The 208,600-nt window shown below is 42.7% G+C and overlaps 6 protein-coding genes across 14 annotated transcripts; 3 read left to right on the forward strand and 3 right to left on the reverse strand.

The window, feature by feature from the left end:
• Positions 1-17,323: 17,323 nt before the first annotated feature.
• On the reverse strand, positions 17,324-26,031 carry hadhb (hydroxyacyl-CoA dehydrogenase trifunctional multienzyme complex subunit beta). 5 transcript variants are annotated; one of them, XM_018743927.2, is made up of 17 exons: positions 25,953-26,023; positions 25,275-25,329; positions 25,062-25,138; positions 24,659-24,703; positions 23,663-23,759; positions 23,031-23,075; positions 22,756-22,855; positions 22,126-22,213; positions 21,802-21,989; positions 21,175-21,355; positions 20,656-20,777; positions 20,195-20,274; positions 19,774-19,821; positions 19,380-19,467; positions 19,134-19,208; positions 18,759-18,923; positions 17,324-17,575 (listed from the first exon to the last, which is right to left on the reverse strand). In XM_018743927.2, exons 3-17 carry the CDS (start codon positions 25,126-25,128, stop codon positions 17,540-17,542), a joined length of 1,425 nt encoding a protein of 474 aa, XP_018599443.2. In that variant the 5' UTR covers positions 25,129-25,138; positions 25,275-25,329; positions 25,953-26,023; the 3' UTR covers positions 17,324-17,539. The 5 variants fall into 5 exon arrangements, with proteins under 5 accessions (XP_018599443.2, XP_018599444.2, XP_018599441.2 ...); XM_018743928.2 differs by having other exon boundaries at positions 25,972-25,995; XM_018743925.2 differs by lacking the exon at positions 25,275-25,329 and having other exon boundaries at positions 25,972-26,031.
• Positions 26,032-26,299: 268 nt separating this feature from the next.
• Positions 26,300-37,491, forward strand: hadhaa (hydroxyacyl-CoA dehydrogenase trifunctional multienzyme complex subunit alpha a). 2 transcript variants are annotated; one of them, XM_018743448.2, is made up of 20 exons: positions 26,300-26,387; positions 28,932-28,973; positions 29,070-29,140; positions 29,352-29,485; positions 29,843-29,981; positions 30,178-30,297; positions 30,504-30,606; positions 31,695-31,817; positions 32,434-32,552; positions 32,661-32,717; positions 32,891-33,000; positions 33,206-33,340; positions 33,806-33,977; positions 34,168-34,254; positions 34,356-34,496; positions 35,745-35,813; positions 35,914-36,109; positions 36,437-36,551; positions 36,645-36,790; positions 36,925-37,491. In XM_018743448.2, exons 1-20 carry the CDS (start codon positions 26,321-26,323, stop codon positions 37,068-37,070), a joined length of 2,292 nt encoding a protein of 763 aa, XP_018598964.2. In that variant the 5' UTR covers positions 26,300-26,320; the 3' UTR covers positions 37,071-37,491. The 2 variants fall into 2 exon arrangements, with proteins under 2 accessions (XP_018598964.2, XP_029113965.1); XM_029258132.1 differs by lacking the exon at positions 26,300-26,387 and adding an exon at positions 28,697-28,818.
• A 254-nt stretch (positions 37,492-37,745) lies between these two features.
• gareml (GRB2 associated, regulator of MAPK1-like) lies at positions 37,746-71,356 on the reverse strand. The gene is made up of 6 exons (XM_018743915.2): positions 70,427-71,356; positions 60,451-60,591; positions 50,726-50,856; positions 46,264-47,451; positions 41,784-41,959; positions 37,746-40,261 (listed from the first exon to the last, which is right to left on the reverse strand). The coding sequence occupies exons 1-6, from the start codon at positions 70,533-70,535 to the stop codon at positions 39,250-39,252; spliced, it is 2,757 nt and encodes a 918-aa protein (XP_018599431.2). The 5' UTR covers positions 70,536-71,356; the 3' UTR covers positions 37,746-39,249.
• A 1,263-nt stretch (positions 71,357-72,619) lies between these two features.
• rab10 (RAB10, member RAS oncogene family) lies at positions 72,620-86,744 on the reverse strand. Its single transcript, XM_018743827.2, has 6 exons — positions 86,488-86,744; positions 77,913-77,973; positions 77,197-77,335; positions 76,859-76,948; positions 75,853-75,954; positions 72,620-75,545 (listed from the first exon to the last, which is right to left on the reverse strand). Exons 1-6 carry the CDS (start codon positions 86,612-86,614, stop codon positions 75,459-75,461), a joined length of 606 nt encoding a protein of 201 aa, XP_018599343.1. The 5' UTR covers positions 86,615-86,744; the 3' UTR covers positions 72,620-75,458.
• A 4,613-nt stretch (positions 86,745-91,357) lies between these two features.
• kif3ca (kinesin family member 3Ca) lies at positions 91,358-125,886 on the forward strand. The gene is made up of 8 exons (XM_018743930.2): positions 91,358-93,154; positions 111,688-111,789; positions 113,904-114,026; positions 116,223-116,341; positions 116,664-116,780; positions 119,788-119,896; positions 121,225-121,403; positions 122,757-125,886. The coding sequence occupies exons 1-8, from the start codon at positions 91,745-91,747 to the stop codon at positions 122,866-122,868; spliced, it is 2,271 nt and encodes a 756-aa protein (XP_018599446.2). The 5' UTR covers positions 91,358-91,744; the 3' UTR covers positions 122,869-125,886.
• A 3,278-nt stretch (positions 125,887-129,164) lies between these two features.
• asxl2 (ASXL transcriptional regulator 2) lies at positions 129,165-190,455 on the forward strand. Of its 4 annotated transcripts, XM_029251160.1 has the most exons (13): positions 129,165-129,548; positions 147,320-147,402; positions 151,629-151,631; positions 153,437-153,545; positions 163,386-163,527; positions 169,443-169,561; positions 174,220-174,340; positions 176,324-176,470; positions 179,633-179,796; positions 181,229-181,325; positions 182,787-182,892; positions 185,175-185,811; positions 186,167-190,455. In XM_029251160.1, exons 1-13 carry the CDS (start codon positions 129,492-129,494, stop codon positions 188,231-188,233), a joined length of 3,852 nt encoding a protein of 1,283 aa, XP_029106993.1. In that variant the 5' UTR covers positions 129,165-129,491; the 3' UTR covers positions 188,234-190,455. The 4 variants fall into 4 exon arrangements, with proteins under 4 accessions (XP_029106993.1, XP_029106995.1, XP_018599229.2 ...); XM_029251162.1 differs by lacking the exon at positions 151,629-151,631; XM_018743713.2 differs by lacking the exons at positions 129,165-129,548; positions 147,320-147,402; positions 151,629-151,631 and adding an exon at positions 151,661-152,009.
• Positions 190,456-208,600: the final 18,145 nt, after the last annotated feature.

The following is a 208,600-nucleotide window of genomic DNA, read 5'->3' on the forward strand; positions in this document are numbered from 1 at the left end:
ATCTCATATTCTGTTCAGATCTGTACTTTTGCATAAAATAGATTGTCTGGTTCATTTGTAATGGCAATGCATATTTGCTCTTACTACTTTAATCAAAACAGTATTGTAGAGAATGCAAAAATAGTTATAAATATTTCAGTTAACACTGTGGTGCATGAGAGGATATTTTAAATGTATTTCTAAGGAGCATTTATGTGCCCTTGACTCATCCCAATATGTTATAGTCCAATGTTTGCAATGATGATAAGTACACTTTATATCCCTTAGTACCCAATTACTTGTAATGTGAAACGCAAGCAAACATTAAAATGAGCCTTTTTAACTCTGTGTGAAAAGTACAAAACAAATACACAAAGGTAAGGAAAAATGAAAAGCAAGAAAGGCAGACATGGCAGAGAATGTCGCAATAGGGGAAAAGAACGTACCCATTTTTTGGGCACCTGTGGAAGTGAGTCAGGCCCTGGGGTACTCATTATCACTCATGAGAGTGAGTAAGAAGCCTAGGACAGACCATTAACCTTCAACAGGAGTGTAATGATATGTCTTACCAGTTTCTATTAACCTACAGTTCAGGGTCCAAATTAGAAACTCCTAGCCATGATTTGGAAATATGGGCAGACTTTTGGCTCAGTGAATGCGAATTATCCGAAGGCCAACGCCCTCGGTGTCTCATTGAGTCTGACCTGAGTGATTCCCAGACCTAATAGTTGTGCTGATGATCCTTGTGTGTCATGAATGTATGGATTTTTTTAAAACCTTTACCGAGTTCATATATTAAAGCCATGTGAATTAGTTTGTTCTGCATTAATGTGGCAGTCTGATGTTGAGTATCTTGCTGTTGACTGTCCTCCTTCAGCACGTGGCCGAGATGCCTTGGCTGGCTGTCGAGAAGTAACAGTATTAAGAGGGTTTTAGAACCTGTGATTTGGTTTTCTATGGCCTTGCTAAACATTCAGCGTGGCTAAGCACCGGTTAAGCCTCAATTATGGACAGTGAACATTTTGAATGTGCTCATCTGCTCCTGCAGCTGTTCTCCATCCACAGTGTTCCATCAAAGTTTCCCGGGCCTCCTCCTCTTCCTCCTGCTCCTACGATATATTAATAACTCAGAGCACAGTGTTGATTCGAGCAGAACTGTCTTTGTTTTCAATTACCTCCGTCGCGCAGCGAGGATGAACCTCTAAAAGGCAGCTCTCTGTATTATGCATGTAATTTACCTCAGCCTTCAAACCGGCGTGAAGGGGGAGCGCTCGACATGTCCCAGAGCTTTGTCAGAACATCAGTGGATCGCACGCCGCGCACCAGCTCCGGATGCTCGTCGCTCCTCCGCCACCGAGACGCTGATTAATCTTCTACAAACGAACCATCTAAATCAGCAGGTGCTCGATGTGCCCCCCCTGCACCCCCCCCACCGCTTGGGAGACAGCCCTTGTTACCAGGTTCCAGTCCAAGGAGCACGGGTGTTCATTCTTGTTTTATTGCCGTGTTTACCCAGCCTTCAAATGAACGTATGAAATGGGGTTAAACTTGTCGTACAATATGCATTCCACGTCAAACTTGGTTGTCTACGAGGGCACACGAAGGAAACGTATGTAAGCAAAGCTGTTCAAATAGGTGAGCTCGACGCTTTTGTAATGCTATAGATTCAGGTTTGCTTGGTGATTTCCAAGGGTTTTGCTCCTGAAGAGCACACAGTCGTTTCTGGAACAGTACGTTCAGCCTTGCACTCTTTCCTCACAAAGCAGTCTGGAAAGAAAAAAGGAGGGAAAAATAACAAATGTTTACAGTAGCACGAAACGACACGTGTTACGCAAAGTAAATAGTTGGAGAAAGAGTAAGTGCAGCCTATGTCTACTTGACAACAATTTTCACTCGTTCAGTTACGGAAAGCAACAGCGAAGGCATCCTCGTGCTCCCAAAAATCGCCATCCGAGGCGACTCCTTCCCTCTCGCCTCGACAGTCGCGGCCTGCAGCGGGTATCAAGCCTTATTCGGCGAGGCCTCCTCTAACCGTGCCAGAGCCTGGCTTCGAATGGGCCTTCACATCCTGACCCAGAAACCCTCAGCACTCCATTGAACATTACTGGCCAAAGTCTACACCCAGCCCGCTGCCATGCCTTTTTGGCAGGAGGCCGATGCATGCTTAAAGGAATTCTTTCACATCACTTCCGAAAAGCCAGAGATAAAAAGATGGGGGAATCCAAAGAAATACATACACAGTAAAGTTACCCCGCCCCTTCTAGTGGAACACAGTACTTCATGTTTTTTGTAAACTATTGTTTTGACAAGATGTCACTTCAATTTCTACATTAACTATATGGGAAAATATAGCACAACAGTGTGAAAACGGCATGGTTATCTTTATCTGAACCCTTAGGCTATTGTCATAAAGCAGTGGAATACTAAGAAGGGTGAGCTAATTCACTTGTCAGCTGCCTTATAAAATAGCGCACAAACGCCATTTCCACTGATGTAGATGATAGGGTAACATATAGGTTCACTGGTGGTTAAGTGTGTGTGGGCACAACAGGCTGGTGTTTCTGGTGTCTTATGCAAATAGCGTATTTTGAACACCACAGCTTTTCTCACACAGAATCCTGACCGCAGTAACTCCGTCGCTTGAAACCATTATTCCCATTTCTTCAGAGAGAAGGTCTCAGGGGAGACTGAGTAAGAGACGTGCTGCTATTCTGTCACTCAGCATGGGGCCACAGGTTGGCTAAGAGAACTCGGGTACATCTTTGACCAGGTAAATCACCTTTGTGCCTCTCTGCTTTGGCACCATGGACAAAATTAAGCAGAACAGGTAAAATCATTTAAAGACACACTATTCTTGAACAATTAAACAACAAAATCATCCAGGTGGAAATAAATCCTCGGCTATAGCAAGTATGTAATTAACGCTATTTGCTGATCATCATATTTAGGGCGCTCCACAAGGAGCGGAATTTTGAAATGACAGTCTTCGATTACTCTAACACAGCATATCTTTACATGAAAAGAAACTGCATGTTTAAGAGCATAGAGTGTAAAGCATATGAAAATGAAAAAAACCCTTTCTCATTCATTGCAAGAGACATGCATCGAAATTGGTTCCTTTAATTTCCTTTCATATAGCATGAGTGTTCCTGTGGTATACTGTTTTTTAATATTGATATTGCATCGCCTTCTCCAATGTTCAGGGTTTTTAAATCATGTTGCCTTTGATATGTTCTTCACAGAAACTTTTGATCAGTTCTAATTTCTTTAACTGCAAGCTATCCCCACTTGTCTTTTTTCAGTGTTTTTATTTTTTGTCATGACATGACTTTGGCTCCTTTTTCTTTCCTTTGAGAACATGGTAAAATGCTGCATGTGATCAGGCACTGAATCAACTGTAATTTTAAGCAAACTGTACGATGCGCATCAAAGCGGACTATATGTCATGTATGGCTTATAGCACTGTGTCTTTCATGAATCTCACTGTGATTTTCGGTGATTTTTAACGATGTCAATGTGAAGGACCTGCAACATTGATTATTCTTTACTTGTAAGCTTCAGGTTAATCTAGGCTAGTATTTCAAGAAATTCTTAGCAAGAGCACCAGACAGAAAGCTAAAAAAGGGAGTCTGGTTGCAGGAACGTCTGACTCCTTCTTGCTCCCTTGGGCCTCCTCAGTGAGGAGCAAGAGAAGCTCTTGAGGAGCCATTTCAATCCTAAGGGTGTCAGTTAAGTAACTTGTCATGTGTTCAAGGTGCCTTTTGCACAATACTTACACTCAGATGATCCAAAAGTTAAAATAAACATATTTTTCACATAGCTGCTCCTGCTAACTAAACTTTCAGACTTTTATTCATTCCTCCTTTTAAACAAAACATAGAGGCCTTTGACCATTCGTAGCCAGATTTCAAATCCTGCAAATTCATCTTGAGAATTGCGGCCTCACAGTATTTCGGCTCATCTCCCGTGTCTTGCAATTAATCGTGGAAATTACACTCTCACGGCGCACTTTTACTCGGGGATCTGAGATGCCGACGCCAAAACTAAGGACGATGGGAGAAGTTTCTCCATCCACTTTCCAGACCACTCCTCCAAATATTTCATGATAACATGAAAAGGAGAAAAAAACTTGCACTGCAGGCATGTGTGTTCATAGCTTCACGATAAGGAACAGGAGCTGTAACACAGAATAACTCCCAGAGAGTTCCTCAGTCAAGAAACAGGAAAGTGGGAAACGGTTGCCTCATGCCGCTGCCCTTGGAAAATCACTCCACAGACATCATGTGATACTTCAGAGAATATAATAATTTCTCACTTTCAGTTTCATGTAAAATATCCTTATCATTTGTTTCGATCACCTTATGTGTACTCTCGTTGGTTGCCCTTGGTGTCGTCAGTGTGGATTGCATCTCCTTACATTCATTTATTTTACCCTCACAGTCATGCACCGGTTGGCCATTTGTGTCAAATATCTAATTGTCTCACATTCAGTCATACAGCGGTTTTACACCTCATTATTTGAACACAGAAATACCCCAAAACTGAGTTGAAGGAGCTAGTTAGAAGAATTAATTCACTCTTCCACTGGAGTTATTTCTAGTACCTAGCTATTTAAAAAAGGCAAATTGCCTTGTATGTCATCATGTATTACATAGGTAGCAGTCTCCATAGGTACAGTGAAGTCCCCAGAAATTGATGTTATTAAATTCATTCAATACCCCCACTGCATTTGTTATACATCAGTCACTGGCAAAAAATAAACCGAGGCTAAATTGCAATGTATGTCATCATATATTATCTTGTAGCTTTAGATACATAACATAGCCTGTGGTTTTCTTGTTTTTTGATTAGATGTATCTCCCGAAAGATTAAAATGGTTGGTAAAAATAAAGTGTTATGAAAAATAAAGTGGTAAAATGGTAAAATCATTTTGGCTGTCACACGAGCACAGACCCACATCACCAATTCACATTTTTTGGCAATCCCCTGAATTTTATATACCTGCTCCCGTTCTGCTGATACAGTTGGAGGCCCTGCTATTTTATTGCATTAGCAGTGCAATTTCTACAAAAATAAACTATGAAAAAGAATCTCTTGTACATATCTAAATCTATTAAATATTTTGTAGTTTGGAACTCTTTGTCCTTGTTGTGTTTGTCAAGGTTTATTTAAACGTTGAGTCGTCCGCCAGTCCACACAACCCCTCTTACTGCCTGATTTCTCAAGGGATCGCCGAGTGACGCAAAGTTACCGCTAATGTGTGAGAGGGCGGATGAGTGAGCCACGTACATCGGGACCTCGGCCCGGTTTCAGCCTCCACGCCCGCATTCTGAAGCGCCACACTTGCGGCGGTCTCTCCCGTCTATCGCTGCAGGGCCTACGGCACTGGAGGTGGGGAGCGAAAGTCGTCACTCTGCTCTCGCTGCGGGGTCCACGCTAAATAAATGCCCACCCCAGCCGTCCGACTGACCGGAGCTGACACGCATCCGGGTAGAGGAGCAGCCGCAGAGCGCGTTCCCGGGTGCTGGGCAAAGGAAGGCGGTCTATGCGAAACGAAAGGAGGTTGAAAGGCTAAAAAGGACCCCTAGGCCGTGCGTTTGACCATATTGCCGCATCCCGCAAAAGCGACAAAGAGCTAATGCCTGACCCACCTCCGTGTAACGGATCAGCAGCGAGAACTCGGAGGTCTCGCTCGCAGTCAACTCGGCAGTCGCAGTATTTTACCATCCCAAGGGCCCGCACTACTTATTATTCAAGGCCTAAGTTTAAGGACTGACTTCTCGCTGCCTTTTGCTTGAATGGCTGGTGCATCCGTATTGATGACACGCAATTCAAGCCTTTGACATTAATTTTTTTTTTTTTTTTTGTCAAAGCACATACAAACAAAAAGAAATCTAACAGACGACCGTAATCAGAGCTTTTTTTTATTTACACCTTCATGCACGTTGCCTGTCTCTCATCAGAGAAGATGAAAAAAGTAAGCTTGAACTTAAAACAAAACAAAAAAAAAAAAGAAAAAAAAAGTGAAAGAACTCAAACTTTCTGAGCGCCATTAATAAGCGCTTCCAAACTCCCATCGGGCCGCGAGACGGCAAACATGGGCGGGAAAGGAGAGCGCCGAGCCCGGCAGCCCCGCGACGGCCCTCAATGCCACCTAGCGGCGCGAGGTCTGCGCGAGGTCTGCGCGAGCCGCTCGCCGAACCCGTGGCGTCATTGGCGGGCGACCAGACGAGCGGCCCTGCGAGGCGGGCTGCGGACCCGCGGGCGGTGTGACACCGGCAGGATCCGAACCTCCTCTCGACGCTCGCAGGCGCGTTCGTTCGGTTCTGCTGAGATCGCAGAGCGGACGAGAGAAAGCATTTATCAGCAATTTGAGATGTGGCTTCTCGCAGAGCGCCCTTTCGGTGCCTCTAAGGCGTCGCTCCCTCTCAGACCCGCTCTTTTCGGGAGGGAACCCAGTTTTCCCCATTTTGTCGAATCACACCGTCCAGCTACGAGCCCCGGTCGGTACAGCGGCCTTCGCCGTGCGCTGTAGCCTCCCCGTCCACACGAAAGAGGGCGTATTAGTAGGGCAACAGCGGCATCTGCTGGACAGGGAGAGAACCGGCGCACCGCCGTAGGGGAGAACCCTACATTAATAATATAGGAATTTGGTTGAAATGTTCTTATTAATTTGCGGATTATTGGTGGTATAAATTAGTGGTAAGTATAATTACTGTATTTTATATTTAATTGTTATTCATTTCTGTTAGTCTTTTTTTATTCAATGTACAAAATAAGTTCAGAAAGTTAGTGGACATCACGTGTGTAATATTTATAGTGTACAGAAAAAAAAATTACATGCATATTTTTTCCTTGAGACTGAGAGAACTGTATTTTAAAATATTACAGCACGCATGCAAGATTCTTCCATATTCTAATAATACGATTACACAAAATATTCTTATTAAACCCGATTAATTCACCAGAGATTTCCTTTCACTGTGGTTTGCTTTATTACTGTATTCTAGTTTATTATTATTATAATAAGTAGTATTTTTAGTTTTGATAAACTGTTTAAAAATTTCATTTGTTAATTAATATATGCGTAAATGTTTTAGTCAGTATGTGGAACAGGGAGAAAATGTTGTACTTGAGAAACTGCAGCCTGAAGGTTGCTGGTTTGAATCCCACTCTCAGTCCAGTTCCTACTACTGTTGTTGTATCCTTAAGAAGAACACTTATATCTAATTGTTCCAGTAAAATATCCAGCTGTATGAATGGGTGAAAATAGGTGCTTTGAAAACAAGTCACTTAAAGTTAAATATACGGTCAGTTATGTGTAAATTTGCTGGTATTATAGCAATATATAACTACTGTTTTGGCACAATGTATAATTATAATAAATACAAATACACCTGTAATAAAACAAAGTACTTGTGCAAGAAAGTTTCTTAAAGCTTTCTTTAATTAGGACTAAACCCTTGTCAAAGAACAGGGGTCTACACAATACACTATGTGCAACTGAATATATTTTCTGAGTTCTCTTTATTAGTCCCAGCATTTCATATTTGTGTACAACAAAGAAAATGTCTCTGAATTATTCTATTTAATGCAAATTTGACTTTTTATTGATCATGTGCACGTAAGAAGTAATTATTTTTATACTCTCCTACTTTATATGAATGGTCACAAAGTGCATACACAGCATGTGGTTCGAATAGCTGTTTGTTTTACAGTTCTACTGTATTTAAGCCTTGAAAGTGCAAGAAAGGTAACCAGGTGCACCAAAATATAGATGGTTGGAGCAGAGGACAATGGGGGCAACCCCAGAGCAAGCGAGATGTGGTTCCGTCGCAGTTTCGGCATGAAGCTGACCCAGGGTCAGATCACGCAGCCGCACGTCTGGATGATGATATTACCCTGGTAGCTCGGAGGATGAACAACAGAAATCCCCATTGAATACATGAGGCGTTGAGAGACTAATTAAGTTCTGGCCAGAGAGCAGAAATACATAAACCATCACTGGGCCTTCTTTTGTGTCAAGTCTTGTAGAAAAACAGAAATATTTTTATTCTGACATTCACATGCTTCACGCATTTCTGATTTTGTGATCTGTTCACATTAAAGAAAACTTTTTCCGTGATGTCCAAAATAATGCACACAAATACACACCGCCAAAGCATGGAATTACCTGATCTTTTACCGTGCGTTACATGGGAAGAGTGGAATTTTTAAAAATTTGCTGAGGATTTTAAAAGAAAAAAGCTCTGACATATTGGAAAAAAATATTTCAGCGTATAAATACCCAAATTCATTGCAATGAGCATAATTGCATTTTAAGGCTTAAATGTTCCATTTATATTACAATTTTGACATGTGAAATTTTGTGTCAAGGCAGAAAGATAAATGATAAATTCAGTTCGTTTCTCTCAGCACTTAATCGAAGATATGGATGAATTCTGTCTATGGGGTTAGGAAGGAAGGGTAGCCAGTCAAAGTGAATGGCTGGAAAACGGCTTGGACAGGTAGGCTTCCTATATAACTGCAACGCCTAATTTCATTGTGCGCTTATTTGCAAAGGACTAGATCTGACAGCATATTTCTAACAAAATATGACAGGACCTCATTTGAAACTGGGGTTAGTAAACTGAGTGCCTCCTGTTAGAACAAACAAGACACACTGGTTTCATCAGTGCTACCTTTTAACTGCTTTTAAACATAGTGTGTACACACCCTTCAATCCCCACTCCCCACTACTACATTAAATACCCTTGAGCAAAGTACTTATGAATCAGTCTACTTACAATACCCGGTGGAATGAATGGGTCAAATGTGGTATGTCACTTTGGGTAAACTAATAATAATATTATTATAATAATACAATATGAATTATTATTATTATTATTATTATTATTATTATTATTAGCAATGGGGAAATGGATAATAAAAGACCATTGCAATTTTCAGGATGATGAATGTTTTCCCCAAAGACTTGAATTCAATTTGGAATATACTGTATATACTGTATGTGTATATATATGCACTGAATATATACAGTATGTACTGAACTTAATATATATGTATATGTACTAAATTTAACTTTCATACATTTCCCATTCTCTTCAGATATGGTTTCTGCTTTGCGAATAGTACCACTTATGTAGACATGTTAAAAAGGAACACGGAACAATGTCCAGATGACCAGTGTGCTTTACAAAGATTTCCTGAAATAATATAAGTTCTAAACTTTTCTTTTAAAAGTTTACTCGACCCCACAGCAGAAATATTTTCCAGTAAGGGACTTCTATTTTGGCGATATTTTGATCGTTAGTCTGTTATTATTTTGGTGAATTTCATTATTTTTTAAATAAATGCACGAAAACTCTTTTTCGAATACATGATGATTTTTTTTGGTGCCTGAGCCATTCTGAAGAAAAACGCGTAAGGAAAACAATTTGTGTAAAGATTGCCGGCAAGCTTCACGCGGCCATGTCTACAGAAGGACTGCATGCGCACTTTTCCATATTGCGAACATGGGGGGGGAAAAATCCATAGCATTCGCAATATGGGGCCTGAGATGCCTAAGGTACTCATTAATAACTGAGAGAACAGCTCTCGCTAAGAGTCAGAGCCCACGATCAAGAAATGCGCCGAGCTTTTCCGTCCCTCGCCGGCGTATCGAAATGTAGGCCGTACTATTTGCGCGGAACGCTTCCTATTCTCATTTGCGCGGCAGGATATCGGGAATACAGGTGAGGTCTCAGCGGAAGAGGGTCTGCGACCTTTAAATGCGAGGTAACGCGTACAGATCTGCAGGACGTGTTCTGCCCCTTGGGTGCCATTGCTGCGTCGCCCGGCAAACGCGGTGACCGAACTTCGTGGGCCCCCGCACCCGCACCCGCACCCGCACCGGTCACATGGGACAGACGTGAACAAAGCGCTCGGGTCGTGACCTACAGGGACGCACTTTTTCGCAACACCTCACAGCAGTCAGAATAATAAACACACTTCAGACTGATTGGGGGAAACAATGCAGCGCGGCGTCGCTGCGAAAGAGGAGCGCTTCGCAAAATTGAACAACAAAAGGAAAGAAGCAGGGTTTCCAGACAACTAATGCCGAGGCAGACCTAAGCACTTCCCCAGCAGACAATGTGATGATGTTTGTCCAAACATTCGTAAGACTAGAAAAAAAGGAATTAAATGAATTCTGGGATTCCAGTACCAGAGGGCTGTCAGTCAGGAATCCATCCATCTAACTAATTGGCTTCTTACCCTCTTTCCATCAGGTTTTTTTCTTAACCGGTTGCCTCTGGCTAAAAATGCAAATGACGAGAAAAGGAGCCGTCTAGAAAAAAAAAAAAAAAAAGGAGGAGAAAATGCAGCTTTACTTAATTATCTGTCTGAGTCAGGACCAACTGACGCTGGCCCACACAGTGGAGTTATGCTAAACAGCAAAGCATCATGGGAATTGGAGTGACAGCTCATTTTCCTCCTGCAATTTCATATGAAAGGCGCAGCAGAAACATAGGTTTTTTTCCCACACTCCCTCTGAACACCTTGGCGAGAGCTCTGGGGAGCACGGTGCCAAACCTGTCATCGGCACAGACACGGTCTGTTTGGCTCCGCTGTGACAGGGCTTGTTGACAAACGCCAGCAGTCATCTTGCTATCCTGGGAAATATCTGCCATGATTTTGTCAGCAGACTGACAGAAGCTGTTAATGTCTGAAATCCTAACAGTGACAGAAACCCGTCTTCTTGACAGTATTTGACACACTGGTCTCAATTCATATATATAATATTTTTTCCCATTTTCTTTGCTGAAAAATTAACAATTACTCAATTTTGCTGGCTTCCGCACCGCACGAGCTCTAATGATTTTTCTCTAATGAGAATTGTGCCGACTCTGTTTAAAACAAAACAAACTGACGCTCTGTGTAGAGCACATTATTTATTCAAGGATGTTCTTCATTCCAGCGCCGATCAATAAACTTTACAAATTAGAGGGAAAAAATACCAAACAGGAGCAATTAATTTATTCCCTTTCTAGTTCTCAAGTGCTTTACGAGAATATGAGCATCCACAGAGAGTATTAATTAACGTCTGAATACCTAACAAATTGCATGCAATTCCTATCAGCATTCATTTTAATATTACTTTCACATCAAGTGACTGCAAATGCTAAGCTGTCTTGTACTTATGATGTGAGCAACATTTATATGAATGCAGCTCAAAGGACAAAACTGTAACTGTAATTCTTTTTTTTTTTTTTTTTAATGAATCGTCTGTTTTTTCGGCACCATGTCTATTGGAAATAGTCATTCGTAATTTCAAAATAGTTGCAAAATCATCACAGCAATCCTCCAAATAAACCAAGTAACAAAAGAAAATCTACTGTACATTATATACTCTCACTTAACATTAAATTTTAAGACTTAGCCGATCGTAAATCATGGTTTGAACGAAAGATTTTTAAAGCGTCACAGTTTTTAATAATGAAAAATTTTGTACCGTATTACATAACAGCTGAGCTTCTTGCACCAGAACTTCATTGTCTTGCCAACCTACACTGGTAGTTAACTTTTAACCTACAGATTCTTTTTTTTTTGTCATAAAAACTTAAACTGAACTTTTCTTTTAGTTAGTCATTAAAGCGGTTCAAGGCCCAGTTGGTTTGTCAACTGTGCTGACTTCATTTTAGCTTTCAATGTTGACAATGTTACACTGCATCGCAAGCGTACCGCGTGTGTCTTACAATTATGCCCCTGGCTCTTCATTTATCCGCTCATCCAGGGTTTTATTCCCAGAAATATTAAAATTTTCATTGAACATTTCTATTTCCAATTTCAGTTTGTTGTTCTCCCCTAGTATCTGTTTACAGATAGACAGCTGTCTGAGCATGGGCGGTGAACGGGTTGTAAAGTGTTTTATTAACGGTCGCTCTTTAGGGCAAAGTCAAAATCTGTTGGGGACATGGTTTCCTGTTACTCTGTCCACCAACATGAGTATCAGCGAGGTTTACATTAGGTATTGTTTTTCATAAAAATCAATTAATGGAGCTATTAATCTTTTTAAATGTTTTTTCTACTTTAAAGAATACAGAAAGCAATGATTGCAACCCATCTGAATGTATCATTATCCACATCATTATACACTAAAAGAAAAAAAATGGATACAGGTAAAACAAATGCGACAAAATATGGCATATTGTTAAATTTATATAAATGGCTTCCTTACATAAGCATGAAATATGCACATCTATTCACATAAGGCTTCCCCTCATATACACCTCACTGTGCCAATAACAACTATGAAGTAGAAGATGCCCTCGGTGTTCAGACATTTTATTTGGAAAGGAGACTTCAGGCTTTTGGCCTCCAAAATGTACAGAATAAGTATGCAATTCTTAGAACTACATGAAAACATATTTACCAACCTTTCAAACTGCTGAGCATGATGAGACAGGGAACACCCTGGATGACACAACAGTCCATCACAGGATAATCAAAACACAATCATGGCAAGTTGGAGTTACCAGTTCAAGAATGCACTGCGAGAAGGAAACCCACAAGAACACACAAACTTCATTAAGACAAATTCCAACCTATATCTGTACTCACAGCCGGGGCACCGACACTGGTAATTGTGCCACTGTACCACCGTGTATGCTGAATATATTTCATGTACTTTACTTTTTTCGCATTTCATTAAAGTGCTAAAATTTAATACTCATAGCCTTCAATAGGTAATAACTCCAACTTGTGCTGCCAAAGGCCCTATTTCTAATAAAAAGCTATTCAGAATTGATGGTCACTGCACATTGCAGGCATCTGTCAGACCTGCAGGAGGCGCTAAAGAGGCTGCCAAGAACCTGTTGAGGATCCAATGGGGCTCTTCCCTTTTTGTAAATGACTCCTCACTCTGCCCCTGCAGGATCACATTAATTTTATATTTCTAAAATTTGTATATGAATGTAATATTGACATACAGTCCTTTTCACCTTACACTTTGGCATAGTGCTAATGACACTCAACTCTCTTCGGCCATGAACCTGTTCTTACCACACACACACACTGTCGGAGACTGCTTGTACCAAGTGGGGTCGCGGCAAGCCGGAGCCTAACCTGGCAACACAGGGCACAAGGCCGGAGGGGGAGGGGACACACCCAGGACGGGACAGTCCGTCACGAGGCACCCTAAGCAGTCCTCGAACCCCAGACCCACCAGTCAAACCCGCTCCCCCCCCCCCCCCGTTCTTACCATGTACAGCAAAATACTCATTTAGCAGTCTACGTTAACTTGACTTATTTAGTGGAAGCTCCGTGCTTTTTAGTTCTTTTGGTATTCAGTGGATGGTATTTAGCGGACACAAATGACTGATCATGTACAGGACACCAGCAGAACTTTGGTTTCAAAGCAAAGTCCAGCCGTAATTGATACGCCATGAAAACCGTCATCATGCGCGTACTTCTACAGTGCCTACAGAATGTTTGCATTGATATGGGCGCCAAAAGCGCAAAGGAAAACTTGTCTCGATCATACCATAACATATAAAGTTGGCGATACAGACATGCCAGCAAGTTTTTTTGAGCGTTCAAAATATCTCTCCATAATTTTATGAATGAACGCTTCCTTTGAAGAACAAAGTCAACAGATGTCAGACATTAAATCCAGCAGATACTGTTTAACTGTCACCCAAATGGAGCTATTAGGTTAGTGGCAGAAAAATAAAAAATAAATCAATGACGCAAAACTGTTAAGCAGAGATGTCACTGGCAGCCCATGCGCGAGTCCTCACCTTCGGTAATCAAACTAGCTATTCCGGGTGGAGAGATGAGAGAAGGGGAGCCCGCCGCTTTCATGCGTCGTGTTTGAACAGGTGTAGGATCGGACCTGCAGCTTGCGAGAGCCGTGTAGGAGGACCAGATTAAAGCAGCCCTTGTCCTCGACTCTCCGCGATTGAGTTCGGAATGAAGCAGATACGAGATGACAGCAGCTGGTGCATTCTCCAGTCAAGCGCTATGAAAGGCGCAGGCCTGATCAAAGGCCGCTCCCCTTCACAGGAGAGCTGGTTTATTTCCTCCTTTCTCAATGGGGGTGCGAGCATCTCAAGGCTGAGTAAAACAAAATCATTTTCTACACACTGTCACTGTTTACCTTTTGGTTTCTTTTCTTGTTTTCTGTTTTTTTTTTTTCTTTTTCGCTCCATCAAAACATTTACCCTTATTGGTTTCCAGGTGTAAACACGCAGGTACCTTTCACTTGGAGAATCTTGCCAATTTGTTTGCTGTCGCATTGCCACATTGTATTGCCTTCGAAATGCAATAAAAAACATTCTTACCCCATGTCTGACTCCTTGGTTACACTGTTTGCCGATTCCAGTTGGAAAATGTCCTACAGGTGTGCTTTGAAAAGAGGTTACCTTACAGCCAGATGACACTCACACGGGAGCAAAAACACTTCTTTCGTCTGTAGCTTTTAGTAATAAAAAATCTACAGTCCATTTCGTTTCAGTTTATTACAGCATGTTAAATTTACTGTTTACTGTTCACACATTCATTCACAGAACAAACGAAATGCTGTTTTAAAATTTGTGTGCTGTAAGCTCTTTTGGTAACTATTTACACAAGATTGAACATTTTCTGTGAAGCACGAGAAGCTCTTCCTTAATTTTCTATATATTTTTTAAAATCTATTATCGGCTTTAATTGATTATCTAAGCATAAGCTCATCTTAAGTACATAGTGGCAAGCGTGGCAAAAGTATCAGACTGAAAAGAGCTGACCTGAAACATTTTGCATCTATTCTCTTTCTTTCTAGTAAGACGTAAATAAAAATGAGGTATATTCCAACGTATGCAAAATGTGTTCAGATAAGTGGGCAACAATTTACGTAATGAAATTCCTCTTTGTGTCACAGTTTTAGGCAATTTTTTCACAAAACAACAATTTCAACAGTTTTGGATTTTAAAAAAGTGTGGAAAAAAGTAAATTGATCTCATTTGAGCAGCATCTGAATAACAAAACTTGAAAACTCTCAGAGAGATGAATAAGACAAATGCGAAAGATGCTTTAAGTCTCATATGAAAGCACTTGGGGGAACAACAAGCAAATGTAAATGCAAAGAACGTTTGAGTCCATTGGCACCGTTTGTAGTTTGCTTCAATAGCATTCAAAAGCTGGTGTCTACACACCGGAAGAATAAAAAATAAAACATGAATAAGAGAGACTGGTATCTGCTGTTTTTCCACTGGGTAAAAATGCCATAAACATTATATTTCAACAGTGAAATTTCACAGTGGAATTACATCTGGTTTGGTCAGATATGAGTTTCCACACCGGAGGAGAATTGACTAACAGCAAAATTTAAGATGAAATTTACACAAGAAAAAATGATGATGAGCTGTGGGGAAATGTTTTGAGGTTTCTACTTAACCGAACAATATTTTACAGTAATTAGGAAGCATCTTTCATTTCTGCTCTTTGTCTATTTCCTAACACAATTCAGCACTTTACATATTGATGGTGATCTTCTAGGTTACTGCAGAAGTACTTCTGGTAAACATTACCTTACCAACCCACCAAATTACACCAATCCAGTACAATATCACCATACACTATCACATCCACCTTAATTATATGGCAACAAAATAGTGCTGTCTTTGTTTCAAAATATAAATTATTGGGATCTGTGAACAGAAAATGTTTAATTATGTTAAATCTACAAACAGCAAACCCAAACCATTTGGCTGACTGGCCTTCTGTATAATTGTGGTGAAAATTTTGCCTGCTGTGCAAATGCCTCTTGAAATACGTGGGTCAAAATATGGGGATGATGAGAAATTACACTATATACTACATGACACAAATGTCCACAAACTGTAAAACAAAAAACCAAAGAGGTAGCAAAATGTAAAAGTAAAAATGGTCTACATTTGGGAGAAAAATAAATGGGCATGATATAATGCATACACAAAAAATAATGGGAGGTTTTAGACAACAGTCCTTTATCAGCTGTGTATACAAAGTTGTTTAGCAACATTTATTAAAGTTAAGGGCTCTAGTCTGATATATCACGTTATACTTTTAATATTTTAGCATACATCACGGTGTCACTCAACACAAACACATATTTTATACATATATTTTCTTTCTCTTCGGAAGTCCTACTTTCTCCCAGTTTAGAAGTGAATGCTGTCTTTCCTCATCTTGGACTGAATGGATGTGCAAACAGCTCGCCAAGCTCACTTCCCAGAGCTCACTTTCAGTTCTCCTCACTTCCTGGTTGAGAGTATGCAGCTGACATCAGCCATTAAAAAAGCTCTTCAGTCCTTTCAGCTAAAATCTCCATTGGAAATGATTCCAGCTCTGCCAGAGAGATCCCATTAGTGCACATTTAGTCACCTCCCACTTAAGAAGCAGATATCAATTGGATGACAGCCTGTTTGGCGTGACTGAAGTTGTAAAAAGCCTTCATGAATGCAATACATATTTCATAAGTTCATTGACTTACACATAGCAACTTATAGGACTTAAAGGCACTGACTTGTGTAGATAACCCAGATAAAGATAGGCAACTCTGGTTCTGTTTTTTTTTTTTTTTTTTTTTTTTGGAGGAAAAAAAAAAAAGTCACCCTCCTCTCTGACCTGTAAGTACATCATTTCATAAAATAAACTTAATGAAAGTGGTCAAGTGATCAGCAACTTTCTGCTTAAACAGGGCAGTAGGCAGGATAGCAGTTAAGGACATGGACTTATAACAAGTCCCAGCAGGAGCCCCGTTCAAGTATTTTTAAGCAATGTACTAAAGATTTATACTAAGATTTATACTAGCACATTCACTGTAGAAGAATATCTGGTCACCTGGGATAAAAGCACAGGCCAAGTTATATAATGAATGTGTCCCAAATATTACACTAAAAATGATACTGGATGCACATTTAAGGTGTGACTATTCATCAGTTTCAACTTTGATAGGTATGAATACTGAAAATATACAGTGTAAGGGTATTTATTACTTTAATAAAACATATTAGAACTAAAATTGTGTCCTGTTATACTAAAGGGCAAAAGATAACCATAAGCAGACTAGAAATCAAGTCAGACTCTGACCTGTGAAGCATGATATACAACGTGAGATGGACAGATCACTGAACGCACATTAATTAGGTATTTATTAAGAAATCAATTTAAGGAAATGTACAGATTCCTAAAACATTACCAAATTAGGGAATGGATGGGTATCTAAAACATTTGCCTCATTCAAAAACCTGTGCCAAAAGAAAGAACATGAGCTAAACACATTATGAATTTTTAGTAGTGATTTTTTAAGTTGGTGTGTTGATAAGAATGTGTAACCCATAAATTGAAAAACCTTTGCCGAACTCTGGCGTATTTATTTGTTAGAACTTAGCAGAAAAAAAGTTGAAACAAACAAACTGACACTTTGTGCCCTTGTATCTTGTCATTTTGACATGCAACACTGTCTACACCATAGTATCAAGGCAATGTGGTGTTATTCTTTACACAGATCATTCCTTAGAGATAAGAACAACAGGACTTCAATCCAACAAGTGAAGTATCAGTGGGGATATGCTTCAACAATCATGGCATGACCCTGCAAGGAGGGAGGGGGGAGAAAAAAAAAAAAAAAAAAAAAAAAAAAAAAAAATTAGCTGACATACAATACTGAGTCCCATCAAGTCCAAAAAGCTATGAAGTCAACTGTACTTTCATCAGTTATCCACATTCTGAAATTGTTTTCACCCACTAAGTACACACGGAGAGGTAAAGGGCTCCCAAAAAATTAAGTGAGACTGCATTAAGTTGCATTCAGTTTTTACAGGTGGCTGTACCTATACCCTGGATATGACAGCAAAAATAAAGTTGAAAATGGGGAGGAAATAGATGTTGGACATGCTTATGTGAAACTGGTCAACAGCCATGTCTGAACTGCAGTTTGTGGAGACAACACATTTCTCAGTACTTTGGCATTAGTTTTAATGCAGCAGAAAATTAAATAAAAAAATAGTTTTGTATAACTTTCATTCTTTTTCTTTTTTCACTTTACTGTAGCTATATTCAAGATTTTTAAAGACTTTAAAGCATTCTAAGATTCGTGCACTGAGTGGAAAACACTAATTTATGAATAATATGAAATAATTTTCACAATGGCACTGCAATTACATCATACCAAAAAAAACTTTATATTCTTTTTTTTTTTTCTTCTTCTTCAAGAAATTGATATAAATTCCAGGCTAAGGAAATACTGCAAATACTGCTTGTTTTGATTTTCACTGCCTTACCCAACAGGGTCTATAATGGCAAGTGCTCTAGTGTAAAGGGGACAGCTGGTAGCGTAGTGGTTAAGAGCTGCTTTCTTTGGATCCAAAGGTTGCAGGTGTGATCCCCACCTCCAGCTGTAGTACCCCTGAGCAAGGTGCATACCCTAAATTGCTCCAGTAATAACGTAATATTACCCAGCTGTATACATGGGTAAAATAAGTATTTTAACACCATAAGTGACTTTGGAAAAAAGCATAAGTTATATGAATAAATGTAAATAGCTTACATTTACAGCTGAGCTTGGAAGAACGAGCCCTGTTGTGTGGAGTACTGTGATGTGCAGAACTGAATTTCATACTTTTGAAAACATGTCCATCTTAGTCCATCAAAGTGCAAGCAGCAATTGACTGGGAGGCTAGAAGCAGCGCCTTGCTAAGGCTGCTGGGCTACTGTGGGGGGGGGGATTGCGCGCTTGTGCAAGGTTCTATGTGAACAGGTCACAAGTCAAACACTACCTGTCCTCCAGCAGCACATGCAGCCACCAGCGCGTACTGGCCCCCTTCTTTTTTCAGCCTGTTAACTGCAGCTGTGACAAGCCGAGCACCTGTGGCTCCAAACGGGTGTCCCAGAGACAGGGAACCACCCCACAGATTTAACTTCTCTATGGGTAGAACCCCAACCTAGGCCAATGGTAGAAAGTATTGTTAGTTGGAGAGGGTAGAGAGATCAAAAAGTATCAAACAATTAACATGACAGTGCGGCTTGAGTTTGGGATTTTTTAAAAAAAAAAAAATATGTGTTTGGGAGCAAGACATTGTAAAGATGAGGTGTAGTGCACATGACCACATTTCTGCAAATTCATGAGGATGTTATATTACAGCTGAAAGTACCTTAGATTTCCTTCCCATACATGTTTGTGCAAACCAATCAGAATCCATGGCTTTCAAATTTGCCAAAATCTGGCCCTAAAATTAGAACAAAAATATTCATAAAAGCACCAGTTATTAAAAATGTGCAGCAAATATTAACTAAATAAGATGCTCCTCTTTTGTAATTTTTACAAGTACATTAGTAAAAAAGCATTTATTTTCTAAACCAAAAGGTAGGGAGGGGGGAAAAGAAAAACTAACACTCACCGCAAAAGCTTCATGAAACTCAAAAACATCAATATCATCCAGTGTTATACCGCTCTTTTCAAGGACCTCGGGGGTTGCATAACTGGGTCTGGGAAGTAGAAAATTCAGAAGTTACAGGAATGTGAAAAGCAACTGTGTAAATTTAACTGTGTGAAATAGCACCAGCGCACAGAAAACTGTTTTGTAAGCTAGAGAACATCTGTTTCCATGTTACAAGAAGCTTTAAAAAGATTGCCTTTTTCTGATGTGATGAAATCAATTTACTTATTTGCAAACAAGCTTTCTATGATGACACACAGTAGTAAAGATCATCAGCTCTCTTTGAATAAAAGTAGCTTATTGATTTCCAGGCTTAAAATAGCACATTATGTATTAGCGCACAATAGTAACTTACCCCAAAAGGAGCTGATCTTTTGGGTCTTGGGATACAAACACAAAATCTCTGCAAAGATAACAGATTACACATTTCAACACACACTGCAGGTTAATCGGGAGGGGATTATGTTAAAAGAGCTTGAGTTAAGACTTTTGAATACAATGTGTTAATTATTATGCATGGTTTGAGCCATTTTAAAAACTTAGTTAAATTATTATTCCATGTTTAGCGGATGGCTTTGTCCAAGTTGACCTACAATATTACCTTTATACCCCAAGCATGATACTCATTTATACAGGATATATGGTATACTGAATAGTTCTATACTTGAGTGTAAAACAGATGAATACATAGGAATGGCTGTAAGCCAGTGAAAAGATCTCTGAACAGAACAACTACAGAAAAATCAACGTCAAGGTCCAAATACTTGCTCACACACCGTAGATAAGCTTTGGGCTTATAGCCCATGGCAAGGGCCTTCTCTTCAGACATGAGGAGAACTGCACTGGCACCATCCGTCTGATCACGTGGCCCATGGATGAAAGAAAAAAGCAGCAGCACTGGTCATTAAGTTTACTTCAGCCATGTTTTTATAACAGGTATTACTATTATTTCTGCTACGAGTATTATCAGGATAGTCATTACTTAGCATTTGCTTTTACAAAAAGCATCTTAAAATTCTAAAAGGTATATACTGTATTTTGCAGCAAAAAAAAAGTAGGTTTTTAAAAAAAAACTTATTAAAGGCTTCTACACTTTATCCACTACTGGGACTGCAACTGGCAACCATTTGGTTAAAAGTGTGTCCTAAACCAGTATGGAATGAGTTACAGTCATGTGCTCTTAGCTCCATTTGTAATCTAGCCATGGTGAGGAAGATCAGTTGCTTCATCCACTCACCAGAAAGGAAGAGCTGGCTGGAGTGATGGTGCCATGGGGCTTGATGAAAACTGGCTTTAGCTTCTCCAACTGCTCCATGGAGCTTGGTCGGATCCCATTGTCCTTAGAAACTATTCCTTTTCCTGTTTAAATGGGGAATGTGCATTCACATGTTACTGCTGGGAGGCCAGCACTTCCAAAAGCATTAAAATCAATAACATTAGATGCAAAAATTTTTTTTAATTGCATCACATTCATCAACCCAAACAGAGGTAAAACAGAAGTACAAAAGGGCAAAATATGTAAAGAGGTTAAAGAACAATTAACTCAATGCAGCTTGCAATGCTGTTTAGAAAACAAGGTACCCTACTGCTTTTATATTCTTTACATCAATCTTGTGCAAGTGAATAGCAATTCTGTGTGTAACCAAACTGCACTGCAATACTTTTTCCAACATTCAACGGTTTACATCACATCTTCTCAATATATAAGAATGTAAACTTTAGCAGAAGGATAGTCATACTGATGAGGTATGCCCACCTGGCACATTGACACTGAGGACATCACTGAGGAGGCCAGCATCTTGGGCTTTCTTTGCCAACGAGTGGGAGCGAAAGGCAAACTCATCCTGCTCCCTGCGACTCACACCAAAAGCTGCAGTCAGCCGGTCAGCAGAGTGGCCCATGGTCTCGTTTGTGGAAAACTCAGTCAAAGCAGGCAGCTGGCACACAGGAAGAGCAGGGCTTATTGTGATGGAACCTATGCTTCTCTGATCTGATACTGCTCTCTACTGTTCATCACTTGCTTCAACACTGTAGCCTGTGGATTATCAATTCTGCTTAAAGTGCAAAAACAACAGCATGCTACAATATGTAACTATCAACGCATTTAATAAATTTAAATGCAACAAAATAACACTGGTGGAGGCATGGAAAAATGCAGGAAAAAACTCGTTGTAGAAAAATAGTTTCATTGCAGAAATGACTATGCTGGAGACAACAACCAAAGTGTATTTTTCACACACACACACACACACACACACACACAATGAAACCGTTTGTCCTGAGTGGGGTTGCGGCAAGCCGGAGCCTAACCCGGTAACATAGGGCGCAAACCAATGTGTATTTGACTAAACAAAAAGCAAACACTAGAGTGGAAGCAGTCTACCTCTGGGGTCAGGTAGCCAAGTCGGATCTTGCTCAGCAACGTTAGCCTCTGGCTCAACGTCTTGGCCTTGTTCAGCGTCAGCATGGTTTTTCTCATTTTGCGACTGTGACGGATGGGCATGTCGGACATGGTCTCAACTCCCCCAGCCACAACTACGTCGCACTGCCCGGCAGCAATGAGGCCCACAGCTGCATTGAAGACAGAGCGCAGAGTTCTTTAACCTACACACCGTGTGCTGTGCTGAACCAAGAGCATGCTTGTGCAAAATGCAGATACAGAAATGGAGGGGAACCAGAGAATGAATGGGACTGAAAAACCATGCACCTGTGGTAATAGCTTGGTTGGCAGATATGCAGGCCATGGTGACTGTGTGGGCTGGAATCTTTTCAGAGATACCAGCCCCAAGGGCTGCCTTCAGAACGCATCAGAAAGAATATTAGAATATAGAATGCAGAATAAAACAAACTACCTGAACAAGTAGAGCCTATATGACAGTCACATACACATAGTTTGAATACAAAAAATTGTACAGTGAGGACATCAAATCTTTAAAAAAAAAAAAAAAAAACATTTTATAATCACATGCTTTATTCGGGATAAACAATTGGGAATTCAACCGTGCAAGGGTTTTAAAAAGTTTGCAGCAACCTTTAAATCTGCAGTTTATAATTTGAAGCCTTCCTGCTAGCCCAAGCATTCATTCAAAAATCCATTATACATGTACCAGGTAATTTAAGTGTCACTTCATCAGCAATGACAACAGTTTGATGACACCATCAAAATGGGGCTAGGAGCTGAAGTACAAGGCTCAGAACAGAAAGCAAAATAAATTCCAACTGGAAGGCATGTGATTCTACAGATGTGGATACATCTGGCTGTACGTATAGAATAATTTGAGACTTCTTCTGTGTTTAGGTCAATAAGTACAAATATGAAGTATAAGTAATAGGGTACCTCTCTTGCGACATTACTGGTTTTCACTTCCTGAATAACTGTACCATACACAATGTAGTCAACAGCGTCTTTGGGAAGAGAAGTCTTATTTAGGAGACCCCTGCAGCAAAAAAATATTTTTCATAATAACAACACAATGTCATAATACACATTTGAAGGTAAATTACTTCGGTCTATTTTCTGCTGCAACTGGATCTGGTTTAAAATATTTACTAAAAAGATTACCATGCATAAAGTCTCCCAAGGAAATCAATGCAGAAACAGAAGATACTTACAGCAAAGCAGCTCTTGCCAGGTCATGAGCCATAAAATCATTGTATCTAATGAACACAATACAATGCAATTTTTAAAACTCTTGTTACTGTTTCTAACAAACTGTTGAAAAGATTGTTAAACGCTGTATTAATGTTAACTGCTGGGGGGGGGAAACATGGTGCAAGAGGTAGCCTCAGTAACAGTACAAAGCACTCACTTATGTGTGATAAATACTTTTGTATCACTGAACAAAGTCTAGTTCATCACTTGTCCTATCTGAGGCAGAAAAATGTTTTAGGGGGGAAAAGGTTGCTATTCACTGAAGAGGGATAAGATCATATCAGGTGCAAATAGGCCATCTGGAGAATTCCAGATGGACTGCTGCATCTGTGGTCTAAGTTTTAACTACAAAATAGTGCAGAAATAACATAATAGCTCACATAAAACATTTAATTAATCAAAAAAACTTTTCAAATTAAGTAGCAAATAATGAGTTCTGCAGGCAGAATGAGATAATAAAAAGACCCTTGACAGGACACTCTAATGAACGGATGAGGGCAACTACAAAAAGAAAACCAAGGGCTAAATGTTAATTTTCCTTCAAAAACTAGAGCCTAAGAAAATTTTTTATGCAATACTTAAGATGACTTACATTGTGCCAGACAGTAGGAAAGGGGTACGGACCCCTTCCACTAATACAATGTTCTTGACACCAGGTTTGGCCAAGGTTTTTTTGCTTTTAGTTTGCACTATGACAAAGAGAGCATCATTAAAAAGTCATCCTTCACAAATTATCTCTGTTGCTGGGTAACACAAAACAATACTTATATTCAGATGGAATTAACAAAATGGCAAGAAAAACGTCAGACAAAATTTGATGGACAAATTACCTAAAAGTAAGCTGAATAAATTTTCCCTAGCAAATTTCTTGGCAGATACCATGACATAATTTGTAACCTGACCTTTAAAACCTTAAAATCTGAATTAAGTTTTATGATTTTTTTTTTTTTTAAACAAAATTGAGGAAAAAGTTCACTGTCACATAGGCCTTGAAATTTAGTCAAGGTCATAATAAAAATACAGGATCCTGAAACTCACCAGCACATCACACTAATAAGGCTTGATCAATCTGATTCTGTGCTCTGGAGTTAATCACTTTCTCAAAACTGCTACACTTGAATGCAAGACTCTTAATTTTAACATTAAAATGTCCACCCTCCACATGATGGGAGACAATAATAATAATAATAATAATAATGATAATAAAAACTTGAGTGTCCATGTCAACCCTTGTTAACATGTGTCTGGCTTTATATGATTTATAAATTCTAATGGAATGACAAATGACATTAATATATCTCAAATACAATTTTTTTTTTTACTTTTTATGAGAAATGCTCAACAAAATTAATGTTTTCAGTTAAAAAAAAAATACTCTCAAATCAAACTATACCGAAAACGAAATCCCCTTCCGTACATCTGAATACATCTGTAAGAAGTTAAGGCGCACCTAATGGATAATTTAAAATCACATGGATCTGCTTTTAAAACCTATGAAATTGGATATATAGTAGTAGCAGCAGAACCTCTGACAACTTAGTAAAAAATGTAAGCGTGCATTTAATTTTTACTAAACGTTCATCCTTACCTTGAGCCTGGAGGTGAGCAGATGTGGCGAGAGACCTAGCTGCCGCTAAAGAAAAATATAAAAGAAAAGCAGTTGGTAGAAGAGCTTCTCTCAAGTACCACTTCACTCTCTAAATGATGTCAGTGACAACTAAAATAAGACAGTGATAATAAAATGGGGCTGGGACTAGATCACTGTAGTACAACTGTGGAGCTTTCATAGTTTTTGCTCGGTATAGCGATTAAGGAACTGAAGTTGTTCCAGAGGGGTCAGAACGCATGTGGCGATGGACCAGAGGACTGCTTTGAGATCAACAATGTAAAGTGAACTTAGTTCATGACCGATTATATAACCCAAAAATTCAGCTACCACCTGGAACCCCAAACATAATTTGTGTACATTGCAAAGAGTGGGTAATATTTACCAAACTGGGCTGTCCGGGGAGCAATCGCAGGGAAGGTACGAAGGCTTTGCCTTAACATAGATGCCATTTTTTTTACCCTGAAAGACATTTAGAGTTAATAAATGTAATACATAACAAGGCAACATGCATCATCAAATCCAGTCCTCAACTAAACTTCTCAGTTCTATAAGATTCCAAGGCAATGAATGTGCGTGGCAGCAGGAGAAACCTAACCTTAAATAAAAGTGCTTTAATAGACGGCCTGGATAACGTAGCCTGCGTTGGAAACCTACAATGGGCGGCCAGAAAATAAAACTCAGAAACCGTAACCTGATCATGCACAATTAAGGAAGCGAGGCTGTAGCCCATCCATATTTCTTAGAAATCAGGTAACACAGTAACGCCGGGATCCGCCCCCCGTCCGCTGACCTTAACCTACTTCTGTAAAACTGTGCCAAGACCTATATAAGGTCAAGTCTTTCTCGTGGACATATATATCATATGTACGTGGTACCGTGCGTGGAAGTGTACACCACACAATAAATAAATTAATAAAATTCTAGCTTGCGCAGAGAAAGAAGACTATAACAAACCAGGCAAATAAAATAGATACGAAGAGCAACATAACATAAGTTAACAGACAGCAGCGGTATATCAAACCCCGAAAGTATACGGCTACAACAATGCTGCAAGCAGTGAATAAATCTGCTGAATGACGACACGCAAACGCTACCAACGCTGCGCGCCAGCAGTTAGTTGATGGATTTGGAGAGGCCGAGTGTGACACTGTCGCCAACGACGTCCATTTCGTTTCCGTATTAAACCAAATAAACATGTGTTCGTGTGTACATAAAATGCAACTTATTTTTTTCTTTTTTTAAAAAAAAAAAAACCTTACAACTTTTCTCTCACTTTCTAAACGCCGAGTCACCTTTCTCTAACTTCGAGCCCAAGTCCGCGACTGACTTCAACTCATCAATCACTACAATATACGTAAAGGACCCTTTAAAAGTGGTGGCCAAGATTAAGCCTGTTTTTAGTGTCATATTTGTGCGTTAACCTTGTAAAAAAAAATACGTTTAAACACACTCCAATGACATTTTCAGCATTTTAATGGTTTTCAGAACTACTTTATTTTCTTTTAAATGTCTACCTTTTTAATTTTTTTTGTAATTTCTTTACGGCGCATTTTAGGGAACACCATAGGCAAACGGGGTCCTCGTTCCAGTTGTCAGCGTATTTCTCTTCTGTCAACTATTAGCGCATGAACTGGACTGGAAATGGCTGGTGTACGTGCGGCGGGCATTCTCTCTAGAATCTACACAAGCAGATACTGTCTGTTTGCAGGTAATTCAAAAAGCCATGGCTTCTGAAAGGTGTACAAAATGCAAGCCGAATTGTTTTAACCCAGTCTTGTTTTTGCAGAATAACGTTTCCAGGGCAACTTGCCTGTCAGTCGACGTGACCTTTCTGGCTTTCACCCAGTTCAGGGGACTGTCAGTAAGATCATGATAATGTAAATGTCACGTGCAGAGCAGAAACCCTGCTACTGCTGTACACAGTTTTACATACAGAACCGTTAAAAGTTCACTTTTTAATTTTTTTAAATAAGTCTACGACTTTAACATGTTTTACTCATTAATTAATATCTAATAACTAGTGATAGCATTAATTTATGGTTTATTAGTTGATTAGCAGGTCATAAATCAGGAAAATTTAAACGTTTTTATTTTTTCAAATGTGTCTTGGGTCATAATTACTGTATTTTCACCGAAACAGATGCACAGAGGATTTGTGCCTGTCCTTCAGGGTAAATAAATGTGACAGTTCTGTCTTATTTTATTTTTTGTGCACTGATTTTACCTAAAGACGTCACTATGCAATTTATATAAATGTAAAATATTTAAATAAATGTAAAATATGCATATAAAATATAAAACACAGTGCATAATATAGTCAATCTGATATTATTTTAAGTAGGCAAGTATGTCAAGTTACAAAATTTAATTTCTTTGGGTGAAATCGCTTATAGAAAGGGCAGACAAAGCAATGGAATCACCACCTTTCACAAAGGTCTAAAATCCTTAAGTAACTGAATCACAGTTTGAAAGACACTGAAGCGAGGGTCACGTTGAAGTGACTGACCATTCCTAATATAAATTGATGTAAATTAGGGCTAATGTGAATTTTTAAACTGCTGAAAATGTTTAAAATCCTTTATATGCACCCCTGCAGTCCATAATTGTGAATGTCTTGTACTGCAATTTGCCCAGTAAAGTTTGTATTAGAAGTTCTCTTTAATTTTACATTTATTTATTTAGCAGATACTCTTCTCTAAAGCATCTTCCAATGAACTCTCTGTAGTGTTATCAGCCCACACACCTTGTTCACCGTGGTGACTTACACTGCTAGATACACTACTCACAATGAGTCACTCATCCATACATCAGCGGAACCACACTTTCTCTGTCACTCACACATTATGACCAGCATGTCTTCAGACTGTGGGAGGAAACCAGAGCACCCAGAGGAAACCCACACAGACACAGGGAGAACATGCAAACTCCACACAGACTGAACAGGGATCAAATCCACATTCTCTCACACCACCCAGGCACTGTGAGACGGCAGCGCTACCCACTGTGCCACCGTGCCGCCCATTTATAGTTAATTAATTGTGAAGCAAAAATTACTACACAGAAATAGCAAATTAATTAATTAAATAGAAGTTGATAAACTCTTTCCTTAGGAGTCACTCTGGGAGAAAATGGCATCAGATAGTACAGCAGCTAAGTGCCAAGGATCAGATAGGACAGATAAAAAATGTTGCTGTGGATCATTCACTATGGTAAACTCATCAGGCGGTATACTGGCTAAGGGCATAAATTTACAATCCAAAGGTTGATGGCTGAAGTGTCAAGACAGCCCTTTTGTAGTGCTATTGAGCAAACAACCTGCATTGCACCGGTAATCTATCTGCATTTATTCCTTTAGCTGACACTTTTCTCCAGAGCAGCTTATAATGTTAAGGTTACAATTATTTAGCTATTTATGCCTCTGGGTAATTTTACTGGAGTAAGTCAGAGTAAGTACCTTGCTCAAGGACACTACAGCCAGGAGTGGGGATTGAACCTGTGACCTTTTTGAATCCAAAGGCAGCTGCACTAATCGCTGCATTTCCAACTGTCCCAAGAACTTGAGTTGCTCATTCCATGGAAGGGTTTGCTATTGAACTTACATTGATTAATTTTTAGCTGAAGCTTTTCTCTTAAGCCACTTACGATTATTGACCCATTTCATCAGAAATTTTACCGGGACAATTTAGGGTAAGTACCTTGACCACGGGGACTATAGCCAGAGGTGAGATTTGAACCTGTGGGTCCCAAGGCAGCTGCTTTAACCACTACACTACCAGCTGTTCCTCTGTGTAAATGGATAAAATTGTAAGTTACAGACATAAAAGTATCAGCCCAATCATAATATGTCTGCATTACTCTGGTTCCTTAAACAGAATTAAGCCATGGTTTCTTAGAGGTTGCTTGCTAAAATTACTTCCCTTTTTTTTTTTAGAAGCTTGCACTTAAACATTTAATGATCACTTGTACAGTATCTCTATGAAAAGAGCAACGTTCACCCTGATCTATCTTTGTATGGCGTGTCAAAAGTCTAGGGCAAAGTTCACATATTCATATTATAAGATTAGAGGACCATTGTCACTGCGTAATCTGTCTCTGTATTTTGCACAGGTCAGTTGATGTTTCATCAACAATTCTTCATGGTAGGCCTACTTTTTGTATGCCGACAAAGCCCGTGATACACCCAAAAGAATAACTGCAAATAAAATGTTCACTTTGTGGTTTGTTACAGGCAGTCTTCCTTTTTTCCCCATAGGTCACGCATCCCGTAACTTCACAGTTTCATCTGCCGTGTTAGGTAACTATCGATTCCTCCTCTCTGCTCCTTTACACTGTAAATTAGCTGAAATTAAGATATTCTGTTAACTTATTTCCGCCTTCCTTTCCTGCATAGTTCGGTCGCACGTCAGCTATGAGGTCAAGGATGATGTGGCGGTTATTCGGATCAACAACCCTGATTCGAAGGTCCTTTCATTTCTTTTAGTTACTGCACTACTGTTACCCTGCAGAACATGCTTAGGAGTAGTATTGAATTGTGGTAATGGCACCGTATATCTAAATCAGCGTTTCATTAGTGAACGTAGCAAATATTCCCAAGAAATGGCAACTGTATTTGAATTTGAATCAAAATGCATCTCAGAAGCTTAAGAAGCCTGCGACTTTGGTGTAATTGCAGGTCAACACCCTGTCGATTCCGATGCAAAGGGAAATGGCTGAGGTGATGAACGAGGTCTGGGCAAACGGCGCAGTCAAGAGCGTCGTGCTCATCTCCTCCAAGCCCGGCTGCTTCATCGCAGGGGCAGACATCAAGTCAGCATCCTTTAGCATGCCAGTTCAACTGTGTTAAATTCACTCCTAAACAAACATAATGCTCACTGCCAATCAATAATGATTCAGAATTCAGAGTATAAATTTGTTAGCTTCTTTGATATAGCCTGTGAGGTAAACAGCTAAACGTGCCTTTAGGCAGTTGCTACGGTCTTGCTGAGTGTTATTGATGTCACTTTTTATCGGTTGTTCGCGCTCAAACACAGTGGAGAGCACACTACGTGACCATCCCAGCGAAACATGGGCAGCGAGAGTCTAAATTAAGAGAATCGAGTTCTTGGGTTTCGCCGCTGCTTTTCACCGTACGGTGCGAAATGTTCACCTTTGTTCGTCCCGCAGTATGATCCAGGCGTGTAGAAGTGCAGAAGAAGTGACTGCCCTCTCCCAGGAGGGCCAGAAAATGTTTGAGAAGATCGAAAAGTCTCCCATACCCATTGTGGCAGCTATTAATGGCTCTTGCTTGGGAGGAGGCCTCGAGGTATGAAAAGTATGAGTTGCTCTTCATAGTTGTCAGGGCTCTCTGTGGTCTGTCTTTGTGGGATGCTGTTACTGGTGTTATATTAATGCTGCATAGCGTTTTCACGGAAATCTTTGCTTTGTTTGCCTTACATTGCGCCTGCTTGTATGTGCTTGTGGAGAATGCCTGATTTTTCACCCACATTTATGTTCCTCAGTTTGCCCTTGCCTGCCAGTACAGAGTGGCAACCAAAAGCAGGAAGACAGTCCTGGGCACCCCAGAAGTCATGTTGGGACTGCTGCCTGGGGCTGGCGGGACACAGAGACTCCCCAAAATGGTCAGGAACGAGCAGGAGCCCATCACCACGCTCATCGTTCTAGTTTGATTAGCTGCTGCATTCCCTACCCGTATCCAGTATATCGCAGGGGTCCCAACAGCTTTACTCCCTCTGCCCTGTGAATAATATGTTTCTGAATTTCTCAAGCTTTGCAGCAACCTTTGCCTTGTTTATTGAATGTGGCCATTTTCATGCTGGGATTGTAGGTTGGCCTGCCTTCTGCATTTGACGTGATGTTAACGGGGAGAAACATCCGTGCAGATAAAGCCAAGAAGATGGGACTGGTCCACCAGCTAGTGGACCCACTGGGTACTCTTCACACTTTTTTTCATATGTAACCACTGAAGTTTCTCATAATTTTTTAGAATTATTTGTGAACAAATTGTTTTCCTGAAATTCGCTATATATATATATGTGTTATAATTTAGTATTACATATAACACAATGTAACAAAAACTTTATGTGACAGAGGAGGCAGGAAAGGTGAGGTGCTCGCCTCTCGGCGTCTTTATTTAGGGTCGTGCAGGGGAAGATAACAGCGGGGAAAGGGGGGAACCGGGAACTGGTAGAGCGGGGCGGTGCTTCGGGATTGTGGTCGGGACCAGGGTCGTGGCTGTCTCGGGTCGCTCTCTTTCTCTCTCTCTCTCTCTCTTTCTCCTCCGTCTCTCTCTTCTTCTAACTGGCGGGTCTAGGGTGGGAGAAATAGATGAGATAGAATAGATGAATAGAAATAGAGGTTGCAATTAGCCCCAGCTGCGGCTGGCTTACCCCGGACTCCGCCCCCTCCCTGCCCGCCTCGGTGTGTTACACTTTATTATGTTGATTTTTTAAATTTTCTTTTCAGTTTTGTTAGATTAAGTATAGTTTTGCCATTAGTTCATACTATACATCAGTTTTTAGCAGAATATTCCACATTCGGGGTGCGGTGGCGCAGTGGGTTGGACCGCAGTCCTACTCTCTGGTGGGTCTGGGGTTCGAGTCCCGCTTGGGGTGCCTTGTGACGGACTGGCGTCCCGTCCTGGGTGTGTCCCCTTCCCCCTCCGGCCTTACGCCCTGTGTTGCCGGGTAGGCTCCGGTTCCCCGTGACCCCGTAAGGGACAAGCGGTTCTGAAAATGTGTGTGTGTGTGTATTCCACATTCTTGAAATTTGCGAATTTCGGTGAATTTTGGCTAATCTTGGCACCGGGGTTCCAAGCATCAGTGCCTTTTAGGATCTGATGCTTTGTAGAATGTTTTGGTGCCTTCTAGAATCTCCCAATGTCTGTGAAATACCAAACTAAAACTGACACTCTCGAAGAACTAACCATAATCAATGCAAAAATCAACATGAGTAAGAACTTTGAAAAATGTAGTTGCGTTGTGTAATTTTATCAAATCTCTTTGTCTTGTGTTTTGAGGTCCTGGACTAAAGGATTCGGATGTAAGGACAGTTGAGTACCTGGAAGAGGTGGCTGTGGGCTTTGCGAAAGGAATCGTCAACAAGAGCATCCCACTCACAAAACGAAAGGGAATCATGCAGAGTGAGTGAGTGAGTCTCAAAAAGGAGATGAGGACATCAGAATTTTGTGATGAATTTTCACACATTTCCTGTGAAATACAGGAAAATTAAAGAAAAAATTAAAATTCAGTATATGTATTAAGGTTCCATCGTCATAGAGCGGAAATATAGCATCTCCCACAATAGTGGGTTATTTGACTAGCTTGTATAGTTTTAATAACAGCATTTTTAAGACACATTTTTTTTAAAATAGATTGTTACAGTTCAGTTTCTTTCTTTCAAAGAGGTGTCTCACGAATACAAAGAGTACACTGTGAATATGGAGTATAGTGCTCACAAGTCAGTTGTAATGTTGTGTAAATGGTGTACAGTTCCAAAATAACATGTTTGACCTCAGTGTGTTTCTGTGAAGCATGCAAATGGACTTCCACTCGTTATTACACGGAGATTGTACGTTTATGTCTCACAGTCCCTGGTCATCTGTGAATTTCGCATTTGCTGTGCTCCCACTAATAAATCAATAAGTTAATATTATAAAGGCATTTCTCCCTGTGGTGTCCCATCACTGTCACCTAATTCGAAATCCAACTGTGTCCATGTGCAAAGGCCTGCTTGTTTTAATACTAATTTCCCTACAGAGCTACAGGACTACGCCATGGGGATCCCCTTCGTACGACAGCAGATCTATAAGACTGTCACCAAGAGGGTCATGAATCAGACAAAGGGGCTCTATCCCGCCCCCCTGAAGATCATTGAAGTAAGGGAAACAACGTGGTGCTCTCGCCACATCTCAACCATACCAACCTTCTACATTCGGAAGTGCTTCTAACTCCGAACTCACAAACCGTTGTTTCTTGCCCAACAGTGTGTGAAGGCAGGTCTGGAGAAGGGTTCAGAGGCAGGTTACCTGGAGGAATCTCAGGTAAGAAGGACAAAATAACCCAACAGTTCTCTGCCAGAGAAGGCTGAGCGTGAAGCTTTTTTGAATTGATTTTATTCATGAGGCATGAAAGTCATTTTGCTGTGTCTAAAGCAAGTATGTATTTTAGGTTTACTTTTTCTACTCCTTTTTTTAACCTCCTTTGTCTGCTGTAGAACTTTGGTAAACTAGCCATGACACCTGAATCCAAAGCCCTTGTCGGACTCTACCAAGGTCAAGTAGCATGCAAGAAGAACCGCTTTGGTACTCCGGAAAGGGAAGTGAAGTAAGTAGACACAGGAGTAATGTGTTTGAATGTTGTACAGGAGCTGATTGCAGTGGATGAGATGCGCCACCAATTAGTCTGCTGAGTTGTGGGCATTTTTGATGGTCTTGCAGCTCACTACAAGAATACTGTAATTGCATACTATACTACTCTACATACTGTAAATGGCTGAAAATTAATGGAATGGCCCTTTGGAATGTGTTAGGAACCTGGCCATCCTAGGAGCAGGTCTGATGGGAGCAGGCATCGCCCAGGTGACTGTAGACAAAGGTGTTAACGTCATCCTGAAGGACACCGCAACAGAGGGTCTAAGCAGAGGACAGGACCAGGTTTACAAAGGGTAAGTTGCTGGTTTTGCAGTTGTGGACTCAGGCCACCAGAGGGCGAGAGTTGCCTTGCAACTGTAGCTAATAGTCTGTTGACAGCCCGATGCTCCTACTGATGGTGATGATGACGATGGTGATTGTTAGTATTATTACATGTACATTTATTCATTTAGCAGAAGCTACAATGTCACTTCCACTAGGTAGGATTTAGCTGACACCTCTTCACCCAAGTTGACTTACAATGCTAGACATAGTACAGTACATTAGTTACAGAGCATACTTATCTACACACCAGGGCAACACATACAAATTGTGGGCAGTTTTATTATTACTGTTGTTATCATTCATATATTTTTTAAATTATTGTTGTTATATTTGTTAATTCATATTGTCATTCAAAACAATGACAGATGTACCTATATGTTTATGTCATGAAGGAAAATATGAACCATCTGTTGACTTTTACTTTGTACTTTTAGATTTAATGCAAAAGTTAAGAAGAAAAGCATCACCTCATTTGAGAGGGACACTACTATGTCCTGCCTGACTGGACAGTTGGATTACAGTGGCTTTGAGAGGGTGGACATGGTGATCGAAGCTGTTTTTGAGGACCTCAGCATAAAGCACAAAGTTTTAAAGGAAGTGGAGGCAGTGAGTAGAACCCATGTTTATGATCAGTGTATGCATTTTTTTATTATTAGAACCTGAACCCACTTGGTACGTTAACAGTTAACCGTGTTGTTCTCCTGAAATCCAGAACTTTCACATTGTTGCAGAAGGAGCATATCTAATTAAATGACCATGGCTCTGTGTTGTAAATATTTAACTTCTTGTTTTAAAGGTCACTCCCCCTCACTGTATTTTTGCCACCAACACCTCTGGTCTTCCCATCAAAGACATTGCTGCTGCCAGCAAGAGGCCAGAGAACGTGAGTGGCCTGTTTGTCGGAACAAGTCAGCAAAAGCTCTTGCTGCTGCAGTCTTACGTCTTGTTTCCTTTATATGTCTTTTTGGGTTGTCATCTCTGCAGGTCATTGGAATGCACTACTTCTCACCTGTGGACAAAATGCAGCTGCTGGAGATCATTACCACAGATAAGACCTCTAAAGATACCACTGCCTCTGCCGTGGCCCTTGGCCTGAAGCAGGGCAAGATCATCATTGTGGTCAAGGTACACGCCTCTGCACACCTGCGCAGTCCTGTGCATACCTGTGTATGCCTGCTCTGCTGTCAGCCTCCAGGACATGCTGCTCCTTCCCTGTTCCAAAGTGCTTCCAAGGCCCAAAAATCATGCAAACTACATGGAGGTTTTTCCCAAAAAAATTATACTTCTAATGTTTATTTTACTAGTTAATTATGGAAAACACTGTAAAATCTGCTGCAAACAATTGTATACAGGGACAAAAATCATGGATACAGCACATGTATAAGCAACACATTTTGAACTAACGTGAATAGTAAATTCAGATGTAATTTCACATGCTGAAGTTGGATGCCAGTTACGAATGTGTCAGCTATAAAATACAAAAAAAAAAAAAAAAACAAGATATGAGGCCATGCTGTAATTTTCCAAAGTGGAGGTATGTTGGTCACCCAACCTAAATTATTTAACGTGGCAAGGGGACCAGTGTTAAAGCATGTGCTCATTGAAAAACTGCATCTAAAAATAGTTATTTCGTGGGAGTCATTGCTCTGACTGGTCTTATAAGGGCCACAGAATATGAAACTGTTTTAGGCAATAAGATGAACCCAGTGGTGCAGACTCTGTTTCCTCACTATGTCCCTAAAATTATAAGACCAGACCACACATACTCCCACACACTGGTTACAGGGAATCAAAAGTAGTTTCTGTAAACACCAAGATGAAGTGATATGTTATGCCAGACAGCATGAAACACATTTAAAACAATGTTGATTTCTTTTCCAATAATGCTGAAGCAATAAACAGATAAGCATATCAGTCTCCATCTTTCACAGGAAGTTGAACAGTCCAGAGCTTGGAGCAGATTTCTTTCTACATCCCTCAAAGAACTGGGAGGCTTTTCTTCTTGAGTAAAGATCCTTTTACACATAGTTTAAGATTTATATTGATAACAGAAAAATCGATACTACTTACCAGTTATTTGACATTCATATAGTGTGACTTGGTCTCCACGATGTTGTGCACATCCATTATCTTGTCAAGTTTTACCTTTATATTTTCTCATTTAGCAAATTTTCTCAAGAGAGGGCAGAAAAGTCCATCCAGTAGTATTTAATAGGCAGGTTGAATCATAAGTGATTTTATTTATTTGTAAGGTTGCTTCAAGCAATTCTGTGTTTGGAGGCACTGTTTAGATCTTGCTCTCATGCCTTCAGAGCTCTGCTGAACGTGTTTTCTTTCCTGTTTGCGGGTTCACCTCCCTCACTTCACATAAAGGATGGCCCTGGGTTCTACACTACCAGGTGTCTGAGTCCCATGTTGGCGGAACTACTCCGACTTCTGCAGGTGAGTGTGACTTTGCCATTTGGCGTCCAAGGGCCGAACCCCATAGCACTGGATACCTTAAACTACAGGTGACACCCGCGTGTGCTGGACTTCCTCGCAGGAGGGTGTAGAGCCCAAAAAACTGGACTTGCTTACCACCAGCTTCGGCTTACCAGTTGGAGCAGTAATCCTGGCAGACGAGGTGGGCATCGACGTGGCAGCGCACGTGGGCAAGACCATGACCAAAGCCTTCGGATCGCGGCTAGATGGTGGCAATATTGAAGTGGTGACGACCATGGTAGAAAAAGGATTTACCGGTAAGAAATGAAAAGTAGAAAACACCTTGAATAATAGAAAAAGTTTATATGTTCATTTTACTGTAGCAGTTTTTCATTGCATAGCTAAAACAACACCTGTATATTTTACTGGATGAATTCAGGCTACCATTATGAGAAGTACCACAGCAGAGATTCAGAGTAGCAACCTTAGGTTAGTGGTTAATGTACTTGCTGTCCTGCTGTTTGTTTTCAGCTGCAGCGCTGACAGCGCTCACACCCTACAAAATCTATTTCCTCTTATTTGTGGTTAGATAAGGTACTTTAAACTTTTTCCACACTGCCGTCATGCTTTCTTTTGTTGCGCAGGCCGCAAAGCGGGTAAAGGATTTTACATCTATGAAAAGGGATCGAAAAGTAGAAATATCAATCCCGCTGCTGAGGAGATTCTGAAAAAGTTTAAGTTGTCGGCACCTCCTTCAGTGTAAGTTGTATTTTTCTATATTGGTTTGATGACTATGGGGACCCCCCCCCATTTTTTTTTTTAAAGGATCCGTGTTGACTAATGGTTCCCCAGGTCCTCGGACTCTGATGTGCAGTACCGGCTGGTGTCCAGGTTTGTGAACGAAGCGTTGTTGTGCCTTCAGGAAGGCATTCTGAGCAACCCGATGGAAGGAGACATCGGTGCTGTATTCGGATTGGGATTTCCCCCTTTCCTTGGAGGTGAGGGCACTGTACAAATGCTGTTTGGTTCCAGAAACTCAGTGCGGGTCCTGTAGTGTTCAAGGATTGCACATGCACAGCCTGCTATATATTTCTACTCCCTTTTTGACATGAAGTATCACACCCTCCGTCAGGTCCTTTCCGATTTGTGGACGCCTTCGGAGCGGACAAATTGGTGCAGAAGATGAAGAAGTATGAGGAGGTCTATGGCAATCAGTTCACAGCGTGTCAGTTGCTACAGGACCATGCCAAAGACAGTAGCAAGAAGTTCTACAAGTAACTCCTGCTGACATGTGACATGTGTAGGGACACTACACCATATGTGAAGTTTTCCTTGTGTATGTAAAGCACCTTGAAGTCACTGGAGCGCTACAAGTGTGACATGGGCAGCCTGTCTCCATGTAATCTAGTGCCTGAATGTACCAAAGCCTTCTAGAAACAACTTGTCCAGTTTCCTTAGAATTAACATATAAAAAAAAAAAAAAAGTGCCTTTAGAAGTTGTTTGCGGTTCACTAAAGATTGGGAATGTACTTTCCACGTGCCAGTACTCATTCCTGCGTGTTTGAGTCACAACTTAAAGTGCAGAGCATGAAAATACATAACACAGATAAATGTATGCTGTGACTGGCAAAGTATATTGTCCTATGGCAGCGTTCTGTGTTTCCTTTAAAACAAGAAAATAAAAGATCATTTTACAGTATGTTTGTGCACTATTTATTTTTTCTAATCCATAAGGATTAAATCATACAGGAAATAATTTCAGAACAATTGAAATAACACTACTATTGTTAAATATTATTTAATAACAATATAATGTTCTACAGAAGCAAAATGGAGTTGATCCATAAATATACATACAAACTTTTGGGCAGAGAAAGATGTTAAAACCCATTAATTAAACTGTAATTTACAGCCATCTGACAAATAGTACACTATACATGTTCAGACAGCAGTGATTAGTAAATGAAATTACAGCCTTTTAATACAATGTACTTAATTACAGGCATGTTCTTAACATTGTAGAAAAGACACTTGTTTCCCTTTGAAAGTTCTACTCTAAGAAGTTTTAATTTTTATTTTATAAACACAGTTCAGACACAGTGATTGGAGGGGGATCACGTTTACCGTGAAGGTATCTAATCTTCTGTAGGAGCTGCTTCGCAAAGCATTCCGATACGTACTGTGTAATCTGCTGGGGCCTGAGGATGCGCGATTCCAGTGAGTGTGCGTGGGTGGGGAGGACAAGGCTCGACGTGCAGCTTTCCAGCCGCACAGCTTAAGCAAAAACTCCCACAATGCAGATTTCGGGACTTAACACGTCCTGCGATCGTGCTGATGGGACTCCGAAACGCTTCGGCGGAGCTAGAAAGAAAAGCCAAAATGGTACCGTACGGCAATGTCCTAATGAACGACAAACTGTGGCTCACTTATGGAAGACAGCAAAATGAGACATTTTTAAGAACAAAATGTAAACATACATTTGTGCTATGAAGAAATCATGCGGCAATAGTCCTTATTCACTGCACCTGTGCGAATTAATTTTTAAACCCTGAAGTACATGGGCCGTATCCATGTGAGAATTTATAAAAGTCACAGTAAAGAGAGCAGGTATGAGGTGAGACACTTTTCTTGATCATTAACAACTGGCCTCGCAGTCCTGTGTCAACATGCCGTACCTGTGTAGCAGATTCCCTGCGGAGACCGTTTCACTTTGAGCGTAACCGTCAAGTAACCGATTTCAGTCTTGCTATCGACATCAGCCAGTTTCCAGAGTTGTTCCTCGTATGGAGCATTTCGGCACAAATTCTCCTTGACCTCTTATTTGTAATAAACAAGGTAAACTCCTTTTCCAAAGATTAAAGCGTACCGCAATCACCTCTGCACGTCATGGTTTTACATCACCTCACCTTGCCAACTTGGCCCAGCGTTCACAAGTTGGGAAAAAGGAAAAAATAATTACTTATGCCCAGAAATATTTCCTGCAGTTAATGATTTTCAACCACAAGGCACATAACATGATTCATAAAGCTCAGGCACATCATTAGGAAAGTGGGAGGTCACTCTACCACCAATGTGTGTTAGGAATATACGGCGGCATGCCTTCAGCAGCACATCTGTTTTGAAGTGTGACCGGGACAGGTTGCGATTCTTGGAGAGGATGAATGGATGTCGCACATGAAACTGGAACGATGACATCCCATCAGTTTCATTCACACCGTTACAATCGCGCCGTGATATACATGCCGCACGCAAAGGGAATCATGGCTCCGCTCTCCCAGAAGAACAACGGTGTGCCGTAGCGCTCTAGGCAAGCATGGAATTGTAAAGGAAACGAACAGCTATGGTGAATGGCCACTGACATCTCCAAGATTAGTGTAGTCCCTACTACTGACAGTTGTTCTGGGCTGGAGGTGGTATTATTGCCCACCGACCTTCACCCGTCCTCACCACCTCTGTCCTAGATTTTGGGCCTCCAGCCTTTGATGAACTGCATGATTTTTTTGACCTGCAGCTTGGTCAGTTTGAAGTCGTCGGAGAGGATCTCCTCAGTCAACTGCACGAAGATGCTCCCGTCAATGCGCTCCCGCACAAAGAAAGCGACCACGTCCTCCGAGAGGCCGATGAAGCGCAGGCACTTGGAGACTTCCTCCACGGAGAGTGCGGAAAGGTCCGAGGGCGGGTGCCACAACGAAACCTCCCCGTTGGCGCGCGCCACGCCTACGGCATCACCGGGAGAGGCCGCCGACGAGCTCTCCAAGCTGCTCCTGGTCGAGGAGGGCGGCACCTCGATGACACCCTGCGTGACGTAAACCCTGGTGACACCCCCCTCGGCCCCCCTGACGACAGTGGGAGAGAGGGGGGCCGCGCCTCTGATTATGATGTTCTCCGCTTCAAAGCCCTTAGCTGGCCGGGGCGGAGGGGTGGGTCCAATACTCAGTGCCCCCTCACCGCTCCTCAGAGCCTGCTCATGAGGACAGCTGCTTTGCTCCCGTCCACTCCTTCCATCCCCGGGCTTCAGAAGAGCGGCGTCAGGCGACATGCTGCGGCCGCTGCAAGGGTCAAAGGCCTCGGAAGCCTGGCGGTCTCCACCGTCCAGCCACTCGGCTGGGGAGGACGAAGGGCTCCTTGAGTAACCCGGGTTGGCGAAGGGGTTCAGGGCCCCAAACGGAGCAAAGCGCTTCTGGGAAAGTGGAGGTTTCAACCTGGGACAGCTGTAGTAGCTCTTGTGGGCGGAGTCAGTGCTCAGGAGAGGTGTGGAGCGACCGCTGGCCACACTGGGCGTGCTCTCTGCGTAGCCCCAGGGATCGGACCAGGAGGCCTGCGCCGGCTGCGCGGCGGGAGTGCCGCCGCTGCTCGCGAGGGGCCGCGTTGAGGAGTCGGTGGCCTTGCAGTCGCCCCATGTGCAGGGGTAGCAGTAGAGGGAGTAAGAGTCGGGCGAGGGGGAGCAGCTACCACTGCGGGTTCCGGAGCTGAAAGAAATCCTTATATATAAATACTTTTTATGTCACTGCACAAACGATGCCTTCTTACAGAGCAATTTTAACCACTTCATACAGCTGTTTATTTTACCAGAGTAACTCTGGGCAAGTCCTCTGCTCAAAGGCACTACAGCAGGACCCCTTCCGGGAGCCTTCATGTCGAAAGCCTTTACGTACAGCCCTCGAATGGCGGTACCGAGCATAACAGCAGAGCGCATTTAACGCGCACGTCAAGCTAAAAAGCTCTAAACCCGTGTTTTCCAGCAGCTTGTTTCCACTTGCGGCTTTACTTTCTCATTTGCTTCGGTTCGTTCCCACGAGATGCGGTTCATTGTCTCTCACTTAATGGAACCGCGCAGAAAATTCACCACCGCGCTTCCAAACGCATAAGCGAAGCTGGGGGCGGGGGCACAGTCGCAAGCATGAACACACTAATTTAATACATACAAGGGGCCTACATGACTCTGTAAGGGAAGGGGGGAATTAAAATGAATGAATGCTGCGCCGCAATTGAAATGTCAAAGTGTCAGAGGGAAACGGCAGCGAAAAAGCCCTTCTTTTTCCTGCGCGCAAGGGAAGTAATTCATTTACAGCACTGATGCTGCGATTGTTAAACAGTTAAAACATTTTAGTTTGTAACAAGAGCCATTAGGACATGGGACACCGCTGAATGGGCTGTTTTGTACAGATGCCTAGCGATACTTCAAAAGGTCCAAATAAAATTCGTCAGGGTCACTGGTGCATTTTCCATGCCACATGTCACAAGATGTCGGCCTGCGACGTCGTTTCAATTTAGAGATTTAATTTGGTTTAAAAAGAAGGGAAGGGAGCAGGCGAGCTATGCTGGCCCACCTATACTCAGGGCGCGCCTCCCGAGTGTTGGCGTTGTACCCTCGGCGGCTATCTTGTTCAAACCGTTGCCGCGTCTGCTTACTTTGCTACTGCGTCGCTCGGCAGCGCTTGTGATTTTTACGTCAACCGCTTTCGTAAATGCGAGCAAAGAAAACCTCGACGCCATCAGAAGCAGACGGTTTACGTGCTAGTGATTAGGAGCCTCGGAGCCTCAGCTGGAGCAGACTTGCCACCGGTGCTGCTTCGCTTAACAGCAAACTGCTAAGCGTTCCACATTTGAGACATCGTGTTCACGGGATAATCCTGACAATGGATTGCGTAATCGCCATCCATGCGGAAATTCTCGAGCTGGGCCTGAAGAGGCACACAGGAAATACATGCTACAGTAATTTGCATGGTAGGTGGAGAGGATGGTCTAAGGCATTTCCATGGCAACCGGGTTGACATAAAAAGCACGATGCGGTCTTCGCGGGAGCTCAACAGAAACTCAGGGCCATTTCATCATCATATTAATTACTGGCCCAATTCAATTATCGGAATTAGATTGTTTTTAGGATTTGGCTCATTGAATTTTATACTTGGAAAAAATGTATATACACAAAGAGGTTGTTGTAGAAGCTGGTTAAGAGCTTTGATTAATGGCGGGACTAGGGAAACTCACATGTCCTGAAGGCCAGAGGAATAGTAGGAAAGGCTTGGGCTGGGAGAATGGCAGTGGGATGCTTGAACCTGGGCCTTGGGGAAGCGGGGTGGTACCGGTGGGCTTGGGGCCGGGCCGCCCTTCGTGCCCCTCGGGGGTATTGGGGGGGCATTGAGGAAGCGGCATTCCTCCTTCACCTGCACCAAAGAGAACCATTCAGCTGTGGACCAGCCATACATCTCACGTCACAAAGGCCACGGAGTTCAGCGGACATGTACACCCGTGTTCTGACAGGTACCCTCAAAAGGGAAATGTGGCAAAAGTTAAACTTAACCTTTGCATGGCAAACAGACACTATGAGGTGCCATGATGTCATACGTCACAGCTGTGTGTGCAGAGACAATGACTTTTGTTTTGTTTTCCCACAAAGGACCGGGCATTCCAGCACCGTCACCTGGATACTTTTGTGGGCGCAGACACTTGAGAATCGCGAGCAAGCCAGTTTTAAATGAGCCTAGGGAAAGTGCAGTGTCTCTCAGGCTTTTCCAATATGCTCTCCCCGGTGTGTTACAATAGATCTTTGACCAAGCTTCCTGAATGGAAGGCCATTTGTACTACAGTATAATATCACAATGGGCAACTTCAGTTGAAATTCAAGAGTGAACTGCTGCATAAAGAAAGTAGATTAGTGGCAGTCTGGAGGGCCGGTAACAAGATGATGTATGACTGCCGAGGGTTTGAAACCAGTGGCAGGAGACATAACGAGCTAAGCGGAATAGTACCGACGTGCTGAAGGTTGTTACACTGCGGTCATACGTTCATCTCACGCCTCAAAAATCCCATTACGAGCTCCCCTCGGCATTTTTAGGCGATCACGTTTGTTAAATGGAACATTTTTATTCTACAGAAACAAAAGATCATTATTATTTATCCCATCAATGTCATTTCGGTGCTTTAAATTTGTAATTATGTGCAAAAAGTGCTTTATGTACAGTGTGGGTACACTACCTTTCGCGATGAGTATATAGAGTTCAAAGAATAACCCCTAAAGAAGGAAATGTTTTAATCAGTTAGAAATAAAAGTTCATCAATTTTTCAGGTTCTGCTAAAAAATCATGGGAAAACAATCGTCAGTAAATTGTCAATTTTACATGTAAGTTCAGATCCATTAAAGAACAATAAACCCAGCCTACAGTTAAGGCAGAGAATCACATATATATAACGGTAGAAATTAAAGATAGTGTAGCGATCATCCAGTTTTTTTCTAATACTTAAGTTTTGCTTAATATAATTACTGACTTTTATTAGTTTTTCATGGACAGTACAGGATGTGTTTTGTATTTACTGTTCACCATGGAAACTAGCCCATGCATGAAAATTCCACCAGAAAATGTTTCATAAACATAATGAGTGTCTTTTTTCCTTTCTTTACATAATAAAAGGCTGAAGACTCTTACTTTAAGTTCACGCAACAAAAATTGAATTGGAGGATAATTCCGTTGCAATTCTGCCTTTAAATCTAAGAAAACAATGCCAGGCATTGACACTTACTCCGAATGAGTCCAGTGCAGAATGTGCCTGGTCATTTAAGAAACTTCTTGTGTATTCAGTAAGAGTGCATTTCCCAGCTGTACACACACGACAGTGTAGCGCTAAAAAGCCTTACAGCGTCGCATCCGGCCTTCTAGCGTACAATAGCCGATGAAACAGCTCAGTCGACCCTCAGCTACTTCGGAGAGCCAACTTTGCATGGATCATAGCCATGTTATTCGGAATACACCATTGATAAAACCTGCAATACGTTCAAAATCTTGAAATGGACGAGCAAAAGAAATGTGATGACACCAATCCTTCATATAAGTTAATTTGTTCTATGAAATCATCATGTTAGGAGAATGCCCTCTGGGGAGGACACTACCATTTCTTTCTATTAATGAAAAGTTTCTCATAAAATTTTGTAAAGTACTAAAATAAAAGCAATTTATGCATGCAATAAAAACAAAATCATATTTTATAATATTTATAAAGCCTATCATTTAACCTAATAGTACATCTGCTGAACGATGCATTTCGGGACAGTGGCGGAAAATATTTTTTTTCCCCAAAAAAAATGAAAAAAAGAAAAACTAAAACACAAAAATGGGCAATAAAACAAAAAGAACATAAATAAATATTTACCTACAAATGTACATATGTGCATAGCTGCAAGCGAACATACCTGTATAACGTCCCATCAGCAGAGCCATGTGTCGACCTATCACAGCTCACTTCGTATAGCAATTGGCCAATGAGAGCAAGCCTAGCATGTGCGCAGCTTCAGCGGCTCCCCTCTCAAAGTCTGCAAAGCTCCCCATATTCGTATGTCTCGTGGCACTCCTTACCCATCATTTTTCATTTTAATTTTTCAAACTGAATTTTTAATCAAAGTAAAATTTTAATATATGCTTACGTTTTCACAGAATAAAACGCATATATAAAAATACGAAACATCGAGAACCACGGATTTTTGGAGCAACAGCCACTGCGCCCCATATAGTAGGTTGTTTTGAGGATGGACTGTATTTTCATTCATTTATTATTTGTAATCGCTTTTCCAATACAGGGCCACTGAGGTCCAGAGTCAATGCAGGATGTATCGGGTGTGGGGCAGGGCACACCATGGCCAGAAACATTTTAAAAATTTGGCTTGCAAATGTTTATGACATAAAAAAACTAAAATTCAGAAGATCACTGCCTATATCTTTCATTCTCAAAAGCACACAGACACTGAGCCATTAGGGGCACTGTATAGCTAGATGCTAGATGATCTTCATTGGATCGTGAAATTTGGGCTTTATTTACACTATTATAACAGTATTTATGTTATTAAAGCAAATCTCGGAATTTTTCCATATGAAGACACTTCATAGTTAATTTCAGTCGTTCATTCATGCCAATTAGAACCATTTTATTTATTTATTTTTTTTTATTTCCATACAAAAGGATTGAAGGGCATATCTAAAAAATTATGGGGTTGCACATTTAAAAAAAAAAAAAAAAAAAAAAAACCTTCATCAAAAGGAACTTCCTTGGAGTGGAACTACTGCCACTGGAGGTGAAGGACCGTGGAAGTGGAACACAGCATAATGTTATTTGTTTCATGAATTTCTCTGACACAAGGAGGCACAGTTATATGGCTAAGCACTTCCCCCAGCACCAACAAACAGGCCTTTATCAAACACACTAACGCAAAGTGCAGGAGCTCCAGTGCACACGCCTTTGGAGAAGACCTTATTATCCACACATGCAAATCCACCTGGAGAGCATTAAAAATGTACTGGGACAACAGTCGTGGATTCAGCTTATGGAACCTGAGGACCGAACGCTGGGTCACCATAAGACCATGAATTATCATAACAACATGTTCTGAGAGGAAGCTGGTGTCAGTGAAGCTGAGAGGCAATGGGGAGAGCTGTTTGGAGGGCAAGAACTAGGTGTGGGTATGAGTGTCTGGAAGGGGGGGGGAGAGAGTAATAACAGATTTGGTAGAGATATGGTCCACCAGACTTGACATTCATCTGAAGTATGTCTAAAGTACGTCGTTGGCAAATTACTGAACGGATCACACCCTGCCGTGAGTAAGTCAGAACAGGGTATAATTCCTATTACAATACGAGGCTGATATGTGTTAAACGGGGGGGGGGTGGTTTGGTCAGTGACCGCCGTGTCCCCTCCCACTTCGGCCTTCCGCCTTGTGTTGCCGCCAGGTAGGCTCCGGCCCGCCGCGACCCTGCTTGGGACAAGCAGTTGTTGACATTGGTTGGTTGGATTTGTTACACATCTAAACCAAGGCTTCTTAAGTTTTTCAGCAGTGGGATGTCAACCTTTCCAAAGCTAGAGGTCACCCACAACTAAACCATATGTGGAAAAAGTACTGTGCTATAAAGGTTCAAGATGGGCTGAACAATCAGCTGCCTTCCATTTCATATCTTTATTAAGGAATTTATTTATTTTATTTTCTATGGTAGGAACGTACACATAATCAGATTTTTTTTTTTAAAAAAAAACTTGCAACTCTGACGTGAGCCCACGACCCCTTTATGGTGCCTAGATGGTGTGTGCTGATCCATAATGTACCGGCATTCGTAACAGACTATTAATGTGCTTCGGTGTCTCGGAGTTGACTTCCAGTAAATTGGTGGTCAAAGGCTGCGATTTAAAAGCAGCGTTCTATGAATTATTCAGCGAAGTCCTGAAATTTGTCTATTAGCATTTTACGACTGAAGTGAAGTGTAATAAAAAACATCTGACTGCTCTTCCAATAGTCCTCCATTCAAAGGAGGCAGATTTGAGGGTGTGTTTCAGACTGTTTCCTGCAGTCATTAATTAGCAGAAAAGGTTGTGGTCAGACTGCTCTTTACTAGAGTGACCTGTATGTGCCATATTTACTGTGGGAGGAAAATTTTAAATTCTGCAGGAATCAGCAGTTCTTGGAAAAGGAACTACGTAGGCTCAAACTCACAGCTTCCGATTTGGGGGGCACGGGCGGCGGAGTCGGGACTGGGCTGGTGTCAATCTGCACCAATCCAATGTGGCCAGGTCCCACAGAACCCTCCAGGGAAGAAGATGAGGAATTGAAGGAAATTAAGTTCTGCTCTACTTTCCCTCCACCGTCAGACACAGCCGGGTTCCCACAGGTCTCGCTGTAAGTACCAGAGTTCTGATTGATCCAAAGCTCCTCGTAGGGGATCTCTGGATCGCCCGAAGTCCGGAATTCGTTCTCGGCCCAGTCGGGGGTCATGTACTCCCGTTCTGTATCTCCTCCTTCGCTGGGTGTGAGCATCTCGTGGGGCATGATCTGCTGCTCCCCCAGAGAGTCCCTGCAGCCCTGAGAGTGGCTATCCCCATTGGTGTTCACCAGAGCACCGCTGTAGACGCACAGGGACAGGCGCTGGAAGGACTGGGCGAGCTCATCGCGCCCATAGCCTGGGGAGGTGGAGGCAAAGCTCTGTAGGCACACACGGATGCGACGAGGACTGGCACACTCCTCGGTAAAGTCTGTCTTCGCCTCCCGCACAGCCTTTGAGTAGTCATCTGGGTTGAAGGTCTCTTGGCAGATCAGCGCACATTCCAAAGCCACCTTTTCGAAGGCAGGGTCGCTCCTGAGGAGGCCCTCAGGCAGGACGAAGCGGGGCATGTCCGTGAGCAGCAAAAAGTGGAATGGGGTCACCTCCTCCTTGCGCAGAATGCAGCAGAGGACCACGGTTTTGGAGATGATGCTCACCAGCTTGTAGCGGTGGCCCTCCCGAATGACGTGCAGGTCGTATGGGTTCCGGGGCGGGCGGCTGGGCACAGTGACATTGACAGGCAGACGGACCTTCTCGATGATGCTGCGGATTGTGTGCTCCCCCTCCTGCATCTGCAGCTCCAGGGGGCTCCGTGTGCTGAACTTACCCTTGCACTGGAAGGGCAGGCTGATGCTTTCGTTGGTCCGGTGGTTCATGCAGATCAGGCAGGGCATCTTGCCTTTTACCTGACGGCTGAAGGTGCTGCTTTTGCCCAGCTTGCGTAGGATGGTGTTGAACCGAGACTTCTCCCGCACCGTCTTGGCACACAGGATTTCGGCCTGGCCCATGAGCGTAAGCTCATCACCAGCTTGCAGCGTGAAGTTGTAGGCCTCGCTGTCTTCGCTGAACTCTCCAGACACAACCTATACGAGTGAATAAGGCATGGCAGAAAAAAACTATTACTGGGGATTTAAAAGTAAATTTACAAATCAAAAGGGTGAAAGCACTTAGAAACAACGAAGACACATCAGCCAAAAGTTTGAGTACACCTGGGCAATACCTGTATCTAAGACACATGTGTAACTCACACGTGTCCTGTCTCTCTGGGAATTGCTGCAGTAGAGCTGGGAAGATGTGGCAGCTCACTTCCTGATCAACCGGTTCGTCAAATGCCTTGTGAACAAACTTTAAGGAAGGTTCAACTTTTGTCGTGCAAGTCAAAGGACACGCACTCCACATCTCATTTTAGTAAAATGTTATTTGTACCCTCGTATTACACTGTACCTTTAAGAAAAAGGCAATTATTGAAAATCACAGATTTTCCTTTTCACGGGAAGTGCAATTTTCCTGTATTTTACATAGCAGTCACAAACACAAAGATAAATCACTGATTCAATTAACCACGTGCGTGAAACATTATCACAGTAATGCTGACTCACCCTCTCATACAACGCATACAAGGGACCCAGGCACTGGGCAAATATTTGTTAAACTAACAAAAGGAAGGGAGCAGTTATCTGAAGAACTTCCTGAAAAACACTCCAACACCTCCACAAAAGCCCTTATGCTGTTCTGCTGGCCTGCAGAACACACAGAAGAAGAATGACCCAGTGGGAAGCTCAGAGAACAGGAGAATCCCTTTCATTTAAGCACTTAAATCGTTTGAATGCAAACAGGAAGAAAAACGCTGTGTCCATTCAGCGGACTGCAAAACAACATCTCTGTAAACAAGGCACTGTTACAATATGACACCAGGCTAACAGTACTCAGCTAGCTACTAACATTTCTTGCTCCATATACCATATACCACGTGCTAGATACCTCACTGGTCCTGCCCTAGTACCGCTGAGCACAGTACTTGCCTTGATTTGTTCGCCTATAAGCCACCCAGCTGTATAAAGAGGGAAATATTGTAAGTAGTGCATTAACATTGCAAGGTGCTTTGGAGACAAGTGTCAGCTAAAGTAATAAATAATCATCATCATAATCATCATCATCACTGCGATGGACTGGTATCCCACGTAGGGTGTACCCTGCCGTATGGCTCCAGCACTGCCGAGACCACGCGCTGGACGAGCAGTTATTGACAAAGGATAATGGATAATAATGGATAATAAAAATACCATATGCAAACTGTAGTATACAGTGTATCAGAAAGAGTGGTTTAATGTCTCAAGAATGCTGGAAAAACCAGAAAGGACACGTTCTGTGTAAGCAGACCTGTACGGACCTCCCTGGAGTCGTCCTGTCTGAATTACTGTGCAGGGCAGCACTGCCACAGAATTCCTCCATAATGTATAATTAACAGTAACAATGGAGATTGGCCGCACACAATAGTGTACATTGTACATGCTCCGAGTCAGGCCAATCCTTTAGCGTCCTGAGAAAATGAAGGATGTGGCGTCTGCATTGTTTATGTAGAGACAGGCTCCATTAGGAGAGTGCCTACACCAATTATTGGAACTACGAGGGAGCCCATCACACTGTACCCCCATCCCCAAATCACATTAATACTCCCTACAAGTAATAACCTGAGGTACGAGACTAACAATAATAGGATTGTCAGTCAGTCAGTCAGTCAGTCAGTGAGTGAGGAAAGCATTAGAAAGACGTATTTCAATATGAGGGGTGCGGTGGCGCACCGGGTTTGGCCTGTGCCTGCTCTCTGGTGGGTCTGGGGTTCGAGTCCCAGTTGGGGGTGCCTTGTGACGAACTGGCATCCCGTCCTGGCTGTGTCCCCTCTCCCTCCGGCCTTGTGCTCTGTGTTGCCGGGGTAGGCTCCGACTCACCGCGACCCCGCTTGGGACAAGCGGTTTCAGTCAGAGTGTGTGTGTGTGTGTGTTTCGATATGTAGGTTTTTACGTACATTATATTCCTGACCTTGTGAACAGACTACACTAGTGTATGACTGAAGTAAACAAGACTCTCCCTCTCACATCTGAACACCTAGAGAAGTCTGGCATTAAACATTTACATTTATTCAGGTACTGTATGCTGTTGTTTATATGTACACATTAACTTACAATTATTTGTCCATTTATAGATTAAGATTATTTTTTAAATGTATGAATTCAGGTTAAATCCCTTGCCCGGGTTACAGCAACAAGACTGCGGGATTTGAACTTTAACCCTTCTGATTGCAGGGAAGTGGTTCTAGAAACTTCATTAATAGCTGCCCCAACTGTCTTATGAACCAAAAGCCTTTTTGGGTTACAATGTGAAACAAGGGTTAGAATTTGTAACGTGACTGTAATGTGATAGCAATGGAAATTCTGTATTAAGAAGGAACCATCTATGATATAATTTGCTCCAAGTGCCTTAGTGCAGTTTTTTCTCCTTTTGTGCGTAACTCAGACATCACTAAAGCACCTTTACAGAGGTTCAATGCCAAATTCCTATTTAAAGCAAAATTTATACTAAAGCTTAACTGAAACATGGAAATGCTTGCTTAGTACTGCAAGAAAAATAAACTGTTCTAACATATGATGCAGCAACGAGTTTAATTCCTTAAGTAATACCAAGCTTCTCTGATTACTACGGAACAGAAAGAAACACTAATTTTGGAGGACGCCGGCCTCAGCCTAGTGGCAGCACGGCGGCACAGCGAGTAGTAGAGCTGCTGTCTCACAGCGCCTGGGTGGTACGAGAGAACGTGGGTTCGATCCCCGCTCAGTCTGTGTGGAGTTTCCATGTTCTTCCAGTGTCTGCATGGGTTTCCTCCGGGTGCTCCGGTTTCCTCCCACAGTCGAAAGACATGCTGTTCAGGTTCCCCCATAGTGTGCGAGTGTCACGGAGTGAGTGTGTTTCACTGATGCATGGATGAGTAACCCCTTGTAAGTAGTGTTTCCAGCAGTATAAGCCACCTTGGTGAATAAGGTGTGTGGTCTGATAACACTACATAGTATCCATTGGAAGTCGCTTCGGAGAAGAGCGTCTGCTAAGTGAATAAATATAAATGAGTATCTGCCTCTACCCATGCTGATGATGTTGAACCATCATCCCATGTTCCATCCACTGATCATCACCAAACACCAGCTCTATTTTACTGTCAACCACATGCCTGTAACAGGGACTTTAATGGAAGTATGATCTGCAAGCCATCATGTGAGTTTACAGTACCATCCATACAGCCTCCAACCTAAACTGGACTGCATTCCAGAGCAGCTGGATTGACCACCACGTCTTCCCACCACTGACCTTCACGCTGAACGTAATGGCCTCCATCACGAACACTCGGTCGGGGAAGATGCCGGCAATCTCCTCCACGCTGGCAAAGTACTGCACTGGTTCTCGCACATCGCGGTCTTGGTCCAGCAGCTTGAACTTCCCTGGACAACAAGAAGAGCAGCAGTGAGATGCAAGGCTGACACTCAGGTGCGCTGAGACACGTTGTTCCACTCCAGGGTGGAAACAGGTTTACAGAGGACATGGACTCAGTTCTTTATCCTTCACCCAAGTCTGGGCTTTGTTCCCAAAAAAACACTGTGTAATAAGGGAGCACGTTTTTAAAATATAGTGTCCATCTAATGAATTTTAATCAGGACAAGCAGACACTTTAGTAAGTAAAATCCAAGAAAGGATTTTTTTGTAAGGATCAAAGACAGAGCTTACATAGACTGAAATATTTTCGCTTTTCATAATTGACAGGATATGAAATGGGCCAGATTGCTCACAAACAAATCTGAAAAACAAAATAAAGTCTGCGCACAAAATCATTCCAGTTCTAAACCAGACATTAAAATGAAGGTGGTACGATTAAGGAGACAATGTCCATACAAACGGAAACCATTAACGAAACCATCCATTCACTACCAAGAACTATTTCTCCACTTCAAGGTCACAGTGGCAAGGGCGGGGTACACCCTGGAAAGGATGCCAGTCCATCACAGGGCATTCACATACACAGTCACTGTCTCTCTCTCTCACACACACACACTTTCCAAGTGCAAGTTCATTACAATCCACCTGAAGCACACGTCTTTGGATTGGGGGAGGAAACAGGAGCATATGGGGGAGAGAAAAAAAAAAAAAACCCATGCGGGGGAAGTCTGAAAATTCCCAAGCGATACCTGCTGTACCCACATGTCACTCATGAGCGGAACCACTATACTACCGATGTCCTTATGCAACACTAAGGGTAGCAGAATGATCTCATCTTTTGATCAGAATGGGTTGAGGGCTTCCTATTTCGTCTAAGAATACGAAAATAAAGTGGGTTGGAGACTGGGGCCTTTGTGATAATCCACCAGACCATGTGGGTGGCGAGGTGAGGGTGCAGTCTGCTCTCAGCCAGCTACGGGACAAAGGCCAGGAAAGTCTGAGTGACTCTTCTTTAATGAACGTTCTCCCTGCTCATTGCAAAGTGCCCCTCATGTTAATCTACAGCGAGTGCAGTTCACGACTCAAGTCCCTCAAATTTCAGTTGCCTGGCAACAGGTTTTCTATCAGTTTCAAAAGAAAACCTATTTTAAAAATACTGAGCAAAATGTAAGGCTAGTGCCCAGAACAGCATGCCTTGTATCAATTATACCTTTGATATTTTAAATATATCCAATTCTTGTCTTAAAATGACAAGTATATAAAGATTCAACAGCAAGCGCAAGAGCACTGAAAAGTAATACACAAAACACAAGACGACGACCATCAGTACTACACTGCAATGATAGCGCAGAAAATTCTGCTTAAACCATCAGACTGATTTTATTCCTCCCCAGTCACACCAGTAAGGATATTGTTTTGTCATGGAAACCAGATGCTGGACCAAAAAGCTCAAGCCCATTCATTATGCTGTTCTTATGTTGGTCTTCTCTCTCTCTCCAGCTCCCTGCACTGCAACTCATCCAGTGGTGGAAATTATCCCAGTCCAGTCTCCATAAAAAAAAAAAAGGGGGGGGGTCAATGACCCAGAGGCTTTGATTGCAGTGCTGACAGCCTACGAACAAAGCAGACCGCTGCTGTCATGGAGCTTGTATTGAGCAGAGTTCCTTCTGTAGGAAATCTGGAGTGTCAGCAGGAATTGGACAAGTAACGTGAAAGGGTTGAGTGGGAGTTGAGAGGAGCCCGTGGAAGAAAGGCCTATTCGTAACAACACGGAATTACTCCAGGGTTTCACGCTACGGTACAGCTCATGGTTGATTTTGAGGTAGGTTTTTGGATCGCTGTCTTGTCAACGATGGCCATGTATTTTGTGAGCACAGTATCAGTTATTCTGGCTGGAGAAGTTAAATGAGGACAAAATACAGAATCAACTCACAGACCACAACTGAAGGACCTCAAAGAGACGATTTTGTGGGTGACCGGTGACATTCGCTTAATAGCTCCCGTAAGCTTTTGACCACAGACTACCGATTTTCAGCTCCGGACTTGCAACCAGAATCAATGACTCCCTCCCTTTTGATTCTTTAAAAACATATATTCTGTATAAACTCACATCTTAGCAAAACTGCACAGGTATAGAATAATAAAACAAATCGTGTCAATAAAAAAAAAAAAAAAAAAAAAAAAAAAAAAGTCTGCCTCTTCAGTTTCATGTTCAAAGCAACCCATCACCCATCAGTTTCCGGACCAAATCCATTTCCGATGCAACTTGAACTGCCGTTTGAACTTTATGCTTTCAGGCACCCTATTAAATTGCAAATCTGCAGTCCCGCATTTCTGCGTTCAAGCGTGCTTCTTCCATAAGCTGCTTTATGGCTGCATGTTGAGGTTGGAGGAGCCATACAGTGGGCAAGAGCTTATGTGAAAAAATTCCATGTATTTGTACTGCTTCACGCTCCACAGAGCTGTGGGAAAAAGTCTTTGTTGCCAGGAGAAAGCCGAACAGCCAGTGCTGGCCTCAGACGTGTCAATGGGGAGAACAAAGCAATGGGGTAGAAGGTCCTGTTCACCTCATCGTGGCCTTTGGTTAGGGGGACCAGCACTTTCACACAGTTCTGCTCCCCAGCCCTTAACTACTGAGCTGCAAACCCTAATCCACTGGGGTTTTTGGATACATTTCCATACAGTATATACAGTATCAGTCAAAAGTATGAGTACACTGCCAGAAAGCGTTTCCCCTCGCAAGGTATTTGGTGAACCAGTTTGATCAGGAAATAAGTCAACATGTCTTTCCAGCTCTTCTGCAGCAGTTCCCAGAGAGGTGGGAAACTTACAGGTCGATTTGCTTCTACCCGTCTATCAAGTTCGTCCCATACAAGAATCGTCCAGGTGGCCCCAAATGTTTAACCGGTATTGTAATAGAATATATTTATATGTGTTACATATATGTGTTCCATAGTGCTGAACCTCAGTCATTCTCAAGTTGATTCCAGTCCAAGTCCTTTGACTTTAGAATGTATTCTAATGAAGGAACAAACAAGAATTGTTGATGCTAGAGGAGAGACTTTAAATGTAAAAGACATAACAAGTGGACTGACCTCAAGCTGCCTTTTTCATCAGTTAATTTCCAACACACATTTTTCAGTATTGCTCAGTGCTCTGCACCAAAAAGTTGGTGAGCACACACAATGTAAACAAACCACACTGATCAGTGTTCTCTGTCAAACCAAGTGAAAGACACAATGATCTGGGGAAAAAAAAAAAAAAAAAAAAAGATTTCATTGTTATAATTAATATTTCCTTCAGCTGACACTTTTCTCCAATGAACAATCAAAGTATTCACACTAAGGTACTTCCCACAAATATTGACTCATACATACACCTGTGTAATTTTTACTGGAGTAATTCACTCCAAGTACCTTGATCAGAGGTATTGCACCATGAGTGGGGGCGTAAATCAAGGTTTTAACCACTAGAGCACCGTCTGTCACAGATTCATGAAAAACATATCACAGCGTCTTTCAACTGTCCAACTGATTTTTATTGTACTTTAAGCAGTCAGAAGTCCTGTTTTGTTGCTTACTAAACACATAATTTCATGTTCCCCCCACACCGAGGCCTGTCTATAGAGCACTCCCTCTACCTCCATCCAAATCACAATTTCACAACCACCTTGTGTTCCAGCACCACTAGCCTTAACCATCACAAAGCTCAGCAGACCACACCTCAATACACCAGCACTTGAATTTTATGATCAGTCACCCTTCTGATATTAACTTGTACAATTTGTCTGAAATAGCACCGAACTTCATTCTAAATTAACTAATTGCTGCAAACATGAAACGCATGCATATTCAATCAAATTCACGATAAAGACAGAGAAGATATACAGATAGATAAATGGGTAGAATTTGGGAGAAATCAAGCCACAACTCTCACTGGAAGCACAAATGCTTAGATTAAGGTTACAATACTTTGGGTATATCATGCAAAGAGTGAATTGTTGATCATTTGAAAGAAAGAAAAAAAAAAACAAAGGCAACCTTTGGAAAAGGTGGAGGAGAAAGAAGAGGACAACCAGCAACCAGTCGGACGGATCAATCCCAATGACAGTGGACACACCGCTCTCCAGCCTCAGCGTACAAGTGGTGGACAGAAGCCTGTGGTGCTCCGTTTCTGCGGTCGCCAAGAGCCCACATCAACTGGACAGCACTTAACAGTAACAAATACAACCCACAGCTGGCACAAAAATCATAAAGCTTTTTCTCAAGCACCGCCTGAGTCATGCTGTCTCTGATAAAGTCTGCGCCTGAGATGGACAGCTTGGCCTCAGCCAGTCGGATGGCTCTCAACACCAGCTGCGATGAACAGATGGGGCAATCTAGCGGGAGGCTCCCTCTGACAGCTCTTGAGGCAGATGGAGAGTGGCCTCGGTGGGACAGAGCGCCCAAGCCTCGCCTCGCTAACCTGACACGCAGATAGGGTTGCACTCCTCTCCCCTGGAGCTCACATGGAGCTAATAAAACCTGCCATTCATCATCATTTTCTCACAGTAAACGCTTTATCTCTGACTTCATCCGCTTTCTTCCGACACCTCCCTTCTCCACATCCCACACTCAGACTGCAGCTGAAATTTTCAATGCAACAAGAGCAGCAAAAGCATGAAGTACTGGGCTTGCCTCATGCAGCATGCAAAAAAAATGTTTATTAAAATATATTTAGAATTACACATACTGAGTTGCACCAATATTCTGAAAAGGGAATAATGTATTAGCTGCGGGGGGGCACAGTGGGTTTGACCAGGTCCTGCTCTCTGGTGGGCCTGGTGTGTGAGTCCTGCTTGGGGTGCCTTGTGATGGACTGGCGTCCCATCCTGGGTGTGTCCCCTCCCCCTCCAGCCAAGCGCCCTGTGTTGCCAGGTTGGGCTCCGGCTCGCTGCAACCCCGCTTGGGAGAAGTGATTTCAGACAGTGTGTGTGTGTTTGTGTATTAGCTGCTGTTTGCGATTCAGTCATGATTCTGATAAGTTCTCCAGTTGAGTCAACTATACTTTGTCATGCTAAGTAACAGTAATCCATCTCCCCCACCAACAGCCTGTGAAATTTTACTTGTATCAATAAGAAACTCCGATAATACATGCACCACAGTCAGCAGGTTCCCTGTTCAGGGAGATCTAACCATTTAACTCTGTATACAGAACTGTTTCTATGTTCTGTATACTTCCAGCAGCAGATTTTTATGTGATGTGTTTTCCTTCCAACACACCCATCGACTTTCAGAGACTGCCTCTCCAGTTCAAGGACAGCGGGCCAGAACCTATCCCAGAAGCATAACATCTGATGCGAAGTTCTCCCTGGATAGGCTTCCAGTCCATAGCAGGACAATCGCACACTCATTCATTCACACACTATGGGCAATTTAGAGTTCACCTGAAACACATTTTCGGCCTGTAAGAGGAAACACCTGGAGGGAATCCAGGTGAACATGTGGAAAAGATTTAAACTTTACGCAAAAATCAAGAACTGTGAGGTGCGACTACTAACCACTGCACCATCATGCAACCATGTGCCATGTGGCAATGGGAGACCAAGAAAGCACTAAAAGTCATGAGATGCAAAAATCAAGGATTCTGCATTTTCAAACCAGAAGTGGCAACCCTCCAGGTTGCTGGGAGAGACCATTACCTCATGTGCTTTGAGTGAACGGCACCGAAATCCTCCGCGTTCAACGTAATTTCGCCCGAAATAAGTGCTTCGGTCACGAACGGTGATCTCACCACCTGTCCCCAGTGGCATCATGGTATATTGGGTAACACATCTCTTCCCGAGAGAGGAAGTGCTCTACTTCACAGCCGCTGCGCTCTCGGAAAGGAGCTATTATTGCATTACTCTGGGAAAATATTTGGGGAAGGGATGGGTCCTCAAACACTCCCTCATGAAATAGGGGGGAAAGTAATTACACATCACATTGAGTCAACAAAACAGGCCCTGCATTCCCAGTTTTTACTTTCAATGCAAATGTGATTTTAAATGTCTTTTGTATATAAAAAGGGAGCTCCATGCTTATTAAACAGAATCAATGCATACAACCCTTTTAAAATATATATATATATATATATATATATATATATATATATATATATATAATAGGCTTCCTTATATGCTGTATGGCATAAGATCATAAAAGAATGTGAGTTATAATCTTTTCAGATGTATTACAGTGGTGTTTTTCCATCAAGGTTCATCATCCAAAGACACAAACAGCAATGTGCAAAAGTACATTTTGATGAGAGACCATGCTTATGTTTTAAACATTTGGGATATTATCTTTCCAGATGGACCTCATAGCAGACGGCGCATCAGCGAGTTCAGCGTGTATTCCCTGGGTGTTCCCTGGCATGCAGCAGCTCTCTGTGGGCTCTCTTTGGCCAATGCCGCACACAAGGCTCTCTCTGCTTCCTGTCTTTAGGAGCGGGTGGTTTTGGAAGACCTTCAAGAGAATAAGCACTTAGCTTTGCTTTCACTTCTTCTGAAAACTACAATACCAGTTTGGGCACACCTGACCAACTTGGGCAAGCCTAGTACAGGATGAACTAGGCAAAAGAATGAAAGTAAAGCAACCCGCAAGTGTCCTACATCTCCGGGAACTGCTGCAGAAGAGCTGGGAAGGCTTGTAGTCTCGTTTCCCGATCAAATCTGCTAAGTAAATGACAAGCGTAAAAAACCTCGTTTTTGGTGAGTGTACTCAAACTTTTGACCAGTGCTGTATATATGAGGGCATCATGCAAGTAGACCAAGCTTCCCTTGTGCACATAGAGAATATTTATGAGTGACGCCACTCTCCTCCTGCGGGCAAACTGTTAACCCAGTTTAGCAGGTCAGTCATGCGCAGCCAGGCATGTAGTCAGACCAAGCCCCGTCAGGTCATAGAACGGAACCTCACACGTATGGCAGGGATAGAGGAAGTTTGGTGTAAACATTAAAGGGGCTAGATCCTTTGGCACAGAGGATGGAATCGAAGCGTTCGGCGGAGGGGTGCTCCTCAGGCTAATCTCTAAAACAGGACTCAACCTTCGCGGAGCCGAGAAAACGGCAAGGACTCGAGAGCAGGACTGGTGCCTCTGAGGCCGTCCTCAATGACCCCGTGATGCAGAAAAGAAGCTCTGCTTCTCCAACAAACAAGAAAGAAAATCCTGTGAAGCACAAAACAGAAAAAAAAAAAAAAAAAGACGGCTGGACGAGTCACCGGTTACAATATCCCAAACCCCCCCCTCTTCAGTCAGCGATTCACCCTCGGCAAGGACCAAACAACAGCGCTTTCCAGCTACACTGAGACTGGCAAAGGGAAGGGGACTCGGGCCGTCACGGACCCGCAAGGCCGACTTCAACAGTCCCAGGGCCCGAAGGGACAGTGTCAGCATCACCCATAATCTTGCAAACATGGCAGATATCGATTTAAATCTATGCTCTGAACACACACACGCAAGCTATAGAGGAACACTTTCTTGGATATAAACAGACCTTAAAGCAGAGATGGGTTTCTTATTTAAATAAATAAATAAAGAAATGCACATTAAGATATTAACAGTAACCGCTAATTTGACAAGAAGGGAAATGCTTTCACTGGCCTTAAGCCTTAGTTTAAGGCTTAAACTGCTTTTTACTTTTCCACTTCTTACCATTCTGCCCTTACTCCTCCTCCAGCAGCAGCAGCAGCACACATACAGTCGCAGAGTTCTCTACGATGACAAACATCTCTACGGTTAGAGCAGACTCGAGGCTGCCCCACCGTCAGCTCTAAATGGGGAACCATTGATAAATCCTGTCTTACTGAATGCCAGAATGAATAAGCTGTCTGATGCAAAAAGTTGATGTGTTGTTAACAAGACCCCCCCCCTACCCTGGCTGGCTCAGACTTTAATGAGCACCCCTTCCTGTCTACCCATTCAGCATCTCCCTTCAGAGACCTGTGATTAAGTACACTGGATCTCCATTACACATTATTTATTTATTAGGCTGCACGGCAGTCAGGATGGGCAGCACTTAAGGACATCCATTAACCCGTCATCCCTCGCAGCTGGAGTGATCTCAGATCCCCAGAATAACGCTACAATCGGCCTACCCCCCCATCTGTCAATAATGGCCCCCGGTCGTGGCACACGGGCCAACCTGGCGCCGACTCCAGCACATGCTGCTTCCCCCTTTCCACTTCAGCACTGACCTCATCTCCTCCTGGTGTTTGGGATTGACCCCTGTCATCTACACTCTCCAACCACCCAACCTTCCGTTACATCACCTAATAACATAATGATGATCCTGAGGTCAAGAAAGGCTAATTCAATTTCCCAGTTTTCTTGCTATGTATGCCATTCATCTATACAGCCGCTACTGCTGCATACTACGTAACTGTTTGTGTACCTTTAAAATATTTATTTAAAAAAAAAAAAAAAAAAGAATGGGGGGTGGGGTGGCGCAGTGGATTTGATCGGGTTCTGCTCTCCGGTGGGTCTGGGGTTCGAGTCCCACTTGGGGTGTCTTGCAACGGACCGGCATCCCATGCTGGGTGTGTCCCCTCCCCCTCCAACCTTGTGCCCTGTGTTGTCGGATTAGGCTCCGGCTCCCCGCAACCCCGCTTGGGACAAGTGGTTTCAGACAATGTGTGTGTGAGATCAGGAATCGCCTATTCTGAGTTTGAGTTTCATGCACCTACCCATGTGATGAACATCGGTGCATAAAGTGGAAAGAAAAAGTTTACTGAAGAATCACATGTCTGCAACTATGTCTCTCTCTCCTAATGTAATGCACAAATTGTATTTTTGCTGAGATGTACGTCGCTTTGGAGAAAAGCGTCTGCTAAATGAATTAATGTAAATGTATACATTAGAAAGAACATTGTGCAGAGGTTCAGATATTACTTCATTTTAAAAAATGTTCTTGCTTAAGCTATTATGTTTAAGGTTTAAGGTATTTTGAGGTGCTGGGTGAATAACATTTTATTTCCAAGAGGAGGTTTCTTTTTCTCCAGTTTCTGTGCCTTGGTTTTTTTTTTTTTTGCTTCCTTTCCTCAGTTGTCAGCTGGCGAACTTCTGAACTGTAAAGGTGCTACCCGTGTGCTCCGCTCACTTGTTTGGAGCTCTGCGCCACTTTATTGAGAAGAACGCTGCACAAAAATAAATGGAAACTGAAACTGAGCACCAGCAGACGGTATGCTAACACATCCAAACATGCTCACCGGACAGCGCAAACCTCGGACCAGAAGCGCCATGCGATCAGCAGTTATATCACAGAGGGGTTGGAGCAGTTTGGTGACAAATTTGTAAACAGTCTCTCTGCCAAAAATTCTAATCAAAACTGAATAAATACCTAAGAAAAAGTGTTACATTCATAAATAAATATTCCATCATAAAGTTCAGCATCTTGTAGTCTCTCGAGTTCCGGTATGTGTGTCTATAGGTTAGAGGCCATGACGGCACCGTAAGCGTGTCAATTCTAGATACAGTGACACCATGCCAAAAAAGTGGATAACCAGTATATGCCGTTCCCACTGAAACCGGTTGCGCGGTCGAATCAAACAGTGGGAACGGCACTGTTCAAACAAGTCACTCACCTGGGTACTGCAGCGGAATGTCGATTTTGGGCCCGATGACATAGTGGCCCTCTTCCAGGCTGTGCGCGGTCACGGTGGTCCACTGCCGGCATGAATGGAGGAGCAGCACGTCCTGATCACTCAGCCCCTCCACGTGATCCCCTGAGAAGTAAGGAACAGGTTTTCACATGCGGTTGCAAATATGGTGACAAAAACCAAGACATTAGTCCCACCGCTGCTGCCTCACAGCACGCATCCAAAAACTGTAAAAATAAATACCATCCATCCGTCCATCTTCCATCCCGCTTGTCCTAATAGGGTCGCGGTGGAAATACATTAAACTTTTCATTCACATTTGTATTTATTCATTTAGCAGACACTTTTTTTTCCAAAGGGATGTTATTTTCAGTTTAATAATTTAGCAGTCAATGAAGAACCCCTGGTTAACATTAACAAATTGTAGGTTGCTGGATAACCATGGCTGTAAACGCCACTGTTGACACATATATAAAAATAATAATATATATATATATATATATATATATATATACATACATACATACACACACACACACACACACACACACACACACACACACACACACACACACACACAATGAATCCGTACAGGTAGTCTATTGCTCTGTACTTTGAACATTACAAGTATGCAGACTGCTGACCTTGGACCCAGGTCCTCTGCAGCCCCCCTTATTCTAAAAACACCGAGACCTCTCTGGTCTGATCCGGCAAGGCTGATTTTACGAGACAACTTCCCAGTGCATGAAAGATGAAGAAACTTGGTAAGACAGAGAAGTTTGTATTTGCCACAGTGCTTATCTGGCTTGGGAGCAATGTTGCATAACCACATTTGGCTTTTACAACAGCTTTTACAGCTGCTTTCCCTCCACATGATGCCGCACTACATCATACACACACACATTTCCAAAGAGCCCGAGGTGGAAATCCATATTCGGCACTTACAACTATACAATTAGGGCCAGTGATGGCAAGCAACAATGCCAAATCCGTCAACTAATTTCTCACCTGACACTGTGCCAGTGCCACAGTACTAATCTCAGTGAGGCTTTAAATAAAATCGCTAACATTCCTAAATGTGAAAACGTTATTACCGTTACTATTTATTAGTTTAGCCGGCGCACTTCCCCAAAGCTATACTAAGCTGCTTAACTCAAATTTCCCATTTATAAAGCTGGCAAATTTTTTATTGTGCAAGTTCAGAGCGAGAACCTTGGTCAAGGGTACCTCAGCAGGAGGTTGGATTCAAACTGAAGTTTGTCTTCACATCTGGCTTACATGCTGCTCTGCAAATAAAAACTATTTTAAATCAACGCATTCATGTATATTTCAAACATTTAATCATCATTACATTTCCTAATATTTAAAACACAGTGGTCCCTCATAACGGGGGGTGCGGTGGCGCAGCGGGGTTGGCCGGGTCCTGCTCTCTGGCAGGTCTGGGGTTCGAGTCCCACGTGGGGTGCCTTGCGACTGGCATCCCGCCCTGGGTGTGTCCCCTCTCCCTCCGGCCTTGCGCCCTGTGTTGCTGGGTTAGGCTCCGGTTCGCCGTGACCCCGCTTAGGACAAGCGGTTGCAGACATTGTGTATGTGTGTGGTCCCTCACATTATGGGGTTCATTCATTTCATTGAAATAAAACCAAAATAATAAAATGAAGGGTATTTTTGCATGACCCTTTTATAAAATTTGCAATAAAAATGATCATTTCAGCTTGTCTTTTAACATTATGTATTTTCATTCATTCATTATTGATAACCGCTTATTCAATGCAGAGTCGACAAGGTCGAGAGTCTGTCCGTGAAACAAAGGCCACGAGGCAGGGAATACTCTGGAGAGAGGGACTTTACTAATTTGGCTGATAGCTATATATGATACAAAGAAAAAAGTCCACTGCCTATGTCTTTCACCCTGCAAAGTACACAAAAGCTATGCAGTACCTTGGTCAAAGGTGCTAGAGAAGGAGCAGGATTTGAATCCATATCCAAGGCACCAGCTCTCATCACTACACTACCTGATGCCCCTTTATCTTAACAATTCGAGAGGGGAAAAAAAAAAAAAAAAAATAACAACTATAACCACATAACTAACTCAGTTAAAGAACTTGAATAATGTGGAGACCCTTAAACTATCATAAATTAAGCCCTCTAATCTCACAATGAAATGATCTCTCACACACACACACACACACACTTTCTGATCTGCTTGTCCCATACGGGGTTGCGGGGAGCCGGAGCCTAACCCGGCAACTCAGGGTGTAAGGCTGGAGGGGGAGGGGACACACCCAGGACGGGACGCCAGTCCATCACAAGGCACCCCAAGCAGGACTTGAACCCCAGACCCACCAGAGAGCAGGACCCAGTCCAACCCACTGTGCCACCACACCCTCCATAAAATGATCATCTACAGTAAAACATGTGTTAGTTACATTACACAGGACACCTTTATAAAAGGGCTGATTCCAATAAAATAAACATTTCACAAAGCAAATTCCACTGATGTGATTTAAAATCCAACCAGTCAATATAATATGAAGCGGAGAACATTGTCATTTACTCGTTCTTTTCGAAAAAAAGAAATGGTGCCTTTTTTTTTTTTTTAACCCCCAAAATGACTCATGCCCTCTGAAAACGTAAAACCGAGTTACCTTAATGCTTAACACTGCAAACTAGATTTAATTCCATAAAATACAGGCATAATCATAAGCTGATCTACAACAGTCGCTCCTCAAGTCTTTTTGGAGAGCCTGAATATATCAAATGCTATGCAGCCTGGTTACACAACAGTGATACGTGCTTCAAAGTATAACGCTTCCAGGCAATAAACCTTGGCCTTAGCACTAAACAATACCTAGAAGAGATATAACGATGTTTTAAGTTATGAATAGTTGGTCAAGCAACATGTAGGCTGGTGGAGACGGAGGCGGGTTTCCCAAAACATGTCAGGTTTATACCATGGGGTAGAGCTGCCGTTGTGCCCTTGGGCGGGTATCTAACCATCCACCTGTGCCAACAGCTCACCTCTGAGCCCTGCTTTGGAGGGAAACATCTGCCAAGAAGCTGAATTATGAATGCTGCTGCGCTTAGCAGAGACCAAGCTTGCTGCTCTCCTGAAGCTGACGAATGGACACGGGAAACCAGCGCAGGCGTATTCTTGAGCTCCGCGCGACCATCTGCTTCGGCCGGCCGCTGACCGCAAGACACTTGGGAGGGAGGTGGAGATCCACGGTACGCAGCCACCTCTCGCTCCGCAAAGGGCGAGACTTTAAAGGGCTCAGCGCGAGCATAACGGTCACGAAACTGCACTGGAGACAAACGGCCACCTAAAGTGAATTACGCTCTTCGCCGGATAAGAAACAGCTTTCAAGTGCAGCCCTATTCATTGGACATTATGTGCAGACTGAACTGCTGGAGAGTTGCCAGGGAAATCTGGCCCAGAATATGCCATCCAGGCCCAGAGAGCTGGCAGCTGCTCCGGCGCTACATCGCCCCTCATGTCAGAAGCAGCAGTTACTTAGAAACAGCCGCATTCTTTGCCCGTGCGTTTTGAGCGTTCATTACACAACGACATAATCTTGCGAAATTGAGAAGACAATCAACAAGCGCAAACTCGGGCCCAACACGCAGACACCCAGTGAGACACAAAGGGAAAGACAACAGATGTGGTTGAACACGAAATGTGCGATCCAGCAAGCTTAAGTATAAACAAACAAACACACAGACACACATTGTCTGAAACCGCTCGTCCCAAGTGGGGTCGCGGCGAACCGGAGCCTAACTCGGCAACACAGGGCGTAAGGCTGGAGGGGGAGGGGACGCACCCAGGATGGGACGTCAGTCCGTCACAAGGCACCCCAAGCGGGACTCGAGCCCCAGACCCACCGGAGAGCAGGACCTGGCCAAACCCGCTGCACCACCGCACCCCCTCCAAACAAAAAACAAACGAAACAAACTCGAAATGCAAACGCACCGATCGGCCGTGCAGATTGCGTGAAACGCAGCCACTGGGACCCTCACAGAAGGCCACGAATGCAGTCCATTTGAATGTGCTTCTGTAGGACTGCATTTATCATCCAAAGACGACTGCAGAGCAAAAGTGTATGGACATGCCCTATTGACTGAGTCAGGTGGATGGTCTCAGAGAGGACCGAATGGAGAGGAGGAAAAAAAAAAAAAAAAAAAAAAACAGGGAGGGGAAAAGAAAGTCACATCAAAACAAAGACTCTATTGATCTGGTGCTGCAGTTGAAACCAGACACCTTGAGAGAAGCTGTCTCACTGGTCCTGTAGGGGAGTCCTGGGCTTCCTGCTCTGCAGAGACAGATCTCACCGCGCCATGCGCCGCACCACTACCATAGCAGTCTCGCTGTCACGCAAGTGCTCCAGTGATGCGGGACCGTGCGGTTCGCCGACACTTCTCAAAGCATCCTTTCATCGCGGTACTTAAGCGCCCCTTTCCAGACCGAGAAAAAAAAAAAAAACAGTTCTCGTAGTTTTATTCTGCAAATGTAGCCAAAAAAAATAAATAAATAAAATCTTATGGCCAGAATGATTTTGTCATCTGTGTATTTTTGGAGGAGAACAGCAAACTTATAGGACATTTCAAAGCGCGGTTATATTTTACCATCCTTCCACAACGTCAGTTCCAAACGCAATTATTACAGCTTAAGTTACAATGACTTAGCCATCTATACAGCTGAGTCATTTCGTCTGGAGCAATTTAGGTAGTACTTCGATCATGGCCACGACAGCAGGAGGTCGATTTCAAACCCCAGAATTTCAATTGTAAGGCACTCGCTCTAACCACTATGCCCCCTGCTGCCCCCATTTTGTATGACAAGGACACAGAGTAGCTGGAATACGACATGAAGTACCACAGACAAACCTATAAAGATGTGGCAAGGTGCTCTTTGCTAAAGATCGCAGGAAAGGCGGACCCAACGCTAAACTCGGCAGCTTGCTTTACATTGTGCACAACATGAGCGTGAACAGTAAAAAGCACTTATTGGAAGGGGACTCTAACACTCATCTGACTTCCACAGCAGAGCCATGTGTGCGTCATGGTTACTTCTGTTGCAAGTCGGTGGGCAAACAGCAAGCGTCTTCTAAAGTGAGAGTCATGTTGACCCCGAACCTGTCAGCTCCTCCGGTAATACTTTACTGTACCGTACTTGAGAGGGCAAAGACAAGTTGATCCTAGGCAGCCCCTATAATTACCCTTGTTTGCACTGCCACGCGGAAACACTTGGTTGACACCACCCCCCCACCACCCCCTCTCCACAGCTTTCGATCCGTCCCATCATCCTCTCAGGCTGGCAGCCTGTAATTCAGCCTTTCGCACCCTGTAATTACAAAGAGGCACGACGAACGCAGCAATGGCCACCTCTCGAGCCGTGAGGTTCGACTCATTTTAGCCCTGTCCTCTTCCCCTCCCCCGACCCTTTGAGAGGGAGAGGAGCTGTATGCAAAACCACGACGACGATGAAACTGATCGCTGCGAGTGCGAGTGTACTGAATGGTGTAACACCACAAATCACAGCAAGACGAAAAACATGACAGGCACAAAAGACCACTGGCGTTAACAATAAACTATAAAAAGAAAAGGAAAAAACGAAATATGGCATCATACCCAAAATCGAACAAATTATGCACTTTCCACGCCGAATATCATTTTATCGGAATGCTGAACTGCGCGTATCAGAGTTATAGAGTGTGACAACCCCCCTCTTGGGATCAGAGCAGCGAAAGCAGACACAGAGTAGATAACACCACTAGTTAATCACAGACGACGGCCTATTACCAAACCCTTTATGTGACAAAATTGATTTTTGCTGAGAGCAAATGACCTTATGAAAGAAAAAGGGAAAAAAAAAAAAAAAACACAATCCAGTGCATCTCACTCTCTCATTCTGTACCACCCCCTCATTAATGAAGGTTTGCTCGAATTTCCTTGTAATGCGATGAGTAATAGTGGTCATTATGGCGCCTTTCAATAAGGCGCATTCACCACTTCAGGAGTTCTGAATGTTGGACTCACTTTGCTCGATTGGAGCATCGCATCAGCTGTCGTCGACTTTCTAAAAGAGTTTCAGGTAAAGTGGTCAAATTATGAAAATTTGAACCGGGAAACAGTTGATAAAAGCAACTTACTTGTTTCATGATCGTGTCACTAACTGGACTGGTTTTGTGGCGGTTTACCAGTGAATGGCACGAGCAACCGAAGCATTCAAGTGAACCCATCCAGAAACCGTAGGGTGATCTGCGATGGAAAAATGCAAATTGCACAAGATGACGTGTTCTCTCCACCTTACATATCTAAAAAAAAAAAAAAACTAAAAAATCATTTCAATGTACAAAATTCAAAAGCATTGTGACTAATAAAGCACTTGAAAGAACATGTAATTCTTTTCTAAGTGCAGACAACAATAAAGTCAAAATTCATTTTTATGCATAAAAAGTCTGAAATGCCCTAGTCACATTTTGTAACAGTTTGCAAAAGGCAGCAAGCTTTGCCAACTGTGTAATAAAATCAATATCAAACTTAACGCTGACTGCATTTAGAATAGTTTGTCAGTATTGGGAATCTTATCTAATCATTAACCTGTTCAGGTCTAAATGCCAATCCCTAAGGCCTTTGAAGACTCATATATATATACACACATACACACACATACACACTTTCAGAACCACTTTTCCCATATGTGGTCGCGGGGAACCAGAGCCTACCCGGCAACACAGGGCGCAAGGCTGGAGGGGGAGGGGACACACCCAGGATGGGACGCCAGTCCATCACAAGGCACCCCAAGCAGGACTCGAACCCCAGACCCACCGGAGAGCAGGACCTGGTCAAACCTGCTGCGCCACCACACCCCCCACACACGCACACTGTATATTTTTTTTATTTTTGTGTTCCCGCTAATCGAAATGAATTGCATTGCAGTGGTATAGATATTACCAGTGAGTATGCAGACCCTCGCATGTATGTTAATATGTATGTAATCATTACTGTATGTTACTCAGCTAAGGAGGTGAAGTGTTCACACACATCTCATTATAAAAACTGCACTTTGTATGTTAACTGCTGTTCGCCAAGCAGCCGTGTAAAAACACTCCACAGCATCTTTGCAGCAATCCACAAATTTTAACTGAAAACACACAAAACACTGCACATAAAATGAGAGCTTTACTGTTAGAAAGACTTAACATCGAAGTACTTTAGGCAAAGGCTCATTGCCTAGGGCAAAAAAAAGGTCCACTAGATTCTTTCTAACAGGCAACAAAAATGGGATCATAACAGGTTACTTGAGTTAACATTTGCTGAGTTCTTAATAAGTCATAATCAGGACTCTAGTGACAAATGAAAACAGCAATATTTAAGGCCAATAAGTTCTAAGCCATCACATCAGCACTAAAACAAGGTGTGACTGTATAACTGAAGTGATTTTTTTCCTTCAAGAAATCATATAGCCTGAGCGCTACATCAGAACAAGAAATCTGAAAACTGTTACAGAAGGTGGTGGAAACTTTTCTAAAACAAGAATGAATGTCATATTGTTCAATAGTTCATGCTGATGGACATGTCAAAAAAAAAAGCATGTGATCTTCAGAGGAGTTTATTTTGTGATTTTTAATCCATGTCAAGGTGCCTGAGATGTATAAACATCTCTCACTGTCATGAAAACGAGTTTTCATATATATTGTGAACTAAGCCTTGATTGCAGTAGCTTGAAGCTGTTGGTTACATTTACTCATTCAGCTGATGTTTTTCTCAAAAGTAACTTCAGGTTAAAACACCTACAGCTATTTAACCACATATACAGTTAGCTAATTTTTTTTTTTTTTTTTTTTTTTTTTTACTGGAGAGGCTTAGGGCAAGTACCTTGTTCAAGGGTACAACAGCAGTAGGTGAGATTTGAAGAGGCAATCTTCGGATGCAAAGGCAGCAGCTCAAACCACAACACTATGTCGCCCTGTAATCACAGCCTGAATATGTTAACAGTGCAACATAAAATTAACATAAACCCTTGTTCATAAGTGAATACTATAATTACACCTGTTGGTCTAAGCACCAATAAGGAATGCAGCATACGGTGTTAAAGTTACACAAGAGGCCTTCAACCTGAAGGCTGGTAGTTTAAATCCCATTTCCACTGAAATTTCCAGCTTTATGGTGAATAAACTGAGCATTTCGGGTAAACCTGTCAGGCATATATATATTTACATTTATTTATTTAGCAAATGCTTTTCTCCAAACTGACTCTGAATGAACTCTATGTAGTGTTATGAGCTCACACACCTTCTTCATCAAGGTAACTTACACTGCTAGATACACTACTTACACTGGGTCACTCATCCACACATCAGTGGAACACACTATCACTGACACACTATGGGGGAACCTGAACAGCATGTCTTTAGAGTGTGGGAGGAAACCAGAGCACACCCACGCAGACACGGGGAGAACGTGCAAACTCCACACAGACTGAGCGGGGATCAAACCCATGTTCTCTCGCACCACCCAGGCACTGTGAGACAGCAGAACTACTCACTGTGCCACCATGTTGCTCCATACATATCAAATTAAGAAGGTGGTAAATCCTACTCATACCATTTCCTACAGAGCATAAGATCTTAACCTTTCCTAGTGTACAGACCCCTTTAGGATCTGATGAAAACCAAGGACTTCTCTTGCAAAAAAGGGCACATTTATTAATTCAGAGGAATATACTGCACTCAGTTATTAAACTGAAAATTGATAACTCACACAGAATTATGTCCTAGACACAGCATTAGCACAGTAAGATTTAAAAGTTTTTTTTTTTTTTAAATTTAGTTTTTCTGATATTTAAAAAACAAGTTTCTCTGAAACCCATCTAAAGAGATCCCATGGCCTGAGCCAGGTTAATAATCCCTGCTGCAGGAGAAAGCATCCGAAACACAGGCTGAAAACTGACACCAGTCTTTGATCAGATTTGCGACGCTCGTTGAACGCGTGGGTTGTTAATTGCCATCGGTCTTCGGTTGGATACGCAAAACGCGTACTGTTAATTGATGGCAGTCTTTGATTGGTCACGCAGAACACGTAGAAAGCGTGGATTACGCACATTACGCACGTTGCGCAGCGCCGCTCATCAGCCTTCGGCGATACTGCCGAGGTTTCGATTGACACGCTGCGCTCTCGCGCTTTATGTGCGTGCAAATCAGGAGGGAACAGTAGCGCGACTGTATTGGCCGCCGCCATAAGTTCCCTGTGAACACGTACGTCTACCTGAATCATTCCAGTTGCGTGTGACGATGCTGAACGGCAACGCAAACGCTCGGCAGGAGGAATGAGTGCTGGAAACTTGGACGTTTCCTCCGCCTGCGCTCCTTAGTATTCAAGACACTCGGTTGCCGATTACAAGATTTCCATATGAATGGCTGCGGATCACTTCAGGAATACAACAGATACTTTGTCACCTTTATTTGCCAAGTCTGAAATAACTGTTTTGTTACGCCGAAGACACAAAAGCGGAGAATGCGAAGTTATGATTTGCATTATTACTCGGCAAATGCACACAGACACAGTTTTGAACGAGACGAGAGCACTCGTTTACCAAACTATTCTATTGTGACCCTTCTTCGCAAGAAGAACGGAGAAGCGCGATTCCTTCACAAGCGCAGTCACTTGACGCTTCTCTGCCCGCTTTAATGAAAATTAATACCCATTCATTCGCACAAGTTCGCGTATAGTAGCTTAGAGGCGTATATAAACTTTCATTTATATAAATGAACCGTGTGCGGACGAGCGTGTAGGTGAATGGAAGACTTAATTTAAAAATAAAAAAATAAAAAAAAACAGGCAGCGTTTTTTTTTACTTTATTTTGATGCCGCGTTCCGCGCGTTTTAATGATCCCACACACATGGAAGAAAAAAGGAGGAGATCAGGTGAGGAGAGCTGCCGGCCCGTCCGCTCCGCTGTTACCTTGGCTCAGCCGTACCAGTGTGGGCAGCCTGAACTTGCTGACCACCATATCCAGAGGCAGGGACACCGAGCTCCATGTGATGTCGGAAACCGCCGAGAACTTCTCCATGTTTCCACCATCATAGAGGCCGCGGGGCTGCGAGCTGTGCGGGCTGCGAGGGAGAGTCAGAGTCCGGCCGCGCCGTCCGAGCGGTGGCGAAGCTCCTCAGCGGGGCAGCTCCGGCTTTCGCCATGTTGAGGGAGCCGAACGAGTCGAGTGAATGTGGGCTTTTCTGCCTGCCTGGGGAGGAAGGGAGCCCTCGCCTCGTCCCTCGGGGAGGGGAGATGTCTGTAGCACCACCTACTACTGCTCCCAGAAGCTGTCAAGTTGCGGACGCGCAAAAAGCCCGCGCGTTTCCCGCGTCTCGCGCACGGCCGACGGACGATTTCTGTTTCGTCTCGTCTCGTCTCCCCCCCCCGAATCCATCCGTCATCTGCAGTCGCGCGCCTTTCAAAGCGCAGTTCGATCAGCCCAGATGGAGCTGCGCTCCAAACCCAACGCAGACTCAGCGCCGCAGTGACACATGAACATGAAGCCTCCGTGCGATGGGAGGCTGTGAGGTCCCGCCACCTGCTCCATCGAACACCATTCGCAGGCCACGTGTGGAGACCCTGGCTGTAGCTCTACGATTTTTTTTTCCCCAAACAAAAGTTTCTTATGAGGAACAACAATCTTAAAATGCATGCTTTTAAAAGTGATAATCCCACCCATTCCACCTGTGATTTAGAGAAACTGGCACAGCCCCCACTGCTCAAGCAAGCCTGTGTAATTCAGGTGACTATTATTGCTAATAGATTTGTCACACACTTTATAATTTTTCTCTTGCAGCTATGTTTGTATTGACCGGAACAAATTGTCCAGATGGATCATGACCGAGTCCTCGACTTAGTTATTTCTGGATTGCTTAAAAAAAAATAAATCCTATTTCTAAAGATTTAACTTTACAGAATAGGCAATGTAGGATCTAGGCTTGTAAATTAAAAAGGAGCCTGGCAGTAAAATCAGTATGGGCCCTTTGAATGCAAACATGAGGGATGGGGAGGCTTTCTCTTAGGACCTGCGGTGACAGCTCATTCCAAATGTCGAGCCCGGTAGACATTATCAAGACTAAATTAACATCAGTTTCATTCACATTATGGATGAGGAGGACATACCATTCCAGTTTCCATGGCACGTTATTCTGCTGCCACTGAATTGCAGATAAAACATTTTCAAGTGGAAAGGGTGCAATTAGTTTGGCCGGTGGGTGGAGTAATTTTCCCTTAAGACATACACTACTTAAAAGTCCTCCCTTTCCCAAGAAAATATTCAAACGTGACAGAACACACATATACTTTTACCCCATCATCCACTGCATTAATATAAATTCATACAGGGTCATTTTATATCTATCACCCTATGAAACCCAGTATGTTCTGTCCTTTACTAACCCACAATTTTAAAGAAAATCTATTTCCGAATTAATCTAAGATTTAATCAAGAGGATACTGCATTTCTAGCCATTATCCAGTTGGGTCTGCATAATACAGTGATAAAATTTTGAATGCTGTAGATATAGATCGAGAGTTCACGTTTGTGAATGAACTCCAACTGGCCAGGCAGCCACCTTCTTTAATGTTATTGTCTCATGCCGCTCATGTAAAGTCTTTATTCAAATCAGAAGGGTAAGGAAGTGAGCACTTCCCATTACTCTCCTGAATTATATGTCTGTCAGCATAATTACAACATTTGTAAGCAGGTTGGAGTTTAAAGAAGCAAAATTACAGGACCTGTAGTACAAAGTATTGTTTAGAGTAATAGATTAGTGATCTGCAACAATCAAGGCAGAGCAAGACTGTTCAGAAAAATGCAACTAGGGAAGTCTACAAAGTAATACTCTTACAATTTCATCTCAGGTGAAACAAAGTTCACATTACACAGTAACAACAACAATAGATCATCAGATTGGTACACAGACTGCCGAAGTAGTCATCTTCGCCTTTGAAGGAGAGGGAACAACAAGATAAAATTTATGGATTGTGGAGAGTTAGCATCCTCTGCTGGACACTGTACACAAGAATGAAAACTGGTTACCCTCGTACCAGCTGAGTTTTTCAATGAATCACGTAAATGTAGCATTTGTTAGTGGAGCAACACAACACCTTTGTAAGCTTATTTTACTGGTTCATTTTGCACAAAATAGTCATTTTCTCCCTCGGTCTACTCCGTAAATAGCATGGTTTGGTGCCGTCAGTGTAAAGGCAAACAGCGAGTAACGTCCCTAAAGTAATTTCTTCATCATCGCCAAGAAAGGACTTATCATCCGCAGCTGTTGCATATGCTTTACTTTAGAGGTTTTTTTTTTTACTTGTTTACCTGTGAAAATCATCTCACCTCTCCACACATGCAATATTACTGTACAAAGTGAGCTTTTATTGATGTCAAAAATGTCAACACCACCACATTCCAATGTCAAATCCATTCTTCTGTGAAAGTATCTTAAAGTAGAGCAAATAATACATAAGGCTAAGAAAGGGTTGTACAGGGGAGAGATCAAGCAAAAGGGATACTGTGTCAAGATTTGATGGTTATTTTACATTTAAAAGCTACAAGATGCAGCTGTCAGACTTTGAATTATTTCAAGGGAGAACACATAGGACTCAAAAATTGACAAGTCCTGTGTTGCCTCCGCTACCTTCACTACCATTTCCTCAGAACCCGAAACTCAGTAACAAGACTTCCACCTAAATTATTTTTGTCTGGTTTCTTGATTTCTCCCAATGTTAGTTTCACTGTGCTTACAAATATGGTGAAAGAAAATATCCCTCCCTAACTTTTGGTAATACCACAGGCATGCCATTCCTTTCCTAAAGACTTTATGCATCTTGAAGTTACGCTTGTATCATTCCATAATATTTTAATACAAAATAACTTCAGTTGCGCAATACATTCTACTATTCTATTAAGTCTGTGGCCTAGGTTTAACGAAAAACCCAAACCAACAAAAAGGAATATGTACTTTGGGTACACTGGATGATTTGGATTCTAATTCTTTAAGGCTTTGTTGATGCAAAAACATTACAACCAAATTGCAAAACTGAAATCACAGGGACTAATCCAAGCAAAGAACATATCAAGTTGATTTACACTTACACCCAACACCAAACAGCAACAACTACATAATCTACAAATACTGTTTATTTGACGTTTTTAGTCATATCAGCATTAAAACTAAACCACCAGACTCCTGATCAGTACAACGGAGCCCAAGGTGTTTAAACGAGCAACTTGTTAATCTTCACACTGCTTCTTCCACGGTAGAGAGCACACTTTGTCGCAATAAACAGCATAAACTGTGTATATGTTATGGTGCTATAAATGTCAATTTACATTGTATTCCCTTACAGTTACTAATGGCAGAAAGTGCAGGTATAACAGAAAATGCAAAGCAGTGCACATTTATAGAAAGTGAGCTGCATGCTTCGTAACGAAGGTTAAAACTGAAAAAAGTCCCACAAAACCTCGGCCCCACCTTTGGTTAAAGATGAAAGTCATTCACTAATGCCCTGCTGAGGGGAGCAGCTCTTAGGTCACCTTAAGGACAGTATTTTATTAGAGTAACACGGGCCCATAAATGTGCAGTGCTTCTACTACAAAGATTAGTGACTGCTCCCACCTTGATTTGTATTCTATTTCCAAACATGATGTTAAAGCCCTTTTAAAAAATGACTATGTTAGGCAAATTCAACACAGACCCAATGTGAAACCACAAAATAAGTACTGCTATATAAATACATATTCAGAATCTGCATAGTTTCATCACTGCATTGATGATACCCATTTGACTTGTAACAAAACATTCTGAAAGTGGTGAAATCAAATATTTTGTCAAAGCCAGTACTGTGAATTATTGTTGGTCATAATTCTTGGTTTCCACTAGGGTCTTGCATTTGAAGAACTGGTTTGTTCAAATACCACTGAGTAACCACAGCAATATCAACCACGTTGAAAGAAAAAGAAAAAAAAAAAAAAAAAAAAAAACATCCCCATGCACAAGAACACCAATAATCAGGAAATAAAAAGATAAACCACAAATATTTAACTTAAACAAGCTAGTTTTAATGGATCTGCAAAACTGTTTGAATTTCCAAAGAACTATTCAGTCTACTCCTCACATTGAAAAGGTGGTGCCATTTCTTTTGAAGAGTAACTTACAAAAAAGTTTTCCAACCAAAAGAAATTAGCATGCAAGACAGGTAAAGAAATCTTAAGTGTAAAATAAGTCATACTGATAAAAAAAGGTCTAAAAAGAAATTCAAACTTTTCTGCACTTCCTTTCAGTTTAATTCATATATTGACATGGCCATGGAGAAGCGAGAGCAGTTTAATATATGTGTATTAATGGTCAATGTACCACAGTAAGTGGCATTCCCACCAGAGGTGCCGCTCCTTCTATTCCATTTAAGGCACAGGACAAAATAAATCCCACCTAGAAAAGTTCAAGCAAGATCTACACAGATGCTCGTCTTGTCACTTATGCGCTTGTATACAAACCCCACTATTGTACAAAATTGTTAATTCTACATGGTTTTCTCTTTTGTTTATCCTGACCATTTGTTGCAGATTCAAAACTAGACAACTGAGTTGAGTTTTGACTAAAATATAACCCAAAAACAAAGAAAAAAATGTAGTGGTGAGTTTTCTTCTTTTGTATCCTTAAAATAAATGACAAGAAACAACATGATTTCTTTATCTATACATTTTTGAAATAAAAATATTGTCAGCAAGCAATCATGAATGGAAGAACAAAAAGTTGTTTAAAGGTATGAGAGGACAGAGTGTTAGATTTAGACATGTGAAGTGGTTTATTTTCAGAAACGGATGGAAATCAGCAGGGCAGCTAGAGAAGGGGAAGAGAAAAAGACGGAAAGGGGGAAAGAGAGAGAGAGCGAGAAAGAGAGAGAATAAAGGCGGGGGGGGGGGGGGGGGGGGTAAGAATAAGGGAAAGATTATTCAGCTGCAGCACTTGCTCTTCCACCCTGTGACTCCACTTCCACTGGTGATATCTACGTTTTCACTGTTGGGCTCTTTTACGGGTGTCTGCAAGGAAAGCACACAGGGTACAACGAGAATGGAATGACAATTTGCATCTCTGTGCTCTGTCATTCGTTTCAAATGGAAAATGCTGATACCAAAAATAGAAAACCTTCATAACATAGGAAAAAAGAAAAACACTAAAAAATTAGCACAAATTATAAACCTTGAAGACTGTGTGGAGTCAAGAAACACAGTTACTTCATATTAAGAAAATCTCAATATTTTAAACACTGAATCCATTTACCAAATACCCTTTAAATGAGTTACCTCTCTAAACTGTCATTTTAAATCAAAAATTGGAGAAACTCACCTTTCTAAGTATGTCTTCTGCTAACGTGAGGAATGCTTTCTCAATGTTGATATTTGCTTTTGCACTGGTCTCAAAAAACCTAATGCCATGTTCTCTTGCAATCTGACAGAGGAAGAAACAGCACAGTAATAAGCAGCGCTCCATAGGCATAAGGAATTTAGTTTTACAGATCTAGAACAACAGGCAATATTAGCAGTCAGTGCTGCCTGCTGACAGAGTGGGATCAGATGAAATACTGACAAAAAAGTGAGAGGTGCTGATTTCTGTACAATATACAATAAGTACACTATAAGAAAGAGATTAAGAAAATGTTTCTGTTGGAGAATATTAACTAAAAACACAAACGTTTAAAACACACTGAATTCATTTTCGTGGAAGATAAGTTTCAACCCTGATAGTCATTTTAATGAGAATGTCAAATTTTCCAGTGTAATACTGCAAATTAAGTAAACACATCTGAACACAACGTTGCATTTGCATGCATGCATCTTTTGGCAGAAACAATCTTAACCAGGGCTTGCACTGCCTTAAAGCTGGGCCAAGGGTCAGTGAAAATGGGAGCCAGTTCTATTTAAAGCATGACTGTCACTTACTCATACAACCTAGAGCCAACTGGAAAAACAGAAGGGGTTAAATAATGAAATATAAGGACAGCACTACCCTATTCCAGTTACAAGTTTGAGGCTCACCTACCGTAGCACCAAGTTTCACGTTGGCAACAAATGCATGTGAATGCAGGATAAGCAAGGGTACAAATGAGAATGATGAGCCATGCAGTTCATAATTTGAAATTTCAACAGGCATTTTAAACCTGTGAATTTGTTTCACTCAAAAAAAGTTCAAGTCAATTCTTGTCTTCTGTTTCACTGATTTTTGAACAGGGTACCACTTTCAAGGTGTGAATTGCCGTAATGCTAACACATTCAACATCAAGTGGATTAAAAACACTGAAGAGAAGAAAAAAACGTTAAAGTGTAGTTGCACATGCTGCAGTGCACCATCTGACCTGTTCTCCTTTTGCCTTTGGTACCACCCGCTTGTCTTCCATGTCACACTTGTTGCCTAGCAGCATTCTCTCAACATCTTCATTTGCATGCTGAAAAATTAACCATTTAAATTACTTCCAATGCACAAAAAATGGTTATGAACAACAACCAACCATTTTATTTCAACACATGCAACTTCACAGTAAGAAATCGTTACTGTCATGTGGTGCAGAATTATTCAAATAAGAAAGGATTTCACATGTAGAATACTAACCCGGCAGCCTAGATATCTGAATACTTTGCCGCAACATGCTGAGCCTCACTGTAGCCTTGTGAGAATGCGAAGGGGGAATCTCACCTCATCTATGTTTCGCAGCCACTTGCTGATGTTCTCAAAGCTTTTGGCATTTGTGATGTCATACACCAGCATGATCCCCATAGCCCCTCTGTAGTAGGAGGTGGTGATTGTGTGAAACCGCTCCTGACCAGCAGTGTCCCTGTACACAGCATAATTATGGGGGATCGGACATTTCCAGTTTAACAGTAAGCAGGAGTCTTTTCCATTTAAACACATGAGCTACATTTATAGAAACGACCCTCATAACAGAACATCCACTGACATAACCAACTAGGTATAAGACCGCAGTTTACAGAAATGGCTAAATTCAGATAGAACAAGAGCTCCAAGCATATTTTTAAATAACCTTTACTCCACAAGGGGGCATCACTGCAACAAGGTATTATACAACCAAGAATTCAGAAATCCTACAGACAGATTTCACATTTCACTTCCTTTACAATAGCAATTTTTATACATTAATTTCATCTTTGGGGAGTTTGATGAAGAGCCAATAAAGTGGAAATGGCGATCATCAGGACAAATCATGTACAATATTTGCAAGCATAGTTCAGCCAGCAAAGCTTAATTTTCACACGGAGGAGTACATGAATTCCATTTTTTCCCATCTCTGTACAACCAAGAGTCCTTGTATTTATAGAAAACACTTGTTTATGTTTCATTTATTAAATTAGTCATCTATAACAAAAGTATTTTTGTAGAACATGCATTCTCACCATATCTGTAATTTTATCTTCTTTCCTTGTAGTTCAACAGTTTTTATCTTGAAATCAATTCCTGTAAAATACAATAGGAGAAGAAAATTACTCCTGAAACACATGGCCTAAGACTCTGGAATAATAAACAATTTAAGCAATCATTACACATCCACTTAAATGTAATTTTTATAGTGGCTGGATTTGCCATGAAAATTCCATCACGCTTTCCGTTCACGCCTTGCAATGAACAATCTATTAACCAAGTAATTCCCAAGTCCCTCGAAAGCACCGACCCCCTTTCAGCATTCTAGAAAGGTATCAAAACCTACCTTCTTCAGAGCTACTTCTATCCTTATCTCTTGACTGTTGGGTAAATTTCTATTTTTTCCATTATCACCCGCACTCTGAGCTGTACTTCACTTTGTATAAAATCATCTGTTCAATAATTTCACAAATGTAAATGTAGTCAGGTATTCCACTCAATACAGTTAACCTCTACCAGAAGCCAATATCACAGCCTAATTTATCACGAGCACATTGGTCTATTGCCATTAAATATCTAAAATATTCTTTAAAAAAAAAAAGCTGTCAAACATGCCATTAACAGTTAAAACAGTCTACATATATCGCTTCTTCTACAACAGGACAATCTATGATTACGCTTAGACAAACGCTACAGTAAATTCACCAGAAGAGGCAGCATTATGAAAACAATTTATCAACACCTGCTTTTATTTAAAAGTCAATGGCACTCGTTCTTGCCTGGCCACAATGGACACTGCCATGTTGAATCTCTCCAGCGGACTGATAGGACTACAAGGAATTCAAAATCAGCCATCAAGCTTCTTGCACTTCTTCCAACACTATGCAGATGTGCATTACCACAGAGTTGCGGAATTGCACAAATTCCATGGGAGAAAAGACAGCCAGTCATAGCCTCTTATTATTACACCAAAGCCTTTTCCTGAGGTATTAAAGCCTTTTGTTTTTTTTTAAACATTCACCACCTGAAACCATCATCAGCACATTTCTTATGCACATTGTCACCTTGCACACTAATTTTTTGCAATGAACATTGAGTGAAAGCAACAGGAAAATTGAGAACTTTGCAATGAGCACTTCCAAAGAGCAGCTTGTGGGAGAAATGCACATTGTGTTGCTTTGCATTCAGCCGATTTACTCACTGATGCCAAACAAAGGCGTCGGGGATGAAACCGCATACAAGACAACATGAGTTTCACGTTATACTGGCATCATCCCCGATTTACCATCGTGTATGAGCCAATTGGTATTATGAAGCAGAAATTACTACACCATTTTGCCTTAGATATTGTACTGCGACAGGCAATATGTAGCTGACAATAACTGATATTTAATGATTTGCAACTTGCTGAATTCACTGAATAGCCAGTGGCATTTTATGATAAACTGAGTTTGAGCCCATTTTTGCTAGAATACATTGACAAAAACCAGTGTTTTTATCTAAGGGAAGAACATGAGAAATACCAGCCTGTTGGCTACTGAGAGTGACTAGTCCCTTTAACACCAATGTCTTAAAGTCATTCATCTTTAAAACAGGGGAACATTGTTAAATCTGAATGGTGCCAGTTTGATCGACGAATGGCCGCTGGAACATGACTGTCTCTGTAAGTGTCCCAGACAACCAGCTACAGTATTTCATCAAGCCGGTGGCGCATTCATTCGTTCCAACAAAAACAATGAACAAAGCAAGCATGTGCTTTAGTGTGCTATACAGGTACAGGCATCTCATAAGATGGTAAAAAAACAACTACTTTAATTTCAAACATCTATGCATAGGAAACAGTGACGCTTCCAAAACATCTGACTCAGGCCAGCCAAAAAGCTATGTATGACAAATAGACAGAGTATTGAGCAGACCACAACATTTTAAAGGGAGGTGACCATTAAACCGTAACACAAGTTAAGAAACTCAATAGAAATAAAGCACTGCATATGGTTTTAATTTATATTACAGCATTTTAGTTCCAACTGAAAGGTCCTGATTTCTCTTGCCATTACAGGAGTCTTGTATTCCAACCATGTCAAACTGAAGACATTACAAGTTCACAGGTTTCAAAACTTAGAACCAGGGGTACATAATTCTAAAATGGACTGGTTGATTTTTAACTAGTGCGTTCCACTTCAAGCAGTACAGTGAGGGGTCAAAGCCCTAAACAATTCTGCACGTTAGACCTAACGCTCTTCTTATTAGGGATCCAATCATTAAGCACTACTCCAAGGACAACAATAAATACTATCCACTGCACTCAACTACTAAACTATTGTAAAACACATGATTTAGAAATCGCTTAAATGCAAGCAACTGTAGTTTAGGTGGGGCGCACACACGAGACAATGGACAGATTAGTTTGCCAGGGCCTGAGTCACTCTCTTCCACTGCAATATCTCATGTTTAATTTTATGTCACACCCACATAGAGAGGCTGGAAACTGGACACAGTTCATTTTATCTAAACTTCTTCCAACATTACTAACCTACATGCCCTCTTAGGAAAACCTTCAGGCCACTGCTGAAATGATGCCCACATTTAATAACAGAGTTTATCAGTCATGAAGAGTAAACAGCTGAACAAAACTGCAAAAGAACAGCTGCTTAAAAAGTAAATCGCAAAAGTTTTGCAATGCATTTTAAGCAGAGTGTAATACCATCCAGGACATTTGTTTGTTTATTCTTTTTCCAATTAAGTCCTGAATATTTTAACATATGCGTAAGAAACTGCTCAACTAGCTGATTTAAGCTTGGATCTGCACAAAGTCTCAGCTCCAGAGATGTTAAAAGCAATATGCAGCTGTATTCTTATTTCAGACATGTTCTTTCATGAAATAAGCAGTGTCATCATCAGGATGGGGGTCAAATTTGTGACATACCTTTTCAAGATCTCATAATATCAGACAGGAACTGGTTGATCTATAACCACGTACAGATTTATGTTTGACTGCCTTGGAAAAATTGACAAATACCATGAGAGGCTAGAAAAAGCCTTTTATACACTAGAGGAAAAAGGGGTCAATGTGTGGGAGAAAGCAGCCACAGGTGTACCTGCACTTCTCGTACCCATCAGATGTAAAACTATACACTTGACTAGCGCCCCAGTCAAAAAGTTATTTTACTTGCTTGTCACAGCAAAATTAGACAAGTTACAGTACTGTGCAAAAGTTTTAGGCACTTGGGGGGAAAAAGCTTAAAGTGAGAATGCTTCCAAAAATAATGCTCTTAATTAATAAGCTTCCTACAAAGCTTAGTAACCATTCATATCTTCAACAACTTCTTGTCCCGAGCGGTGACGCAGCGGGCTTGGCTGGGTCCCGCTCTCTGGTGGGTCTGGGGTTCCAGTCCTGCTTGGGGTGTCTTACGATGGACTGGTGCCCATTCCTGGGTGTGACCTCTCCCCCTCCAGCCTTGCGCCCTGTGTTGCCAGGTTAGGCTCCGGTTCGCTGCGACCCTACTTTGGATAAGCGGTTTCAGACTCTGTGTGCATGTGTATACTTCCTTAAACACATACAAAACCCTTACAGTAATACTGTAACTTTTTGCAAAAAGAATGCTTGGAAATCTAAAATACATTCACATTAATGCACAAGACATTAAATTACTGTCTAAAACAAATGTTGTAAAACATCTAAGTCCGTAAGACTTTTGCACAGTACTGTATGTATAAATGACAAAGCAAAAGTCATCATCACTTCAACTGTAAAACACATTACAAGCAATAGGTCAAATCTACATTTTTTACTGCATTATACAATTAAAGAACACACAATACAATAATGGCCAATGATTGTTAGTGAAAATGCTGACAGAGAAATGGTTGCTTTGTTTCTGGGATTTAACATAAATTACAGCTCTAAAGTTCAGATATGACCAGATACTTTGAAATTAAGTCATTTCTGTGCACCATCCTTTGATTGCTGTGTGATTCAAAATGCTTTCGGGCAGAGAACACACAAGTTCTACTGTACCGACAGCAGAAAGTGTTTCACCTATGTATGTCTGGACTGTCAAAGTCAGGACTGCACCACTTTGCATCCTCTTATGTACGACTCAAAAATCTACATTTTCTACAACAGCAGAAAACAATTCATAACGATACACCTCAATCATCCCAAGTAAACAACTGGATTTCTACCAACTAACCAGCTCTTCTAGCTGTCTACAAATCTTCAGTTTACACGGAATCCTGACCTTTTGGGAGAATCCCAAATCACTTACAAATAAAAAGCTTAGTTAACATAAGCAAGGCAAACTTACAAAAGCCCATAAAGAGCACATTTTCTGAAGATGGCTCAAACAGGTAGGACAGGTTTTCATTTCACAATAGCCATGGTGAATCAATGGCAACCAAGATGGCATTGTTGATGTCAACTGGTTCACACTAAGCCAATGAAAATACATACATGTAAAAAGAAAGAAAAAAAAAATCCCATTTTTGAAATATGTACATCAGTGCCTGAAACCCGAAAAGCTCGGCAGATCGAAATTCCAAAGGATAGCATACTGAAAGGTGGCGAAAGCTTGCACAGTTATGAGTTATGTGACTAAAGCATATCAATATTTCATATGCATGCCAATATTTTACGTTATGTTTCTAAAGCTGGAGTGCAAATTGCTGAACTGGAACAATGTTACTGGAAATACTGCAGTGCCAAAAACACACTGTGGTGGAAAAAACACTAACATTTGGGGAAATGTTTTCCTTCCCTTATCTGTTCAGTGTTGTTCATTCTGTATTTGTACATTTTTTGCAGTACACTACAATCATGCACCATATAGCAATACTCAACGAGCAATTGCAGGTAATGGCACAACATCATGGTGTAAACAGACTAATACTTACAATAATCTAAACAAGCACCTGTTAGGATGCACCATCACATTATACCATTAAACTAACGACGGTCAAAACTAAAGTGCCTTATAGCAATTGTTGCCAAATTAGACAGACAGTCCTAAATTTGTTTAACATGCAGCTATTGTAATAATCACATCCAAAGAACTTAATGTGCACCAAATTAAGCAATGCATTTTGACTGTATACGTGGCCAGAAAAGGTGAACATGAATTACTTTTCACATATTTCAACTAGACAGAAAAAAGTATATTTGTTCATTGAAAGGCAATATTTGTGCCTCTATAAATCACATTGTACATATTCTCTTAGCAACCTTGCAGCAACTACTTATGAACCACACAATCTCTAATACCACTTGTCCCGAGCGGGGTCGTGGCGAGCCAGAGCCTAACCCGGCAACGCAGGGCGCAAGGCCGAAGGGGGGGGGGGCATACACCCTGGACGGGATGCCAGTCCACCGCAAGGCACTCCAAGCAGGGCTCAAACCCCAGACGCGCTACACAGCAGGCGGCGGCTAAACCCACTGCTCCACAGTGCTCCCTATTTTTCAACCAACAGCAGCTATTATTTTTCAACAGCAGTAAGTGTAGACAAAAACTTTGGAATGCTACATGTTATTTGGAGAACTACAAAGACTCGAAATCTTATTCAGGCAAAATATAGATGCCAGCAGACACCAGCAACCATGAAGGCAAGACCAACTGCCACTGGCAGTGAGCTGCTATACAGTCTCAAATCCCTCTCCTCTGACTCAGCCTGGGTTTCTATGGTGCTTTACAGCACTGCTTCAGTTTCAGTGGTAATCATGGGCTTGTTTCACTACCCAATTTTATAAACAGGTATGAGTAACTAAGGGGATTAACACTCATTTTGGAGAAGAGCATCAGTTAAATGTAAAGGTGAACCTACTGTATTTTTTAGCCAATTTAAACAGCTACGCTAACATTTGCTGTCAACGTAATGATCGCTATTAAATAAATTTGTGAGAACAGTGGATATTTCTCATTCTACAAAACACAACGCAAAAACAATCGCTGAACACAGTACATTATTGTTTGTTTTAAAATTGTGACTGAGAAAGTAAGTGTGACCTTTCTGCGGAGATCTACAGGGCCTGGATACTTGGGAAGGGAGTTTCCGGTTATATATTTTAAGACACTGAGCAAGCACATCAGACCTCTACATATGTTGCAAGACACTCAACTGCTGTGTCATCAGCCAAAGCTGACAAGAGACTGGCACAACTTCAATAACATAATATCTACCAAAGAAAAGAAAGTAGGCTGCATTTATGAATATTTCTAAGATGTACCTGCACATTTATTAAACATTCCCCTTCAAAAGGTATTAAGCTTGCAGGGATTTAAAGATTCGGTGATTTTTTTTTTTAATGCAAAAATCACTGCCTGAAATTCAGGCTATTTGCTGACACCAAATAAAAAGGCTAAAATGCATCTGAACCATCAAGTATTCTATTCATGTACTGCTCTGACATGCAAAAATGCTTTACAACATGCACAAGTGATGACACCATGCTGTACGGCAATATGCAGATGTTTTACATTCTGCTTTCACTCCTTCTGTGGGACTGTATTGTTCAATGATAATGACCTCCATTAGTAGTGTTGAGTTTATGTGCAGATCTCCACTCAAAGAAACTTGTGCAAAAAAAAAAAAAAAAAACAGAAGATACTGTCTAACAGAGATTAGTACTGATGTTGACTTTTCGTTACCGACTCATACAAATGTCTGACACTGCCCAAAACATGCCGTAATCATTAGAATGGTCATTCGAAATACGGCTAACATAAGCTCCCACGTATCGCCCGATAACGGTGAAATTATATCGAACCGTTAGCCAGCTAATTTATGTAACAATGACATTGACTTTCAAGTGTAGCAACATACCATCTGAAACTTGCATCCATACTCATCACTAGAACATTATAAATAACTTCTTCGTAAGCAAAACTCAAAGTAAAACCCTGTTTAAAATGCAGTTCCGTTAAGTAAGCCTATCTTTAAAGTCCACTAATATTTGATGCGGGGGGGGGGGGGGGGGACTTGAAATGAAATCAAATTCAATAATACAGAATTGTATACTTGGAAAATAAACTGTGATATTACTGTTCAAAACAAAAGTATTAAAATAACAGAAACAAACGGCATAAAATACTTATGCGTGCGTAATTTAAAAATACTTTAAGATACAGACCTATACACAATAGTGCGAACATTTTCATCGCTGCATATAGCGATGTCAGTGCATTATTTATGCACAGAAAAACCTACTATGAATCAAACGTAAAAGTAACTTTCAGGCGAACAGAAAGACTAAGTGTATGTCACAGTGAGGGCAAAATTTTGTGAAACCACAAATCACCACAAGAAAAATGCTTCGGCAGAAATCATCATTTGATTTTTAAAAATAAAGTACTTAAACTTTGTGGTTAAAAACTGTAACCATACGTACCTGACCGCAGAAATGCATCATAATGAAAAGCCATAAAATCTGTTTCTCCAATTTAAAACACAGATCATACATAACACTGTTGAGCAAAATTAAATGGTATCAAACGTGTGTCCAGGAAGGAATGTGCAAAACATCCAGAAACATACAGATCAAGTGTTGTGGTACTGAAGAATTTCTCCATCTTACTAAGTTATTATGTAAGGAACACAGACAGTTATTTACATTGTCGAACACTGCACTGCAAGAACCCATAACACCACACAAAATTTATAACACCGCAATGAACCACAGTACTACGTTAAGGCTTAAAAAGTTCCATTTTACCAACTTTATCATAGAAACCACTGTGACTGGAGTTCTCAAAACTAACTACTGGCCCCACCCACTTCAGTTTCAAAGATCTGTTATTAAAGGCTGGCAAACCCTGCTGGGAAGACTGCAACATAAAATAAGATGTACGTGTAGTTTCCCTTCCCAGTTACAAACATTAGCTTTGGATACCTGTAAAATTTCCAACAGAAGAGTACAGAACACAAAACGCGTGTACTTTCCAGCTGTGTTTCTGGGTATTTCGCCTTTGCGTGAGCGCACTGCGCATGCGCAACCCGGAGACGCACAGGAACGCGACGTTGCGAGCGGTGCAGTACAGTACAGTACCCCCCCCCGCCTCGAGCCACCAATTAAGAACCCACATAATTCATATGTAGCAGCAGCTCAATTAATTATATTTCAAAAGGTACAGCGTAACATCAATCAATCAATCGAAATAAAACGAGCTCCGTCAGTCCCGTTTTACTTCCGAAGCCGAAGGCCTTCTCTCTCTCAGTCTCTGCCCGGCCGGTCCAGCCAGGCTGATGATGGACGTGGTGTTTACGCGGTACCGCCGGTAGTCCGCAAAACGAGAATCCCAAGACATGATAGTCACACGCGGTAAAGTTGTGTTGTTCTGTCGTTAGCGGTGGACTGGTGGTCAACATAATTTTTGCTAGGAAAACCGAAACAGAAATTCTGTAGAATCGTCCAGTCAGTCATGATCAGTCATGACCGGACCGGTCGCGGCTACGCTACGCTACGGTCACCGGGCAAAACTAGTCTAAAGTGCTCAGTTCGACATGATGATGATCATGTCTGGCGACACACAGTGCAGTAGAAACACACGGACCGTCGTCTCTCTCACTGCCGCGCGCGCAGACACGAGCCGGCGGCGCAAACTCGAGCGGCCGACTCACCTATGGTAGAAATGAAGGTGGTGTTGAAGGCGTCGTCGGAGAAGCGGAACAGCACACACGTCTTCCCCACACCCGAGTCTCCGATGAGGAGCAGCTTGAATAACAGGTCGTACGTCTTCTTCGCCATTGAACCGCGAATCGCGCGTCCCAAAACGCTCGGCAGATCGAGAGAAAGCGATTTCAAGAAGGATGAGAGATTGTATTGCGAAATCTCTAAATACTCAACCAAAAAAATTCGCTCATTAAAACGACCTGACTGACTAGTCTAGCTTGTGGGGAATTTTAACAGAGCTGACAACTCCCAAAAACGCCGCACGCCGGGTCTCCGTATGGATACTGTTTGACTACCGCGTCTCCACAAACTGCAACTGTTTTTTGCTTCTGTCGCTATCTGGCTAGCTAGCTGCAATTCCCACCCAGCGTTATTTCCCTTTTCCACTCTTTCTTTCTCCCACACAGTCGGGACAAAATGGCTCCCCCAACCCGACTTACTCTTTCTTCAAACTAGCTAGCCAGCAAGCTAATTCAAATACTTGGCATTGTCCTTCATGCCAACCACGTCTCTACCTAAAATCGCAAGCGGTTGAACGATTTTAAAATATATCGATTTATTTAAATAACACCGTTATTACAATGTCGATCTCTTAAATTTAATGCTCAAACAGACGACCGCCGTCGCCTTCGAATAGAGCCCCTAAGGCGACACCCTAGTTTACCGACACACCCCTGTCTCCGCCCCTGCCTCGCCTTTCTCATTTCCATTGGTTAACATGACTGTTCATCAAACATAACGCTCATTGTGATTCGAGAGACCGAATACGGTCACAAGTCGAGCAGGGCGTGTCTAATGCTAAAATGTAGAAAGGGCAAATGTTACTGGACGGCATTTTCAGTCATGTTGGCTCCCGTGGACAGGGAACCGACGCTTACGGATAATATATAGTGTTGAGCCAAAATGGCTGCCATTTCACGCAACGTTGTCCAATTCAACGTGGAATGCAGTTCAAATTTTTTGACGTCGTGACACTTCCAACTGTTTGTAAAAATAATGATGCCATTCCTAGCGTGTGATGCAGCCGTGTCCCTAATGTATAAATGTAATTTTCCCTGTTCCCCAAGCTTTCTCATAGGTGACAGCGAAGAAAAGCAGTCGTCCCACACTAAAAAGAAGTGCATACAAAATATAACCATTACTGTTGACAAGAATTCTGATTTAACATGTGTTATAAATTACAATGGTTCAGCCAGGTTTCCTATAATATATTAAAGCCATATTTTAAAGTAGAAAACCGATTTTATATCACGTGTAATAAATAACATAAATAAATCCCACTAAAAATAACCACACCGTTGCATGTCCGTGGTTTAACTTCAACACGTTTTTTTTAAGATGAAGTTTTTGTGAATGACACAGTAGTTGCGGGCATCTGAATCTGCCTCCTGCCTTCCCCCAGCAGGCGCGCTTTCAATGAAAACGCGCCTCCAGCTCATCCCCGCATTCAGGCAAATCACTGCACTTCCATCAGAGGGCGCTCGTGTCCTTCGGGTTCTGCTTCACTCAGAATTATTGTTGTTGCTGTTTGTTTGTCAGCCTTTAATTAGCTGACCTACAGATATTTCTAGAGCTATATATTCATACAAGTTGTGGATTAAGTTAAAGGCATTATGGAAGTTTCTGTAATCTTTATGTGGTATAACTGATGAACAGAACACTTATTTTCTTGGATAATCTTAAAACTGACTTTATTGTACTTTGATTTCTTTATCTTTTTGAAAATGGAACATTTTGGAATTAAGCAGTATTAATTTTTCTTTTCCTGTATGGATATGATTGTACTGTGCTGATATCTGCAATCATGAATTCATACTGAAATATCGTTCCAAGCTAAAATAGACCTGTTGTGGCTCAATTAATAAGTAATTAAATATGATCAACAGTACTTCTTACATAAATTCGATATTCCAGTTTTCCCAATTATAATTCAAAATGCTTCACTGAAGGGAGAAATAAATAGCTGATTTCTGATATAACATTTGATTTCTTCATGCACTTTAAAATGGTGAAGTAGAGACAAGGACGTAAACGATGAGACGAAGCTAAGGGTGGCAGCCAGGAGATCAGAAAGTGCAAAAGGACAGGAATTGCCACACGGGAGTTGCGGTCGCTCGAGTGAGGTTCCGCAAGCAGGCGCGGAAACCCTGTCCTTTTATCCCCTGCCACCTTGATGAGAGGCAGGTGAGGGCAAGGTGCGGGTGACAGTTCTGAGTTTCACCATTTCGAGTTATTGGCCTACAAAAGCATATTTCAGTAAAGCTCAGTTATTACCTTTCAAGAGAGTTACGTCAATCACGTATTATTCCCAGACATGAAAGTATATCCAAATGCTACATTTGTTTGAGGGCCTGTTGGCGAGCAAAACTGGCTTTAGCATTTGTCAAGGAAGGTGAAGAACAGAACCAGTATCCAGTTCCAGTTCAGGGCTCCTGGTGATGGCATAAAACTGGGAGCCGATGGCTGGTTTAGAAAGGCAGGTAAGGTTTCCAACCTCCTTTAGAGAGAAATCTGAGGCCAGACATTGTGTTGCTGTCTGTAGCTTCTAAGCAAGCCATCTTGATGGAGCTCATAGTTTCTTAGGAAGAACGGAAAGAAATGGTTAATGAAATTAAGATGCTGATGTACGAGGAACCGACACAGCGAGGTGGGTTCTGATGGTAAAAAACCCAAAACATCTGGTGAGCACAGGTTACGTCACCGGTGATGAGTCCAGGTGTATCACAGGGTGTATGATATAAAGGAAGAATGGTGTAAACTGGTCTTTAAACTAACGTTAGTAAAATTAGAAAGGTGAAGCATAATGGAAGCGAGGAACAAAATGAACAGTTGGATTAAATGCAAATAATTCTTCAGTTAACACCGGACATTTTCTTATCGCATCGCAAGTATGTACACTCACAAAGGTGTTTGCATTCTGTGCTTTAACTCTTCATAGGAATGGCACAAGCCCATAAAACCAGTCTGGGAGGGAAAAAAAAAAGGGTCTTTCTCAGCATTCTACACTATGAGTCTGAGATTTGCGCCGGTTCACTTGGCGGACAAGGAGCTCTCAAAATTAGCATCATGTCTGCTGTGGAACTATGTGGGGGTATAAGTAAAACATCATTTAAAATACTGTCATCACCAGTTACAGGAGCTAGGATGTTATTTATGCTGTCATGTGACCCTAAACACATCTCACAGTACCCTCCACATCTACACCTTTTCTGCCTAAAGATCTTCTGCTGCAGCATAAATGCTACAATTACTCCTAGACATATAAGGTGGGTGTTTAATTTTTTTTAAATATTAATTTTACTGAAAAAAAAGAAATTAAGGGAAAATACATAATGTGCTTTGACAAGTTTGATTTTGGAGAACTTAAAACAGACATTAGAATCGTGGCATTCAAGATGCTCATGCATACCTGCTTGTCCACTGTCAAGTTATCTATAAGTTCAGCGCTAACTTTGTTTACAAAACAAATGCATTAATATGTGCAAAGAGGCGGAATTAGCGTGTGATGTGCAAACAAAATGGATAAGGTAACATTTGGATTTTTTTCTACATAACCTTTATATACATAACAAGATGATAACCTGCACTATCCACTTAATAACATCGGGATCACTAGAATGACACGCCGATCAAGACATTTGACAGAAAACCTGAACGCATTTGGTGTAAATCGGATGTAATTTTCTGCTTTTCTCGCAATGCTGCGCTTTTATGAAAGTTCGAACGATTAGTGCGAGAAATACCGCCCTCTGCCGGTGACAATAGAAACAACACGGAAAATAACCAACAAACAAAGCACATGATAAAGTTTTTCGTCACTTTTCAGCTTCAGCAGAGGTTCAGTTTTATAATTGTGTGATGGGGAAAAAAATGTTACGTTGCAAAGTAAGTGAAATAAAAAATTATAAACCATAATTATACAGTGAGAACATACTGTTGAAGGTTGATGTAGGTTCTTGCTGCTTGAATAGCATTGATAGGGTCAAAACTACAGTTCCCATGGGGCAATGCAGTTCAAGTCGTCAGAAGCAACAAGCTGCTTTCCAGTTTTCCAATAATCACTTTTACTGTTATTGCCACTGAAAACATAGCCCAGGAAAAATTAAATGTAATGTAAAAACTATAGAAGAGACCTGTGGGGCTATATGTACAGTAATATTCGGTAGGTCTTGTCTGTTTTCCGAAACTCTAATGTTCTATACCAAAAGGTTATTGTGAGCAGGGAATTCCGTTCGTATTTCCCAAGGAAGGGGAAGGTCAAAAGACTTTTTACTTCGTCCCAATTGTTTTGCTCCATATAACACGAGGGTCAGTGAAGCTCCGTGACAGTCTCTTTACTTACCACCAGGTGGCGTCACTTACTGTCGTAACGATAGTCCACCTACGCATGGACCTGTACCATTCTTCCTATTTAAAGAATTACAACAACGTACCTACAACAAAGTAGATTTGTAAAAATACAATTAAAACATTATTTTAAAGGGTTTGCCAAAGGTCTGTGATTTCAATCTAGTACACGCTATGCTGATAGGAAATACCCCAAAATATCTGTAAATACATAAACGTAAAAGGCACGTAAGTATGCCTACAGCATTATTTTTCAGAGCCACTGTTGGCGGTTCCATACAAAACATACGTGTAAAAACGGCAAAAAAAAAATAATTCCCAATATGATATAGTTTTCAATAGAAAATGAAAAATAATAGAAAAGACTACCAGTCCCAGAGTGACTTGCGGTTGTCCGCAGTGATACTGGGCGGTGTCTGTGGTGACGCAATGTGTCGGTGGGCGTGGCCAAGGACCGGGTGGGTTTGACAGCGCCTCTTCTCTCAGTACCAGCAGCAGCAGAGGACGCCCGCAACATCCACGGTGCGAACCGCCCCCCTCCCCCTGCGCTCGGACCACAAAACACAGGCGTTGTCCGCATCTGCGGGAATCTGCTCGTATCCGCGAGGGACCGCGGACGACTGCCGCTGCTCGGCGGAGGAATTTATGCTTGTTTTAATTCACGCGGCGGCGGTTCGCAGTCAGTCCATTGTTCTGCATGACAGACTGGGCAGAAATGATGCATCTGCACCTGGGGACTGACAGCATCGCCTCGCCCTCTGCTCTCATATGACTCCAGTCATCTCGGCAGCCGGATTCGTCAGCATCTGAAGCGAGCATCGCGCTCCCTTGTCTTGTCCGCATCCAACTTCCAAGAAGATGTCGAAAATGAAAAACTGCGAAAGTGTCAAAGTGGTGGTGCGCTGCCGCCCGCTGAACCGCAGAGAGGAGGCGGCGGGCACTGACAGGATTGTGGAGATGGACGTGAAACTGGGCCAGGTGGCGCTTCGGAACCCGAAGGCGCCCCCGGGAGAGCCGTTCAAGACGTTCACGTTCGATGCCGTCTACGACGCCGGGTCCAGACAGAGCGACCTGTACGACGAGACTGTGAGACCCCTCATAGACTCGGTGCTGCTCGGCTTCAATGGGACCATCTTCGCCTACGGCCAGACGGGCACCGGCAAGACCTACACAATGCAAGGCTTGTGGCAGGACCCTGAGAAAAGAGGAGTCATCCCGAATTCCTTCGAGCACATCTTCACGCACATATCCAGATCCCAGAACCAGCAGTACCTGGTGAGGGCCTCCTACCTGGAGATCTATCAAGAGGAAATCAGAGACCTCCTATGCAAAGACCACACAAAGAAGCTGGAGCTCAAGGAGAATCCAGATTCAGGAGTTTACATCAAAGACCTCTCCTCCTTCGTGACCAAAAATGTCAAGGAGATTGAGCACGTGATGAACGTGGGCAACCAGACCAGGTCGATCGGGTTCACCAACATGAATGAGCACAGCTCCAGGTCCCACGCCATTTTCGTCATCACGGTGGAGTGCAGCGAGACGGGCCTCGATGGCGAGAACCACATCCGCGTGGGCAAGCTGAACCTGGTGGACTTGGCCGGCAGCGAGCGACAGAGCAAGACCGGGGTGCAGGGGGAACGCCTCAAAGAGGCCACCAAGATCAACCTATCCCTCTCTGCCCTGGGCAATGTCATCTCCGCCCTAGTGGACGGAAAGAGCACCCACGTCCCCTACAGAGACTCCAAGCTGACTCGGCTACTGCAGGACTCCCTGGGAGGAAACGCCAAGACCATCATGGTGGCCACTCTCGGGCCCTCGTCCAGTAACTACGACGAGACCCTGACCACACTCAGGTACGCCAACAGAGCCAAGAACATTAAGAACAAGCCGCGGGTGAACGAGGACCCCAAGGACGCCCTTCTGAGGGAGTTCCAGGAGGAGATAGCCCGTCTGAAGGCTCAGCTGGACAAGCGCGGGATGCTGACCAAGAAGAGACGGCGGACTAGTCGTAGGCTGAGGAAGAGCTTGGATGGGGAAGAGGTAACAGATGGGGAGGGCGATGAGGAGACGGAGGATAGCATGGAGAAGGATGTGGAAGACTATATGAAGGAGCAGGAGGAGAAGCTGGAGCTGGAAAAGGCTGCAATCCTGGATGACCGAAGCCTGGTGGCTGAGGAGAAGCAGAGGCTGCTGGAAGAGAAGGAGAAGATGATGGTGGACCTGAGGAAGGAGCAGGAGGCCACAGAGATGCTAACAGCTAAATTTAAGGTAAGGAGGGGGAATGGCCTTATCTCGATGTCATACTTTTTTGTCCATGTATTATAGATGGATTATGCCATTATGATATAAATTACGTGTGTGTGTGTGTGTGTGTGTGTGTGTGTGTGTGTGAGTATTCAGCTGTGTAAGGACATGTCCATAACGTTTTACTGTTCTAAGATGTCTTTTTTAGAAATTAATTGCTAGAATATAATGTGTGTGTGGGGTGGGGGGGTGTGTACATTCATGTGTATATATACATATATAAAATTTGGTGGAAAGAAAGGGGAATGGGAGTCAAAAGAATTTAATATTGTTTATGCATCACTTCCACATTTGCATAATCTGTATTCATCTGACAATTAGGTGCATTAACTTTTTCCAGATTTTACTTTGCTTTTTGGAATATACATAATGCAGAAAGGAGCATATTTTGTCAGTGACACTTCATATTTCCTTAAAACTTAATTTTTTGTAATACAGGGTTTAACTGTTCCAGCAATTCCTGTTAATAGACAGGAGCATAAAGTAAACAAAGGTTTTATTGTACCTGGAGATTCTATGTAATTCATAATTGTAAGATTTTATAAAAGTGAATCCATTTAATTTTGTAAATTATAAATGTTTCTTCTCGGATTTTGAACAACTGCAATAAGTTTAAAATGGTAATTTCCCAGAGCTATTTTTAAACTGGAAGGGTTTATGAATCATTTGACCACCTTTTTCTGTGATACACAGATAAACACTGCCACTCCTACATTAACAGCTCTCTAGGAAAGTCAATTTATTTTTCTTTGATTTCATTTAAATGAAATTACCAAAAAATGGTTTAGGAGATAAATATGAAGTGATTTAGGAGACACATATGTAAATCCAAGTAAAACCATTCTTTATTGAGAAATTTCTTGAGCTAAAATTTTCTTTTCTTCTTTGGTTTGTGTGTCTGATTTCAAAAATATACACACTATATTTTACTATAAGTATTTTACATCTGGATATACTCTGGCCTGATATGCTCTGTTAGACAGTAAGCTTCACTTTCAGATGTTATTAAAATGTTTCTGAAAACTTAAGTGGCAAGAATAAGTAGAAAACCTAATACAATAATATAAAACCTGAACAAAAGCTCATTTTCACCGTTACATTTTTTTATTGTGCTTCTGTTGAAGCTAAAACTTTTATTTTGCTCACTGATAAAAACACACGCACACATTGTCTGAAACCGCTTGTCTTCTATGTAAATTATAAAATCTTTTTTTTTTTAATTGCTGAAAAATCCAGTATTTTCACCAGCTGGAAGTATGATACCTGAATTACTTAGATAAATTTCTGTAGTAATGAATATTTAAATAGGCTCACATTTTCACTGCAATTTTGTGCTTACTAATAAACATTTCTGATACTATTTCAAGTTATTTATAGCTCCCATACAACATTTTTTTTCCCTTTGTAACCTTGTGTTAAGGTCATAATGAGACTAAATGATGAAGGTTCAGGCACAGCACAGCATGGTGCCTCCATGCAAGGTAATACATGGATCGCTTTTATGGTGTGAACTAGATGAAGGACTGTTGAAATACAAAAATAATTTAACTAGTATGGCTGTCTGCATTCTTAAGAAAATTCTCATGCATGAGATATAGACTCATTTTCTGTGCAGTGTGTGACACTACTCTGCATGGGATCCCCTGGGTGCTCTGGTTTCCTCCCACAATCCAAAAACATGCAGTTCAAGTGAATCGGTGACACTAAATTGTCCATTAGTGTGCGAATGGGTGAGTGACTGTGTGTGAATGCGTCCCTGATCAGGACAAGCGGTTATTGACATTGGGTGCGTGGTGTGATGGGTGTAAAGAGAGAAATGTACCTCATGAATCATGATAAATCAATCCTGGGAGGATCTGGTTTTTAGGAACCACATTGCCTGTTTCCCCTTCTTCACTAAAGCATGAAAAGCCTGCATTGTAGTGAGGCTTCCACACAGAATAATGAATGTTCTTTTTTTGAAATTGGTTGTCTAATTGTATTTTTTGACTTTAAACCTTCATTTATGACTTGAGGCGTTTCAATCGATTATCTTAAAAAAACAAAAATATCAGTGCGTCGTTTTCATTTCACACACGTACGAGGGTCTTTTTTTTTTTTTCTGTAAGAATCACTACAGGGTGATGTCACTTTGTGAAATAGTTGCCTTGAGATGTGTTGTCATGAGGGATCAGTGCAGCGTTCAACCACAGCTTTTAGGATGGAGCGTGTTGTAGGTATTCCTGAAGGAGAAGTTAACCCAGAAGCGCAACAAGGAGGAATACCCAAGGATGGTTGTAGTGCCCTGACTGTTGACTGTATTGATTTGTTTGTGCTTCTTCTACTAATGTCTGAATAAGAATAGATGGTACAAAGTGCAGTTATAGTGAAGGACACCTTCATGCATGGTGTATTTCTAGGTGGACAGGGAACACTGCAGTTGCTACTCTTTTTCTCTCCAACACCAGAGCAAATGTGAAGGCTCCTGATGAGAAACCACAGTATCTGGCCTGATAATTTTTAGTCTGAAATGGCCCTTCTTTTGTTTTGCGTGTGCGTGTCTCTGGGATAGACAATCGGAATTCAGACAATCTACAAGGTTATGTGTTGCAGATGTTCGGTTGCCCACTCTAGGGTTAGGTTAGGGTTAGGGTTGGGGTTAGAGTTAGGGCTGCATCCAGATTAATTACTCAACGTGGATATTTCAGTTTTATCTAGAATTTCTGCGCGCTTAAAGGATAAACTTGTGCAAACCGGTGTTTGATGTCACATCCCGGTTGGGAAGGAGTGCAGATGATCCCCATCCAAGACTAAGCTAGGCCGTATTCTGTGGCTGCAGCTCCACTCAAGCCCTCAGTCGGAATGGATTGCCGTCACTCGTGACACGGTTGCTATCAGCTTTGCCTCAGGTTTTCTCCCAGGCGACCCAGCTGTGACAGTGCAGATCTCTGCGCTTCACAGGAAATCCGGTCATTCCGTTCTGCCGTTCAGGTGACCAGACGTTTGAAGGGGAATAATCCCCGAAGACAATCCGCAGCAGCTTGTTCCACGCCGTTGGTTCTCATTGCAAGAGTTTTGTCCAGTGTGTAGAAAGTTCTTCTCTTTTTGCTGTATTTAGTGTGACATGCTCGACATTGGGCTTGTATGGTTTTAGCATGATTTCCGCTGCTTGGGAAACTGGCCTCACAGAAGACTATTCATCTCCCAACAAGGACTCAACATTCAATTAGATTGTGCAGCTGCATTGCTCTATTAATGGTGGTGACCCTCAAATCTGGTTGCCAGAGCCTTGTTGGATGCTCAGCAGGCATCTGTTCTTACTTGGGGTCAGGTTGATTCATGATAACAGAGCAGCAGTGTGACAGCTGGGTAGTCTCCCCCCGCCCCCCCCCTTGCTGAACTCCATATTTCTGATGGCTGTGCACACAGCTCCGCCTTGGCACCAAACATCTATTCTTGGAACATCTAGTAGGTCAGACTGGCATAACGCATAGAAGAACATTTACTTGTGTGTAGGTAGAGACTGGGTGATGGCTTCTTTCTTTATGTACCCTTCTATCTGTCTGTCATGGATATTCAGGTATTGATCTAACTGTAATATTGTAATATATAACTATTGTCTACATACCTATATATAAATACATTTAGGCAAAGGAGTAGGCCACCATTAAGGATAAAAATATGCTGTCATGTGGCCGTTTTTCGGCCTGCCTTTCTGTTCCAAACATATCCTGTGAATAATGACGTGAGTCAGGGCCCGTTCTTTCCTGCCAGCTGCGTTTTCATCCTCGCACCTCACAAAGAGCTGTAAACAATGGCTCTCCCAAGAAAACATGTTGTGACAGTGACGCGTTCGTGCCAACGGGCACCCGTACGGCTGTCCCTTTGCAGCTGCACGGCACGTCAAAAATCAAACCCAAGTGCAGATTTGTTATGCATCTTTAATTTTTTTTGCCGAAGTTATTGGATTCTCTCTAATGATATTTAAAAGCCAGCGGAATGCAGCATCCTAATATAGTTTGGAACATATTTTAATTGTTTTCATGAAATTTTTTATCGCTGCGGAAGGTTTTCATCGTCCGGACGATCATTATGACCCTTAGCGGGGCATATTGATTTCAACATTTTCGTGGTAAATGTGGGAGCTTTCGTGAAATTATACAAGTACCTTCGTACAGCAGAGAGGTGACATTCTGCCATGCCAGAAATAATGAAAGGAAGAGCGAGCAGATGGAGGTCCAGAGACATGGGATGTGAAGAAGCAGTTTTCTATAGAAAAAAATGTGCTAATTTGCTGTTCCACCAACCAGGCCGAGTTAATATTCATAATTCTATACAGACGGATTAAGCATCGAATAGTTTGACACACAAAAGCTCTACCTTTATAAAAATTTAAAATTGCCGTGACTGCAAGAATGTGAAACCGTTGCAGCATCTAAACTGAATCAGTGTTAGCTATTATGAGTCATTGCATGAAAGAGAATCTATTATAATCCTTGGTGTCAGGCACATTTTAAACGTAAATGGCCACTAATAGTAACTACAGTCTTCTTTTGTTAGTCTCAAGAATCTTTGCCGTATTCTGACATAACGAAGAAACAAATAATAGTACAGAATTAATAATATAATAAAAATGATTGAATTCTCACTGAAAAATGCTACACAAGAAATCATAAATGAGCCTCAGTATGAGGACTGGACTGGTCTGAACATGCGTTGTGCAGGAAAGCTCTTAAGTCGGATCTTACCATTGAATCATTTAGTGCTGGTTTTATAAACAGGACATTTTAGTTACATCTCCAGACAATAAGCTTGAAACAGCTGAAGTCTTGCACATCCATAGAAAAAAGATTCGAAAAATCCAGATAATCAGTAAAAGGTTATTTCATTCTCATTTATGTCCATTACCAGATAATTTTGCTAAGTCATTTGCTCTTCTCACCTTTTTTTCAAGGCTTTTTGTTCTGTTTTTTCTATGAACCTTTTCTGAGTTCTGGTTTCACCTAAATGTCATGCAAATCCCAATAATTTGTGCTGTTTTGATATTACATCTCTTTCTCAGTTTCCTGTGTAAAATCAATTCGGATATCAGAATTTCACACCCGTCGTTACTGATTTTCAGGTAGGGGTGATAAAAGTCCTAATAATTGCATCAGACATTTGTGCAGTTTTAATTACAGAGGAAATACAATTTAAATATAGTGCAAGCTAACAGCGTGCCCAGTTTAGTAAAAGTTATACTTTGTTAATGTAAAAGATGCGTGCAGTTTATTGGTTTCTCTCTGCTTTCGCTTAAAAGGTTTGTATGGTAAATTGTTAATTTGTCACCATGAATAATATTTTAAATGACGTGTCAATGTTTCATTTCTGTTCCTGTGTCCTTTCCCAGCACGCCCTGCAGCTGATTTGTAAGGGAGGCGCAGTTTTACACCGGTGAAAACTGTGATCAAATTAGAAAAGTTTGACGTCTCTTGGCAATAATGGGCAACATTTTCAGTTTATATACCTGCGAGGGAGTTTAGATTAATAATGTTGGCCACTATCCCCCAGAGGTTTGAAAGTATTGTAGTTGAAAAGCTGACCATTCGACGTCATTGAGTGCAGTCGTTAGATGACTGCAAGCGTGAGCATCGTTTGCTGCTCCGTTGTTTAATTATATTTTCACATCCTTATTGGCCCGTTTGCGGCACTGGTGGGTGTCAACAGTAGAGTCTTTGTGCTGCGTTGTGAAATAATGAGGCTGTACAACAGCTGCAGAGGTCATCATCCCCCCCCCCCCACCACCATCACCTCCCCCGCAAGCACTCCACACCCACCACAGATAAACTGACTGTGTTCTCTCGGGGTGCCAGCATTGCTCTACAGCCGTATCAACCAGATCCGCTCATTCATCCACTGCATCTTTGCTCACGGTTTTAGCCGGCAAAGAGTCATGATTCACCTTGACAAGGAAAGAAAATGTCATTTTTCAAGTTTGTGCTTCATTATTGCAAAATGTGATTAGTGTTAAGTGTAGGACATAATAATGCTCTTCTCAGTTGTTACCTAGTTACAGTTTGCATTAAAGATCTACCAGTGTTATAAATGAGATTATGTATCGTAATACATCCAGATTTGTCTCGTGATAAACCTTGTGGGAAATTACATAGCTGAGGAAATTGAGAGGCTTTAATGCTGTTTTGTAAATGGTGTGTCATTTTGATATCTTATTTTGTTCAAGATCATATTTTGCTGCGTAGCTCGTTTTAAGGTGAAATTATTGTCTCACCCTGAATGTAGCGGCCAGCCCTGTTTAACTCATTTCCAAGTTTTTCATAACAGCAAGGTTTTTAGCTAATAAACATAGTCCACAGATCATTTGTCTTGGAATTATCACACAATGCAATACTTCCAATATTTTATCATATCTCTCCATGATATGTCTGAAATCTAAATACAAGTATGAACCCAGTTTTAAGCAGTAGTCCTGAAAATTTCTTATTTATATTTTTAAATGTAGCACAAATTTTTGCTGATTAGTTGTTTTAAGATTATATTTTTCTGGAAACATTTCCAAGAATATTTGTACTGATGGCTGCTTGTTACCACAGAAAAATATGTTTCAGTTGCATTGTTCATGAGCACAGATTGATAGATTGTTAGATACAGTGAGGTTTTCAAAAGCGGCGTAGACTCATCATCTTGAACCCCCAGGCCCTGTGCAGGTCTTTCAGTGCTGCCTGATCTAGTAGGACCACACCTTTAAACAGCAAATAGTAAAAATTCATATCGATGCGTTTTTCTTATAATAGTAGTTTGTCTTCCATAACTCATATTTACTCGCACTTGGGTTGCAAACATTAGATGTTCACCTGTTATTCATTTGCATTTGATCCATTTGACTTATTCAACAGCCATAAATCTATGATGGCATGTAGTCATTATAGCTTTGAGACATTTGTTGAATCTTTCTATGCAAGTTCAAGCCATCCAGAGAGCAAAGCCTGTGAACGATGGCTTTGTTTCCGCTGGGTTGGGTCTGTTCACTGGCTTAATCGCCACTGCTCTGCTACTTGCTGCTGAAATATTGATGAGTCAACAGTGGGGCCCCATAGTGCTTCTAAGAGGCAGGGCTTTATTTGCATCCTATTGACTCTTCTGTCAGAACGAAAACATCCTCATGCATAATGGAAGAAGGAGATATTCTTTCTGTTCCAGTGCAGAGTGGAAGGGGAAATACATTTCAGAATTTTTGAGCCTGTTCGTTTGGACGGAGACAATGAAACCTTTATTTATATAACCATCGAAGTTGGGGGCGAAAGGGCAGCAAGCTCTCTCAGACTCGCAAAAAAGAACGGTTAGCTTGTTGGCCAGGGACTCATGTTTTGGTATTCCTTTTACAGGGATGTACACTAGTCCTTTGCTGTCAATCTAATGTGGGTAAAATGGTTGGCCGATCATGCAGAGCGTGGAGTTAAAATTGCAGCGTTGTGTTTTTACTCATGTGCATCTATTGCATGCTTAATGGCATTGTTTCACTTGGAACAACGTTAATGAGGAACTGAATTCAAGTAAAGGGTGGCACAGCGGTGCAGCGGGTCGTACTGGGGCTTCACTGCCTTAACGTCTCCTTGCGGTTGGTTTGGGTGTCGGTTTGAACCTGAACCAGTCCGAGTGGAGTTCTCCCCATTGTTGTATGGGTTTCTTCCAGGTGCTCTGGTTTCGTCCTATACTTTAAAGACATATATCTTGTGTGAATTGGTGACTCTAAACTACTTTTAGAGCATATACAGTAGATGTGCGTGGATATGTGAGATTTGCCCTGTGGGGGACTAGTGTCCTGCCCAGGGTGCACCCTGTCTCTAACCCTGTGTTTCTGGGACAGACTTCAGATCACTGTGACTATACATTGGCCAGGTGGCTATTTACAGTATAAAAGATGGATGAATTCAGGTCTAAGGAAAAATGATGTTGTCTGTATCTGTCGTAAATCTTCTTAAAAATGTGACTCTCCGTGAAGCTGTTCACCAGTTCAGTTATGTGCACTATTGAAAAATGCTTCTTAAATATATGTATTTTTTTAAAGTTTACCTACCAAAACTGTTGGAATTTACAGTGACCTAATGTTTGATTCTTTGCCTCCCTGGACTTAGAAAAGCCTCTGGTTTGTACCTTGGATATTTTGTCTGCAGCAAATTGAAATGCTTAGTTCTGGGCCTAGATTTCTGTAGTCCACTTTGGTGGACAAATAAACCGCATGTTGAGTTTGTCCCCAGGATAGGTCCAGCAGAGCTGATCATACTGAGTACTGCAGGAAATATGTGCATTCTTCAACATGGCAGTTCTGGAATGCTTCCTATGGCAGTATAGGTGAATCCGGCAAGGCACCATGCTGTTTTAATCTTTTATGAAAAATGTAATTAATCTATTTTCAATGTGGCTTCACCTTAAGAGACAGAACTTGATCTGGCATGGTCTCGTACGACCAGCAGTACTGTGAAATAATTTAAGGTAGTGATGACTGGATAGTAGACTTCCCGAGTACAAAGACAGATCTTAAATGAGAGGAATGCCCCTTCAGCACACACATATACGGCAGATCCAAACGAAATACACACTGTACATCCCCCATCAGTCCTACATACTCCACACATCTTCCGTCTCTCGTAGTTCCCGGAATGCGGAGGAAGCTCCTGAAGTTTTCACGAATTAAAGATAATATAGTGTGGTTACAGCATACTTGGTACTTTGGGAGCTTTAAAAAAGAAATGGGATGAAATACTGTATATTTATTGCATCAAAAAGAGCAACATTGCACATTAATGGAGTGTAATATCACTGTACATATACTTACATCAAAGGGTGTTTCTTCACTTGTTGCCTGTTTATTATTACCAGTCACAACGCTTTTGAGGCTTTCATGCTCCTCGTAAGAACTGAAATGCATGTTATAGACACAGAAATATTTAATGTGGGAGTGTAGTGCCTGCAATGAAAGCATCTGAGGATGATGATATTCCCAGGAATCGGAGGAAAGTGCAATGAGGATGAGTATGGAATGAGTATGGTATGAGTATGGTAGGCGCAAGACAGCGTGTGTTTTTAAAGCAGCGGTCAGGTTGTACACTGCGTGCCCCTGAAGCTGGAAAAGGGGTCACTTAGCTTGGCACCAGCTGTGATGTGATTCCTTATTTCATGTACCCTACCTCGTGCACAGTATTTGCAGGTATACAGGGAATATTTACTTTGTGGAGGATCCATGCAATGCTAGTCAGCCATTCCTGGAAGGGTCTCCTGCCCTCACAGAGAGACACTTCATTGGCAATAATTGGTCATGTTAACATCAGTAAGGGAAGTGCATTTTCTGGGTGTGAAACATTGGGAATGGGGGGGAGGTAGCAAACAAAACTGCTATTACTGTGGCTTTGTGCTCTGTTCCGTCCGACGTGCCTCTGTAGTTTAAGTGTGATGATGGGGGAGGGAGGCAAAGGTGAGAGGAGCTGAGATTAGTGGGTGGTGTCTCACTAGGCATCCGGGGCCCCATCTCACCGTAGACCACTTTTTCAAATTCACAAGGCCAGTGGGACTGTAGCAGCACAAAAGCCTGTTGATGTTGTTTTTGTTCTGAGGATACCACATGGCCTGAAAACAACAATGATATTGGCTAGCAAGAAAATCAGTTTGTTTTTTTTTAATTACAAAGCATAATTATCTTGAAAACAGCTTTATGTCCAACAGGCATCAAAAAATAATTATGAAGAAAATATGATGTTGGGTGGCACAGTGATGCAGCAGGTAGCAATGACGGCTGACAGCTTTTGAGCACTGTGGAGCGGCATGGTGGCACAGCGAGTAGTGCTGCTGTCTCACAGCGCCTGGACGGTGGGTTCGATTCCCGCTCAGTCTGTGTGGAGTTTTCATGTTCCCCCCACGTCTACATGGGTTTCATCCCAAAGGCCAAAGACATGGTGTTCAGGTTCCCCCACAGTGTGTGAGTGACACGGAGAGAGTGTGTTCCACTGATGTATGGATGAGTGACCCAGTGTAAGTAGTGTCTCTAGCAGTGTAAGTCACCTTGGTGAATAAAGTGTGTGGGCTGATAACACTACATAGAGTCCATTGGAAGTTGCTTTGGAGAAAAGCATCTGCTCAATAAATAAATAAATGTAATGTAATGAGCACATGACATGTGTCTTTGAATACAGCTTAGTCTGTGTGGAGTTTGTATGTTCTCTCAGTGTTAGTGTGGGCTTCCTCCAGGTGTACCAGTTTCTTCCCACAGTGGTGACTCCAAATTGTCTGTAGTGTGCAAATGAGTGTGTGTTATTGTCTTCTCATGGACTAGTGTCCCATCCAGGATGTACCCTGCATTTTGCTCTATGCGTCCTACATAGGCTCCGGATCACTGTGACCTCGCATAAGACAAGTGGTGGTTGAAATTGGAAAAAGCGTGATTGCATACATGCAGGTTACCAACACGGTGGAGCTGTGGGTAAAGCTGGTGCCTTACAGCTCCTGGGCAATGCTTTTTGGCGAAGATTCAGAGCTTCCTCAGGGTGTGTGGAGTTTCACAGTCTCCCTGGGTTTGCAACCCAAAGACATGCACAGAAGAAGGCATACTAACCTTACCCAGAAGACCACGCAAGAGGTCACTATGAGTCAAAATTCATGTGACAGCTCTTACATGCAGTAATAATTCTTTTTCTGGTGCTCACACTGTCCCTTCACTGCTTACCATGAAGCATGCCTGTAAGTGCCCTAGTGAGATAACCCACAGCCAGCTGGCAGTGTAAAGTGCACAAGGATGACTTAATGGCCACCTGCTTATTATGTCCAGGCTTATAAGTCACTGAAGCTTAAATCTTATTTGTCTCAAACAGCGCTTCTCATTGCAGAGATCAGTGACGATGTAATTTTATTTGTGGACAGACAACGAGATTTTCCATTTCCGAGTCAGAGACAGGAACAAACTACTGGATAGGCAGGACACCTGATTCTTAGCTTTTAATTCAATTGAATACTTTGATTTAAGGGCAGTGTGCAGCTGAAAAACAGGGGCAGAAGGTGGCATGACAGTTTGGATCTTGAGGCTGTAATCTGATGGGTCCTAGAGGGGGCCTTGCTGTACTACCCTTGAGCAAGGTATAGCACACAGATTCCTCCGGTAAAATATTTAGCTGCAAAAGTAAAGAGTTGCGTTCAATAAATTTCTCAGCTAAGGAGCAGTTATAACATTGATATTGAAGAAGGATATGGCAGGTGACGTGACTTACATATCTCAAAGAATACCACAGTGAGCAGGTGGCCTTGAAATGGTCTAACAAATTTGTATCCTGACATAGAGAAATAATCGGTACACCTGCCGTTTCCCTTCTTCATCATCTCCCTATAGAAACAGGGTATATTGGGAAGCTGTTCTGCCTCTGCCCCCATTAGGGGAGCAGTGTGGGCTCGGCGCCGTGGAGAAAGCACGCCGACGATCGAGTTGCAGCCCCTCTACTGTTCCAGCTTTTCCTTGTCAGCATCCTCGTGAATATTTTACCAATGAGGCCTTCACGATTGATTTGTGACTCCACTGGGAGATAGCTCTTAGCCAAATCAATATTACAGCTATAGAGATGGCATTGATTACAGTCACCGTGCAATTCGAAGTTCTGATGTATTTATGGCAAGCTGGACTCAAGAGGTCATTTTCATCTGATGTGAACCCTTACATTTGGAAGCTGTGTTTGAAATGTTTTCCAAAATTTCCTTGTTTCTTTGGCTTCGTTTGTGCCTTTTTATGCTGGGAGCCAAATATGCAAGGATAAAACCAGCTCAGATACTCCGCTTTCTAGTAATAAGTTACCTCTGCTCTTACCGTGCCAACAGATGAGTTATCTGTACTTTCAAGACAAAGGCCTTCTCACCTTACACAGTATAGGCTTTGCTGGACCAATGCCCAGAATTCCATAGTGCACTGTAGCTCATGATTTTACTGATCTGGTTTTCCATTTTTCTATGTGCTTTAATGCTACTACTTAAAAGAATCCTGCGCAGTATTGTTAAATGTTTTTGTCACAACGATCTATATCTTTAAAGTGTATTTGTTAATATACACACACACACACACACACACACACACAGTTTCAGAACCGCTTGTCCCATACGGGGTCACGGGGAACCGGAGCCTACCCGGCAACACAGGGCGTAAGGCCGGAGGGGGAGGGGACACACCCAGGACGGGACGCCAGTCCATCGCAAGGCACCCCAAGCGGGACTCGAACCCCAGACCCACCGGAGAGTAGGACTGCGGCCCAACCCACTGCGCCACGGCACCCCCTGTTTTGTTAATATATAAAAATGAAAATTTGCCAATGTAAACCAATACATTTTCCTGGGTAAAATTTGAACGGTTGTTTAATGTGACTCAGCTGTTTCTATTGGTGGAAAAAAACAAAAAAATATACAGAATATTATTGTAACATATAAAGAGCATAAGAACTTATGCTTAAGTTGAAGAAGTATGTTTTGTTATTAATAAACAAACACAAACTTGAGAATATGTCATTGGAAACTGTAAGTAAACATTTGCTTAGATATTATTTCATAGGCTTAAGGGTGTTCTTGTGTGTACTAATGATATTTGTCTTGGTGATCCAATTTGTTATGCCTGGCTTCTGCAACATAGATTTCTTTAATTTTTTCTTTGTTAGAATGACTCTTTCAGTCTTTGCCACATTTGTTCTGTTGTTCAAGTCTCATGTTGATTTTAAAGAATGTGTATAGCCAGAGGGGGTGCGGTGGCGCAGTGGGTTGGACCACAGTCCTGCTCTCCGGTGGGTCTGGGGTTCGAGTCCCACTTGGGGTGCCTTGCGACGGACTGGCGTCCCGTCCTGGGTGTGTCCCCTCCCTCTCCAGCCTTGCACCCTGAGTTGCCGGGTTAGGCTCTGGTTCCCCGTGACCCCGTATGGGACAAGTGGTTCTGAAAATGTGTGTGTGTGTATAGCCAGAAGTGGCCAGGTGTTAGGTAAGAATGATAGACCTATTGGGTTTATTGCTCTTACATTTCATTATAAAATAGATCAACACTGTCAGCTAGTTGTAGTGGAAAAAAAAGGCCTATTAGCTCAAATAGTAAGAAATCCAAACAAGGAAACAACCTGTGAGGTGACAAAACAGCATTGAAACATGCTGCAAACATAGTCATCTCAATGGTGTCTGCACAGCTGTCTCAGTCACAGGTAAATGGTCATCACAGGTGTGCCTGTCATTCCATGGCATGGGGGTGTGGCCAGGCTGTTGCCAGTCACACGTGCTTACACCCACTTGGCACTCACCAAGAATCCACTGAGCAAAGTGTTCTTGCCAGCATGCCATGCAGCTGTGATTTCTGTAAAGTGGAATTTTGTCCTTCCTACAATCCATGTGCTATCTCTCTTGGCAATACCAGACAGGAAGCAAAGGCTCTGGAGGCAGAGGTTATTGTGGATTCAGCTGGTATATTCTACTCACTAACACTTATTGTACTGGAACGACCTGCGTTTGAGCGGGAAATGTGTTTATTGTAATTGGCTGGATTTGGGTGACGTATGGGGAATATAAGGGAGTGATTGCATCTGCCAGGGAGGAGAAAGAAGAAAAAGCCTGGGGGTGGCGCTAAGCAGGCTGACGTGAGGCACAGGTTCTTGAGGAAAAGGGCTCCTCGGACCAAGAGCATTATTTCCCTGCGTGCCGGTGTTCTAATAAAATGTTTGTTATGAACGCTGCCTGTGTGTCCTTCTTCGCCCCATCCAAACCCAGACTGCTGCCCACCACAGTACCTTAGGCCCAAGAACTGATCCGTTTGACTGTTCCACAGTTCAGGGAGTGCTTTAATGTGCAACACAAAGTGCTTTGTTTATGTTTGATGCAATGTCAGTAATTTCTATGCTTACAGGTACATGATGGATATAGAGGGTCAGCAGGTACCATAGTGGTTAGGGCTGTTGTCTTGTAATCTGAATACTCCCAGGTTGTATCCCCCTCTATCTGAATGTCATGTTGTGTGATGGGTAAAGAATTGTGTCAGTTAGTCTACAAAGCATAAAGTGCCTTGCACAAAGGCACCAGCTAAGTAATTAATAATATTATTGGGGTGTAATGCCAACATTCCTGGGTGAGGATTGTTGCTAAGAAGAGAGCATTAGGTCCACAGATTTCTTGAATGGTAAAACTCCTATACACAAAGTAATGCAAGTGAAAATATGAATGTCCTTCTGAAGGACCCTAAGCTATTTACAGGTCCAAAGAATATAACATAAACCACTGCACCCAACCACAACGTACAAGCCCAGTACAACTACTTTCCCACCCAGGCCTTATATGTCTCTCCTAGTTGTACTCAGGGCCTTCCATATGATGGCCTTGCCTAAACACAGAACCCCTGAACACAGGATACATGCAGATATTCATTTGACACATAGCATAATCAGATATTACAACAGATGCATAAATACATACTTCACACCAAATTGCCAGCACTTATTGAGCACCCCTTCTATAATGATATGCTATAATGATATGTTCCCAAGGCAAGGGTGGGCACTTCGCATAAGACACTATAAGGCCAGTTTGAAGGAAAGGTCTCTGGCAGTGAGGAAAGTAATGCCCTAAATGGCACTTTGGAAAAACACAGAAACCATGTTGAAAATGATGTGATAAAAGCAAAGGAAAGTACCACAGTACTGCATATGTACATGTTTCGAGGAACAGTAAGTGAATGTTCCCCCCCAAAGACAGAATAATATTAACTGTTACCTGTACTGTACCAACATGGCCTAACACTGTATTTATGTAGTGTTTTGAATTTGCTTTGTTGTCAATATGGTGAGACTGGCTGTGTGTTCCTAAGGATATATATTGTATAAGTAGCCATACTGGGATGGCCTAGTCTTTCGCAGGAGATTATTTGGACCGTTTTTGCTGTTTTATGCATTTTACATAATTTTACTTTTTAAACTTTACATTTAACAGAACCATTCCAATATTGAAAGGAAGACCATACACTAATTCAGTTATTTATCTTAAGGAAGTATAAAATGTATTGAATATTGAAGCTCTACCATCTAAACATTTTATGAGAAATTAAAGTCAAAATGTGTGCCAGTAAAAATCAGCAAGTTGTATGTTTTTTATCCTAAATTTCCATTTCTTCTTGACACAATACAAGTACACACAGTTCCTCTCATATATTTTTCCATGTTCTCCGACTCCTCTCTGTGCAGTGACAGAGGCCAAGTGCCACTGTTCATTTTAGACACTCGTAATAAGGATCGCGGTGGATTCATGTCTTTAGTTTGTCTTTGTTTACAGCACCTAATTTACCGTTTGCCAGACTGAGAATCTTGAGTCTTCACTGGCATTTTAAAACCTATTTTGTTTGACACGATTGAATAGGTTTTGATTGTCTCCTTTACCTTGGTACAAGATGTGGATAGCTGCTTGCAAATAGCATGCAGTATTTACAGTTTTTAAAAGTATCTTGAGAACATTAAAATAACTGTGTCATTCAAATTGGTTTAAACTAATTGGCTTTTTAACTTTGAGTACTGTGTGCTGAATTAGGTGAAGTTCAAGGTTCAATGACTGGTAGTTTTTTCAAGAGGCTGTATTTTTTTCTTTTGCTGTTGTGCCATTAGCCAATGAGATGAGCTACAGCTCTAGGAAGTACCCGCCCCCTGGCCCAAGCAGCCAATCAAACTGCTGTATCCTTGTGGTCCTCATGGAGCAGTAGTTACTGTGAGCCCAAATCAAGGCAGACTCCAATCGAAACATTGCACAGCTAGCACATTGTGCTACTCAAATGCTCTTGAGCTTTTTAGAGTTATGATCATTATCTAACCTCTCTTGTGCTTCAAAGTTTTTGCCATCCTATTTAAAGGTTGTTTCAGAACCTGTCAGCAGGGACTGAAGGCATTATCTCCAAAGCTTAGTCTAAAAAAAACCTTTGCACACACACACACACACATTTTCTGATTTTTTTATATCTATAAATGTAGTACACAGGGTTCCAAAGTGCAGCTGTGAAAGTAAACAAGTTGAAAATTTGCATCTGAAGCAGGAAGGATTTTGGGGGAATTATGAGCCTAAAAGGCTGGCAGGATTTAAACCCACCTCTGGTCTCTCTAGCTATGAACTCCTGTGACTTTTAACATGGGGCTTTTGTCAGCCTTTGAGTACAGGGAAAGTATTTACAGACAAAATACTAGAAATTGTAAATCATTGGTCTTGCACAGAGTATGGGGTAAATCATTCTATAAGAATAATTTTACATTATTCTTGTACAATGATCTAAAACTAGGTTAAATTTTCTATCTTGTAACCATTACACTATCATGATAATACTTCAGGTGCACTGAACATTTTCAGGCCTTAACACAATAATTTCAGTGTTATAATTTAATAATTGTTTTTATCATAGTTTCCAGATTCATATTACTGAATTTGTCTGTACTTATGGAAAAGAAAGTCTGCAAACTGAGAAATGCATCATTTCAAACACTTAAAGAAGTGCAATGGAAAGTGTCCAATTTCTATGCATTTGTATTCATGCACTGCTAGATATACAGTACTATATAGACACAGTTAAAAATGGAACACAGCTTATACATTCCAGTTGTTACGCAGACAGCAAGAGCATTATCATTCTCCATCTGAGAGGAAGGAACAGGGAATGGGGAGGGGGCTTCCTAAATGCAGTCATTTCTGTTTCCTGTGAGGGCTGGATGAGCTACAGGAAGGGGTTAACTAGTTTTGGTACTGGTAATAGCATTACCCCCCAGCCTGTGTGAACTTCAGCCCCAGACTGTGACAAACCCCCGTGGATAATTCCATTCAAAGACAGGTTACGTCATTTACTCCAACTGCCCTCCAAATCCCCAGATGCCTGCCAGAAACCCCTAGGCCAGAGTCGACCTTTTCCTACCAGTTTGAACCGATTTGCCTGCCACCCCAGAGACCACAAAAGCCGGGTGACTGTGGGTACAACGAAATATTAGTTAAAGCGCTGATATTGATGTTTGCTGTGATGTTTTATCCACCCAGTATGAAGCTGTTTATTTTTTACAAAATACCTTAAATCCTACTTTGTATGCAAAAATACATTTTATTCCATGCGCAAATCCATAATTTGACACTATCAAAAAATTTTACAGAGCAAAAATAGCGAAAAAGAAGAAAATTCGTGTTTAGGGAAATTTCAGATTTACACATATTTAGTGCATGTTTGTTTCTCTGCAATCTGCATAATTTGCACAAACCCCTCGGGGGAAGAAGAGTACACATTCATGGACTCAAGGTTCTTTGAGGCATCTGCTCTATTGTCAAGATGAGGTGCTTTCAGAGGCGCGTTTCAGTGTGTTCCAATACTGTAACCGAGAATAGCATTAAGCATCTCTTCCAGGAAACTTATCAGCCACGATGCAGAAACATGGCAGAATGCAATGTACTATTTCACCTGGATTAGTGAAAACAATAAAGATGTTAGTCTACGTCAGGCCTCCACTGTACCTTTGGCTGGAAGGGAATTTTTTTTTTTTAAATATGTTTAACTCCAATTAAAAAATAGAAAGACTTTACAATTTGCAAACAAAACAACCACAATACCCATACACAACTCAAAAAACAAAATCATATGAACACACACACATTGTCTGAAATTGCTTGCCCCAAACAGGGGTCACAGCAAACCGGAGCCTAATCCGGTAACGCAGGGCGTAAGGCTGGAGGGAGAGGGGACACACCCAGGATGGGATGCCAGTCCGTCGCAAGGCACCCCACGCAGGACTCGAACCCCAGACCTGCCAGAGAGTAGGACCCGGCCAAGCCCGCTGGGCCACTGCGCCCCCCAACAGACGAACAAAGTTCAATAAATACTCAACAAAAAAAACATTAAACACCAGTTTAAACATCAGATACCAGTCATGATAACATTGCTTCAATGCATCATAATCATCATCCAGCAGCCAAAAATTCCACAACTCATACATTCAAAGCACAATTGCACAATATTGTAACGACCCTGCATTACCGTTTTAGGAGGGAAACTCCTAATGTAAGTAGTTGCATTCTGGGAAATAATGTGAAATGTGGGTGTGCAACCACTGGGGGCACTTATGGGGAAAGTGATGGGGTGACTGTACCTGGTCTCCCTTTTGAGAGCCTGGGTGTGTTAAGCAGGCTGGGAAGGCTGGTTGCAGGTACAGGTCCTAGAGCAAAGGGGGTCTTTGGACCAAGAGCATTGTTTTCTTGGTGTTTGGATAAATCCTTCATGTTGAATGCTACCTCTGTGTCCTTCTTTGCCCCATCCAAGCCCCTGGTATTGTGTGCTACAATATCAGCACTCCAAGAAATCATCACACTCTAATAAAGTACACATGACTTTCAGTATCTGCTATCAATATCATGTATTAAAATCACAGTATAAATAAAGAAAAACAAGGGAAGGAAATACTAATCTGAATTTGCCACCACTGGTGCCAAGAACTGCTCACTCTTGACCATGTTTCCACCCTATGCAGGCCATGGAGAGCAAGCTGCTGGTTGGAGGGAAGAACATCATCGACCACACGAATGAGCAGCAGAAGATGCTAGAGCTCAAGAGGCAGGAGATTGCTGAGCAGGTGAGGACCTTGTGCTTAAAGCAGGTTTCTAACTACCTCTCACAGTAACCATGAATTGTGCTCCAGCACTGAGCACCACAACATACATCACAATGTGTAAAAATACAGCCTTCCATCTTCTCTTAGTGCTCATGTGCCCCTCATTAGTTCTTTTTTAAAACAAAGAGAACATACAGTCTTGTTCCGCTGAGTCTTTCTCCTCTGCACTTCTGAATTCCCGCACCTAGGGATGTGTACTAAAAACAAACGCAAGAATTTTATTATATGATGTTCATATGTACCACATATACATGACAATGAAGAGGCAAAAAATGCAAGAGATGCAAGCCTGTTTTTTTTCCAACAGCTTTGGCTCTATTTTAATTTGCTCTATTTAATTGCACTTAGAACTAGAATATGAGGTAATGAGTTGTCACTGATAAATAGTTCAGTTCAAGATTCAAACAAGAGGTGTTTTGGGACAGACTTAAAGCACCCTTTAGTGTCCCTGTTGTGGAACGCTGCCTTCGGTTCATGTAGTTAACTGTGTTTACAGTGGTATCTCTCAATAACAGAAGGCAATTAGAGTGACTTGGATCTGCCCACACCCTTGTGAGTCATACAGCTGATGGTTCGTTTACTGTAAAGGAAGAAACAAAACCTCTGTCATTTTCTAAATCATTTCCCAACGGAGATAATGGAAGACAATTAAAGGGATTTGAAAATAGTCATAAATGGATAAGAATTAGTTGGGTGTTTCCTTGCTATTATTCAGTATCTTATCAGGATTAGTGATATAGAATTAATGCTCAGTATTTTCATCTTAAATTCATAGGTTCCTTTGAGAGCGAAATTTTGAATTGTCCCGTGACCCAGCCGAATGTAAATTTTCTGAAGATATCATTGATATGTGTGATTGTTGAAGCAGTGTCACTAACAGTTTTGTATTCAGTGTGTGGGCTTCAAAGTGCAACCTTAATTTCTTATTTGTATTTTTCTTTTAAGTTAAAATTGAAATTCCTTCTTGAAGCCAACATCAAAGTTATTCTTTTTTAGTTAAAAATATATACTGTATATGTATTAACTGGTTTACATAACTGATAAAACTACAGTTCCGAGACTCATAAAAATGAGATATTAAAGCTTAAACTTTTATTCCACAGTGTAACTGGTAAGGACTCGCACTACATTTACGTCACAGTGACTCGCCAACATTTGAACATCCCGTAGCAAATTACTGTTAAATATGATTTTTTTGACCATTCAAATGCAGCCCTAGTGATGTTCTTAATACAGTGATGTATTAGTATGTATGATTTTATCTTTGATTACATATTTCATTATCTACCACACTAAGGAAATGACATAAAAACAATACTGTGTCATTTTTTTAGGCATCATTCATATACCACTACATTTATATAGCAGACACTTTTCTCCAAAAAGCAACTTCCAATGGACTCTGTAGTGTTATCAGCCCACACACCTTATTCACCATGATGACTTACAATGCTAGATACACTACTTACAATGGGTCACTTATCCATACATCAGTGAAATACACTCTCTCTCTGTCATTCACACACTATGGGTGAACCTGGACAGCATGTCTTTACATGCAGACATGGGGAAAACATCCAGACTCCACACAGACTGAGCAGGGTTCGAACCCATGTACTCTCATACCACCCAGGCGCTGTGAGACAGCAGTGCTACTCGCTGTGCAACCATGCCACCATGAACTGGCAAAACAATCTGATCAAATTTAATGTGGAAAAGCTGGAAAAACTGAGAAAATACTTTTTCACAGCACTCTGTACAATTCTGCAAAACGATCCCTCCAGTACCCGTAAGACATTGTTAGGATTAATTATGCAGCACAGTCATGAAGTACAGAAACCCTTTTACTTTGTTTCATTATAAATTTCCTTAAAAGAACAAAGTCTCATATAGTACCTACGACTTCAGTCCTCATTGCTCTGGTTTATCACTAGAATTTGAGCATGGAAGCAGAAGCGTTTAAGTAAAGCATACAAATTGAGGGTGCATTGAAGTAAGGCTCCACACTGGGATTGTTCTGTCTAAAATTAAGCGCGTACTTGTTGTCCAAAAGCAGTTTGCCGCTCTCTTTGCAGACACGCCGGGAGAGAGAGATGCAGCAGCAGATGTTGATTCAGGATGAGGAGACGCTGGAACTGAGAGAGACCTTTTCCTCCCTGCAGCAGGAGGTGGAGCTCAAAACCAAGAAGTTCAAGAAGGTGAGCAACAAAGCAGAGTTCATCGCCACTTGGTGTTCAGGTTCCACAGGTACCACTTCTTCAGTTATCTGATGCTTCAGAGGCCAAAATAGATGACACAGTTTCTCCTCCCAATAGAGTTAATTTCTTCCATAAAATCATGTCCTCTTCAGGTCAGTTCCTGTTGTGAAGGCATTGAATAACCCAAACTTCTTAAGGAAAAAATTGTTACTGGATGAAGTTCATTGACGTTCCTATTTCAATCACGATAATGACAACACCAACATTTCTATTCTACTTCTGGTTAGATAAACGTCTGTGGGCCATCACTTTGGTATGGTGCGTGATGCTGGTGTCTCACATTCCCTGGGCTTTGCATCTGGACATGGGTGTGAATCTGCATTAGTCCCAAGGAGTGTACATGTTTTCCTTGTGTTAAAGGGGGTTTGTCCTTGTTTCAGGTGAATTGGTGACTCTCAATTGCTCACATTGTGTGTAGTGAGTGCATGACTGCCTTGTGATGAAGTGGCATCCTGCCCAGGGTGCACCCTACCTTGCACTTCTGTGGCTTCCAGGCTCAGGAACAGTAAGACAAGTGGTTTTTGATAATGGCTGGATGGCTGTATTTCTGTTTTATAGTCTCCCTCTCCATAGAGGACTGCTTCGACAACATTCCTAATGGTTTTTTAGAGATCAGTATTTAATGTGTAGCGGGTGCGGTGGTGCAGTGGGTTTGGCCGGGTCTGGGGTTCCAGTCCTGTTTGGGGTGCCTTGTGACGGACTGGCATCCCGTCCTGGGTGTGTTCCCTCCCCCTCCAGCCTTGCGCCCTGTGTTGCCTGGTTAGGCTCCGGCTCGCTGTGACCCCCGCTTGGGACAAGCGGTTTCAGACAATGTGTGTGTGTGTGGGTGTGTGTATTTAATGTGTGAAACCCTGACAAAGAATAACTGTTCTCCTCAATCCTCTATCTTCACACTTTGAACACAGCCTTGAGGTTTTTCTCGACCAGCGTTGTACTGCTCAATCTGTGATGTCGCTCAGCCATTAGTCAGTTAGTTTCTTCTGTTTAAAATTCATAATAAAAGTACACTTTTTTTGACATGTCATTGTTTCGACGACTGAGATTAATTGCAGCCCCAAGAGAAAGCTGCAGCATCGCAGGTGTGGCCTATTTACCACAATTCACAACTGAGCTGTAAAGAAACTGACGGAGGAAGAGATTATACACTGTGACTGTTTCAAAGTTAGGATATCACCAGAGTGTTTAGTGCAGATGGACACCATGTTCGAATGTGTATCTTAACTTGTCTCCAGGGATTGACTGGGAGGTTTGATCCTCTGCTTGGTCTGCCCAGGTTCTACCCAATTTCCAAGTGTGTTGATCCCTCTGTATTGGAGGTGTCATTATTACAAAAAAGGGTCCCATTTCTCAAGACCATCCTTTTGTTATATGACCTCTAACATTGCCTGCAGTCCGGCCTTCGCTATTTGCCATTGGCCACAGTCCCAGTCCCTGAATGCCAAGGTGATGATTCAGCAAAAAAATTGTAAATGATCTGATACTATGCAATACCGGATTTAAGTGTAATTAAATACCCTTTAGGTCTGCTTATACTGTTACTAATTGACAGTAAGATGCCATTTTGTATTAGTTTTCTTAGATAACTGTTCGCATGTGTAGGGAAAGCCCTTTGGATAGTGAAGTTGTACAGAAATGCCCCATACATGAATGCTTGTGTTATATTAAAATGCCTGTAGGCTTCTTTCAATGCTCTGTGGTACTTAAAATGCTGAAAACCTGAACTGACAGTTACAAAAACCATTCACCATTCAACTATTTTTTGCGGTTAGCATCGGCTGCGTGACTGAATTGGTGTGCCTTGTGGTAGTATATAAAAAAAGTGTTTAAAGGCACACGGTGAATGTGTTAACATCAAGTGAGTTTGCAAAACAGTGCGTTAACCAGTAGCGTTGACCGTTTCCAAGGTTCCGGCAAGACTGCGTCTCTGTGGGGAAGGGCAACACTGGGCATGGGTGACGATGTATTGCCATGGGTTACTGAGCTGTTGCTAGGAGACGGCTGCTTGGAAGGCCAGGCTGTGCCTGTAGAATGCAAGCCCCCCTCCACCACCGCCCCCCTCCCCTTGCTCCCCACCCAAGGCCAGTGCTTTCACAAGCAGGACAATGCAGCTCTCCATTCTCTGTCTTCTCTGCACAGTTGTTTGCGAAACTGCAGTCGGTGAAGGGAGAGATCCAGGATGCCAACGACGAACACGTGAGGGCCAGGCAGGAACTGGAGCAAACCCAGAATGAATTGACCAGGGAGCTGAAGTTCAAGTGAGACCCCACCCCATGTGACCCCTCCCTGTTCCAAAAACAACATCACCAGTGCATCAGCGCCAGTTTATCACCTCTCTTGTCTTTGTAAATACTGGCACATATATCCTCACTAAACAGATATTTAAACCAGTAAATCCCCAATAATGGCACTGTATAAAAGGCATATTTTAGGTGAGCTGAGATGGCTCAGTTGCAATACCATCTCAAGACGTGTTCATCTCAGGAGTTGTAGTCTGAACCTTAATATACAACCCATAAAATATTCTGTTTCCTTTCACTGATTCGCAGGTTGACTGTACTTTCTTGTTACATGTTATAGGTACCTGATCATTGAGAACTTTATCCCTCCTGAGGAGAAGAACAAAATCATGAACAGGCTTCTCTTCGACAGTGAGGAGGACCAGTGGAAGTTCCAGCCCCTGGTACCGGCTGAGAAGTGAGTAGCACTTGGGCAACTACAGTACTCTGCAATAAACTGATGAAGTCCTCTTCTGTGGGAAAGGTATATCGTGGGTATGATGGAAGATGCCTCTTTCGGGATTCGTGTGTTTTTGGTTTCATGGCAGCAAAAGTTTTGCTCCGAATTTTAAAAACAGCTCGGTTTAGCTTATGTTCAGTATATATAAGGGTGCAGTTTTTCGGGTTTGAGACATTGTTAGGTGGATCAGATTTGAATCCCGAAGGCTGTGAGTCTTAAAAATGGCCCCTTCATGGGCTCTCCTGTAAAACCCTGTTATGTAACTGAAGTTCATACAGTACAAAATACAAATTTTAAGGCACCAACTAGTCAAGCAAACAGATGATTTTCCCAGGTATCTGTTGAGGTTGTGTTACATTGAGAAAACAGTTCTTGATAGGCAGTGAACTTGAAAATACACACACACACACACACACACACACACACACACACACACACACACATTGGCTGAAACCACTTGTCCCAACTCGAAAATATTGAAATATAATTGTACTTAATGCAAAAATATAAGGGCCAAAGACTGCACTGAAGTAATAAGGATTCGCTACATATATACTGACCTTTCCTCTTAGCAGTTTCAGATTCATTTTGTTTATCTAAAACCCAAGTGGTTATATAAAACTGTGTAGTCAATAATGAATGCACAAGAAGGCAATTGAGGAGTAGCTATCATGGGTCTTTGGAAGAAATGATTTTCTCCTATTTTTGGAATCCTGCCTCGACCAAGTGTTGAAACGTAAGCTCGTGCTGTATGATAGCGAGCTGTAATTCCACCCCAGGTTGCAATACAAAGTCTGCGTAGCGCTCCACGGGGCCTGTGGAGAGCCTGTGTCATTCAGTCCAGGTAAAGGTCAGAGCCTCCGCAGGAGGTGGCACCGCTGGTAAGAAGCCCCCAGCCTGGCCCACATATGGGATGTCACGAAGCCCATCTGGACAGTTAAATTAATTTTTGTGTCACCATAGTCAGCCTTTCGTCTGCAATCTGTTTCTGTTTCTCAAACTATTTTGTTTGATATGCTTTGACATTTTTTATTTCATCAGCCCTGCACTACAGTAACACTATGGAGTGCTGAGCAGCAGGTGGCATAATGATTAAGGACACTACTGCGTATTCCTGGAGTGTCCCTGCTCTACATGTCACTTTCAGTAAAACTGTTGTGTGAACACAGCCTGAGCTCTCTGAACATGATAACTCTAAAATTTGTGTAAACCTAGAGTCTGAACAAAAACTGACTTGCTGGAATTCTCATGTCAAGACACAATTTTGGTAAATTACACAAGTTATTTTCATGCCTTCATTTAGCAGTAAACAGTAGGAGGGTAGCCAAAATGGCAGCAGTATAATTGTTTTTACAGAACACGCTTTTGTTAGTGTTTTTGTTTGCTTTTATGGATATTTAGGCATTTGGGGGTTTTGCTGAGAATGGATGTAACTTGCAGTTCAGGGAATAAAGGGCCTTTGTCTTGGGTAAATGCCACTTGGCTCCTGATTCCTGGCATTACACATCCCCAAGGCCCCTCACCGGCAGTCGCGTGACATGTGGACACCGCCTTTCCAATTTGTTCCTCTGATGTTCAGAAGTCGCTCTCAAGCTGATCGTGATCGCACTTTGATTTGTTTCTACCATGTGCAGATTGGACTTGAGACGGCAGCATTTGGTTCGTGCAGAAGTGGATGCAGTGGCATGCGACACTCTTTTGGACACAAAGCATCAGAGGTCAATGAAAACTGTGAAACCTTAACCCCTTAAGCTCTAAGAAACTCAATATCCCAATCACTGGAAGGCTTTGAAGGTCATATTTTATTAAAGCTGTTAAACGCAGCCAATATTGGCAAGTTACAATTGATGTTGTAAGTCACTGACCTCTTTGACCTGCCTGTTATTGCTGTATATCCCACAGGCCTGTGATTGCGATTATAAAGAACAACTGATTTATTGAAATGTATTCCCCCCTGTGTATAATCTGGGGTTTAAAATGCTACAAAAACCGAAGAGCGAGCGAGAAAGCAAATGTATTGCAATTAATTTTTCATTAAGCATAGTTTACACTGGGAAATGTAATTAAACTCTTAAACAGCTTATTTGAAATTAATGGAGAGAGACCGTAGTGCGAGAGAACGTGAGTTCAATCCCCGGTCAGTCAGAGAGTTTGCATGTTCTTCCCATGCCTGCGTAGGTTTCTGCCGGTTGCTCTGGTTTCCTCCCTCAGTTCAAACACATGCATTTCAAGTGAATTGGTGACACTAAATTACCGTAATGTGTGAACTGGTGAGTAACTCTGTGTGTGTGACTACCGTTTGACTGGCATCCTGTCCAGGGTGTAACCCTTCAGCCTTGCACCGAGTGCTGCTCAAGACAAGCGGTAACTGAAAATGGATGGATATTGTTTTATGTGCCACATTTTTCTGCCATTATCTACTTTGTATGGTAGGGTGACAGGTTTTGTAATACTCAACCTAATTTTTAACCTGAAATTTGGAATAAGAGTCTGTAAAACACCAAGTAGGTAATTACTTAGACAACTGGATATTTTACTGGAGTAGTTCACCGTGGATTGGCGGGGGGGGGGTGCGGTGGTGTGCCTGCTCTCTGGTGGGTCTGGGGTTCGAGACCCGCCTGGGGTACCTTGTGACAGACTGGCATCCCATCCTGGGTGTGTTCCCTCCCCCTCCAGCCTTATGCCATGTGTTGCCAGGTTAGGCTCCGGCTCACTGTGACCCCACTTGAGATGAGCCGTTTCAGTCAATGTGTGTGTGTGTGTGTGTGTGTGTGTGTGTGTGTGTGTGTGTGTGTGTGTGTGTGTGTGAGAGTTCACCATAAGTATTTTGCCTAAGGGTAGGACGGTAGAACCGACAACCTGCAAGTTAAAGGTCCATTTTGTTAACTGCTACACTATATGATGCTCATTAAATATAAAAAGATATACATGTCAGTTAAGCACCCTTGTTCCCCTGTCTTTGCAGTAAATTTGTGCAGATGAAGCGAAGGCCTGCCTCTGCAGTGGGGTACAAGAGACCTATCAGCCAGTTTGCCCGGAATGCCATAGCCATGGGAGCACCATCGAGGTATCGGGTAGGTAAAGAAAGGACTCCTGCTCAAGGTTTTTTAGTTCCTTCCTGTGTGTATGTTCTTAATTACTCACCTTTGACTAGAATTTTGATTGAATGCATCACATACTTCATATCATGTTAAACAGAATTCGAAAGTTTGATAACTCTGTTAGGTTAAACCATGCTGAACATTAGAGACAGCTGTGAAACTATACCAGAAAGAATATATTAATATTTTAATACACTTGGTTTAGAAATCATTTATTCACTCTGGACCATTGGCCCTGGAGTTGAATACCACTGGTCTAGAATAAATGGTATTAGCTTATTATAAAGCAGTAATTGAGTGAAATCACATATGTATAATCTCTACTTTGTAAATGATTTAGTGAGCGTCAAAACCCACTGCAGCCCATGAAATGCTGTGCCAGATAAATTGCAGATATAGAGAATGTACAGATGAATGTTTAACTTAATATCAGTTGAACAAGACACTTTGAAAGGAGCACAGAGGAAGTGGCAGAGAAGGAGAAGGAAAAGAAATAAGTTTTGCTTAAGGCTGTATGTGCTGGCACGGTGTAACGACATGTCGTAAAAAGTTAAAAATTAATTGTAGCTTTGTTTTGAATTGATATGCATACCGGCATATTTTTGTCTACAAAACAAGCACTGAGAATGCTATAAAGTGGTATCTGTGAGGAGATTATGAGCACTGTAATGGACTGATGTCCCATCCCAGGTGTACACTGAGCAGCCTAGTGCCATGTGCTTCTAGGATAGGCTCCAGACCACTGTGACTCTGCCTTGGAAAAGCCGTTGATAACAGTGAGTGAGAGTGAATGAGTGGATTATGAACAGCTGACCTATGGTGTGGATGCAAACTGACCAAAGAACATGAGATTGTTTAGTTTCTCTTTATAGTTCAGTGTGACAAGCTTTCCCCACACCATCGTCTTAGCCTTGGTTCTGAGGTTAGTCTTATATTACTGGTATTTCTAATGACAGCTGGAGGGGTGCAGCCTGAAAGCATAGTCAGCTGCTGGAACAGATCCTGACATAACAGTTTGGAATTAATCTGTCATACACATGGGTTCCTTGGCCATTCCGTTTGCTCCCTTGAAGCTCACACAGATGCAAGGGGGTATTTTTGATAAGCAGGCAGACCCCAGCTTTGGTAGACTTTAATCCATGACCCTCCACTTAATGAATACCCCAAGAATCAGGCCTTCTCACTTTGTGTTCTTAAACCCCTCCAAGATATCCTCAGTGCTGCTCTCTTCTATGGTCCAACCAGCCCAGAAGTGAGTGGACCCTTGCGCTTAATCCCATTTCTCTACCGGTTTCTCATAGGCTGAGAACATCATGCTGCTGGAACTGGACAAGAGCCCACCCACCATGTTCCACCTGGACTTTCCTAAGGCACATTCTGAGCAGGACTTGGCCCTGCAGCTCAATAGGAGCCTTCTGCTGGACAATGCCACTTATAGGGAGATGGCTGCCACTGCACGGGTCAGAAAGTCCAGATCTTGGTGAGTGGTTGGGGTTCAAGGTTCAGGGATGAGCTCTCCAAGAGGAAAATTACATAGTTATTTTTCTGCATGTCTCTCAAATAGAAGGCCTGCTACACTACTACCAACAGTTTGATTACTGCCAGTGGTTTTGGAATGACCAGCCTTAAAAATTGGTGTTAACTGTTGGCTTAGTTAGCTTCAAACCATGTGATTTAAGTTAAACATAGCTAAAAGAACTCTGAGAGCTTATTAGTTGTTTGTGTGCTTTGTAAAATTATGGTTTTCTATGTTAGCAACCTAACAGGATATATATTTTTTTAACTAGGGGAAATATTTCTATAGATACTAAATATATCATGGGCAGCTGGTAGCATAGTTGGTTGCATAGTGGTTAGAGTTGCTCCATTTTGATCCAAAGGTTGCAGGTTCAAATCCTACCTCCCACCTGTAGTACCCTTGAGTAAGGTACTTCGTAGAAATTGTTTCAATAAAAAAAAAAAAACCCACCTACATTTAGCTGATGTTTTTCTCTAAAGCGGTTTACAATTATTTACCCATTTATACAGCTGGGTAATTTTTACTGAAATAATTTAGGGCAAGAACCTTGCTCAAGGGTGCTACAGCCAGAGGTGGAAATCGAACCTGCGATCTTTGGGTTCAAATGCAGTACCTCTAACCACTGTATAAATCAGATGATAAATGTAGATGTCTTAACATTGTAAGTTGTTTTGGAGAAAAGTGTCAGCTAAATGAATAAATGCAATATAAATATTCATTTTGCTGATGCTTTTGCCTACTTTCTGTGATTTACCTAGTTATATACCTGGCTGATTTTTCCCAAAGCAATTTAGAGTAAATACCATGTTCAAGGAGCAGGGATTCATGTGGAACCTGTTCAGTGCAATGCAATGACTCTAACCTTTCAGAGTCAAGAATTATTGCTCTGTTTTTGCCTGCGGGAATAATTGCAGTATCACCGAGACCGTACACTGCTACGGTTTAGTAAATGAACCACCTTCTCTCTCAACGCAATTTACATATTCTGGTAGAATGTCAACAATATTATTCCTTTTTGTGGTGCAAATTTTGGTAAACGTAATTTTTTTTAGTGTTTAGTGTTTTTATGTGTATTTCAACATCTATATTTGTTGAAATAACGTTAACAACCCCTTGAAACAGAATAAATGATACTATCTGTGCAAAGAAAGATGTGACAGGAAAGTCTTCCATCTGTGTCCTCGGTGTAAATTGTGAGGTACCACGTTGTGAAAACAATGTTGTTTGTTTTATCCGTTTGCCATGCCCCCCGCAGTTTTTACACATTCTTCGGAAAGCATTGGTTAGACGTGCGCTCCCTTGTGCTCTCTGTAGGTGTCAAGCTCCACGTGTCATCTCGTCCTCTCCTTCCACCTGCTCGCTCGCTTCAAGGCCCCTGTGCCCCCCTCACGAGCAGGGGGCGGCCGCCAGCGCGCCCCACCCCTGAAGAGGAAAGGAGCCCCCTGGAGCAGCACAAACCTGCTAACCAATAGTCGGGGGCCCGTCCCCGGACCGCCGGGATCTTCATTCCGAATATTTGATTTTCATTTGTTTGTACGTCAGCAGCCTCAAGCCTTCCCGCATTTGATGTATTGCGCAACAGAAGAACTGTCTCTCCAAGATGCTGTCCTGTCTGCCTGTTTTATTTTCACCTGAGCCGGTCTTCGAAGCCTTCTAACACAGGAATAGGTACTCGTTTGACTCGCATGTTTTCCTGCCTGGATGTTTAAGAACAGAGCAATCCTGACCCTCGCGGTGTCCTTTGGCTTGCAGTACCCTGCCCCTCCCCAGTCTCCATGGCCCTTCTACACTCTGCAGTGCATCAAGAGGGTCTCGGGGGCGTCTTGAATCTCATATCTGCAGATGAAAGTACGAGGCTTCAGCAAAGGACCCGATGAAGCCCCTATGCTTGTTTCTCTAGATGCTTAAACTTCTGATCTCTGTGGAAAAGCACCATGAACCTGGGATGACTTGAAGAGCCACTTCAGCCAAGTTTACTGCCACACGTTACCAAATTCACAAAGTACATTTCCCACTTCATCGTAGGTTTCTCGTCTTACTAATTAAAAGTAGGATAGTGTAAAGGGTCTTAAAATGTATATTTTATGTAACAGCTTTTGACTTAAACATTTTAGAGCTTGAATTATTCTAACATTTGTATTAAACCTGATATATGGCAATCCATATGGAGTCCATTTATCCTATGAGAAGGGTAAAAAGATATTCTTTGTAAAAAGCCACATTAAAACGAACACAAGGCTGCACAGTGAAAATACAGGAGAAAAGAGCTTGACTTTCCCAGTTTTCTCGTTTCTGAAAAGCCATTTTGCCATTGCCCTCCAGTGGAGAACTAAGCTGCATGGGGCATGGGAAAGAGTTGCATTCACATTCCTTGTTATTTTAGAGGAGTGTAATCATTGAGAGATTGATCCCAGACATTCCTCTCCTTTCCCTTTAAAGTTAGCCCTTTCACACTGATCTTTACTGACCCCTCTTCCTGTTTTAGTTACCAAATTCAACAATCCTGGTGCAATCCACGCCATTACAAAAAATGCAATATATATATACTAATATACTGTATGTCCAAGAAACTGTCGGTTTTGTATTTAAAATTGCCTGCTTCCTATTTGCACTCGTTGACGGAAAAGATATTTCATCTCAGAAGAGCCAGTCTACAGTGTAAAATTACTATGCCATCATCATCAAGACATTTTCAAGACTCTTAGTTAACAGGAGACTTCACATTATAAAATTCAACATAACTGATATAAAAAAAAAAACACATGGCAGTTGAATCTATTAGTGGCACTGGATGTCATCTGGATGTCAGTCATCAAATGTGCAATGGAATATTACATCTAGCAGCACTGTCTAAGCACTTATATTTGAGGTATAATTATGCTGTATATGCTTTTCTTGGTGCTTTACGTTTGGACATGTGTTACTTATGTAACTAACCTTTATCTGTGCCCTGCATACACTATAGTAAGAAGTCGTTGCTTCAGCGAGGCTGACATTCTGCCCCGTCAAATCCCACCACAGCAGTTCTTTCCTTTTATACTGTGAAAATGTAGTGGCATATAGAGAAATGAGCATTTATAATTTCCAACTTTAATCAGGCTCCAATGGGAATAATGAAGACAATGAAGTAATTGCTGGCTAATGTAAATAGTATTTTGTGAGTTTCTTCCCTGATTTTTCAATATCCATGTTATGTGTCATTCTTGAAGTCTGTAGGTCAATTAAGCAAATGGCCTGCTGAAAGACTATTCTTAAAGAGAAGATGCATTATTGTTTTTTTATAGCATGAATGAATGACGGGTTGTTCAGCTGCCCCCATCACACCAAAAATATTCCAGTGAAGTTAAAAGGTTGTGTCTGAAAAATGAGGTTAGATGTTGTCTGTGACATTTTGGAGGGTGTAATAGTGCTGTAAAAGATATTCTGAATGCAATGGTGTTTTGAGCAAGACTCTGTGGGACTGTTCTCTTTAACAAGATGATTGCTTACTTCCTGTGAGTGTGACTTATTAGGCATGGTGCTTGAGTGAAATGAAACCTGTCTCCACTGGAAAGGGGAACATACCCGGACCTTTGGACATATGACCCGCTTGCAGACTGAAGAGTTGAGGTTAGGATTACACTAATTAATAAAGGACAGGTTAAGAGGGACAATGAGAAAAGAATCAGGCAGAGCAATTCTGTATAAATTATTAAATGTTGGGAGCACATGCAGCTTCATGTCATAAAGGCCCTTGCTGGGCAGAGAGGGGAATAAAAATATTGGACACTTGCGTCTTGATCTCGACCTGGTTCATTCCTTTTCAACGAGTCAACCGTTGGCTCACAGGATGTTGTGGTAAAGTCCACATGGTGTTGTACACCATAACGTTTTGTTCCTTTTAGAGTTACATTTTGGGGCTTTATCATTGCAGGTAAAAGCAGGGAGCAAAGGTTACCATGGAGTGTAAGTACTGAGGAGTAAAAGCAGCATTTCTCATCATACAAACGTTAGAGGTACCACAACATACTATCTTTATTTACTAAAAAAAACACGTCAATAAATGTATTAGTATGACCTTCACATTGCTCTTTACCTTTTGAATTTTGGGTGGTGTATGTGCAGACTTACTGGAAGTAAAGCAACGGTAATAGTGCTGTAATTGACGTTGTCCCAAAAGGCTGGGAGTTCTATACTGGAACATGAAAAGTACCTATTGTTCCATAACAAGATCAAATGCCAGATTCCATCTGCACTACTATAGGTTTGCAGTGACATCACTATGTATGAGTATTTTCCAAGAGTTCACCATGTTCAGGATACTGAGCATGGGTTTCCACACTATTTCCATGGTGGAATATGGAGGAGAAGCATCGTAATCGTTGTTTTTCCGGTCGGTCGGTCTTCTGATTTCATGAGTACCAATATAGCAGGGCTATTTGAGATGAGACGCTCTCTGTCCTTAACCAAGGGGTTCCTATAAAAGTAATGATGAGATGTCTTTGAAGTGGTCTCCAAATGCTATTAGTGTTTTTCTGTCATTTAAAAAGCTGAAGTAGACACAAATTTATTGTGAAGTTGCAGGAATTTGCATAAATGAATAATGACAACGAAAAATAATTTGTTGAAGTTGAAATGCAAAATTTTTAGTGGATTGAGAGATACCTCATTGTGCCAAAAACTATGTCAGAATTCCCTTTTTACTGAACTAAACTTCAAATTCCCTGTACATTGTATGTGGTACACCAGTTTTTGCTTAGCTTCTTTTCTTCGTTTTGTAGTTTTGGCGTCCAAGCCACTCGCCGGTGACTAAAGCTGGTTTCGTCATTCTGTTATTTCACCTGCTTTGTCTGTAGGGCATGGGGGTTTGCAGTGGTCCAGTGGGTTTGGCCAGGTCCTGCTCTCCGGTGGGTCTGGGGTTCAAGTCCCGCTTGGGGTACCCTGCAATGGACTGGTGTCCTGTCCTGGGTGTGTCCCCTCCCCCTCCAGCCTCGTGCCCTGTGCTGCCAGGCTAGGCTCCGGTTTGCCGTGACCTCGCTTGGGACAAGCCCTTTCAGACAACGTGTGTCTGTGTGGCCAAACCACTGAAACTCGCTGTGTGTCTTGGAAAGGTATTGGATGGCTGTATGCACACCAGCCATTTCATTAACACTGTATACTCTCATTGGAGGTTCAAGGCTGATAAAACAAATCCATTTTATCATTCGGTATAAAAAGCCTTTCATCATAAACCTGTAGTTCCCCTGAAGTGTATTTTACAGGGGTTAAAGTGTCACATTCTTTTGCTTTGATGAAACACCTTTCCTTATAAATCGTGAATGGATTATATGCAAGTTAGTAATCATATTGGTATGAGGAGATATCATTGTAGACAGTTTGGCTGCCTTGCTGTGTACGTTGCAGATACAAAAAACCTCCGTGCCATCTTCAGGCATACTTCTGTGACATTTTTGAACGATCGCAAGACATGCGACCTCACTGATGACAGACTGGTACCCTGTACATACTGTAACTTCATAAGCCCTGCCTATGTGTAACTGCATCTTAACTCATCTGGAAGCCTTCAAGGGTGCTTGCACCCTCTACTTGTTCTCGTAACAGAACTGTTGTCTGGGCAAATCATTATTATTGGTCCAGTGTTAAAGTTGCATATATGTTGTATACATGTAGTCAGAGGACAGAACTGATTCTTCTACCCACAGAATAATTAGCATTCGAACTGTCTTGCAAGCAAAATGTACACAATGCCTTGTAAATACTGAATTTCAATAAAATGTTCTTTTTTTTGTAAAATACTAGGATTTTCATATTTCTGTGGGTAGTCTTACATTTTGGTCTTTTTGGTATGCTTTTTTATGCACTCCGCACTATTGATTCAAAATGAGCAGTGAATAACACTGGAATCCACAGGAAAAAAAAAAAAGAACTGAAGGAGAACTTGGGAGAGGGAAAAGGACCAAATGGCTTTTCCTGTTACCATGGTGATGTGTTTGGGATGAGAATGCCTTTTTTGTGAGGTGGCCTGTTCTCTCCTTTTTTCTTTCATTTTGCATATGTATTTATTTATTTATTTCCTTCTTCTCCCACCATTTTATGCTATGGATTCTGCTTCTCTGTATACTGATGAGGGAAATGAGCAACAGTAAGCACTAAAGAAGAAAAAAAAATAATAAAAAAATAATAAATATATGCTGAAAAGTGTCATGTGATTGATTGATTTAATGTACACAGATATACAAGGAATGATCACCAAAGCCAGTTCCTTTTCACAGATGTGTATCAGCTGAATCGTGTCCAGTTTTATTCCCCATATCAACACAAAAAAACACGTACAGCACTACATTTAACCTCTGTCATCTTCACAGTAGAAAGCACTTGGAGGTTTAACTATTTCCAGTGTTTAGCGAATCTGTTCTGTCCTAAGATATATTTATATATATTTAGGCAACATGTTTGAGATTACCTACAGGTCCAACTCCAGTACAGAGTAGAAGGAGTTAGGAGTCTGTGCACCACCTTGTCCTGGCAGGAGCAAACATGTGCCACCTGTTCACAGGACAGGATCACGTACATTTTAATATACAGCTTTTAAGATATGTACAAATACAAAAAATGAACAGGAATCTGTGTGAAGTTATTTAAATGTTGATCATCAGTCTTAGGGCCAATACGGCCACCTGGAGGATGAACATTGTATAACATTCCACTTTTTCCTTCAATACTTGTCTGCACAGCATCTACCATGTGTTAACATAAATTCAGACTTAACTATCCCTTATGAGTCTTCAAGGTGCAATTAAATTTATACTAATGTAAAATCTGGAGAAAAAAACCTAAATTGGCAGCATCTTAAAAAAGTGAAAATTAATATAAAGCAAATAAGGTGATTATAAGTGGAATTCGATTCACCTTTGGTTGTCATGTTTTCTTTAGTGCAAAGTTGTGATTTGAGCACAGCGGAAACATATTTAGGCAACGTGTGGACTTTGCATGTTCTCCCCGTGTCTGCGTGGGTTTCCTCCGGGTGCTCTGGTTTCCTCCCACAGTCCAAAGACTTGCTGTTCATGTTCACCCATATTGTGTGACTGACACAAGAGTTTGTGTGTTCCACTGACGTATGGATGAGTGACCCCTTGTAAGTAGTGTATCTAGCAGTGTAAGTCACTGCGGTGAATAGGTGTGTGGGCTGATAACACTACATAGAGTTCATTGGAAGTTGCTTTGGAAAGTGTCTGCTAAGTAAATAAATGTGAATGTAAATGTAAACATGTTTGAGATTACATACAGGTCCAAACTGAAAAGAATCAGACACAGTGTTAAACTGCAAACAAGACTGTATCTCAACATACCTAAAAGAAATAATACATTTGCATATCAGTAATACCCATAAAGTAACGTCGAAACAAACTACGTGCAGTATATTGCCGTTTACTCTTAAACCACAATACATTTTTATTCTGGCTATGAATCACTACAAATCAAATGTGTCGCAATCACATTCAAACAAACAAACGTTAATTAACCACAATCCACATCATCATGATCATGTATAAAAAGTGTGGCCAGTTTATTATTTTCAGTGCGCTGTTTCGCTCCAGAGATCATCAGACGCACCTCTTTGCACAGCAACTAGACACTGACCACTCCTCAGAAAAATGCCTCCATAATAAGTCACGTTCGCTAAAAACGCAGAAGGAAATGACACGTCGTTTCGGCGTGGCGCCGCTGAGCTCGAGCAGACACGTGGGCCTTCTGTTATCTTCCCCGCACGCGTTGCGTGGGCGGAAATGCGGTACAGTTCGCAGCCAAGGCGTGGCAGCACGTTCCCTGCAAATGCGCCGCAAACAAACTCACTCGAAAAATGGGGGCGCGCGGGCTGCGCGGGCTCCCCAGCGCAGCTGTCATCCGTACAGTAATATGACGTATCCCCCTCCTGTCACATGACCTCCTTACAGTAAAAACCCAACATGGCAGCGGCGGCAGGAGCTCTCCCACTGTAACTACACCAACGTTTCCACCAACGGCAGCACGAGCGCCGTACGGGCCAGCCGCTCCGCCCGCACCGCAGACATGAGGGAGAGACAGAAGAGGAAGAAGGGCAGGACGTGGGCAGAAGCTGCCAGAACGGTAACGCGGCGGCGTTCTTCGCCGTTTTGTTTTGCTTCGGCTCGTGTTGTCAACGGCCGAGCGGCTCGGCGCTCTCCGCTACTAGCGCGAGCCTACGAGGTGTTTACGGGTTCGTGACCCGCCAGCGCACAGTGCGCGCGCGCGCCGCGCGAGGCCTTGCGTGTTTTCGGACAGCGTTCAGACGCACGCAGCCGCGGTCGCTCGTCTGCCATTACGCGCTTGCTTGCTGCTTGTGACTGACATTTTAAAGAAGCCGGCTGGTTAGGCGCCGCTCGCTCAGCCTACTGTAATGGTCGCAAACTTTGAGAGAGTGTTCGGGTCGTGCTTATTTTCTGGCGGTGCATCAGCTGCAGACGTGAGCGGCACGTACGTAGGGGTATTACGGTGTCGTTCTGTCGCGGCTGCCTGCTTTTCCGGCGAGAGCGAGCGCTCGGCGTTGGGCGCTCGAGACTCTGTCCGGAGCAAGAGACGCTCGAGCGCGGCTCTTCTTTCTTGACAGTTGGAAGGACTCTAGGAGCGGGCTTCTTTCGGCACCGCACTGCTCGCGACACACGGACGGATTAATGCGCGCTGACATGTTTTCAGCAGGCAGCCACCACTAGTACGAATTCAGTTGACGCAGCACACACAGATATTATGGAAACTATCCAGCTGCTATCGCTGTATTTTACGTCAAGAACGTTCTGAATATATTAGTTATGTCTGAGGACACGTTTCAGCTTTAAACTTTGTGGGCGCCATGATTAACTGAAGACTCTTTACGGTTAAAACGAGCAAGCAATAGTTGCACACAGCCACAGGCATCTCCATTAAGTTTTTACCTCATCCATTTCTTGTCTGCGCTACTTTTACCGACATTAAGGCCGTGTTTAGTCCGAACTTCTGACAGAACTTTGGTGTAATGAGTTAGCAGCCAGTGAGTAAACCTTTACAGAAGAGTAATTTGTTACCTAATTTTTAGATATTCTGAAGTCTTTATTCATTTGTCAAATGTTTTTTTTTTTTTTTTTTTTTTGCAAAAAGGGACCTTGACCCTGAAGTCATACCACGCAGATCTGAGATTGTCAACCATGCCGACCGACTACATACACATTGTCTCGTTTATTTCTCCACTTAATTCAATAACTGGTAATTTCTGTGAGGAAATCATAGTATATAACTCTGTGTAGGAGCTCATGACCACATGTTTGAGAAGTCTTATTTCTGCGGTGCTTTTCGTACATCATCTAATTTGCTGTAAATTCTAGGAAACTCCACAGCACTAACTAATATAATGTTTGACGCTTTGACCTTGTGCGTGTTTCTGAGAAGCAAAACCTTGTGAGGAATGTTTGTGTAGTACTTTATGAGTTTGTTCTTAAAACGCTAGCCTAGGGCCTCAGCAAGTAGTGCAGAGTTAGGGTTGCTGGAAAGTTCCTGGTTCAAACCCCATTTGTGCTGTGATACTCTTGATCCTGTACCTGTGTGGCTGTCCAACATTGTGAATCAACTTGGACGAATGTACCAGCAAAGTAAAGGTCAATAATGATCAATAATTAAATACTCAGGGTGTGAATGTCAAGTCTTGTATAGATGGTTAATTTTGTAGTCTGCGTACTAACATACCTGGGTGTCCATAAACATTCATCCCACTGTCATCACTCCATACTGTATTGCTCTTCTTACTTAAGTTTCTTTGTTGTTTACTGTTCTGTAACAAATTTGTAAACTCCACAATTAAAATATTGACATGTACTTAAATAGTTTGCTGATATTACATAGGTTTACCTGTGCTGTTTGTCATAGTATCATCTAGGTTTAGCATTTTCCTTTTCATTAAGTCTTTATATCGACTCTGTTGGCATGATAAATTCATGGAAGAAGTAGACATTTGTATTGAACTTATTTTTTTCTTAATGTGCACTTAGAATAACTATTATTTGCATGTATTCCATTGAAGTTTACTTGAAGCACGCACGCACACACAGTTTGAAACTGCTTGTCCCGAATGGGTTCACGGCAACCCACGGCACAATGCCGGAGGGGGAGGGGACACACCCAAGAGGGGACGCCAGTCCATTGCAAGGCACCCCAAGCAGGACTCGAACCCCAGATCCACCAGAGAGCAGGACTTGGCCAAACCCATTGCACCGCCGCATCCTCCTTAGTTGAAGCACTCATCTAAAATTTTTTCAACATCATTTTGCATTCATACTGTCATTAGCAGGTAAAAAGTGTTGGGTATCGAAGTACATCTAAAATAACGCCATCGGACGGGTTAAAATTATCTTTGAGGCTGACCTTAGACCAGGCAGCAGGAACCTCAGTTTCTGCTGAAACAACATTTGGATTTAAGGAAAGTTATTATTGAACTGACTTAGGATACTTTGCAACATCTGTGTTTTTTTTATACTGTGTTTAAGGTTTGCAGACAAAGGTCCGTTAGCTAATTTTTTACTATATGTAAGAACTTCTTATATTTATTATTGGCTATACCCACTTTGCATATATCCCCTTCGTTTGTCTCGCCTTCGTGTGTGCATATAAAGGGAGAATATCCCAGGGCGGAAGGTGTAAATGGACAAAGTGCAAAACAGTAGGTTAGTTGTGCACAAGTAATGTCAGACATCCGTCACTATGTTTCAGAAACGGGAACACATGATGTCCTTATGCATGTCTAAATACAGTTTAGAGATTTGTCTTCAATAAAAGTATCTGCAAGGATACATGAGGTTCACTACAATATAAATCCAGCCCTTTTCTCTGTGAACAATCTGACAATTGCATATGCTCAAAAATTTATTGAGAATGAAAAATGACAGTAGCAGAGAGGGTGTGATGTGTTACTGCTTTATGCCATATTTTCCCCAACATTTGTCTACAAATCCTTCTGTGGGATTTTGCCAAATATGTTTTTTTTTATTCCTTTACTGTCAAGAAATATCTAAATGAAAGCCATTTGAAATTTTTATTTAGCAGATGGTCAAAGTTTCAGCAAATCCAGTAATTTGAAGGCAAGCTCGAGATGATGCAGTAATTGGTGTAGTTTGTTTACAGAAGCAAGGGTAAATCTGAAGTCATGGCGATTAATAAATAACATGAATTCAGTAATAAATTCAGTCTTTCCAATGATGTAGACACCAAGTGAATAAATCCCAAATGCTCCTGTGAGCTTTTTTAAACTTTGGGTATATTTGGGATCAAAAAGAAATTGTACTGAAACCTATTGTTTAATCTCTCATGTCTCTCACAAAAATTACTGTTGATATTCCCGATAACCGGTTGTCTAGTGCACGGTGGCAGTGGTCTGGACCCTATCCCAGAAGCAGAAGGTTTTAGACTATGCAGGGTACATCTTGGGAAAGACGTTATTTCATCATGGGGCATTCACACACTGTGGCCAGTTTACAGACAGTACGTTGGAATTTAGCATCTTTGAACTGTGGTAGTAAACTCGCACGAACCTGGAGAGAACATGCAGACTGAGCGACATTCAAGCCCATGTCCAATCACATAGCCAGGAGGTCTGAAGCACTAGTATTACCCACTGTGTTACCATGTTTCTCCCCAAAAAAACTCAGAAATTTCTTATTTTCTTTAGATGTGAGGAGTGGAGGAATATCCGTATAGTTTTATTCAGAACTTGTAGTATCTAAGTCATGCCTACACTACACACTGTTCTGTATTTCTGTCTCGTCAGTTTACTGGGTGAACCTCGTGTTGTTGTGGAATTCACTAAATCTCTCACTGCAGTAGTGTGTCTTTCTCCGCAGCAGAGCTGCTTTACAAGGCATCCCCTCTGCAGCACAGCACATGGGGCTTTAATGAAACCACCTGCTCACCTTCAGACCACACCAAACTGGTTGTAATTGCAGATGTTTCGCTTGTCAGGATGAGCTTGTTTACCGCCAGGATTTCGGACAGCTCCAAACAGTGTTTCCTGATGGGTTTTTTTTTTATTTTATAAAACAAACCAGCCGAACCTCGGTGTTTGTTTTCAGACCAACGCTGGGCTCGCTGCGGTATGTCCCAGATTGGCCGGCCGCTGCAGGTGGGTCTCCCGGGAGGTCCCGTTTCCCGGATCACGCGGCGTTCACCGTTCCATAAATGTCGATGCGCTGGAACTGCACCTGGGAGAAGCACATTGTTAGAGGAGTCACGTCTCAGGCCTGCTTCTCGTCACCATGGTGTCATACACACAGGAAATGAATCATGCTTCATTGAAGCCAGCGGCACTCCTGCTCCTGTCCCCAAGCCAGGGCAGGCATTCAGGCGCGCAGCTGGGCAGGAACTGCGGACGGGGCTCAGCCAGCTGTGTCATCGTGTTTACACAGAGCCGGCTTCGCGTCACGTGGCCTGCCTGCCCCGGCCCAGCATGCATTTTGGAGTCAATGATAAGGACTCAAGAGACTGGAGCCATGCCTACCCATTCGTTTCCCACTGGCCGACACTTTAAAATATGCTTTTATGCGTAATACATAAATTTAATCAGTTTTGGAATCGCAGTAATGCAAATAATGTCCATGGCTTTCTTCAGCCTGAATCTCTTAATGAACTATCTTTAGCAATGCAGCAGTGACATTTTGGAAGGTTTGTTTTGTTGAACATAGAGCTGTTTTCAATTTGTAATAGTCTGCAATGTTTTAAGCTCAATATAGATATAACTTGGAATTTCACTAATGTAAAATGTACACAGTGTGAGGTGGCGAGATATTCTTAATTCTTCTTTGGACCAGTAGGGGGCAGAAAGGCAAAAAAATAGGTGTTTAGAAGTTATAATTTGATTTGTCAGTTATCTGACAGCTGTTTATTTACTTATTTTCTTCTCTATTCATAAATATTATGTTGTTTCATGTAGCTACAAGAAAAAGGGTGTTAGCAAGGCTTTTAGATGCATCTCAAAATGTTAAAAAAAAAAAAAAAAGAAAAGAAACTGCAGGTGTCTTGCTGTTGCGTTATTCAGTTTACATGTTCTGACCACTGAGGTTATGCAGACCTGTGCAAACACACACACACTGTTTGAAACCACTTGTCCCAAGCGGGGTCTCGGCAAACCAGAGCCTAACCCGGCAACACAGGGTGCAAGGCTGGAGGGGGAGGGGACACCAGTCCATCCCAGGGTACCCCAAGCGGGACTCGAACCCTAGACCTACGGGAGAGCAGGACCCGGTCAAACCCGCTGCGCCACCACGCCCCCCTCCTGTACAAACAGGATGTCATCATTACAGTTGACCTCGTCTTCTCCAGCCTGCAAAATGATTCAGCAGTGTCAAGTGAAATATATCTGTTGCGATGATCTGCCAAAGAAAAATCCATTTAAATCACAGAGCACGTTTGAAAGTTCTGTTGGCTGTAATGGTGTTGCTGTTTAACAGTGCGCAGTGGTGCTCCTCTGGGACCCGGCCCATCAGTGAGGTTTATATTTTTTTTATACTTGTTTGCCTTGCTTATAGAACTCCGTTGGATCTGTAATCACCACAAGCTGCACAGTAGAACTGAACCTCCGAAATAGAAAGTTGTCGTGTCCCATTTGTCAGCTAAGTGGTGGCAGGTTCGAAGCCTTTCCTAACTAAAGAGGCAATCTCTGAAGTGTATTATCATATCATATCATATTATAGTATCAGATTAAAAATTACTAAATCTTTGGTGACACTTTTTGAACCATTTATCAGTGTAATTATGTAGGAAGCCTTTAATAAGGTCCTTTCTCAGTGCTGCATATTATACACACCTTAAATCTGTTTTGTGACCCCTTAACACATTTCTTAATTGGCCATATCTGAATACATTTTTATTAAATAGCAAAGTTTTTTTTTTTTTTTTTTTAATTAAATAAATTCTGTAAAATGCCCAGTGCTCCTGACTGGTCAGACCCTAAGTTTAAGACTTTCATGTATTCATTTGGCTGACCCTTTTCACTAAAGTGACTAATAATGTTAAACTACCTTCAGTTAATTACCCATTAATACAGCTGGGTAATTTTACTGGAGTAGTTTAGGGTAAGCACCTTTCTTAAGAGCACTACAGCTGGAGATGGGATTCGAATAAGTAACCTTTGTGACTTGAACTTTCGCTGTACTTGATGTGTTTCTGAGTCATCGTGTGTCAGTTTAACCCTTATCTTGAGCAAGACTGGATAAGGAATCTTGTGGTTTACACACCTTAACAAATAAATCCTCATTATAGGTTATGTTTACCAGAAAGAAGTAATTTTAGTTATAGTATGATACTGAATGAAATTTTTTGCTGTAGCTGTCTCAGGAAATGAGTGTCACTATTGGCTAAGATACCCTCTAATACTCACTCACTCAGTCACTTTTGACAACTGCTTGTCCAGGCAAAGGTTGTGGTGGTCTGGAGCCTATTCCAGAAGCACAAGGTACAAGACTAAGAAGGACAACACGTTCACACAATACGGCCGTTTTTCATGTGGAGTCTTCAGTCCACCCGAAACATCTTTGGACAGCAGATGGAAACTCAAACTTCCCATGGACAGCACTGAATTTAAAGCTATTGCCCAGTTCTAGTGCTGTGAAGCAGCAGCGCTGCCCGCTGCTCCACCTTATCTTCTAATAACGAATCTCGTTTACCATGGATAGTGAGGAAAACAAATGCATGGATATTGGACCAAATCACTGTGATTAGAAGTGTAAAAAATGAGACTGAGATCACAGGACTGTGGGTGCATCACGTGAGGATGAGATTCTCTTGAAAAGACGGTAAACACTTGGGAAGGTTGGACAGTCTCGGTCACACATTGATGGTGTCGCTCATAGTGACAATGGACACATCCCGCTCAACGTTAAGGACACAAGTGGAGGACATAACATTCTGGATGCACTTTGTTTTGTGGTCTCCAAGAGTCAACATCAACTCGATGGCACTTAGCAGGAACACCACAAAGACTGTTCACGTTTAAAACATTGCACAGTAATGAGTCTCCTTATTGGTAGACGGAGCTGCTCCTGTGCAAGTGCCCAGGGTTCAAACCGTCATGGGGATAGAGTGATGAGTGATACTGGAATTGGACAGTATTTGACACCTAGGGACACGAGGCAAGCTTGTACCAATTTGCTGTTCTCTAACAAGCATGGGGAAAGCCATGTGTTCATAGCTGTGAGCTTTTTCAGTTAATTTCTTTGCACAGAATAATAAAACAATAGCCTGGAGGGATGCCCGACCTGCACACGGCTCTTCAAAGAAATTTGAAGAACAAAATGTCCGAGTGCAGTGGAGCACAGCCGCCATGTGCGTGCGTGCATCTGTGCGCATGTCCGTGCACAATAGCGTAGTGGTTACAGCTACTGCCTTTGGATCCAAAGCTTGCGGGTTTGATCCCCCCTCCAGCTGTAGCACCCTTGAGCAAGAAACTTACCCGAAATTGCTCCAGTAAAATTACCCAGCTGTATAAATGAGTAAATAATTGTGACCTTAACATTGTGAGTTACTTTGGGGAAAAAAGCATAAGCTAAATGAATAAATGTGTGTGCTGTGTCTTTTCTTTCTAACCCCTTGACCTGTCATCTGCTGCTCCATTCCCTCTGACATCTCTCTTTGGCCTCCTCTTCCTCTCTCTTAACCTGCCTTCTTCAGCTTCTCGTCATTTAATTTGTTCTCCATATTTCATTGCACTTCCTGTTGCTCTCTCTACACCTTTTTCACGCCTTCAGATGTATGCTCTTACCTTCACCTCTCCATCTTAAACTCTCCTCTTTGCTCAGCTCCTCTCCCAGTCTTTCTCTACCCCCTGCTCTCACATGTCTTTCTCTTACGTACGCTATGTAGACATTACTTCTGTTACATTGCTTAATTTGTTCTTTGGGTGTGCTTAAATAGTTTAGCCAAGTTTTCGAGCATGCAGTGTGCAGGTGCACGAATCCTATGTGTGTGTATATATGTGTTTATACTGTATCGTGGATCCATACATACAATCCGTCAGAGCTTGAAGGAGTGAAAGAAGCCTTTTCTGTTGAACTGTGTGTTAGTGCAGGGAATAGGTCATCGCAGTTATTTCAAGAGTCGGACTGAATAATAATAGCGAACGACCTTTTCCGCTGCTTTGTGGGAAATTTCCCATGAATGAGCGGCACACACACTCCTCCAGGGACATGGATCACAGTGAAGTAAACGGTCTTCCCAGTTCCCTTTATTATTAGGATGCTGCGATCTCCAAGGCAATGGAAGAGCTATTGATTTGAGAGGTTGTGGTGTTTTTATTGTTTTTATTTAACATTCTTTTCCCAGTAGCATTTCATTGACAGTAACAATAGAAAATTGCTTCTTCTGTTAATTTTTCAGTTTAACTTTATTTCAACAACATCATATAAATATCATAAACTATTCTGTTGCCATATTCTGTTCCCTCTGAAATGCCAAATTATAGACCCAGAAGTATCTCATCACTTTTTGGAAGAGCTTTTCTTTGCAGTGTCTTGCTCTACACTGGAACTTTTTCCTTCTAGGGACTTTAATCCAGGTACACAATTGATAGGCACTACTCTTTCCTTCAGTGCAGGTACCACTAATCTGGGGGCCTGGATTTGGAGTTGTCCATCAGAAAGGGAACAGGTCACATCTTCAGGGTTCACACCTTCTGGCAGCTCAAACTGTTGATGGAACTCGTGGCGTTTGTAAGAGTATGAGCCTTTTCCATCTTCCTCCTTCTTTTCCGTCTTCCCACTCACCCACAGTTTCCTGCCCACTTGTTTGACAGATAAATGCTCACGGGGGAAGTCTTTAGTGTCCAGAGTGAGGGCGAAGTTCTCTCCCTCACTGTCCACCTTAAATGAGATGGGCTTGAAAGTCATCAGACCTGGTTCGATCTCCTTGAAGATCTTTTCATGAAGTTTCTCCATGAATCCCAGACTCTTCTTCATCTCCTGCATGTGCCTCATCATCTCTTGTTCGATGCGAACAAGAGCTTGGGTCTCTGGCCAGAGGCTGTCCAAATTCTCTCCCTTCTCCATTTGATTCGTGACCACCTGAAAAGCTGCTGGCTACTGAACAATGAAATGGGCAATAAGTAACATGATTGTGACAGTCAGCTTCCTGGTGGTAACCAAGGTAGCGACAACAACACAACAGTGGACAATGATCTTCTTGGTGGTGACATCAAATGTGCTTGGCTCCTCTTACCGTGGCCTCTATGGTCTTTCACCTCTGCACTTTGAGATTCTAGAAAAACTGAACATTTTGGGGTAGTTTTATCTGTATTGCTGAGAAATGCATGTGCACATGAAGGTTCAGAAATTACACAATCAGTTGTGTTTCTAATTAATTTTTAGACCCATTTTACCGATATAGAATTAACTGTTTATTGAAAAATGTTTTAACACATCTTTGAAAACATCTAAACTGTCATGGCCGGTTCCGGAAGGAAGTGGCAGACCCAAGTGCGGAGCGGAATGGGGCTTTATTCAGGGAAATCCGGAAAACAAGGTGAAAGGACAGGCAAGAGGTCTCCAAGGTGCAAACGTCATTCAAGGGATAATCCAAAAGACAAGGTCGATTTTCAGGCAAAAGGTCGATAATCATAAGGAGCTACTGAGACTAAGGAGGAGGGAGACGGGACTAGGAAGGGACGGCAGGATCGGGAAGGAATGAAGGCAATACTGGTAGGTCTCAGGTCGCAAGGGTGAACAAGGTTCTGCGTCAGCTCCTGGACTGACGCTGCCTTAAATGCGATGGTCTCTGTTGTGCCCCAGGTGTTCCGCGTTGGCTGGGTGGCATGGGCGTGGCATAAACAAACCATGGTTGCATTGTTGATAAACATGACTAACATTTTTATAATGGAGAAACAATGAATAAAATCTTACAGTGATAACAAATTTCACCTGATTAGATGTTTCTTTGAGGTGTTATTATGTGACAGTGGGGGGCTCAGTGATGCAGCAGGTTTGGTCTGTGTCCGCTGTGTGGCGGGTCTGTGGTTCAAGTCCTGCTTGGGGTGCCTTGCGATGGACTGGCATCCTGTCCTGGGTGTGTCCACTCCCGTAGTAGTGACAACAACACAACAGTGGACAGTGATCTTCTTGGTGGTGACATCAAATGTGCTTGGCTCCTCCTTGCCACAACCATGCTCAGGACAAGCAGTTTCAGCCACTGTGTGTGTGTATGTGTATATTTGAAAGGTCCCGGAGGAGGTAGGGGACATGGAGTCTAAATGGACCCTGTTCAAAACCTCCATTGTGGAAGCAGCTGTGGCCAAAAGCTTGTGGGTGCCAGTCACAGCGGCAACCCAAGAACTTGCTGGTGGACACTGGTGGTGAGGGAAGTCATCAAGCTGAAGAAGGAGGCCTTTAGGGTTTGGTGCCTAGTTGGCTCTGAGGACTCCTGACTCAGCAGATAGGTACCGGCAGGCAAAAAAGGCGCCTGCAGTTACAGAAGCAAAATCTAGAGTGTGGGAGGAGTTTTGAGAGGCCATGGAAAATGACTATCGGTCGGCCTCAAAGAGGTTCTGGAGAACCATTGGGCGGCTCAGCAGGGGTCGGAGGAGCTTCACTCAAGCTGTCTCCAGCAAAGGTGAAGAGACTCCGACCTCAAACAAAGACATTGCCGAGAGGTGGAAGGAGCACTTTGAGGAACTCCTAAACCCGAGAGATATGCCTCCCTTACAGGAGTCAAGGCCAGAGGCTTCCGGGGTATCGGAGTCCATTTCCCTGGTTGATGTCACTGAGGTAGTTAGAAAGCTCCACAGTGGCAAAGCACTGGGGGTGGATGTGATTCACCCAGAACTGCTTAAGGCCCTGGATGTTGTGGGGCTGTTATGGCTGACACACCTCTGCAATGTTGCATGGACCTCGGGGACAGTGTCTTTGGATTGGCAAACTGGGGTGGTGGTCCCTATCTTTAAGAAAGGGGACCAAAAAGTATGTGCCAACTACCGGGGTATCACACTTCTCAGCCTCTCTGGGAAAGCCTATGCCAGGGTACTAGAAAGGAGGCTCTGGCTGATAGTTGAACCTCGGACTGAAAAGGAACACTGTAAATCTTGTCCTGGAACAGTGGACCAGCCTTTCACCCTTTCACAGATAACTGAGGGGGCATGGGAGTTTGCTAATCCAGTGTACATGTGTTTTTTGGACTTGGAAAAGGCCTACAACCGTGTTCCCTAAGAAATTCTGTGGGAGGTGCTTTGGGAGTATGGGGTGCCGTGGCCACTGCTGCGGGCCATCTCTGTACACACGGAGCAAGAGCTGTGTCCGCATACTCGACATTAAGTCAAGCCCGTTCAATGTGGGTGTTGGACTCCGCCGAGGTTGTGCCTTGTCTCCACTCCTGTTTGTGGTTTTCATGGACAGGATATCAAGGCACAGCCAAGGTCAGGAGGGCATTCTATTTGGGGGTTGGAAGGTGATCTCTCTGCTTTTTGCGGATGATGTTGTCCTTTTGGCACCGTCACATGGAAGCCTCCAGCACGCACCGTAACGGTCTGCAGCCGAGTGTGATGCGGTTGGTATGAGGATCAGCACCTCCAAGTCTGAGTCCATGGTTCTCCCACGGAAAAGGATGGAATGCCCCCTTTAGGTAAGGGGAGAGAGTTTGCCCTAGGTGGAGGAGTTTAAGTATCTTGGGGTCTTCTTCACGAGTGAGGGGAGAAGGGAGCGTGAGATCGGCTGCAGTCTGGGAGCAGCAGCAGTAAGGCGGTCGCTGTACCGGCCTGTAGTGGTGAAGAGGGAGCTGAGCCATAAGGCAAAGTTCTCTATTTACCGGTCAGTCTATGTCCCTACCCTCACCTATGATCATGAATTCTGGGTAATGACCAAAAGATGAAGATCACGGATACAAGTGGCTGAAATGAGTTTTCTCTGCAGGGTGGTGGGACTCACTCTCCGTGACAGGGTGACAAGTTCGGCCATCCGGGAGGAACTCGGAGTGGAGCTGCTAGTCCTCCGCATTGAGAGGAGCTAGTTGAGGTGGTTCAGGCACCTAGTGAGGATACCTCCTGGGCACCTCCCTTTGGAGGTATACCAGACACGGCCAACTGGGACGAGACCCTGAAGTTGGTCCAGGACTCGCTGGAGAGATTATATCTCCTAGTTGGCCTGGAAGCAGCTGGGGATCCCCTGAGTTGAGCTGGAGGAAGTTGCGAGGGACAGGGACATCTGGGCTTCTCTGCTCTCCCTATTGCCACTGCAACCCTAGCTGGACAGGAAGATGGATGGATGGATGGGTGGATATTTGTATTGTGAATGGGTGAGTGAGTTTTGCATGTGTGCCTATGCAGCAACTGGTGTCCTGATTATGGTATTACCCCCCCCAGCCTTTCTCCCAGTGATTCTGGACCTTGCAACCCTGACCAGCACCACCAGTAATGAAAATGGATGGATGGATGGATGGATGGGTTAATTTGAAAGCCCCATAAATAAACCACCACACTCACTATTAATCTCAAGTTTGATACATTGAAACGATGTATGTAGGTGACAGAAAAACAACTAATAAAGATAAAATGCAGAAATATACAATAATTAGAGGACCCAAAGTGACCTTGTGAATGCTGCTCAGTTCTGTAAATTACTCGTCTCTCTGTAAGTGCGAGATTGTGGTGTTGCAAGACAAGATGAAGCAGTCTTCGAGCACTAAGCATGAGCTCAAGTTTTTAGTTTTCCATCATAGCTGATTTTTTGTTATCTGAAGAGACATACTGAAGTGTGAGTGCCAAGGTGTGTGGTGTGTGTGTGTGTGTGTGTGTGTGTGTGTGTGTGTGTTAGCCAGGTGGCAGTCCTGTGTGGGGCAGGTCTCCTCCATAGAGGCCTCAGCCTCCTCCATGCTGAGCTCAGGATATTAAAACCAGACATCTGCTCCAACAATGCAGACACCTGGCTCCTCTTCCCATCGCCTCACGTACGGCCCCCCAACTCCCCCCGCCCTCCACGCCCACACACACGCATGCAGATTCGCCTGCTTACACAGGAATCTTGCCACTCCCCACTCAGTATTTAGTCTGGTCAAGGATCCTCAAGCTCCAAACAGATCACACAGATAAATATGCCCCCAAAAGTGTTAAATTGTGGCCTAAACTATCTAAGTTGTAATGACCTCCCTGCTGAATAGCAGTGGTGTGCAATATATTTATGTTTATGCTTTATATTTATTCATTTAGCTGACGCTTTTCTCCAAAGCGACTTACAGTTATTTACCCATTTATATAACCGGGCAATTTTTTATTGATGCAAAGATTTTAATTAGTGGCAGGCAAAAGAGTTTTTGTTTATTTTCAGTCTGATTTATGATACCTCCTGAACGATATTGTTATTGCCAAAGCCAAAGGTCTTACAGGCTCACTGTTTCCCACTATTGTACTTTTCCCGGTTGCTAAGAGATGGAATTTTCACGGGTCCCTGTGAATTATATGATATTGTGAAAGGCTCACGCTTAGAGACTGAGATGCCGCCTAAATGGAATTTTTACTCTTCATTATTTGTTTTAATTACTCTCGACAATACAGAATGCAAATCGGCCTAGCTGGGGTGTCTGGGAAGCACTGTCGGTGTGAACGTGACGCTCCAGCGATTAATGCATTTCTGAAGTGCATGCTGGTATGTAGAGGGCATTACTTAGCGATGCCCTATTGTGGACCTAGTTATTTTTACTCTCCATGTGCATTGATTGGCTTGTAGCTGCTTTGCAGTTCAGCCATGAATAATTTAGCCTTGGCTGTTGTGGTTAGCAGGTGTTTCCCCCTTTGAGGATGTTGTTCCCATGCCATTCTTAATGTGCGCCGATGCCCCCAGCTCCTGTTTACGTCGCCATCTCATAAGAGTGGCGCATCATCTCCAAGCACGGCCAGACACCAGCAGTACGAATCCAGGTTACATAAACGGGGCCGTGGCTGCCATTCAGGCCTCGCTGCGGTTGCGAACATCATCGCGTTGACTTGTAGGCTTTTTGTTCGTACACCTTTCAGAAACATTGCCTCGAGTACAGGTGCTTCGCGGCTGCGGAAAGGGTGAAGGATGACTGAAATAAGAATTACACAACAGAAGCATACGGTTAATAATGCATGGCGCGAAACGCTTTCCAAAACGCCCGTGTCAGCGATTAGCCTTTGTGTCTGTCAAGCAGGAATGTGAACGCTGTGCAAAGATTTACCTGAAAGTAGCCATGGAAACAGTTTTCCGAGAGCCCAGTAAATGTCCCTGGGAAAGGTGCTTTGCTGTACAAATACAATTCAGATTTTGCAAGAGATAAAACAGATCATTTGTGTTTTCTCTTTGCTTTCTTTGAGCACTTGTTTAAAATAGGTCAATTAAAGCTATTAAATAAAAGCAACGGGCTGCTGTTTTCATTTTCTCCCCAGGGAATAACATGTTTTTCCACCCTTTATAAGAAAGTACATTTAGCAACATGCACTCTCTGCCAAATTCAGAAAGGGACTTGCTTAATCACTCACTCAGATCTGTTTAAAAGTCGTATGTCTGCAGCTTGTGCCAACTGGTGACCCCTTCACCCCCGGCCCCCAGGGCACCGCCTGCTCTTGTGTTCTCGCTGGCGAGGACCGGCAGGGAAACACCTCGGCGCTTTTTGTTCTGTTCTTTTCTCTAATAAAAGTCATCTCTGTACAGCGTCCAGCGCCCGAGGCTTACTGAGGTTGTCAGTATGTCATGGAGTTTTCTGGATTACTGCTCCTTATGGAATCATCTTCTGGATAAGGGCTCCTCTCAGAATCAATGTGCTGGATTTGTGTTGAACGTGGAATCATCTTATGGACACGGACTCTTCAAAGAGTCATCTGTTGCATATGGGCTCTTCACTCAATGATCAGCTGGACTCAGTGTGCCAAAAGAGTCATCTTTGGCTCCAGGCTGCTCAGGAGCTCAGTGCAGCATCTGCTTCTGTCCCTGGCTGGCTGTTGACCCATCATTACCTAAAGATCAAAAGGTCATCATCTCTGCAAAGACTCTGTCCCCAAACAGGGGTGCTGAGGGCAGTGCAGGGTGAATTAACAGCAGAATCTACTTGGAACAACAGACAGACTAACAAAGCACAGCTTTGTGGGGAGGACTCAAAACTGTATATTTTAGGGCCTTTTATACATTTCATAATCTCAGAAGTTCCACACAGCTAGGTTGGAAATCACCTTTGGAGTCATCTCTGTCTTAGAGTACCAAAATGTTGGTAATCTCTTAGGTCTGAGTCTCATTACTCATAAAACACTGTTGTCATATAGCATGTTGTCGTGCAGCAACTATTTATGAAGTCTATAAATGTGAACTAGTGTACCTATAAACAGTGCCATGCAACCAAGCTTTATGTATGAACTCAAGCTATGGGTCTCTTTAGGAGTCCCTGAAATGGCAGTAGAAGCCCTTGTCTGTAATAATAAGCCCGTTGTTGTAGCCACCAGGATTGCTGGCCTGTCGAGATGATGGCACAGTAGGGACAGTGGGACACTATTAAAACACAAGCTCACTTTGAGGTCCTATCAAAATATCAATAAACATGCCTCTTTGCAGTTCACTAACCTGAAATGTCAAAGCAGGCATGAAATATAAATGCAAAAAAGTTTGAAAAGATGGGTCATGTGCTTGTTCATGGGGAGAATACCCGTACGCCTGACAATATGCATTTCTCCGCTGAAGGGTAGTGTTACGCTCACCTCGTCCTCAAAGGCGAAGGGTCTTCATCAAAGAGCCAAGGCGAGACGTTTGATGTGTTGTCTGCACTGTGCGCGTGTACGCTGAGGTTTTAGGAAACCTTTGGCCCAAAGCGAATGCATTAATTCATCCACTCCACACTGCCAGAAAATGTGTTTGCATCACATACAGCAATCAACCCGTTATTATGCACATAAATATAAGGAAGTGTTAATATTCCGCGATGACTCCTAGCAGCTTCCATTAAAGCTGCAAGTGCTAAAAGCAAGAGAGGGATTGTTTTGCAGCCGGCTCTTGAAAGAGAACAACGTGAGTTATTGGTGTAATTGAAATTCACTTATTCATCTAATTATTTGCCAACTGCGCTAGGCATTGCGTGTTTTTTAATTAAGGTGGCTCATGTGTCTTTATGCTGAAGGTTTTTTGTTATCCCGAAATGTACTGATTGTTTTTGTCACAAGAATTGTTTCCTATGGGGCAGCAAGGTGGTGCAGCTGGTAGTACTAGTGTCTTTCAGCTCCTGGGCTGTGGATGCAGGCAAGGGTTAGAATCCAACTCAGTCTGTGTTGAGTTTGCATGTTCTTCGCATACTCGCACAGTCTTCCTCCTCAAGCTCCAGTTTCCTCCCACAGTTCCAAGACACATGTATCAGTTTGACTGGTGACTCTGTATTACTCTGAGGCGCACTGGGATCCAATCCACCGCGTACCCTGCCTTGTGCCTGTTACTTGCAGCCCATGGTTGCAGTTGTTCAACATGTGTTCAATGGATGAGTAAATCCACCCAATTTCAATAACTGCTTGTCCAGAGCAGGGTTGCGGTGGATCAGAGCCTATCTCGAAAACATAAGCCGATGGGGTTACACCTTGGACCGGAGACCAGTCCATCGTAGGATAGCACCACTTGCACACACTTGCCTGTTGACACACTACAGACAACTTTAGACCGTGGACTTCTTATGTCTTTGGACTGTGGGATGGTAGATGGGTAAAGATGAAGGGTATTTTTGGCATTATTAACAAAACAGTGTATGCAATCACCTAAATTAGTGTACAATATTGAATCATCAAGTGATTTTTTTTTTGGACGGGAAACTTGGATCAAGTCTTAGAACCGTAATTCTCCCTGTATTTTTGGGTTTTTTTTTTTTTTTCCTGAAGAGCAGAAAATCACATGTAATGTAAAGTGCAGAGTTGGAGAAGCATGCCGATGGCATAGTGAAAAATGGAGCTCTGTAGTGGCTCTCCATTAATGTGTGCCACGCGGAGATCCTCTTTTGGCAAGGAAAGCTTGCATGGCTACATCTGAAGGATTACTCTTGATGCTTGCTATTCTACTGGCAGTGGCACACCCTTAGCTGGTGCTCTGGCCAAACAGAGGCCTGTGGGAGCAATGAGAAAGTCTGGTCTAGAAGCTCCATGGCCACAATTTATCCGGCCACCTGTCCTTCAGCCCTGGGAACCTAGAGGGACCTACAGTGGTGTTTGGCCAAGTACTGTGACTTCTGTGTTTGGAGTGAAAGGAGAACAGAACATCTTCTTGTAACCCTTTCATAGCTAAGATTAATAATTTCACTTTCCTTATTAAATGTCAGTAAATGTAGTTTATTTTAAAGTGTTTTTCATTTGTGTTAACAGTTAAAGTCTGTCCCCTTTATATATTTTTTTTAACATCCAGAGTTTGTATACCATGAACAGGTACTGTTAAGTGATTTGGCTTAAGTAATTACAATAAGTGTATGATTAACCTAAGAGATAGAATAGCAGAAAATTATGAAACCTGATTAAAAAGTACTATGCATAATTGTAATATACAACTTGGCCTTGACATGTTAATGTGTGTTTAATAGTGTCTGCTTACATATTAAAATGATTTGTTTTAACATGTACTAAGTTGGTATACTTCCAGTTAATACAGAGAATACTATTTATAAAGGAAGGCTACTGATTCTGAAGTGAAAAAAAACTTAATTAAATCCATGTTTATGATACAACTTTAACACTAGCTTATAATGTGCACAGAACCCTTTCTGAAGACTTTCATTTGTAATGTTAGGATTTACGAATGGCAGGCTGCTCGGCAACATATTGAGACACAAGTACCAAAGGCGTCTTTATCCCTGAGTGCGCATTAAATGGGATTTATTCCTGAAATTCTCTTGTAATGTCATCTTTTTGTGTTGCTTGTTCACAGGTACTGGAGAAGTACCCTAATACCCCCATGAGCCATAAAGAGATCCTCCAGGTTATCCAAAGAGAGGGGCTGAAGGAAATAAGGTAAACATTTTAAGTTACTGTCTCTGAGAAGAATTCAAAATTGCTGGGAAAAAAAAAAAATAGTTGAAATTTTATGTGTGTTATTTGCAGTATCACTCAAAAGTATGTGAAAAATATTTTCTTTCAGCCCCTAAAAACTTCATTGTGCACAGAAGTATTATAACATTTTCTCTGTACTGGAATCCAAATACTAATTTTTACATGTTTGCTGTTGTGTGGTATATTATTTTATATGTAGGTTCAACATGCTATATGATGAGATAGTTTAGAAACAGGTATGAGGTTTTTCTTAAATAACATGGAGGACAAGAAAAGAGTTTGGTTGCCAAAGGTGTCATCTGTTGCCTCCTGGCTTCTCCAGGTGATAATGAGAGTTCTAATAGCTTATTCCCCAGTTATTTCCCAGGGGGTTTCTGTAAACAAAGTTGCTTACGCCCCGTGGGGCACCTGTGCTGTCCCCACCGGGGCGTAGTCAGCCAGCAGTCGCTATGCAACGTGACACCCTGGCAGCTCCAAGCAAGGAAGGAGCACAAACAGCACATAAACAAACTGAAACCTCTTCTGTCAGACCAAGAAAACTACATCTCTTTAATAGCATTTTATTTTTTTCTTATGACCATGTTGTCATTATGATGATGATCATCATCATCTATAATCATTGTCATCATCCCGTAAAGGGCAAATTTCACATTGTCTGTGAGCTTCGCCTTTCATTCTTTCGATGGCAGATTATTTGCATCGCAGGGTTGGGTTTCTGCTGTCCCCCTCGAGGTGCCTTCCTGATGAGATATGCAGCACTGAATTTAATGAGCTCCTGCCTAACAAGTCAAATGAGCGATGCATACGGCAGACGATCAGGAAAGGCCTCCAAGTGTATGTCTGAGGGGGTCTGAAGTGCTGTACAGAACACCAGTAGAGGACACCTTCCACCATAACATGCCATTCTACCCACTTTTTGGATACACAACACGGTGTTTGCGCAGCCCATAAACAGTAAGAGTTCCGCCTCGCATAGACAGGATGGACGACGTTTCTCTTTCTATTAATGCTGGTATTATTCAAGGCTTGAACTCCCCCAAGCTGTCTGCTGTGACTCATGTAGTAAACACAGGGAAACAAATTCCCCTTTGACTGCAGTAATGACAATCAAAGTGTCCAGGGGTGATTGGGAAATAAATCTATAGCAATAAAACGAAGGCGTCCTTGGCGGCTCTCCTAGCAGGACATTCTCTTAAACTTGGCTCCAGACACCATCTACTCATGTTGTCATTAGAGACCATTGATATTGCCCTGAAATTACCTTGTTGGGAAATCAATCCCTGGCGTGTTCTGTTTTAATGGGGGGAAGGGTGTGTTTCCTTGGCAACTAGTAACACCTGCTGGAAAGTGAAGCAAGAAAGAGTTCATTTTAAAGAATTACTGCCAAAGACAGGAAAATGTAAGAATTGTGAATTTTTTTTTTTTTTTTTTGGCAGTCTGCTCTATCAGCATTTTTTCCTGATAAGGACAGGCACGCTGAGCACGTAAATCCAATTAGCTGAGATTTTCATTCCGTTATTTTTCTTTTCATGTTGCTTCATCTGGACAGAGGTAGTTGGGGGTTCAATAGTGCAGTTACAGTACAGATCAAAAGTTTGAGTACACGCGTACAGCCAGGGCACTGCTCGTACGGGGCAAACTGGACAGAGGAGTGAAAGCATAGCAGCTCACACTTGTCCTACAACTCTGGCAATTTCTGCAAAAAAAGTTGGCAAGACTTGTTGGCTGCTTTCCTGATGCAAGTTGGTTACCCAAATGCCTTGTAACAATAAATTTTTAAAAAAAAGTTTCCAACAAGTGAATTCACACTTTTGACTGGTACTGTGGGGGGTGCAGTGGCGCAGCAGGTTTGGCCAGGTCCTGTTCTCCGGTGGGTCTGGGGCTCGAGTCCCGCATGGGGTGCCTTGCGACGGACTGGTGTCCCATCCCATCCTGGGTGTGTCCCCTCCCCCTCCAGCCTTGCGCCCTGTGTTACCCGGTTGGGCTCCGGTTTGCCGTGGGACAAGCGGTTTCAGACAGGTACTGTATACTACGTAGATGCTTGCCACACATATGTTAGCTAGTTCTGTATGTGGTTTTGGGAGAGACAAACTTATTTGCTGATTTGATGAGGAAAACATGAAGTGAACATATCATCTCCTAGTTTAAAATGGTCAGAGTTGACCACATGGGCAGACAGAGCTGACATGCAGACAGGTTTCTTCACACCAAGTAGGGCTTTTACTGCGAAGAGATGTGGGGACGATGCCCCTTCACAGCAAAACCAAAGGCAGACACAGCAGGACAAAATAAATATCAGTGACCTTCAAGCAAACTCATCTCCACCTTCTGTAAACCTCCAAGTTCCAGTCTGTTGCCCCGAGCTTTTCTTAAGCCCCTCTTCCCCGTCTCTTCAGCCAGCTGCTTTAAATTCTGGTGTTTGACTATCCTCTAACAGTGAGCAGCTGGTCTTCATTCTGCTGAATCGACATGGGAGAGATGTTTGCCCTGCCCCATAACGGGCTTCCCTATGGCACTTCACAGAATATTAATAAAAGGTTTAATATCTCTTACAATACTAGAAAGTGTTTATTGGACAGAGAAAAAAAATGACCTAAAGAAAGCATTGTCAGAATCAGAGGCAGAAGATATTGTACATTTAGCAGTAGAAAGTGTAAAGGTGGTTCATGTTATAAAAGATAAAATTACTTTAACCAAGCACCTTTACACAGCATGTAAAAGAGAACTATGTGAAGCCATGGTTTGACTTTTGTTTTTTTTTTTTTTTTTTTTTTTAGCTTGGATGCTGAAGAGGATTTAGCTGTAGTGAAACATTTATGAAAGAAAAACACGGACGGTAACATGTTTTGAAAGGCTTGTGTCTGTGAGGCAACTCCTACGGAGGAATCACTTGAAAGGATGCGACATTTACCTTTTTTTTTTGAATTTGAAAGGTTTGTGCAGATTGCGGTGTTAGTCCCAGCCAGTCAGAAGCTTTCTCCCTCAGTCTCCATCTTGTAGTGTACTGTGAAAATGCAGAGTCCTCCGCGAAGACCTACCTGATCGATCCCCTCGCGTTCCCACCAGCTAGCGCTCCATCGATGAGGTCGCTCGGCTTCTTTAGAAAGTTCTGGCCTTCTGCCTTACAGTTAGTTATACCTGTTAATTTGGGAACAGGTGTTAAAAATCCAGGGATTTGTTTTCATTGACCAGGATTTCATTTGCTGGAGTGATTCATTGTGAAAGTTGATGAGGTAACAACTCCTTCTTGCAAGCTGTTACTTATCATCCATTAAAGCGTTGGTCTTAATGTGATAAGCAACACTGTAATGGCAGCCAAAGCAGTGGTTACAGCTGCTGCCTCGCACTCAAAGAACCTGGGTTTGAATCCCCTTTCCCACTTGAGCAAGAGAGTTACTCTGAATTGCTCCTGTATTATAATCCAGTAAAAATGAGTAAATCACTGTAAACCAGCTAATTATACAAACCTAATACTGTAAGTTGCCTTGAGCAGAGGTGTCAGGCAATAAAAATGTAAATATATAATGGTAGTGAATATATGATAAAAGTCACCTTGCTACACAAATGAACTTTGAACTTGGCTTGTTTTTATAAGTACAGACTTGCAGATGTTCAAAGGATTTATTGGCTGAAGCATCCAGATAAACATACATATATACGTACATTATGTCAGAGCGAAAGAGGTGAGGCATTTTCAGGCGGTCATTAACGTGCAGTAAAGAATCTAAAAGAGGCAATGGTACACTGACCTTTTGCAGCAGATGTATTTTCCAGCGCAGTCATTCTGGTTCCATGAGCTGAATGTGGGATTTAAGAGATGTATTATTCTTAATCACTACAGGCTTATTTTGTGTTGTTGCTTTATTAAAAACATTGCTGAAACATTTTTGGTCTGCAAATCTCTTCCACAAATGCCATCAGCTGGTTCCTTGTGTTTCTAGCAAGCCTCATTACTTAATATAGGGTGGGTGTAGCTTTCGGCTCCTCATAAACAGATTGTTTAACCCCTTTATAGAACATGTTGTCCCGTTGCTTTGTTGACTGGGCGTAATTGACCTGATTTCTTTCCAATTTTTTTCTTTCATTATGACATTTTTTTCTCCATTTTTCTGTAGTTTACTGTCTCCATACAGTTCTAATTATTTTGTTTCTTTGCCTTTTTTGGTATCATTGTCTCTGTCCTCCAGAAGGTAAGAAAAAATCTCTCTTTAACCGCTTTAGATCTACTAACCAGTGCTCCCGTTTTGTTTCCTCCTCTTGCATGGTGTCTACAAGCTGTCCCTTCTGAACTCAAACACAGCACCAGGTGTTTGCTGTCCCTAGTCCTGAATGGATAGTGCTTACTCTGAGAAGGACTGAGTGTATGAAAATGGTCTTGGTAACTGTATCTTTTACTTGCAAATTAAGACCATCTTCATGTTGGCAGTAACTTGAGGCTGTGAGCTATTCTAACATGAGCTGGCATGCTTAGCCACACAGGACTTTGGGAATGAGTTTGAAATGCACTGCTCTTGCTTCTGTAGTCTGTATTTCTGCCTGAAAAGTGAGACAAAGCTAATCATTTTGGGGTAAGGAAACTCATTCTTTCCCCTCTCATCCTTTCATCTGGACGTGATATCATTTCTTCTGCAGATTACTGAGCATATTAGGAATTCATAATGCCTAATAACATGATGTATAGCAGAGTTGTTTTCCCTGTTGTTTTTGTTGTTGTTGTTGCTGCTGCTGCTGTTGTTGTTGTTGCTGTTGCTGTTGTTGTTGTTGTTGTTTTTAACTAGATTTAAAATGTGTGTAGGCATTTTGTGTGTAGACGTCTTTTTGTTCTTGTTTTAACTGTTGTGCGCGCTGGTATTTCTAACAGTGTTTTACGCTTTTTTGTCATTGCTCCGGAACGCCATGTGAAAAAGCACTGCTGAGGATCGCAGTGATGAGGAACATTGCGGTTAGACACAGTTCAAAGCCATCAGAATAGACTAGTTTTATATCATGAGTGAGGAAGCAGGGGGCGTAGTGGTTAGAGCTGCCGCCATGGATTAGAAGGACCCACGTTTGAATCTCACCTCCTGCTGTAGTACCCTTGAGCAGGGTACCTAATCTGCATTGCTCCAGTAAAAATAACCCAGCTGTATAAGGGGTAAATCACTGTTAGTACCTTAACCATATAAGCCTCTTTGGAGAAAAGCATCATCCGAGTAACAAATTAATAAACGTTTATCTGACTCGGTTTAGTTTCCACCTTTGTGTATGTAGTAATGGCAATGCATTTTTTTTTTTTAACTGCGAGAGAACGTAACATGTTTATGTGTATTCTTAATGTGTAGCCTTAGGGCACACACTCCCAAAATTACCATGTCCTGGTTTGGATTTCAGAGGTATTGGTCTGGACCTATCAAGGATTTTACTTGGTTCAAATTTCAGCTCTTCTTTGGCACTCTGTGTGCAGCAGCGAAAATAATAATATCAGAAACAAAATAACGACAAGATTATTTTGACAGTTGTGCTTATTTTTATGGATGTCTGTAAAGTTTCAATGTTTTATTAATGCTACACTTCCGCATTAAATATCTTACTTATCTTCAAACAAACACATAAATATTATGGTGTAAAATCCATTAAGTTGTGATATACATATACCTGCTGGGTGACTTGTAGTAATGCATAACACAGTATTGCATCATGGGCGCATTTTCAACAAAAGCTTTGAGTCTCGCGAGCACATTGTATAAGACATGCCATTTCATGTCATGAAAGGATAGCAGGATGTCAGATTTGACTTGACGTGGTTCTTTCCCCAATGAAGGCACAGAGAAGCAGGCCACCCCCCCATCAACACATCCCCACCCCAAACCTGCACCACCCCGAAACAGGAACACAGCAGCCTGAGATGGGTGGCTGAGATGGGTGGCTGAGATGGGTGGCTGAGATGGGCGGCTGTGATGGGAGGCTGTGATGGGCGGCTGTGAAGGGCGTAATTGGCTCTCTCTCCTGTTCCTAGTGGGACCTCACCGCTGGCGTGCCTGAATGCAATGCTGCATGCCAACTCCCGCGGGGCCGAGGGGATTTTCTACAAAGTACCTGGCCGCATAGGAGTCTACATGCTAAAGGTTAGTGCGTCTAAATAACAAAGCGGCTGGATGCACAGAGCCACTCTATGTACGGAAGAAAGAAGCTGTGGGGAATGAATGAAGTCCTTAATGGCCACCACTCGAATGCTGTTTGACAGAACTGAGCAGCTGGCCCATCATACCAAATACGAAGCCACTGGTGCCGACAGTGTTCTCAGGATTGCTTAAAAAACACTATCTCGGGTAGTTTGTTTAAATGGGAATCTATGCAGCAATGGTGGTCTTTATTTAGAGGCTCGATGTTATGTGGGAATCTTGATGCGAAAGGAGCTTGCCCGGGCTTTCTGCAGTAGACGTGCAGAGCCGGCTGCATCTCAAGATACTGTGGCAACACATTGCCAAGATGCTAATGAGAAATAGCAGAAACCTGTGATCAGTCTTCATGCTGTTTAGTATAAACACAGCGGTGTCAGGCGCTCCTTTGTGGCTCCGAACCCAACCTGCTGTAAGTGCATCTAAGTTGTACTGCGTTATTAGTAATGTGTCAGTTGTGCAGTATAAAATGCGTTTTTCCATTGTTATGAGCATATATATGACACTATTATTCATTTCTTTTCCACATGACCCTGATAGAACTTCTGATTTGTGTCGTAATTATTTGCCATTTGTACACGATTAGTTCCCGCACTAGAAGATATGCCATTGTCGAAGCAAAAGTTGTGTAAATTGCATTTTGTGCATTCAGGCTTAATCTGTGAACTGCAGGTGCTGTGCAGAGCTGCCCACAGTGGTCACGAAGCACTACGCGGTCATTTTTTCCTCCCACAAACCTTTAATCACCAACCGTACCGAATGCCAGTCACGGCTGAATGGCTATGAGCAAATCCCAAGGCAGTTATATGCCGAGCATGGCACACCCCCCCGCTTCCGTGTTGACGTCCTGATCCCGGGATGCATGTGAGTTCAGATGGAGTGCAGCCCGCCCTCTCTGGCAACACCCCATTTCGGTTCCCTGGCGTTAGACGTCCCCGGTTCAGCTTCGGTCACCCTGCGATGGTGACGTTCAGCTCCTCCATCGATCCGTGCGGCCCCCGTGATATCGCCGCGGAGCCGCTATCGATCCGGGGGGGGGGGGGGCTCGACGGAGCCAGCGCCACGTTTCCATTAAATTTACTGGCTCGGGAAGGCACATGCAGAGGCGTGTTTATTGATCTACTGAGCTCTCCATTATATTCCCCGCTCCACAGTAGCCAATTCCAGGTCCTCTGGGCAGTCTTCTGGCTGCCTGTTGACAGTGCTGGGCTCTCAGTTGAATGCATGGTTTCCATATGACCCCTACCAAATTCAAAGCGATCGTAGCGGGGAGGTGATGCGCGCGATAAATCGCACTGCCCGACATCCATTGTGGAGCAGGCCGTGCAGCATCATCGGCCCAAACTCCCAAAGAGCGGCTTCCCCGTCTGAAATTGTGACTTTCGGATGGTCGGCAATTAAACGAAAACGGCGCCTTTTATTTAAAATGAACGCTCGCGGTTTCAGCGTCTGTTAATGTTCCGAGACTGCGGCTCGGAGGAGTTCTTCATAATGGAATGGCAGGTAGAGTGAGGCTTGACAAATAGCTGCGTTTCTCAGTTAATGTGCACTTGTTAGCGCTGTCACTGATGTGTGCTTTGCCGTGCCAGCAGAGGTCACGGTGACACGGCTCTGACTCTTGCCTGCCGTGGTCCAGCTTTTCACACCGCGCGGGACACCCTGGGAGGCACAGAGAAACGCTTCTCGGTGGACGGAAACACACGTTTGCGCTCTCCCACAAACCGTGCAATCATGTTGAATTTCGCTATTAAATTTTTATGTGCTGTATGTCAGCTTTAATTTGTTTGCACTAATAGCTTGCAATAAAACTGTTCTGCATAAATCTGCCTGAACTAATCTTTTACAAGCGGAGCTGTATTATGACTGAAATGGTTTGGAATACATTTCATAAAATGACATTAAATATTATGGTGCATGAAGACTACAAATAATGCAATATTAACTTAGGTACATTTTGGTAAACTTTGCTTAATAATAATAATAATAATAATAATAATAATAATAATAATAATAATAATATTTTATCCAAGTACCAGCTACATGAGTCATAAGTCAAAACTATTCAGCTTCTTCTGGGTAGGGAACGTTGAAATTACTTTAAATATTTGAACTAGGCAGTATATGTAATTTCTGTAGCAGCAGATATACACTTTAGACCTTCATGTTTTTTTCAGAAAGCCGCACGACGGAGAACTAAAATGGGATTTACGGATTTCCTGGCAAAATTAGTCAACTGTGTTTGATATCTTGGGGTCAGAATGCCGAAACAGAAGTCCAAAGGGTGCATCAATTCACTCTGCACAAGGCCTGAATCTGATAGCTTTTTATGCAATTATACAAAATGTATAGAGTTTCCTTGTAGTGATGTGTCTGCACTTTGCTGATGTACAGGATTACCTGTGTGGAAACATAATCTTTAAGCTTCGCTCTAATAGTTGAAAAAATTCTAATGAACGAATGCCATTACATTTATCTGCTTTGTCAGATTATGGCTCAAGCTCAGGAATGAATGGGTATTGTTGCCAAAATGACACAGCTTTTCTATCTTTATTTGAGGTTACAATCTTCCACCAGACCCACTGGGTGTAATAATGTCCTATTTTGAGGGTTCGAAGCAGGGACGGAGGGGGAAGAATACAGGTTTGTAGAGATGCTCTTGGCGGGTCCCTCTCGCACTGTGACTGGTCTGTCATCACCCCTCTCGGCCCGCGATGACCGCACCGTCTGCCTGGTCAGTGACCGGACGTGCACTGTACCCTCGTGAGGAGTAGCGCTGCTGTACGGAACCGTAACTATGAAGGAGCATCCCGGTGATGGTGATAGGTTTCACCCCGTTACCCTTCCCGACAACACGAAATCATTTTCTTGAAGCTGAATGTTTGTTGTGTTTGTCCAGTTTTTTTGGCCCTCAGCTGACACGCTGTTTGGTATTGGGTTGGAGATTTAACTTGTGTAAGATGTTAATCTTTAACAGTAGTTCCTGGAAGGGAAAATGATAAGCTATTATCATGCGGTTTTGTGCTCTTCTCTGCTTCGCTCTACGAGTGAATCGGGAAGTGTCCTTGTTAGGCTTATCGACCTGGGCGCTTTGTTCCTAATGTGCGAAGGCGGCTTGCTGGATTCCGCTGCGATGTTGACCGATGGATTCGCCGCACCCTTTTTGGACGCTTTGCTTGACCTCGGACAGAAATGCGCGGAACATATTTTCCTCCACGTGAGTTGCTGCGCTTTGGCACGATTTGTTGCCTAATGCGCTGATTGTGAAAAAAAATGGGATGAGCACGTCTCTGCAGCAGGAGCTGCGCTGCAGTACAAAGAGAAGCATATCTAAAAATCTCTACTGCCAGGATCAGATGTCTACATTGCTCTTACACTGTATGTCTCTACATGTCTGGTTGTTGAAGTACTTGTACATACACATAAGGTTACATGTATCTTGACAGTTGTTTTTTTTTTTTTTTTCTTTTTCTTACTGACCTGATGCCGGCTTTTCTTTTGATATGAGATCACATCACTATGTGAAGTGTCTTCGAATGATGAAAACGTTGGCTTTGGTTAGACAGCTGGTTGTGGTGCTCGGGAAATTTTGTGCATGCATTTTCTGTAAATCTGCTTTTCTGATGTGTCCCGTCGTTGCTCTCTTTGTGTGTGAAGCAGCTGAGCAGCCTGCAGGTGGGATTCTCTCCGTTCATCACGTGCTCAATCTGACAGGTGCGCTTATGCTCACAGCAGCACGGAGTATTGAGGATTTAATGCAGATTACAGAACAAAATATAGATTACCAAGTGCAAATATGATGGAAGATAAAAAGTGGATTGTCTAAAATGGCTGGCTCGTACCTACATGTAGCTGATGATAAGATCTGCAGTAAAGCTGTACAGAAACTAGTGGGCCATACAAAAGAGGGCAGCGATAGATTTGTCATCAACATATGATGGTACTGGGACAGATCCATGATGTGGTGTTGTCTGAGGCGCTGGATTTGTGCCAACAGCCGGGCACTGTGACATCTTGGATCCGGTCTTTCACCCTCTGTTATAAATAACAGACTGGCCCTCTGTGCACCATATCCCAGCTGTGTTGGTTACAGAAAACTGGTGACCAGCGGTCTAGTATACGAGAGGCCAGGGCTGCTTTACCAAATGACTCTGAATGGGGTGATGTCCCGCAAGTTGTGTGGCGTTTAAGGAAAGATTGAAATCCTGCAAGTGTGCAGATGCCGCACATAAGGTGCAGAACTCACATACACGTGATCTGAAGCCGCTTGTCCCGAGCAGGATCACGGCAAACCGGAGCCTAACCCAGCAACACAGGGCACAAGGCGACACACCCAGGATGGGACGCCAGTCTGCCGCAAGGCACCCCAAGCAGGATTCGAACGCTAGACCCACCAGAGGGCAGGACCCAGCCAAGCCCGCTGTGCCGCTGCGCCACCGACCCCCCTCGGAGGTGCAGAACTCTGGCAGTAAATAGGCTGCATAAATGAACGATTGTGGGGAAGCTGTGATCTGGATCACACCAAACTCAGAACACTTTATTGCCAGTATATAGCATGCTTCAGTTAGCTGTGGTTCAGTGCCAAACATGAAATGCAGTGTAAAAATTTACAAGGGTGTGAAGGAGAAGACAATAATAATATACAAAACAACAGCCATATACAAAACAGACACCATGTACCAATTTACTCATGCTGAATGAAAGCAATGAATCACATAACATGTTTGTTTTCACTTTATCTTCTCTCGGAAGTGCTGAATTTAAGCTGTATGTTCAGTTTAAAAATCGCAATATTTGGAGTCTCCAACGAAAATCAATGGAGCACTGTTGGTCCAACCTGTTATAAACTAATGAAATGGAACCTGTAAAACTTGTAGGAAATGTTCCCATCCCCCTAGAGCAGAACTGCCAAATGCCAGAATGACCGTGGAGCAGCGGTCTTCAGAAACATTGGCGCTGTCTACTGTGAAACCACATGTCACAGCAGCACTTTTCAGAAGGGACTGCATAGTGTTGGATAGTGTCCTTCCCACTCCAGGCCCCTTTCAGAGGCAGTAAGTCCAAGAAAACTATGGCTTCATGGCGAATGCTATTTACAGGTGCCCGCGGTGCCAGGCTATCTGCTTGAGTCCTCAGGAGTCTGACATTCTAGCGGATTGCCTTGCCTGTCGTCTCGCTTCATGAAAGGAGCCATTGTCAGGAGAAGCTGGAGAGCGTGACTCCTCAGCCCACCCACACAACATAGTGAAACAAAGGCAGGAGAGAGAAACTCAACTCTTGTTTCTTTATGGGGGGTGTCATTGCAGGAGAGCAGGAATCTCTCCCTATCATCACTTTGTGCACCTGATGGCACAGCCACACAGATGTAGTGTCTTTATCCGTTGTAGATGAAAGCTTAACTACTGTGCTTATGTAGTCTGTGTTTTTCATGATGTGCATAGGTACAGACCAGGATCTGCAGAAAACATCTGTCATTCAGTGGTCTGCAGGCTGCAAAATACAGTTTTCCTCATCAAACAGTCCTAATTCATTCTTGAAAACAGACCAAATTTTGAAAAACCAGACAAGACAGTAACTTATTTCGTTATCACTTAGGAGAAAAAAATTCAAGTTTGTTCCAAGTTTGTCTCAAGTTCTCCATAAAATCACCCAAAATGATGTCTAATATCATAAGGAAAAAGTGCTATAACGCATTCAAGATATACAGGACAAGATGTTACACCCCATGTGTATATTACAACGACTGTACACAAGGACCCAGTCCAGTCAACCTCACCATGAAGCCACAGAGAACAACATCCAACGTTGCCACCATACATCTCTGTGACTCGAGATCAAGAAGCTTAACCTCCCTTCCTAACCAACACAACCACAGGGTACCAACATGAGTATATCTTTGAGGTTGTCAAGTGGGCACCTCTCTTCATCGGCGTTTCATTGAATTAGGCCCACGATACCCCCGAGAGGCTCAGCAGTGCAGTCTGGCGTCTCAGACCCACCCCTCCTCCACACACATGTTAGATGCCCTTCACCCTCAACAAATACCGCAACTTCACAAATAAAAAGAAAAAAAAAATTGAAGGAATAAAAATAACCGTATACACTCAATCCTTAATGATTGCACATTTTTTTGTGGTTTTACTTTTCACAACCTTTTTTTGAATTATAAATGTTTCCGTGAACCTTTTTTGATCGCGCATAATTTTAGTATCAAACGAGTATCAAACATAAGCTGGTATAGAAAAAACTTCCTTACCATTCTATGTCTGAGGGTGTTTATAAAGTCTACATTTGGAATATAGGCAAGAACAATGAATTCTGTTTTAATCTCATTAATTTTTTGTATAACTTTTTTCCTTCTACTCTAAAACATAAATATGCAGAAATTAGTTCAATATTAGTTTAAGCTTTTTAAGCTTTTCTGAGTCTGTAGAATAACAGCGTGCCTTTTGCAGAAATTTTATTTTCTTCATGGGTGAAAATGAGGGGCTAGCATACCTAAAGTAGATTTTTAAAAACTCTGGTTTCATAAAGTAAGCTTAACCTCATGTATGTCATGCATGTGTTCATGTATACGCTTACTCCTTTTGTTACAAATGACTCAGTTACAAATTTCCAAAAGATATGCACATTTTTCTAGTTATATATTTATTTTTCTTACATTTTCTTATGTCTTTTCTAAAATTTGAGCTTGCTGCTGAGCAAACGTGGCCTGTGCTTACATACCAAACCATTAGTTGGCAGTAAAATGACAAGAGTGTGAGATCAATTAAATTCAACTTGATGCTGTTTACAGCTCAGGCCTGAGTGTCGTGATCAGTAAAAAGATATGAATAAATCAAAGGACGTCTGTGTGGTTAAGATATTAGTAATTGTGATTAGTAGTAAAAGTGTTTTTGGATTTACAAACTAGTCGAGTTACAAGCACTCCAGGGCCCAGAAGTGTTTGTAAGGTAAGGAGCCAGTTTATTTTGCTCTTCCTTCAATCAGCACCTTCACCTCCTAGATATATGTTTGAACTTGGTGCCACCATAGTTTTATTCCTGATCTGAACAGCATGATGGGAACTTCCATTAGGAAAATAGTTTTTTTTTTTTTTTTTTTTTTTTTAGTGTTTAACATACAGCGTAGATAGCATATGCGCATTTGTCATTATATATACAAGGTCAGGAAAACAAAGGAGGTGGTACAGGCTTTCATGAATGGATTATGAGAGAACAATGGGAACTGAAACCACTAAATAAAAATAAATTATTTTATCAAATGGTACAACAGGATTATGTTATTGGTACAGTAAGTGAATCTGATTCGTGCAGATATCCGATTAAGTAGCCTGAGACAAATCGAATAAACTGCTGTCATAGTGAGACAAAAATTCTGATTCTGCCTACCCTGACGATGCCAAGTTGTTAGTTCTCATATAAAATCGTTAATACTTACTTTGTCATGATGGAAATTGGATTTGCTTTCCTGTTTTCTGCAAGACAAAGCCATTTAAGCTTCTAAAACCCAATCACTGGACCATGCCAAGATGAAATTGTAAAATAAGAGAGCAGCAAGAGCGAATGGCGTACAGTAACAGATCTTTATTATAATGTCAAAAACTGCACAGTGTTTTCCTGAATACATGCAATTTGTGCAAAAAAGGCAGCATGTCACATAGTAGTTAAGGATCGACCCTTATAAACGAATGCCTGTCAGTTCAAGTCTCATTAATGGTCCTTCTGGAATACCATCAAGTAAGGTATTTAATTTTGCTGCCTACATTAACTGTATAAACTGGTAAAATTGGGATTTGCTGCAGATAAAAGCATCAGCTAAACAATTAAATAATTCGTATTGTCCTCCCTGTTGTTTGTTCAGATGGTAAGCGTGTTACACGTGATTTGCGTCATATTTAATTCTCGCTCAACCACGGCCAGAAGTGAACATCGAAAAAGCCGAACGCAAATAGGTGTCCTTCAAAGGGGCTGTTGACACAGGTGATTATTTTGGTTCCAAAGTACTTCGCTCATCGTGCCAATCCAAGCTAAATGCAGTTGTTTGGCAAGGCTACATCTATTTCCCCCCGCCCTGCCTCCTGCGAGCAAGCAGCTCTGCTCTTAAATCACCGCACTGTCAAAATGATTGGCAGCTGAAGCCAACGGCAGCTTTCTGCTCAGAAGTCCCCTGATTGCTGTTTTATGTGCTCTCGCCCACTGAAGTTTTTCTCATGACCTAAAAAGAAATCCCAAACACAAGGGAGGCATCGGCACGGAGTACAAAGGACTGACTCATACGGCGGGGGGGTGGGTTTAAGACAATTGAATGAGGAGTCCAGAACTAAGGCTTCCCTGGGAATTCGTTTTACATCTGAGAAATCCCTGTGATTATCTGGGAAGGAGAAAACTAAGAGCCTCCAGCTCAGAGCGCAACACACTAGAACAGAAGAAGACCTGGGGATATTTTTCAAGAATGTGGTAGGGAAAGAAAGATGAGAAATGAAGCGGAAACATTGCTGGAGTTACTATTAATTTTGTTTGTTAGCTGAGTTTATCCGTAGTGACTTAACATTTTAACCGTTTATGCAGGTGGGTACTTTCACAGCACAGTTTCAGCCTAAATTCTGTCCTCAGCGGTACCACAGCAAAGCACATGAACATGAGCTGGTAACCTTCAGTTCAATTAATTAACCATAAGGACCAACTCTCATTAGGAAGAAAAGTGAGTGCCCTTAACCACTTTGCTTCCTTCTGCTGCCATTTAGAAGAGTCACTGGTAATCGCAGCCTTTTCCACAATAATTAAATTAAACGTGATACATTTTGCACTTTTAATATATACAATTGATTTTTTTTTTTTTTTTTTTTAAACCAATGGAAATGTCATATCAAATGGCTGATTAGTTGAGTCTTGAACGGTAGAGTCTTTAGGGCGAAACTAAGCTCTGAGACCCGATGTGTCTCTAAAGCCGTCACACACGGGCCTGCCTTTTCACAGGAGTGTTACCTGCCGGAAGCAGTCATGGCAGAATTGCAGTCACCCAAACAGACTGTCAAACTGCATTGACCTCATACTGTCTTCATGATGCCATCTGGCCATGACTGTAGTAAATCCCTGGGAGGGAACAGAGGCATATATCCCATGTTGCACATCTTTTATAAACAGGAATTTAAATCTGGTAGGGCGTCCACCCTGAAGATACTTGTGGAATTCCATCCACATCCATGCTCTTGACAGCATCTGTCCTATGTCCCTGCTGTCCCGTGTCTTTAATCAGTGTACTAGTTAAGAGCAGCGGGATTTTCAGGCTCCTCTTCCCAGCACGCACTGAGGAACCCAGTGCCGCTAATCATCATCTTGACCGCGTTCAGTTTCGTTGCCCTCTTGCCTCTGGAGAAGCCGCTGGGGTTGATCAGTGCCAGTATAGTCATAGTTACACTCAAACAGTGAGCACCATGTGGAGACTGGAGCCAGAACAGCGGTCAGGGAGCTCTCCCTTGGTTTACCATGTCCGCTGTGGAAGGCGCCGGCACTGTGCTGTGCCTCAGAGCACTTCTGCAGTATATCATTAAGACAAATTCAGTTTGGCTTCGCTGACAGTGAATTATATGCACATTTTAAAGCCAGCATGTAGGTATAAGAAAAGCAAATCTGAGGATATTTCTGGTCACATTCGTGTTTTCAAGATGGGTCATTCAAGGTTAGAACGAGATTCCGGGATGTTGACAGTGTGCAACATCTTAGTTGTTGTCTGGTTCTCCTCTTTTGTTTCATTAATTGGATGCTGCTGCTGTTCTCTTCGAAACAGAAGGACGTCTCGGACAGCGCAAAAGAGCTGTCAGAGGAGGGATCAGAGGAGAGCAGTGACAACGCCTCCGACTCCCAGAGCACCGAGAACGGCAGCAACTCCAACACCAAGGAGAGCGGGAAGGGCAAGTGGAGGAGGAGAGGTAAACGTTTCTCTTTTTTTCTACACCGCTGTATTCTCAGTCGTGCGCTTTGGTCGACGGGTCCGGAGGATTGCCGTAGAGTGGAACCCACTCCAGCGGTCAACCATCCAGGGCAGTAATTTAAACTTGACTTGATTTGTAGCAACAGCACTGACTTTGAAAACTGAATGCATGATCAACCCTGAACTCCATGGGGGGGTCCTGTGACATAAAATTAAATTTATCCAGCTGTTCAATAACTTTCGTAAAGCTTTGTTCGTTGGGAAAAAGGTATGACAGCGTGAGAGAGTGCGGCAGGTTGTTATATCCTTTGGATAGTGAATAACAGTGAAAAATAGCACTGCCGCGTTCGGGGAAAAAAAAAAAAGGCTTTAGTTTTTTTCTTTGCATTTAAAGCAGTGGTTATTACTTTGTCAAAGCATTTGAAAACATTCTTAACGGTGCGCTCCGGTGTCTGACTGGAGCGGGATCCAAACTGAATGTTCTTGACACAACCCCCCATTGGAAGCACTTTGCTGTGTAGAGCGTATAAACGTCAGTTTTCACTGAGAGTTGCTCGCTGTGAAGTTTTCAAAGGAAACGGTGGTATGGAAATATACAGCGGGACGATTACCGGCGGTGCAAAGCACCTGCACCGTCAGCGCCGAGGCACGTTCGCACGCTGCTCAAACGGAGGACGTCATCTGAAAGCTCAAACACCCCCATTAGCAGCGTTCGGGGCGCTTGACAGAGCTCTGGGAAGTGTTTCCCTCCAAAGCGTGAATGTGAAGTTTAAGTTTGGAGAAGCAGGCAAGTTTGCCTGTAAGCCTTGCCATCATGAGGAAGGGTGTCGAGAGGCAGGCTGACTGTCAGTTTGGTGGTGCTGCAGCTGCGCCGAGCAGCTGACTCAACTGGTGTTGGTCGGACGCCATTCTGAAGGAGCCGAGTGCGCCGGAGACCTCGGAGAGCGTCATCGTTGGGCTCGGCTTTTGGTGACCGCGTGCAATGCTGCACCCGTCCGTTCGGCTCCTCCTGCCACCGCGGGCTCAGCAGGCTTTTTGCATGCATGGGATTTTTTTTTTTTTCACATTTAAAAAGGTGTGTTTTCTGTTTCTCGGTTTTTTCAGCGTGCATACCCCAGAAACAGGAAGAAACGCTTGTGATAACATCTGTGACCACTTCCTTATATGCACAAATGTAAAAGAGCTGTTAAACAAAACATTAACCTCACTTGAAAGCACCAGGCAGTGAGTTGGATCAATCACTCTATTGTGGCCTACTGTTCCGAATGTCTGCACAAGTGCAGTAACGGAATAACTAATTAGCAAATAGAGCAAGGCAACGTTGGAGCTGTCGGCTGCAGCTGGAAAGAACGTGTAACAACCTGTCAAGGATTCATAAAATGTACGATAAACAAGGAGCGCCAGATCTTCTTCGCTGTAAGTTGTACCGAGGGCTGCGTGAATTTATATGGCTTCTTCATTTGACAGCTCACAAAATTCTGCAATTTGTGCCGTGCATTTTACGCGTGCCGTCGATTATAAAGGACTGGGCATTGCTCCTTGAAAATGTTGTTAATCAGTACAAACGGGACATGAAAGTGAAAGTTAATATGGCAGGGACTTTGACGGCTGTAGAGGATACGCGCTGCAAATTGGGACAAAATGATTAGGGAGCTATTTTTTAAAATCATGTATGTGGTCATAAGAGGTATATGGTATTATGGTGGTATTTTCTCTTTGTCATTTGTCTTCAATTATTTGTACAAGGTGATTTTAAAATGTCTTTATTTGAAGATTTACAGGAATTGAGCATTTTCAAGTGACCACGAAATATTGGTACGATCATGCATTTTGCTTGCTGTTGTCACCTTGCAAGAATGCTTGTTGAGCGAACAAATTCTTAATAAGGAAAGCCCACAGAAGGGTGAAGAAAATGGTGACAATAGTCAGTGCTGAAAAGATGTTTGTCTTGCTTTCATTGTATAGAACATATAGAATATTAAAATATGCAAATTCCTAGTGCTGTTTTGTTGATGTGTATCTATAACACAGATGGAACAATGATGAGTAGAGAGCCTCAGATTTCAGATAGAAGAACAGCCAGCAGCGATTTTATTTCGTATGTAAAAGCATACTAATATCGGTGACATTTGCAACTAATCTGAGATCCACTAAAAAAGGATGCATTCTTGTGGTTGGGTAAACTTCTTGTCTAGCTGACAGTCTCAAACAGAGGCATCGTTTAATTACTGTGTAAAACTTGTTTTCGATTAGTGGTTAGTGCTGAAAAAAATCCCTTTTTTTATGTAATTTCCTATTGCTTTAATTTGTGTGTGTGTGTGTGATCACTAAATGTAGCTGGCTTTGCCGTGGCGTTGGCCGTAGGTCTCTGGTTCCACAGTAAAATGTGTTTAAAGTAATAAATGTGCCATTTGTGCTGCAAGAGGCAATTCTGGCCTTTCAAAGCAACAATACTTTTGGTTACACACAGCGCTTTGGAAACACACTACGCTTGTGAACATTAACCGTAGATAGATTTGACCCAAATTCCTCTTTAAGAACAAGCCACAAGACCAAATGGAAGAGAAGTGACCACTGGTCTCCATCAAGTGAGAAGATGTCTTTACTGCTCAATAGAGTGTCCAAGAATGAGATGAATTTGAGCATCTTGATGGTATAGAAGAAGGACTTAGGGTTTTGGCTGAAGTATCAACTGCCGTATGCACAGGATATAAAGAGCAGTAAGGTCCGAGTAGAAAGTTCTCTCACACGTTGCATTTAAAGAATGCTTAGTATTAAATATGGCAAGGAGTCTTTGCTGTTTTTCTTTATTCTTTTCATAGGCAGTTGTATACAGTAACACAAAATGACTTAATGATTTTTAATATGCTGAAGAACTAAGGCCATCTATTTCACTTTATCCCGTCCTGTTCTCATCAGTCACTCAAGACATCTGGCTGAAACAACACAAAGAAACCCTTATTTTTAGACACATTCTGATCTATGTGTCCCATTAGACATTACGCTATGGACAGGAAAGAAATGTAATTCGAAATGCCACTTTTCTGCCCTAAAATGTCAGAGAGACCATTCTCAACATCATTCATCCAAATTTTTGTTCTCTTCTCTTCCCATGGCAGATACTGTATGCTGTATTGAGTATTTGCTAATATTTTCTAGTTCAAACTGGATTTTAGATATGGTTTGCTTTATGTTTGCATTTTTGTGTTTGTAAATCATTTTCTAAAGGCAGTCCAACCGCTACTGTGACACAGGTAATGAATCCGGAGAACCTGGTGCGGGGACTGAAGCTATTCAAAGAAAGAGTCCACGTGAAAAAGAGAGAAGCGCAGACGTTTCCTTTTGCCCCGAAACCCTAAAAACACTGGGTTTGGAACAGATTCCAAAGATTTTGTCTTGATCAGCGATAGGTATCAGGGCTGCGATCATTACAACCTTCTGTTGCTGACTGCTGCTGGCTGTGTGTCTTAGCGAGAAAGCAGCAAGAACTGAAGGGATCCCCTGTGCCATTCAAATTCGTGATGTTTTCACCTACACTACAAAATGCTCTGTGGTCCCTCGGGGGCTCCGAGTAGGCGATGTTGAAATTCCCCCCTTTACGTTGAACAAGCTGTAGTTCTGCATCCCAAAATTTTAGTGGAAGATCACCAAAGTAATAGACATTATTAATATGTGCAGTGGAATTAAGCAGATTGTCAGCTTCCCCCAGCTTTTAAAATTCAAAATGCGTTATGGAGCTGCAGCTATTGGCCGCGTGCCATGCGTTTCCTTTTTTCCTGCAGTGCTCAGCTCCTATCAGGCTCGAAACAAAATAAGCGCAAACCGTTTTTCTTCCGGAATGCAGATTTGTTTCTTAACATGTAAGTAATTCCTTCAGTGTTGCACTTTTCTGTTTGTTTCCACCTTTAAGGAATCAATGAAAAATAGGTAAAATACTCTGCCAGGATGTTTCGATGCATGTTCGGTATACTGTAGTTCACGAATCTTTTTAACAGGACAGCTGGTACTGTAGTGGTTAGAGCTGCTGCCTCTGGACCCAAAGGTTGCAGGTTTGAATCCCACCTTCAGCTGTAGGACCCTTGAGTGCGGTACTTACCCTAAATTGCTATAGTAAAAACAATTACCCAGCTGTGTAAATGGGTAAATAACTGTAATTTGCTTAATGTAATAAGTTGCTTTAGAGAAAAGTGTCAGCTAAATGTAGTTATGTTTATGTAGAAACATTACAGTTCGTCAATCAATGTGACATTGTCGTTTAGCTTACATTTACATTTATTCGTTTAGCAGACGCTTTTGTCCAAAGCGACATACATCTCAGCAAAAGTACAATTTATGCATTACGTTAAGAGAAAGAGACATAGCTGCAGACACGTGAGTCAAGTAAACCTAGTTTGTTACCTTCCACTTGCTGCACCGAGGCTGAAGCTTAAAAGCTGAACTAATACATAGGTTTATTGTGCAGAACAAGGTCTTATATAATTATTGCATGCGATTTTGGACCTTGCCCTAGTAAAGCCCACTCACATACCCGAGAAGTCGAAGTAAGCGGGTAACTTTTCTCAGAACAGCTTGCTTGGTTGTCCGAGAGCTTCGCTGCAATGTCACTGGGAAAATGTGCTGCTGACCACTGAGACCTAATCATTCCACTAGTTTGCAAGGAACGACCGCAGTGTAACCGTGTGCAGATTTGTGAAATCACTTTCTTTTCACATTCTCACCTTCTGCCCCGTTCTCATTTTGGAGATTCGATCTCCAGGATGGGGAGAAAGCGCATCTGGGGCCACGCGCTTTTGAAATAACCGAGGAAGCCCTTCCGGCGGTGCCGCTTAAATTTTCAGTTTAACTTGAGTGTAAGAACAAGGCCATTTGCACTCCAGATAAGCACTGGAATAAGTGAGCTATCTTTTCAATTTGCCACTCAAGCCTGAAGCTATGTTTGCCAGCTGGTGAGATGCAAGTCACTTCAAGACTGCGCTGTGCCCTGCAGCTGCGGGGGAATCTGATGCGAAAGCGGAGCTTTGTGACAGTCCGCTGGCCGGCGGTCTCCCGGTAAACCCTTGGAAACCGGGCCCACCATCAAATGACTTTCAGAAAGCCGTGCACCACTGCTGCCTGCTGCCTCTGGAATATACGTACCCGTCAAAAGTTTGAGCACACTTGCCAAAAAGCACTTTGTTTGCCCGAGGCATGTAGTTCTCAAGTTTGAGCGGGAAAGCGGCCAACGTGTCTTCCCAGCTCTGCTGCAGCAGTTCCCACGGGTGTAGGACACTGGTGGGTTGCTTTGTTTTCGCTTTCCTGCCCAGTTCGTCCAATGCAAGCGTTTCCCAGGTTGCCCGAGCGTACTCGTGTTTTTCACTGGTTTTGCCTAGTTATTAACCCGACGTTTTTAATGCAGTGGATTAACGCGATCGAATGAAAGTGACATTCAGGTGGACGTTTTCCCTCTTTCCAACCGTTTCTAGTCACCAGCTGTGTTACACTACGCTGATGCACAGTAAGTGCTTCAAATGGGATTTCTGTTATCTCAATAGCTTCGCTGTGTACAACATAATTATTCAAGCTAACTTCAAAATGCTTGCATAATGTACAGTTGCCGCAGTACTGAAAAATCTGGCACCCGGAACACATCAAAGACGTTCACAGAAGCAAAGTATTAAGGGAGGCACTAGCTTTGCTGTTTTGGATTGTAAATGATGCTGTTATTATGTACTTAGTATAGATATGGACGTTAATGCGACTAAGTCGAGGTGAGGTGGGTCCTCGGTGGACTTGGCGACGGGAATTCCCATGCGGTGCACAAGAGCAAAGTGCAGCGCGCAGATTCGGTTCATTTTTCTCACATCTGTTTTGAAAGTGCTGTCTCACGGAGTGTCTGGAGCCCACGCTCACTGCGCCTTATGCCCTGTTTTGCAGTGCCCTCCAAGCTGTCGCCGCAGCCCTCCTCGCCCCAGTCGCGCTGCACCTCCCCCTCTGTGCCTGCCACCAAGCTCATGTCCTCGTCGCAGAAGCACAGCAAGAAGGCCCTCAAACAGGTAGCGCAGCTGCCCCGCCCACCTCGCCGAAGGAAGTGGGCAGCGACGCCACGAGACCGCCTGCCCCCACCCCATCCGCTCTCCCTCACGTTTCCCTTCTCAGCTGATTGTGTAACACACTCCATTGTGCTGTATCATGTAAGCTGGGGGAAGATATGAGGCTATTTTTGTTGGTGTTCTGGCAGCATGTCGAGGCCCATCTCCACCATGTGTCCGCGTCTCATTACGCCGGCTTCACTTTCAGCTGTCCCTTTGGCCCGTTTTCAGTTCCGCGTGGATTGTGACGCCATCCCCACAACCCCCTCCCCCCTGCCCTCCCGCTAGGAATGTGGATATTTTGGAGTGATAGGACTCATCTGGGCCTTCTGTGATTTCATGCGCGATTGACTCCACCAAACCTTTTTACGCCACTTCGCTTTGGTAGCATAAACGCATCCAGATCGGCTTCAGCAAGATTCCGCCACCGGATTCGCTCCATTTGAATGCTGTGTTCATTTTGTGTGGTGCGTGCGTGCGTGTGTGTGTGTGTGCGTTTTTGTTCTTGTAAACAAAAGCATTTTTCCTTTTTGAAAGCCTACCTGTGGAGTGTGGAGTGTGGAGTCTGGAGTGTTCAGGTAGATATGTACAGTGCAGTGCAAGTGCTTAATGCTCTCATGACTGAAACATAAGGCAATAAGAAACGTGTTCCCATGTTTGCCGTAGTGACCAAACCTCAGAGTGCTTTGTTTTTTATTCGTGGAACATCAGTGATGCATTTCAGGCCTGTCTGTATGCCATCGGCTCACCTCTTTTTTGTTGACCCGTTCTCTTCTCGTCTTTATTTTGCATTACATCTGACATTCTGTATAGTTGTACATTTTCTCGATGTGATCTTTTTCTCTGATATCTGCTCTCGAAATTTGTCTGCAGGCACTCTTCGCATTATTGGTCTGCGATGTGCAAAGCATGGAATTCACAGCTTCAAACCGCTATTGCCGTTATGGTTAGCGTCTCTGGGTCCCTGCTTTGCTAGCCGACTCTGATATATGAAACACTTATAAATGTGCATCAAGAAATATTCACGTCCCCCAGACACCCCGAGGGCCTTCTCTTCTGTTAAATTTGTGAAGGTACACGTCCCATCGTATAGCCATAGTCAAGTAAGCCTGTGTTTAAGTACAATTACAGACTTTCTTTGGTCCCCAGTAGCTGCCAAGTGGATATGCCCCTGAACCCGACTCCTCTTTTTTTATCGAATTTTGCTTGCCCACTAATTTCTGTTAATTTTCACTTGTAGGAAAGGATTTTTTTCAAATCAGTACCAAAATGTTATTGCACCTTGAACAGGTGTGTAATTCACGTCAAGGTGACTGTCCATCCCGGTCTTCCCACTTTTTCATAAGTGACAGAGGATGGTTCAGTGACCACGGTGGTCACTTCCCGGGTTCCGGCCCGTCGTGTCGGTACCTCATGGGCCCGTTCCCGCGGTGGCGGTTCGTAGGGACGGCCTCACAGCCAGAGCCTCTCTCCCTGAGATACTGTGTTACACAGCCAGCTGCAGCCAGGATGCTTCCGTTTCTTCAGTCAAACCTCCGTTTTAGCCACTTCGTCTCCCACAGAGAGCAGTTTGCTCACTTTACTCTTGTCAGACTTGTCAGAAACCGAACAAACAGTGAGTCAGTGGGAATCATTCACGCCAGCTACTCATGCAGCGATTATGGCAGAGCAACTGAGCTTCCATGTCATATTAACAGATTAAATACCACGCAGTAAGAGTAAACTGATATTACCTTCCATAAGAGCACGAATTGACATTATGTACTTAAGCTGTTCTGCACAAAGACTGTTAGTCATTTAATGCTAGTTACTTAAATCTAAGTAAATACAGGAATCCTCTCCCACTTGACTCCTGCTCAGAAGGTTAATTATGTCTAAAACGGGAGGAATCCTGGGAGTTTTTCCAAGACAGGGCCCGATCAGGTATGGGCAAGTAGGAATCGCTCCAGAACATAAGCTGGAGATGATCTTTGCAATGTGCTTAATAGCCACGCTGTAGTAAAGGAAAGCTCGTCTCTGCTCTCTACTGCGTATGTGGCATATGGACTCCGAGCCATTTTGGACATCCTCTTATGAAACAGCATCAAAGCAGATGTGCCAGATTAAAAATGCAGACGTGCATCTTGAAATCTGACGTTTCATTTGCTACTCGGGGACAAAACATCTGTTCCGGAACGTGCGGCAAAAACTTGAAACCGTACAAAGCGAAGCAAAACCAACGCGCCCGATATTGGCGTATAGTCATGCCACGGTTTCATTCTGCTGTCTGATATGCGTTCTTTTGGGGCTCTCACTGTTGCCCTTTAGTGAAACAGATGTTTTGACCTCGTGTAGCAAAAGAAATGTCAGATATCGTGATGCATGTCTGCATTTTTAATCAAGACCATCCGCTTTGATATTTCATATTGGGATGTCTGAAGTGCCGGGGATAACTTACGCAACTTTGACCACACGTAGATAACCTCCAGAGAGGCAGTTGATGGCAGTTATCAGAAAACATTACAGTCTGCCGTAACAGTTTGTTTTTCGCTCAGTGCAGCAATTTTGTGGGGGTCTGATGCGGTCGTCTTCCTCAATGTAGCTTCTCTGCATCTGCTGTGGCCAGAATGTGCTCACGTTTGTTTTTCTTTTTTTTTTTTGTTTTACTTCACTTGAACACGGTATGTTTAGCTCCCCCAATGGCTGTTAAAATGTACCGGCTGTTTCAGATGATTACCTGAGGTTTCAACAGCCATCCCACAGGCCACTGACACGTCCCATATGCACTGCTTATGCACTTACGCTTTAAAAGCAGCAGGTGGCGTGGTGGTTACAGCCCTTATCTTGCAACGGAAGCACCCGGGTTCGAATCCCGTCTCCTGCTGCAGTACCCTCGAGCAAGGTATTTACACTAAATCGATGCATTAAACACGACCAAGCTGTATAAACTAGTAATAATAAAAGCAGAAGCGCCACCATTGTCACACTTAGACTTGCTGACCCCGTACTTTCTTTGTCTTACAAAACACACGAGAATGACAATGTCTAAATCTCGCGGAGGGTGCCAGCTTCTCCACGTGTCATTATTGATTTACCAGGAGCTATTTCGATAAGGCTGCGCCACTCCAGAAGTACATGTCCTCAAATCTCCGCACAGAGATGCAGAGTCCCATTAACTTTCACCCGTGCTTTATCTAACAAGGCACAGGACTCTTCTGGTGCGCTTAATTAAAATGGTAATTATCACACACATTACACAATGTGATTCACCAACTGTCTTCACAGAGGACTCCAGGATTCATTCATTTAATTAAAAGGATAGATAATTATTTTTCCTTCCTATATAAATATGCTCTGTTCTGCTTCCTTTTTTTTTTTTTTTTTTATTTAAAGTCTGGCCACAGCGACTCTGTGACTAATGACAGTGTTGGCGGAAATGGATTGAAACGAAACCCAGTGACAGTTATGATGAAATATGTTGGCCGGGCCCTGGCGAGCGAGGGGCGCGCTGTGCGCCGAACACCGGGCGACTCCTTCTGGACCCTATTGCTCTGTGCGTAAATGTCTGCAACAGCAAAGCACCATCAGGGAAGTTTGTTGGCCCACGGGAGAACACTTTACTGGGCCGTTGCTTCAAAACTCTGCGTTTAATGTTCAATACTTTTGCTGGATGCTGTGTTGTAATCTATGCCTACATGAAACGAGTCCAGCATATTGTCACATGGTTTTAATAGTAAACGGCAGAGGCATGGTTTTAGTACTCCTAATTCTGTGTTTCCTGTGTCTCATCAGATGACCAAACACAACCGCTATTTGCCAGCATAAGAAGTGGCATTTTTCGTCTAAGTGCCATGTCTCAAGAACTGAAGGAGGTTAACAACCATATGAATTGCATTGCAACACACGGATATGCAGAGAAAATGATTCATTGTAGTGAGCTGCTTACATGTATTACTACATAATTCAACATTATTTCCATGAAATCCACACATTTCCCATGAGTTTTTTTTTTTTTTTTTCTTTTTCTTTCTTTCTTTCTTTTTTGCATGTAACAAGATTTTCTTGGAGAATCACTGTGTAATTTACACCATATGAATTGTACTGCTGTGGAAATTTAATCCAGAAAAATATTGAGTTTTATTAGAAAATACCGACAAAGATGTATTGAAGTAAATAGAAAGTGGTCATTTCGACAAGCAGTTGTTCATAAGATTTATAATTGTTTATTCAGTGTGGCAGAAAAAAAATGGGACACATTCAGCTACAAATGCATCCTAAATGTTAAAATTATGCAGGGCGCTATGGGTGTTTAATAAAAAATCAGCTGCTAGTGATGCTTCTCTGGGGAAATGTGGCTTCTGTCAGCCGGTACAGTCCTTCCACACTGGCAGAAAACACTCACATAGTTTACATCTGGCCGTTCAAAATGTCAGAACGGTCCTCCGACGGCGAGTCATAGGCCGAATTCCTCCCCAACGCATTAGGCGTTAACGTCTCGCATTCCACCAGGTGCCTCGATGCCGTTGAAGGGGGAGGAAAAAAAGAGCGAGAAAAGAGCCCCTTGGTTGGTTTCAAACGGTGCTGTGGCACATTTACATATTTCCTCTCGCTCTCTCCCTTCCCCGGTGCTCACATGCATGTAGGCCCTGAAGCAGCAGCAGCAGAGGAACCAGCGCCGGCAAGGTGGCGTGTCGTCCATGTCGAACCCACGGCTCGTCCTCGGCACTCCTAAAGACATGGCAGAGCCCATGAGCGCCAGAACCGGTAAGGCGTCTACTGCAGGGAAACATCTGGGTGGTGGTGCCGGTGCCGGTGCCGGTAGGGGGGTGCGCCCACGGTGGGTTAACAGCGCTGACATTACCCGCTACAAGCAAGGTGGAACACTTGGATCTGCTGGTACAGCGTCAAAAGTACAGCGTTAACGCCTCGAATGCACCAGCAGGATGTCAGTGTGACCTGCAATGGAAATGCGCTGCCTCCCTGGGAAATTGGTATTCTGGGCATTTCCGCTTTCGTTCACTAAGCAGTTTCGTCCCCGTTTTGGTATAAGCCAGCACCCAGGGAGTTGTTGCAGGCTGGTAATGGAGCTGTAATGCTTATAATATTGCCACTTTATGTTGTTGTTTAAATTTATTTCCTGTGAAGGCTTGGAAAATATTTAAGCTGTGCTCATTTTATTTGCGTGTTTTAAAGTTTGATTGGCAGACGAATGCAATTAAAATTCAGCCGAATGGTGTTTTTTTGTGTTTCCTACTGAAGTGGTTGCAGAAACATGCTGAATGGATATTTCGTTTAACTGGGAAGATTTAATTCACTTGTGGATTGTTTTCTCATTATGTCTCACATCTTGAGGGCTGGAAAGAAGCCATTTGATGTCATGCAAACATTTCCTAGAAAGCATGAGAGAGGGGCGTGGCCCAAGCCCTCTGCCCTCTGCCGGGTACGTTAAGGATCTGTACGTGAGCCGGAGAACTTCATCTACCCTCGTTTCAACATTATCCTTACGTTGTGGTGCAGCCCAGACGCACGCCGTCTGAGATGTGGTGCCGACCTACACAATTCATAAGTGTTTACCGTGTCTGGTGATGGTTCACACTTGATGGGAAGGTGACCTCGTGAAAGCTGTTCCCAAAATTCTCAGTTCTGAGAGAAGTGCTGTCAACATCCTGTACCCTCATCAAGTCAGAGCTTATCTGAAACACAGCGTCACATCAAGGTCACATCACCTTTGTGGATTCACTGCGCAGTCAGCCGCTTGTTGCCCGAGACACCTTTTTCCAACATAAAAAAAGAGTGCTGAGAACAGCCCTAGCTGGGCTTTGACCTTACCTGTACTGGTGCCACGCACCGGCCTTATTGCTTTCAGGCAAGTGAAACGATGTGTTCAGAGAGATTTGTTGTTATTCTGGAGAGCCTCGTTTGTCTTGGCCCTCACCTGAAATTGAGGCCCGAGAAGAGCCCTCGGGGGGGAGGGGGGTCTGTCAGGGCTCTGGTGATTGAGCGCCTAGCTGCCACTGTACCTCTGATGTAAAAGAAAGGGCGATAGAGCGTGAGGCCAGCCCTGAGCGCACTAATGCGCTGTGTCCTTCTCTGGCTGATCCCTGCGCCTACCAGGTAAGTTCCCAGCATCCTCTCCTCCAGATGGGAAAGCGTTGCTGCGGAGTCACTCAGTCAGCACAAGAGAATCAATTAGGCGGGAGGCTGTGTCCTGCGCCACTGAGAAATGTTGTGTGTAAATGGTCCGTTTGTACAGGGTGGCCGGAGGGTCCCAGCGCTGGAGACGACCCGCCGGTGGCCCTGAGAATGGTGGCCTGTTGTGCCGTAGCTGAGACCGAGCGTACGGTCGAGCATGTGCAGATCTAGGCCGAGCGTAATGACCGTTGTATTACACACGCAGAGCAAAAATCTGACCGCACGTTTGGCAAAGAGTTTGATTGGAACATTATTTGTATTCTGATTATAATTTGTGTAATAAAACCAGCATCACCTGCTTGTTTCTGAGCTAATTGCGCAACTGAAGTATAATACCCTGGATGCACAAGGTTTTCGTTTGCATATTGCCTGACTGTATGAGTGTGAAATTACCATTTTAAACGGTATAATTTAATAGAGTCTACACTCAATTATACAAATTTAAGTGCATAAACATCATTAGACTTGGCTGTTTGTTTAATTCCCTCCTTGAAGCAGTTTGAGCTGCAGAAGGATCTGTTTGGACACTGTGCTTTGTGTCTGTGCCCCCTCCAGCATGGGAAGTGAAACAGTCAGCCCGGCGATCCACGAGCCCACAGAACTCCTCCAGCTCATCCTCTTCTTCTTCCTCAGTCAAGACAGACCCCTGTCCCTCAGCCAGCACCAGGAAAATGTCCCAGAGGCCAGACCGGCTTTCTGCACGTAAGTACCACGCTTCATGCTCGTCCAGAGGTGACTTGAAGCACAGTATTACATACAGAAATTGACTGTTAGTATGTCAACATCTGTTGTTAATATGTAATACAGATGGCATGGTGGTGCAGTGTGTAGCACTGCTGTCCCACAGTGTCCGGACCATTCAGGCATAGGTAACAGCTGCCAGCGATGCTTTGCAGAAACATGTTTTTGGACTGTGGGTGGAAACCAGAGCACCTGGAGGAAAACACGTACTGCATGCAATATAATTTTTAGCATAATCACTATGCAACTATGCACCTGAATCAGGCTCCGTCTGAGAAAGGCTGGGCGCAGCCTCTGTTGGATCACAGTGAATTTACACATACACATACTTACTCACATATTTAAAGCAGTTTAAAGTGAAAAACAGCAGTATGATGGGTAGGTCATGCCGTGCATTCACAGACAAAGTCATGCCTGGATTCAGATCCGGAGTTGACAGATAGTTTTTGTTGTTATTGATTTTCCTCCGTTCTGCGGCCGGAAATATCCAGCTCTCAGCATATCAGTAGGTATATAATGACCCGTTCATTGTGCACAGTGTCAGTCACTGAACAGAAGCTCTAACTACGTGTCATTGTAATGCCCCCGGCTTTAAAGCTTTTATGTTTGCATTGTTCTTGCTGCTCCAGCACTCAAAACAGCATATGTCTGTCGCGTGGCAAAAGAGCTTCCCGTTATTTGTCATGCAGAAAGAACTGAGGAAATATAACTTGAAAGTAGTGAGTCAGATTTCCTTTGTAACACAGGAAGCCAAAACTGCTTGCAAGTGATGTCACAGTGATCTGCAAAGACTGAAGCAAACGTTTGCATTTTGCTTGGCGCCAGACCTCGCGATGAAACGTTGCCTGCAACTTTGGCCAGCATGAACTCAAGAAGGCGTGCGACGACAGTAACGTCTTTCAGCGAGAAACACCGAAGGAAATGCTGTCCGTCAGCACGCGATTTGAGAAAAGAGCAGACTGTCAAGCACAAGGCCCGGTCTTTGCGGGGGAATGATTGTTCCAGTCCTGTCTTTGCCTTTGTCTACCTTAATGTGCTGGCCCACTTCTCACGGTTCACATGCAACGGAAACTCGTGCACTCAGCATCATGTAAAACGCACGTATTGTCCTGCCAAACGGCAACCATCCATGTAAAGGGGTGCTTCTTTTTTCTAACCTTTTAAGACTGTCTTTTGCTGTGGATTATTGTTCCCCTCAGCAATTACCCAAAAACACTTCAGGCATTAAACACTGCATTTATTATTAATGATAAAATTCTGCAATAACAACAAGGATACAGTGCAAACAAATGGAGAATATAGGTTAGAATAATTAAATCCTAACATAAGAGACTAACTCCGAGTCGCATGTCGCTTTGGAGAACAGCATGTGTCAAATGAGTAGATGTAATTCATTATCATCGGAAGAAATTGCAGAAGAGGAACATTAAATGTGAGCGTGAAGTGTTTCGGAGGGCCGCAGCACTGAGTCAGTTAGATTTGTTGTACGGCATTGGGCGTAATCTGTGCACGTTCACACAGCGGAGAGTGTGGCTTCAGGAACAACTGACAGTTCATTCAGTGCGGACTTAGCAGCTTGTATGTATAATTTGGCATTTATTCTGCTGGAATGTGTTCACACCAGTGGTCACAAGCCAGAAATCCCGAAGTGAGCCGTGTCCATCAAAGAGTCCGGTCACATCCAGTTGGTAGGGGCGTCATTTGGTTAGAGCTCAAGGGGTGGACTGTGATGCATCATGTGCTTCTCTTAGATTAAGAAAGGTCGAGAAACATAAAAAAATGTGTTATACATGGTATTCTTGGAGTGAGCCTGACTGGAAAAATAATCAAATATCATCAAGGGCAAAGTGTACAAGTATTGAGTGAGTATTGATCACTCCTGCTGGGCAGCGCACAGAAGACTGATTATAATTTCCTAAACATGATGTGTAGTCTTCCAGTCCACCCACCGCAGGGCTATGGAGTTGCGGAGTTGGCCTCCACCACACATTCGCATCTTGTTACGTTCTCAAGGTCACTGGACTGCGGTTTATCGAAAAAACAATCCAGAATATTTCACGTTTATTAGTGGTTAAACCAAAATAACACTACATGAATGTTGTGATGTTCACAAGTCCACGGTGTTCTTTTCAGGAAACAAATATGAAACGAAACAGCTCTTGTTGAAATGAAATCTGGATACAAAATGTCTTTGTTGTGATGGGCATGATACCGTGATTTATGCTATTACGTTTTTCCGTGCATATTGAGACATCTAAATATTTTCAGTTTTGTTCCGTAAATATTTTCCTTGCTTCTGTCTACTTAATAAATCTTTCTTTGTTTGCAGGGGTAATAGCACTTAGTTCTAGTATTACACATTTTGCAGGATTATTGCAGTAATTCCCTGTCTTATTGAATGATTGATGTTTCCTCTGTAATGTGCCCTTTTTCAGCCTGCACTGCAATGCGTCATTTTGGAATGGCACTACATTTTTAAATGCGATTGAGAGATCACTGATAATTCTCCTTCCCTGGTGCTTGCCTCGAGCGCAGGCTATGAAAAGCTTTTCTTCTAAGCATCTATTAATTGGGGATGGGTACAGAAAGACGAATTCCACGATAAGGCTGCTATTTCCCGAAGAGATCTGCTTTAAGAGAGGTTTAGGAAAGGCTCTCTCCGCTTTGTAAATATGTAGATATGCTAAATATTTTCCATCCTTGCTTTGCTTAAGAAAAAGCAATTAAAAAGGAAAGCGATTAAAAATGAGTAAAACATGTGCGTTACATGTAAAGCAGCTGCTTTTAACACGCGGTTTTAACAGGTGCTACTTACACAAAGATATGTTTTCCCCGAACATTTTTAATCTCGGTGCTTTTGTCTCATGCATAAATGAAAAGTTTTGCGTACTTCGTTTCATTAGGTGCTTTTGTCGTGTGCAGGTGGACTCCTGCCATGCTATTCGCCGTAGATTACAGTATCCCAGGTACCCCGTGTCCAACCATGTCTTCCCTTCATCCCGAGCTGAGCTTCCGTAGTTAACGACAGAACAAGCCAAGGCCGAGCACAACTCACCCCAGCTGCACACCCGTTTGACCCGCAGAGGAACGGGGCTCTGACCGGTGTCCCTCTTCGTGCTGCAGGACATCTGAAACGCACCAAGTGTGCAGAGATCGATGTGGAGACGCCGGACTCCATCCTGGTAAACACCAACCTGCGACCGCTGATGAACAAGCACACCCTGTCACTCCTGCCCCCGGAGTGTCAGCAGCGCCTCCTGAGGCTGCTCCCGGAAGTGGACCGGCAGGTCGGTGCACCTCATGTACCCCACCCCTCCTCCTTCCCCCGCGCAGCCCGATCATCCTGCGGCTGACATGATCCTGATGTTGTGCTCAGCTGAAGTTACTCTGTGCTCCTTGGTCTCCCCCCTTGAATTGAGACAGCTGCAAAAAACCATTTCTCTCATGCTTAGTTTGACTTCGCTGTCGAGAATCACCCTTAGCTGTCTTGATGGAAAAACCACTGAGTTGACATTAAAGTGCAGCGGTGAGCAAACCCTAGCCTGTCACACAGGCCCCGTGTCCTTTTTCATAATATTGATGCTTTGTGGCATCAGTACAGCAGATTTGTCATGTGTTAGATTAAATGACTGTCTGGTAATGTGCAGACAGTATTTTCATTGGTGTCATTATTGGAGATTTGATCCCGTCTGACTCGCCTCCTGTGCCGGTATGCTGTTAAAAATTGGCACGCAGATGCTTTGGTTACGCACAGCACAGACTTTGTTCAGACTCTCATTTGCTGCCAGTGGCTTGAAGGCGAAGGGATTAAGGACAGGCGTGATGCCGTATCAAGTTTCAAGGTTCCATATATCCGAACCGCTCGCTGAAATCCCCATTGTCATGTCAAATAACAGATGTCATTGTCACATCGGCTGACTCCGTCCTTGTAATGTTGCACGAGATGCCGTGACCAGACTCTGCCCTTTCTCTCTCGGTGGGTTCGGCTTTAAGGGACATCTCGTCACCTCCTCTTCTGCCCAGACAATGTTGGACTTACTTGTTTTCCCATTCGTCATTCTCGTTGTTATATAGCCAGTGTGTTTGGCTGACTTCCAGGTCAGCACTAGTCTTTTCAGAATGGAGAAGAAGTCTTGCAGCTGTGTTTATATGTGCGGCAGAGATGAGTGAAAGGTGGTACATTGATTGGTTGTTACTCGGTGTGGATGCTTGACATTCCCGCATTTCTCTTTTACTGCCTCTGACTTTGTAATCAAAAGTAGGAGAAATGTTGGCTAACGGGCCCGGTTTCACACCAGAACACCACGTTTGTACAACTGCGATACGCTTAAGACTATCCTCCAAAGCTATGAAATTTACCACTGAGACAATACAGTATAAAAGGTTTTGGTCAAAAGACTACATTCTGCATGTCTAAGAAGCAATGTTATTTCTTTTTTGCTGCTAAAGAAAAATTGACCCTGTGTTTTTGATGAGGGGGGCGCGGTGGCGCAGTGGGTTGGACCGGGTCCTGCTCTCCAGTGGGTCTGGGGTTCAGATCCTGCTTGGGGTGCCTTGCGATGGACTGGCGTGCCGCCCTGGGTGTGTCCCCTCCCCCTCCGGCCTTACGCCCTGTGTTGCCAGGTTGGGCTCTGGCTCCCCGCGACCCCGAATGGGACAAGCGGTTCAGAAGATGTGTGTTTTTGATGACGCACGTCCCTCTCCGTCTCTATGTCCCAGACCTGCGCAGATGGACAGCTGAAGCTGAGCAGCTCCGCTCTGAACAATGAGTTCTTCACATCAGCAGCACAGGCCTGGAAGGAGAGACTAGCAGAAGGTGAGTAGCTTCTTCCAGCAGCTGCGTATTCTTTCCCTGGAAGACACAGGGCAGAATTCTGCAGTCTCCTTCAAGGCTAAGCGTCTCTGCTTTCAGCGGTCCCCGGGGACCTGAACATGTTGTCATTGACAGCGTGGGCCACAGCCGGTCACCTGGAGCTCAGCGAACTTCATATACATCACAGGTTTTGTTTTCGTAAGCACGAGGCAGGGTAACCGAGGGCTGCCGGGTTGTGCAGCTGAAGCGGTTACAACAAGATCTTCCCAAAAGCTAAACGAATATGTGGAGGACGATAAGATTTTGTTGACTTTATCTCAGGCTTGCACCAGTCCAAGATAAAACGATCCGGCTCTTTTGAACTGCTACAGGTCATTCGCTTCAAGTTTTCGCACCACCGATAAACTCAAAAGGAAAGGCTGAATGTCAGGAAGATATTGCGGGGAAAATCACTTTGTCTATGTATTGGTCTCTTTGTATTACAGATGTAACCTTTCAGTTGAGTAACAGATTCCCATCTCCTCTATTAGGTGTGAAGGATTTTGACATGTTCTCTCTTATAAGTAAGACTTTCAGGCGGAGCCTTTTTACTCCGGCACTGAAGTGTTGTGGGTTTTTTTTTTGCATGGGTGCAATGTAGAGATCATTTATTATTGCTTCATGTAACTGTACATGCCATATCGCTGTCTTGCAGGCTTTTTAAGACTAATTTATTCTCTGTTTCGAAATATATATGAACACTGTTATACTCATTACAGACTGACAGTTTACTGTTGGAATGTATACTGCAGATAATGACAGTATTTGATGAAGGATGGAGATGGACTTTTCTGATCTCCTATTCACGATCTCCGGTGCTTTACACTCTCCAAGCTCTGGATCACCACAAGCCCAACCGATAAAGCGGTTATTAATAAATGACGTATGGATGATAAAATTTACCTTTTCATTGCATTCAGCGCTCCACTCTCAGTCAGCGTTAAGTGTTTTGTCATGTTGATTCATTTTTATAGGGGCCCTGCAGATGAGTATGAGCATAGTCAAGTGGAAAATTGGAAAACTTCTTGTAGCAAAAATGCCAAAGAGAAAATGTTGATGCTGCAGTTATCGATGGAGAAAAAAGTGCTGATACAGAAATCTTTCACTCCGTGGTCTTGGTCTTCGTCGGTCTAGTAGAGACTTTGTTAAGCATGACAGCCTACTTGTGTTGAGTGATGGAATATCTTCAGTAAGCATTATTAACTGTCCAGGCCATGGAAATGCACTCAGGTTCTGCGTCGCCATTCTAACATTATGTTAGCTCAGGTACCCACGTTGTACTGGAATAATTTGCATAATTATATAAGGACAAGAAATAAGTCGACCTCTTTGGTAGATTCTGACTGAAAACATAATGTACTTCACAATTCAGGGTGAGTTCCCCTCATGACACAAGGCTGAAAAGGTCCATCATTTGCACTTCAGGTGAATTCACCCCCGAGATGCGACTGCGAATCCGCCAGGAGATCGACAAGGAGAAGAAGGTGGAGCCGTGGAAGGAGCGCTTCTTCGAGAGCTACTACGGCCAAAAGTAAGCTCAGCACAGTGGGTGTTATAGCTTGTGCAGTTGTGGTACGTCATCTTCTTTTTGGTTTTACTTTGTTCGCCTTCGACTTCACAATCTCGCTTCAATCTGGTGGTGTCCAATAACTTAACCTCGCAGCACATATATTCCATCATATATTCATCTGTAATGAAGCCAGCCAATTACTTTGAGGAACGAATGTTGATGTGCAGTTGAAATGCTCCTGAATTATTCTTACTGGTGGGGAAAAGTTGGTAGTTTATGGTGCTCAGAAACACTAAGTGACGTATTGAATATGGAATTTGCCTAACGGATAATGTTCGTTATGGATTTTTATTCATTGTAGTTTATTTTTTATCCTCTTGCATTGTAAGGCTAGTCAGATTTTATTTTCTTTTATCTTTCATTCACATCCATGAGGATATTACTTTTTCTATTACTTGTATTTATATTCTGGAGTGCCGGCACCCCCTAATATTAAATGCTGTGATTAATAGTTTAGATGCAGTGTAGTCTAATACACACAAACAGGCCATCTAATCTCAACAATCATTATAAAATTGGACATGAAAATAATAGTTTTCCATTTTCAGTCAATCACTTATCATCAGCTACACTTCTCCAAGAGGCTGCGCTATTATTCATACAGAACGCGACAGGCCATTTCCCTTCAATGATTGCATTTTCCACTGTACTGATCTCTATCCCTTGTGTTTGAGTGTCATCTGAATACTTCATGAGGCTGGAGTTAGTCATGTTTCCCCTGCGTCTGACACCTGGATGAGCTGGGTGCAGCCCCTGCCTCCGGAGCTCAACTATGTCACGAAGGCAGCGTGTTTAGAAATGTGGCCCCGGTGCTAATGGCCCTTTAGAAATGCACATGTCCGTGAGTGTTTTTGCGAAGGCTTTCTTTCTTTCTCCCGTGCCGGTATACATTGCAGGCTAGTCCCATTTTGTAAGAACAGGTTTGCTAACCGTTCTCCCTGGGGTTTTAGTTGCTGAGCAACCCCAGCCAGAGTTGTGAATTTAAGCATAATGAAAGCTCCGTTTAGAGGGGGGGTACTGCTCTCTCGCTGCTGAGGTGATCCAGGTACAGAGAAAGGCAAACACACAGCGTGCTGTAAAAGGCAGTTAGAAGTGATGCCCAGAATCATTTTTTTCTACAAACATTTTTTTTTTTTTTTTTTTTTTGCTGTTAAACACTGGTGATGGATTTTAAGCTTCGTACTTACACATTTCTGAACTTTTTCTGAAATGACGGTTTCCTTTGATCAGATCGTTTTTTTATACATGTAAAATAACAAAACTAATATTTGTTGGTCGGATTTTTAATATTGAACTAACAGGATGCCTTTATGCAAGGATAGCCAGGTGTACATATAAAACGAGGTGTTAGACTGTTTTTTGCGAAAGATGTCTTTCCTACTTGATTTCTAATTTCATGTTTATAATTATATCGACTTATATGCGCATATCAGCTTGTCTTGTCGTATGCACAGTATCTCAGAAGATGGTGTTAGGTTTGTACCTAAGCAGCTCTCTGATGATGGTGTGTGCCGTGTGGCGAAGTCACATCTGACACACCTCCAACACACACACACACACACACACACACACACACTCTCTCGCAGAGAGCTCTGCGCAGGATGGCTCATTCATAATTCATATCACCCAGACACGAGCCCACTACAGAGCTTGTAAATGGAGCTGCTGCTGTTTAGTGGAGAGTAATGAATATACAGGGCCAACTGCTGCCAGCCTGTGAGCCGCTCATCGCCCAACACACCAGGGCTGAATGTCAGACGGGGACAGCGGCTCCGGAGTCCAAATCCCTAACTGGATCAGAAAAACTCATTTATACAGAAGTAAATGACACTGTTTACGTGGTGTCATTCCAGTTTACAGCTTGTGAGTGCTGGTCATGCGTGATGACAAACACTGTTTTCACTGGGTCACCTTTGGTAGCCAACTGCATCATTACTCCATCTGTGCTGAGCCATGACTTTGTTAGCTAGATTGTGATGAAACAGCTATAGCTCGTTGAATTTGTACCATAGTCAGTAAGACTGGGGTGAATTTTGGTGAAAACTGAATGCATAATTCATCATACAGAGTAAAAGGCTGTACTTCATGTACGTCTTTTAACTTAACATCAACTTTTCATAGAGGATCCAGTCTGGCTGCGAAATCCTTTTATGTTTCCTTTAACGACATCCTTCTTTATATACCAGTTAGTACAGGTTTGGTAAGATATATTGACGTTTTAACATGGTCATTTTGCATTTCAGTTTGGGACTGACCGTTGAAGAATCCAGAGTGCTGATGGAAGCTGCTTCCAGTGAAGATCCAACCCAGTCCCACTCCACTCTGCCTCCCTGTCAGCAAGGGGCTGCAGCAAGTGATGCTGCGCAGATCGAATCTGAAAAAAGCCCTTCAATCACTATGAGTTCGAAGTCAGAGGCAACGGACAAGGAAGCAGCCGCGGAGCAAACCGTTAAGGCAGATCAGTTGCAGGCGCCTGCCGAACCCGAATCTGAAACTCCTAGCGTGGCATCGCCAAACATCATGACCACTTGTCCCCCTGTCGAAATGGAGGAGGCCACGGCTAAGGTGTCGGCAGCGGAACCAGAACCAGAGCACAAAGGTACAGAGCAAGTGCAGCTCTCCCCTCGGGACGTGCCGAAGACGTCTCCACGTGGAGAGGCTCCTCCTGCCGATCAGCCCAGCAGAGAACTCATAGGGAAGACGCCAGAAACCGAGCACATGGAGTCAGAGGTGACTCCCGAGCTCCTCAAAAGGAAGTCATCTATTGAAGAGGATGCAGCACTAAGCCCTGAGAAGAAGCCACGTGTCTCAGAACTGCCCCCAAGAACACCACCAGAGGTCAAAGCACATGACACATCTCCGAGGGTGCCGCCACTCAAGGTAAGTGCTGTGACTTTAACTTCAGTTTCTTATTCTTTTTTTTTAGTTATCTGTAGTTAAAAGTTCTTTGTAACTTAAAATAAATTCACTTAAAGATTAAAGCGAGTTTGAGCATGCCATGTAAAACATACTGGTGTCAATATGCCAAAATGCTCAAATGTTATATATGTTACATTGATGCAGAAGCAGAGCGTATTATTTGGTCAGCTGCTTGTGGCCTTTCTATCGTCTGCAGAAGACAAATTGCTACACCAAAGTTCCAGTCAACGTTCTTTTCTGTTCGGCTTATATTTGTTCCGTGTAAGAGCTCGCTTCGTAGGGTGAATTAAAATTTTGCCGTTGTCTTCACGTGCAGATTCCTGTCTCAAGGATTGTACAGGTACCAGCAGCTGCAGGCCAGGTCTCTCCCAGATCCCCCTTCCCAGCGCCTATGCCAAGCCCCGGTCGCCCAGGGGCTCGCACCTTAGCCGACATCAAGGCCAAAGCCCAGCTGAGGAAGGCCCAGAGTGCTGCAGCGGCGGCAGCAGCTGCAGCTGCTGTATCCTCTTCTGGTGGAGCAGTGCCCGGGCCTGGGCCAGGGGGAGGAAACGGAGCTTCTCCCGGGAGTGCGCCGAAGGGAGGATTTTCATCTGGCCATTTGGTGTCCCAGACTAAGAGTTTTTCCTTCTCAAATGATGGCTCTCAAGCCCAGTTACAACACAGTGCCCCATCAACAGACAGCGCCAGTAAGGCAGCTGCACTCATCAAGTCAAACACTACGCAAGCCCCCACCAGCTTGTCTGCGAGCTCATGTCTGAACAAAGACCCGCCAAATGTACTGTTAGCTCCTGTTGAAAAAGAAGTTCAGAAGTTGGCTACAGGGCAGTTGAGCACAAATCCGGTTTCAGGAATGACGGGGTCACAAACTGTACAAAAGCCATCAGACATTTCGGCAGTTCTTGAAAAGCAAAAAGCTTCCCATGCAGCCTCCGTGACAGACATCGTTCCGCATTGGAGTAGGGGCACTCATCCTGGGATTTTCCCTACAGCCCTGACTGCACCTGGAGAAAAAGCCCTGGAGCACACTCTGGCTGGAGTGTCAGATGGAAAGGCCGGTTCCTCAATAACTTCTAATAACCCCCTGGTTGCTCAGCTCCTCCAAGGGATCGAAGTCCCTCTTGAACAGATTCTCCCAAAGCCGCTTACGGAGTCCCAGCCCACGATGGTACCCTCTAGCGATAAAGGGAAGTCATCTGCCTCTGCCTTGGGTGGTTCTGCCGCAAGCAACGAGAGTCAATTAGCCGCTGGTGTGGGAGCCGTTGATAAAACGAAACAATTAGTTCCCTGCCAGCTGGTCACAGCTAGAGCTGCTGCCCGGGAATTCTCTCAGCATCCAGGGGAAATGCTCACCAAGGCCACCCAGGAGCAGATCCTACAGACTCTAATGCAGAGAGCTCACAGTCAGCAGCTGGCGCCTGAGCCACAGGCTGCATTGAAGGAAGCATGTCTACTGAGGAACCCCACCGAGTGCCACAACGCATCCAGATTTGCTGTGGGTTTCTCGGGCCGAAAGAGGATGTCCAATCCAGCCATGTCGGGGCATTACCTTCTAAACATCTCCACTTATGGCAGAGGATCTGAGGGCTGTAAGAGGGTTGTTTCTACAATGCCCACCATTTTAGCCAACCTGAAGAAGGAGTACACAGAGGGTGAGGAGACTCCAGACTGTGATCCAGCAAGGGGGCATCAGTATTTAAGTGGAGCAGACCTTCCTGGAGTCAAGGTTGAACACCAGGGGCCTCCAGATGATCCTCACAGGGGAAACTCAGAAGGGACACTTGACTCCCAGCAGCAAGAAAAGATCAAGTCTGAGTTTCCATCACACAGACACATAGCTGACAGGGAGGAAGTCGGAGCCCAAACAATCAGCACCATCGCTGCTTTAAGAGCCAAAGAGACAGAGCAGGTTCCCCAGCCGTTAACGGGTCACCCTGCCCTTGGCAATAGTTCACACAATAACTCAACGTCAGTAATGCCAGAGCCATATCAATTGCAGATCCATGCGACTACAAACACCCACCACAGTTCGACTTCTACCCAACCTATGCAGAAAACACAGGAGAACCAGGGCTCGTTCAGCCATTCGCTGAAGCACGCTTCCGTAGGCGCCGGCAGCCCGCCCAGCTACAGCCCAGTCTCCAGCGGCAGCGGGAGCGTGATGTCCTTCTCCGTGACCGTCACAACCATACCAGCAAGCCACAGCGGCCACGGGGAAGCGGCATCCTTGCAGGCCTTCGATGAGGGCTCCAGCCTAGAGGACCCGCCATCCAACTGCTACTGCCGCCTAAAGGCCATGATCATGTGCAAGGGCTGCGGGGCGTTCTGCCACGACGACTGCATCGGCCCTTCCAAACTCTGCGTCTCGTGCCTGGTTGTGCGATAAGATCCTTCGCTAACGGTTCAACCGGCTCTTTAGAGAATGAACAGGCACAGGAAGAAACCGCCACGGTCAGAGGTGGTCCTGAAGCGGACGGAAGTTGAGCACCTTGCTCTCGTCTTGAGTCACTCGTGTTTGTGAATCGTGACAAAAATTTTGCACTTAGAATAATACATTTATTGCACAATATTTTGTTAAAAGTAAAAGGAAGATGAAAAAGAAAAATTACAGAAATATTTTTTTAGAAAAAGGGGGTCATTTCTCCAATGGACAACCACTTCCTTTTTAGCGGACTGTTTGCATAAGTTTCCGCAGCACACGTTTTTACTGTAGATACCAGGTGTGGTTTGTGTGTGCAACGATGGCGCGTAGCTGTGTCGCTATACTGGCTGTTGTAGCGGGGAGGGCGCTGTGCTGGGTGCTGTTGTACCAGACGAAAGTAGCATATTGATGTGGACAATCTCCAAGGTAATGGGATTTCAAGTGGAATCTTGTAGCTGCACACGGTGGTTGCCAGCTCTTCATGAGCAATCCTGCAGGCAGCAGCGAAGTGTGAGCGGAGTCTAGAGTACCGAGGAAACCTGTCGAGCTAACAGCGTATCCGCTGTGGCATCGGGTGCCTTGAAAGGGAGATCAGTCGAGTCCTCGTAGCTGCTGTTGCAGGAAGGGTGAGGAGTACTGGCCTGCAAGGAGTGGGAACGTCCATCCTTCACTCACCAAATTCTCCCACAGCCAAAGGGATGCTGGGGTGCAGGAGCTATGGATGAGGCATCACTCCCATCTGCTCCTTTCACACAATCATCCAGAGCATCAGCATCATCGTAGAAGTACAGCTCTTCTTTCCCCGAACAGTTTTTTTGACTCTACAGGTTTTTTGTCTTATATCGCCCACCTCGACCCCAGATTGTGGCTACAGTTGTTTACTGGATCCAAATGTGCAATAAGGAAACATTACGGAGCACAGGTACTAAACCCTGCGTTAATACTAGCTTAATGTTCACGACGTTCCGCCAAATATTCTAGGCTTGTCTCCCAAGTGTGATGATCATCGTTTCAGTTAATCTGTTTTCTTAAAGGAAATAAGTTGATCATGCAGTTGTGCCTCATTGTGTGGCCACATCTTGATTTTGCACATACTTCACTAAAGAATTATTCACGCACGTTGCTCTGCAGGTAATAATGGATTTCTGACATACAATCAGATATTATAATTTGATCAGTTATGTTACTCCCCTTTAATAGCTACCACCCTGTTGTTGTTAACCTGCTGATTTGCTTCAGTTCTGTTTCTTTGGCCTCAGTAAGTTACATGGGGTTGTCAAGTCCTCTCGTGAAATCATCAGTAGAAGGTCTTCATGTTCATCATTTGCGTTGTAATTGTAACTGTATCGCAGTTTCAGACATACTACGCTTGCTGTGCGGAGCTAATGAGCGCGACCCAGCATGCAGACTGAGCCCAAGCTGCCACTGTTCACCGCGGTAGGGTGGGACCTGGTATCGTGTGCGTAAATGAAACTCTCATGGCATCGATGTGTTTTCGTGGGTGACAGACCAGGCAGCAGGATGTGAACTTGTCGGATGTTTCTCCGAAGGATGTCGTACGCGCCGAATTTGTTGGCAGGAAGTTGAGGTCCTTCCTTTGTGTATTGGCCCCATATTCGTACAAGTCAATGCTGATGGTTCCCTGACACGCATTATAGATTTAGTTTCATCTCTTAAATAGCTTTATGTCTTTAAAATCACTGTATGAACAATTACAATAGGTTGAATTTGTTGTTTTTGCTAATTTGTTACTTGAACGCCTGGGAAATAATTCGGAATTCGGTGTTTCTAGTTTTTTCTTTCAGAATTTTATTAATTTTGTCTGTTGTGAACAAATTTATTACCTAATGTTTTTACCCCTCCTCATTTGATTTGCCTCAGTTTTATATGTGATGGAAGTGACAGACAGGCTTTTAAGTGCTGATGTTGGGACACTGAAATGTATAAACATTAATGTTTTGAATTCCATTGTATTGTGCTGTAAATGTACATGGGATATAATTTTGATATAGGTAACAAAAGTAAAAGCATTTATTTAATACCCTTAGTAGAAAAAGTTATGGTCACCATACTAAATAAATCAGTTATATGAGCAGTTGTATTTAGGACATTTCTATCAGTAATTTTGTTATACCAAAGCCACCCTCGAAAAAAATAGTTGTTTAGATTTTGTTTAAACATTTGAACCTTGCAACAAAACAAAGTAATATATTTTAAGTAATATATTTTACTATATAAACTCTATTTATACATAAGTAATATGATTTTAAAAGAAAACAGGGTATTTACTATAATACGTTGATTAAAAATCCTGTCTTTGTTCTTCTAACCATACTTTATAGAATGATATGATTGTGTCGAATCAGTTTTTAAATTTTGAAACCTTTTATTAGATCCTGAAACTGGTAATAACTTACTCTAGCAATGATAAAAATAATGAAATTTATTCAGAGGTCTAATCAGACATCTTTAAAAATATGTATATATGTTTAACCTTTTATACCACAGTATGGGATGCCAGTAAAAGTTCTTTAAATCACAAGGTGGAATGAAAGGTTACAAGAGCGCTGCCGGAGGACAACTAAACTCGATGATTAGGTCAAGTAGCACTGATCAGACTATCACAAAAAATGAGCTGCATAACTGCAGCCATCAGAAATGTATGACCAATATAAATCAAAACTACCCTAATCAAGACAAAAAGCACATTCTTTTCATATTGAATATATTAATGTTTGTGTTATAGCTTTTCAGCTATGATTATAGAGACACAAAGTACAGGTAGACTGCACATAACAGAAAATGTGGTGTGGTATCTAACATATCTTTAACCATATTATTCAAGAATAAGTAACACACACGCAAAATCTGAAACCACTTGTCCCATACAGGGTCGTGGGGAGCCAGAGCCTATCCTGGCAACACAGGGCGTAGGGCTGGAGGGGGAGGGGACACACCCAGGATGGGACACCAATTCATCCCAAGGCACCCCCAGCGGGACTCAAACCCCAGACCCACCAGAGAGCAGGACCCAGTCCAACCCACTGCGCCACCGCGCCCCCCTCAATAACTAATATTTACGGTTAAAATAGCAAAGGTGCCCTTAGTTACAATTTCAAGTGGAGGACTCGTGCATTATCTGAAACTGAGTTTTTTTAATCATAAGAGGATAAATTAAGCATTAATCAACATACAAATGGAGACTGAAAAAACAGTGGAAAAATTGAGCTAGGTTGTGTTTCTGAAATCTAAACAATGTGGCACTGAAATGCTTATTGATTTGAGTGTTTGCTCTTTCTTTCACCATGAAACTTGGATTGAATTGCCAGCCCAAAATGACATTAGCGTCACTCTTTCTCCGTGCCCCACTTGTTTTCCTGAACGGCTCATCTAGGTTGAGAGTTTCAGACCAAAGAGGTTTCAGTCAAGTTCTTTTTCTTTTATAAAGCATTAAAAACCAGCATTTTGGCTACTTGTAAAATTTGCAGACTTTGCATACATAGATGTGTCATTCACATATTTTTACAGTTTCAACTCAGTTGAAATCTGTGTTTAAAATGTACACTTGTGTTTTTTTCTTCTAAATAGGTAAAATAGATGTATAGGATATAGGATATGTGGACATACCACATAGCCTGAGCTACTGTGGTCTGATTTAAAAGAGAAAGTACCAAAATGTTCAGTTAAATTTTAAAATCTTTGATGTTTTTATTGTATCTTTCTTTTCACAGTAGAGGTACCACACTGATTTTCAACTCAATCATGTTTAAAAGGGATTTCTTGACTTGAAATTTAAATTAAATTTATTTTTGTTGACCCGTTATTTGTAGCAGCAATTTTCTGTAACATTTAATATTGCGGAACAGAGCCAATTTACTGTTCTTGAGGAACGTAGGGTCATAATTTGAGGATGATCAGTAAGGGGAGGTCAGAGGTGGATTTACAGAGCAAAACTCAGTGGCGCGCTGTATTGTATTTTTTAATTCAATGTAAAAGGTAACTTTTGAATTTTAAGCACTTTTGATATATAAACCAAGTTTTTTGCTATTGAATTATTGTGTGCAGCACTTTTTAAATAATGTTTTCCCAGTCAAAGGATAACAAATTGGTATAGACCACCTTCGTTAATCAGAATAAATTTTGTATCTCCCCACAGATAAAAATAACATTAATGTAAATACATATGTCTTAAATGTTTTAAGTATCTAGGTTAAAGTTTTCACATTAGATATTGTTTATATGTGAATACAAAGCCCTTGCAATCATGTGCTGAGAAACCACAGCCAGCTGACAAGGGTTTTTGTCTTTTTGTTTTGTTTTCTCTGCTTTGAAATAAAGACTGCTTGGAGTGTCTCTGAAATGTAGAATATATTTCTGTAACCCTTGAGGGTTGATTGGTAAACGTGTGTAGGTGTGTGTTATGCTTTCTAGTTGTTCTAGAATATCTCACTATCTAAACGTGTGGATCCATCTTTGTCCGATTTCTTTTTGGAAATACAGCCTCTTAAAAACCGAGAATGTAATATAGCAATCAGCAATATGACAAAAAGTGTATTTTATGATAATAGTTTCAAAGGTATAATAAATCAACTGTATGATGTTTCAATACATGAATGGTTTCTGTCTTTTTTTCATCGGCATATCACCTGTCTAAATGGATTTTAAAAAATTAAGTAACTTGGTAAACAAACCTGACGGTGTCAGTCATGTTTTCAGAAAAGTGTCCGTTTAATGAAGGAATAAGAACACTACACTTGTCCTATTGTAGATTTTCTGCTGGTACACTGTAAGTGAAGCAGTTGATCTGAGTGTTTTACCGTTGTCACGAACAGTCTGTTGTGGAAAAAACCAAATCTGTGACTCGCTGTGAAACTGCTGTCTCCCACCAAGTTACCTGCTCCTGTCTTTCGGGAAACGCCACAAGGCAACAACTGCACTGCGCCTAGGCCAGTTTCTTGCCATTTCACATCTGAGCTCATCCTGCAAACCGAAGGCTTTGCGGAGGCTGCACCCCCACAGTGTCCATTTAATGGGGCTAAGGTCTGTTCCGTCCCGAGTCGTGTTTGAAGTGGTCTTTAACCAAGCTGGGTGACGCTGCGTCAAGCAGGCCTTATCTGATTGGTCTCCTGCTGCGTGTAAAATTGGAGCCAGGGAGTGAGCCGAACCCTTTGCTACAGACTCGCATTCAAGACCATCAGAGTGAGTGTGCATGGCACACAAGCGTAATGTCCTCAGCTGCCCATCACAGACGTGTCGTACTACAGTGTACGCTCTGTTCCGGGGAATGGGCTCAGCGTGGGGAAGGTGGGGTAAAGGGGGAAACGTGGATCCATATTCCTTTGTCTCAGGGGCTTGGAGCACTAGGGGAAGATCAATACATCCCCTAAATATTGCGCTCAGTGCTGTCATGGCCACTTAATAAATACAGGACACACTGTCAGTGACACCTTATCTGTCACTGTGATATGCAGATAACCCTGTGAGTGTACAGACCAAACATGATCCAGACAATCACCATCAGTCAGTCATAATTCAGAGTAATGTGTCAGCAGTTGACAAAAGCGCACTGGGACAGGTGAAAATGAGATCTACTGATACCATTATTTTGATCTGCTGCAGCGAGCAGTCTTCGGACTAGTTCCTTGAGTCGGTGCGACCACGTGGCCGATGTTGCCACCCTCCGTGCCCAAATTTCAAACAATGCTCCAAAGTAGGGATTTGCCAGAAATGCTCCAATCCCCTTTATGGTCATGTTATAAAGACCACTTTTCATAACAGGCAGTCCCAAGTTCATAAATAAACACATTAATTTGACTAATTCTTTATTGGATTCACACACACACACTTTCTGAACCGCTTGTCACATACGGGGTCACAGGGAACCGGAGCCTACCCAACACACCCAGGACGGGACGCCAGTCCGTCGCAAGGCACCCCAAGCGGGACTCGAACCCCAGACCCACTAGAGAGCAGGACCCGGTCCAACCCACTGCACCACCGCTATTGGATTCATATATTTAAAAGTTATTGATACAGCATTGTGTTTTTATTGGGAAATTTACTGTATGTCCTTCACAAATACTGCAGTAACGGTGGGGAATGGAGCTCAAAGCATGAGCCTTCAGGTCACAGGCTGTGTGAATAATATGTATCCCTGCAGTATGGAAAACAGAGCATTTTCTTTTTGGTGTCACTTGAAAACAGCAAAAGGTACATAAGTCATTATTTCAAGCTCTGAGTGAAGTGCTAATACTATTTTTCTAGCCTCCAAGAAATGAATTAATGTACAGGGTTATGTTTCGACACAGAAGCCTTTGTACTCTGAAACAACAGTAATGTTAACCATGTTTGAGAGCACATGGGTTCCTCTCAGTTGCATGTAATTCAGTTGCCTTTTGAAGGCACAATTCAGCTTAAAAACTACACAGACAAATTGTCAGAAGTGTGGAGAATGCAAGAAATTCTCCTTCACCTGTGTCTCTTCCATAACCAAAGGTACATAAGAAAATGACAAGCATGACTAACAATTTATACAAGATAAAAGACGGCTGACACCGAGAAGCCCAAACAAAAAAACCTTGGAATTTAAACAGCAAGTAAAATAAAGCAGAAATCATGTTGTGTCATTTTCCTCTGAAGAAAAACCAATATCTAAATTCTACAAGCTGCCATATGGCTTACAAGTAAAATAAATCCATAACTGAATTCAGCTTTAATGTTTTATGAAACATCTCCGAATAAGTCATGTGCATAATGTGGATAGGCACAATGAACATGTGACAATTATTCTAGTAACTCATTCAACTGTTTAACATCTGACACAGAATTTGTAACAGAGCTGCATTCTAAAAGATAAATGGGAGATCTTTTGTAAGTACTTGGATGATGTTTAAGACTAAAAAGAGTGACCCAGGAGAAGCTGAAGCATGAATAAGTCATCACTGAATAAGTAATCAAGAATAAGTCATCATTGCCCAAAGGGTCATTGAACAATCTCTTGATTATTTTAGAAAGTCTTGCTTTATATGTCCAACAGTCATTTATTAGGAGGCACTTATCTGAAGTATGTTAGATGGACTGCATGTCAAACAACTGAATCCACCTCTTTCATAACTCAGATGAATAAGCAAAAATGCACATTAAAAGGTTATATTATGAGGAGTTTTTTCAAAACCGTTAAAGCTGATCTGTTTTATAGATACAGTATGTTGAGTTGTTTGTTGAAAATAGCCCTTCCTGGATCGAAGCCTTGTCATGGCGGAAGGGCTTGCATGATCTAGGGATCTCCAGAGCTATATCATCAGGAGCAGTATGCTCCTGGTAGGGTCTCCCATGGCGAACAGGTCTGGAGTGAAGATCCAGACTAACATGATCGAAAAATCCCCATGAAAAAAGTTAACAGTACAACGTTTACCCTGCCCAGAAGAGGGTCACCGTGACCCACCCCTGGAGCCAGGCCTCGGGGTAGTGTTCCTAGGCGAGCGTCTGGTGGTCGGGCAGTCCACATAACCCGGTCAGGTTCAGCCCATAAAGGCAACTTGAGGGGTCGACGTGAGCCCACCATCCGCAAGGTTCAACATGAGGGTTGGGTGCAAAGCCTGAATGGCAAGTCCGATCTAAACCCGAATGGTGAAATGTTATTGGACTTCTGTGCTAGCCATGGTTTGTCCATAACAAACATCATGTTCGAACACAAGGATGCTCATAAGTACACTTGGTGCCAGAGCTCCTTGGGCCAAAGGTCAATGATTGACTTTGTAGTTGTTACATCTAACTTGAGGCCATATCTTCTCCACACTCAGGTGAAGAGAGGTGCTGAGCTGTCAACCGATCACTATCTGGTGGTGAGTTGGATCAGATGGCGGGGAAAACTGATGGACAGACCCAGTAGATCCAAGCAAATAGTGAGGGTGTGCTGGGAACAACTGTCAGAGGACCCTGTCTGTAATGATTTTAACTCCCACCTCTCTGAGAACTTCTTCCATGTCCCAGAGAAGGTAGGGGACATGGAGTCTGAATGGATCCTGTTCAAAACCTGGTGCCGGTCACAGCAGCAACCCAAGAACCTGCTGGTGGACACCGATCTTGAGGGAAGCCATCAAACTGAAGAAGGAAGCCTTTAGGGCCTAGTTGGCTCTGGGGACTCCTGATTCAGCAGATAGGTACCAACAGGCAAAAAAGGGAGCAGCAGATGCGGTTGCAAAAGCAAAATCCAGAGCATGGGAGGAGTTTGGAGAGGCCATAGAAAATGACTTTCAATTGGCCTCAAAGAGGTTCTGGAGAACCATCCGGCAGCTCAGGAGGGGTCAGAGGAGCTTTGCTCAAGCTGTGCTCAGCAAAGGTGGAGAAACTCTGATCTCAAATGAGGATATGGAGGGAGGTGTAAGGAGCACTTTGAGAAACTCCTAAACCCGATAGATATGCCTCCCTTACAGGAGTCAGGGCCAGAGGCTTCTGGAGTATCAGAGTCCAATTCCCTGGAGGAAATCACTGAGGTAGTTGAAAAGCTCCACGGTGGCAAAGCACCGGGGGTGGATGAGATTCACCCAGAACTGCTTAAGGCCCTGGATGTTGTGGTGCTGTCAAGGCTGACACACCTCTGCAATGTTGCATGGACCTCAGGGACAGTGTCTTTCGATTGGAAAACTAGGGGGTGGTCCCTATCTTTAAGAATGGGGACTGGATAGTGTGTGCCAACTATCGGGGTATCAAACTTCTCAGCCTCCCTGAGAAAGTCTATGCCAGGGTGCTGGAAAAGAGACTCTGGTTGATAGTTGAACCTCAGATTGAAGAAGAACAATGTGGATTCTGGCCTGGTCGTGGAACAATGGACCAGCTTTTTACCCTCTCACAGATAATTCAGGGGGTATGGGAGTTTGCTAATCCAGTCTACATGTGTTTTGTGGACTTGAAGAAGGCCTATTACCATGTTCCCCAAGAAATTCTGTGGGAGGTGCTTCAAGACTATGGGGTGCTGGGGCCACTACTGCATGTCATTTGGTCTCTGCGCCCATGGAGTGAGAGCTGTGTCTGCATACTCGGTATTATGTCAAGCTCGCTTAATGTCAGTGTTGGACTCCACCAAGTCTGTGCCTTGTCCCCACTCCTGTTTGTTGTTTTCACGGAGAGGATATCAAGGCGCAGCCAAGGTCAAGAGGGAATTCTATGTGAGGGCCAAAAGGTGATCTCTCTGTTTTTGCAGATGATGTTGTCCTTTTGGCACCGTCACATGGATGCCTCCAGCACGCACTGGAATGGTTTGCAGCTGAGTGTGAAGCAGTTGGTATGAAGATCAGCGCACCTCCAAGTCTGAGTCCATGGTTCTCTCATGGAAAAGGATGACATGCTCCCTTCAGGTAGGGGGAGAGAATCTGTCCCAGGCGGAGGAGTTGAAGTATTATGGGGTATTATTCATGAGTGAGGGGAGAACGGAGCATGAGATTGGCTGCAGACTGGGAGCAGCAGCAGTAGTAAGGCAGACTGTAGTGGTGAAGAGGGAGCTGCGCCCATGGAGCTCTCTATTTACATCCCTACCCTCACCTTTGGTCATAAACTCTGGGTACCGACCGAAAGAATAAGATCACGGATACAAACGGCTGAAATGAGTTTTCTCCACATGGTGGTGGGACTCACTCTCCGTGACAGTTGAAGGGTTCGACCATCTGGGAGGAAATCGGAGTAGAGGCGCTACTCCTCTGCATTGAGAGGAGCCAACTGAGGTGGTTTGGGCATCTGGTAAGGATGCCGCCTTGGCGCCTCCCTTTGGAGGTATACCAGGTATGGCCAACTGGGACGAGACCCCAGGGTGAGCCCACAACCCGCTGGACAGATTATATCTCCCAGTTGGGTAGGGGGTGGGGATTCCCCGGGTTGAGCTGGAGGAAGCTGCGAGAAATAGGGACACCTGCGCTGCTCTGCTCTCCCTATTGCCACTGTGACCCTTGAAGGACAAGCAGGCAAGAAAATAAACGGATGGATGGATGGATGGATGGATGGATGGAATGGAAAACCAGTGAGAAGTACTGAGCTTTGTTCTGCCTTGGATTTCACTCAGCAGGAAACAAGAAGCCAACAAATACTGTGTAGATATGGACTGGCCAAACAGTGCAGGGAGTACCCTTTCTTATACCTTATGGGTTCCAAACTACTCCAACCCTGCACCAGAGTAGTGAGTATTTCTAATGAATGAATAAATAAATTGACTAATATTTGTTTTATGACATTTCCAGGACTTCCATGATTTCCAGTGTCCATAGTTTGTTTTTCACAAAGACTCATGCTATCTGTATTTTAACTGAAACCGAGCACTGAATATTTTATACTGCAGTACATATCATTCTCGTTAACATTTTGTGCCATTGTTGTTCTGTCCTTCATTTCCAAGCTGTTTCGATCAGGTGAGGGGTACAGCGGCATTGCTGGAATCATTCCCTGCACGTATAATTTTTGTATGAAATGCCTTTGAGAGGTGTGTTGCTGCACACTACTTCTCAGACACTGTTATTAGCCATTAAAGGCGCTCTGTGAGCTACCTTGTCCACATACTGGAGCCTGTGAGCTGCGTGCTGCTTCATACATAGCTTTATGGACAAATGAAATATTTCCACACAAGTGTTATGTTGCATATATGGAAAAGAGAATTATGGAATATTGTTGTATACAGAGTTTATACAACATGTCTTCAGATGTGTGCATTCCATACAAAAAACTACATTATTCCCTTGGGTAACGACGTAGTGCTGGTGTCACATAGCTTCTCGTCTCTGGATTTGGATGTGGGTTCAAACCCAACCTTGACCGTCTAGTAATTGCATTTGTGTGCAAAGACAGCCTGCTCTGGTTTCATCCCATTTTTCAAAGATGTGTTTCAGGTGAACCAGTGACTCTAAATCGTCTATAGTGTGTGAGTGAATGATTGAGTGTGTGTGATGGCACTGCCATCCTGTCCAGGGTGTACTCATACCCTTTTGTGATATAAATCTATGTGTTGAGGAGATAAACACTTGATATTTATTTCATTAATAGGAATGCTTCTTGGCAGGCAGTAAAACCCTTATTTAAATTAAAATCTAGTTCAAGGTGTTTTCAGTCGTCCTTGTTCATGTCTGTTGTTCGCTAAGAATTCTCAAAGTTTTTTTTTTTTTAATGTTCAGAAAAACTAACGGACACAAGAACAGGTACAGTGAAGAGTTTTTAGTTTTATCATAGTTATGAGGCTAGTACTATTGTAGCTGCAAAAACCATATCATTTTAAATATTTGTAACAGAAGTAGTTTTTTTTTTGTAGGGTATTCAGGAAGCAGTATCAGGCTAGCAATTCCACACACACATATTTTCAGAACCGCTTGTCCCATACGGGGTCACGGAGCCTAACCCGGCAACACAGGGCGGAAGGCCGGAGGGGGAGGGGACACACCCAAACAGGACTCGAACCCCAGATCCACCGAAGAACAGGACTGTGGTCCAACCCACTGCGCCACCGCACCCCCAGCAATTCCACAATGAAAATTAATTTCAGTTTATAGCACGGAGTACATTAGTTAGTGAACTCAGAATTAACTGACATATCTTTGAATTTCTCCACTCTGTGTGAAAGGGTGCTCTGGTGTTGCCCACTGAAAGGCAAAAGATAGCATGTGTTCAGCATTGCTGGCCAAAGGGACTTTGTTTCATTGTGTCGGACTTCTTCTGAACTCGCTGGACCAATGAGTCCCAGCAGTGGAAATGCCGACGGCAAAGCCCTAGGCTACAGCAGCTGCGGACAGCCACCGGTGTGAGGGACTTCAATTCCTTGATGTTCTTAAGGGCCTTGGAGGCAAATCAGAGCCCAAGAGAAATCCCAGATGCATAATGGGTGATCTGCAGGTATCTAAGTGGCACGTAATAGCAGCCAAAAAGAGCCTTTATATGCAGGTAGCAGAAAACAACCTTTGTTTTTCTCCAACCTTGACCATACATATCGTGAGCATGCATGCAAAATTATGATATTCATAACATATAAAGTCCCAATCAAAAGTATGCATACACTTTTTGTAAAGTATGTTTTTTTTTTTTTTTAAATGAAACTGACAATGCCTTACACCCAGGTCATCAGTTTGACTTCTCCTTTATTTTCCTTCTTCTCCATTTACTTCTTCCCCAACTTTGAGTTACATTTTGGGTCATGGATCGGCATGTCTTTGAAGTATGTAGTATTGAGTATGAGGTACTGTGACAGCCATGCTAGTTGAGATTGCCATGCACCTTAGAAAGATCACTACCTCTATGACTAGAAAAGCAGGCCCACACCATGGTGCTACCTCCTCCATGTTGGACAGGGAGAACCACACAACATGACTGATACACTCACCCTATATGCCTTTTACAAAGACTCTGTAGCCGAACCCAGATAACTCACATTTTGGCCCATCAGCCTATGAAATCAGCTACCGCTCCTCAGGCCTCTAGTTTCTATGTTTCCTGGTCCAGGCAAGTCTGGATTGAAACAGAGGTACTCATAGTTTTGCCTGGGACTGTACACACATACTATACCCAAGCTACACTTTCTCTCCTACCGTTCTATGAATGTGCTATTTCCCATGAACTTCAAAGGAGTACTGCACATTACAAACATGGTCAGATATAGAACTACTTGAGAAAAGCTAAATCAGTCAGATGTAAACATTTAAATTCACAAATCCTATTCATACCATAGGAAATGCATTTCAGCATGATCTGCGAATGTCAATTTTTTTACTGAAAGAAAATATTCATAGTTTTACACAGGATATTTTTTTTATTTTTGTTTGTATTTTCCACTAGGATTCAACGTGTGTGAGAATGTTTACCAATAATTCCAAAAGGTAAGAGGCCAAGATATCCACCTTTAAGCATTATCTTGTCACGCCCACACCCTCGAGCCGATGCAGAACACCTGGGACGCGGCGCAGACTGGGGCATAAAAGGCTGCATCAAACCACCAGCTGATGCGGAACCTTGTTCAGCCTTGTTGTTAGTGATCTCCTAGCCTCTTGCTCCACTCCTGTCCCCGTCCCCGTCCCCGTCCCCGTCCCCATCCCTTGCTCCTACATTTCTGTACCTTCCTACAATCATCGACCTTTTGCCTGTGTACCGACCTTGCCTTTTGGATTCTCCTTGTAATGACGTTCGCGCCTCGAAGACTGATTGCCTCTCCCTTGACCTCCGCTCTTGGATTTCCCTGAATAAACCACGAATCCCGCTCTGCGCTTGGGTCTGCCGCTTCCTTCCGGAACCAACCGTGACATATCTTCATCGAATACGCAACTCCCAAAAAGAAAGAGATGTTGCATGATAGGATGTAGGTGACTGCTGTCGTATATAATAAAGCAATGCTGTGTCAACCTTTTCTTCTAATGGAACAAGAACACAATGCCAGGAAGATTTAGTTCATTATACAAGCAAGAGCACATCTCCATTTCATCAAGATGTAAGCTGAGGACTGCATAAAGACTGCGCAACGTGAACCTCTACCATCCCTGCCTCTGGCAGGCCAACGGCACAACCTGGAGCAGCATGTACTTCAAACCCATCCTACTGAGATGAACAGCTGTACTGGACTGCTGTGCTACTGTGTTCGGAATATGGAGTCCCTTGAGGACTTGGAAGCGTGAGCCCTTGGGAAGCCATCTCGTTGCCGCACACCTTCAGATAGGGAACAAACAAACCATGCTGGATTCATGACAGCCAGCTGGCTTCAATCGGCTGTGCAGACCCTGGCAGTTAAAAGTGGCCAGCTGGGCTGAGGAAGGCAGAGTTGGGGGAAAGGAGAGTTGCAGAGCTTCTGCAGTAGACAAACTGCATTTTCAGTCCCTTTCTGCTTTTGTGGCACTTTCATGTTTTTTAAGTTTTATGTTCAGTTCCTGTTGTTACCATTTTCTCTTTTTGAACATTTTGGGATTGTTTATTTCATTAGTAAAAACCATCAAGTCAAATTTCTTTATGTCATGGTGCCTGAGTCCGACCTCCTAGGACTCGCCACGGCAGTAGCGTTAACATTTAGCTAAAGGCAAAGGACTGAAGAGGCTGCCTGTTCTCTCCACTACTGTTTCTTCAGCTGTTCACTTAGAAAATACTGTATGTTGCTAATGACATATCAGATTAGTCTACCCTGAGTTTTGTGCCCCTACTCGTGCGATGAACAGCGGTGCATAAAGTGGAAAGAAACAAACTAACTTTACTTAAGAATCACATGTCTGAAACTATGTCTCCTGTCTCTTAATGTAATGCACAAATTGTATTTTCTCTGAGATGTATGTTGCTTTGGAGAAAAGCATCTGCTAAATTGATAAATGTAAATGACAGAGATCCAGCAAAGTAAATAAAGTTATTATTAGTATTGGCTACATCCATTACTGTTAACCAAAGCAAAAGGGGTTTGTGGAGCAGGTTCTACTACACAATATATGAAGGGGCAGGTTTCCCACTCCTGTCTTTGGTCTTCAAACTGCTCCCTGTTACTTAATTGTATTAGTTACTGAACCATAGAGCCTGTCTCAGTTCATAAAGCTCAATTAAGCAACTACAGTTTGTTACTTTCTAATTAAGAAATTATGCTTCAGTGCCATGGATCTGTCCAGAGGAGTCTTTAAAACCCAATGTCTGGTCCTAAGATTGCTTATTTTCAGGAAGGTTTACAAGACAATCAAGTATTATGATTGACAGGGGCCTTTAAACAGCCAAACAAATACTGATGCACAGTCTCATTCTGATTGACCAGTGCCCCACCCTGCCTAAGACCTTATACTTCTGGGATAGGCTCCAGACCACAGAGACCCTCATTAGGACAATTAGTTCATGTCATGTTCTCAGTTGTTGGGTGGGTGGACTTTTTTAAACTGGATCTCATTTCCTGTAACAGAAAGACATGGAATTTACTGAATAAGCAGCATCTGCAAATTCTTTTAAAGAAAATATTACACTGATTTTTGAAAATGTTTATCAGAGCGTACATTAAGATTTGGGATCCTTTTTATGTCATACTGAGAAACCTACGGTATCTGAAAGCCCTAAAATATTTTTAATGAATTCAGAGTGATCTTTTTCATATTAAAATCGGCTAAGCAGAGATGGTAACAGACTTTTATGTGACCTTTCATGTGAGGCCACCAAGGAAAGCAGAGCTAATTCCCTGCTGAAGTTCCTCTCAGGGCCCTCGGCAGATTTAGGTACAGTATCAGTGTGATGTTCAGCATAGAAAATATGGAAATGTGAAAAAAAACTTTGAAAGTAGAATATTTTATTTTATATGGAAGAACATCCTATTTGATTCTGTGAAAGAAATTATGTCTGAACCACACAGTGTCCTTGACCTGCTGTTTGCTTCAGTCCTGTTGAACCTGATTCCGTTTCATTTCCTCACAGATATGTTGTTTCCCTGAAACAAACAAGATGGAATAAATAATACATCAACAGAGGATGTGTTTGCTTTTTTCCCAAGAATTTGTTGTTTAAATTTCTTTTTGCTTAAATTCCCAGTTGTTTTCAGTTACTTCAGGATTCATAGTAAAAATATCTGATTTCTTTCGATTTTAAAGCGATGATTTTTACATACGAGGATTTTTGCGGATGCCAGTTCAGTGGGTAATATAGGCTTTTATTACACATTTTCATAATTTAGTACCTAGGAACCAATCCCCGGTGGTTATGAAAGCTGGGTGCAATTCATCAATGTAAGATCACTGCGGGCTTTCACTTCATTTTACCGGGTTTTGTGACAGGGAGCTAAATAGGGCAAGTGTTTCACTTTGCAAGGTGCCGTTGTGTGACTTATGGGAAGCGATTCAGTTCAGAGTTAATAATTGACTTCTCTGTTTGGAGTAAGAAAAGGTCGGCATGCCAACTTTCAGAAAACTGTGAGACTGCGTAACGTCCAGTTGGTTCACTGGAGCTAGGCGTATTTACGAAGGAAAAAGAACATTGCCCTTTGGAATGCGATAAACATTCGCTGAAAACACGACACAGTAACTTGGAGGGGTTTTGTCACACGATGAGCAGGACACCTTCTCATTTATTATGTACATGGTAGTGTTTACTGCTTGCTGATTTGCAGAATCCTAAAGCGTTGAGTAAAAAGAATATCGAGGAAGTGGATTCTTTATGAGTATTTTAGGCAGAACTGCGATGAAAATGTATCTTTCGTTGGAGCTTGCAGGGACTGGATTCCTTTTCATCATATTTTATTCATGATTTTTGGCCCTCACGCAAATTTAAATGGAGAATGTTTATTTTCTCCACTTGTGTTTGCCTGTGCTTCTTTACGTGCCTTGGAGATTTTAATGTGTTCTCCCTGTGATTTATTACCCTCAGCAGCATTCTCAAGCAGAGCTGTGACTTGTGGTTTGCACCTTGCATCAGCCTAAGTAGCTTCACTTTCTCAGGCTGGCTGCCCAAACACCACAGAACGTTATCCGACATAAATAATGGAAGGACCCCACCGTTTTACATCATTGTATGTCATTGCCATCAGGTGCCAGAACAAACTCCAGCTGACAGAGAAATTCACAGGACTGACCCACTATTGGCCTTCTCAAAGAATGACATGAAATAAATGGGGTTCGATTGTGATTTCTCAGAGTAGGGGGCCCAGTGGCGCAGTGGGTTGGACCGGGTCCTGCTCTCTGGTGGGTCTGGGGTTCGAGTTCTGCTTGGGGTGCCTTGCGACAGACTGGCGTCCCGTCCTGGGTGTGTCCCCTCCCCCTCCGGCCTTACACCCTGCGTTGCCGGATTTGGCTCTAGCTCCCTGCAACCCTGAAAGGGACGAGCGGTTTGGACTGTGTGTGTAATTCTTCAGATTCCAATGACATACTCTGTTCCCGTTTACAGCCATGTTTTTGGGAATTCTCTTACTTTTTTCTGTAGTTGAGAAGAAATGCAGATGTATTCTTTTTTGTAACTCTAATTTTCTGGCTTTGCACCAACTAATTACCAGGCCCCAGTGGTATAATTTAAAATCAACTGAAAATCCAAAAAGAACTGATATTACGTCACCACAGTTGCATCACGTGTATTTGTGCTGATACAGGCTATCATGTTGAACCGTGTGCCATGTAACGAAGTCCCATTCATTCATACTTTTTCACACTTTGAGGGGCTGTCAGCAAAACTTCATATGAAAGAAATCCTGGCTCTGGACTATCCAGCACTCTGTCCCCAAGTTAACTAAGAGTAGGATGAGCCAGGCATTGTCTGCACCCTTGATGCTTCGTGTGGATGTCAACCATGCTGCAGCAATTTACAGCTCGATAAGCCCTCGTCGCTTCCTGACAATGTCTATTGATTGCAGATGACAATTATCCTGCTTGGTGTTTTTTTTTCTTGTGGCAGTTGTTTATCATTGACCCCACTGATGCTTCAATATTATGAAGAATCATGTATTCCCATTTGCATATTTAGCAGATGTTTTTCTCCGAAGTGACATACAATGATTATCATGTAGCATTTAGCCGATGCCTCTGTCCAAAGTGCTGTACAGTGCTAGCCACACAACTCCTTACAATCATTTACCCATTTACACAGCAGATCAATGCAACACACAAATTCACACAATAAGGACAATTTAGATTCCCCAGTTCACCTGAAACCTGTGCCTTTGCAAAAGCCCAGGAACTGTGAGTCATCAGTGCTGCCCGATGTGCCACTGTATATGTGCTTATACTGTTAAGGGCATTTAATAATATTGGAAAAAAAATTATAGTGTACAATAATATAAAATAATGTAATGCATACATAATAATGTTATAATAATATAAAAAAAAATATTATCTCATACATTACAGGGACAGCTGGTAGCGTAGTTTTCGGCACTGCTGCCTCTGGACCCAAAGTCACAGGTTTGATTAAGTACCCCTGAGCAAGTTACTTATCCTAAATTGCTCCAGTAAAATTACCCAGCTCTATAAATGGGTAAATAGTTGTAGGTGTAGTTTAATGTTGTAAGCTGCGTTGGAGAAATCATCAGCTAAATTAATGAATGTAAATCTTCAGTTTACCTGAAATCTATCAGTTTACAACAAATACCTGCAATTATCAAACTATGCATGTAAACAATGTGCTGTGTTGGCTAATTTGGTTAATAGCAAACACTTACTTAGCTGATTGAATGTATAACTGATTCCCTCGCAATGAAAGGAATGAAGTTTCACCAACTCACCAAACTAAAGGTATGTCATTGCAGTGAGCACAGCTGCAGTCTTACTCTATCCAATCAAATTAGATTTGTGCCTCATAAATCTTCATAACATTTTTTTAATGTACACTATATATGTCCAATGTATACTCCATGTGCTAATTTTAATTCATTTTTATGTGATATAGGGCTCATTCGTGAGTCCAATACATCATACTGCCATCGAAGTGTGCTTTTTGGCATGGCTGCCTTCAACAAATCAAAAAATCATATGACAAAATTTTGCCCTGTTAAATCTGACTGTTAGTGATGTAGGTAATTAGTACATGTTTGACTAATACCATACCAATTACCTATAGCTTTTAAAATAATTATTTATTTGAAATTACAACTCCATTGAGTTCCTTGAATATCTGGCTTAAAGAACAAAAGTTTTGATGAATTACTGAGTCATCCAACAAAGCGAATGCCTAAAATTGTGTATACTTGACTTCATGTGTCTCAAATTGGTCATAGCAGAAATAGATCTACTTCGGACTCTCCTGTAGCTTCAGCCTGAACTTATTAAATCTTGCTCTACAGGCCTTCAGGGGCTGGGCAGACAAAATGCAGAATTTCTAAGTACCCTCCTCTATGACATGTTGCACTACATTATGCATGGTACCCTGGAAGCTAAGCCTAAATATGTGAGATGTCCTGTTACTGTTTAAGGGATTTGCCAAACATTGGCTTGAGAGCATTTTATGCAATTGTTAATTTACTGCTAAATGTTTCATGGTGTTGGGAAGTCTTATGAAATTAACAGCTTCATATGAAGAGCACACTGATAAATATTAATTTAGCTTACCAATTCCTTTACCAGTAACAAATATTCAAACAAAATAAGAGCTTATGAACCATGGTACAAGGGGGCCAAGTGCTTAAGCTTCAATTTATAGACTGATGCCTCTATAAACAACAAGCTGTTTAAATGAAATTCGGCTTTGATTTTCCACTTTCTTCTGCTTCCGGGCAGTGTGCTTCCAAGTTTCTATCAGCAAATGTTTTTCAGGCTGGTATCACTATATGTGCTGGCATGACAGGTATGTGGGAGTGAGGTGCTGGATCATGAACCCATCAGTCCTATTGTTGAATGCATGGAATATTCCAGTATGCTTAGTACTGGACTGTGACTCTGAGCCTTGCTTATGCGGACATGGTTGCAACATGTTGTTACCAGGACACTCTAATTTAGCATTATCTATAGAAGAGTTTCTTCCTGGTTGGTTCACATAACTGTGTAGAATTTCACAGCAGCTTGCTTGCTAAGAGGATTTGGCACAGAAGAGGGGGGGATTCACATGGGGTGGTGCCCAGGGCACATCATGAATACAATTAGATTCATTTCTGTGCAGCTATTCAAGGCAACAGACTCAAAATTTTGCTTAAAGGTTCCTTAGGGGTTGTTTATTAAACCTATGAATGCAGTAGTGTTTTTGCATGGAATAAAGCAGCTGTCCTCTATTTGGATGGTGGCTGTTTTGCATCACTGTGGTGCCAGGGGGGGCATAATGGGGAAGCCAGGGAGGGCCAGTGAGCACGAAGGGACCACGCAGGGAGAAAAACTGGCGGCATCATATGTAGGCAAAAGTTGCACTTTTTACAAACGCCCTTCATGCCAAACATCTGAAAAACAACAGGCCCTGAAATTGTGGTCAGACTGCTGTTGCCAAAACCACATATTTTGGACTGGAATTCAGTGAAAAAAAATATTTTTCTCTTGTTGTTGGCAAATAGCAGCTTTAAAACCAATTATTTTTTCCAAAGCTGGTATAATGTTTGCTAAAGTTTAATACGGCCAAAAAGACTACTCAGTAAAAAAAAGTCTACAAGGAAAGAAAACTGCGTGAAACAAATTATGCATTAGAATGGCTTGTCTATTCTGACGGCTGTAGGTGCAATCTTGACTGTTGCTCAGTACATACATATATAGTTATATTGCTTTAATAGACAGAAACATTGCCTCATTATAGTGTATACATTAGCATAAAAATGTGTGCAAAATAAGGGGAACCTTTCATAAATAGACTTTTCAAGGTAGGTATGCAGCAATTTACGTGTTAGCTGGTACACAAAAAGGTTTGTTCTGTTCAAATACTTCTGCCTTAAAAGTGTGAAAACCCATAACTTGTGCCCACTCATATTTT

Source organism: Scleropages formosus, chromosome 1 (assembly GCF_900964775.1).
Source record: "Scleropages formosus chromosome 1, fSclFor1.1, whole genome shotgun sequence".
In the NCBI taxonomy this organism is placed as follows: domain Eukaryota; kingdom Metazoa; phylum Chordata; class Actinopteri; order Osteoglossiformes; family Osteoglossidae; genus Scleropages; species Scleropages formosus.

Bases quoted from the DNA above. Each gene is read 5' to 3' on its own strand.
- hadhb (XM_018743925.2), bottom strand. From the start codon at position 25,128: ATGGCATCTATGTTAAGGCAAAGCCTTCGTACCTTCCCTGCGATTGCT. The intron at 23,076-23,662 runs GTAAGTCATCTT...TGTGTTCATTAG, and splicing joins TTCCTACTGTCTGGCACAAT to ATACAATGATTTTATGGCTC. The intron at 20,275-20,655 runs GTGAGTGGATGA...CCACGTGATCAG, and splicing joins CAGCCAGCTCTTCCTTTCTG to ACGGATGGTGCCAGTGCAGT.
- hadhaa (XM_018743448.2), top strand. From the start codon at position 26,321: ATGGCTGGTGTACGTGCGGCGGGCATTCTCTCTAGAATCTACACAAGC. The intron at 28,974-29,069 runs GTAACTATCGAT...TTTCCTGCATAG, and splicing joins AGTTTCATCTGCCGTGTTAG to TTCGGTCGCACGTCAGCTAT. The intron at 33,341-33,805 runs GTAAGTTGCTGG...TTGTACTTTTAG, and splicing joins CAGGACCAGGTTTACAAAGG to ATTTAATGCAAAAGTTAAGA.
- gareml (XM_018743915.2), bottom strand. From the start codon at position 70,535: ATGGAGAAGTTCTCGGCGGTTTCCGACATCACATGGAGCTCGGTGTCC. The intron at 60,592-70,426 runs GTAACAGCGGAG...CTTACTTCTCAG, and splicing joins ACTGGTACGGCTGAGCCAAG to GGGATCACGTGGAGGGGCTG. The intron at 40,262-41,783 runs GTGAGTTTCCCT...GATTTCTTTCAG, and splicing joins TCCTCTGGCCTTCAGGACAT to CTCCGGAACCCGCAGTGGTA.
- rab10 (XM_018743827.2), bottom strand. From the start codon at position 86,614: ATGGCGAAGAAGACGTACGACCTGTTATTCAAGCTGCTCCTCATCGGA. The intron at 75,955-76,858 runs GTCAGATGGTGC...TTCCTCTGTCAG, and splicing joins CAAAGGCAAAAGGAGAACAG to ATTGCAAGAGAACATGGCAT. The intron at 75,546-75,852 runs GTGAGTTTCTCC...CTTTCCTTGCAG, and splicing joins CAGAAGACATACTTAGAAAG to ACACCCGTAAAAGAGCCCAA.
- kif3ca (XM_018743930.2), top strand. From the start codon at position 91,745: ATGTCGAAAATGAAAAACTGCGAAAGTGTCAAAGTGGTGGTGCGCTGC. The intron at 116,342-116,663 runs GTGAGACCCCAC...TACATGTTATAG, and splicing joins ACCAGGGAGCTGAAGTTCAA to GTACCTGATCATTGAGAACT. The intron at 119,897-121,224 runs GTAGGTAAAGAA...GGTTTCTCATAG, and splicing joins GAGCACCATCGAGGTATCGG to GCTGAGAACATCATGCTGCT.
- asxl2 (XM_029251160.1), top strand. From the start codon at position 129,492: ATGAGGGAGAGACAGAAGAGGAAGAAGGGCAGGACGTGGGCAGAAGCT. The intron at 176,471-179,632 runs GTAAGTACCACG...TTCGTGCTGCAG, and splicing joins GCCAGACCGGCTTTCTGCAC to GACATCTGAAACGCACCAAG. The intron at 185,812-186,166 runs GTAAGTGCTGTG...CTTCACGTGCAG, and splicing joins CGAGGGTGCCGCCACTCAAG to ATTCCTGTCTCAAGGATTGT.